Genomic DNA, 236868 nt, shown 5'->3' with positions numbered 1-236868 from the left:
GCATTAATATCGTGTTGTAATAGTAATATTTTATTGCATCTTTAGAAACTGAACATATCAATCAGAGGCGGCGGCACGAAAAGCGCGAGCTTAGTAGGGGGATCAAGGGCATATTCCCCCTTACAAAATTTGAAATCTAAACCTACTGAAACGCTATTTTCTGCATTTTGAGGGGCAAATTTTGCTGACACAAAGAGTTTCAGCTTGATTTTCTACTCCAACATTTTTTTCGAGGCCCCCCCCCCCCTGTGCCGCCGCCACTGTCAATATCAGTTGTTACCAGTAAATATATGGGTAACATATAGTACTACATTTAGCGAGCATTGTTTACAAATTATATTATAATTCTTTGTTTTGTATTTAACAGGAAATGTACATGGAATACTCTTCACAATTCCATGTAGCCCGTGTTCGGAGAATTGTCCAATCACAGACCACTTGTTACAAAATTCAGGAGGAAGTTGCCTTTTAACTCTCAAATGAAATATAGATTTCGTCATAGAAGTGACAGAATTTGGGTCGAGACTAACGTTAGAAAGGTGGTAGACGTTTATTCAGAAAACGAATATATGTCATAGTATACCACTCCACTCTTCGAGGACTCGACAAAGTGGGCATTTAAAGCGCAGTAGTCGTCACGCTGCGCATGTGCGAGATATATGGGTCTCATATAAACAAAGATGGCGACTATGACTGTTGCGTTGATCAACGAGTACGAACTGAGACGTTTCCGAGCTTTAATTAGGTAATTTTCATGTGATTTCCAATTAATTTGCGCATTGGATTGTGGGAAAATCAATGTTTATCAACACAAATTTCGCACATGCGCAGCGCGACGACTACCGCGCTTTAAGCCAACTACGGAGGTGTTTATTCCTTCGTGTCCAAGGCCAGTCATAATTGTACGAGTCACGTCATTCACAGCGCCTGACCCAATTAGAATACTTAACAGTACGGGTCGTGACCGATAAATTTAATAAAACATAATAGTTTAAACGCAGGTCATGAATAGCCTGGCCACACGTAATACAGTGCCGTGTGTCAACGGGCTACATCTGCTGATGCGTTATTGGGATTACATTGTACAGTCCAGTTACTGTCGTGATTTTCGTAGTTTGTTAATCAAAGCCTGCAACTGGTCAGTTCTCGTTATACAGCGAGTCACTCGTCGCCAAATGCAGTCATTGATTTTTAAGTGTTCTCATGAATCAGTAATCACTATATCGTGTTATAATAGCAATATTGTGTTGCATCTTTTAAAATGAACCAGCATATCAGTAGTTACCAAGTATTACACGTACAAGTAACATCAAAGCAAATCTTCAATCTCATTTACTGAGCAATGTTTACAAATTTTGTTTTCTAAGGGTGTCTTTTGCTGGGTATGCCTTCCTATCATAATTCTTTGTTTGGTATTTAATGACCTGCGGAGAAAACTAGAAGTGTGTTCTAACCCAAGTTGGCGGTTATTCCCCCAGATAATTAACGCGCAATACAGTCAGTCCGGTGCCAAGATGTAATGACCAGGCCGAGAAACTTTATCCCCGGCAGTGGGACTTTATACACCACAAAAAAAACGACTATGCAAAGCTTCATAAAATCTGACCCAAACCATTCATTAATACACATTTTGAAAGAGTTCCATACATAAAATGTACTCAGCCACAGTCCCTCAACAGGGAGGGACTGAGGGACTTGAGGGACTGTGACTCAGCCAACAGCCCTACGCGAATTTTGTTATGGGGAAAGACATGTCCCCCCCCCCAAAGGAGTATGATAAACAATTCCCAGAGAACAGAACAGATACGACTGATAGAAGTTTTCGAATTTGTTAGGAGTCCAAACCAAAATATACATGTGTGATGAAGTACAGTGCCCACAATGCATGTAGTTTCCGCTACACAAAGTTCAAGATTATTTATTGTGCAATGAATTGTCACACGTTTGACCACACATTCATAATTTAAATTACATAAAATTGTAAAAATGTAGGTCTCCCCGGAATGAACTTGACCTTCGCACCAAAAAAGACTTGGAAGACAACTACAGCCGACATATTTTTACATTTTCCCATGATATACAAGTTTCTATTTGTTGATAACAAACATTGTAATTCACAATACAGTAGTTTTTAGTAGATGAAATACGTTATGTTCTTGTTGTTGTTCATATACACATAACCAACAATTACCAAACAGACATAATCAGTACAAATGGAAACAGCAACAGCGTTTATTACGTAGAGACAACAAAACATATATGATAAACATAAGATTATACACGGATTATATAGGTTAAAATGACAGTAGTTGAGGTTACATTATAGGGACGTTTAAGGAGAGCGCTCTTCACACATGACGTCACAATGGGATCTGCGCATAAATTAGCACGATGGGTCCGTGCATAAAGGATGATATGACCATAAAAGGTAGTCAGAATATGACGTCACAATGGGATGATGTGCATTAATTATCATAAATGGCCGTAAAGGGAAATTGGATGACGATGACGTCACAATGAAATAATGTGAATAAATTTGCATAAATTACCATATTTGGCGTCACACACTCCTAAGAATTTTTTTAAATGAACGGTAGAGGGCGCTCACACACACGCACACATAACCATTCACCTGCTTATGCTAATAAAATACAAGGTGTTTTGCCAACTAACGGAGTTTATTTAATAAAAGAAGGGTAACACTCGATAAAATATTTACATGGCGTCGTTGAGTATTTTTTGTTTACGCCACGAACAAAAAAACTTAGAATGTGCGTAAGGAAAATAGTTGCATAGCGTGTAAATATATAGCGTGGTTAAATATTTCTTTTTAACGCCACGAAAAATACGTGTATGTAAATAATTCGATTAAAAACCATAGAAAAGAGACAAGTCAATAATAATAAACAGTGACAAATAAAAAAATAATTCATTCTATATATAAATATTTTGTTATTTTATGGTATATTTCTTACTTCCTTCCAATGAGTCAAGCAGTCTGTACACTTTTGGTATTCCGTCACTCAATCAAAATCGCTCATCTGTCGTAAAAGAGAGAAAGAGAAGAAAAAAAATATTAAAACCGATAGTTATATAAAGAGGGTATAAGTTATATGTTTGAAATTTCAAAGTATAAGTCACCTAGTAAAACTTATGCCATAAAGAGATGGATTGAATCCGGTAAAATTCTCGATATATCTGATCACATAAACGCCATTCAAATGTCTATCACAACAGGTATTACAGGACGTATTCACCGCAAAGTATGCAAAGTATGGTTGATCCACGTACTGGGCGTTTATTTTGTTTCGAGAAATCTCCGCATAATACTGGCGGACTACCAAATGAGTTAAAATATTACATGCTATATATTTACCTGATTATTTCACAGAATAACTTTGAATGTATTCTCGTATGACATAAATAATCACACGGAATGTGTTTACCGGGTAACGTGGCGATTTTTGTTTTCCTCGGCGTAGAAGATATACCCTCGCCTTCTTCAACGGCGGTAGACCAATGAAAGCATCCTATATTAGCACATTGTCACATGAGCTGCCTGTGAAATGTTAAAAAACAGTGTTGAACGTTGGAAAAAGCGATTGAAAAGTTAGCGAAGTTGCTTGTATATTAAAAGTCATTGTCATGCGAACCTCGCTGTTAAATTGCGAAAACCTTAACTAAATGTATAGAAAACACCCCATATATAAGCAGATTACGAGTATATCAACAGCGAGATGAAAAACGGACGACGAACCGCTTACAAAGTTGCGAAAAGCGATTGCAAATTTAGTAGATTCATTCGGAAATGTGACCAACGATATTATATTTCATAAATTGCAGTTAAATTACCGTACTGTCTCGTTGCATTTATAGGTCAAAGGTCAATTCAAGAAGTTATTAGTGCAAACCATATCAATTTTAAAACATTTCTAAACATGGAATAGTCGTCAATTCGGATAAAATTCAAATTATTCATACAGCAATGTGGTAAAGTGAACGGCCGATAGCTAAGCTAAATCAAGCGTGGTTAGTACTTGCATGGGATATTGCCTGAGTAAAGTAGTTGGTGGATCTTTTTTTTGGGGGGGGGTCATTACACATTATAAAAAATGCGGCAGCAAAGCAAAGTTGCTTTGCATGTATATTTGACCTAAAGACACGATGTCCTGACACCATTAACACCTTGTTCTTTGAAAATTAGGAGCAATTTGAAAACTTTCCATGAATTTAAAAAATACAAAAATCTCCACGAATTTCTACTATAAATGATTGATATCACCGGAAGAAAGAATGCACGAAGGTTGCCGTATATCTTTTCCATGTGTGTGATGAAGCCAAAAAAAACAATCACCAGCTAGTTTACTCAAGCAGTTTTCCACGCAAGTTCTAACCACGCTCGATTTAGCTTAACTTTACACGTCGATCGATCACTTTACCACACTGCTGTATGAATAATTTGAAATTGATCCAAATTGGCGTCTATTTCATGTTTTGAAATGTTTTAAAATTGACATGGTTTGCACAAACAACTTCTTGAATTGACCTTTGACTTCTACATGCTACGACAGACAGTACGATAATTTAACTGCAATTTATGAAATATTTATTCACAATTTCTAACTTTTAACGATGGGTCCCGTCGATATAATATTGCAGGTCACATTCCCAAATGAATCTACTAAATTTGCAATCGCTTTTCGTAACTTTGTAAGCGGTTCGTCGTCCTTTTTCATTCCTCTGTTGAGATAATCTGCTTATATATGGGGTATTTACCATACATTTAGGTAATGTTTTTGCAATTTAACTGCGTGATTGGCATGGCAATGACTTTGGTCGAATATACAAGCAACTTCGCCAACTTTTCAATCGCCTTTTCCAACTTTGCACGCTGTTTTTTTTTTAAATTTTACTGACAGCTCATGTGACAATGTGCTAATATAGGCTGACTTCATATGGCTTTTATTCATTTTTCCGTCCTCACAACTGCGGGGTTCTATATGCCAACAACTTAGGTCAAATGTACATAAACATCTACCAACTTTGCAATCACTTTGTACATCTTTGCACCGTGTGTTAACAGGCCAAAGACATGATGTGCCGACAGCGTCAACACCTTGTTCTTTGAAGATTAGGGGGAATTTGAAAACTTTCCATGAATTTAAAAAATTCAAAAATCTCCACGAGTTTCCACTATAAATGATTGGTATCACGGGAAGAACAAATGCGCGAACGTTGTCGCATATCTTTTCCATATGTGTAATGAAACCAAAAAAATAATCCACCAGCTACTTTACTCAGGCATTATCCCAAGCAAGTACTAACCACGCTCGATTTAGCTTAACTTTATACATCGATCGATATCTTTACCACACTTCTGTATGAATAATTTGTAAATCATCCGAATTGGCGTCTATATGTTTAGAAATGTTTTAAAATTGATATGGTTTGCACAAATATTTTTTTGAATTGATCTCTAAATGCAACGAGAGACAGTACGGTAAGTTTACTGCAATTTATAGAATATGTATTATATATTGTATCTGCTTATATATGGGGTATTTTCTATAAATTCAGTTAATTTGTTTGCAATTTAACTGTGAGGTTGGCATGACAATGACTTAGGTCAAATATACAAGCAACGTCGGCAACTTTTCAATCGCTTTTTCCAACTTTGCACACTGTTTTTTAGCATTTCACAGTCAAATCATTTATCGATTTTGAATAGATTCTTTTTCTTTTAACTGTGGGGTTTAGTAGACAGCCACTTTGTCGTATTTACATACATCTATCAGCTTTCCATTTACTTTTCACAAATTTACAGGATCCTCGCACCGGATTAAAGCTACCTTTACCGTATACATTCTAAAAGATTTGAGTGAAATTATAAATTTCTTTGGACATAAAAACATTTTATTATTATTCTACAAAAAGTTTCTTTACACTCACAAAACAAGAAATAAAATAAAATGAGTGACACAAAATAAAACAAATCGTTCGGTGATTTGGTCAGTTGGTCTTGGTACTTGACACTCCAGATGAAGCTTAAAAATTCTCAAAAGCTAATCACATGATCACAGAGCTCCAGATATACATGTATGTTGAATTTGTTCTGAATTTTCAGCACCTTAAGGTTTGGAAATATTCAAAAAATAAATTTATTCCACCTGTATTTTTCGTATTTGACCTATGACCTTTACTTGCTTCAGATGACAATTCGAGGCTGGTTTGCGAGGATTTTCGTCGCTTTTTTGAACTTTTACCTACAAGTTTCGAAAATACAACCACTTAGGTCAAATTTCAAAACAACGCTAGCAACTTTTAACTTTACACAACTTTGTACACTTTTTCTTAACTTTTATACATTCGATTGGTATGGCCGTCTGTTTATATATATATATATATTGGGGATACTTTTAATCAACTTTGGAGTAATTTTTCTAACTTCTAACTGCAGTGTCGGTAGGTGGATCACATTTGCAATCAAATCTACCAACATTTTTACACATTGTTTGCTATTTCCTAACTTTTTACATTGAGCTCGTAATACAGTTTGTTAACTCATGTGGAACATTCGCTCGATTTGAATAGATGTTTAAACTTTCAACTGCAGGGTTTGGTAGACAACCACTTTGATCGTATTTGCATCCAAATCTACAAACTTTCCAACTAATTTTCAAAACTTTGCAGGATCTTTGCTGCAAAATATTGTGATTGTCTGAATTTTGATACACAGCAATTTATTGGGCTGCAAATACAGAATGTATTGAGCAATATCCATTTGAATAGTTACAGGAACTTCATAAACATTGTAGGGTCCCTGTAGACTATATAAAATATAGTGAAACAGGATAGACACACACTCACTGGACAGGATCCACAGGATAGACACACACTCACTGGACAGGATCCACAGGATAGACACACACTCACTGGACAGGATCCACAGGATAGACACACACTCACTGGACAGGATCCACAGGATAGACACACACTCACTGGACAGGATCCACAGGATAGACACACACTCACTGGACAGGATCCACAGGATAGACACACACTCACTGGACAGGATCCACAGGATAGACACACACTCACTGGACAGGATCCACAGGATAGACACACACTCACTGGACAGGATCCACAGGATAGACACACACTCACTGGACAGGATCCACAGGATAGACACACACTCACTGGACAGGATCCACAGGATAGACACACACTCACTGGACAGGATCCACAGGATAGACACACACTCACTGGACAGGATCCACAGGATAGACACACACTCACTGGACAGGATCCACAGGATAGACACACACTCACTGGACAGGATCCACAGGATAGACACACACTCACTGGACAGGATCCACAGGATAGACACACACTCACTGGACAGGATCCACAGGATAGACACACACTCACTGGACAGGATCCACAGGATAGACACACACTCACTGGACAGGATCCACAGGATAGACACACACTCACTGGACAGGATCCACAGGATAGACACACACTCACTGGACAGGATCCACAGGATAGACACACACTCACTGGACAGGATCCACAGGATAGACACACACTCACTGGACAGGATCCACAGGATAGACACACACTCACTGGACAGGATCCACAGGATAGACACACACTCACTGGACAGGATCCACAGGATAGACACACACTCACTGGACAGGATCCACAGGATAGACACACACTCACTGGACAGGATCCACAGGATAGACACACACTCACTGGACAGGATCCACAGGATAGACACACACTCACTGGACAGGATCCACAGGATAGACACACACTCACTGGACAGGATCCACATGAATCCTGTGATATTACTAGTAAAAAAAACACACAAGCAACTTCATTGATTTGATGCATGTTTTATTTCCTGGCATATTCAATGCACAAGACTGCTTTACAAAGTAAAATGCCAGCACAGAGCAAGATTTAGAGATAGATATATATATATATAGAACAGCGCACACATGGAGCAATGACTGGAAGCAAACTCACTATAAATATGGAGTAACATATATTATGCTAAATACACAATTGTTATATCATATATATTGTATTATACTCTGTACAGTGATTTGTTACTTTCTAAATTATGATTACAACAAGAGATTAATAGTTCTTATCTAGACAGGACCCATGGTATATATTTGGTGTTAAAGAAAATGAAAATGAACTACATTCACAAAAGTTATGTAGAGTGAATGCAGTTACTGATGTAAATATGGAAAGCCGGTGAGGGGAAGTATGGACAGTGACTTGGGAAATGTTTGAGAGGTGGATAGGTAGAAGAGTATATAGGTGCAACAGAAGACAATAGGTTAGAAGTGTTGACAGGTGCAACAGAAAACAATAGGTTAGAAGCGTTGACAGGTGCAACAGAAGACAATAGGTTAGAAGTGTTGACAGGTGCAACAGAAGACAATAGGTTAGAAGCGTTGACAGGTGTATCAGAAGACAATAGGTTAGAAGCATTGACAGGTGCAACAGAAGACAATAGGTTAGAAGCCTTGACAGGTGCAACAGAAGACAATAGGTTAGAAGCGTTGACAGGTGTATCAGAAGATGCTACTCTAGAAGAGCAGATGGGTACAACAGGAGAAAGATAGATGCACCAGAAGATAATGGACTAGAAGAGTAGACATGTGCATCAGGAGCCAGAAGGATAGAACTGAGTGGACAGGTGGTTAGGAGATGCGAGTTCACATAAACATCAGAAGACAATGGGTTATGACAATTAAAAGAATAGAAATGTGCATCAGAAAATAAGTGTTATTAAAAAAGAGTGACATTGAAATATAATTGGTGGAGAAGATTGGTTGTTGGTCAGAGTATAATTTTGGAGAGATGCATGAACAGAGAGAAAGACGCTGCAGTTACTGATTTGTAGAACATTTGTGCGTGAAACCAAGCTCATACAAAATACAAAAGCTAAAAAAAAATCATACAATAGACTGAATCATTCTTAGTTCCCATTATTTTTGTATAAGTATTTTTAATAATGAATTGACTTGTATTAATGCCCTTCATATAATCTAAAAGTCATTGCATGTTAAAATTAATGGTACTGGTCATGCTTTAATCTGAATCCCATTCACATACACAAGAGACAAATTGTATTGTCAAACCTGGACTGACTTGATTTTAAGTGTTTTTTGTTTCACAAAATTTTCCCAAAAGTCCCTGTTTAAGTGAGAACAACCAATAGTAATTGAAGAGATTTAAATTAATTTAATTTGAATGAATAAGACAGAGAATGTGATATTAGGATGCCAGCAGTAGCACCCTCTGCAAATTATTGAGATGAAAATGATTTTTGATGAACATAGACTACATCAGTAACACTGTGATAGAATCAGCTGTGATTTTATACTACCAGGAAACCTATGATGTCATAACAACATTGTGTTGTAACTGGCAATGAGGTGATGTCATCATTCACTATGTTACAATGTCAATTTGATCTCTGGAGTGTAATATCAGGGGAGCAGTGATATTATTTGGCGAATTGTGATGTCATCTGGAGCGTTGTGATGTCATCAATAATGCAGCAATATGAGTGTGCAATAAAACATGCATAAAGATGCCTTCATAACAAAAACTGATGTAAAAAAAAACAACATATAAAATATATACACGAAATGATTACCAAAAATGCATAGAAAATGAACAATAACCCTAAAATGTTAGCAAATATTCTGCAGTTCAATGGTATCTGCCAACCTGTCAGCAAATTATCCACTACATTATAGTGCTGATATATCTACTAAAATGTCCGCAAAGATTCCATTTATACGAATACTAAAAGTAGCGTTAGCCAACTTGTTGGCAAAGATTCCACTAATCCAATTATTTGATATGTAACAGCGCAGAAATGTTTTCCAACATGCTCGCAAATAAGTTTCTAATATACATCTGTAACCACTGAAAACTCTGAAAAGTTTTCATCAGCATTCTGCAATGTGAATTTGCCAACATGTTAAGGTAAAACACTGTGTTTAAACAAACTAAAAAAATACATATGTTAGTGAGAATAAATAAATTAAATAAATAAAAACAATCCACATTTTAATTATTCTGAACATTGCAAGAGCTGCTTACCCTGGTATATGTTTGTTTGTTAGTTGACAATATTACTCACATGTGAAAAAAGGTAACTGCGATAATAAAATTATTCTGCTCTAGCGCTGCAATGCATTTTGGGTAAACTCTGCACCTCCTCTGCACAAATCATTGAAACAGGAATAACTGAATTTTCTTGACACATTTTGTCAGTAAATTGAAATGCGAGCATATTTATATATATATATTTATAGTATAGTCAGTATATTGCACAACATATATTAAAAATTTAACATTATCACAAAACAGCACCAAGATACTGAATGCACTCACTGCTGGGGTAAATATGTACGCTTACCATAAAAAACTTTTACATCAAAAACCTGACAAGCTTACAATAAAACTAAAAGCGTCAGTCATTTCGCTGTGACACATTTATATTGGGTCTGTTTAAAATACAACCTTTCTCTAATTCGAGTGCGCTACATGACGATTAGGATGCTTTAAAACGGAAAAGTTGTCATCTGTGAATGAGGTACACAGACGAGTGTCAGATTACAAACCAACATCTACCCATGAGCCTTTGCATTTTAAGCGTAGACCGTCGATTAAGACTCAATTCCTGTGCAGTCAAAGGTGACTAGCCCTCCAATTTAAAGCAAGCAAGCTAAAACTATGACCAATTTAGAATATATTTTTTCTAACAACTGCAGAAACTACACTGCCTGCTTTTTACGATGCAGTTTTTATCAATATCAGTTATCTATCAAGTTGTAAATCATATACCCTCCCCCCTTGCATCAGTGAAATCAATCCCAAAACTGCTATGTCACTTTCATTCCATCATGTAATAGTTTTTTTTCCTCAAAATATAAAAATTTCTAGTTAGACATTCATCCAATCAAATATTGTGATTCTGATTAACATAACAATAGTAAGCCCACTTAGCTTAATAGTATTAAAACAGAATTTCATGACTCGAAATGATCAAGAACAAAGCCTAGGTATTTGTTGAACAGAACCACTGTTTAGATGTGTATTTTGGCAATTAACATAATAAATACTAACAAGCTAAATGGTCTAAAACAAAACCTCACCCAATCAGCAGATGTTTTTGTTCATAATTAGCATAAGTAAGTAGTTACACACAGAAATTCATCCAATCAGCATATGTCACTAGAATCAACATAACAGACCTCCCTAGCTCAGTACTTATATTAGGCAATTAGTGATAATTATAACTATATTTGTGATATTTCAAGCTCAGTGAATGCACATAATGTGAATTTTGAAAAAAAACAACTACTACATGCAAAATGATGGAATTGAGAGGAGTATAAATATTAAACTAAACTTTGTCTGTACATTTATCAACACATTCTGCTAACAGTGAACTCTCTCCTAACAATCAAGAAGAAGAAACACAAACAACTTTATAAGATTACATAATACTGTTAATAGGTCAACACCACATACATACGTTTCATGTGTAAGCACAACATGTACACATTTAGAGTATACTCCCAGGCAAGTCGGTAAAACAAAATCCAATTCGAAATGAAAATTTATACATATTCAGCGAATTCTTGGCGATTGAGCATCGAGAGATAGTAAGAAGTTTTAGTTGTTATTTATCAGGAAGAATACTTGAGTGTTTCTTGCACATTTTTCATGTTAAAATTATCTATTTTGGTTTGCCTTAAGTACACAACAAGAAAATAACAATATGATATGAATTGGTATCTTCAAGAAAAATATGTGATTCAGTGTAATTTAAACATCAAATATCACAGGGAGTATTAGTTTACATAACTAAAGTACAGGGAAAACAATCCTTCTGTATACTAGTTTTAAAATTTCTTAAAAGGTTTCAGATCTGTCATAAATACAAGTTACACAGAGCTGATCTATGCTATATATATTACAACAATATCGTCAGTCCGAATTCATAGAGGAAGTCATGTCAGTTTCGGTTTTTGTAAATATTAAATCTTGACTTGGGTGGCTCTTCTTCTTGATAATTTAGATCTGATAAGTAAAGAATACATAAAGTTAAAAAAAACATACATATATAATCAAATTAAATCATGCCAGCATCTCAAAAAATATACCTGTAAAATTCATCGAGTTACTATATACTAGTAGTATATTATGAAATCAAATTGATATTTTATTGTAACCACAAGGATATAGTTGACAACAGAAATGGCAATGCTGGCAGATATGGTCACCTCATATAAATTTTCTTTAATTTAGAATGATGACCATTCTTATAAGTTGCAAAGTCTAGTAAAAAAACATGGCTGTGATGTCAAAGTGACATAGTTCTGTGAAAGCATGCTGATCAATCAATTTTATAACAGTTTTTAAAAAATGCTGATACTTAGTGAATAGATTGTGTAATGCTTCACACACTCATAAGTGATAAACAAAATTGCACAGACCAAATTTTGGAGATACATCATAATGTAATATTACTTTATATGGAATACAGAGTTAATAAAATAAGAAAACAAAACAAAACATGACTGGTTGAATTGGAAGATTACTTTTTTCAACTCAAGATAATGAAACAATGTGTCAGGAAAGTTGAACAAATCAAATAAATTTGACTTAGAAATTAGAAACTGTTCAACAAAGGTAAATCAGCAAAAAATATTGCTAAAAATGTGGTCTAAAAGTGTTCACTGTAGGCAGGTGGCCACTAGCACAGGTTTGAATGTGGTCTATTAAGTGTTCACTGTAGGCAGGTGGCCACGAGCACAGGTTTGAATGTGGTCTAAAAGTGTTCACTGTAGGCAGGTGGCCACTAGCACAGGTTTGAATGTGGTCTAAAAGTGTTCACTGTAGGCAGGTGGCCACTAACACAGGTTTGAATGTGGTCTAAAAGTGTTCACTGTAGGCAGGTGGCCACTAGCACAGGTTTGAATGTGGTCTAAAAGTGTTCACTGTAGGCAGGTGGTCACTAGCACAGGTTTAAATGTGGTCTAAAAGTGGTCACTGTAGGCAGGTGGCCACTAGCACAGGTTTGAATGTGGTCTAAAAGTGTTCACTGTAGGCAGGTGGCCACTAGCACAGGTTTGAATGTGGTCTAAAAGTGGTCACTGTAGGCATGTGGCCACTAGCACAGGTTTGAATGTGGTCTAAAAGTGTTCACTGTAGGCAGGTGGCCACTAGCACAGGTTTGAATGTGGTCTAAAAGTGGTCACTGTAGGCAGGTGGCCACTAGCACAGGTTTGAATGTGGTCTAAAAGTGGTCACTGTAGGCAGGTGGCCACTAGCACAGGTTTGAATGTGGTCTAAAAGTGTTCACTGTAGGCAGGTGGCCACTAGCACAGGTTTGAATGTGGTCTAAAAGTGTTCACTGTAGGCAGGTGGCCACTAGCACAGGTTTAAATGTGGTCTAAAAGTGTTCACTGTAGGCAGGTGGCCACTAGCACAGGTTTGAATGTGGTCTAAAAGTGTTCACTGTAGGCAGGTGGCCACTAGCACAGGTTTGAATGTGGTCTAAAAGTGTTCACTGTAGGCAGGTGGCCACTAGCACAGGTTTGAATGTGGTCTAAAAGTGGTCACTGTAGGCAGGTGGCCACTAGCACAGGTTTGAATGTGGTCTAAAAGTGGTCACTGTAGGCAGGTGGCCACTAGCACAGGTTTGAATGTGGTCTAAAAGTGTTCACTGTAGGCAGGTGGCCACTAGCACAGGTTTGAATGTGGTCTAAAAGTGTTCACTGTAGGCAGGTGGCCACTAGCACAGGTTTGAATGTGGTCTAAAAGTGTTCACTGTAGGCAGGTGGCCACTAGCACAGGTTTGAATGTAGTCTAAAAGTGTTCACTGTAGGCAGGTGGCCACTAGCACAGGTTTGAATGTGGTCTAAAAGTGTTCACTGTAGGCAGGTGGCCACTAGCACAGGTTTGAATGTGGTCTAAAAGTGTTCACTGTAGGCAGGTGGCCACTAGCACAGGTTTGAATGTGGTCTAAAAGTGTTCACTGTAGGCAGGTGGCCACTAGCACAGGTTTGAATGTGGTCTAAAAGTGTTCACTGTAGGCAGGTGGCCACTAGCACAGGTTTGAATGTGGTCTAAAAGTGTTCACTGTAGGCAGGTGGCCACTAGCACAGGTTTGAATGTACTTGACTGTACTGTACAAGTGAAGGAAAATGAACACTGATATGAAGAAAACAACATTGACTGTTACTTTACCTGATGGATCCAGCAAGAAGGGGATTAAATGCATACAACCAATCATGTACTTCTTTATCACTGCCAGTTTGTAAGAGGAAGCCACGGAACTTAGTACATACAGAAAATGTGTTAGGAGTCTAAAGAAAAAAAAAATGAGATCTTGTCAAAGTGACCTACTATATGTATGAATTTCTTCAGCTCATGACTTTGATACAGTTCTAACATAGCTTAATTGTTTTCATCAATTATCACAGGAGTCATAGTCTAAAGTATATTTCTTGAACAGACGTGAGTAAATCAATAAAATTTGTAAAACGAACATCATCATTTCAATTGGATATTATAGAGTGAAATGTTAAGTACAAGTCGTCAAGCCTCAGTTCAGAGAACCTTTTACAAGATCTTTGGATATATTGACATACACTGTCTTTGAGGTTAAAAACGGCCTATTAGTAGTGAACAGGTAAGGTTGACACAGTACAATACAATAAATAAATAAACAAATGCATCACGTCTTTCCTTGTATATGAGAGCTCCACCTGTATGCAGTTATCCAGATGCATGCATATTTAATAGCAAGGCTGCTCCTTCCGCATATAATAGTTTCTTGGGCCTTACAGCCTTGTTTGAGAATGAAAACGTTGCAAACGCATTACAGCCTTTGATTAAATCATTTAAGTTAATAAAAAACATTAGGCAAGAGAGACTATTGACAGCCTACTATTTAAACACAAAAAGGAGCTTTTGTGAAAATAAACCTGCACAGTTTTTCATTAAGTCTGATCAATGCCTGGAGCCAACAATACAAGAAATCATGTTCAAATTGTTAAAACTGACCTTCAACATAGCTTGTTGGTCCTCACTATACAAGATTTGAGCAGTTGCTAAATTGATGAGTCCACGCTCTACTGGATCTTTTTCATGTCCGTAAATAAAAACATACGGACGTCGCACCACAACATATCGGCGATTCCAACCACTCACTTTTTCTTCTAAGAAATTTAAGTAACCTTTTCTTGAAACAATAGGGCTGTGGAGCAAATTATACACAAACAAACAAATAAAATAATTAGTTGTTTCTTTGCTTCAAAATAGAAAGTCAATATGGGTTTCCAAAAATAACTTGCATATAGGCATAAAGGTATGTAAATGATTGTGTTTTTTTTCATGACATGTGACTGCATTCTGACCAATCAGCATGATGATTTCAAACATTAAAGATACAAGCGATTCAAAATAATTTTTTGAAAAAAACTTGCAGTATCACTTATAAAACTTTATTTTTCAGACAAATTTATGTAAATTTTACCAGTTCCAAAAGTATGGTGAAACTTTGTAGCAATGTAGACAAAGTCTAATCAAATCTTAAAATTCTGTTTCATACATAATCATACATCATACATAATTAAATAAGATAATTAAAGATGGTATTTATGGTTGTCCTGACTTCTGTTGAATATATTTTATATATTTTTAATGAAACAATGCTTCACCTATCAAAATAGTTCAAAATTTCACATTTCAGGGACATTTATTTTCAAGTGTTTTTTCGCTTTTATTTAATAGGTTTATGAGAATAGCTTTATATCATAGAGTTTCCAATGATTCAAAGTGAATTTTGACAAGATTGACAACATTCACAGATTTACTCAGTCAGTGTTGCAGGTATTGCCGACTTTAACCTATAAATTTTTACCTGACCCTGACTTCTTCAACCTCTGGCACAAACATAGCTGGTTTCTTGATGTCACTTTTACGTCTGGTATCAATAGACTCAGCATCCGGCGATGCAGTATCCTTCACTGGTGACAAACACCTCAAATCTGGTTGCGTGGCACTTTTCCGTATCGGTTCCGGAGTGCCAAAAGGTGAGCTTCTCGGGGTAGGTAATTTCGGCATCGGTTCAATAGGTTCATATTCTTCTGGAGTCTGTATCAGGATTTCATCATCAATGTCAATTTCAGTTATCTAAAAATTATTCATACAGTGCAAAAACACGTACACACACATACATATATATAGAAGATAAAATAGAGATAGAGAGGAAGGGAAATTATAAAATGAGAGAAGTGTTAGTGAGAGAGATGAGAAATTAATGATGTAACCAGCAATGATATCATGTAGGTGTGAAATAAGTTTGATCCAAATTCAAATTTCTACATAGCAAGTTACTCTATATTATATGCAATGCTTTTTAAAATAGAAATTAAATTTTTCCACTACTGAGTATGTTAGTGAACATATACGCAAAGCATTATGGGAGAGAAATTCAAATTTTCCATTACTGAGTATGTGACTGCACATATATGGGAGAGAAATTCAAATTTTCTATTACTGGGTATGTTACTGAACATATACACAAAGCATTATGGAAGAGAAATTCAAATTTTCTATTACTGAATATGTTACTGAACATATACACAAAGCATTATGGGAGAGAAATTCAAATTTTCTATTACTGAGTATGTTACTGAACATATACACAAAGCATTATGGGAGAGAAATTCAAATTTTCCATTACTGAGTATGTGACTGCACATATATGGGAGCGAAATTCAAATTTTCTATTACTGAATATGTTACTGAACATATACACAAAGCATTATGGGAGAGAAATTCAAATTTTCCATTACTGAGTACGTTACTGAACATATACACAAAGCATTATGGAAGAGAAATTCAAATTTTCTATTACTGAATATGTTACTGAACATATACACAAAGCATTATGGGAGAGAAATTCAAATTTTCTATTACTGAGTATGTTACTGCACATATATGGGAGAGAAATTCAAATTTTCTATTACTGAGTATGTTACTGAACATATACACAAAGCATTATGGAAGAGAAATTCAAATTTTCTATTACTGAATATGTTACTGAACATATACACAAAGCATTATGGGAGAGAAATTCAAATTTTCCATTACTGAGTATGTTACTGAACATATACACAAAGCATTATGGAAGAGAAATTCAAATTTTCTATTACTGAATATGTTACTGAACATATACACAAAGCATTATGGGAGAGAAATTCAAATTTTCCATTACTGAGTACGTTACTGAACATATACACAAAGCATTATGGAAGAGAAATTCAAATTTTCTATTACTGAATATGTTACTGAACATATACACAAAGCATTATGGGAGAGAAATTCAAATTTTCTATTACTGAGTATGTTACTGCACATATATGGGAGAGAAATTCAAATTTTCTATTACTGAGTATGTTACTGAACATATACACAAAGCATTATGGAAGAGAAATTCAAATTTTCTATTACTGAATATGTTACTGAACATATACACAAAGCATTATGGGAGAGAAATTCAAATTTTCTATTACTGAGTATGTTACTGCACATATATGGGAGAGAAATTCAAATTTTCTATTACTGAGTATGTTACTGAACATATACACAAAGCATTATGGAAGAGAAATTCAAATTTTCTATTACTGAATATGTTACTGAACATATACACAAAGCATTATGGGAGAGAAATTCAAATTTTCCATTACTGAGTATGTGACTGCACATATATGGGAGAGAAATTCAAATTTTCTATTACTGAGTATGTTACTGAACATATACACAAAGCATTATGGAAGAGAAATTCAAATTTTCTATTACTGAATATGTTACTGAACATATACACAAAGCATTATGGGAGAGAAATTCAAATTTTCTATTACTGAGTATGTTACTGAACATATACACAAAGCATTATGGGAGAGAAATTCAAATTTTCCATTACTGAGTATGTGACTGCACATATATGGGAGCGAAATTCAAATTTTCTATTACTGAGTATGTTACTGAACATATACACAAAGCATTATGGAAGAGAAATTCAAATTTTCTATTACTGAATATGTTACTGAACATATACACAAAGCATTATGGGAGAGAAATTCAAATTTTCTATTACTGAGTATGTTACTGAACATATACACAAAGCATTATGAAAGAGAAATTCAAATTTTCTATTACTGAATATGTTACTGAACATATACACAAAGCATTATGGGAGAGAAATTCAAATTTTCTATTACTGAGTATGTGACTGAACATATACACAAAGCATTATGGGAGAGAAATTCAAATTTTCCATTACTGAGTATGTTACTGAACATATACACAAAGCATTATGGGAGAGAAATTCAAATTTTCTATTACTGAGTATGTTACTGAACATATACACAAAGCATTATGGGAGAGAAATTCAAATTTTCCATTACTGAGTATGTTACTGAACATATACACAAAGCATTATGGGAGAGAAATTCAAATTTTCTATTACTGAGTATGTTACTGAACATATACACAAAGCATTATGGGAGAGAAATTCAAATTTTCTATTACTGAGTATGTGACTGAACATATACACAAAGCATTATGGGAGAGAAATTCAAATTTTCCATTACTGAGTATGTTACTGAACATATACACAAAGCATTATGGGAGAGAAATTCAAATTTTCCATTACTGAGTATGTTACTGAACATATACACAAAGCATTATGGGAGAGAAATTCAAATTTTCTATTACTGAGTATGTGACTGAACATATACACAAAGCATTATGGGAGAGAAATTCAAATTTTCCATTACTGAGTATGTTACTGAACATATACACAAAGCATTATGGGAGAGAAATTCAAATTTTCTATTACTGAGTATGTTACTGAACATATACACAAAGCATTATGGGAGAGAAATTCAAATTTTCCATTACTGAGTATGTTACTGAACATATACACAAAGCATTATGGGAGAGAAATTCAAATTTTCTATTACTGAGTATGTTACTGAACATATACACAAAGCATTATGGGAGAGAAATTCAAATTTTCCATTACTGAGTATGTTACTGAACATATACACAAAGCATTATGGGAGAGAAATTCAAATTTTCCATTACTGAGTATGTTACTGAACATATACACAAAGCATTATGGGAGAGAAATTCAAATTTTCTATTACTGGGTATGTTACTGAATATATACACAAAGCATTATGGGAGAGAAATTCAAATTTTCTATTACTGGGTATGTTACTGAACATATACACAAAGCATTATGGGAGAGAAATTCAAATTTTCTATTACTGGGTATGTTACTGAATATATACACAAAGCATTATGGGAGAGAAATTCAAATTTTCTATTACTGGGTATGTTACTGAATATATACACAAAGCATTATGGGAGAGAAATTCAAATTTTCTATTACTGGGTATGTTACTGAACATATACACAAAGCATTATGGGAGAGAAATTCAAATTTTCTATTTACTGGGTATGTTACTGAACATATACACAAAGCATTATGGGAGAGAAATTCAAATTTTCTATTACTGAGTATGTTACTGAACATATACACAAAGCATTATGGGAGAGAAATTCAAATTTTCTATTACTGGGTATATACACAAAGCATTATGGGAGAGAAATTCAAATTTTCTATTACTGAGTATGTTACTGAACATATACACAAAGCATTATGGGAGAGAAATTCAAATTTTCCATTACTGAGTATGTTACTGAACATATACACAAAGCATTATGGGAGAGAAATTCAAATTTTCTATTACTGGGTATGTTACTGAACATATACACAAAGCATTATGGGAGAGAAATTTAAATTTTCTATTACTGAGTATGTTACTGAACATATACACAAAGCATTATGGGAGAGAAATTCAAATTTTCTATTACTGGGTATGTTACTGAACATATACACAAAGCATTATGGGAGAGAAATTCAAATTTTCTATTTACTGGGTATGTTACTGAACATATACACAAAGCATTATGGGAGAGAAATTCAAATTTTCTATTACTGGGTATGTTACTGAACATATACACAAAGCATTATGGGAGAGAAATTCAAATTTTCTATTTACTGGGTATGTTACTGAACATATACACAAAGCATTATGGGAGAGAAATTCAAATTTTCTATTACTGAGTATGTTACTGAACATATACACAAAGCATTATGGGAGAGAAATTCAAATTTTCTATTACTGGGTATGTTACTGAACATATACACAAAGCATTATGGGAGAGAAATTTAAATTTTCTATTACTGGGTATGTTACTGAACATATACACAAAGCATTATGGGAGAGAAATTCAAATTTTCTATTACTGGGTATGTTACTGAATATATACACAAAGCATTATGGGAGAGAAATTCAAATTTTCTATTACTGGGTATGTTACTGAACATATACACAAAGCATTATGGGAGAGAAATTCAAATTTTCTATTACTGGGTATGTTACTGAATATATACACAAAGCATTATGGGAGAGAAATTCAAATTTTCTATTACTGAGTATGTTACTGAACATATACACAAAGTATTATGGGAGAGAAATTCAAATTTTCTATTACTGGGTATATACACAAAGCATTATGGGAGAGAAATTCAAATTTTCTATTACTGAGTATATACACAAAGCATTATGGGAGAGAAATTCAAATTTTCTATTACTGGGTATGTTACTGAACATATACACAAAGCATTATGGGAGAGAAATTCAAATTTTCTATTACTGGGTATGTTACTGAACATATACACAAAGCATTATGGGAGAGAAATTCAAATTTTCTATTACTGGGTATGTTACTGAACATATACACAAAGCATTATGGGAGAGAAATTCAAATTTTCTATTACTGGGTATGTTACTGAACATATACACAAAGCATTATGGGAGAGAAATTCAAATTTTCCATTACTGAGTATGTTACTGAATATATACACAAAGCATTATGGGAGAGAAATTCAAATTTTCTATTACTGGGTATGTTACTGAATATATACACAAAGCATTATGGGAGAGAAATTCAAATTTTCTATTACTGAGTATGTTACTGAACATATACACAAAGCATTATGGGAGAGAAATTCAAATTTTCTATTACTGGGTATGTTACTGAACATATACACAAAGCATTATGGGAGAGAAATTCAAATTTTCTATTACTGGGTATGTTACTGAACATATACACAAAGCATTATGGGAGAGAAATTCAAATTTTCTATTACTGAGTATGTTACTGAATATATACACAAAGCATTATGGGAGAGAAATTCAAATTTTCTATTACTGGGTATGTTACTGAATATATACACAAAGCATTATGGGAGAGAAATTCAAATTTTCTATTACTGGGTATGTTACTGAACATATACACAAAGCATTATGGGAGAGAAATTCAAATTTTCTATTACTGGGTATGTTACTGAATATATACACAAAGCATTATGGGAGAGAAATTCAAATTTTCTATTACTGAGTATGTTACTGAACATATACACAAAGTATTATGGGAGAGAAATTCAAATTTTCTATTACTGGGTATATACACAAAGCATTATGGAAGAGAAATTCAAATTTTCTATTACTGAGTATATACACAAAGCATTATGGGAGAGAAATTCAAATTTTCTATTACTGGGTATGTTACTGAACATATACACAAAGCATTATGGGAGAGAAATTCAAATTTTCTATTACTGGGTATGTTACTGAACATATACACAAAGCATTATGGGAGAGAAATTCAAATTTTCTATTACTGGGTATGTTACTGAACATATATGGGAGAGAAATTCAAATTTTCTATTACTGAGTATGTTACTGAACATATACACAAAGCATTATGGGAGAGAAATTCAAATTTTCTATTACTGGGTATGTTACTGAACATATACACAAAGCATTATGGGAGAGAAATTCAAATTTTCTATTACTGGGTATGTTACTGAACATATACACAAAGCATTATGGGAGAGAAATTCACATTTTTGCACAACTGAGCACAGATACATTTTGGTGTATGAAATACATTTTTGGAGAGAAGTATTGTAACCTTGGAAAGCCACTCAAACAAATGTAAGTTTTTTGTAATGTTTTAACACATTAGGATTCATATCCAAATTAATAAAAAAATGTTTCAACTGTTTCATCTATGTCACAGAGAAATTACCGTTGTCTTGAGATTTGAAAAAATAATTCACCAAAATGCAAAATTTTCCGGTGACACAATTTTATTTTTCAGTTCCGGTATTCTACTGAATTTAACTCATAAAAATGAAACCATAAAGAAGATGACATATAATCATCAATTTAGGTAAAATCTTAGTAATAAATCTTATCCTATATTTTAAATTTCTTAATTATAATAACATACTATGATACACAAGACACAAATAAACGTCACAATGTAACTTTACATGCACTTCTATTCAAAAATCAGACAACCCTGACAAGGTTCAGTACTAAGTCAAGGTTGTTTAAATTTGCATAGGATTTTCTAACTACAAAAGCATCATCAATAGAATTAAACTGAACTATAAAGTGATGAGAGTTTATAATTTTGCCAGTTGTGAATATACTGTAAAATGACTAATTTTCACTGGGTTTAAATTTCGCTGATTTACCATTTCAGGCATATTCAATGGGTATTAAATTCACGGTTTTAACATTTAGATAATGTGTTTTATGCTCAAATTGACATATTCACTGGGTTTTAATTTAGCGCATTTTCCATTCAGCGAAATAAGCAAAATTAAAAACCTTTGAATAATTAAGTCTTTTACAGTATTGTATGACCTCAAGGTCGAGAAAAAATGTTGTGCAAATCACAGCTTTTTCTCACTTTTTTTTCGTCAGAAAGATTTTAGTTTTCATAAAAATCAAACTAAAAGCACAAATTTAATGTAAATCTTAGAATAAAAACAAAAAGTTCCCACATGCACCGATATTGGAAAACAATTTTTTTTCCCGGGACACCATTGTGGGGTTACTGAATGAATAATGTCAGAGATTTATGAACAGACTGCCAAGAAGGCAAGAAGAGATAGTGGTTAAGTGCTGAAAAAACACCCACATACACAATGCATGCAATTAAATCTTCTTAGAAACTTACATACAACATTTTTTGTGTGGAAACATAACCCAGTTCATCAGTGACTTAATTTGCATATAACTTTTGACCCACCTTCAATTCTGGCGCCTGTGGTGCGACATTCCCTTGCATCATCAACTTCAAACACTTTGTAATTAATTCTTTTTCTTTACTTTCATTCTCATCAGTCTTTTCACTGCCATCATTAACTTTTTCATCAGGAGTTGGGGGTTCAAATGTTCGGTTGTCAGGTGTTACCGGGGTCTCAAGTTCATCTCCATTATTCGGAAGTGCATTTAGACATGGAAGATTTTTACTTTCTTGTTGTAACTTATCTTTCAGTAGAAGTAAATGACGTGCCTTTTCAACCTAACAAATGTATATTTAAATAATTATGAATATTTACATTAAGTACAATAAAATAATTTCAAAAACAACTCACCTGACATTAAAATAATCTGCCCAACAGTTTTAGAGAATAAGATAAATTTGGTAAAATGTAAACAACAAAACAAAAGGCAAATTAGTTGCTATCAATCAAGATCATGTTCATATTGAAATTGTGGTTCTCTTGTGATTGAGGCATGAGTTAAGTATTTAATGCATGTTTTATTGTATTGGTCATTTATAACTAGTACTGTACGAGCTCTATTAGAAGCACATTTCCAATAGAAGCACATATAAACCAATGTTGTATATAGAATCATAAAAACATCTGTGTAATTTACTAAGTGCATATGCTTTAACAGAGTAAATATGGCATATTTAATTTAGAGAATCATGCTGTAGGACACTTTCTAAATATAAAACTGTATGCTTTTACAAAAATTATACAAAAATTATAATCCAAGATGTATTCTCATAGAACTTGTGATTATCTAAACAACTTTTCATGATCACATAGGCTTGTCAACTCCCAGAGAAGTCCTGGGAGCAAGCACAAAGTTACTGCTTGTGATAACTTGTACTAAGTACTAATATTCCTACTAAAACATTGCATGGTTTAACCATGGATGTGGCACAACAGACAAGCCACTAAGTAATTGTTCTTCTGAGATGTTCAGATTTGAGGTTCAACTGTAAATTGCTACTTATTTCCAGGCTCTACTTACTGTAATTCTTTAGAACATGACAAACATGACATACCTCTTCCAGTCTTGTCAGCTTTTCCAGTTCCCATTGATGTTCTAGAATTAACGAATCACCACGTGGTCTCCAACCCTGTAAGTTCTCCTCACCACGTACGTAGGTACCTGACGTATCAACCACCTTGCGTAATCTTCTTGCAGTCCCTGATACAACAATATCAGATATGAGTAACCTCTATACCTACCTTACTATAAAGTGAATATTACAGTAGGATAGATAGATAGCATTCACCTAAATTTTATTAAAGTTTCTCAATGAATTTAGCCACTCTGAGAAACATTCCTCTTTAAATGCATACATACATCAGGCCCAAACAAATGGATGTTTTTTTTTATTCTGATTTTGTCATTAAATTGATGATTTTTTCCCAAAACTGAATTTTCGAAAACTGACATGCATGTTCACAAGAAATATTTATTTGGGGATGGGGCCATACGTATTCAAATTCACCTGATTCGTTTTTTAGTGCTAAATTTGCTTAGAAGATTTCTGAAGAAAGGAACTACATTTCTACTATTTTATATAGACATAGATTGTAACAATGTAACATGCATTCATCAAATGTTATCTACACTGTGAGTCATGCATCTATAATTACCTAAAACTACCAAGATATACTAATGAGCTGTATTGAAGTATATTGACGTCAGTTTTCTTATACACAATACTTTGACTGTCAATCTAAAACTCCCTGGGATACAAGAAAGCTGTGCCACTATAGCATTCAAATGCTAACATTTAGATTCATTCTGTATGGGTTAACAAAAATTATGCTACTAGTTATCGTAGCCTACCAATATTGTATCACAATAGTTGCTACTAGTCATTCTAACCTACTAATATTGTATTACAATAGTTGCTACTAGTTATTCTAACCTACTAATATTGTATCACAATAGTTGCTACGAGTCATTCTAATCTACTAATATTGTATTACAATAGTTGCTACTAGTTATCCTAACCTACCAATATTGTATCACAATAATTGCTACTAGTCATTCTAACCTACCAATATTTATCACAATAGTTGCTACTAGTCATTCTAACATACTAATATTGTATTACAATAGTTGCTACTAGTTATTCTAACCTACCAATAGTGTATCACAATGGTTGGCACTAGTTATCCCAGCCTACAAATACTGTATTTAACTGGTTGCTACTAGTCATTCTAACCTACTAATACTGTATCACAATAGTTGCTACTAGTCATTCTAACCTACAAATACTGTATTACAATGGTTGCTACTAGTTATCCTAAGCTACTAATATTGTATTACAATGGTTGCTACTAGTTATCCTAAGCTACTAATATTGTATTACAATAGTTGCTACCAATTATTCTAACCTACTAATATTGTATTACAATAGTTGCTACTAGTTATCCTAACCTACTAATATTGTATCACAATGGTTGTTACTAGTTATTATAACCAACCAATGTTGTATCATGATTATTCTACTAATTATTCAAACTGACCAAAACTGCATCACAATGATTGCTTGTAGTTATTCTAACCTACCACTATTATATCACAGTGGATGCTAGTAATTACACTAACCAACTAATGCTGTATCACAATGATTTCTACTAGTTATCTTAAGCAACCAATGTTGTATATCAGAATAGTTGTTACTAGTTATCCTAAGCTACCAATATTGCAATTATTTTATACTGGTTGTTTAAACTGACCAAAACTGCATCACATTGGTTGCTACTAGTTACCATACAATGATAATGCTGAACCATGATAGTTGTTGGTCAGTCTATGATATTTGCTAGTTATATGATAGACGCTAGTTATATGCTAGTTATAACTTATGATAGTTTCCAGTTATCATATGACAGTTAGTAGTTTTTATTTGATAGTTATCCTATATTGCAAAGTAAAATTAACTTTATCCAAGTGGCTCCCGGTTTTGTGTTATTGTTCACACCTATAATTTCATTGTATTAGTTATGCAAAGCTGGTAACACTGTTTCACAATGTTGGTTACTTGTTACCCTGAGCTTGCAATACTGTAGTTATTATTTGGTTACATCATTATTGAAAACTTTTTAACATTATATCCCAAGATGATATCATACCAATGCTTGTTGCTAGTTACCCTGAGTTGGACACAATGTGCAAGGGTTCAAAGCTAGTTATCTTGTGCTTATAACATAATTGTTATTGCTAGTTATATTTTGACAACACTCTACACAAAGCTGGTTGCTAGTCACCCTAAAATTACAACACTGGTCGCTAGACACCTGAAACTGAAAACACTATATCACAATGCTGGTTGCTATTTACCCTGAAATGGCAACACTATACAACAATGTTATAGTTGTGTTGTCAAATACTTTATCTGGAGTGATGAAAATGACAAATTGTATGTTTATGAGTAAAAACAGACTTACACATATTTAAAAGTTAATTACAAATACCAGGAATTTATTAGTTATAGAAGGCCTCACAGACATACACCATATACATTGTATGGTTATTCCAAAGTGTTTTATTGATAAATTTACACAATTTAATACAAGACATAAGAATCAGAGACACAGCATATACAAGTAGACATTATTTAATGTATGCCCAAGGTTAAAGGTTAGTTATATAGGCATGCAATAAAACAAATTGAACCAAGATGGTCTAATATACATGAAAGAGAAGTGTATGCCTAGTATCCAATGAAGGTTTAAGGTCAAAGGTCAACATGTGCCTATGTGCGTCACAACTGTACACAACTACATAGCAGGACTAAAGCCAAATCATGCAAGGGATGGTAGACCATCTAGAGTTGAACTAAAATGTAACATTGCCTTACCGCTGCTTTTAGATGGTGAGTTGCTTGCTGGATTGGAAGATTCCAGCATTTCCCGAATGTCATAATAGCTATGAGACCTGCCTATGTAATATTAATCAAAGCCAATCCCAGCAGCGAGCAAAAAAAGGAAAAGTTGGATGTGGAAAATAAGTATAAAACGGCAAAGAAACTAACACCAAAGAAATAAAGAAAGTTAGCATAAACCCTTTGTTCTTGGCAAGCTGATTATGGTGAGACCATAATGCACTAAAGTATATTTAAATATAATAGCAATAAAAGAACATGCAACTGGTGATACATGTGACTTACATAATCATGATAATAATAATCATAATAAAAAAAACATAAATATATTAACTATGAACAAACATGGTGATACACTGCAAGACAAACAAAAGATATCCAAAATCCAGGATAAACCATATGACAGACAAGATGACAAATCCTAGACAAAGTGCGAAGAACCAAGAGGGTGACAGATGGAATGAAATATCCAGTGACATATTCAGTAACACTGACACATGAAAATGACAGATGATCTGACAGATGGGGTAATATACCAAGTGACAGATGGTGTGATATACCAAGTGACAGATGGTGTGATATACCAAGTGACAGATGGTGTGATATACCATGTGACAGATGGTGTGATATACCATGTGACAGATGGTGTGATATACCATGTGACAGATGGTGTGATATACCATGTGACAGATGGTGTGATATACCATGTGACAGATGGTGTGATATACCATGTGACAGATGGTGTGATATACCATGTGACAGATGGTGTGATATACCATGTGACAGATGGGGTGATATACCATGTGACAGATGGGGTGATATACCATGTGACAGATGGGGTGATATACCATGTGACAGATGGTGCGATATACCATGTGACAGATGGTGTGATATACCATGTGACAGACGGGGTGATATACCATGTGACAGATGGGGTGATATACCATGTGACAGATGGTGTGATATACCATGTGACAGATGGTGTGATATACCATGTGACAGATGGTGTGATATACCATGTGACAGATGGTGTGATATACCATGTGACAGATGGTGTGATATACCATGTGACAGATGGGGTGATATACCATGTGACAGATGGTGTGATATACCATGTGACAGATGGTGTGATATACCATGTGACAGATGGTGTGATATACCATGTGACAGATGGGGTGATATACCATGTGACAGATGGGGTGATATACCATGTGACAGATGGGGTGATATACCATGTGACAGATGGTGTGATATACCAAGTGACAGATGGGGTGATATACCATGTGACAGATGGGGTGATATACCATGTGACAGATGGGGTGATATACCATGTGACAGATGGTGTGATATACCATGTGACAGATGGTGTGATATACCATGTGACAGATGGTGTGATATACCATGTGACAGATGGTGTGATATACCATGTGACAGATGGGGTGATATACCATGTGACAGATGGGGTGATATACCATGTGACAGATGGTGTGATATACCATGTGACAGATGGGGTGATATACCATGTGACAGATGGGGTGATATACCATGTGACAGATGGTGTGATATACCATGTGACAGATGGGGTGATATACCATGTGACAGATGGTGTGATATACCATGTGACAGATGGGGTGATATACCAAGTGACAGATGGGGTGATATACCATGTGACAGATGGTGTGATATACCATGTGACAGATGGGGTGATATACCATGTGACAGATGGTGTGATATACCATGTGACAGATGGTGTGATATACCATGTGACAGATGGGGTGATATACCATGTGACAGATGGGGTGATATACCAAGTGACAGATGGGGTGATATACCATGTGACAGATGGTGTGATATACCATGTGACAGATGGGGTGATATACCATGTGACAGATGGGGTGATATACCATGTGACAGATGGGGTGATATACCATGTGACAGATGGTGTGATATACCATGTGACAGATGGTGTAATATACCATGTGACAGATGGGGTGATATACCATGTGACAGATGGTGTGATATACCATGTGACAGATGGTGTGATATACCATGTGACAGATGGGGTGATATACCATGTGACAGATGGGGTGATATACCAAGTGACAGATGGGGTGATATACCATGTGACAGATGGTGTGATATACCATGTGACAGATGGGGTGATATACCATGTGACAGATGGGGTGATATACCATGTGACAGATGGGGTGATATACCATGTGACAGATGGTGTGATATACCATGTGACAGATGGGGTGATATACCATGTGACAGATGGGGTGATATACCATGTGACAGATGGGGTGATATACCATGTGACAGATAAGTTTGTATACCAAGTGCAACAAGTGGGTGATATACCCAGTGATAGATGGGGTGATGTACCCAGTGACAGATGGGTTGATATACCCAACAACTTAGGGGGTGATATACCCAGTAACAGATGGGTTGATAGACACTCAGTTACACAGGGGTGATACACTCAGTTACAAATGTGAGGATATACCACCCAGTTACAGAAAAAGTGAAATAGCCAGTAACAAATGGGATGTTATACAAAGTGAAAGATGGAATGATATACCTTTAAATTGGGACATACAAAACATATATGGCATCCATTGTTGATTCTATTATACCTAGTTGACGCGAGAAGGGCTCAAACAAAGTAATAATTTAAAGTACTGTATGAACATCAACTTGGATATCCTCATTAACCTATGCTGCGTCTGAATGACAGGAAAAGCATATACAAATTGTTGGAGGCTGCTGATTGGTGGATACCTACAAGCTGGTAGATACAGCATGCAACCCAGCTGTAGATGGAGTGATATACCACCCAGTTACAGATGGGGTGATATACACCCAGTTACAGATGGGGTGATATACCACCCAGTTACAGATGGGGTAATATACACTCAGTTACAGATGGAGTGACATACCACCCAGTTACAGATGGGGTGACATACCACTCAGTTACAGATGGGGTAATATACCACCCAGTTACAGATGGGGTGATATACACCCAGTTACAGATGGAGTGATATACACCCAGTTACAGATGGGGTGACATACTACCCAGTTACAGATGGGGTGACATACTACCCAGTTACAGATGGAGTGATATACACCCAGTTACAGATAGAGTGATATACACCCAGTTACAGATGGGGTGACATACTACCCAGTTACAGATGGGGTGACATACTACCCAGTTACAGATGGGGTGATATACACCCAGTTACAGATGGGGTGACATACTACCCAGTTACAGATGGGGTGACATACCACCCAGTTACAGATGGGGTGATATACACCCAGTTACAGATAGAGTGATATACACCCAGTTACAGATGGGGTGACATACTACCCAGTTACAGATGGGGTGACATACTACCCAGTTACAGATGTGGGTGATATACCCAACAACTTAGGGGGTGATATACCCAGTAACAGATGGGTTGATAGACACTCAGTTACACAGGGGTGATACACTCAGTTACAAATGTGAGGATATACCACCCAGTTACAGAAAAAGTGAAATAGCCAGTAACAAATGGGATGTTATACAAAGTGAAAGATGGAATGATATACCTTTAAATTGGGACATACAAAACATATATGGCATCCATTGTTGATTCTATTATACCTAGTTGACGCGAGAAGGGCTCAAACAAAGTAATAATTTAAAGTACTGTATGAACATCAACTTGGATATCCTCATTAACCTATGCTGCGTCTGAATGACAGGAAAAGCATATACAAATTGTTGGAGGCTGCTGATTGGTGGATACCTACAAGCTGGTAGATACAGCATGCAACCCAGCTGTAGATGGAGTGATATACCACCCAGTTACAGATGGGGTGATATACACCCAGTTACAGATGGGGTGATATACCACCCAGTTACAGATGGGGTAATATACACTCAGTTACAGATGGAGTGACATACCACCCAGTTACAGATGGGGTGACATACCACTCAGTTACAGATGGGGTAATATACCACCCAGTTACAGATGGGGTGATATACACCCAGTTACAGATGGAGTGATATACACCCAGTTACAGATGGGGTGACATACTACCCAGTTACAGATGGGGTGACATACTACCCAGTTACAGATGGAGTGATATACACCCAGTTACAGATAGAGTGATATACACCCAGTTACAGATGGGGTGACATACTACCCAGTTACAGATGGGGTGACATACTACCCAGTTACAGATGGGGTGATATACACCCAGTTACAGATGGGGTGACATACTACCCAGTTACAGATGGGGTGACATACCACCCAGTTACAGATGGGGTGATATACACCCAGTTACAGATAGAGTGATATACACCCAGTTACAGATGGGGTGACATACTACCCAGTTACAGATGGGGTGACATACTACCCAGTTACAGATGTGGGTGATATACACCCAGTTACAGATAGAGTGATAAACACCCAGTTACAGATGGGGTGACATACTGCCCAGTTTCAAATGGGAAGATATACCACCCAGTTTCAGATGGGAAGATAAACCACAAAGGTTAAAGATGGGGCGACATACCACCCAGTTACAGATGGGGTGACATACCACCCAGTTACAGATGGGGTGACATACTACCCAGTTTCAGATGAGAAGATAAACCACACAGTTAAAGATGGGGCGACAAACCACCCAGTTACAGATGGGGTGACATACCACCCAGTTACAGATAGAGTGATGTACACCAGTTACAGATGGGGTGACATACTACCCAGTTTCAAATGGGAAGATAAACCACACAGTTAAAGATGGGGCGACATACCACCCAGTTAGAGATGGAGTGACACACCATCCAGTTACAGATGGGGTGACATACTACCCAGTTTCAGATGAGAAGATAAACCACACAGTTAAAGATGGGGCAACAAACCACCCAGTTACAGATGGGGTGACATACCACCCAGTTACAGATGGCGTGATATACACCCAGTTACAGATGGGGTGACATACTAACCAGTTTCAAATGGGAAGATAAACCACACAGTTAAAGATGGGGTGACATTCCACCCAGTTACAGATGAGGCAATATACCACCCAGTTACAGATGGGCTGACATACCACCCAGTTTCAGATGGGAAGATAAACCACACAGTTAAAGATGGGGCAACATACCACCCAGTTACAGATGGGGCGACATACCACCCAGTTACAGATGGGGTAATATACCACCCAGTTACAGATGGGGTAATATACCACCCACTTACAGATGGGGTGACATACCACCCAGTTACAGATGGGGTGATATACCACCCAGTTACAGATGGGATGATATACCACCCAGTTACAGATGGGGTCATATACCACCCAGTTACAGATGGGGTGATATACCACCCAGTTACAGATGGGGTGATATACCACTCAGTTACAGATGGGGTTATATACCACCCAGTTACAGATGGAGTGACATACCACCCAGTTACAGATGGGGTGACATACTACCCAGTTACAGATGGGGTGATGTTACAGATGGGGTGATATACCACCCGGTTACAGATGGGGTGTTATACCACTCAGTCACAGATGGGGTGTTATACCACTCAGTTACAGATGGGGTGTTATACCACTCAGTTACAGATGGGGTGTTATATCACTCAGTTACAGATGGGGTGTTATATCACTCAGTTACAGATGGGGTGTTATATCACTCAGTTACAGATGGAGTGATATACACCCAGTTTCAGATGGCAAGAAAAACCACACAGTTAAAGATGGGGTGACATACCACCTAGTTACAGATGGGGTGACATACCACCCAGTTACAGACGGGGTGACATACCACCCAGTTACAGATGGGGTGATATACCACACAGTTTCAGATGAAGTAATATACCACCCAGTTACAGTTGGAATGATATACAACTCAGTTACAGATGGGGTGATATACCACCCAGTTACAGATGGAATGTAAGAAGATGTACCCAGTGACAGATTGGGTGATAGATAGAAAAGATGATACCCAGTGACAGATGGAAAAACATACCCAGTGACAGATTGGATTACAAGCCTACTGGCAGACAGAGACAGACACTGTGAAAAATAACATGCTCATCCTAAGATATATTTAGTAACAAAATGAATAACAAACCAGTAAAAATCAACCATAAATACATATAGGTATTGGAAACAAATAATTACAATAAGTTATATTAAACAGTGTAGACAACAAGACAACACACTGATGATTCACATAGGCACATGGAATCTACCCTATAATAACTGATATGTCTGGTCATAATGTGCTGTCATTATTTATCAACACACTATCCTTAAATGTTATCTGCTTAATGGTACACATGTTTGTATTTACCTGGACTCAGGGATTCACATGATCTTCTCAGTGCTAGTTCGTAAACACCACTAACACGGTTGCTGCAATAAACAATACAGTGTACGACTTACATCTGTTCTTCAAACATTGATGTGAGTTCACCATTATAGGTATGATTTGTAGATTCCCATCTGTCTTAGCCATACATGATATTGTATGTACACCAGATTTATATGCATCTAATGGTGAAATCAGTGGATATCAGCAGATGAAAAAAACAACACAGCTCCAATTGTCCGAAAGTGCTACTCATTGTATCTGTGCATGTCTCATATAAACTTGACTGAGTTTTGCATAAACCAAACATACATACAGACATACATACATACATACATATATACATACAAGACCGAGTCTCATACAAACAAGGCTGAGTCTCGTACAAACAATTTTCACTTGACCCAAAGACATTCTTATTCTTTATTCACATTCACCTGAAATTGAAAGTATGTAATAAATAAATTAATCAAGCCATTAGACATACCTGTCTGAAAGCCTGTAATTACCACTGCCAAATAGACTTCGTAATGATCTTGGTGCTGCTATCTTGGCATCTCTTTCATGAATCTGAAGACTGATATCTTTTGTTATGCACGCTGACTGAGCACAGTTGTCAAGCTGCAATTGTAACAAATAAATATTTAATCTGAAGCCACAGTCCAGTTAAAGTCTTGCTGAGTGTTTGAAACCAAAAAGGTTATTTATTTATAATAGGTGATTTTCTGCTAACTGTGTGATCTTGTAAATTGTGTGAAAGACGCAAACTAAACGTTTGTCTACCATAAAAAAATCAATCGATTTGATTTCGAAATCAAATTTCTTTTTTATACCTCAATGTTGATATCTTTGAGAGAAAAATATTTTATTCCCATACTACATCAAAATTAACCATCATCAAATGTGTATGGCATATTAAAAAATGTGAAAATATCCTCAAAAATATTTGCGTTTGTTGAATCGCATACAATTTTTTGACGTCACTGCAATGAATTTTGTTTGTTCTGATTTTAGACTCAATTTCATGCATAATGTGGGATTTCGCAATGAATGGAAAAAGGTCTAGTAATGCATTAACAGTTTCACATAGGGATTATAGTCTCACCTCCAGATATGCAGACATTGTCAAATACACGGTTTCACCGTATGGAGTAACACGATTTAATAGAACGGAGTTGTGCAGAGAACTGTCCCATGCCGCTTCAAACCGGAAAATAGTTCTGTAATAATAAAAAGGCACTATAGTTAGTATATGATATGTTTATGCATTGTTAGTGTACTTAGTGGATGGCTGGCAATACAATGAATTTGCATTTCGTAAAAGCATGTACACTTATATTTGTGTATGCATGGTCATATTTTTAATAATACAGTAACAGTAGGCAATAAATGTAATTTATGGTCTATGTAGATTTCTTGAGATGTGCATCTCACAGATCAGATACCAGACACAGTCTAGTTTATGTGCATTTGGTAAATTAGTGAATATATGGGCAATAGTCATATTCTGTAATCTGACTCCTGGGCAATAGTTCAGTGGCGATCTAGGTTCTATTAATAGAAGGCTAGGCAATAGTCATATTCTGTAATCTGACTCATGGGTAATAGTTTAGTGGCGATCTAGGTTCTATTAATAGACTGCTAGGCAATAGTCATATTCTGTAATCTGACTCATGGGTAATAGTTTAGTGGCGATCTAGGTTCTATTAATAGAAGGCTAGGCAATAGTCCTCTTCTGTAATCTGACTCATGGGTAATAGTTTAGTGGCGATCTAGGTTCTATTAATAGACTGCTAGGCAATAGTCATATTCTGTAATCTGACTCCTGGGCAATAGTTTAGTGGCGATCTAGGTTCTATTAATAGAAGGCTAGGCAATAGTCCTCTTCTGTAATCTGACTCATGGGCAATAGTTTAGTGGCGATGTAGGTTCTATTAATAGACGGCTAGGAAATAGTGCTATTGTGCTATTTGACTCCAGGGCAAAAGTTTACTGGCGATATATTTTCTATTAATAGACAAAACTCTGTGATATGATTCCTATATTTCCTATATAGTGAACTGCAGGGCAATATCTTCTGGACCTCAGGACAATAGTGTCAGAGTGAAATCCAAGATTGCAATATCTTACCTATCATCACCTGGCAATGGTGTAAATCTTGCTGGCAGTAGATTCAGTGATAGTACTGATAACTCAGTGTCAGGTTCAATGACCTCTACAGTAGTGCGAATACGACCTATCAAATAAGAATAAGTTAGAAACATCAGCTTTCTTGCCAACAACAATATCAGATAATTTTGAATAAAGCAAATAGCCTTAAAAAGAGGTTTCACCAATTTGCAATTTATCACACAGATGATGTGATGTCACCAATAAAGCAGGGGGAATTTAAAGTATCAACAACAAAATGGTGGGAATAACAACTACAAGTAAACAGACAAAGTACCCCTCTATACTTCGCCTTCAAAAAAATGCTGAACAAAATGTATTGAGAACAGAAAAAAGCATGAAGACCACACAAGTATATGCTGTTTTACACAGATATGCCTGCAGATTTAGTGTTATTTTGTTTTGTAAGAATCCAGGTTGCAAAATATTTGTAAATTCAGAGAAACATAATTTTATATTCATACACACAGAACAAACATAAATTTGGACAGATATATATGTATGTATAAAAAGATAATCAGATGTCTCTGAAAAACATCATGTAATACTGATAACAAAACCAAAGTGACAGGATAATGTATACTGGCTAATAATACAGCAACCCATAAAATAGAAACTTTTTTTTTTATCAAAAATGTTGGTCTCATGAGTTCAAGAAAAGACATAACAATAACCGAAGCTGGTAAATATTTATACAAATTATTTAAAACAAGAAATAGCAATGAATGCAATTTTACTTTAGTATTATATGTGTTGTATGTTATTACTAACAATTTATGATGATATCATACTTACAATGGATTATGGAATAGTGTTAATTCTATATTCATTTCTATGGTTGACCCAATCATTATTATTATTATCCAGAATTGTGATGACTGCTTTCATATAATGTTGTTTGACTTACCTACAACAAGTTCTTTCACTTCTTTCCAACTGATATCTTGTGCAGATTCATGTATAACAGTGATAGCCATACGTCGTTGTATGCCTTGGTGTAGTAGGAAGATACCACCACATGGCATTTCATCACTGTGATCGACAGCAACAGGTACATATCTACAAAGCAAAACATATTAGCTTGAAAAGTAATCTCTGTACAGTACAGTCCAAGCATAACCTAACCTTTAGCTAGCTTTGAGCTAGCTACGCTTGCTCTAAAAATCGAAATCGAAATTGTGCAGTGTATTTTGTCTAATATATCTTGTATTAGTAAATTGGGTAAATACTACAAAGTACAAGTTGAACATATTGATGACAATATCACATATTTTAAATTTTTTTATGGAAGGGCAATTGCCAGTTTTTAGAGTCTACTTTGAAGAGAAGTTACAGTTGAGCTGTAATTGTATATATCATGTTTGTATATCGGAGAGAATGTGGAAGGAACTTGAAAATTTTAAAATGTCATACTTCCGGTGCCATCTAATTATTCTTTAATAGATTAGACAATGCGACAAGTTCTTCATGACGATGTATCTTCAAATATGCATCACTGACAAGGCTATCTTTGTCTGACAACGAAATCTCGTCAGTCATTAGTGGTGCTATTTAGAAACATGTTCATGCATGAACTAACAAACATTTGATGTCCAACATTCATGCACTGCAACATTGGTCACACCAACTACAGTCATGTCAGTTCTGATTTTAGAAACATTGCTGTATTGTAAACATTTTGTTTAAAGCTTTTGGCATTAGAATGCGCAATATAATAAATGTAACAGATATGATATTCAATAGTTTCTTGCCTACAAATTATGATTTTCCAACAATTCAACTTTAATAGTGGTATTATGAATAAATATAAATTACTTACTCTCCACTGGGTGCTAATTCACAGATTTCAAACCATACTAATAAATCCAATTTACTGTGTAAATGTGTGGTACTCGGCGCTGATACCAAACCAATCTTTGGTGACGGAACTGGAAGATACACTGTGATAGTTTAGTTGTTCTGCATAAAATTCAACTAATTCTGTTGAGTTTTGTAAGTCTAATTAGTCAATAAAATTGTTTCCAATGATAGTTATCTCATCAATTATTTTTAACTGATAAAAAAGCATAGAAATCTTCACACTCAATAAGAAGAGTTTGCAGATATAGCGGTGAGTTCATTCAAGTTAGTAGCCGCCCCATATAGCTTAGATTACCATCCATCTTGGAATGCATAGTTTTACATAGCAGTTTTATTGTTTTATGAGAAATATTACAATATTCCAAGATGGCTGAAACTATAGCAACACCGTTAATAATGCTAATAGAAGACATAAAAAATAGTTTGTAATAAAACATATGGAGGTTTACAGTTACGTTTTTAACCAGAAAACATTACATGTTTGAACCTGTCATACTTTGCAGTATCAGGTAAAGCTAATCAGCTGAGTATTTTCTTTCTATGCTTGTGTGTGTGGACTGTCTGCTAGTGTGCGTGGACTGTCTGCTAGTGTGCGTGGACTGTCTGCTAGTGTGCGTGGACTGTCTGCTAGTGTGCGTGGACTGTCCGCTAGTGTGCGTGGACTGTCTGCTAGTGTGCGTGGACTGTCTGCTAGTGTGCGTGTGTATGGACTGTCTGCTAGTGTGTATGGACTGTCTGGCAGTGTATATGGACTTTCTGCTAGTGTATATGGACTGTCTGCCAGTGTGTGTGGACTGTCTGCCAGTGTGTGTGGACTGTCGGCTAGTGTGTGTGGACTGTCGGCTAGTGTGTGTGGACTGTCGGCTAGTGTGTGTGGATTGTCTTCTAGTGTGTATGGACTGTCTGCTAGTGTATATGGACTGTCTGGTAGTGTGTATGGACTGTCTGGTAGTGTGTATGGATTGTCTGCTCGTGTGTATGGACTGTCTGGTAGTGTTTATGGACTGTCTACCAGTGTGTATGGACTGTCTGCCAGTGTGTATGGATTGTCTGCTAGTGTATATGGACTGTCTGCCAGTGTATATGGACTGTCTGCTAGTGTATATGGACTGTCTGGTAGTGTGTATGTACTGTCTGCTAGTGTATATGAACTGTCTGCTAGTGTGTATGTACTGTCTGCTAGTGTATATGAACTGTCTGATAGTGTGTATGGACTGTCTGCTAGTGTACATGGACTGTCTGCCAGTGTGTATGGACTGTCTGCTAGTGTGCGTGTACTGTCTGCTAGTGTGTGTGGACTGTTGGCTAGTGTGTGTGGACTGTCGGCTAGTGTGTGTGGACTGTCGGCTAGTGTGTGTGGACTGTCGGCTAGTGTGTGTGGACTGTCGGCTAGTGTGTGTGGACTGTCGGCTAGTGTGTATGGACTGTCTGCTAGTGTACATGGACTGTCTGCCAGTGTGTATGGACTGTCTGCTAGTGTGGGTGGACTGTCTGCTAGTGTGTATGGACTGTCTGCCAGTGTATATGGACTGTCTGCTAGTGTATATGGACTGTCTGGTAGTGTGTATGTACTGTCTGCTAGTGTATATGAACTGTCTGCTAGTGTGTATGTACTGTCTGCTAGTGTATATGGACTGTCTGATAGTGTGTATGGACTGTCTGCTAGTGTATATGGACTGTCTGCTAGTGTGTATGCACTGTCTGCTAGTGTACATGGACTGTCTGCCAGTGTGTATGGACTGTCTGCTAGTGTGCGTGTACTGTGTGCGTGTACTGTCTGCTAGTGTGTGTGGACTGTCGGCTAGTGTGTGTGGACTGTCCGCTAGTGTGTGTGGACTGTCCGCTAGTGTGTGTGGACTGTCCGCTAGTGTGTGTGGACTGTCGGCTAGTGTGTGTGGACTGTCGGCTAGTGTGTGTGGACTGTCGGCTAGTGTGTATGGACTGTCTGCTAGTGTACATGGACTGTCTGCCAGTGTGTGTGGACTGTCTGCCAGTGTGTGTGGACTGTCTGCTAGTGTGTGTGGACTGTCTGCTAGTGTGTATGTACTGTCTGCTAGTGTATATGGACTGTCTGCTAGTGTATATGGACTGTCTGCTAGTGTATATGGACTGTCTGCTAGTGTGCGTGGACTGTCTGCTAGTGTGTATGTACTGTCTGCTAGTGTATATGGACTGTCTGCTAGTGTATATGGACTGTCTGCTAGTGTATATGGACTGTCTGCTAGTGTATATGGACTGTCGGCTAGTGTGTATAGACTGTCTAATAGTGTATATGGACTGTCAGCTAGTGTGTATGGACTGTCTGATAGTGTGTATGGACTGTCTGCTAGTGTATATGGACTGTCTGCTAGTGTATATGGACTGTCGGCTAGTGTGTATGGACTGTCTGCTAGTGTATATGGACTGTCTGCTAGTGTATATGGACTGTCTGCTAGTGTATATGGACTGTCGGCTAGTGTATATGGACTGTCGGCTAGTGTGTATGGACTGTCTGATAGTGTGTATGGACTGTCTGATAGTGTATATGGACTGTCTGATAGTGTTTATGGACTGTCTGCCAGTGTGCTTGGACTGTCTGCCAGTGTGCATGGAATGTGAACAGATAAACAGTCTTAGAAGATTTTAACCTTTTCCCCAAAAAAATGCTTACCAATATTAAAATTCAGGAAAAACAAAATAATATATTTTTAAACTAAACTGTAATTTTCTGCGTTAAATAACCCATGCTGAAGGTGAGTATGATTGCAAAAATGAAAACAAAATACCCCCAAAACACCAGTTACCTACAAACTATCACCCATATAGTAGCATGCCTTCATACTATCTACTTGAGAATAATGTAACCTGGGTTCTAGAGAATCAAGTAACAGTCAAAATCCCATGCTTAATTTCAGATGATATCTCTAATAGTTGACAGGTGGAGGTCAGAGTCAATGGTTAGTAATATATAACAGATGGATATCATGGGCAAAGGTTAGTAATAATTGACAGGTAGATATCAGGGTCAAAGGTTAGTAATAATTGACAGGTAGATATCAGGTCAAAGGTTAGTAATATTTGACAGGTGGATATTAGGGTAATAGGTTAGTAATATTTGACAGGTGGATATTAGGGTCATAGGTTAGTAATATTTGACAGGTGGATATTAGGGTCATAGGTTAGTAATATTTGACAGGTGGATATTAGGGTCATAGGTTAGTAATATTTGACAGGTGGATATTAGGGTAATAGGTTAGTAATATTTGACAGGTAGATATTAGGGTCATAGGTTAGTAATATTTGACAGGTGGATATTAGGATAATAGGTTAGTAATATTTGACAGGTGGATATTAGGGTCATAGGTTAGTAATATTTGACAGGTGGATATTAGAGTCATAGGTTAGTAATATTTGACAGGTGGATATTAGGGTCGTAGGTTAGTAATATTTGACAGGTGGATATTAGGGTCATAGGTTAGTATTATTTGACAGGATATTAGGGTCAAATGTTAGTAATACATGACAGGTGGATATTAGGTTTAAAGGTTAGTAATATATAACAGGTAATACTTGAAAGGCGAGTAGCATAGGTTAGTAATATTTGACAGGTGGATATTAGGGTCATAGGTTAGTAATATTTGACAGGTGGATATTAGGGTCATAGGTTAGTATTATGTGACAGGTGGATATTGAGTCAAATATAGTAATATTTAACAGGAGGATATTAGGGTCATAGATTAGTATTATTTGACAGGTGGATATTAGGGTCATACATTGTAGGTTAGTATTATTTGACAGGTGGATATTGAGTCAAATATAGTAATATTTAACAGGTGGATATTAGGGTCATAGATTAGTATTATTTGACAGGTGGATATTGAGTCAAATATAGTAATATTTAACAGGCGGATATTAGGGTCATAGATTAGTATTATTTGACAGGTGGATATTAGGGTCATACATTGTAGGTTAGTATTATTTGACAGGTGGATATTGAGTCAAATATAGTAATATTTAACAGGTGGATATTAGGGTCATAGATTAGTATTATTTGACAGGTGGATATTGAGTCAAATATAGTAATATTTAACATGAGAATATTAGGGTCAAAGGTTAGTAATATATGACAGGTGGATATTAGGGTCAAATATAGTAATATTTGACAGGTGAATATTGAGGTCAAAAGTTAGTAATACATGACAGATGGATACTAAGTTTAAAGGTTAGTAATATATAACAGGTAATACTTGAAAGGCGAGTAGCATAGGTTAGTAATGTTTGGCAAGTGATACAAGTCAAAGATCAAAGTGTTCGACAGAAAAAATGGTTATTAATATATATGTCAGGGTCAAACGTTAACAATATATGACAGGTCAATGTTAAGTGAATAATACTTAAAAAGCTAATATTTAAAAGTTGACAGGTTGGTATCAGGTCAAATGTTATTTAATATTTGTCATGAGGTTTTGGTCAAAGAAAAGTCAAGAAAGGCAGTTAGTGGTCAGTAACAAAGCTTATTAAATTTTGGCAGATCACAGGGTGATGGTGGAACTAGTGATAAGCTGAGAGGTGCATATCAGTATTGGGGTCAAAAGTTATTAATGTTCAAAAAGTGACGGCCAGTTTCTAAGGTAAGTGGGTGATGGTGGAACTAGTGATAAGCTGAGAGGTGAATATCAGTGTCAGGGTCAAAGGTTATTAAATTTTGGCAGGTCGCAGGGTGATGGTGGAACTAGTGATAAGCTGAGAGGTGCATATCAGTATTGGGGTCAAAAGTTATTAATGTTCAAAAAGTGATGGCCAGTTTCTAAGGTAAGTGAGTGATGGTAGGACTAGTGATAAGCTGAGAGGTGCATATCAGTATCAGGGTCAAAGGTTACTAGTATTAAATTTTGGCAGGTGACAGCCAGTTTTTAAGGTAAGTGAGTGTTGGTGGGACTAGTGATAAGCTGAGAGGTGCATATCAGTATCAGGGTCAAAGGCTAGTGATGATCGACAATGACAAAAGTGGTTGACATTTAACCAAGGTCAAACACAAGTATTGATTGGCAATACACATGAATGTATCAGGGTCAAAGGTCAATGAGGGTTGACATGCAACCAAGGTCAACTGCTAGTGATGATTGGCAATGGGTATCAAGGTCAAAAGAATACCAGTACATTTATTGTCAATTGTAGATATGAATGAATAGTAAAAATGCCATGAATGAATAAATGAAAAACACACATAAATGAATGGAAACAGAGGATTTAGACTGAGACTCGATTCTATTGTTCCCAGACATGTGTCAGGAGATATATCACCTACCACAAAAATCAAAATCAAAAATGGTATCATCAACACCTAAAATCATTAAACAGAAACAGAAAGAGAAAATAAATAATTCAAAATAACTGAATTTATAAGACATCAATAATGAAAATTCAATATGTGATGAGACAGAGTGTTTGCAGCATACCTGGTCTTGCTAACGGTAAGGTCATTGGAAAGTGACGTTTCTGCATCGGACGAATCCTGGATAAAAACATACAGAGAATAGTACATTTAGTTGGAGTACAGTCACAACATAAATTGTCATACACAATGATTTATTTTATGATTTCAAAAAAAGAATTATGAGACAAATTTTTATGAGAAAATTTGATAGAACATAATTTCACACAAAATTGCATGTATCCTCAAATTATTTACATCACTAACCTTGTTGGTTCTTGCTGGCTTTGGAAATGCAATGGGTGAGCCTGGAAGTGTCCGAATATTTCAAATACGATGGGTTGATTTTGAACATAGTCAATAAATGCCTTGGTGACTGTCACTGTTATCTGTGATGGTAAACAACATTAGTTAGCTTGGTTGAATCACAACTATCAAAAGAAATGGCAGTGTCATCATCAATTTGTTTTTTTCAGGTATATGGTAGAAAGTAGGATGTTGTAGTATGAGTATGATCAGTAGGCATAGGTGGGAATCTGACCAATAGGCATACAATGTGGATTTCATTAGTAGGAAAATGGTAGTAATCTGACCAGCAGGCATAGGTGGGAATCTGACCAATAGGCATACAATGTGGATTTCATTAGCAGGAAAATGGTAGTAATCTGACCAGCAGGCATACGTGAGAATCTGACCAATAGGCATACAATGTGGATTTCATTAGCAGGAAAATGGTAGTAATCTGACCAGCAGGCATAGGTGGGAATCTGACCAATAGGCATACAATGTGGATTTCATTAGTAGGAAAATGGTAGTAATCTGATCAGCAGGCATAGGTGGGAATCTGACCAATAGGCATACAATGTGGATTTCATTAGTAGGAAAATGGTAGTAATCTGACCAGCAGGCATAGGTGGGAATCTGACCAATAGGCATACAATGTGGATTTCATTAGTAGGAAAATGGTAGTAATCTGACCAGCAGGCATAGGTGGGAATCTGACCAATAGGCATACAATGTGGACTTCATTAGTAGGAAAATGGTAGTAATCTGATCAGCAGGCATAGGTGGGAATCTGACCAATAGGCATACAATGTGGATTTCATTAGTAGGAAAATGGTAGTAATCTGACCAGCAGGCATAGGTGGGAATCTGACCAATAGGCATACAATGTGGATTTCATTAGTAGGAAAATGGTAGTAATCTGACCAGCAGGCATAGGTGGGAATCTGACCAATAGGCATACAATGTGGATTTCATTAGACATATAGTGGGAATAAGACCAGTAGGCCTATGGTGGATTCTGTTAGTAGGCATACAGTGGGAATAAGACCAGTAGGCATATGGTGGGATCTGTCAGTATGTATATAGTAGGAATCTGACCATTAGGTATATGGTGGAAATTGGATCAGTAGGCATATGGTGGGAATTGATCAGTAGTCATATGGTGGGAATTCATAAGTAGGCATATGGTGGGAATTGATAAGTAGTCATATGGTGGGAATTGATAAGTAGTCATATGGTGGGAATTGATCAGTAGTCATATGGTGGGAATTTATAAGTAGTCATATGATAGGAATTGATCAGTAGGCATATGGTGGGAATTGATAAGTAGGCATATGGTGGGAATTGATCAGTAGTCATATGGTGGGAATTGATCAGTAGGCATATGGTGGGAATTGATCAGTAGTCATATGGTGGGAATTTATAAGTAGGCATATGGTGGGAATTTATAAGTAGGCATATGGTGGGAATTTATAAGTAGGCATATGGTGGGAATTGATAAGTAGGCATATGGTGGGAATTGATCAGTAGTCATATGGTGGGAATTGATCAGTAGGCATATGGTGGGAATTTATAAGTAGTCATATGGTAGGAATTGATCAGTAGTCATATGGTGAAAATTGATAAGTAGGCATATGGTAGGAATTGATAAGTAGGCATATGGTAGGAATTGATCAGTAGTCATATGGTGGGAATTGATAAGTAGGCATATGGTGGGAATTGATCAGTAGTCATATGGTGGGAATTGATCAGTAGTCATATGGTGGGAATTGATAAGTAGGCATATATTGGGAATTGATCAGTAGTCATATGGTGGGAATTGATCAGTAGTCATATGGTGGGAATTGATCAGTAGTCATATGGTGGGAATTGATCAGTAGTCATATGGTGGGAATTGATCAGTAGTCATATGATGGGAATTGATAAGTAGGCATATGGTAGGAATTGATCAGTAGTCATATGGTAGGAATTGATCAGTAGTCATATGGTAGGAATTGATCAGTAGTCATATGGTGGGAATTGATAAGTAGTCATATGGTGGGAATTGATAAGTAGTCATATGATAGGAATTGATCAGTAGGCATATGGTGGGAATTGATAAGTAGGCATATGGTGGGAATTGATAAGTAGGCATATGGTGGGAATTGATAAGTAGGCATATGGTGGGAATTGATCAGTAGTCATATGGTGGGAATTGATCAGTAGTCATATGGTGGGAATTGATCAGTAGTCATATGGTGGGAATTGATCAGTAGTCATATGGTGGGAATTGATCAGTAGTCATATGGTGGGAATTGATCAGTAGTCATATGGTGGGAATTGATAAGTAGTCATATGGTGGGAATTGATCAGTAGTCATATGATGGGAATTGATAAGTAGGCATATGGTAGGAATTGATCAGTAGTCATATGGTAGGAATTGATCAGTAGTCATATGGTAGGAATTGATCAGTAGTCATATGGTGGGAATTGATAAGTAGTCATATGGTGGGAATTTATAAGTAGTCATATGATAGGAATTGATCAGTAGGCATATGGTGGGAATTGATAAGTAGGCATATGGTGGGAATTGATAAGTAGACATACGGTGGGAATTGATAAGTAGGCATATGGTGGGAATTGATCAGTAGTCATATGGTAGGAATTGATCAGTAGTCATATGGTGGGAATTGATAAGTAGGCATATGGTAGGAATTGATCAGTAGTCATATGGTGGGAATTGATAAGTAGGCATATGGTAGGAATTGATCAGTAGGCATATGGTGGGAATTGATCAGTAGTCATATGGTGGGAATTGATAAGTAGGCATATGGTGGGAATTGATCAGTAGTCATATGGTGGGAATTGATCAGTAGCCATATGGCGGGAATTGATCAGTAGCCATATGGTGGGAATTGATCAGTAGTCATATGGTGGGAATTGATCAGTAGTCATGGTGGGAATTGATCAGTAGTCATATGATGGGAATTGATCAGTAGTCATATGGTGGGAATTGATAAGTAGGCATATGGTAGGAATTGATCAGTAGTCATATGGTGAGAATTGATAAGTAGGCGTATTGTGGGAATTGATCAGTAGGCATATTGTTGGAATTGATCAGTAGTCATATGGTGGGAATTGATAAGTAGGCATATGGTAGGAATTGATCAGTAGTCATATGGTGGGAATTGATCAGTAGGCATATGGTGGGAATTTATAAGTAGTCATATGGTAGGAATTGATCAGTAGTCATATGGTGGGAATTGATAAGTAGGCGTATTGTGGGAATTGATCAGTAGGCATATTGTTGGAATTGATCAGTAGTCATATGGTGGGAATTGATAAGTAGGCATATGGTAGGAATTGATCAGTAGTCATATGGTGGGAATTGATCAGTAGGCATATGGTGGGAATTTATAAGTAGTCATATGGTAGGAATTGATCAGTAGTCATATGGTGGGAATTGATAAGTAGTCATATGGTGAGAATTGATAAGTAGGCGTATTGTGGGAATTGATCAGTAGGCATATTGTTGGAATTGATCAGTAGTCATATGGTGGGAATTGATAAGTAGGCATATGGTAGGAATTGATCAGTAGTCATATGGTGGGAATTGATCAGTAGGCATATGGTGGGAATTTATAAGTAGTCATATGGTAGGAATTGATCAGTAGTCATATGGTGGGAATTGATAAGTAGGTATATGGTAGGAATTGATCAGTAGTCATATGGTGGGAATTGATCAGTAGTCATATGGTGGGAATTGATAAGTAGGCATATGGTGGGAATTGATAAGTAGTCATATGGTGGGAATTGATCAGTAGTCATATGGTGGGAATTGATCAGTAGGCATATTGTTGGAATTGATCAGTAGGCATATGGTGGGAATTGATCAGTAGTAATATGGTGGGAATTGATAAGTAGGCATATGGTAGGAATTGATCAGTAGTCATATGGTGGGAATTGATCAGTAGGCATATGGTGGGAATTGATAAGTAGGCATATGGTGGGAATTGATAAGTAGACATACGGTGGGAATTGATAAGTAGGCATATGGTGGGAATTGATCAGTAGTCATATGGTAGGAATTGATCAGTAGTCATATGGTGGGAATTGATAAGTAGGCATATGGTAGGAATTGATCAGTAGTCATATGGTGGGAATTGATAAGTAGGCATATGGTAGGAATTGATCAGTAGGCATATGGTGGGAATTGATCAGTAGTCATATGGTGGGAATTGATAAGTAGGCATATGGTGGGAATTGATCAGTAGTCATATGGTGGGAATTGATCAGTAGCCATATGGCGGGAATTGATCAGTAGCCATATGGTGGGAATTGATCAGTAGTCATATGGTGGGAATTGATCAGTAGTCATGGTGGGAATTGATCAGTAGTCATATGATGGGAATTGATCAGTAGTCATATGGTGGGAATTGATAAGTAGGCATATGGTAGGAATTGATCAGTAGTCATATGGTGAGAATTGATAAGTAGGCGTATTGTGGGAATTGATCAGTAGGCATATTGTTGGAATTGATCAGTAGTCATATGGTGGGAATTGATAAGTAGGCATATGGTAGGAATTGATCAGTAGTCATATGGTGGGAATTGATCAGTAGGCATATGGTGGGAATTTATAAGTAGTCATATGGTAGGAATTGATCAGTAGTCATATGGTGGGAATTGATAAGTAGGCGTATTGTGGGAATTGATCAGTAGGCATATTGTTGGAATTGATCAGTAGTCATATGGTGGGAATTGATAAGTAGGCATATGGTAGGAATTGATCAGTAGTCATATGGTGGGAATTGATCAGTAGGCATATGGTGGGAATTTATAAGTAGTCATATGGTAGGAATTGATCAGTAGTCGTATGGTGGGAATTGATATGTAGTCATATGGTGAGAATTGATAAGTAGGCGTATTGTGGGAATTGATCAGTAGGCATATTGTTGGAATTGATCAGTAGTCATATGGTGGGAATTGATAAGTAGGCATATGGTAGGAATTGATCAGTAGTCATATGGTGGGAATTGATCAGTAGGCATATGGTGGGAATTTATAAGTAGTCATATGGTAGGAATTGATCAGTAGTCATATGGTGGGAATTGATAAGTAGGTATATGGTAGGAATTGATCAGTAGTCATATGGTGGGAATTGATCAGTAGTCATATGGTGGGAATTGATAAGTAGGCATATGGTGGGAATTGATAAGTAGTCATATGGTGGGAATTGATCAGTAGTCATATGGTGGGAATTGATCAGTAGGCATATTGTTGGAATTGATCAGTAGGCATATTGTTGGAATTGATCAGTAGGCATATGGTGGGAATTGAACAATAGTCATATGGTGGGAATTGATAAGTAGTCATATGGTGGGAATTGATCAGTAGTCATATGGTGGGAATTGATCAGTAGTCATGTGATGGGAATTGATCAGTAGGCATATGGTAGGAATTGATCAGTGGGCATATGAATGAATCAAACACACACAAGCTGAACTTCACTGGAGAATTATACTATTCTATACAGTATAAATATTCACAACGACAGACGGACACATGGACAGACATACAGACAGCAAATGAGCTCAAAGCTGTGCTTTCATTTCACATAAACTCAATGATTAGAAACATCTGACTTTGTTAGTAAATAAAGTCATTTATTAAATGAAGAAAATTAGTATGAAATGACAAGATGAATAATGCATGTTAATATATTGCCAAGCTTTCTGCACTTTTGATGGCAACTCTACTCCATTGAATTAGTATGATAAATTTATGATAGTGTTCTACATAGCTTGGGGTTTGGTGGGTGGTGTGCGAAGGGTTGAGGGGCTGGTTGAAGAGGAAGTAATAATTTAAAGTAACATTTTCCGACAAACAATATAAATATCGATCAAAGGATTGAAAATTTGTAATTATATTTTATGGAAAGATGTAGATTTGTTCATGTGTGGAAGCAGACAGCAGGGTATACATGAGTATAACTGGAACAGGTTGGATTTATTTATTGGTAGCAGGATTGCTGGCAGGTACATAGCTAATAAAGAGGTACTACCAAGAAGGATCTATCAAGAGAATGATAGACAACATGCTGGTTATGAGATGAAATTAATAGTCAGTTAGCATGATGGCTTACAATATTGCAAAAAACTTGGTATTTTCTTTGTTCAAGACTTGATGACACTAATAGCATGCTGTGTGGGATTGACTATTTCAACATGATGATTTGCTAATCTAGTATATGTTTTCTTTTCTACATTGTATGTCAATCAAGAAATATTAAAAACATTATTCTAATGATGAATGTGTATCATTTTGTAAAACTGTACTTTACTCTCATCTTGTCTGATAATGGCATAATCCAAACTGTGTGTGTGTCAAAAAAAAAGCCATCAAGTCTAGATTGGACATAAACCAGACTATTTTGCAAAGTTCCAAGTCATCTTGATAACACACTTCTGAATATTTCCCAGAATCGGTGTAATAGATGAAGAATTCAACCATTTGAACATCAAAGTTAACTTTTATATTCACATTTCAGAAACCTTCATAAATATTTTTCATATTTTTTTTTTAAATTTTGAACAATCACTTGTACGGAAAGGTAAATTATGACAAATTCATGAAAATTTTGCAAAATTTGCATTAAAATTTCGGTGATCAAGAACATGCTGTTCAAAGAATCATTAGATAGAAGCTAACATGCAGCACACATATGCAGATACGCAACATGCTACAATATAAAAGTTCACTAACATGAACGATTGACAACAAAGGAAACTGTGATAGGGAGACTCTGTGATTTGTATATGTGGTTTGCCAAGAATTTCTTGGGCACATGGAAACCCTTTTTGCATTGAAATGTGTCATACTAAGTTATACCAGGAGTGAATTACTATAATGATACAGAAGTTTATTCTTCGTGTTGTTGATATTGGAAATGTCTAGCATTGGCGGCCATTTTGAGTTTAGCCCATTTATGTACGAGTTGCAGTGTACTACCTGCAACACATGGCATAGTAGCCCAAACCACATAGAAATACACTGTAGAATTCAATAGCTTATTTTGATCCAAGATGGCAGACTTTATAAAGCATGCAATTTGTTCATGCAATAATGAAAAACAGAAATGTTTCCTTGTTGGTATGCTACTCAGGAAACTTACATTTTGTACATGGTAGAAACCAAGGGGTGGTCCTTTGCCAGTGTTCTTCAAGGGTTCTGTAGTAAATGCCTCATGGCAGTGCAGAAAACTGCAAAGAGATTACCCACATATGCATCATGCAATTCTAAATACGCTCATTCTTCTCAACGTTTATCTTTACAGGGTTCGATGTATGACTATTTCAATTGTAAAGCCACTGTATAAAATCACTTTAATAGTGCTTTTTTGTCAATTTCATGATTTTCATTTAGTGTTTGTCACAATTACAAGATTCCAATGAAAATAAAACATATTCATAGAACGCCATTCAGTGTATAACAGATCAAATGAGACGATGTGTTCTGATAATGTCAATTTCAATCCAAACTGTGTCACTTTGCGGTGGATTTTGGGTAATTTGTTGTGAATAAAAAGAAATTATTTTGGTGCCAGAACAGTTAAAAATACGACTGTCGCTATTTCAGTTTTTGTTTACTTGATTGTTTATGTGAATCAAACATCATTATGAATAATTATTGAAATTATGTAATGTTTAAGGATGTCATTTGAAAATCAACGACAATTTGTGAAAATTTTATGAGTCAATGAAATTTGTTAAATTTTGTATTAGTGGAAGTTTCACTATGAATTTTGAGACAAGAATGAACTTTTATGAAACATCAAAAGTGCGTTAATTACAATATATATATATATATATATTTTAGCTCTAGAGTCGCGTTTTCAGAAACTGATACTTAAACATGCCAAGAATTTTCCTCTGATACACCAAGCCAGAACATTTTATTTATATGGTCGTTGTAGCAATATTGTACAGAAAGTCAACGTGCAGCACCAAACACAAAATTAGGCTGTATTTTAAAAGTAGTATTAATTTATTTTGAAAACTAAATTTATCACTTTGTTGTAAAAAACATTCAAAATGGCTACCACTTGAATGTTACTTTACTGAGATTTTACTGATAATAGAAACATCAGCTATATGAACTAATGGACAATTAATAATTATGTTAAATTTGTTTTAAGTATAAATTTTAGTTAACTACTGCACATATGTAGCCTTGTCTTTTCAGTATTCTGTGTTGTAGTACCCTCAAGCTATTTTATTAGATTATTAGATTTTATATTATTATATATGGTAATATCTGTAAGGCTGGGTAACATAAGGGTTACCTAAACATACAAATTTGCTGTACAATATTAGTTTCTAAAAAAACATGACGTAATACTTGTTGACGTCATTATAGTCATGGTCGATACCCTGTCAAGCTGTGTTGAGAAGACTGAAGCATGTAGTACTACATCGACACCTCGTATTTAAATCACAACTTACATGCTGAACATGATAAAATCCTAAAGGAGGACCTGTTGCCGAGTTCTTCAATGGTTCAGTCGTAAATGCCTCATCATGTCGGTGTAGAAAACTGAAAATAGTTGCATGTCATTGCAGAAATGACGCATCACAGCGAATTTTTATATGTTATCATGTTCAACGTCAACATTAGGGTCACAATTAGCTCCAATTTTCATTCTTTGGAACCTAACTGGACGACCAATATGTAAATATGTTGTTGCAGCCAAACAGTTTGCAGGCAGCTATGCACAAAATAAACCTTTGATGCTATTTGCCAAAGAGATAATTTTAAGAGCATGAAAGCTACAAGACTTGTGTTTGCCTCTCGAATCGTGTTCCATTTTCTCTTATCATCACGGCCTCTGTTTCAAATGCCATGGTTACAGCAATCAAGAGAACAGTGGACACAATGACAGGAGAGAATAGAACATTATTTGAAGGGCAAAAACACAACTTGTAGCTTTCTTAATCTCAGCGAGGTTGCTGGGCCATTTATGTCTAAGGTTAATTGTGAATACAATTAACCTACTCGTTTGATCTTTATTTGTTATTTGTTCAAGTACACCAAAAATGAAAGGTATTACATTTGGGGAAAGGGGGGGGGGGTCGAAGATGCATTTCATGTAGGTGGTGAATTTTGATTGTTGCTTCTCAGTTTCAATAAACACAAATGTTTTTATGTTTTTGTTAATCATTAAAACTCTGTATATTTCAATTTGTACGGTTAAAAAATATTCATATATCAACATGCTGTTATTGTATTTAGAAATACTAAACAAATACAGCTTACTTTCATATAAAGAGACAAAAGAAGGTGGAATGTCTAGGGCTACATAAAATATTGTTTATTCGCAAATTGAAATAGGAGAACATTCTGTATATAGGACAACTAACGTTAAATTTCTTTCTTGTATAATGTCGAAGAAAAATTATAACCGTAGTTATTTGTAAATTCAACTATTCCAGTTAGACTAGTGTAAATTTTCAGAAATGGTAGCACAGGGACATGAATTAGACAACTAACATTATTTTGTTTTTGTATATTATTGAAGGAAAATTATAACCGTAGTTATTTGTAAATTCCAATAGTCCAGTTAGACTAGTGTAAATTTTCAGAAATGGTTGCACAGGGACATGAATTAGACTGCAAGTGGGATAGATCGCAAAACTTTAATATTACCCCGTTCCTGACAAAATATATATTTTGAATATTACTTCTCATCAGCATACAAGTACTACAAGTTCAGGAGAGTTTACTCACTTAAATTGACAAAATATATCGGCATATTCGGTTGATATTCCTGATGCCTGTAAGACAGTAACTCTGAAAGTGCACGTAGAGCCAATCTTGAGATGATCACATTCAATTCCTTCAACAACAGGGACAGTGTTCTCTTCTTTCAGACTCATGGTTTCTTCCTCTTCTCCCTTTTCTACTTCAAGTTCTGTAAGTAACAATGACATGTGCTGGGTTACTGTAATTAATATATTATATACCTAGATTATTAATTAACATATTTTTATATAATTAATGTATTTATTTAAATATCTAGATTACTGTAAATCTTTTAATTTTTGGGGCTTCCTGATTTAAGAATTTATGGTATTTATGAAGACAAAATTGTCGCTGAAAAAACACAGAAAAAAACAGAGAAATTCTCACTGCTAAACAATTTTGTGATTTTCAATTGGCCAAATTAAAGCAGTTAACAGTATTTTGTATAGGTGAAACAAAATTCTTTTTTTTTATTAAAATTGGTTTATTGCATTTTTTTTACATACCAAAGTTTCAATTTAGCTAGTTCACTGATTCCAAATTATATTCATATATTGTAGATATAATATGGGAGTACTGATCAAGAATACTTGAATTTCTTTGTTGAGGGTAGACTGAAATGATAATCCAGTATCCAGACTGCACAGTATTGTATGTATACCACTTAAAGGCAGTGAAAATTGAAACAATTTTCGAGGAGTGCGAAATTGTGAAAATTCCACTGTTTTCAAGACACACTTATCTTGAAAATATTGTCGACCAGTAAAATGAATGTAATATGCTCATTCATACATTGCTCCAAGGAACCTAGGTGGGCAGAAGTGGGTGAATTAAACATTGCATGAATTTTAGTCAACATGAGAAAAATAAGAACTTCATCAAAATCATCCAAGGGAAAACTAAGCTTTCTAGAAAAAATATTCTGATGGCTATTTTTGAATTGATGATAATTTCAATAGGAACCATGTGTCACAAGTTTTTTTTAATACTCAAATATTTATATGTTATTTATGTAGAGTTAAAAAAAGCAATAACAATTTCCATGAAATTGATAAGAAATAAAATACTGATAATGTAGTGCAAATTGAGAGTAAAATGTGATTACCCGATAACTAGTAGAGATTTACCCATGATTTATTTACTAAAATCAGACTAAACATGTTAATTTATGTGCATAAATTTAAATATTTCAATGATTAAATATGTTAATTTATGTGCATTAATTTGAATAATTAAAACATTTGAATAACGTGATCTGGGAGATTATTGGTTACCTACTTTCACAGTTTGTTGGTGTTTTCTGCCCACTAGAAGTGTCTTCTATGAAAGGAAAGCATTAGGAAAGGAAAGGAACATGAGGACAACACTATTATTCTAAAAAAAATTCTACAAAATTACAAAAAGAAAGGTTGGTTAAGAGATAAAAACACAGCAGGCAAGACAATGTCATCAAAAGTAAAGTATACTTGTGTAGCCCGAGATTAAGTTGTAATGAGATTTATTTCATAATGATTCACTTGTGAGTTCTGTACAATTTAATTACAGTGTGTGTATATTGGCCAAGGATTCAGAATACAATACTACTAACATACTATAAGTTTTTGTTAATAGGGTTTCAGCTGTAATGAATATTCCCAGAAGAACAAAGTATTTTATATTTTTTGAATATATGTTTGACTAGAATACACATGTGAAACCAAATAATAATCATAATAATAATCATTGTGTTGTGAGCTGCACCCTCTGGTGGTAGGTTTCTCAAAACTCACTACTAATATTTTTAATTTACCATATTTTCACTTTTGAATTCAATTATTTGAATAATGAATCACTAAAATCTGATAATTCATTATGATATTTGAGGTGACATCTTGAAATAAAGATGACTTACATCTGATACAAAAATTTTAATGACATGTTTGTATATTAGTTTTGAAGACCATACAAAATGCCAACAAATCAAATCAGTTTGACTCAAAAAACAATTATCTGAAAACAATTGGTTGTTCACTTACTGTAGATGCTTAGCATTATTTGTTTTCAATAATTGTAATGTGTTTGTGTAATAAAAATCTAATGTTGCATTTTATTTTCTTATTATAAATCAGACCAAACTACTATTCCCATTATATTTTGAATGCAGTTTTAATTACATCAGCACCAGAGAAATTATTTATCTATAGTGACCAGATGGGCACAAATGTTTACCTGCTACCCATAAACAAATACAAATTCTTTCAACTTTTACGATTTATCAACTTTTGACATGCACACAAAAACGCTGATTAGAAAAACCTGCATGCAATTATTAAATCATGCAAACAATATGTGACAAACACTGGGATAAGAATGAAATGAAACAGTGACTTTAAAACTATTTTGTAAATAAATAAACTTTTTTTAATATGCCGTGCAGGTGTCTTTACTACTCCACTATAAAGGCAGTTTGGTGATGGCACATTCCATTTAGGTGCCAGGGATGATGGGTCAATCCCCTCTAACTCTCTCACCTGGGGGAGTATTACCTATGTCTGAGTTCTCTCGTTGTCCCTCCACTATCCTGATTTCGTCCTCTGATATAGCAGAATGGCTCATATAGGACTGACTCTTTTTGGTCTGTAAAATAAGAATATGTGTAAACATGGCACTGATAATATTATGGACACAATTACACCTCTGTAAATCCTCAGGGGCTAACATCCGGGTATTTTCACCGCCTGGCAATCATCACAGTGAAAACAAAGGCCGAAAATTCTCAGAAAACGGTACATTGAGATAGTTATTGAGACTCCCCTGAACAGGGTCACAGGATTACCCCAACGTGTGTAACATATATAAATTTGGTTGCTCAGGATTACTTCAATGTTGAGTCTGTGCCGTTTTCACCAGCTCTTCGACCGGCGTTCCACAGTAGCTTGCACATAGCCCATAGAACTACATGGTACAATGGTGCACAACTTATAGCAACATAGAAAGTTTTGTGGCGTAGCCCCGCCCCCCAAAATACAGTGTTCACTATACTGCCTTCATACATACTTTATGGTAGTCTGATGCTATCCTTATTAATAAACAATTATTCTTTGCTTGTATTTATTTCTTTTAATAAGACAACGGACAAAAATGAAAAAAAAAAACATAGCTCAATGCGACATCAATAAACTGATGTTGACGGTGTAGTTTCTGCCATATAAAGGGAAGTTCAAACATTGGAACATTTTTCTAGAATGAATGCAGATATGGTTTTTTTAAAGGTTAGTTGTGTAACATTTATATTCCAACTTGATTAATGAAGATAAATTTTGTTACAGAGCTATCATTTGGGGGATATGTTCAAGTGGCATACAGTACATACAAAACATTTTTAAGTTTATAAGAGATGGAGATATTGACTCATTAAAGTTTGAAACTGCTAGCAGAGAAAATTGACAGAATATACATCCTATGTCTTATGAATAATCTGTACTATTGCGTCAGTTTGTCCAGAGGGCTCCACTGCAGGAAAATAATGAACAATTAGTACAAACCTTTTTGTGAAAGTAATCATCGTCGTCGAAGTTTAACCTGGCGGTGCCAGATTGACGGACACCGGATCCATAATCGGGTGCTTCGTCGTCTTTAGTGACGTATTGCACAGCAACACGCAGCCATCCTTTGACATCTCCCTGTTCACTTACGATAGCCACACGGTGTACTAACGGTACAGGAAACAGAAGATTACTCAGGTATACAAATGATCTGAAGAAGAAATAATACACAAAGAAATAATGCAAATGACTGACTGTATAAGAAATGAATTTCAGTGAGTTTGACAAGTTTAAATATGTTGTCATACATATCACATGGTTTTGTTGTCTCAGCAAATGCATTTTACATAACAAATTTAATTTTAATAGGTAAACTTTTAATAATAAAAATGTATGCATCAAAGTGAACCCTTTTGATGTTCAGCCTAAGGTAGGATTTTAACTTGGGTCTACCAGTCACGAGTCTGAAGCGACAACCACTATGGTTTCACAACCAGACTTGTCATTCAAATTTGTTGGTATTTTTTTTCCTTAAATTCTTCAATATTTCTGGAAATGAACCCTAATTTTGGAGCCAACAGACAAAATTTGAGTCAATTTTAAGTTTTTACTTTTTACTCAAAATATTTGGCTGTTTTTGTCCCAATATTCTGAAGGAAAGTGCAGACTATAAACAGGACTATTTTGTTTGTGGTGAAAAGAAGGAACTGGTGGTAAAAAAGTAAATTCGACCATTAACCCACCTCTATTATTTACATAAGCACTTTTAATTCAGCAATATCTGCAAATGATGATTGGGCTGTTATCATACTCACCTTCCAACCAATCTAAACCACGGAAATCTATCATAAAATGGATCACCACCACTGATAGCATTTTCAAATGTGATATTACTTTCTGGAGTTGTAGGTGTCATATCAACACAGTTATCATACATTTCACGCATTAATTCTAAACGTTGTCTGTAAAAAAAAGTTACGACAATAATATGCATAAGAATTAACAAATTACTTGTTTAACAAAATGCGTAGACATTTTTAAGAAGTAGTCAGTTACAACAACAATGTTCATGCCATTTTTATTTCAATTGCAGTTTCAGGGTTCCTATAGACCTCATCAAAGGTCAAGCCTTTTTACCGTAAAATCTGTATTAGAAGCCGCATCCCTAATAGAAGCCGCATCCCTAATAGAAGCCGCATCCCTAATAGAAGCCGCATCCCTAATAGAAGCCGCATCCCTATTAGAAGCCGCATCCCTAATAGAAGCCGCATCCCTAATAGAAGCCGCATCCCTATTAGAGGCCGCATCCCTAATAGAAGCCGCATCCCTAATAGAAGCCGCATCCCTATTAGAAGCCGCATCCCTAATAGAAGCCGCATCCCTAATAGAAGCCGCATCCCTAATAGAAGCCGCATACCTTATAGAAGTCGCATCCCTAATAGAAGCCGCATACCTTATAGAAGTCGCATCCCTAATAGAAGCCGCATACCTTATAGAAGTCGCATCCCTAATAGAAGCCGCATCCCTAATATCATCATTTCTCATATGTGTAGAGGCTTTAATAGAAGCCGTATCCCCTCTGTTGCATTGTACCATTTTAATAGAAGCCACAGTTTCTAATACAGATTTTACAGTATGGATTTAAAAAAAAAAACTATTCACATTACCAGCTAAGTTGCTGACTGGTTACTTTTTCCTCATAGAGGCTGTGTATTAACTATGTAATACAAAAATGTGATCTTCTCAAAAATGAGGTCATGGCCCCCGTTTCACTATTGCTGAACTCTTTCATAATACAATAGAATAATCTCCTAAGGTATGAAAAGTTCTCAATATTTTTGTGAAACTGTATTAATCAACCTTGAGCGACTCATTTGAATATATATTAAAATATATACATACATAAATTTGTCCAATGCCCAGTAATGGGTTGCTCCATTCTTTTTATCTTGTACTTGTACAGCCACTACCGTACGAGGGAATTCCCCATCTGTCATATCCAGGGTTTCATGGTTTGGTAACAATTCAGGTGTTAGCGGAGAGTAAAGTGTGTGTGATAGCAATACGAACTGAAACTCAACCTGAAACCAATTATGTTAAATTGTATGTCATTTGTGTTTGGTTAAGACAATAAAATTATGATTGGTCAGTGTGCAAGATCACATAACATAGACAACAGTTGTTGGTCACTACCAGGTCATGTGATAGTAAATTATGATTGACTGAGACAAATGCAAGAAAAATAATCAAAAGTTGCATATCCTAATGTTTCAAATCTATAGTATTAAGTAACATGACTAGGTAATTCAGAATTTTGAATTAAAGAAATTACCTTCTTTTTCAGTTCCACACTGATAGCGTTAGCCTCTTTCAAGAATATAGCATTCCCCCACAGATCATCCTGTATTGTAAGTAAATAAAGAATTAAATGCAGAAGATAATGAAATTTGTTTTTCTGTACTATTCGACAGCATTGCTAACGGATTTACAAAATTCACAATTATCTTGAGGTAGTTGTGAAGGGCGCCCTCATTAGCAAAGGCCACTCCAGCAGTTTTATATATCTTACTATAGAGGGCGCTATACAAGTCACCAGATTAACTGCATGTAGTTCTCATAATTTCATTAAATAATTTTAATAGCAATATATTGAATCACGGTTAAAATCAATTAATGATGATTGAAAACAAAGATAATGATACGTTGCATAAGTGAAAATCAATCAAGAAAAACCAATACAAGTAATTTTAAACAGAGTCATCGGACACTTTTTCGAAAGATGTCAAACTTTTTTGTAATGCTTTTGTAACTCAAAATTGTGCTTGATGTCAATGCAATAATTCTCAGATTTCAAATTTAAATTTCTTCCACAATGCATCACACACCTATCTGCTCAGTGATATGCTTAGCAGATTCAAAACTGTAATTTCTCCCACAATGCATTGTACCTCAGCTCAGAAAAATGTTTAGTATATAAATGTGTACTCGGCTTCTCTCGATGCGGTGAATAAAGTTTGTTTTTGCAACATCTCTGTAATTCCTAATCTATCTATTCTACTGCACGTATTATTAAAAGTGTGAAAAAAATGACATTTAATATTCAATTCAGTCAGAACATTCCCAAGAGAGGGAGAGATAGAGAAGTGTGTCTGTAATATTACACACTTTACTACAGGATGCTTGGATGGAAATTTATTTTAAAAGTTTACCATCACATTCTGAGATTTGCATCGAGATAAATAATGAATAAACTTCAAGGTGAGAGATCATAAGTTGACCTCATTACAGAGATCTCTACATTTAACATTTATTCGAAAAAATATAAAAGTCTTTAATCACCTCAGATGGTTTGACGATAGGTTAAAGTGCATTGACCCCTCTATATGTCTGACTTACCCTTAAGGATGTGAATTGATGGTACCTCCATTTTCTGAAAGCCCATTCGGCAGTTTTATATTCTTTCTCTGTCCATTGGGGATCACCTATATAGATAAGTATAAAAATATATTATTCAGTGTGAGTCATAGTGAGATGAAGTGTAAGAAAGGACACACTGAGTCACAATTGAGGTAGTCCTATTTTTAATATAATTATCAATAAATTAAGAATAATTTTTTAATTAATGCCGCTTTTTTATATTAGATTAAAAGACAATATTAGATGTTTTTCAATAATAAAGCATGATAATCCTTCATATTTATTTTCTCATTTGACGTCATCAGGTACTTGAGACAACATCAATCTGAGAGATTGGCGTCAGTACAGCAGGGGATTGACAGAAGCAAGCTGAGTGAGCAGATCACATTACACTAAGGGAGCTACCTAATAGGAATCCCATAATATTCATGAAATTACTTAAAACCTTAATAAAAAGCAAATCTTTCAATACTCGATTACATATAAAGTTTCGGAGAATTCTAATTTGTAGGTTGTTGACACTTTATACAATATTCATTCTAGCTTCATATAATTTTTTGTTCTCTCAATGATAAACATTATTTGTCGCATTCTCTCTCGCTTCTAGCTGAGCCAGCCCTATCAGAAATAATGGTTCAATCCAGTGACAATAACACCTTGCAATGGAAGCAGTAGAATTATATCATTCCAAAAATAAAATACTATGACTGTGATTTCTGTGAAAGGTTTCAAAGATATTGAAATCTTGCGATGAACGGCAGGAAAATACTGAATATTTATCAACTACATGTTAATGCAATTTGAGATTTGTTTTTAAATATGTTACTACAGTAACAAGAGTTGAAATGCTGCTTATCAAATTATGCATATACAAAACATTATTTTAGAATTTTTAAACAAATACCTTGAAAATATGAAGAATTAGGGATTTTTTTTATTTTCACAGTAATATTAGTAAATGGCTAATTTCAATTTCATTTGATCGTGAGTTTGAGAAAAAATTTTGACATTTAGCAGTGAAAATTTCACTCCAATCCTTTAGACTGAGTAATCAGTGATTATTGTCAAATTTAGTTCATATGAAATCTATACTTCTAATCACCAAACGGTGTCAATTTCCAGGCAGTGAAAAAAATAAAATATATAACAATATTATGCACAAGGTCAATACAAGTACTATTACGAAGTGAGTAATGAATGACGCATGACTCAGAGTTTGTCATATTGTTAGAGTATAAAACACAACACAGAATTCCCAATCACAGCATTAAGAAGACAGCATCAATACGAACATGGCAAGTATATCTTATGAGTTTTTGACGCTCGTCTTATTACTATCGCTTGCAGAAACCCTATCGTCAGCAGGATAGGAATTAATTCGATCAGCTTAGAGATATTTTAATCATCCATGTTTAGTTATTGGCGTTTTCTGGAGAGGGTGATTATATTTGAAGATTGATGTTGAAAAATAAGATTTGCCTACTCGCATGTCTGAATGTGAAGTCTTTATGCAGAATTAAAATAATTTGTCTACGTACATGACAACTTGTCTGTTTCAGTTTATCTTTATAAATTTTATTGCTAGTCTCATTTTAAAATGAAAAATAGATTATTGAAAACAATCAGAGATATTATGCTAAATCATATTAGCATAATTATTTCCCATTATTTTACTATTAATATCAAATTTGTCATGATTTATAAAAAAATACATACCCGGTACCATACATATGCCAATATTTATATACAAGACTCATATTTGAATCTTGGCATTTAAACTTTGAAATAACTGCACAAGTACAATATCTATGAAACTTTTTTCAATATATTTCAACCAAATTTTTTTTTTACTTGCAGAAATAACTCAACTTTAGAAGAAGTTTACCAGTCATTTGTGACACATGAATACTTTTTTTCTTTAAATACAGTCATGAAGCATGTCAATTATGTGGAATCAATCTTTTCTAGTCAGGGATTTTACAAAATTGCTTTGAATATGAAGCTATATTGCCTTTATAAAATTTCTTGTGAACACCATCATATTACAAACATGTTTTGGGTCAAAATTGAACCATTTACAAAACATAAATAGTTAATTAAAACTGAATTATCAGCCAAGATGATATTTAATAAAAGTCAAAGTCTGCATGTTTTTTTGTTTTTTTTCAAATATTATCACTCCTACTTATTTTGCATGTTTTAACAAAATAACTGTATTGGTATAGAAAGAAAACGAAAAGAAAGTATCATACAATTAACCATGTAAGTGACAATTAAAAGTTCAGAAAACCCACGAATGAGAAAGTCAACATTGTAAAGAAGAGAACAGGAGCAAACTCAGAGGAGCAATAACTTACCTAACAAACAGACAGATATCCATGGTAGTGACATCATTGGTTGTCATGGCAATGAGGTGATTGGCAAGCTTAATGCTCCCCTTAATTTGCTCCTGCACATTTACAGAATGTCTAAATGATTGACTAAGCAGCTTGGAAAGTGAAACATACTACACGCCACTTGTCCAAATTATCAATGAATTACTGATACCATTAACTCTATATGATTGCTTTGCTTCATTTCTATCATCTATGCATTTAAATACTATTTTTGTTTGAAAACTGAGAAAAAATTCTCTGTCTGGATTGAAAGATAGCTGTAGAGACAGATTATTTATTTGCTTAGGGAGGATTAATTTTTTTTTATTGTAAATTCTTCATGGAACATAATGTTCTAAGAGTCTGTTTGTATTTTCAAAAAAGTTAGGAAAAAAAGATTTCAAACTGAAATAGCATAAATTAATTCCTCCCTAAGACAAAAAAAGGCTTGTCCCTTTATTGCAAAAGAAAACCCATGATCAGAAACACATATAAGACAGACAAAAATAAAAAAAAATGACAAATACAATGGAAGCAAAAACATAAAAAAAATATGTATAGCTCAACTATCACATCTATAAGCAGGGTCGTTATGGTAACTGATGAATGATGAAGAGTTTTTTTTTTTTATTTAGATATAAATGTGAAGGAGCAAATTAAGTGGAGGCAAGAAACATGCCACAAACAAACACAGCTGGTCAGTCCAAGGCGAGCACAAGACAACATACAAATGACACATAGCGATGAATGAAATTGGTCTTGATTGGAGTCTTCAATTTCAGGTCAACAAACTGCAGCTGGAACGTCTTCAGAATGAGTCACAAAGATCGGAGGATTTCAGATTCTTCTATGGTTGAGTCATATGTCTCTTAAGACTGTGAAAGGCTGGGGATGACTCATCTTAGATTTACAGGAAGAAGAAATACACTGTAGATTCTTGATTATAGAAGTGCATGGTGCTACCAAAATGATGAGCCTGTATTGCATATCAATTTAACTTTTACCTTTGACAAATAAACCTGCATAATTCTTCAAAATTTTTCCAATAATTTTGAACCAATGAAATCATTGCGAAAAGTACATAAAAATGTGCAAAATGCTCCATTAAAGTTTTGGTGAGGAAAAAAATAAGATGTTCGAAAAATTAATGTGATGAGAGAGACATTTTTGCAAGACAGGAAGAGAATATTTCAATAGGGTCTTTGAAACAGAAGACTCACTTTTTTTATTTGCATGAAATCAAAATCACATCAGTGGTGGTAGAAAATAGAAAATTTGAAACGCAAAAAGTTGTGTGGTTTTCTCACTTTTAATGAGATATTGGCGGCCATTTTTGAACAAGGCCTATTACGGTTTTTGCATCAATGCACTTATATAGAGAAAATAAGACTAAGATCAAATAGACCACATTATAAGAACAAATCATAGATAATATAACACACCATTTAAGTATAAAATCTTCATTTCATTTTTATTCTGTCTTTAAATTTCTTTTTGCACACATCAATAATATAATATAATCTGGACAGGTGAATTCAACCAAGCTGACATTATTATATATACAAAAAACACTACACAATCTTGGAATATTAAGAAATGAACGTACTTGAAACATCAAACTTATATGTGTTGGCATGGCAACTGATGAGTTGGTAATCAAAACAAAAACATGACAACAGAAAACAATAATGAAGCAAAGTCAACCATTGTGGTAAACGTATGTTGTTTATCATTGAAAATAAAACTGAAACTAACCTATTTTTTTTCTTTAAAATGCATCGCAAGAGAAGTGAATTCAATTAGTCACGAACAGCCTACATGTATGAAGCTTAATTGTGTAAAAAACTTAAAAAAATTGATTTGTATCAACAACTGACAACAATGATAAAAGTGATGTGTCAACTTGGTAAAATTCACCCTAAATGGCAGTGGTACAATGTACTAGCACAATGCATTATGGGTACGTTATAAATTTACATCATGAATATAAACTGCATGGAAACTTTTTGGTCACTGTTCATTTTACTAGACATGTAATAATATAATTTGGGGCATGAAAATAAAGTATTTATTTTTGCATTCAGCTGTACTGATATAGAAGTTGTTTTTTTCCTAAGTTATGATGGACTTACCAGAAATAAATTACCAGAAATAACCCAAGTTAAAAATCAGGAACTATTATCAAATAGTAAACAATGGATTTATTTCATACAAGAATGCACCAACTGATGTACCTGAGAAACATAATGACTTTAATACATTAGCAAAATCTCAGTTTGAGGTCATGTTACATATTTGGTACTATATGTGTAACTGGCAGTGTTTTTATAGTCTTAAGAACCAGACAGTGAATTATGCATACAGAAAATAACATGAAAAGTCAAGACTCAATAAGAACATAATACTTTAGAATTCAATCCCTGTATGGTTGATTACATTTAAAATTATAATAATAATCGGAATGATACCATGTGAGTAATAGATTAAAGTTCAGGATCCTCAATACAGTAGTGAAAACAAATTTTGACAGTCAGGGTTAGAATAAAACTAAGGGCTTGCACCTTCAAAGACCATGTTCATGAGAAAACAAATTAGCACAAATAATAATGTATGAACCCTTGGATATGGACATATTGCTTGAACATGTGCGTATAACCAGTCCAATTTAAATATCAAGTGAAAGAGGTACAGATCAAAATGTCTTTTACATCTACATATATAAAAATACATAATTTAATCTAATAAAGCACTTTCAATAGATAAGTTTCAAGTTCCCTGATTATTTGATGGGGTATAGTCATTGTCTTATTTTGTGAATATTATTTTATTACTTTCAAAAGTAAACTGGATGCCCAAAACACAAAATATGTTTGGTACTAAACTAAATTTGCAATATTATATTTCTGCCGGAAATTGTATTCCTGATGACTGGAAATGTACCACAAGCCTGACCAATCAACATCATGAGTAACCAGAGGACCTAACACTCAGCTATTGGTGCAATCTAAAACTTGTAAAATCTCTATCTTGATATGCAAGTCACACTGTATGGTGTGAAAACTTTATACACAGTACATCAACATCCTATTGACAATATCCAAACATTTTAGCCATATATATGGTAAACTATTCTACAAAAATACAACAAAATATTTACATGGCAAATGACACATGTGGATATGATTTAAATATTGATCAATTAGCTGTATCTTTCTATGCACGATAGTTTTGAATTGTCGCAGGCTTTGCCGATTCTAAAAATTGTGTGCTTATTATTATTAACCCAATGAATGATTTTTCTCATTCAAATGTTTGTTTTACAACATTTGTTTCATTCTGATTTATTTTTCCATACAAGCTAATTATGGCGGAATGTTTTTACTTATAAACACCTCTATTCCTTGTAAGAGAAACGTTTAATTTTATTTTAGTGAAAGTTGAAGCGTCCTCCTATAATATAATTATAATAAAGTCTACAGCATATTTTACATATTTACATAAAGCATTAATGCAGCTACTGCATACACATTTTGGAATGATTGTTTTCAATTATTTAGACAGTTGACATGTATATTAAATACAAGACACTAAATTAACTTTGCTAGTTCAGGATTTAAATTAAATGGGAATGTTTAATTTGAATGACAACCAAGTAGTGGGTGCACTCAGGTAGAAACTAGAAGCATCATGGCATATTTTTTCTTGCTAAAACTTTGGAGTAAGATTTTACAACTTTTTTTTTGTATTTTTTGATAATTTCTTTTCGAATTATGGTTCAAAATTACATAATTTCCTATTGCCTACAGATGGAATATTTGCTCCGTTAGAAGCGGATTTCCGATAGACGGGCATGTAAAACAAAAAGTATGTTTGTTTTATATTGAATCATTATAATGTTACTTAATTAGAAATATCAACGTGATAGTTTTGCTTGGATATGATACATTCTGGATCTCCGGCACCCAGCAATATGTTTATTGACAAAGCATTCTCGGATGTTGATAAGCTTTAAAAACATGCAGTAAAAAAAATTGATGCACTCTCTACGACACCAAGAAAACTAAATATAGCCTGGAAACATATCAAGATACACAGCACACTGGAGACACTTACAAATTGATCAATAAGTAAATAATATCACATAAAATAATAAATATGTCTGTATTCTTTATTACAATGCATCAAAAGATGATAAAAATAATAGCATGCTATATGCATTTAAGTATGGTGACATGAAATGAAAACAATAGATATGAAACACAAACATGCCATATGCAAATACATACAAATTCATAATGTGATGCGAGAGTTCATCATGTGATGTTGAGTCAATCATGTGATATGAGAGTTCATCATGTGATGTTGAGTCAATCATGTGATGTTGAGTCAATCATGTGATTTGAGTCAATCATGTGATGTTGAGTCAATCATGTGATGTTGAGAGTTCATCATGTGATGTTGAGTCAATCATGTGATGTTTGAGAGTTCATCATGTGATGTTAGTCAATCATGTGATGTTGAGTCAATCATGTGATGTGAGTTCATCATGTGATTTGAGATTTCATCATGTGATGTTGAGTCAATCATGTGATGTTGAGTCAATCATGTGATGTTGAGTCAATCATGTGATGTTGAGAGTTCATCATGTGATGTTGAGTCAGTCATGAGATTCAAGAGTTCATCATGAGATTTGAGAGTTTATGTGAATTCATTGTTACCTATTCATCAGATGTGAGTTGTGATTTAATAGTTCATGTGATAAATACAAGTTTATCATGTGTGATGTATATGATTTATGAGTCCATCATGTGGTGAACAAGAGCCCATCATGTGGTGCATGAAGGTCCATCATGTGGGATACAAGAATCCTTAATGTGGGGGTACAAGAGTCCATCATGTGAGGTACAAGAGTCCATCATGTGGTGCATGAAGGTCCATCATGTGGGATACAAGAATCCTTAATGTGGGGGTACAAGAGTCCATCATGTGGGGTACAAGAATCCATAATGTGGTGTATGAGAGTTCATCATGAGGTGTACAAGAGTCCATAATGTGGTGTATGAGAGTTCATCATGTGGTGTATGAGAGTTCATCATGTGATGAACAAGAGTCCATCATGTGATGAACAAGAGTCCATCATGTGATGAACAAGAGTCCATCATGTGGGGTACAAGAATCCATAACTTGGGGAGGTACAAGAATCCATAACGTGGGTGGTACAAGAATCCATAACGTGGGTGGTACAAGAATCCATAACGTGGGTGGTACAAGAATCCATAACGTGGGGGGTACAAGAATCCATAACGTGGGGGGTACAAGAGTCCATCATGTGGTGTATGAGAGTTCATCATGTGGTGTAAGAACGTCCATCATGTGGTGAACAAGACTCCATCATGTGGTGTATGGGAGTCCATCATGTGGTGTATGAGAGTTTATCATGTGGTATATATGGTGGTGTATCAGCGTCAATTATGTATTGTATGCAATATCATGGCTTGAAACATGCTCACATAAATCAATGATACATTCATTGGACATCACCAAAGCTACATACATTTATTTTTATCCACCTTTGATTTTATCTAAGGTAATTGTATGACTTTAAATCAGAAAGATTCAGGAATAACTCAGGAATAAACTTTGCGATAGGTACAAGTATCCTGCAAGTCATCCAAGCATAGAACCCTCATAAATCTACAAAATAAACAGGGGGGTGACCCACACAGACACTGGTTTTCTTAAAACTGATATTTCATTAATACATAATTTATTGCAGCTTCCCTGTGCAGTTTTTTCCCAGGTGCAAACATTTAAATAAATATTACTCTGTTGGAAGTGCCTTATCAGTAAAATTAAAGATTCAAATATAAAAGAGATATTAAATGTCAGTATTTTAATTGGAAGAAAGATCTTTACTAACGATTTTTTTAAAGACTTTTAAGCAGCGACCAGTTAAATAGGGAACAAACCAAATTGCCAAAACCTTGTATTTAATACCTGGTTTGTATATGCACTTCAACACTTAGCATCCCTCTAAATTGAGTTGCTATGTAAACATTCATATTGGGTGGGACTCACAACTGTATACTGTCTATGGTACAATTAACCTTGATGAGTTTCCTACCATGAATGAATTTTTACTGATTTCCCTAATAGCGGTAAAATGGCGGTAAAATGGCCCAGAGATCGACCTACAGCTCAGTTCTTGATATATTGCTTAACGGTCAATATTAAAAATATTAAAATGCTTTTTGGATGGTTAATACTGATTTCATTCCTCTCTATAAGTTAACATAAGACACTGCATTCAATACTGTAAAAATAATACCACCTAGCTACAAACTATCAATACCCTGTTTAATTACTCACTATTCACTAACTCATTTGTAAGGGAAACTAACAAAATATTATTTCCAAATTTGGCACTTTTAACGGAAGATTTAGATATATCTCGCATGGAAGAGATTTCTCGGGACCCTCATGTATAAATTATTAGGTGAATCAAAATATTGCATTTATTTCAACGCGACAAAAAAAAGCCGCACACTGATCAGAAAAGCATGCTGTTCACATAACAAGATTGCATGATAGACATTCCAAATTTAAATACTGTTTCAAAAATCTATATTTACAAAAAAAATTGTACATAACTGATTTGAATAATGATGTACTACTTTCATTTTTAATAAATATTATAAAATAGAATTTCTAAAATATCTCCAATTGGTAGATGAGATATCATACTCAATATTACCCCTGGAGTATTCCATTATTTGTAGGGGTAACAGGTATGAAATTATATTGCACATCCCACTTATAAATGAACTTTGGTGATTCATGATTAAGGGACTTTTATCTACACTCTTATCTTTGGGATTATTTACACGTACTGCTTAAGGCGATACAACTATGAACTACATTACAGAAGGCCGTCATTTTTGATATTCCATGAAAGCAGATTCCTAAAAAGGCACTTGTTACAATGTATGTATAGCCAGTCATACAAGTCAGCTATTTTAAAAAAATAAATTTAATCTTTGGGTTTTTTATGACTATGATTTTTCCAGAAAGAAACCCAGAATTTCAGTTATATTTGATTATATCTATTTAAAGATGTGTGATTAAACTGTGACCTTAAAAGATGGTTGTCATCTGGGAAATTAAAATAGTGGCCATTTTGAATGATTGAAAAATAGGAGACATCTTGAAAACAAAAATGGCAACCATAAAGTTCTTCAAAAATATTTTTTGTTACCTTCCAAAACTCTCTGATATAACAACCATATAACAACTTAGAACAAATAATAAAGATAATACAAGACATGAAAAGTTGTAAATATACCAGAAAGTGATTGTAAGAAACACCAGGGTATACAACTTACTTTCGAGATTGTCCTCATCACTACTAAGACCTTCTGGTGTGTTATTACCCGATAGTAAACTGTGCATTTCTACTTGCTTCTGAAGTGCTTGTAATTTGCTTTCATAATCCTGTATTATTGAAGCAAATATCATTTAGCATTTGATATGCATTGATAAATCATGAAGATAACAATAGTGATAATAATGAAGACAATGATGAGAATCCATGAATAGAAGACGATTTTTAATGATGATAATAGATGAAGATGATAAATGACGAGACAGAGGATGGATAAATGAATGGATGATAGATGATGATGATGATGATGATGATGATGATGATGATGATGATGATGATGATGATGATGATGATGATGATAATGATAATGATGATAATGTTGATGATGATAATGATGATATTGATAATAATGTTCATGATGTAATGGATGATGTTGTTAATGATGATGACAATGTGGATAGATGGATGAGACAATTGATGACTTCAGACATATTGAAACATTCACAAGCAGGAAACCCATACTTACAAGTCTTTGCTCTTCCAGCAGTTTATCAGCCTCTTCTTTTTCTTTTTTATACTGTTGCTCCATGGCTAGAAGTCTGTTGAAGTGAGAGGAAACAATAATTAAATTTAAAATTACGTTCTCTCAACATCGTAGAGCCATCTCAATGCAATCTATTTCACAACCCTAACCCACGTGAGATACAGAATGGTTTTCCCAAACGTCACTCTAATATAGAATGCATTGCATCATGGCAAAAGGTCAACACATATGAAACTTGCATCAAAAGAAAACAGTCCATACTAATGATACTTCTACTAAAAGTCACACAGAATCAGGTTTATAGTTTGTTAGTGGATAGAAAAACAACTTTACTGGTTGTCCTGCTTCCAATTTTTTGTATGTATCAACTGCATCAACAAGATATTGAGCATTCATTTTTATTTATTCATTCATTCAAAAATATTTTTTTTGTGTCAGATGTTTTTTTTTTTTGGTGCTAATTGCAAATGCATATGTGAACCAGTCTCCCAAACAAAACACTGTGTGTTGGAAATGCAGGGCAGTGTAAATACCGGTAGTCGGCTCTAGGAATCAAACCAATACTCCTTCTGAAGTGGGGAAAACAAGCTAACCAGAGTACCACTGGGCAAGATTGGAACAAAATAATAGTCAGAATATATAAAACACACAAGACAGAATTGACAGAGAAGTAGCATAATACCTACCTTTTCTCCATTTCTTGTTTGATATCGATACCTTGCTTCTGTAGCAATTCTTTCTGAGCAAAGAACCAGTCAACTGGTTCATTGACAGGCGTATCTCCTCCACTGTTCTGTGGTGATTTGCACCTTTCTATTCTTGCTAGTTCTGGATGTGTGTACCTGAATACGTGGTTCTTACCAAGTATAACACGCGAACCTAAATGAAAACAGTGATGGTGGTTTACACCTCTCGAAGCAGTTCTTGTTATGCACATTTGACAAATTTACTGTATGTACATTTTCACGTAATACTGTCCAGAATAGGGGATTTTCCGTACAATTGCGAGATCTCGCGGGGATGTATGAAAGACGCGCGTCGAACGTCTGCTGCAAAAGTCAAACGATTTGATTTTGAACTAGAATTTCTTTATTTCGTAACTCACATCGACCGGCCGATCTTCGACAGAGGAATATTGCTTCCAAATACCCTTACTTAATCGAAATTGCCTATCATGAAATGTGGACAGCACATTATTAAGCATGGAAATGTCCTCCAAAATATTTCGCATTTGTCGAATCCCACGCAATGTTTGACACCCCTACGGCACTATGACCTTTGTTTGTCCTGTTTTTATGTTCGATTTCACGCATAAAGCGTGATTCTTGCAGTGAACGGAAAATGGTCTATTTCTGCAGAGTGAAATCTCTTTTAAACAGAAAGCATGAAGATCAGTATTCGTTGGTAATCATTTATTTAGATGCTACAGTATAAGAGAACTGACATAAACAAATTCTAATTTTTTGTATTGAGTATGCTACATTAAGACACAGTATATGTAGAACACCTCTCCCTGATTACTGTGACTGCCAATAAAAATGATAAAATCAGTTGGTATAGCAACAAATCATGAAATATTTGAATTCTGATCGAGCTAGCCTGAGTCGTAGTGTCCATTCACCAAATCAATTGGATTCAATTGGATATGATTTCTCATTAACTGTACGAAATCTAAAACCCTTCTGATGCCTACAGGGATTAGTCAGAGGTTTTTTGCAGAGTGGAAATGCAACTATGAGTTGAATACAAGACGAGACTAAGATAACCTCTGCTTTCTTTTAGGCAGACTGTGTAGTTTCCACACCTAACATTTGAACCAGTAAAGAACAAAATAAAAGACAGACAAACATAGCATTAGTTTTTAAGCACGAAAAAAATTAAAATGTTCTCACCAGTTTTCAAAGGAGAAGCATCTGTTATTACTTTTCCATTGACATATACCATGCAACTATCAAATGGTATTATAGACACCTGACCATCAGTATTCTCAAACATACAATGTTGGTCTTGTATGTGAGTGCCAATCAATTGGATATCTTGTAATACTTCAGCTGTACTTTTACCAACTCTTGTAATGCCTTCTTTGATGTAGTACAGTAAACATTCCGACATTAGAGGATCTTCGTTCAAATTGACCAAATGTGGAGTCTGTAAAAATTATTTAAATTTTTAGTAAAAATGTGTAACAATTGTCTTAAAGATGAATGCTGCAGATAAATGTGACAATAATTTAAAATAATTTGAACACTGTACTTTTTTCAAAATTTGGTATGATATATTGCAAATTTCTATGTCTATTTCAAGAATTTTTTTAATTTTGAACCAAATGGATATAAATTAAGAAAAAAATGTATTTTGTGAAAGTTGACATAAGTAGAAATTCAAAGGGTCAAATTAACATTTTTATATAGTATACTGTTAAATACTTTCTTTTAGCTTAATTCATTTTAATTAATTTTCAGTGTAAAGACATTTTGTTTTGTTTTGATTCTGTATATAGTTTATTTTCACTTACTTTTGATGTGGTGAAAGTGAATAAAGAAAAAAAAGGTATTTTTACTGGATTTTATTTTCACTGATTCATTCCTTCAGCAAAAAATAAATTCCAGATGAAAATAAAAGTAGTTTACAAGACAAAACACTCCCTCTAAGCTTTATTTTCCATAAAAAAATTTCAGTCAGGCATAGTGTTTCAGAGAAATTTGGCTGCCTGAGAAACAATCCTTAATTTCATGCATTTTGTATTCAAGAATTTTTTTTAGATAAAATCGCACCATTTCTCAGTACCAAATTTGCTTTAAAATAACACTTGTACCCACTTTATACAAATTTTATACAACACACATCATCAAGTGATCGAGACACTTATACACAGTAAACATGTGTTCTATTTCTGAAATTAATCTATGAGGCAAGTCACATATTTACCTTCTTTGGGGAGAACACACCCAAAGTACCACCATCTTCTCTCAATGCTATTCCCATTTCTGCTAACATCTCTTCTCGTTGAAGTCTTATTGTTTCTGTTTCCTTAAGTTTTTCTTCCCATGTTTTGTTCAGTTCTGCCATCAATTTCTCAGATTCCTATTACAAATTAATTATCTAGTTAGAGATGAATTTTTAGAAACTCTAAGAGGAAAGTGGCTGAATTTTGAAATGAAACTGCACAAGAATAAATCCCGGAAAAATATCCTGCAAGGACAAGGATAAAAAAATTCTGCACATCTGAATCTTGGTGGATAAAAAATTACAGCAAATTTGTCAAAGAAAACAATTTAGCACAAAACTAACTGAAGGTTAAAAATATTTTGTGAATTTTTTCTGTCATCTCCTCCCAAATTTGTCATGGTTCACCCCTTACACAAATTGATTTAATCAAGAACATAATATTTGCACATAAAGAGAGATTAATTTGATTATATTAAAATTGTGAAATTCACACACATCTGAAAAACTCTTATAAGGAGTCACATGATTTTAAACAGGCATTTAACTTGTGAAAAACATGCATGGGAAAGAATGATTAATTATAAAATCATTCACCTTTTTTGTTGTGCTTGAGTAAATGTAGAAAGTGCAACAAATATGACACACATATAAAATTAAGATAGAAAGAATTGAAAATATAATAAAAACAAAAATGTTAAAAGACACGGTAGAAATTACCTTCAATCTGTCCATTGTATCTTCTTTTGTACGACTAATTATATTTTGCTTTGCTTCCTGATCACTAATTTCTATACCTTCTGAAATCAAGATTTCTTTTAATCTGGCAACCTCTTCTTTTAATTCACGGATAATCCTTGCATTTGGATCTTCATTAACAATAGCTTTACAGACAATCTGTTTGGCCCGATCAGCATACCTGTATTGAAGAACATAGCAAAACCAGTGAACCCCTTTTCCTTTGGATATCAAGGAATTAAAGTTAACTCGAGCCACAGAAAGCACAGTTTATTTATTACTAAATGAGGTTTGCATTACAATATTGCAACTTGGAAAATTAGTCTGAAACAACAAAGTACACATAGGGTAAGTATGTTGTTGTTTTTAATTTTTGTAAAACTGTTATTTGGAACTTAGTTTCCACAATTAGTGTGTTAAGTAATGCTCAATAACCAGGTTTTAACGATACTTCTTTGTTGCAGTAAAAAAAATCTTACTTTGGATACGAAGTTGTTACTCTAGCTTTTGGTTACACAAGTATGTAATGTTATCAAGATCAGACACCCATCCTCTTAGCCTATTCACCTCAATGTACTGACTATTTCATAATGACATCTTGAGGCCAAGTCTTTCATCATAATTGATATCTGCAGGACTTAACTCTGCTATCATTACACACACCAACCCCCTCACCTAACCCTGATCTGCAGGACTCAACGCTGCTATCATTCCACACACAAACCCCCTCACCTAACCCTGATCTGCAGGACTCAACGCTGCTATCATTCCACACACAAACCCCCTCACCTAACCCTGATCTACTCACCTCAATGTGCCAAGTCTTTCATCATAATTGATATCTGCAGGACTTAACTCTGCTATCATTCCACACACAAACCCCTCACCTAACCCTGATCTACTCACCTCAATGTGCCAAGTCTTTCATCGTAATTGATATCTGCAGGACTTAACTCTGCTATAATTACACACACCAACCCCTCACCTAACCCTGATCTGCAGGACTCAACGCTGCTATCATTCCACACACCAACCCCCTCACCTAACCCTGATCTACTCACCTCAATGTGCAAGTCTTTCATCATAATTGATATTTGCAGGACTTAACACTGCTATCATTACACACACCAACCCCTCACCTAACCCTGATCTACTCACCTCAATGTGCAAGTCTTTCATCATAATTGATATTTGCAGGACTTAACGCTGCTCTCATTACACATACAGACCCCTCATCTAACTCTGATCTACTCACCTCAATGTGCCAAGTGTTTCATCATAATTGATATCTGCAGGACTTAACACTGCTATCATTACACACACCAACCCCTCACCTAACCCTGATCTACTCACCTCAATGTGCAAGTCTTTCATCATAATTGATATTTGCAGGACTTAACACTGCTATCATTACACACACCAACCCCCTCACCTAACCCTGATCTACTCACCTCAATGTGCCAAGTGTTTCATCATAATTGATATCTGCAGGACTTAACACTGCTATCATTACACACACCAACCCCCTCACCTAACCCTGATCTACTCACCTCAATGTGCAAGTCTTTCATCATAATTGATATTTGCAGGACTTAACACTGCTATCATTACACACACCAACCCCTCACCTAACCCTGATCTACTCACCTCAATGTGCCAAGTGTTTCATCATAATTGATATCTGCAGGACTTAACACTGCTATCATTACACACACCAACCCCCTCACCTAACCCTGATCTACTCACCTCAATGTGCAAGTCTTTCATCATAATTGATATCTGCAGGACTTAACACTGCTATCATTACACACACCAACCCCCTCACCTAACCCTGATCTACTCACCTCAATGTGCAAGTCTTTCATCATAATTGATATTTGCAGGACTTAACACTGCTATCATTACACACACCAACCCCTCACCTAACCCTGATCTACTCACCTCAATGTGCCAAGTGTTTCATCATAATTGATATCTGCAGGACTTAACACTGCTATCATTACACACACCAACCCCCTCACCTCACCCTGATCTACTCACCTCAATGTGCAAGTCTTTCATCATAATTGATATCTGCAGGACTTAACACTGCTATCATTACACACACCAACCCCCTCACCTAACCCTGATCTACTCACCTCAATGTGCAAGTCTTTCATCATAATTGATATTTGCAGGACTTAACACTGCTATCATTACACACACCAACCCCCTCACCTAACCCTGATCTGCAGGACTCAATGTGCCAAGTGTTTCATCATAATTGATATCTGCAGGACTTAACACTGCTATCATTACACACACCAACCCCCTCACCTAACCCTGATCTACTCACCTCAATGTGCAAGTCTTTCATCATAATTGATATTTGCAGGACTTAACACTGCTATCATTACACACACCAACCCCTCACCTAACCCTGATCTACTCACCTCAATGTGCCAAGTGTTTCATCATAATTGATATCTGCAGGACTTAACACTGCTATCATTACACACACCAACCCCCTCACCTAACCCTGATCTACTCACCTCAATGTGCAAGTCTTTCATCATAATTGATATCTGCAGGACTTAACACTGCTATCATTACACACACCAACCCCCTCACCTAACCCTGATCTACTCACCTCAATGTGCAAGTCTTTCATCATAATTGATATTTGCAGGACTTAACACTGCTATCATTACACACACCAACCCCTCACCTAACCCTGATCTACTCACCTCAATGTGCCAAGTGTTTCATCATAATTGATATCTGCAGGACTTAACACTGCTATCATTACACACACCAACCCCCTCACCTCACCCTGATCTACTCACCTCAATGTGCAAGTCTTTCATCATAATTGATATCTGCAGGACTTAACACTGCTATCATTACACACACCAACCCCCTCACCTAACCCTGATCTACTCACCTCAATGTGCAAGTCTTTCATCATAATTGATATTTGCAGGACTTAACACTGCTATCATTACACACACCAACCCCCTCACCTAACCCTGATCTGCAGGACTCATCGCTGCTATCATTCCACACACAAACCCCCTCACCTAACCCTGATCTACTCACCTCAATGTGCCAAGTGTTTCATCATAATTGATATCTGCAAGACTTAACACTGCTATCATTCCACACACCAACCCCTCACCTAACCCTGATCTACTCACCTCAATGTGCCAAGTGTTTCATCATAATTGATATCTGCAGGACTTAACGCTGCTATCATGGCAGTTTTAGAGTTACCTCCAAGATTCTCTCTTAACAACCAGGTTAAAACAGAATCTCTGAATGGAATAAAATCTGTCTTCCTTTTCCGTTTACTAGACTACAAAATAAGTACAAGAAATACAGTTACATCCATATACATGATTATTTGAGAAGGGATGGCCAAGACCATAAAATCTAACAAACACAAATACACCCAACCATCAATGTACTGTAAAGTCACACTAATTATGCAAGAAATAAATTTGTGTAAAATTCACAAGTCAGTAAAAACCATGAGACAGTTTAGCAGTCAACATTTTCCCCGGATGTCATATAGCACAAAGTGTTGACAGCAATGTTTCTAAAATTTTGTATTTGTGCAATGCCATAAAATTACCAAATCATAAGAATTTCTAGCTGCAAAAATTAAGTGATTTTCAGTACATCAACAATGCTAATTTCATACACAGTAAATAGACACTTTACATATGTGTAGCGTAGGGGACCCTCCTATCAACATATCCTGGTACTTTTTTATTGCTCTTCAGAAAACTTTACTTTCCATCTAACGAAATGATTCTATTTATTCCTGTCAGCATGTTGACTGATTGATCTTGGCCGATTAATGTAACGAAATATTTCTTTTCATGTGTATCATCAGTAAATCCATATTTTTTTGAAAAATTTGGAAAATATGTTTTTGGCAAATTATACAGGGAGAGTATATAAATATATTATCATACAACTGAACTGATATTACTAGTTACCAATAACAGAATTTCAGTGTTCTGACTTCATTTATTGAACAGAGTCATGACTGTAGTGTTGAAGATACAAAGAATGTCCAATACAGCTATGTAGTGACCACATTCACTGAACAATTGATTACGCAATGATGGTAAAACAAATGCTCTATACAAATGTCATTGGATATTCTTTCCTCGATACTGGACCCATTTCTAAGAATGTATGGCCAATAGACTGCATGACTGCTAAAGGTCAGACACCCTGGTATACTTTGAGGATAATAGGTAAATATTTACATTGTTTTTTCAATACTAACAAATCCTTGCATTTTGGGCTAGCAATAATTGAGAGAGTATGGTTGACAGTGAATTGCCACCTCCAGAAAGTACCAGGATGTACACCCTTTTAGTCTCCCCTCCCCCCAATTAGAACACCGATACAGATACGATTGCATAGACAATATACAAAGCTGACAATAATAAATATATATAAAGACAATACTACAAACTTGATTCATATTAATAACTGTTATCTGTACAATTGTTAATTAACATGCATAAAATTAATTATAGTGATTGACACACGTATGCATAAGAGATTTCAACTTAGTGCTGTGAATGTCATAGTGTGAGACAACAAGCCGGCCACACACCTTACGATCAGATAAACAACAAAAGAATCCCTAGAGCTATACACTAACATGGATATTACAAAATCAGCATGTGCCAAATGCATACAAGTAGTTTTTTAGTTGTACGATTCAACCATGAAATTGGGTTTCAAACAGATTGCAGAAATATCGCAAGGTATGCAGCAAGCTTAAGAGTTGTTGTCAAGATTATGTTCAGTGGTACATTGTTGTCAACTGTGACTAAAAAATAGTTTACCTCCATCAGGATATTGTATAACATGACTCAAAATTAATGGCGGTCACATTGATCAATGCCTTGGTGCCTTTCGAAATTGCCCGGTAATTTTGGGTAGTAAAAGGTATTTTTCTGATATGATATCCGGGCCTGAATTTCATGAGGCGATAAAGACCACTGCTTCAATGGCCACTGACTGTCTTGATTTAGGTTATGTTCTCATCACAATTAAATTAAATTTAAATTTAAAGATAGTTCAGAAATTTTCAAAGCCTTTCGAATATCAAAGTTCAAGCTCTGTATTATGGTAATTAAATCCGAAATAAATACTATAGGGAGTCCCTAATGTTGGATTCCCATGATGTATCAGAAATAGACATAGGGAGTTCCTTATGTTGGCTTCCCATGATGCATCATAAAAAGACATAGGGAGTTCCTTATGTTGGCTTCCAAGGATACATCAGAAATAGACAAAAGGGAGGTCCTTATGTTGGCTTCCCATGATGCATCGTGATTCAGTCTGTGACAGATGCACCATGTTATTAGCATTTTCTCATCTGGTGAGTGAGCAGCATAAAATATTGCACACAAGGTATATAAATTGCTCATAAACGTATGAAAAGAATAATTTAAACCGAGTGCGAGAAGATAACAATGTACCACTCAAGATAAAACGAACAAAATTCTTTTGATTCAAATACACAATACATTCACAAGAGACTGACGTAGTAAAATGGTGCATTAAGAGTGTGATGCTTTACACTTACACTGCCCTTCCCAATCTTATCCAATGAACTCTATAAAGATGTCAGTAAAAAAGAAAAAGAGTTGCAAGATGTACAAAGAAAGAAGCTATGAATAAACCGTGCAGTAGAAAAAAGAATGTGAATGTGAGCGAAGAAAACAAATAAGTTAATGGAGAGATGAAAACCAAATCAATCAAATAAATCATTAATTCATTCAAGTGTAAGTGTGACCTTTTTAGATATGCATGGTTTAGTGAAATGACCAGCTTTATTTTAAAGCTTTGGGATTATCTAAATTTGTAGTCTTCTTATTTCTGTGATAGAATTTATGTAATATACCTTGTAATGCACCTTGTTTTTATTAGAAAGGGTAAGTTCAAATGGAGAAAAAATAATTATTGTAAAATATGCTTTCCTTTTATTATGTCTTAATTCTAAAATGAGCTTTCTTTTTGATTTGATGCAATATTGTTCCATGAATGAATTTTGCACAAAAGTCGCATCTAAGGTACTGGGGAAAATGAGAGTTTCCACATATAATTTCAATTTTCGTCTGCATATTCGTGGAATATTGTTCCAATTCTGATGCACACACAACAAACAGCTTCTACACAATCAGTACACTGCCAATCACCTGGGAGTTTGATCACACTTGTTCTACAGTTTCTCAAAAGACAAGATTTTGTTAAGAGCAAGAATGTTGCAAAATTAGTCAAATAGTGTTCCATTCTCTCCTATCATCGCATCGACTGATATACTTGAAACAGTAGACATGGTGACACAGTCTTGTGACTTTCTAACTCTTAACATCCATTCGTTTCCAAGAACTATAAATAAAACTTATTTAGCTTGAATTTATTATCAGTCACAATTCATAGCAATCATACTACCAATATATTGGAAAGAAAAAAAAACTATAATACAACGTACAATGTATGCATATTGTGCCTGTCTAGTTGACGTGATGGATTACTGATTTCACAGTAGTAAATCTATGATGGCTAGACGTATATTAATTTTGTTTATTCAGCAGAGCCTTATGGAGTCTGACTAAATTGAAGCTAATGTAATTTTCTTCATTTTCTTCAAATATTTGTCTATGGTGAAATTATATCACATATTTGCAAAATTAGCTTGGAAACAAATGACTGAAAAAAATTGACAACGATTCTGACTCCACACTATGCCAAAACTCTATAATTGTACTCATGTCTCAAGCAAGTAAAAATTGCATTCTTATAACAGGAATATCACACATCCTTGCACAACATCAGTGATGTTGATTCAAACACTATCATACAGAATGTTTTTGTTGTTTTCCTTCACCCATTATATTGAAAAGTACTACTTACTATTTCAGCTAATGCAGATATAACTTTACCAAGAGTTGTAAGAGACTTGTTAATGTTGGCACCTTCCTGTAGATACAAAAAATATAAGGTAAACTACAATGTACTTTTAATTACCCACAAACAGTTTTTTTTTCTGTTTTTTGGTTGGTCTTTACCTACAGTGTGTATATGCTACACAAAATACTATAAAACTATTTATTTTCACTGACATTTAATTTCACTATTTTGATGTTTTAAGCATATTCACTGTATTTCAATTTCATGCATTGGTCAAAACAAGTTTTACATGTATTTTTATTTTACATGTTCATGTAGATTCAATTTAGCGAATTTGACTTATCAGTGAAAAATAGCAAAATTAAAACCCAGTGAATATTAATTAATGATTTCACAGCACAAACTGCATTCATAGACCCTAGAGCAGATTTTCCTTAGGCTCAATGCTCAAACGTGATAAACAAGCAATGTTAACAGAATAACTATTTTTTTGTTGTTACAAAAAACTTCAACGAAGACCAAGCACAAAACATAATTTTACCAATTGTTTGACATGCTGCTCTAATTCAGTGAAAAAAGATGGACACAACTACATCCATTCTATCAAACTTACAAAGTATGAAACATAACAATTTTTCAAGAAATTACACTTATTGATAATATATGTATAACCAGAGGTACATTACTTGGGGTTTGCAACGCGCATAGTACTGAATGGTGACATCATGTCAAGATCCCATTCAAGTCTCATCTCGTAGATAGCGAGACTGGTGCTACCACCTTCTGACATGACATAGGCAGTTTGTAATAAAACAATAAAACATGTATTACCACATTCATAGTGAAAAAATGTAATACATCGAAAATGTACAGAAAATATAGTTATCATAATCTGTCATATCGTGAGCAGCTATTTTGATCCACCTGAACATCTCAGTATCCTAGTTACCTCGGGCATGCACATTCGCATTTTTCTGAGTTGGAACGCTTATGCGAGAGCGAGATTGAAACGGGATCTTGGTATCATGTCACCGTAGTTCCAAACCCCAAGTAATGTACCTCTGGTATAACTAAGTTTAAGAAAAATTAGGCAAAAATTAATAACGATAAATTTCATTATCTATAAGGTAAGGTCAAATAAAAGTACAAGTCGAGACACTAACCTTTAATCTCATCCCTTTAGCACCAGTGGAATCAGCCCGCTCACTTCCCGCAAGATCAACTAAACTAATCTTACTGACTTTTTCAGTGGATAAGTCAGTTTCTCTGTCATATCTTCGTTGTGTAAATACAATAGTAAAAACAGCATGTGACCTACTGCTGGTTTCGTTCATATTTGTCGCTGCAACCGTTCTGAAAAATAAGTTGTGATTTAGTGAGGTATGAGTCTTCTTACAGTGGGGATATGTTTGCATTGTACAGTGTAGAAATACTCTTAGTCTATGTGTTTATAGTGTGCCTATAATCTACATTACTTCCACTCAGATGTCTGTTAATGCCGATAATGAGCATAAACTTGGGTTACAGCTGGATTGAACCAAGTAAATTATTCTGACCACGATAGACTCGGCTCTATTTGTATTTATTTATATATATTCAGCATATTGTTCAAAGGAAAAAAAATTCCACTTAGCATGTCAATCTAGTCACTAGAAGTTCATGCTTATTACTTGCTATTTTGAGCAGTTTTTTTGGGTCGGTTACTGTGGTTTGGTGAAATGGATATCTGCTTACAGTAGCAAAATGTTTTGCCGTAATTTTGAGTTTGAATTCAATAAATTACATAATACATATGTTCGTAATGTACCTGTAATTTATACTCCTACCTCACGTAACAAGTCGTTTATTTTTTAATATCTTACCTTGCTTTGTTGCCTTCATCCATCAGATCTTGTATATCATTATACGACGTCACAGCTAGTTTGGAGAGATCCTCTACATAGGGACCGAGCAGCGGATGTTCCCGAACTCGTAAATTTTTTTGATTTTTTGGATTAAGTAAATCTCTAACACGTTCACAGTAGATCTCCATGTAACTGACTTCAACTGAGTATGACATGTCTTCAATCATATTGTCCTCCATTTTCCTGAATAGTTCCTCACATAACTACAAGACAATAGACTCTTTTCATAAATCAAGTGCCCTCACAGTTTCCTGTGAGAGAGGTTTTTCAGGTGAACTCAGAGTGGCAGATTTGCCTTTTGAAAATGGCTAGAGAAAATGGCCCTCCTAAAAGCATTTGCATGTGTTTAATTAAAAAAAAAATACTATTTTCAGGTAATTTTTTTTAGCTCCCCTTGGTGAAAATTTGTGTTGGTGAATCGCTTACATGTGATCTCTTACCTTAAAGGTAAAGGCTACTACATAAATGTGAATTTAGAGAAAATTATGGTTGTATTTTAGTGGATAGTGGCCATTTATATTGCTTTTATCATTTGTGCTCATGGCAGAGATATTATGTCATATCTCATATTGTAGGCTTGTTACAGAGGCTGAAAGAATCATATATTGTTATTGTCGTCTTGAATTATTGTAAAAAAATTACAACAAATTTTTCTTTAAAGTTGTGTTCAATGGAAATGTTCTAAAAATAGCAAATTTTGAGAAAATATTAGGTTAAGTTTTTCAAAATATGTTGCTGTAACACACAAAAGAATACTATTTTATGGTACTGTGCTTCATAATTTTACATAATAATCCCATAAGCAATTTCATGTGATTTATGACCAACTTCTACCTTATGTACATAACTCCTTATATAGACATGGTATGTTTCTGAACCACCATATGTATGTGTCAGTCAATACAGTTTTTGTCATTCTCATAAAAAAAAAACTATTTATATTATAAACTATATTATCACCTGTGGAATTATTCCTCCTTGATCTATTTCATTTTTACCCATCATAGTGTATGATTTACCAGAACCAGTCTGTCCATATGCAAATATGCATATATTGTACCTGGAATAGATTGAAATACAAGAGTGAACAAAACTCATCATGAATGAAGGGAGTACATCAACTACATTGTATAACATACAAAATGATTTCCGCACGTGACCATGTGACCTAATCATCAGTTGTTTTGTAAATTGTACCAGAAGCATCCAAATTGCCAGACGGCACCATTTGTAAGGAACTCAAATTTAGTGATTTGTCTGGGCTCTGACTGAGATGTAAACACACAGTGATATATGTAGGATAAATTTTTAATATTTTTAATAAAGCTTTAAAGAAGTGTATTCCCAATGGAAGAACATACAAGTTAAAACAATAAAAACATTTAACCATTAAAATATTATTTATTTTGATGATCAAAATACCTCAATAATTTACTGTAGAATACTTTATTTTCGCTTGGAATTTATTTTCGCTATTTTCGCTGAAGGGATGATTCCGTGAAAATAAAATCTAGCGAATATACTTTTTTTCCTATATTTCACATTAAACTCATCAAAAATCAGTGAAAATAAATTCCATACAAAACGCCCAAAAAGCCTTTTCAGCGAAAATTAAATCCAGCGAAAATAAAATATTCCACAGTATGTACTCAGTGGATGCATAGGCCAGGTCTATGACATTGAGATATCATTCGGCAGATTAATTATCAATTACAACACTGAGAAGGTTTATCCCAAATAATATCACATTACATGTATGTAAGGAGTCACCCTCTTAAGTTAAGATGCAATCAATTATAGAAGAGACTGAGCATATAGGACAGGACAAAAGATGCAATTAATTATAGGAGACTGAGCATATAGAACAGGACAAAAGATGTAAAAACGAAAACAGAAAATATCAAGGTCTAACAACTCATTTAATTTTCACTATCTTGAACAGAAACATGGGATTTTTCATTTATCGCATTAAATCATGGGAAGAAAAATTATAAACAATTTGCAACACAAAAACAACAACTTTAACAATTTAATTTGAGCCATATTTTATAGGCTAAAACAGTTTATTATATTATAATTGCCATTTGAAACATGATATTCAGAAAACTAAATATGTCAAGTTTGAAAGTAATGTGATTGCAGTATAATGTGGTGATCTTGGCAAAGCATGTGTTTGAAGTTTATGTAAATAAACAATGTACGTTCAAGATAGTAAGAACTAACTGATCATCTCAATTTTCTAGTTTATCATTTGAGATTAAATATTACAAACCCTTCAAATGCATGAGCCAACATCTCCTCTCCAATATCGTTATAAACTTGAATCTGTGATGCATATTTAGGATCTGCCGGCTGAGAAAAAAACACATTTATTTGAAAACAATATAATATAAGAAATATGAATTATTTTTATGTATTTCTGACCAGATGTAGAAACAATACTACTATGATAACAAAGTGAAAATAACAATAATTGCTTGAATAGTTTATTTGTGTTTCTGGTGCATAAGATAGTCCTAGTGGTTATATCAGTAACTTGCAGGCACATTAGAAGATAGTCCTAGTGGTTATATCAGTAACTTGCAGGCACATTAGAAGATAGTCCTAGTGGTTATATCAGTAACTTGCAGGCACATTAGAAGATAGTCCTAGTGGTTATATCAGTAACTTGCAGGCACATTAGAAGATAGTCCTAGTGGTTATATCAGTAACTTGCAGGCACATTAGAAGATAGTTCACTATGCATAAGACCACTAGCTAATACACACTTTGGAACAACACAACAATTTCAGCAGAATACAAAAACATATAATTTGCATATTTTACCTTAAATATTTAACTTGTTTTGAACTTGAATGTCTATTGCTTGTATTTTTCCCAGGACGAATAATTGTAAACGTCTTATAGTGATAATGAAGTTGCCCCCCCCCCCTCCCACACCCCTGTGGGTCATGGATACCAGGATGTGTGACCTTGAGGGGCCATAGAGTGCCAGGATGTAAAGCATGAGTAAAGTTGTTATAGCAACAATATAAAGATACTTACTGAAGTATGTGACCAATGTGAGTAATCAAAGTTAAAGCTTTTGTTTTCTTGAGTTTTAGGATTTATGATTGCTGTAAAGAAAAATAGATAGTAATTATTAGTGAGAATGTTTCAACAACTGAAGCTGCTTGAAAAAATGAAAATGGAATATTAAAAACATTTTGTCTATTGTTTGATCCATAATTCTTGGGTATTTCAAGAAAGGTTTTATTTGTTTTTACCCTAGTCGCATTACAGTACACTGGTACTGTCAATACCACTAGGGGTATTACCAGAAATGAGATACCATCATCATGATCACAGATTGAGCCATGTGACCTGATATTATGGTTAAATATGTCATTCTTTATATGTCTATGTACAGCAAGTGTGTGTAGTTGAACAGAAAGCTAGTTTGAATGATAGCTACAGAATAAAAGTAAAAATAAGCTTGACTAAACTGGCAATCGTTGGGTGATGTAAGGATGGTTGAAAGGATAGTCCACCTAAATTCCAGGCAAACAATTGATATATAATAACAAGTTACATAAAATACTTGTCTTTAAAGCAAACCTAAATGCGGCCTTAATTTATAGTTGTGTATATTCTAAACTGTATTCGAAATAATATTGCAGTGGTTTAATTTTGTTTTAATTATAACTGTAGCTTGGATAGGCATTTGAAGTGCTTGCAATTAAACACCATGGAGGCCATTCATGGACGGGAATAAACAACGAACGAACATATTTAACATCTGGGTAATTTTCAAAGCTATGACGTTTTAGTATCTGATCGCATTCGTATACGCCATTGTACATAGCCGTTCATGCTGCCAAGCATTGTGTACTACTAGTATAAACTCAACTTTTATATGCACAATGTGCTTTTTAAAACTTGGGTTAGAGCCTTATGCGTTTGAACCACAGTATTCTGAAAGTGGAAGCCCAATTGCGTTAAAGTACCGTACTTCCCCGATCGTAAGCCCCTCCCGAGTATGAAGCCCATTCCTATATTTTTACTAGGTATTTATCGAGTTGAGAGCATTCACGATTATAAGCCCAGAGTGTTTTTACTGGGCGTCGACGATAAATATGCGTGTAAAAGGTGCGTTTCATTTCATAATAATCGTGATTGGCATGGTAGTTTGGTTCGTGTTTTTTTTTTTATGAGAAAACTTGCATTAATTTCAGAGTACATGTACATGGCGAACGTACACAACGTGGTTCGCATCCTTTCTACTCTGTCATTTACTCAGGATGAACCCCGATGTTGCAATACTGGAGTAATCCATATTTCTTTGAGTAGTAGCTTTCGAAAAGCCAAAAATGTGATCGTTAAGTCGTGTACCTGGTTATTGGGCATGGTTTACTTTGAGACTATCATGAAATGCCTAGGGTTTGAACGATGTGACATGATGTTGGCGACCGTGAAATTCATCCTCCACGCTAAGTTTACCCACGGTTATTATTAACCGTCGTTTATATTTCGGAAATTGCGAATCGCCAGTTTTTAGGGAAAAAATCGTCGTTTTTTTGTTGCAATCAGTGCTACAGATCGCATTTTAACATTGCGGTAATTCACTTCCGCATTGCGTTAAAAAATCGTCGTCAATAATCGGAAAATTTCATCATTACGACACATCATTTTGATTGGTTAATGAAAGACATGATCTGTTATGTCAAAGGAAGTTGTTCCAGGTCAAATCGTGGTGGAAAACCTCATGGTGGAAAATTGCTTTGCGTCGAGTTTGCGTACGATCGAAAACATACCAAAACGACTCAAGATAATGATAAATGCCTTCGTCCACTGTTTCCTCACAGATCCTACCCATTATTTCACCGTAAATTCTGACGGTATGTAAATCGTATTGTAATAAAATGTGTGTGTTTTTTTATGAGCATGTTTGTTTCTTCATTGTGTTGTTCAAATCAATGACGCATTTTTTTTTTTTTTCGAAAATAATATTATTTTCCTGAGCCCGGCGTAGTGAACGAATAATTGTTTTGGATAATTTTTCGTTGTTAGCAAGATGGTTACAGTGTTTAACCCCCAAACAAAATCATCTTTTCTGAGCTGGTCCTCGAGTATAAGCTCATCCCTTACTTTTCCCTTACGTGTTCATGCCTCCGGGCTTATGATCAGGGAAGTACGGTATACTGTGAAGATTCAGATCAGTCCAGTGTGAGAGTATATCGTCGACGATGCCCCTTGTTCGGGTAATAGTTTTATTTCAAATTACACGGGAGGTCTGTGAACAATCTGCTTGGTGTTCCTGTGACAATTGTCCCATGATTTGCCAGTGCAGCCCCGTGAATACATGGACGAAAATGTTTCCATCACCACCCTACGAACTCAAGATTGCATACTCCAGCATCCATACATTGAATAATTTGCACGCCGCACAGTGTAATACTGGAAACAGCATTTATTAGACAGACAAAAAACAAAACAAAATGCCTGTCTCGATCAATTACACATCCATAATGTTTGTATGTTGATACGCTTGTAAATAACATTAACGTAAAAGTCGAAACAACACAGACTAGAAATCAATTCACCAGTCCAGCCAACTATGGCTCCCTAAGTTGCTTATATTTAATCAGATACTATTTCATCATCATGCTTTGTTACCTTACCTGTTTATACCTCATGAGAGCGTTTTTTTATGGCAAGATGGCGCAAACGGAAGTCCTTCGCAGGTTTATGGTTTCTCATATTTAAATCATCATAACTCTGAAGATAATCATTTTTTTATTATTATTTTTTTCAAATTTATAATCACTATACATAACTTGATGAATACAAACACCAAAATAGGCTCTATTTAGTTCCCCTTTAATATTTAGTTCTAAACATATTACATTTAGCTCTAATGTTTAGTAACTACTTCAAGATAAAAATAGCTTTAATTTTCAATCATTAAAACAGTACAAGTGGCAGGGTTCATCAAACTTCTTTTCATATTATAGCTTTAAAAAAAAACTAAATTTGTATTCAAAGTGACAGCTAATTTTGGCTTTACAGTATATGTATGACAACAAAATAAAACATTTTTCATGGAAAAATTGCATGCCTTGTGTGCATGTATGTTCTTGTGTTCAGTGGTTTACCAACATTATTAAAAACAGAGATCTAAAAACCGCTGAAGGAAAATATGTAGGAGGCTTTTTTCTATAGTTCATCCCATAATAAAAGTATGGCAAACAAAATGATCAATGTGCATATGAAATTGCATAAACCATATAAATGATTTTTCAACATTTTCATAACATCAATATTAAAAACCAATTACAGTTCCACTATATATACCATTAAATTACTTCCTTAATATATGAATTCATACAATTTACAAATCGATGCAGTGAATACAAATCTTTGAAATTTATTGAGTACAATAAATATAGCACATGTTAGAATGAAGCTAATGAATCAATATGAATATTTTGAAATGTGAGTGCAAGTCATTTTTTCTACTTAGAATCTGAAATACATAGAATAAATCAAAATTAAGTAGTTTTTGCTAACTTATATATACTCCTGTCACATGTGCGAGTTATTTGTTGGTTATATATCAAATAAAAATATCAAATTTGTACATTCATGAGATAAATGTACATGAAGGTAAATAAATGATGTCTAGAGAATCTTTTCTGAAAAACAAATTAGAAAACCATCATTTGTTTGAAGCAGTTCTGATGCCAGAATACATAAACTGTTTGTGATAATTTTTAAAGCAGATGAGGTATCACCTATGTGAAAATTGAGTCATAAGATACGATAACACACACTAAAACGCAAAGGCTCATGGGTAGACTCTGTGGTCATCTGGCACATGCGCAGGTGAACACTCCCCCGCTTTAAGCTTTGATTGAGTATAACAAACATTTTGTTAATTATAACTAAGCTTTGCTCATTGTAGCATGTCTGATTTTTTTTTTCCGTCTTTTACTGAATTAGTTTAGTTCTCTTTTGTTATTCCCATTTTTATGGTATGTGATGTATGAATTAATTAATAAATGACTGGAAATAACATAATTAATAAAAACTCAGTAAAGTTTCATTTATCCATGAAATTACCTGAGACACGACGTAATAGATACACACTAGTTCTTCCATACTTGATGAGAAACGAAAACAGTATTAGCATCTGATGAAAGTCAAATGAACAGCCAATGTACGTACAGCCAGGAGGCACTGACGTCAATCCTACAGTCTACAGCTAAATTGCCTGCCAGTTTTCTACTGCTAAGTATGGCTGTTTAAATTGATTGCAATTTCCAGCGCTGAAATACTGTGGAATAACCTTTGGCTTTCTTCTCTGTGTTATTTACTACCAGGTATTTTTAAAGTCTTTGAAGACACAATCCATGAATAATTGGATTTCTTATTAAGTTTAAAACTGTCTACATTTTTGTTTTTATGAAATTTGTGAAACAGTTTATGATTAAATTTGTTTTTCTTCAGAAAAAATATGAAATCAGTCTCTGCCTGCTTCCAGCATGTACAATGTAAATGTCAACCATATTAAATTTTATGTCAATACATGTAATACAAGATTGTGCTTCACATAGAATATATAAAGTTCAGTCTATGGTAATTGGCGAAAATCATTTTAATGATATAATTCTCATTTTACAGATATTGACTACCTCATTAAATAATACACAAACATATCATACAAATTTAGTTTCTTGAAGATGAGGTAAATTATGTAAATCAGACTTCTATCAATTAAAAGATGTTAAAAATAAGAAACAGCCACACAAGTTTTATGTTAACATAAATCGTAACAATTAGGAGCAGTAAATCATCTTGCTGCCATTGTGTATGGACAAACATCTATTCCTCATAAAGATATACATATCAGGTGAAGAGCATCCCAAGGCAAGTTTGGTTGCCATGGTGATTTCCTACATCAATGCTCTTAGTACTCTTTTGAGAACAGCTACATGCGAAGCATCGATAAACAATTTGGTTCCAGTCCCCTGAGACTAGATAAATGTCATCCAAAGTATTTATGATTGGCAGCTGTATTGTATTATATTACAAAACTAAATCCTGAACACACCTATCATAGTACAATGCTGTGTGCTGTTGGTTTCACTTCACTTTCGCTATTTTTAGATTTTGACATAATTAATATTTTGTACAGAAACGAGCATTTTTATAGGACTATTTTGTGGAAGGATACCAAATCTTAAAATGGTGGTGAAATGGTAAATATATTCAGTGATGAGGCTCAGCTTCATATCGATCAATGTATATTTTTACATTAGGAAATTGAATGCTAAACAAATCTCAGACCTACATATGATTTATTGTCTGTGATTACTTGACTGACTCAAGAAAAATCTTTAGCATATTAAATACTAGTACAGGATAATTCCTTTTAGGTATTTTTAAGGATTGATCTCAATTGATCAGCGTATAATGATTTGTAAATTCTCAAATCGTTTATACAACAATGACGCTAAATGTACAAAGAAAAAAGCAAGTGGCTTTTGCTGCCCTTTTTAAATCCATGCATGAATCTATCAGTTTTTGAATATCATCACCCATACAGACACCCACCCACACACGACAGCCGCAGCGGCTTCTATTGAATTAAATGTGATTTAACAAATAACATCATGACATTTAAATATTGTAATACAGTGTCCACGTTACTATTAACACTGTATGCACAGTATACCATTTAGTTCTTGGAAACCTAATCCATACACACATCGATGATCATTGAATAAGCTTAAACTTTTTAACGTTAACAAAGCAGGATTATCGTTATTATCGGTAGTCTTTCTAGTTTTTGAGTAAAGATACTGAGAGGAAATTCATTTTTAGGATATTTTCTCATAATACTGGATGAACTTTAACACGACAGCCATTACAGGAAGTACAGTTGTCAATGTGTTAAAAGGCATTTACCGCCCGTTAAGTACAGTTGATGGTATACTGATGGTTTCCCAGCTATGACATAAATTCCTAGGCATACATTCACATGTATACTGTTTCAGAAAAATTGATCAGTAATGGGTTCAACGAGAATGCAATCATGCAGTTTTATCGAAGTATTCCATTAAATATGCTGAACAGTTTTCATTTAATACTTGATTCTAACTTAAGGTAGCTTGCTATCAGTAAAAAAAAACTCAGAAATTCTGTTACTGTTTGAAATTGTGAAATAAAAATATATGGTCACAAACAAATCTTCCACAAAACAACCTGAAAAATTGATCAAAATGCATGTTTTAAGTAGTTTACAATTGGTTCCTATGGCAGGAAGATTCCATCATATCTCAAAATGTTGTTTCATGACCTACATTTATGATAACAAAATAATAATGTAATATTATGAAGGCTACATATGACTGTCATGAAAATGGGAGAATATTGAATCACGGTGGTAGTCACGCAGCGCATGTTGGAATTTCATGTAAATAAACAATGTATTTTACACATGTTGTATACGTTGCTATGAGTCCCATATCGAACAGGATGCGGCAAGACGACTACCACCCCTTCAAGCTATCTGTGGAATAATGTGTTTACATGAAATCATATGGCTACATATGGCGGTTACGAAAAATTGGAGATTTTTAGTACAAGTTATCCATGGAACAATTTCTGGATTTCTATAGAAAATGTACCAAAATGGCTGATTTTCAGAACATTTGGCAAATATTTTTTTGAAAACACATCATTCTTTCCCCGGAAGTATAAATATGAATAATTTACATGTACGTGAAACACGTACATTACACGACAACTTTTGAATGATTCACTGTGATAAATTTTGTCTGTTTTATTGGTAGCAAACTACCTTATAACTGGATAGTGTCTACATAAGTGATTATGCATATATATGATGAATGGTGATGCCACTCAATACGAATATTACACAGCAACCAATAATGGAAGGATGCTTAAATGCAATTACAGAATAGGTAATGCTAAACATGAAAAAAATCATTCACTATGGTTTATCAGGTTATCTGATCGAATGACCAGACTTCTGAAGAAAAATCTACAAAAATTCCTTGAATTGAGTGTATTTGAATTAAGAGATTAAAACAGCCCTGTTTATTATGACATACAACAGTTTGCTGGTATGACTGACTGCTAAATGTATTTGGTTTATTTATGACATGGCAAAGTTCTCAGTTGAGTCAAGAGAACCTACTTAAAATCTCATAAAACCAGTAAAATTCATAGAATTCCTAAAAGTGTTTGTTAACCTATTAGTAAATGTGTATATAAACCTGTGGATTTACATGGATATGAATTCATGAAATAAGGCAAACATCATTAGTTTTAACATCACAGTGTTTACCTCTCTGATAAGAACAATGTAATCAAAGTACATGCTAAAGACAAGCAAGGGGGCCTAAGAGAAATGTAGCGTCTCCTTGAGGGAAAACAATTTTTGGAAAAATTTTAATGAAAAAAATGAAAAGAATAATCTAAATAACACTACCTACTAAAAATACAACAGGCAGAAAGGATCAGAGAATACACTAACATTCAATTAAAAGGTGAATTTTTCATATTTGTTCGTATATCCAAGTAGTATTGAGCTAAAATGACCTTTGTGAATGGAGTACACATACCGTATTTGTAGCACATACACACAGTTACAGCGGCAAGGTGCTTTCAGCCATGAGTTTGAATTTTGTGTGTGTGTGTTTACATATTTTAATGATTATTGAGACTGTGCTTCTAATAGAGAAAATACAATAGTCATGATATGCATAGACAACAGTAGAGAAAAATAATCATTTTGTTACTGGAGTATTATTGGAGCTGTGCTTTTAAATAGAGCAAATACAGTAGTCATGATATGCATAGACAACATTACAGAGAAATAATCATTTTGTTACTGGGGGTATTATTGGAGCTGTGCTTTTAATAGAGCAAATACAGTAGTCATGACATGCATAGACAAACAGTGCAGAGAAATAATCATTTTGTTACTGGGGTATTATTGGAGCTGTGTTTTTAATAGAGCAAATACAGTAGTCATGATATGCATAGACAAACAGTGCAGAAAAATAATCATTTTGTTACTGGGGTATTATTGGAGCTGTGTTTTTAATAGAGCAAATACAGTAGTCATGATATGCATAGACAAACAGTACAGAGAAACACTCATTTTATTATAGTGGGGGTATTATTTGAGTTGTGTTTTTAATAGAGCAAATACAGTAGTCATGATATGCATAGACAAACAGTACAGAGAAACAATCATTTTATTTTACTGGGGGTAATATTGGAGTTGCGTTTTTAATAGAGCAAATACAGTAGTCATGATATGCATAGACAAACAGTACAGAGAAACAATCATTTTATTTTACTGGGGGTATTATTTGAGTTGCGTTTTTAATAGAGCAAATACAGTAGTCATCATATGCATAGACAAACAGTACAGAGAAATAATCATTTTATTTTACTGGGGGTATTATTTGAGTTGTGTTTTTAATAGAGCAAATACAGTAGTCATGATATGCATAGACAAACAGTACAGAGAAACAATCATTTTATTTTACTGGGGGTATTATTTGAGTTGCGTTTTTAATAGAGCAAATACAGTAGTCATCATATGCATAGACAAACAGTACAGAGAAATAATCATTTTATTTTCCTGGGGGTATTATTTGAGTTGTGTTTTTAATAGAGCAAATACAGTAGTCATCATATGCATAGACAAACAGTACAGAGAAACAATCATTTTATTTTACTGGGGGTATTATTTGAGTTGCGTTTTTAATAGAGCAAATACAGTAGTCATGATATGCATAGACAAACAGTACAGAGAAACAATTATTTTATTTTACTGGGAGTATTATTGGAGTTGTGTTTTTAATAGAGCAAATACAGTAGTCATCATATGCATAGACAAACAGTACAGAGAAACAATCATTTTATTTTACTGGGGGTAATATTGGAGTTGTGTTTTTAATATAGCAAATACAGTAGTCATATGCATAGACAAACAGTACAGAGAAACAATCATTTTATTTTACTGGGGGTATTATTGGAGTTGTGTTTTTAATAGAGCAAATACAGTAGTCATATGCATAGACAAACAGTACAGAGAAACAATCATTTTATTTTACTGGGGGTATTATTTGAGTTGCATTTTTAATAGAGCAAATACAGTAGTCATGATATGCATAGACAAACAGTACAGAGAAACAATTATTTTATTTTACTGGGAGTATTATTGGAGCTGTGTTTTTAATAGAGCAAATATAGTAGTCATCATATTCATAGAGACATAACTATTTTTTGTATTGAGATATTTCAGCTATTTACATTTTATTATCATAAGTGTAGCCTGATATGTTTAAACTTTTGATACCATATTATATGATTTAATGTAACATTGGTTGAAAAATACCAAACAAGCAACATGTTGACTGATTTAGCTTGGCTGTATAGTTGAATATAGCGTAAGGTGTATCATGTATCATCACAAAATAAACAAATCTGACTAAGGTCTACCTAAGAAGTTTATATATAAAATATCAGTGCAATTGGACTAACCATTTTTGAGAAAAAGTCAAAAATAGCACTTTTTACCAAAAACTACAAAAATATTTACTAAAATTAGAGAATTGAATGTATTGTCACAAAATAAACAAATCTGAGAGAGGTCTACCCAAGGTACATATATAGCAAGTATCAAAGCAAGTGAACTTGCCGTTCTCAAGTAGTCAAAAAAGTAAAGTTGACACCAATGTCTGACGATCCATTATATGTAAGCACATCTCATGATGCTTCATAATCATAAAGAGAATGCATCAAGTACAGAATCATGAATAGAAAATGCTTGAAAATAACTGAACATGAAACAAATGATTCACAAAGCACAGAAGAGGTCACCAATGCCAATAACAAATCAAGTGTAAAAGCTTAACAGAATGTACTCCCCAGCTCTATTAACTGTTACTATGACAACAGATTTGATGACTAAATGACACTCAAGATGTCAATTTCATCTTCTAATTGCGTGAGTCATATTATAATGCACAATGAGTAATTAGTAGGTATGTAGAAAACACCATCTGTCAAATTTGATGCCAAACTCTGCCATGTGTAAACCGTGATGCTTTCAGGAAAAGATTAAATTAAGCAGTTAGAGCTGAATTCAAATTTTAGACTACTGAGCATGTTACTGCACATATATGCGATGCATCATGGGAAAATTTGTATTTTTCATCACCGAGAGTGTTACGGTAGTGCACATAAATGCAAACATTATGGAAAAGAAATTTCCATTGTATACAAACCATTATTACACTGGAAACTGGCTATCGTATGTAATATTTTTTAAAGTCGTACATGTATTAGGATTTGCATTAATTACTACACGATTTTTTCATCTAATGTCACCAAGCAAAATTGGGAGATACAAAGAAATTATTTAACCATAGAAAGCTGTATAAAAAATATCAATATTCCATGACATTTTAGATTCTTGCATTATACATTGACCTCTTTATTTTAATTTCAAACATTCTAATGGCATGAACCCATAAAAATGAAAAATGTCAAACATCACATATAATCTTTAATTTCAAAATTTGATGTAAACAAATAATGTTTTTACACAATGCAATGGGATCCATATTGAAAACGATCAAATTTAATATCTGAGTTAAAAAACAAAGATATTCTGGTAAATCATTATTCTATTCAACTTATAAAATATTAATTTATAAAACAGAGTTCCACAAATGTTTTGATTTGCAATCTTTGTTGAGCCTGGCATATAATTATGAGATTACATGTATTCGATAAGCCATTGTATAATTCATGTATCATTAGGGACGACGTCAAAAGATCGATGTCGGATAAAAAACTTATTTCCTTTAGTTTGGGGGTGGGGGGTTTTGACCTCAAAAAGTTTCCATCCTACAAAAACGATTTTATTTTTTAATGAAGTCAAAAAAATCTTGGAGTATTTGTAGTTCGTTTTTTTTTTTCTATCCAATCATGGACAGAAATAACCGAAAAGGGAATAAAAGAGAAAAATGGTTTGGTTCGAGTGTAAATCTGTGCGTCAAATGAGGTGCATTTGTAAAATTATTTTACACCCACCCGACAACCAACGTCTATGCAATACTACTGTCTGATTATCAATTTGTATTTAATGGTGAATGTAGTCTGACGCCATGACCAATATTTATCAATTAAGTTTCAGTGGGGGGTAGGGCGGTTTGGAAAAAAACTAAAGGAATTAAGTTTTTTATCCGACATCGATCTTTTGACGTCGTCCCTTAGATATATTCCTTTGGGGCCTGCCAAAAACCTATAGATAATTTTAACATGAAAACAATTATACATTCATTGTGAGTATCTTTAATTTTTTGAGTGACACATTTTTTTCTAGATTAAATTTGTCCTATAATTTCACTAATTCAGTCTTAATTTTGAACCAAATAGACAAAATGCAACATTTCATGTGGAAAAAAGTAGACTATAAATGGAACTATTTTGAGGACGGTACCTAAAGTTGACTTTGGTACTCAAGGGATTAATTAACACAGCTCGTTGTATAAACTACATCCTGAGTTAGATATCTTGATTTTTGACATGAAAATAAAAAAAATTGTATTTTATGCTAGAAATTCAAGTTCAATCTCCTGGCAGGAAGTAGCCACATTCAGAAACAGTCCACCTTTTCCGTTTCCGTTTCCATTGACATTTTTAATTATGTTACTACAGACTAAACTCACTCTAAAATTCAAAAGTCAAAAAATATAATTTTTGAGCAACCTCTAAATACAATGATTATTTCAATAGGCTGATAAAAATTCTACATTTACATGTAGCTTGTTCCAATTTTCTCATTGTACTAAGTTTGATAGAAGGCGTCACAGCTAGACATGTCATTTTCTTTGTACGCAGACAGTCACTGGAAGGAAGTCACGAAAAGAGATTTGCTGCTCAGGGTGCTTTATATATGTAGGTGTAGGTGTTCAATGACATTTAACGAACACCACAGGATTCAGGAAGAAATCACGAAAACATCAAGCATGGCACAAAATTAGCTCAAATGCACGACTAGAAAATTAAATAATATGCTAATACATGTACTCATGTTTGATATATGCCTTATGCACGACTCCTAAAGGTCACACATCCTGGCATTTTCTGACCTCTAAAGATCACTCATCCTGGTACTTTCTAGAGGTATTGTTGCCATATAATAGCAATAATTTTCAATATTATATCTCAATTTCTTTATCTTTTAAATTGTTTTTGACTTTTATGACAAATACATATATAATCTTTATTGTATGTTAGTCCAGATTTCAATGGAGATAGGTTGACAATAAAGTTATTACAGTAAAACCTGTCAAAACCGACCCCTGGATAAACCGACCTACTGTCAGAACCGACCGATTTATGTAACCCCGAAATTTCTCCATAGACGCCTATGTTAAAACAACCTGTGAAATCCGACCACTGTTTACTCCGAACACCGACCGCATTGATCGGTCCCAAGTCCAATATTCACACTGAATACATCGACCATCCGACCAGTTGCACCACATCCGCTGTCTAGTAATTCGGTCTGCCCGACCTAAAAAGTGTGCATTGTGTTCAAATTCTGCAAACACCACAGAAACAATACCAAATCTCACACTACAAGTAACGTCCCGTGTAAAACAATGGCAACTGATTACATTTTTCACACCACACGCCCACGCATCGCGTGGTGTCTGGACAGTATAATGACCCCGGATATAAACAAATGATCGGGGTCATCACCTTCAATTGCGGTGAAGCACACTGCATTATCACTTCTTCAACGCTCAAAAGACATTGAGTTTTCTTCTTTCCATAACAATTCTGATCGACAATTTTGTGCTTTCGAATGTTTCCGTAAAGGGGGCTTCAAGATTGAAATTTATGATGACGAAGAAGCAGGCGACAACAAAGAATTCGGAAACCTTATTTAGCAAGTTGCAGACCCGCAAACACAGTGTAGCGTTGTAGAATGCCTCCACTTTGATGAACGTATACTGACTGAAGCAATGTATGATGGCGAGTGGGAGCAACAGATTGTTGAGAATTTTATTGCAGACAAAGAAAACCATGAATCTATAGACAACAATGACATAAATTGCAACGACAGTCAAATTATTGACCCCCACAACGACAGTGACTTGACGCATGGCGATGTGCTAGACATGTTGACAAGATTACAGATCAAAGACTCCAGTTACTTGACAGATATCCAAAATTTCATAATTCAAACGGAAAACAAAATCGTTGAAAAAAAAGATGTTCTTAAAGTAGTCAAAACTTGATGATTTTTTACATCATAATTTGATTCATTGACTCACAGTTGAGGGACTGTGATTGACTTAACAGCAAAATCGACTGTCTGCATAAATTATGATAATTACATGTAGCTCACGTGAACTTACGTAGTGATGTCATCCAAAATGGACGCCTTCAGTTACGATACGCAATACTTACCCGGTCTGTTCGAATAGTTATTTTAATGTTAATTGATGTCATGTACATACCATAATATTTTTGTCTTGTTTGGTAAATTATTTTATTGAAACAATACAATAAATGCACATTGTAAATACATGTAGAATCACCGGAGGCAAACTCCGATGTCTTTCATTTGTCCCGTGTTTACAGCACATGTAATTGTTGTTTCAATCAAAGTCACGCCCACCCTGAATAAACCGACTCCCTCTGAAAACCGACCATAGATCCCAGTCCCAGTCATGGTCGGTTTTGACAGGTTTTACTGTATAATATATTTGTGGGGGGGGGGGGGGGGGGGTGAAATTCTCATGAAATTGTACTCCTGGAAATTGTCTTGATGTGTAACTATTGAAATCATTTATCATGTGCACATATAGAAGGGTCAATCTGGTTTTCCAACACATAGAACAAAGACATGTAGTGTTGATATACATGCAGAAATGAATGCTCTCTGTTGATTTACAACTTTACCATGGATAAATGCAAAGGATACTGTTATGCTTAAAGTCATGGCACAATATACTAGAAAGTTGGACATATAAAACATGTTACTGGGAATAAATTTGTGTATATTGCCAAATGCAATAGTCACTAATTTAAAGCACTACAGTTGTCATGTGGTGTTTGATATGAGTCCCTTGTCATGCATACAACGCATTAAAAAACACTGTTTAAATTCTGTGATGGTAAATAATACTTTTTTGTACATTATTAAGAATGTTTGAATTCATATCATTCAATAATATGTATGCCGATGTCACTGAGCCAAATATTCATGAGAACATCCTAGAACTTAACACAAAATGCATCTATAAAGATGGAATGATTTTTCCATTTTCCAGAATTCTGCAGAAATATAATTTATTATTGTACAGCATGTCAATGGAACAAACCATCAAAACTTCATACGATTTTAATAAATTCTGCGTTTCTGATGCAAATTTCTGAGAATCAGTTGGCAAATCAACGTATTTCCTCTCACAACCTGAGAATATCACTCTAAATTGAAGTAGGGTTCTGACCTGATTTTGCATTGTATTTATACAATAATAAAAACTTCAAATCCCATGGCACAATAACATAGCTATTTTTGTCTATGGCAATTCCGCAATTCCCAAACTAATCTAAAAGATGTCTTCTGAAGGTCAAGATCAATATCATATTCACAACTATTTTATTATTTTTCATAATTTTCCATTAATCTGAGGTATCATGTTACAATCTCCCTGTACAGAATAATACATTTTGTTGGCCAGTTTCTGCTTTCAAAGCCAAGTGCCCCATGGGATTGACAGTGCATTATACTGAACAACAAATTGAACATGATGTTAATACTTAATACATCTACATTTTGTAATACTAATATCCAAAGAGAACATGTTTATATTACAGGGTACAGCCTTTTCATGAGTTTGAACAGAATTGAAAATATTATTGGCCCTACCATTATGGTATGTTAAAAAAAACATAATTGGATAGTAGTATTTTCACATTTCAAGAAATTCAAATAAATTACCGTAGTATGAAATTTAATATGATAATATGAGGTTGCATATATCACAAGAATATCGCAAAGAATGCATAAAAGCAGTACAATGTATGTACATAATTAAGAGACAAATAACTGCCATAATTAAGTGACAGTAAGGACATAAGTTTATATTTGAATCCCCAAATACTGTGGAATACTTTATTTTCGCTGGAATTAATTTTCGCTGGGCATTTTGTATGGAACCTATTTTCACTGATTTTTGATGAATTTAATGTGAAATATAGGAAAAAAAGTATATTCGCTGGATTTTATTTTCACGGAATCATCCATTCAGCGAAAATAAATTTCAAGCGAAAATATAGTATTCTACAGTAATAGAAATTTTGAAAGTTGGAAGAAGTGAAAATACATTTCAAACAAATGCAAATATGGCTTTTCAGAAACAATATTGTTTTTTATGATGATATAATTATCATATATGTACTGTATTTACTCTATTAGTAGAACATGCGCTTCCGTACATGACAGAGGTATGTCTATAGTCAAACTAAATCACACATGTATATCAATGATGGAGGATAAAATAAGTTACATCTTTGGCTTACACAGCGAATATACCATTATATTATTATAAATATAATTCATAAAACTATAATAATTTTTTTAAATAATTAGTTTTCAACTTTTTTCTCATTACACAATAATTTTTCATTTTATTACTTTCAGCCAAAAATGAATTTGTAATTTCATTACGGTGTTATAAAAACTGTATTATTATTATTATTATTATTATTATTGTTATTGTTATTATTATTATTATTATTATTATTATTATTATTAATGCATTGTGCATAATGTTTAATGCTTTGAATGCAAATTTTTGTGACCTGTAACAAAATGAATTGGTTGAATTGTAGTCAAGACCTGTAATAAATAGATATTATGGTGTAAAATTAAGAAATATACATTACAGAGGGAAATAATTATGTCAGAAATAATTATGGCTTTAAATATTAAAACATGGCCTCAGAACAGATCCTGGGATGAAAGGAAAAACTCCAGACACAACACTCAAGCTCTCTGAAAGATGAATGATGTCATCATTATCAGGAAATAGGATAACAACAAAGTAGCTTAAGCTCAGCTTTGTGAGGATCCATTAGCGTTGTCAGTGTAACATGTCCCTCCCCCCTTGATATATTAGTTAATAGACCATTTTCCGTTCACTGCGAGAATCACGCGTTATGCGTGAAATCGAACGTAAAAACAGGACAAACAAAGGTCATAGCGTCGTAGTGGCGTCAAACATCGCGTGGGATTCAACAAACGCGAAGTATTTTGGGGGACATTTCCATGCTTAATAATGTGCTGTCCACATTTGATGATAGGCAATTTTGATTAAGTAAGGGTATTCGGAAGCAATATTCCCCTGTCGAAGATCGACCGGTCGGTGTGAGCTACGAAATAAGGAAATTCTAGTTCAAAATCAAATCGTTCGATTTTTGCGGCAGACGTTCGACACGCGTTTTTCATACAGCTCAAGGTGTTGATCACTAATGCTATGTTGATGTACTGTAAAACATGTTGAGATAGCTCCGCTGTTAGCAATGCACATTTCAATTAATTAATTAATTAATTAACAATATGCATAGTATCAATGCAATGGGACTTGCTGTTTTCAACAAGAATTCAAAAATATAATTTTTCACCATAAATGATTGTGGTTTTTAACAAGAAGAAAATATCACCTTTTACCAAAAATTACAAAAATATTTATCAAAATTAGAGAATTGAAGATATCATCATGAAATGAACAAATTTGAGAGTGGTCCACATGTAGTACCTATATATGTAATATCAAAGCAATTGGACTTGTGGTTTTTAACAAGAAGTTAAAAATATCACTTTTTACCAAAAATGACAAAAATATTCACCAAAATTAAAGAATTGAAGATATGATTATGAAATGAACAAATCTGAGAGAGGTCTACCCAAGGTACATATACACCAAGTATCAAAGCATTCAGGCTTGTAGTTTTCAAGAAGAAGTCGAAAAAGTAAAACATTGACATGGACGACGGACGACAAAAGACGACTACAGACAATCACTCATATGATAAGCTCCGCTCGACAAAGTCGACAGTGGAGCTAAAAAACGGCATGCAATTTTATCGAATTGTGGTAAAATGACGTAATAGCGAAATGTTGATTTAGCGAATCTCTTGTGTCATTGTTGATTTCTTTGTTTGGGGGCCATTTTGAATTGATAATAAAGTCATTAGCAACATCTTGAATTAGCGAATCAGTTCTCTCGCTAAATTTGCGAAAAAGACATGCTCGCAAAAAAAGACGTGTTTTACAGTATAGTGATCCCTGTGCTGTATGCTGAGTTGTATGGTGTTTGTGTTGTGTTCTGTTGGCGATCCGCGCCGTTAGGATTGCCTTTAAAATCACTTTTGTGCATTTGTGTGTATGTGTGTGATTTCCAGTGTTTTCACGTATTAATTCTTCTGTGATTTTTTAATGGTACCCGGTAGTTCCCTTTCTGATGCATGTGGTGGCCCTGAAAAATAGTACACAATGCCGTGTTGTGTAAAGATCGATATGCATTGTGTTCTGTGTCATACACTACAGTATATCCTATACCATACAGTACACATGTTGTGTTTTTTTCTGTTACTAGTATCAGGATTTGAATTATCACATCACACCAGACTTTAGCTTTGTCAAGCTTGAGTGAAACCCCATTTCACCTTAAATTCCATTACCTTGTACAACTATCAAAAAATAAAATACTAAAATGTAAATAAACAAGCAGCCTATCGACTGAGATAGCTCCGCTGTTAGCAATGCACATTCCAATTAAAGAACTGAAGACATCATTAGAAAATGAACAATATGTATAGTATCAAAGCAATCGGACTAGCAGTTTTTAACAAGAAGTCGAAAATATCACTTCCTACCAAAAATGACAAAAATATTCACCAAAATTAGAAAATTAAAGATATCATCATGAAATGAACAAATTTGAGAGAAGTCCACATGTACATGTAGTACCTATATATGTAATATCAAAGCAATTGAACTTGCGGTTTCTAAGAAGAAGTTGAAAATATCACTTTTTACCAAAAATGACAAAAATATTCAACAAAATTAGAGAATTAAAGATATCATCACGAAATGAACAAATCTGAGAAAGGTCTACATGTAGTATCTATATATGTAATATCAAAGCAATTGAACTATTGGTTTTTAACAAGAAGTCGAAAATATCACTTTTTACCAAAAATGACAAAAATATTCACCAAAATTAGAGAATTAAAGATATCATTACAAAATGAACAAATCTGAGAGAGGTCTACATGTAGTACCTGTATATGTAATATCAAAGCAATTGCACTGGCGGTTTTTAACAAGAAGTCGAAAATATCACTTTTTACCAAAAATGACAAAAATATTCACCAAAATTAGAGAATTGAAGATATCAACATGAAATGAACAAACCGAGGAGAGGTCTACCCAAGGTACATATACACCAAGTATCAAAGCATTCAGGCTTGTAGTTTTCAAGAAGAAGTCGAAAAAGTAAAACATTGACACGAACGACGGCGGACAATCACTCTTATATCGAGACAGCGGAGCTAATAAAACTGATCAATATCCCATTCACTACATAAAAGTACATTAGCATCTACATCTGAAATGTGAAAATGCCTTTCAAAGTATGAAATCCCCTTTTAAGCCAAAGTGTTCTGTTTTTGAATGGTTGTGCGTGTCCTTAACACAATGTCATGCGTACTTTAGGTAAGAACAGCATTAGAAAACACTGACATGCATTGTGTGCAGATTTAAAAGATGACAATGCAAAGAACGTCAAATTATGATTCTGGCCATGACATGTATACAAATATTCTGGTTTGTGTTTTCACAGATTATGTACATTGTATGAAGTATTGTCTCCTGGTTTTAGAACTAAAATAAAAAAATTCCCTTTACTTACAGTACAATGAAACCTGTCTAAGCCAAACACCAAAGGAACTGAGAAGATTGGTCAGTTTATAGAGGTATTCAGTTTAGAGGTCTTACAGTAAAACCTGTCTAGACCAAACACCAAAGGGATTGAGAAGATTGGTCAGTTTATAGAGGTATTCAGTTTAGAGGTCTTACAGTAAAACCTGTCTAGACCAAACACCAAAGGGATTGAGAAGATTGGTCAGTTTATAGAGGTATTCAGTTTAGATGTCTTACTGTAAAACCTGTCTAGACCAAACACCAAAGGGATTGAGAAGATTGGTCAGTTTATAGAGGTATTCAGTTTAGATGTCTTACTGTAAAACCTGTCTAGACCAAACACCAAAGGGATTGAGAAGATTGGTCAGTTTATAGAGGTATTCAGTTTAGAGGTCTTACAGTAAAACCTGTCTAGACCAAACACCAAAGGGATTGAGAAGATTGATCAGTTTATAGAGGTATTCAGTTTAGAGGACTTACAGTAAAACCTGTCTAGATCAAACACCAAAAGGATTTAGAAGATTGGTCAGTTTATAGAGGTATTCAGTTTAGAGGTCTTACAGTAAAACCTGTCTAGACCAAACACCAAAGGGATTGAGAAGATTGATCAGTTTATAGAGGTATTCAGTTTAGAGGACTTACAGTAAAACCTGTCTAGATCAAACACCAAAAGGATTTAGAAGATTGGTCAGTTTATAGAGGTATTCAGTTTAGAGGTCTTACAGTAAAACCTGTCTAAACTAAACACCAAAAGAACTTTATAGAGATGTGTACTGTATTAGGTTTTTATATATGCAAGTCTGGTACTGCAAACTAGTATGTAGTTTACACATACTAGTAGGTTCCTAGTATGTTTGTACAATTGCTCTATGTCAGTGCTTACAAAAATAAAAGATGCGTTTCAGCAGTTCAGAGTAAGTCATGTTTGAAAAACGTAATTCAATTCAAAGCCTATTCAATTTTTATGTACTTGGCCAAAAACCAAATCTGAAAGTTATGGTGTTCATGAGTTATTTTAATCAAAAGCAGACGTTTTTTGCAGTTTATCAACTAAATTCTTATTTATCCTCACTCTCACGCATTGCTTTTCAAACTCTGTCTTAGGAGCATACTAAAAACTAACCTAAATGTAGTATGTCATGTTCAAACTTCGCCAGGAAGGTGTGGTAATTGTAAGTAAAATAGTCATTCTATAAATTTGAATGAGAAAGACCTAAATGAAGATACAAGAAACAACTCAAGAGACCAATATTAATAAAAATGTTGCACATCCGATGCTGATTTTGTAATATAGTACATGTTCAACCATCGACCAGAGAATCCAACATGTGATTTGGTGTCTTGATGACACCCTAAGACACTGAAAACTCAATCACAACCAAATCCATGGATCGCTCAGTGATCATTCTGGTATACTACAAACTATTGGAATATTATTTTAATTATTTAAAATTAACAATATCTTTCTGGTATACTACTAACCATTTGAATATTATTTTAATTATTTAAAATAAACAACATCTTTCTGATGAACAAAGATAAATTTATTTTTAAAAGTAAGTGTCTGCCGCATGTTATTAATTATGCATTCAGACCACACCCACAGTAATAATTTAAAGGCAAAAAAAGATTCAATCTTTCAACAGTTCAACAACCAGAGAAAATGCTTACAACCAAAGAAATAGTCAAGCATATCTTATGACATAAACAATCGCATAATGTTTCAGCAAAGACTAAAAAACAACATTTTCATGGATTAATTGATGGATATTTACTAAAAAGAAGAAATAAATTTCCACACTGCTCCTTGGTTTTCACTGTAAAAATCAAATTAATGGGTTTTTTTTGTTTTCAATCTGGCCATATTTCATGAATAATATACCATATACAAAATCTACTCATTAATACCCCACGTCTAAATCTGTAAGAACCAAGAAAAAAACATGAACTTGACTTTATTTACTAAATAAAAAATAACCATGATATTATGTTAAGTATCACTCCAAATAAGGAGAAGGAATCAAAAAAAAAGTCTGCACAAACCAAAACACTTAATATTCAAAATGCGTCTGCTGATACTTTGAGAATTCCAATCACTACCTCTCACTTATAGTACTGGCATCACTTGACAGATCTGTCAATAATCTCATTTACAGACAATGTTTACTCAACTTCAGCCTTCAAGAGTTGTCATGGCAACCAATCATATTGTTCCCCCAACTAGAAGCTGATGAAAATTGTGCTAAATTGACAGTCTCACTAAACAAGCATCTCTAGAGCTAATTATGCAAAATCTTATATGATCACAGTAATTTTGTCAAATTAAAAAAAAATAACAAATAAGACTTGAAAGGAGTTATTTATTAGAGAAGCACAAAGTAATATTCATATATTATCTTCAAGCTGCTTTCTTAATTGGAAAAAATACATCAATTTCTAAAAAAAATCATTTTAGATGCCAATAAAGAAATATATCAAGACTGACATTGAGAAAATATCAATAAAATGATTTAAAAATAGAATTAATATACCCTTGCCATCACAACATGCTTTAATCAATTTTATTTAACATGCACAGGATATTGGCATTAAGAGAAGAATCCTTATTCAACATTTCTAAGATGGGTTACCATAACTACAGTGCAAGAAAAATATTTAGATTTTGAAGTTTTACATTTACTGCAAGATCTTGTAGATTGTGTGTAAACAGCAAACCAAACATCTACTGCAAAACTAAAGTGATTTGAATTTAAACTTGAATTTTTTATTTGAATTTTTATAGATCAATGTCACCAAGATTTCAGCGGAAATTATGGTGTTGGATAAAATTACTTTATAAAAATTTATCATTATAAAATGTGTAAAGCATAATTTTTTTAAGTGTGAAAAAATACAGCATTTGTTTATTCCATGCAATGTTTTGACACACTTTAATATTTGAATAAATATAAATTTAAATTATCAGAAATTTTGTGACTTGATAATATGATTGTGTTTTCTTGTACTAAACTCATTGTTTACCTCAAAAAAATTGTGATTTCCTTCAACTTGCATTATTTGTAAACATTCATCTCTCATGAAGTTTACAGTTAGTATACTAACAGTTACCTGTAAATATATTCTATTAGGTTCTATTTTATTCCAATTATTTTATTTATTCTATAATTACATATTAAATTCTATATGTTCTATACTACATATTCTATTCTATTTTATTCTATTCTATTCTCTGCATAGCAATGTTACTACTTCTACACAATCACCATACAAGATTCCACTCACACGCAACTGACAAATGAACCTATAATAATACCAGCAAAACATAACAAAATCAATAACACTTTTCAAATGAATCTACATTTATAACATAAAAGACAATTTTTCTGCATTGATTTGTTCTTTTTTTTGCTCACACACATTAGCTTTCTTGAAAGATCAAATGTATTTTATGTTATTTACATAGCTTAATAAAGTTTATTGACTCCCAGCCATCAATATGGAAATGTAATTTGTGACATCAATGAGGCCAGTAAAAGGATATCCCATAATACAATCCTCATTACAGTGCCTATGTCTATAAAGCTATTAGTTATTTATACATCAGTCTCAACGAATTTAGATTTAGAATTTAGAATTTAGATCTATTTGCTGGCAATTTTCTGCACAACAGCATGTTCTTAGAATATTACATTTGCAGAGACGATAATTTTATGTGGATGCACGGCTCAAATTTTAACAGCAAATCAAGTCAGTACATCTCAGAACACGGCTAATTGGCAGTGCATCTTCTCTGCTTCACACATAATTATGACACAATGATGGCAAATTATATTTTCTGCAGTAAAGCTGTGCATGCACCTGTAAAAATTGTTTGTATAAAAAAATAAATTTTATACCAAATCAAGTCGGTACTTCTCTGAACATTGCTGTGCATCACGACTGCATTATGCATATTATACATGTATTATGTTTTTCAATTGTAGACTTATCCATGGACTTGAGACTAATAACTTTTTTTACAATGAGGAATAAAATATTCACATTTAACATATAAGCAACTATATATGGTATGATTAGAACCATATATGGTAATGTTATCCTGGATATCTCATTAACATATAGGTGTCTATATATGGTATGATTATAACCATGTAAGGGAGGTTTATCCCTGGATATCTCATTAATGCATGGGTGTCTGTGAAGGGATGATTAAATGTTTGATATTTGGTGGTGTTATTCCTGGAAATCTTACAAAATACACAGATTCTAGTCAGCCCCCCAACTAACAGTGACCAACCTAATCACCCCTCTGTTGTCTACTTTTCAGGAATTTTTTCTACTGTATCTCATCATCTTTGTTCTTAACTATGAACTGCCAATGGAAACAACATAGTGCGAGTAGAGGATTTGTAATGTTTACAAATGTCAAAGCTTAAGAATGATGCTGCTTTGTGAGTCTGAATGCATTTGACCTTAATGCCTGCCAGGTATATTGTTCAGGGATGATAGCAAAAACTAGGGTTTTCCATCTCTGAGCTGTTGCACAGTACATTGCAGGATATCCAGGTCTCGATTGTGCAAGGTATAATGGAACTGAGCCACATACACATGGATGGATGGATGGATGTAGAAGTAATTTGACAGGTGTGATCAGGTGTCAGAATTAACATTTTAACAGCCTGGTTAGGCTACAAATTAGAAAAGATGATAGCCATACGCAGTAATCTCGTCAGACATGAGACATTTGCCTCCTGGTTTATTTTTTTTCTTACTTCCATGACTTGCACATAAAATGTAAGGAAATACAATTGACAATTTATAAATGTATAAATAGAATTCCTATTTAACATTTGATACTGAGTCATTTTACAAAAACAATTCACGAACATCTATACTGGGTTTGATTTTGCTTATTTCGCTGACTGGAAAATGCGCTAAATTAAAACCCAGTGAATATGTATAATTTAGCATAGAACACATTATCTAAATGATAAAAACCACTGAATATGCTTGAAATGGTAAATCAGCAAAATTTAAACCCAGCGAAAATTAGTCATTTTACAAAATCTTCCAAAATATTTCATGTCTGTGTCTAAAATTGTACAAGAATGGATAATTAACTCAGACTTTCTGAAGTACCCTTTGGGGTGGAGCTATGTCACCCAACATTCTATGTTGCTAAGATGCACACCTTGGAATGTACCTTGGAATACCAGTCAAAGAGCAGGTGAAAACAGCTATAAAAGTCAGCAAATTTGCACAAACTCAAGTTGGAAGTAATCCTGAGCAACCAAATTCATATATGTTGCACATGTAGGGGTGGAGCTACGTCATCCAACATTCCATGTTGCTAAGATGCACACCTTGGAATGTACCTTGGAATACCAGTCAAAGAGCAGATGAAAACAGCTATAAAAGTCAGCAAATCTGCACAAACTCAAGTTGGAAATAATCCTGAACCACCAAATTTATACATGTTATATATGTAGGGGTAATCTTATTACACTGTTCAGGAGAGACTCAACAACTATCCCTAAGTACCGTGTCCGGCCTTTGTTTTCAACCTGACAGTTGCCAGGTGATAAAAATTCCTAGATGTCCACCCCCGAGAATAGGAAAAATTCTAATCACATATTTAATTCCTGGTGAGATAATTGCATTATGGTAAAGCTGAGTAGCAAATCAGTTTGCTGGAACATGAAATGAGTTGTAAAATAATAAACTTATTTAGTGTATCATGATATCCATGTTTTGTAATTTTGGGAACAGATAGCCCTTGGACATGAATTTGTAGACTGTGTGCCTTGGGGTAATACTACTTTTAATTTCATTAAAGCCCAGGTGTAGGATCATGGTCAACGACGAGGACATTATTTCACATGTAATGGCCACATTGTGATCAAATAATTTGATGCAGTTCAATTTTTTTAATAACTTGCCTGTAAACATACACCTGCATTTTAGCAGTCCTTCTAAAAAGAGTTGCTAACTGTATGTAAATATTTCTGTTGAATGTGACATATACACTAATAGTAAACTAGTGGTATATTATTTGTTTACACAAAATCTATACTTGTACAAAAATATTCATTTTTTATTGAAAACCTCTTTTCATCAAAAGTTTATTTTCTCAATACATGTACTAGTATTTAATCTGTGCAACACTGCATTTCACCCCATCCCCAAACAAATTTGTCTCCTATCTCAACACATTAGACTGCATTGCAATGGTATGCGAATGCATTACTATGTCTGGACTTTGTCTATTGATACTGTGTGAAATAATGACATTTAGCACCAACTATTTATAAAGATAGAGGAGATACCTACCATGGTATTTAATATATATATGCAGTAACACACGTACACACAAACAGTGCACAGGAAATCAGACAATAAAGAATGCAAGCATACGCATGTACAGAAATTTACTATGTGTGCATATACATACATCTGTGACAACTAGGTCAGACAACCTTTCAATAAAGTAATCCCAATTATGTGATAGAGTCTGTGCAGAATATTTATGTTTGTATGGCTGAATAAATAACATTAATAATCATGCAGATATTACTGCAGGAATCTAAGAATTTATTTTTAAAACAGAGAAGATATCCGGTATAATAATGTACATGTAAACCAAAATACCAGGCAGTGGTCAATAGGTCAACCACATAATGGATTAGATGGCAATATACTCTGAATACCTAAGGCTTTTTCTTATTTCTAATTGTCAATGTCAAAAGCTGTATAAATATTCATGGTCAGTGGTTTTATTTAACATATGTGTCCCTCATTTATTTGACAGTAATACCTGACCTAAGCAGTAGTGGAATCTGCCCTCTAAAGGGGGTCAAATTGACAAAAAGCTTTAGTGTCCCTGCTTATTACATGTGGGAATAATTACAGAGAATAAAAAGGCTACTTACTGGTTCTGTTTCCTTCCATGCTGATGATACATAATGATTTGTTAGCATATTCCCTTGCATTGAATGGACGGACACGGACGGCTACTTTTACCGAGGACATGTTGGAAATGAGGAAGCCCTCCTAACTCTCTTGAATGTAACTGAAATAATAAACAGAGTTTATAGAAATAAATCAATAAATCAATGATAGGAAGGCTTAGCTGTAGTACCGGTATGTACACATTGTAATACATGTACCTGCTGAATTATTGTTGGTTCCCTGATGTGAATATTATATACTGAGAGGAAATGTGATATGACCTCTCATCCCAGGGCACTCATGTGACTAGCATGTGACATAACATGTGATATACTGTATAAGTTTCACACCGCAATTTCAGAATGCATATTAGCCTATAGAAAGATACTGATGAGCTCAAAGGCAATTATTTTGAGTAGTATTTCTTTTTGAGATTTCCATATTTGAATGGAAACACCTGAACCACAGATTTGTGATCAGGGTCAGTGCATCCTGGTACATAATTATGAGCTTCATCTCCACTTGATTGCCTTGAATAATAGGTATTTACCTCTTTTCTTATGTGTCAAGGCAAGCACCAAGAAAAAAAACGACACTTTTCTAATTCTAATTATCAAACATAATCAATTGACAGTACTTGTACTTCATTAATTAAATGGAAAAAAACAAGTCATATTTTAACGATTCTGCTTCAAATAAATGCAATTTTTGCGATAGAGCGAATAGGTAAATTTTTATCTATAAGCTGTACACATGATTATTAAATTATAGTTAATGTCATATTTCAATTCACAGGGTCTTTTGAGAAGGGAAATAGGTTTTTTTTTGTTCACTGCAAGGACTCGCACAGTGCGTGAATCTAATATTTGAAAACAGTACAACGTTTTACACTGCAAACTTTGTAAATTTTGCCACTATCAATTTTTGCGAGTTGATAAATTATGGGCTAGCGGTATTTCCGAAAGTGTACGCAGTACTAACAGAATGAATACATTACTAGTATAGGTTTTGTACAATACAAGAAGAAATTTGATAAAAATAACTGTGACTGAACAGTGATGCTAAATGATATGTGACACAAATACAATTCTTTTTCTGAATTACCAATTTGTGAAAATTGTTTGCAAATAAGCTATATACTATGACATATCATTTTTTAACATACAATGACCCTTTAATAAATTAATCATTGTTGTAAATATATTATGTAATACGAGTGTATATTAATTACTTGTTCGGAAGAGAGAGCTAAAATTAGAATACTGCTGACGTACTTTGTGGAGAAAACATGACGCAGGTTATGTTTTAGTGTCTGTCAATGCTTATTTTTGTATATTTTACATAATTAATTATGCGTTCATATTAGGGTAAACAGAATTCTTGAAAATCCCCATGGAATTTAGTTAGTATTTTTTGAATTTGACAATTGTATGTGTTTTTTACATTTTTGACTTTACTTTAAATACTGTAAAATGATTAATTTTCACTGGGTTTAAATTTCACTGATTTACCATTTCAGGCATATTCAGTGGGTTTTAAATTCACGGTTTCGTCATTTAGATAATGTGTTCTATGCTAAATTTTACATATTCACTGTGTTTTAATTTAGCGCATTTTTCCAGTCAGCGAAATAAGCTAAATTAAAACCCAGTGAATAATTACCCCCTTTACAGTATGAACATATTACAAGGCATTGTAGGGAACCCTGAAATAGCATAATATCTCTGCCATATGAACTTATGATAAAAGCATTACAATACTGGCAAAATGGCCACTATCCAGTAAAACACAACTATCATTTTCTTGAAAATTAGACCCCCAACTTTTTTTAAGTCAATATCTTTATATTGCCCTGGTTTATCATATATTGTAAAATGAACAAATTCTGGGTTATTTGCATTTATGTGTTCTACATTAATGTTAAAAAAATCGCTCAAACTAAATATTTATTTAATCAGATAAAAAGTTCAATAAATATCAAGGAAGGAAATGGTAAAAATTAACATATGAATATTGTTTATTAATGTATGCTACATAAGAAAAATTAAAACAAATATACTATAGCAGTGTTAACAGTGGAATATTATTTTACTGTCAATAGCTTTCACTAAAATGTAATGGGAAGACATTAAATAAATTGGAAAATTGTTTTTAAGTAGAGAAGTAGGCATTATCTGAATTGCACAGTTTTGTACATGTGATTTGAACATATTCTCATTATCCTTTGATTTGAACAGTTTTTGAATGTGATGCAATGTTAAACTTAAAAGAAACTGTATGATTGTATGGAGAGATTGTTGATGTTTACCTTTAGTAAAATGTACAGATCTGATTGGAATGCATGTAAAGCATATGGCTAATCAGAGTTGACATAGCATATGACAATGGACAGATGTTGCATTGCCAAAGAATACAAATTTCAATAGTGGTGTAATAGTGGTGAGGCAATGGCCGAATAAGCAGAACATGGCTTGAAAATGAGATGCGAGAATCTAACAGTTTTATTTTTTTTGTTCTCTTCATAATCATATATGTATAATTACAGTATATTTAAAGTAAAAGCTAACTCATAAATCGAAATACCCAGAATTTATTCATTTTGCACTCCTTGACTTTTGGAGTTGCAGTCTAATTTTCACAAAAATTGTTGTTGTATTTTAGTGGCTATTTTTCGCAGTACTATAACGCTTATACTATAGGTTCCTATGGTGGAGATATTATGTCATATCTCAGATTTTAGATTCGAAAAATGATATATTGTGACTGATGGAATGATTGTACATCACCATTGAACATTTTCATGTGATTAATAACCAACTTTCTCAAAAATGATGGGAAGGCTTCTACCTTTAATCAAAGACACTAGAGAATACAGGGACAGGTAACTGCAGCAAGCATCAGAAAAAATAGAATAATAGTTTATGTTTTAGTGTTAATAATGAGTTGTTTAGGCATCTTTTTTGTTTTGAAATTGATCTAGTGAGAAACATAATTAATATTTCCATGCAAATGGCAAGAGATGTGCATCAAATAGAAAAAAAGACTGCAGTTGCCTTTTCTTGTATTCTCTTGTGCTTTTGATTTTATTTAAAAATATGCTTTTTTATGGATTAGACAATACTTCATGTTTATTTTCTGTAATCATGAGTTAAGTTTAGAAAGATGTGTATATAGCTATTTCATTTTCTTCTCAATTTATGAATACCAGAGGAATCTTTGCTTCATTTATGTCCCTTTCAGTCAAATGTTAATAAGAAACACACGTTTAAACCATCAAGGCTTCAAATTAGTCTAGCAGGAACAAATTTGATGAGCTGGTTCATCAACTTAGAGCAACAAAAAACTGTACTGTATACAAATAAATACTATTGAGCTATAACTTAGTTTTGAATACAAATAATTGACCATTTTGAAAACAAATTCTACTAGTTTGTTTGGCTATCTGTTTTGAAAAATAGCAGCCCTGGTATTTCTGGAGGTATTGTTGCCGTAAATATTAATCATTTTCAATATTACGAGTATACCTTCATTTTTGTCATGTTAAAAGGTTTTGAACCAAAAAATTTTTGCCTGAATATAATTTAGAAATTCTCCTTGAATTTGCACCCCCAGTAAGCATAAGTAGGTACAACATTTTGGGATCAGAAACAACCTAGTTCTCAATTCTCAAAGTAAAATTCAACAGGAAATGCAATACCGATACAAAGGCAATATGATGACTAAACCAAAAAACGAGTGGAGTTAATTTAAATAATAAAGCTGGCAAAAACTGTTATTTCCGGCTCAGTGCTACACCTGCCATTCAAGACAGATATAATGATGAAGACTTTCATTTTCTCCCCACACACTCATACTTAGTCAGTGAGTAAGTAGCTAGATCTAGTCAACTGAATTAGTTGGAGGAAACGGCTGCAGTACATTTAGTCACTACATAATACATAATGCTTCGGGCTTGAAATTAAAAACGTTATCACAAGTCTAGCTGTGCTACCAATTCTAATCCTAAGGTAATATTGGTAAGTCCAGCGGGCATTGTGGTACTTACAGCTAAAAAAGTGTGAATACAAATAAATTACGTCATTGCTCAATTTGCATGAAGACACCCATCTAGAAAACAAAGTATCAAATCAATTTTTAGTAGTCTAGTTGGTCTAGGTTCAAGACAAGAACCCTTATCTCAGCACTATAGCTATTATAATTTCAAATGTTGAACAAAGCTTAATAGTTAATTGTAATTAAAAATGAATCAAATATAATATTGCATGCTTTATGAAAATTAATCATGATAAACTGGCTGAAAATGACCTAAAGCAGGTAAACAATTTAATAAATTTAGTCTCATTGCAATGTATGGTACTAATGTTTTTAACTCATGAAACACTACATTGTTTTCTACCAATACGTTGGCCTGTTTTTTTAAATTTTTCTATAATTTCTTTGTTAATTTCTTATTATCTAAAGGTTTGGGTCAAAATTTAGGGAGCAAGCTTGGCAGCTGACAAAAAGCTGATTGTGCAAAAATTTGTAAAAAAATTTGGATAAAGAATACAAGGAACAATTTATAGTACGTGTACTTGCATAACTATCGATAACTATAATATGAGCTGACTTCTTTACATCAAATGACATTTCGAAAAGGGTTAACTTAATCAGTATATAATAGCTTAAAGATAAGAACACATTAATTGATCAAGGCAGGTTCGTTCATAAATGCTTGAAACACAAGGGAAAACATCTGAAAAGGGAACAAGCAGCTGCCTCATAATTAAACAACATACTTGAATGAAAACAAAAACAAATTTTTATATGGATTACTTCCTTTAATTTATTTTGTAAAATGTTGTTGCAATTGATCTTCATTTTCCAAATTCTACTGATGGTACATTATATGTTACCAAATAATTGTATTACATGTATCTTGTAATCCCATGAGATATAAATTTTTAAAAAACTGACGTTGGAAATGTGATCCCTGCAAATAGTGTCAATTTGTTAAAACATGAAATTTTAAACAGCACTAATAATGTTTTTCATTGTTATCAGATCTTACGAAACAGTACTGACGTAATCATAGATCGTCATTCAGCACGTGAAACAGATCAAATGTAGACAATGTACGCAGACAATAATGACACTTTCAACTCCAAATTGCCTAACTTCACTATGGCTTTTGGATTTGTTATATATCGCAGGTGAGTTTATTTCCTGAACAAAACTAAATTATTTCGAAACCATGACATCTGTCACTAGCTTTTTGTTTACTTATTTGTTTGTTGAATAATTAATTAATCACATTACGCAATGCTAAGTGAACGCAATAAAAATAAACACTATTTAAAGTTTTACAGTTTTATAATTATTTGCATATATTACATGTACCATATTTAAAAAGTCACAGATGACCCACCTATACCATGTTCAATATAGAACCCATGAAACAGATACCACACATGCAAAATGCATTGTTTATTTCCATGAAATTTGAAGCCCTGGCACATGACCACTGGTCACCCATCAGTCATAATCGCTATAACCCCTACCAAACAAACATAAACAATGCAATCGGTAATGCAAATACCAAACCCAGGAATGTTTTACCAGTGTTACCCCTAGTAAACACATGGTGCATGCTTCTTTGATCTAAAAAACAGTTATGATATTAATTCCAGACTATCTACATGTAATTTTTGACCATCAGTAAAAGCCTGCATGATGAATTGAATTACTACACCTAATTCTCTATTTTGTCACTTAACCAAGAAATACCATATAAATAAGACTGAATTTAATAAAAAAAGAAAATTACACATTAAATTACAGAAAGTAATTATGAATTCATTACTATGCTAATTTCTATTCTTGTATTGGTTATTGATTTATAATAATATTTAAATGTAGCATGCCACGGTCATAACAAAGAAGTCTGGTTGCTGCTTTGTGTTACATGTCAAGCATGCATTTTACATTGTGATAACCATATCTAGCTTCTGAGTTCACTGATACTCTGAAAGTAAACATAAAACTTACGACTACCAAAATATTTTACCACCACCAACGATGTTTATAATTATCGAGTTAGAGGCATATCAAATTGGTAAAGTTAGCCGAAAAAAAACAAAAAACAATTTCTCCCCAACGATGAAAATTAGAAATTGCTGTCAGCCACCTAGACGAAATATAGCCCTTTGAACTTTCCTCCCAAATGAAGCACCTTTCGTTTTGGGCAAACTTCAACAATGTTAAAACATCCCTTATGGAGATTGCACTTTGTTACATAGAAGATAACACTATTTTTTAGTGGTTTACCTTAGTAGACAATTGCTATTTATAAATGCAATACTGTATTTAACACTATAAACACCATATTTTTTCTCACCTAAATTAGGGTGTAACATTTTTTCATGTATTTTTTTCTATACTTTCTATGTTTTTTTTTGAAAAAATTAACATCATTTCTTATTGCCTACTGGTCTTAATAAAATATTTGGAAAAAATGGTTCAAGTCTATATTGTGAATCGTGAAAAAAGTTGACTATGGCGTTTCAAACGATGAAGGAAATAAAAGACTAGACTGAACTGAACTGAACTGGTATCACAGACTTGCGATAGTTCTGATTACCCTTACAATATTTTTTAGATATAAAATTGGTTTGACTATAAACAGCAAAATAATTTACAATTTTACAGTACAAAATGTTTCAAATTCAAAACTATTGAATAATTTGCATTGGGATGTTTTAAATGTGAGTGACCGACATTTAATTTTTTTAAATGAACACTTCTCATTTTGAAGTACAATTTTACAGTACAAAATGTTTTGGTAATAACAAGTCAAAACTATTAAATAATTTGCATTGGGATCTTTGAAACGTGATTGAACAGCATTTTAATTTTTTAAATGGACACTAGAAAAGCGTTAGAAATTGCGAGAAAGATTGGTTACTAACAGACATTTTACATTACCTGTAATTTATAAACAACCCTAGTAAAGAAACGACATTAATTAGATAAAATTTAACAAGATTAATAATAGTGTAACCAATTCTGACAGAAACAATTTATCTTTGAATGTTGATCATCCAAGCCTTTTGACAGGCAAGACAGGAAGAAATGAGCAAAATCTTAAAAAACGGTATATCCAGCAGAGCTTATGAAGAAAGAGATCTCTGTCGGTGGGCAAGGAGATGACTGGCGTCAATGTAAATGTGTAGAATAAAAATAGACCGCCTCATTCGTCAGTTTCCCCGTGAATAATTCAAACCTGCAGTGCTAAGCTAGAACACTGTTCAGTGCATCATTATGGAAATGTCAAAATATTTTAAATATAAAAATGCGAGGAAAAAACCGACTGTTCAATAAAACATATGATGACGTATAAAGGAAATATTATTCCACGAAAAAACACTGTAAAAAAAAATCATAAAAAAAAATATCTCCGAATTCAATAATGTAAAGATATAAGAGATGGACTATCAACATATCATTACAAACCTCTCCGCCTTCTTTCTTCTTTGGATGTAGTCAGATGGTATTTCACTTGATTTCGTCCGCTTCCTAGTCCCCCTCCGGTTTCTCACCCAAACTACTTGCACTTTAGCGACTGTTGTTTCGATCTTGTAAATAAGTAACACAAATACCACGAAAAATATCAAAATCAAGGACAAAGTTATGGGAGCTATGTACAGCGCTTCATCCGGCCGCTAAGTCGCCATCTTCTCATTAACATAATTGGAAATGACATCATCTTTTGCGTGGTCTCGTTGTTTCACGCGATAAATCGCGTTATCAAATTATCCATGCGTTCGATGATGGGTTTTCGTTTCTGTTGATTTTTCGTGAATTTATCGTTTCTGCTAATATGTTGTATACACAGGCAGCGAGAGTTATTGAATCAACTCAAGAACAGAAAGGTTCTTTGAAATCACTTGTATTCGCGAGTAAGGCAAAGGTAGGTCATCGGACAACGAAACCACATGTGTAAACTTCCTTGGCACACACTATAAAGGGGTACACCATTCAAAAGTTAGGGGGGTATTAAAAAGTGAGTGTCTTGCATATTTTTCGGGCACAGATTTATTAAACTTTCTTCCGGGCAACGACACTCTAGTACATACTTTTAGCAGCAATACTTCTTTATAAATATTAATGGGTTTGGAGATTTGTTTCATAAAGCCTTGTAATTAATATTCTGTGAAGATATTGCATTAGTGTCCATGGCAACAGTAGCTTCCGTCAATATGACTCATATTTGTATTGCTATTTACTGCATGGGAGAGAATGTTATTTGGTTCCCAGTTTTTTTTTCGGGGGGTGAGATGGAAATTCCATTTATTCACAGCTATGGAATGGCGATGTAATCCATGTACTGTCGCAAGTAAAAAGAGTTAGCGTTCCTTAAAAGCCCCCTCACCCATAACACAAATCCTTACCATGTCCCTCCAGCCCCCTCCCCCATTTCAATTGTATGTTCCCCCCTTTGAGTTCGCTGGTTCCCAGTGTCCTTAAGGCTTTGCGAATGGCAAGTATGACGCAGGTAACTAGTAATCGCGATATTGTGAGGAAGGCGAGACGTACATTGCACTTTTTAAAGTTATCCGTTATTATCGTCTAATAATGTCTAAGTTAGACAGGTCTGTCTGGGCAACTATTGGGACAGTTCGTTTTCTCCGATATTATCGATAATATTGATAATATCATCTAATAATGTCTAAAAATGTCTAAGTTAGACAGGTCCGTCTGGGCAACTATTGGAACAGTTCGTTTTTTTCCGATATTAACGATATTATCGTCTAATAATGTCTAAGTTAGACAGGTCTGTCTGAGCAACTACCGGTATTGGGACAGTTCGTTTTTTCTCTAATATTATCTTATCGTCTAATAATATCTAAAATGTCTAAGTTAGACATCATTTATTAGACGATAATTATCCGATAATGATTTATATGGCATTGTCGCATCTTCATGCATATTGTTCCACTGGGTGGGAATTCCGACCCAAAGTCACGTGACTAAGTGACGTAATTTGAAAACATTCTAACATTCGTTTTCTGTAAACAAGTCTTCATTACGCCATGCCCATACATTCTGCCTGCTTAGACTTGCGTATTTGAGATCTTTCTGGCATTTCTCGCTGTTTTTGTGCAAATTTATAACAAAGGAAACAGTTTTTTTTATCCGCCCAACTTTTGAGAGTAAAAGGAAACCCCTGCTTTAGGGCCACGAGCGTAAGCGCTGACGTCAGGTAACCAAGGGAAATAGAACAAGCAACGGACGTGACGGACCAATCAGAATGCCGGAACCATTACTAGTTACCGGCCTCTTGTGGTTTGGTACACCATGACACTTGAGGCGGGAACCAGCCAACTCTTTGAGTCACTTATAGTTATTTGGAGGGGCATATTGAATTGCATTGTGGGGCTGGAGTGTTAGGTGTGTGCTTGATTTTGAAGGCCATATGATCTGAGGTCACATTACTGTTTCTACTGTTTTTAATTGAGTGTATATACTAAATAAAAAATTATTTGATTTAACATTGCATCTTGATATAATGAGAATTGCTATATTATAAGAATTTGTAAACTGCCTAAAAAGCTGTGTTATCCAAGGTGATTTTACACGGCTAGAGAATACAAAAGGGGATTCTCAAATTGGGACAGTCTGCCAACTTAGGTATTTCATTTCATATTTCATAGCGAAAGGTATTTCATTTTGGGGGAGGGAGGGGTAAACAGGCTATAATCTAGGTGATGTACATCGATTTCTAATTTTTTTTATTTGGAAAAAATTTCTGTTTTATTGATTCTACATAAAAGACCTTTTTTTTGGTGAACTTTGCCAATTTGAAAACATCACTAATTACCAAGATTTTCAGCTATCATGTATTGAAACTTGTTTCATTTTTATTGTTCTTTGTTTCATTTCAGAATCAAAAGCAGTTGTATGCACTTGTTTGCGAAACTCTCAAATTCAGGGACATCATCAACACCATTGTCGATGAAACAGCACTTTTTAAAAGAGAAAAATTTCTGAAGAAAAATCCTGTTCTAGCACAAGTTCTTGTTTACGAGTTTTTGTTTGGTAAAGGAATACGATGCAGCGGCAAGATGAAGAACGTTATTATGTCACACAAAGCGGCGTTACAAGCATCTCTGACCAGGATTAAAATTAAACAGCAAGTATCAAAGAATCAGGATTTACTACCAAAAGATGTCACACAACAAGGTATTTAATGCATAAACTACTTACAAGATTGTGCCTGATTGGCTAGCCAACCATAACACATAATAGTTAGACCAATCAGAGAGCAGCTTGTTTGTTGGCAAGTTTTTTTTGATAATCAGTTACCTTGGTTTATATTGACTCAACTAAGGTGTTCACAGCACAGCAAATTCACAGGCATTGTTGAGATGGCTGCCTGTCTGCCTTAGTTTCATTCAAAATTTGTCTTTAGTTTCTATGCAATTCCTGTTAGACCAAATTGAAAAAAATTCACAAAAACACTTTCTTAAGGTTTTTGAAAAAATTAATGTAAAGTTCAATAAGAATTTTAAAAGTAAAATAAACAAGTTAATTGCCTGCATCAATTATAAACCAAAAAATAAAAATAAATAATTAAATGAAAATAAACCAGGACGTTTTCTTTTTTTCTGAGCCTTACATTATTATTTGATTTTTAGCCTCAAAAATTGAGTGTCCTGTGAGGAAAAAGATCTTAAGTGACATCATGAATTGGAATAGTCTATCAGAAAGAAATTGATGTAGTAGTAGTGAAGTATTTTATGATCATTACCAAGCCGTCAGTCTGCTGTGCTGCTCTTATTTTAACCCTGCTATTTAATAGTTGTTGCATATCAGTATCAGTAGTGTGTGAAGGGCGCCCTCAATCTGAAGTTTCCCAAATACTAAAACATTGGATTTGACAGTAAAATTGACAAAATGATCTGTTAAAGCAAACACATGGGTGGTTAGTGGTTTTTCTTTTGTATAAAATCAACAAGTAGTTACCATCAACCAAATAACATGAAAGCTAAACATAATATATTTTCGTTTCCCATATCAGAATATTTTGATACGTTATAATAATGATGGCATATCAGATGATCAGTGTCTTGTCATAGTAATTTCAAATGATATGTTTTGAATCTATTTTAATGGTAATTGGTGACATATAATCGGTATATAATTAGGAATTTTAGGACTATCACCGGTATTATATGAAGTACTGGATGTTCTCAATTTGTTGAAATTGTGCGAAAATATTTTCAGCATGTCAGAATGTTGCCGTTAGTTACAGTGTCCTATTTAATCTTGTGTTCAACCTATTTGGATTCATAAAACTGTAAAAGGTTTAATTATTCAGTGGGTTTTAATTTTGCTTATTTCAATGACTGGAAAATGAGCCAAATTAAAACCCAGTAAGTATGTAAAATTCTGCATAGAACACATTAACTAAATGATGAAACTATGAAATTTAAACCCAGTGAAAATTAATCATTTCAAAGTAGATGAGTTGTATCACTATCACTCGGTTTCGGTATGAGAACAGTGGTTGATTTATTCACTGGTTTCCCTAATGTTCTGATTTTCTATGTTCTATTTTTACTCCAGGGCGTAAAAATATCTAGTGACGACAGAACTCAAAACTTAGCTATTGTTCATCTGAGATCTGAATTACTCCAGCACAAATTAATTTGGGAAAAGAATTTATCATCAAATATTTTATGTTAAATGTTAATTACACTGTAATTTTGTTATTTGTTCACATCTCAGTTGCTTTACCAAGGTATGTGAGGGTAAACTTACTGAAGACAACCTTGGATGATGTCATCAATCACATGAAGAAAGAATCTTATCATTTGGTCAATGAACATCATGATATCAGGTAATAGCATTCTGGGTATGATTATAAACATCACGATATCAGGTAATGGCATTGTGGGTATGATTGTAAACATCACGATATCAGGTAATAGCATTCTGGGTATGATTATAAACATCACGATATCAGGTAATGGCATTCTGGGTTTGATTATGAACATCACGATATCAGGTAATGGCATTCTGGGTATGATTATAAACATCACGATATCAGGTAATGGCATTGTGGGCATGATTATAAACATCACAATATCAGGTAATGGCATTGTGGGTATGATTATGAACATCACGATATCAGGTAATAGCATTCTGGGTATGATTATAAACATCACGATATCAGGTAATGGCATTGTGGGTATGATTGTAAACATCACGATATCAGGTAATGGCATTCTGGGTATGATTATAAACATCACGATATCAGGTAATGGCATTGTGGGTATGATTATAAACATCACGATATCAGGTAATGGCATTGTGGGCATGTTTATAAACATCACAATATCAGGTAATAGCATTCTGGGTATGATTATAAACATCACGATATCAGGTAATGGCATTCTGGGTATGATTATGAACATCACGATATCAGGTAATGGCATTGTGGGTATGATTATAAACATCACGATATCAGGTAATAGCATTCTGGGTATGATTATAAACATCACGATATCAGGTAATGGCATTGTGGGTATGATTGTAAACATCACAATATCAGGTAATAGCATTCTGGGTATGATTATAAACATCACGATATCAGGTAATGGCATTGTGGGTATGATTACGAACATCACGATATCAGGTAATGGCATTGTGGGCATGATTATAAACATCACAATATCAGGTAATGGCATTCTGGGTATGATTATGAACATCACGATATCAGGTAATGGCATTCTGGGTACGATTATGAACATCACGATATCAGGTAATGGCATTGTGGGTATGATTATAAACATCACAATATCAGGTAATGGCATTCTGGGTATGATTATGAACATCACAATATCAGGTAATGGCATTCTGGGTATGATTATGAACATCACGATATCAGGTAATGGCATTGTGGGTATGATTATGAACATCACAATATCAGGTAATGGCATTGTGGGTATGATTGTAAACATCACGATATCAGGTAATGGCATTGTGGGTATGATTGTAAACATCACAATATCAGGTAATAGCATTCTGGGTATGATTATAAACATCACGATATCAGGTAATGGCATTGTGGGTATGATTACGAACATCACGATATCAGGTAATGGCATTGTGGGCATGATTATAAACATCACAATATCAGGTAATGGCATTCTGGGTATGATTATGAACATCACGATATCAGGTAATGGCATTCTGGGTACGATTATGAACATCACGATATCAGGTAATGGCATTGTGGGTATGATTATGAACATCACAATATCAGGTAATGGCATTCTGGGTATGATTATGAACATCACAATATCAGGTAATGGCATTCTGGGTATGATTATGAACATCACGATATCAGGTAATGGCATTGTGGGTATGATTATGAACATCACAATATCAGGTAATGGCATTGTGGGTATGATTGTAAACATCACGATATCAGGTAATGGCATTGTGGGTATGATTATAAACATCACGATATCAGGTAATGGCATTGTGGGTATGATTGTAAACATGATATCAGGTAATGGCATTGTGGGCATGTTTATAAACATCACAATATCAGGTAATAGCATTCTGGGTGTAGTAACCGAGTGTTTGCCTATCCACCACCGCAAAGATCCACACAGGAAAAACGGCAATTAACACGTTAACTCAGTTTTATTCTGTGGAACTGCAGACTACAACTTGGCAAGCTTTGCCGCCATTACAAACTCAAAGGTGGTCATGTGACCACTAACAAAAGAACATCTAGCGTACTAAATATAGATACAAAGTTATCACATCCCTTCCCCCTAAAATGGCTTACAATGAGGAAAGTCAAAATACTAATAAACTCAGAATTACAAGTTCAACTTATCTGGTTTGTGGACAATGCGTCCAGACCTAGTAGTAATAACACCTGGGCTAGAAATCTTTGGTTTAACTGTATCTTTAGGAGTGGTATCTGGAGGAGTCTGAATAATTGAGTGATCTGGGCAAGGATTACAATCAGTAATGTTACTAGGACTTGTATCAAGAACAACACTGGGATTTAAGTCCTCGTTAGAAACTGGAATTCTTAATGAAGGAGTAACTTGTTTACTAACAATTGGAATCTCTGGTAACTCCTCATTTACCCTAGTCTCACTAACAGTACTATCAAATTTCCTAATTCTAATCTGGTCTACATGTCTTCTAACAATTCTATCATCGTCCAATTGAATTTTGTATGATACAGGACCAGTAATTTCGACAATAACACCTGGCAACCATCTATTCCCTCTACCACTATAGTTTAGTACTAGCACATTATCATGAATATCAAAAACTCGTGATTTTACATGTTTGTCATGATACAATTTCTGTGTTGCCTGTTTTGATATTACCTTTGATCTAAAATCAGGGTGAACAAGTGACAAATGGGTGCGCAGTTCCCTATTCATAGACAACTCAGCTGGTGTAGCACCAGTTACACAATGTGGAGAACTACGATATCTAAATAAAAATCTTAATACTCTAGTTTTAATGTCTCCCTGTTTCATTTTTTTCACTCCATTTTTGAAAGTCTGAACTGCTCGTTCGGCTAAACCGTTAGAACTTGGATGAAATGGTGCACAGGTCACATGCTTAATACCATTATACAGCATGAATTTTTGGAATTCATCACTTGTGAATTGGCTACCATTATCGCTAACTAATATATCTGGTAGGCCGTGAGTGCAAAATATCTCGTTCAATTCAGCAATAGTTGCTGTAGACGTAGAAATATTCATGACTTTCACTTCCAACCATTTTGAGTATGCATCAATTACAATCAAAAACATTTTGCCTAAAAATGGTCCTGCATAGTCGATGTGCACCCTTTCCCAAGGTTTTTCTGGATAAGGCCAGGAATGTAATGGAGCCATACTAGGTTTACTTCTATGAATTTGACAAATTTCACAATTCTCAACTGCTTTCTCAATATCACGATCCATGTGAGGCCACGAAACGTATGATCTAGCTATAGCTTTCATTACAGAGATGCCTGGGTGTGCCTCATGCAATTCTGTTAAAATTCCCTGCTGTCCAGCAGGTGGAATAATCACTCTATTACCCCACAATATGCAACCTTCCTGTACACTGAGCTCATGTCTACGTACATAAAATGGTTTCAACTCTTGTGATTTAAATTCATTTGACCAATCCCTTTTAACAAATGACAGCACTCTGGAATGAAGTGGATCACTAGCTGTCCATTTTCTAATATGATCAGCGCTAATGGGTTGGCCTGACAAGTGCTCTAGCAATAAAATTGTATCTGTAGGTACTGGTACATATTTTGGTTTATTAGGCAATGGTAACCTACTCAATGCATCAGCATTACCATTATCTAGGCCTCTACGGAATTCCAAATTATAATCGTACGCTGCAAGAGCTATTGCCCAGCGCTGCACTCTAGCACTGGCCATACTAGGCAAGGCTTTGTGTTCATGAAACAATGAAACTAAAGGCTTATGGTCAGTGACCAATGTAAAATGTAATCCAAAAACATAATTATGAAAATGTTTAACTCCAAACATGATAGCTAAACTCTCTCTATCAATCTGAGCATAGTTTTTCTCAGCATCATTCAAGGTTCTAGAGGCAAAAGCAATAGGATGCTCAGAACCATCATCATTTCTATGTGCTAAAACCGCACCAATGCCATAAGCCGAAGCATCACATGACAATACAATATGTTTATATGGGTCATAGTGTACAAGAACACCACTTGAAATCAGTAATTTCTTAGCGTTTTTAAATGATTGCTCTTGTGGCTGCGACCAATGCCATGACACATCCCTTACGTAGTAATTTATATAAGGGCGCCAACACTGAGGACAAATTCTTGAGGAATTTCCCATAAAAATTGATTCCACCTAAGAAAGACTTCAATGTGTGGACGTCAGTTGGTCTTGGTGCATCCACAAAAGCCCTAACCTTATCCTTAGAAGGATGGAGACCCGTTGAGTCTATCTCATGACCCAAATAGGTTACACTTGGTTTAAAAAAATAACATTTATCAAACTTAATCTTAAGACCCTTATCATGCAATCTTTTCAAAACTTTCTCAAGGTTTTCTTTGTGCTCTTGATCAGAGACACCTGTAATGAGTATATCATCTATATATACAGTAACATGTGGTATATCTCTTAACAAATTATACATATGTCGTTGAAAAATTCCGGGAGCCATTTTCACTCCATAAGGAACTCTATTATACATGAACAAACCACGATGAGTGTTGATGACACAATATTTCTTGGAGTCATCTTCCAGCAGCATTTGCTGATATGCATTTCTCAAATCCAATTTTGTAAAGGTTTTACCACCAGCCAAATTTGCAAGTAAGCTATCAATCTTGGGTAATGGGAATGTGTCAGATTCAGCTACAGGATTAATAGTAACTTTATAATCCCCACAAATGCGAACACCCACCGATGGTTTTGACACTACCACAATAGGTGTTGCCCACTCAGAATTCTGTACTGGTGTGAGAGTACCATTCTCTACAAGCCTGTCTAACTCTGAATCAGTGGCTTCTCTCAGCGCAAAAGCTAAGGGACGTGCCTTAAAAAATTTAGGTTTCACATCACTCTTTACATAAATCTTGGCACTATCTCCATTATAACTACCCAAACCTGGTGTAAAAACATCATTATACTTCTGTTTTACCCTATGCAAGTAACTATCATGATCACTAGACTCTACCTTGACTTGGTGTACCAATTTTTTTCCAGTCTAACTGAATAATTTCAAGCCAATTTCTACCTAGCAAATTCTGCCCTGTACCTGATACAACAATCACCGGTAATGTGAAGTGTTGACCATTATAATCAACCTCCACCTTAACGACACCATCGACATCCAGTGTTTCACCAGTGTAAGTCTTCAAAATTACATCAACTTTCTGCAACCCCTGCCTTAATTCTGGGTTAAATCTACATAATTTTTTAAATTCCTGTGCATTTAACAAAGTAAAGCTTGCACCTGTATCAATTTCTAAATCAACTGATTGACCTTCAATATTCATTTTACACATAAAAGGATCAACTCTACCCAGATTAGCTCTATTGAGATTTCCTTCACAATAATTGATCTCATTAAAACTATAATAGTCATCTTCATCAAAATCATTTCCCTCCAAAACCTCATTGTCAATGTTTTCAACTTGGTGAGTACTACCACCTTTAGTTGTTGACTTGACTTGTTTTCTGCTGCCAGTATAGCTTCGTCCACGACCTCTCCCACGAAATGTTTTTGTAGTGTCTGCTTCTTGATTTGGACGCTTTTCATTCCTGCACTTACGCGAAATATGTCTTTTCTGTTGACAATTGTAGCAAGTCTTGTCCTTATAGGTACAGTTGTATGGTTGGTGATTACCATCACACCTCCAACATGGTTTTGCTATCGTTGTATAGGTTTTATGTATGGTAGGGGAGTCCTTCATATCGGATACATCTTTCTTTGCGCATTCTGCAGCTATTGCCAATTCATAAACTCTTTTGAATGACACAATTTCTCCTGTTTTTGGCTCAATGGACAGCAGTTTAGATTGTATGCGCTCATCATTAATACCAACTATTAATTGATCACGTAGCATCTGATCCTGGGGTTCTTCAGACAGAGAGTTAAAATTACAGTGTTCTGTTAACAATTTCAAGGAAGCCACATAATCAGCTATACTTTCACCATTTCGTCGGTTGCGTTTGTGAAATTTCAGTCGTGCAACAGTTTCTGACGGTTTTGGGTCGTGATGCTTGGTTAACAGCTCGCACAACTCAGTGAACGATAACTTGCCTGGTTCTTTTGGTTTGCACACATTTCGCAAAAGTTTGTACGCCTTAGGACCTATTATGGCAATTAACACAGATCTCTTCACGTCTGGCTCTACTATTTTGTTAGCTACGAAATAATGTTCCAATCTTTCACTGTATTCCGTCCATGACTCAAGTTCTGGGTCGAATTCGCTAACGTTTCCGATTAGCGCCATTCTGAATACGTAATTAGGTATATCGTTTTAGCAACGGAAGTTCACGTGAATAATTCTTAGATACTCACTTACTATTTTAACTCACACAGAGTTGTAGTTATACAGTCACGAAGTCCGATACCTCCTGTTGTAGTATTTCACACAGAAAATGCAGTAACCATCAAATTTACGAAGCACACAGTTTGGCCTTTTTGACACATAGTCTGCAGTACAACAACCGTCCATGGAAAAAAATTTCGATTTTTCACCTTAAGGTCATTCCTGTTATCCTCGTCGCCATTTATGTAGTAACCGAGTGTTTGCCTAGCCACCACCGCAAAGATCCACACAGGAAAAACGGCAATTAACACGTTAACTCAGTTTTATTCTGTGGAACTGCAGACTACAACTTGGCAAGCTTTGCCGCCATTACAAATTCAAAGGTGGTCATGTGACCACTAACAAAAGAACATCTAGCGTACTAAATATAGATACAAAGTTATCACACTGGGTATGATTATAAACATCACGATATCAGGTAATGGCATTCTGGGTATGATTATGAACATTACGATATCAGGTAATAGCATTGTGGGTATGATTATAAACATTACGATATCAGGTAATGGCATTCTGGGTATGATTATGAACATTACGATATCAGGTAATGGCATTGTGGGTATGATTATAAACATTACGATATCAGGTAATGGCATTGTGGGTATGATTATAAACATCACTATATCAGGTAATAGCATTCTGGGTATGATTATGAACATCACGATATCAGGTAATGGCATTGTGGGTATGATTATGAACATCACGATATTGGGTAATGGCATTGTGGGTATGATTATAAACATCACGATATCAGGTAATGGCAGTCTGGGTATGATTATAAACATCACGATATCAGGTAATGGCAGTCTGGGTATGATTATAAACATCACGATACCAGGTAATGGCAATGTGGGTATGATTATGAACATCATAATATCAGGTAATGGCATTCTGGGTATGATTATGAACATCACGATATCAGGTAATGGCATTGTGGGTATGATTATGAACATCACAATATCAGGTAATGGCATTCTGGGTATGATTATGAACATCATGATATCAGGTAATGGCATTCTGGGTATGATTATGAACATCACGATATGAGGTAATGGCATTCTGGGTATGATTATAAACATCACAATATCAGGTAATGGCATTCTGGGTATGATTATGAACATCACGATATCAGGTAATGGCATTCTGGGTATGATTATAAACATCACAATATCAGGTAATGGCATTCTGGGTATGATTCAGATTATAAACATCACGATATCAGGTAATGGCATTGTGGGTATGATTATAAACATCACGATATCGGGTAATGGCATTCTGGGTATGATTATAAACATCACGATATCAGGTAATGGCATTGTGAGTATGATTATAAACCTCAAGATATCGGGTAATGGCATTCTGGGTATGATTATAAACATCACGATATCAGGTAAATACCATTGTATGAATGAACATGATATTAGGTAAATGCATTGTGGGTATAAATGAACATGAGGATATCACATAAATGCATTATCATGTATCGAGTATTTATCTATTACTAGGGATGGTTATCAATGTGTCAGCTCCTTAAAAAAGAAGCAATTCATGAAAGATCTTCATTTTGATGATTTATTAGTATTTGCACCGAATACAGATCTCCATGACAATGTTTTATACCAGCAAGGTGACATTATACTTCAAGATAAGGTTTGTAAATGACTAGTGAATGAAGAGTTCGTTCTTAAGATTTGAAACATTTTGTCAGAATTAAATCCATGTGAACATGTAGATCTACAATATAACTCATTGTTGCCCTGTCAAGTTTGTGAAGGTAAAACCCAGTTAAATTGCTCAAAACATCAAAACAATGAAATTAAATGCTGTTGAAAATAAATGGTTTTACAACAGACTATGATGTCATACTTTACCCATAATACTTTGCTTAAGAATCAAGATGGCTGACTACATAATACTGATGAAAAGTTGAATATCTAGAGAATGAATAGTGATATAAAAAAACTGTAAATTGCATTCTTCTACATTTGTGGAGCCTTTTCTTGGGGGGGGGGGGGGGTCATTGTGCTGTTTGGATTGACTTCCCCTGGTTTAACATTATTAAATTACAAAGGTGTATTTATGGTCAAAATGTCATGTTTTGAGGATCAAACATACATTAAATGCATTTTTATTATGTGTGCTTCTTTTAGAAATGCACTTTTACAATTTGCCTAGTCCGTCTATTTTAATTATTTGATATCCTTGCATATTTTTTTCTGAATGTAATAGCTTTCCTACAGCATATAATAAACACATTTGTTTAAATTAATTGCAGGCGAGTTGTATTCCTGCACATGTGTTATGCCCTCCACTGGGAAGTCATGTGATTGACACATGTGCAGCACCTGGAAACAAAACCAGTCATCTAGCAAGTATTATGAATAACACTGGGTATGTACATTTCAATGGAATTTAATAACATCTAAAATTCTGGATGCTGTTTAGTTTTAGGAAATGTTGTATTTAAAAACATAACAATTGCCAAAACTTTCCCAATGTATATCATAATGTAATTTGTGTACTGGTAAAGCATGCCCCATATGGTAGAATTCCAAAATGTATGTTTTTTTTGTAAATTGGGGAAAAACAATCATAATTTACTAGTGACTAAGATAGCATAGCATCTGAAAAGAAAAGTCAATGTTACTGAGCAAGTATTCTACTGTGTGTGTGTGTTGGGTGGGGTGGGGGTGGGGGGGGTATGTTGCCTAATCGATTTCATTGATTGTTGCCTCTCAAATGTCTTTTAAAATTCTGTATAGATGACCAAGATGACTAAGATGATGAAAATTTATTTTTACAACCATTGTGTAACCAAACTAGTTTGGATGCTTACAGATAACCAATATTCAGAACAGGCCTAAAGCTGGACTTTCATATATACAAATTTGTTCTCCCATATCAACAGTATGGCATCCTCTAACTCCCCAGTTTGGCAACAATGCAAAATGAGTTTTTTATACACTTTGTGAGCGAGTAGAGTAAACCAAGCGGTTATTAGTCACCAAATCAAGGGGGAGAATAATGCACTGGAGAGGAGCACTTGTAACTAAAATGTTTATTACTCAGGTGCTAGGCCTAGAACTGAGTCCATGAGATGTTCTCATGAGATGTTCCATGCAACCTCACAACCTCAAATCATCACACACTTGTTGAAGCCACCCTTAAAAAGGTTTGCGCCAACTGAAGACAACTTTATCATCTTCTCCATACGTATTACATGTGTGGGTTCATGCCAAACAGGAGTTAAAAAAGTCGTATATTATTATTATTAAAAATTGACATATATATTTCTCCATTCTTTCCAGAAAAATATATGCCTTTGACTTAGACACTAAAAGGATAGGCACAATGGGGAATCTGACCGCTAAAGCTGGTGTGATGAACACACAACTTTTTAACCAGGACTTCCTGAAAACCAATCCAACAGACAACAAATTTCAGAAAGTTGAATATATTTTAGTGGATCCAAGTTGTACAGGATCAGGTATAGTGAACCGCAATGATCACCTGATGGGAGCACAGGGCATTACGAAGGCAAGGTTACGGTCATTGTCAAGTTTTCAGGTCATGATTTTGAAACATGCCATGGAATTTCCAAATCTGAAAAGAGTGGTCTACTCCACATGTTCTGTACATAGGGAAGAAAATGAAGACGTTGTCGCAGAAGTTTTAAAATGTAATAAAAATTTCGCTCTGAAGACCGTTATGCCAAGTTGGACTCATCGCGGTTTAGAAGGAACTGATGTAGGAAAACATTGTATCAGAGCTTCTGCTAATGTTGATTTCACAAATGGGTTCTTTGTGGCTTTATTTGAGAGAACAGAGATGAAATATGAAAAACAGGCTGCATTTGATGACAGGCGAGGTGATACTTCTGAGAAATTTGCACATGATGGTAATGGAGATGACACACCTCAAAAAGGATGTAGATACGAAGAGGATAATTTGTCAACTACACGAACCAAGCCTGATGTGACGGCAAGTGTTCAGAGAACTGTTAGTGTCAAAAGGGCATCTGATAGTGTAGAAAAGAAGAAAAAGAAAAAAAGGAAGAAACAATTCAAACCAGTGACTGCAAAATGATGCACTATGATGATGCTAAATTATTTTACAAATTAAAACCAAATTAAAGTCGCCAATTTTAGTTGCAACCGTTTGTGATTCGGTTTAATGTATAAAGGTACAAGAATATCTGAGAATTCATTGATAGATTGTAGTATCACAAATATTACTTGTGAAATGGGGAATTATGATGCGCTTTTGTTCATGAAACCCTTTCACTGCTATCAACTCTTGTAACCTTTCACACAATAGTCCTGTTCCAAGTCGACCATTTTCATACAATGTTTTGCAGAAGTTAAAAAAATTTAGACCCCAGAGATCTCTAATTTAGTGTACCAAGGTAATGATTAACAATTAAAAAGTAGGAGAAAAACTTAGTAATAAACAATCAGTGTGTATGTTGAAGTGCTATGGTCATCGCAATGTAGATCATGATACAAGCCTCCTTCTATATCAGAGACAACGGCACAAAATTTTGCATGATGGGGCGAGATCCGAAATCTAGACTCTCTGAAATGCCATTTCCTGCATTTTGGGGGGCAAATTTTGCGGACACAAAGGGTGGCTTGATTGGAGGGGGGCCAACATTTTTCAAGTGAATTTGAAGGGAATTGATCTGTTGAATGATTTTAATCGATTTATACTCAAATTACCATGCAAATTATTTTAATTATTAAAACAAATGCCCTCCAACCTCAGTTTCAAATTATTTTATTTTCACAATAATTTTGATAGTAATGGTCACTTTTTTGAGCAAAAATAAATTTGTTTGATGTATAATTTCTTGTTTTTGGCACTGAGGGCGCTGCATTGCTTGTAAACTAAGGGATCATTTCTTGATCATGGACAAAAGCAAGTATGTATATTTATATCAAAACACTTTGACTTACTGTGCAATATAAATTCATTAAACCATTGTTAACCCACTACTGCTCTGGTTTCTGTAAACTAAAAACCAACTACACTTGTATTCGTATGTACAAGACTGCAGTTATGGTCAATGTGAAACATAGAAGTAGACAGATATCGAAAAGTGGGACAAGGGTGGGCTTCAAACAGCAACGTAAACAACAGTCCCAGCTGTAATTGATATCAATCAACATTCTTGACAAATATAGGCATAAGAATGGTCATTTCAATGTCACATGGTACCTTTGAGCAAATGACAACATATAGACCTTTCGATTTTTTCATTCAGCACCGCATACAAAGGTACTGACTAGCAATACAAAATTCAGGATTGGCAAACGTTCTCAATATTTGAGAAAGAATTCCATTCACTTCCAAACCTTGTACCTGGTCACTATCAAGTTCGCAAATTACCAATCCACACTATCTTAGGGACGATGTCAAAAGATCGATGTCCGATAAAAAACTTATTTCCTTTAGTTTGGGGGTGGGGGTTTTGACCTCAAAAAGTTTCCATCCTACAAAAACGATTTTATTTTTCAATGAGGTCAAAAAAATCTTGGAGTATTTGTAGTTCGTTTTTTTTCTATCCAATCATGGACAGAAATAAACGAAAAGGGAGAAAAATGGTTTGGTTCGAGTGTAAATCTGTGCGTCAAATGAGGTGCATTTGTAAAATCTTTTTACACCCACCCGACAACCAACTGCTATGCCATACTACTGTCCGGATATCAATTTGTATTTAATGGTGAATGTAGTCTGACGCCATGACCAATATTTGTCAATTAAGTTTCAGTGGGGGGTAGGGGGATTTGGAAAAAAAAACTAAAGGAATTAAGTTTTTTTATCCGACATCGATCTTTTGACGTCGTCCCTCAGTGTTTCTAATACAAACTAATTTGTTCATGGATGCATGTAGTTAATTGTTATCAGTATGTGCTAGGCAATATATCACGACACCTGTATGGTCCTTCATTACAGACTTTTCACTTAATAAAAATATGAAAAGTTCAACAACTTTTATTTGAATATCAACCCTAAATACACTGTACATGTACTGCATTGATGTTCTCAAAACAATTTGTAAAATGAAATGTTGATAAAAGAGAGAGTATTTACAAAAAATAACTGTACAGATACTTTAGAATCTCTCAAAACTAGACAAGCTCACATGGGGTTCAAGTTACTGTAAAGTACTTGAATAACATTTGGAATTTATTTTTGCTGAAAAGGTAATTCAGTTAAAATCCTCTTTGCCCTGTACAGGGTTCATAGCACCAGGAGCTAAATGATTTCCAAGACTTTTCTAGACTTTTTCCCAAACTTTCTTTCATTTTTCCAAGACATTTTGACCCTTAATTCAGACCAACATCACCAAAGCTTATCAAAGTTCTGAAAGAAATTATACATCAAACAAATTTATTTTTGCTCAAAAAAGTGACCATTACTATCAAAATTATTGTGAAAATAAAATAATTTAAAACTGAGGTTGGAGGGCATTTGTTTTAATAATTAAAATAATTTGCATGGTAATTTGAGTATAAATCGATTAAAATCATTCAACAGATTAATTCCCTTCAAATTTACTTAAAAAAAAATGTTGGCCCCCCTCCAATCAAGCCACCCTTTGTGTTCGCAAAATAAAATCCAGCGAATATACCTTTTTTCCTATAATTTACATTCAACCCTTCAAAAATCAGTGAAATTGAATCCATACAAAACAACCAAAATGTCTTTTCAGCGAAAATTAATTCCAGCTAAAATAAAGTATTTCACAGTCAATTGAAATGTCTTATTTTGACCTTAAGTTCGCTTCAGTAAAAATAAGTGTTTACCACAAACCAAAAATTGCAGTATTTGTAGACTATCATTAAAATATACTTTTGTTTAGACATCCCCAGTTATTTGTGCTAATAGAGGAAAGTCAGTATTCAAAAAAAAATCTCATCAACAGTTCAAATATTGCAGGTTATATTTGAAGTTAAATTATTATCGATATTGTGACTGTAAATATCATACTGGCAATAAAAACAATACAATAACACTCATTCAAATTAAAATATGTAAATTGTGTTAATGAAGTTGCATTTGAACACTTCTTTTCCTTTACATTGGATGCAGAAGGAAATGAAATGATGGCAATAGAATCCCATCACTGAATTTTAAATGTCCTCGCAATGCAAAATGCTTTTGGAAAATGGTGTATAATAAGGTAACGATTAAACCATGAAGTACGAGACAGTACCAAATTTAATCGTCTGTCACTACATGTCAGGTGTTGTCATACTGCCTTTATGTATACTTTGTGGTATGATTGTGAACACCTCATAGTATCATATAAACCAATCCCAAGTTATTTACAAAAAATGCCAAAATAACCTTATATTATTTGACTTGCATGCATGCTTAATTTAAATATTCAATACATGAAAAAACATTGTGTTTTCTTAAAATTTAACAACCAATATACAGTGCCATAGGTTAAAAAATAATATTGAAAAATGGCATCAATCAGTACTGGTTAAAAACGTTAATACAAGAACCTCTTTGCAATGTCAAGTAAGATGGCACATGATATTGCACATGTCAAATGATAGGACATGTCAAATTAGAGATTACATTGCACATGTCAAATTAAAGGACATGTCAAATCAGAGATGACATTGCACATGTCAAATTAAAGGACATGTCAAATTAAAGAACAAAATCAAATTTCACAACACTGGACATAACAGACAAAATTACAAACTATCAGATAAAATATATTTAGTATAGAGAATCCTCTAAATCTATTCAACCTAACCCTGTTTATTCATGATTTAATCTGATCAGAACACGTACTAGTAATGTTTTGTAATTTAAATAAGATGTGTAGCGTAACTGTTAGCGTGTCAACCCAGCTTCAAGGATGTATACACAGCAGTGAGAAAATACAATACATTCTTCCTGCTGACATGTTGGAGGTATTAAGTTATCTGCCACGCAAGCTGTTCCTCTCTCTCTGCATTTAAAGGGTGGAAGTCGTCGTGCTACGTCTTGTTTAATATGTGAATCATAGCGACGTATATAACGCGTGTAAAATACATTGTTTATTTACATAAAATTCGAACACATGCTGCGCGACGACCACCGCACTTTAAACAAAATCTCAGGATCCTCCACTCGAATGAGTAGCAGTTACTCACAGAATACTAATTTCAAATATTCTATAATGTGGTGTGACTCATGAATGATTACCGAAATTGGATCATATCGGATTAAAAATTACAAAATATTATGTGAACCCCAACCGAAACCTGAGCGTTCTTCAATCGAAACTGTTCCTGTTAGGCAGGTAGCACATTGGACGTTATTGTTCAAATTTTCTTGAAGTATGCCCATGTCAACCAGTCGTAGTGAGCCTTGTTTGTCACTCTCTTCATCCAAACACGTATCGACTATGATCTTTTTTGCAAAAACTTGATGTGACGGATCAACAATGCAATCTGCCACAGAAAATTCCTCTCCCGATTCCAACTCCGAGTCAGTTGTATTACTGTCACTTGGTGGGTGGTAGTAAGAACCACGGGCTGACAATTGTAATGACAGTCGAGCCTCGTCAGACATTCGCGTCTTCTTTCGTCGTCGTCTTCCCATAATAAATGAATAAATAAAAACTACTAAATGTATAAACGTTTGCTTGTTGATGCTCACTCCGCTATGTCAATTGACTGAATGACTGATACTTTACTAACTTAAGTACACAAGTTTTGTAGTATTGATATGCAAATCGGATCTTCCATCAAATGTCAATTAGGATTTCTTTTATGCAAATGTTGTGCTTGTGTTGGTTGTGTTTATAAACAATCACACGTGGCAATGTTTTGAAATAAAAAAACATCAAAATAAGGCTTATAAAGTGGAGTTTTTGTGTAGAATGGAAGCACAGTCATAGATACTATCATAACCATCAATAATTTAAAAAAAAAAAAAAAAAAAAAACTGGAAAAAAACACATTAAACATATGCTAACCCCTTAAGCACCCTCTATTGCTGCATTTATGATTCTTGAGTACTTGAATTGTCTTTACAAAAACACTGCCAGACACACAATTAATGTGACAAGCAGTAGAAAGGGCAGCCATTGTTTTAGAAATCCAAGAAAACTGTAAAAAAACAAAGAACAGATTATTAATCAGTATACCACTGTAAACTGCTTTAAATTCAGGAGACGCATTTTTGTGAATTACACAAGTTGAGGACATTTCACTAGGGTAATTAAAAAATGATTTTCACAAAAAAATGTTCCTGTGACAATGACAATGATTCACAGCTATCCATAATTTAAATATCCATTTCAAAATTCCTTTATGCTTTTATTGTTGTTTATTTTTGAGAAGATACATGTAATGTACGAGTAGTGGAAAAATATTTTTATTTATTTCTTAATTAACACAAGGCTAAGTGACTTATTTATGCAAGTTGCTGTCTTGAAAACAAGAGTTTTTTTCTTCAAAATTTGTCTATCGCAAAACAAGCCTTGTTTGAAATAGCATTGCACGAACTGCTATACGACACCACAGAATGCATTTTTTAGTCCCTGTTCGGACGCAGTCCGAAAATGAAGACTTATGTTTTGACCTCCGTCTGTGCGTGCGTCTGTGCGTGCATCCGAACCTGTATCTTAGAAATGCCTTGACCAATCACAATCAAACTTCACACAAACTTCATACATGATATTATACATATGCACGTCAATTTGTTTCACGATCCGATTCAAGATGGCCGAATGGCGGCCATTTTTGTGCTAAAAATCATCAAAATCAAACATTTCTCGACTGTTTACAGATGGATTTTATTCAAACTTAGTATATACATTAGACATTATGGGACCTTGATGCACATCATTTTGTTTTACCATCTGATCCAAGATGGCCGAATGGCGGCCATTTTTGTGCTAAAAAATCCCAAAAAATTAAGCATTTCTCAGCTGTTTACAGATGGATTTTGTTCAAACTTGGTATATACATTAGACATTATAGGATCTTGATGCACATCAGTTTGTTTTACGATCTGATCCAAGATGGCTGAATGGCGGCCATTTTTGTGCTAAAAAATCCTAAAAATTAAGTATTTCTCGGCTGTTTACAGATGGATTTTGTTCAAACTTGGTATATATATACATTAGACATTATGGGACCTTGATGCACATCATTTTGTTTTACGACCTGATCCAAGATGGCTGAATGGCGGCCATTTTTGTGCTAAAAAATCCTAAAAATTAAGCATTTCTCGGCTGTTTACAGATGGATTTTGTTCAAACTTGGTATATACATTAGACATTATGGGACCTTGATGCAAATAATTTTGTTTTTCAGATAAGATTCAAAATGGCCGACTGGCGGCCATTTTGTTTTAATGATTGGGCTTCTAGAGCCATATCTTTGACTGATTATATATTCAAATTTTATATATTCGTTATACATCATGTTATATATATACATGTATTTAAAATGGCTGATTTTGAATGCTGTTCCAGAGCAATATCTCTCAATATGTCCAAGTACTTGTTTGACGATCAGATACAAATGTCAATCATTTTAATGTTAAAAAATCATATTCCTGACATGGTTATATTCCAGCTATATTACTATAAATAAAACTACATATCTTAAATTTGATAACTAACAGGGACTGTGCCACGCATGGCTTGTTTACTGTAGTTTCACACAGCACAGCGCCATCTATGGCCAGAGTGGGTCATACTTACTTGACATACTTGGCTCTGAAGAAAATCCAGAAGCAGAGTTTAAACATGTTCCATGACGTACTACCATCATATTGCATTAAATTCAAAGCCATAGCTACATGTGAGTGACAGTTATCACAGCAGAGATTATGCTGAAAATCAAAAGATAAATTCTCATATTATCAAGATAAATTTACTACCACATTACAAGTATATAAACTCAAGTCTAACATCAACCTTCTCACCGCCAGGAGCAAAACTATGTAGCCTTCAACAATTAAAATAGTCTGGTTTAAGATCTAAAATGTATCAGGTACATGGAAATAAAAATAATGTTTGGAGGCAAAAAAACTAGCTGTGTAGTAGCATGGAAGGTACTAACGGAAGGAGCAACGACGCCTCTCAAGTGACCACTTGAGCTTCTTAACAGGCTTATTTTCTTTTGTTTCAACCCAAGTTAATCCTGATGAGGACATTGTCTAGCTCATCTTTGATGTCGATGATAGTTTGCGATTGTTTACACAAGTAACGAGTTAGCGGAATATGATACAACCCCGCCGATTTTTAAATGTGACCATAAAATATATGCGCATTATGAAACTACGGTCATCATACTTGCGCACTCGGTTGGTTTAGGTGTGAAAGGTCAAAATACATATTTCACAACCGGAAATTCAACAGATTAACGTTTGACTTCACAGATTTCACATGTTTTAGTTATGAGCAACTGTAACAAGAACAAGATTTAGAGTGTCTACAACAAAAATTCCTAAGGACTCCTAAAAAATATTATCACAGAGAAAGTGTCTAGGCATGCCCTTCTTTTGATACTATCTTTTCTGGTGGTGTTCGCCGATGCCCGGTGGTCGAAAATGTCAATAGTTTCGGGCGTCAAACCCACGCAATGACAATAATTCCATTGAATAATGCAGTCGTTATTATCACAGGCAATCATTGATTAAGTCTCATCATTGTTACAAATACAAAAAGATTCACGATAGTTCATCAGTTCTTCTCCAATCAATGTTATGTCTGCTAATTTTTCATTAAAGTTCGCCAAGATCTCCGGAAACAACAGCATTCAAACTAGACGCCATTTTCAGCATTTTACATGCGAGGTTAGTCTATCGCTTCCGAACGTGCTCCGAATGCTCGAGACTAGCGTAACCCATTGTACGAAGGTGTTAAGAGCTAACAGAACCAATGTTTGTGAACAAACATTGACTAACGATTATGGGGCAAAGCTAAAACAATAGCGTCGTGGCTGCTTCCGTTAGTACCTTCCATGGTAGTAGGTAGTAGTGGGTAGCAAAGAATCTACTGAGTAAGACGCTTCAAATGCAAAGGTAAACTTGTCATCTTTCTCAAAATAAGCAAATTTTATCAAGATCTGCATCAATTGGAGTATATCGGTATTATGGTAAAAAATGGTAGAAAAATAAAAATGTGCAAACTAGCACCAAAATTAAATTGGTGGAGTAACATGTTTGCCTTTGTTAGTCCCCGTTCGGACGTAGTCCGAAAACGGGGACTTATGTTTTGCCCTGTGTGCGTCCGTGTGTGCGTGCGTGATCACCTGTATCTCGAACATGCATGGACCGATTAAGTTCAAACTTCACTCATACATCACAAAGAGTGTATAGAATCAAAAAATTATTTCATATTAATGGTTATAAGACAGCTGAAGTTTTCTGATCTTTTTAGTCCCCGTTCGAACATAGTCAGAAAACGGGGACTTATGGTTTGCCCTGTGTGCGTCCATGCGTCCGTGATCACCTGTATCTCGAACATGCATGGACCGATTAAGTTCAAACTTTGCTCATACATCACACATTATATGGGACATATGCACATGCATTTTTTTCATGATCCGATTAACGATAGCCGAATAGCGGCCATTTTAAGGCCGAAAATGCATCAAAATCACACATTTTCACCATTCCGGACCCGGATCTCAGTTATGCATGGACGGATTTCGTTCAAATTTGGTACATACACTAAACATAATAGGACCTTGATGCAAGTCATTTTTTTTTTTGGATCGGGTTTGAAATGGCCGACTGGCGGCCATTTTGTTTTAAAGAATTCAGTTCTGGATCCGTATCTGAGACATGCTTGGATTGATCGAGTTCAAACTTCACACACACAAGGTACATCATGTCACAAATATGTATGTGCATTTGTTTCATGATCTCATTAATGATAGCCAAATGGCGGCCGCTTTAAGACCGAAAATGCTATGAAATCGCACATTTTAACCATTCCGGACCCAGATCTCAGTTATGCATGGACGGATTTTAGTCAAATTTGGTACATACATTAAACATAATAGGACCTTGATGCACGTCATTTTTTTTTCGAATCAAGTTCGAAATGGCCGACTGGCGGCCATTTTATTTTAATAAATTCAGTTCTGGATCCGTATCCAAGACATGTCTGGATTGATCAAGTTCAAACTTCACACACACATGGTACATCATGTCACAAATAGATATGTGCATATTTTAAGGCGGAAAATGCATCAAAATCACGTATTTTCACAATTCCGGAACCTGATCTCAGTCATGCATGGATGGATTTTGTTCAGATTTAGAACAATGTGTTGTACATATGCAGGTGCATTTCGGTCATGATCTGCTTTGAATGTATATGTCACTCAAATATGAACGGAACGGGGACGTGTCATTGACAATGACTTGTTTGTTTTTTAAATCCAGCTCAATAAAAATTGTATAACAATAACAAAATTCAATAAAGCCAAACACACAACTCTTTTGTCATTGCCATGGAAACAGACAAACTTACCATTCTGTTTTTGTATTCCTCAGAAGCTGATGACACTGCTATGTCCCAGCTTTCTTTCCTTGTATTGGATGGGTTTAACTGTAAATATCTGGTGGGGTTACCAAAACCCATACAATCCTCCTGTGTACAAAGCACAACACTTTATGTGTTTTGAGTGAGAAATATTGTTTGTGTGTCTTTTTGGGTCATTCTAACTTTTATACGCATACCTGGTGGTTATGAGTCTGGATGACAGACATTAATCAAAAAAGAAATGCCAGTACATGTGAGCAAAGAATTCCATGATACTACCAATGTTATGACTAGCTTTGATTTTCACTCTTGCTGGTTGGAAATAAAGCTGCAGATGATCCAGTACGAAGTAGAGATTAATCAATTAGGGAGTACAGATATAAAGTGGAATGTCCCATTGCTAGATACAATGTGTAACAAATTTATTTTGACGGACGAAGCTTTCCTACCTTGCCTATTTTTTTTAGTTCTAGGAGCGTACAACTTAGGGCGACTTTGGTTCTAGGGGCGATTTATGTCAAAACCACAAACCAAGCAACGTAAAGACTGCCTGTGACTTTCACCTCCCACAAATCATACTGACTTAAGAAATTTTTCAAAATTATTTTTGTGACAGTACTTACTGATACATAATAAGGCCCAGCAAAATCTCTGATAACTCCTGAAGACATACATATTCCCATGTGACCAATAAAAGGAAAGATCCATCTGAAAGAACATCAAGATAAAACCAACAATCAATGTTATGGTCACAGTTGATCACTTCTATCATATCTACCAGCATGATAAAGGGACTTTTGTTATTACATAAACTCAATACACTAATTTTTGCTTTATTACAGTTGTACTATATATACTGGAGAATACTTCATTTTCGCTTGGAATTTATTTTTGCTATTTTCGCTGAAGGGATGATTCCGTGAAAATAAAATCCAGCGAATATACTTTTTTTCCTATATTTCCTATATATTTTTTCCTATAAATTTACCACCACATTACCAGTATATAAACACAAGTCGTTGTCATTTTGTTTTCCTTCCAACTTCCCTAGACGAATGAAGCGACTGCCAATAAGATTCGTACGGATAAATTACAACTCGTTTTGTATATTCACAAGATTCAAATTGTTGCAAACAGACAACTGAGTCATATTTATTTATTTATTAACACACAACATCCCCCGGAGGGGATGAAAAGGGTTACAATACGTACCCACACAAAAAATTAATAAGTCCAAAATCAAGTGGTACCAGGGGAAGTGAGATTGTCACAAAATGTAAACAATTCGTTTTCATAACATTGAATCATTTGACAGAGCGTATAAGAAAGTGTCTCGTCATATTGCAATGTTCCTATTTGGGCCGCTTATTAAACTTGTTATTCTATGTTAATCTCAGGAAATGTTTTCTTTGAAATCAACGGAATGATGAATCACTGACAATGAATCACTTCGTCTGTATAATTCTCTCTCATTTTTTGTTGTGAATCACCCAAAAATATTAAATTGAAAAAAAAAACACTAAAATCAGTCACTTACGTGAGCATGGGAATTGGTGTCCAAACAATAGAATAAGGATATCTTGATCTCTGCTTATCTACTTGGGAATTCATGTTTATTTTCATCTCGGGCATAGTATCTTGTTCAGTTGCTCCGTTTTGCAGCTCGCCGTTGAATGATGTTCCGTATGTATTTTGTCCCTGTACTTCCATAGTACCGTTCAATTTCATTGACACTGACACTATGTTCGCATTTGTAGTCTGTGTGGTCAAATATATAAGGGTAATTTAATGAAAATGTCAGAAAAGTGAAGATATGCAATAATATACGTATTTAAATAACTTTTATGATTGTATCACTCCTCGTGAATTTAAATTGCAACAAATTAATAAAAACTGATTTCGAATGCGTGGCCGTAAAATACAGTCCAATTACCGCGAGAAATTGCGTGATCTCAGATTAAATGGCGCCAGTTTCAATTTCCCACTGAAAAAAGTCCAGATGGCAAATGAGGTTTGTAAATACCAACTTCGGAGGATTGGACCACCAGCGACCTGTCCAGATGTCGTAGATGTTTACAGGTATGTGATGGAAAATTATTCGTCTTGTTTCAAAGTCGTGAAGGCTTACGTTTTATCGAGTATACCCGAGCTTTGATTTGTGCTGTGACCCTGGGCGATGTCTTGTTCTCGGGAACGACAACACATTGCATTGTTTACATATTAGTACAATGGGTCAGTGCCTGTAGCAACTTGTCACAACCAAATGGCGTGTCAAGCATGTTATCGTGTTTTTATGTAATACACACTTGAAATAACTGTCCGATAACGATTAAACAGTAAAATCATTAAGACCTTATAATGTCATAACTGTGAACCTGTATTTTTTGTGTGTGCCCACGTTCTGCTCGAGGTGGTGGCCAATCATGGCGTGTGTTCAATGTTCTATGTACGCAAAAGCTGGGGTGTGGGACTCGTGCAATGATCCACTAATGTCGCACATGGAAACAGCGCAATGTCATTCTTAATATCTTTTAATTTAATTGTATCGTACACATTTTTTATTTTTCATATTTACACAGCTGACATTGTATGTGTAAATACACCTTGTGTTTAAAACAAATACAAATAAAATGGTTTGTTAGCCCAAAAACCAGATAATTTTTATTCTCTGATGTCTTCAGTTAGCCTGGATTTTGCATTCTTACCACATATCTGAAAAATGGATAGAGCTCATGCTTTTATATTAATGTTTTTTTATTTGTTTTTGTTTTTTATATAAATTGTGTAATTCTTAGTTTGCTCCCAGCTTTATGTACATATATGTGAAAATCATTTAAGGCAAAAGAAAAAAATGGAGCAATACAGGCAAATGGTAAATTCAACAAAGCATGGGAAAATGTGCCAGATAAAGCACCCTTAGCTGTATAATCTATGTCAAAATACATGCCAAAAGAAACTGACTGTAAAACAGTAGTTATCCATATTTTCAAGACATGTGTAAAACCTGTCTTATTATATGGTGCAGAAATTTAGGGAATGGAAATCTTAGTTAACACTAAATGAGACAAAACATCAACAGAAAAAGTTCATCTAAAATTTTACAAACAACTATTGAATCTAAATGAATTTTCTACAAATATTGTATTATTGCTGGAAGAATTTCCATTAATTGTTGATATTACAATAAATCTTATTAAGGATGCTGTACACCTTTTTTTGCTTTGAAACCCAAAATTCTACTTTTTTGTATTTTTCAATGCTGGACTACAAGGAGCAAACACTCAGTAGGAAAACAAGTGAATTGGATGTTTTTATAGGGTGTAAAAATCAATTTTTGTTAATTGAAAACAAAAGCACATGTCATTGTTTTGAAAGCCATGTTTTAATTAATCAGCCAAAGACATAATAGACAGATAATTTGCATAATAGTCACCACCCATAGCAAATATAAACAGTCTCGTGCATTCAGTACAAGCTCAGACTAGTAATACAAGTATTAGTAGTCCGAGGTACAAGTTACACGCATTCCATTTACGATCCACAAATTTAATTTCGTTGAATTTCTCGCTCTTCAAGCAGTCGACTATGAAACCGTCTTGGGGTCGACTATGACAGTGACGAAAGAAAAAACGAATGCAAGGAAATTTGGAGAAGAACGTCGACAGTATGTAAAGCGATTATTATGAAAATTTAATCATGGAAGGTACCTTCCACGATTTAATTGATCAGACCATGGAGGTATGAACAGAAGGTAGAAAATTTGAGCACATGGCAGACTTAATAATTTTCGTGACCAAATTACGTGTCATGGACTCCGACCACAATGAGTCGGAAGTGAAACACTTGGGCCCGGACTTGGCTACACCATGGCTACACGTAAAGCACGAGGCAAGCAGCTGTAAAAGCGTGTGTGCGAGCATCCTTGTTTTACCTGTTTTATTTTTCTTAATCTTCACATTCTCAATAAATAATTTGACGGATTCAATGAAGTTAGATTTGTTATACATAGATATAGAAAGTGAACTGGATGTAAGATACCGGCAGTAGTCCCCGCCAGCAGTTGTTCCGGTACTATGTATTACGCATTGAAGATGGAAAAAGAATCATCACACTAATTTTGTCACAACAGTTTTGGAAACTATAAAATGGAAAACACGATTTATGGCGAACAGGTTATTTTACAAATCAACAAAATAATAACGGAGCAAACTGAAAATTCAACGCCCGATCGACAGACAACTTTAAACCTAAGCGATCGCATCTCCCGATTCAGTTCAGCGCTCGCTGTGACTTCTCTCCCCCTCATTGCCATTCAAATCAGATAATACAGATCTTCGTCGAGACATCTCGCGCAGTAAAAAAAAAATCTTGGAAAGAAAACTACATGTAGTTGACTCTGGTGGTGCATTCAGCCATGGTTATTGGTTCAGCAGCTGAGCAAGAGAATGACCTTCCATGGAGGGCAATGTATGGTAATGAGTCTTCCAGAAAAGGAGTGTCTCCTCCCACAACGTATTAATGAATATGTAAATCATGACGTCATTTTGGCGCGGCTTTGTCACGCCGTGAAACAGTGTTTCCTATTGGATCCGGGAGCATAATTTCGTACTTTATAACCAATTGCGACCACGCATATCCACACATCTGCGTGATTATGACAGACAGACACCATGACTATTCATTATGAGTTTGTTTTGATCCATGGGACAAACGGATTTTGAGTTAGCCGACGATATGTTGCTGCTAAGTTGTTTTTGCCATTTTCTCGGTTAAACAAATCGGCGATTCACGGCAACTGCAGGCCTTTGATCTCGAGTTTTAGTGGACGCATTATACTAATTTTTCGCACAGACACTCTTCGATATGTTCCCTCTCAAGCTGCGCTGGGATTTTTCTATTTTCCTATTTGTTTCGAAATTACATTCTAATTTCTGAATACCGGAAAGAACCAGATCGCATTGTTTTTTCAAGATAGCTAAATTATTATTTCTTCTCCAACTATCATGTACATATATATCTCAATTAACACGGAATGGTGGTGAGCGTCGTCTGAAAAACTGTTTTGTTGCCAATGTTCCACTAAATTTGTTTATTCATTGGTTCAATTATGTTTTACCGAAAATGGCTTTCTGTGTTTACACAGATCACGTGACTATACACGTCCATACACACACTATCTTGTCGATTTCATATCCAGTGTGAAATAAGCTTTCCATCAATATATAGCTTTGTGTTGTTCAGTAAATATTTTATATGAAAATATCAGTTTAGAAAATCAATACCAAAAACGTGTTCAGCATCCTTAAAACTTAATAATTACTAGTCGAGAATTAAAGACCTCCAAAAAATAATTTAACAAAACAGTGTTCTCCCCAGGAATTTTGGGTCGAGTAGTGGCTAATTTGCATACTCATTTGCATAAATTAGCATATACATTTGCTTGAAATATTCAACATCTTAAATTGATAACACAACACATGAAATTCTTTTTAACAAGCAAGTTTATTGCACTTTGCTACAAATTACGAATGTGATATACATGTAGCTTTAAATCTGCTGTTTTGTCAAAATCAAATGATATTTCAGGTGGCCCTTCTAGTGTTATATACAACAGGTGTTTAGTGTATCTTCTTTCATCCTGTTTCACAGAGTGGTCTTTACCCTATTTAAGGCAGAGAAGCCTCTCTCACAATCTGAAATGTAAAATATAATTGGATAAGTAAAATTGATAAATGCTTCTGATGAATGATATCTTTTTAGCTGTTACTTATTCACTGTCAATCCCAGGGTTCTCCCCAGAAAAAATGCATAGCGCCGGGGCTAATTTGCATAATAATTTGCATATCATTTACATATCTTTCCTTCATTGATTAACAGAACTTATTTACAATTATGAATATTAGTGAGCTCAGTCACAGGGCAAATATTTTTTTTAATGGAATCAACACATTATGTTTCACAATTTAGAAGAGTTTGAAACATTCTCGAAATACAAATGCTACAGACTAAAAACAAACACAAATACATTATTGTTGCAATTTAATTGTTTTGTAAAACGTTGAAGGAAACGCATTCAAAACGTTAGGCCAGATTTATGTTCACGAATCTCATAATTTTATTCACTCCAAAAACATTCTCCTTCAAAAAATCGATCACGTAATTAATTGACGTATTGTTGTAATTTATTATTCGTACCATCAACTTCTAAAACGTTTACAATTACAGTAATGAGCGAACAAATAAAGCTTCAGAACGATCATCAAAGTTACGACGTGACACAACTTACTTGGCCATGTTATACACCAGTTATAGCAATAATTCCTCAACAAATTTTACTTCTTTTTTTTTTTTATATGAAATGTAAGTAAAATCCGACTTATTTTTATCGGGAGCGATTCTTTTTGATCACTTGATCGCTTCGGTAAAAAAAAAAAACAGACCCGCCATGATGTTTGTGAAACATTAGCATGTGTCCTTTGACCCGATGGATCAAGAATTCCATTAACCAATCAAAATGCCGCATGGTAATGCCGGTAGAACCCGAAGTTTTCCGAATGGTAGTGATCATAAAAATTACATTGCGGAAGTAAAGCGATGTCGTAGCACGATGTGTTGGCATCGATTTCAATTGAAAACTGCATGACAGCTTTCGAAAGAGGTGATTTGCAATTTTTAAAAGGTAAATTAGGTCTTGAAAGAAGAGTTTTTACATGATTCGCAATGATAACAGTTCAAATGTATTTTACCAAATCACGCAATAAACACGTTTTTTTTTTTCTTGAGTAGCGTGAACTGATCGTGAACTCCGATTTGACCATGTTATATCGAGGTGGAATTGATTTTGAAATAATTTTAGCTTTCAATCTAAAGACTGTGTCTATCGCAGAAAGTATTTACTTACAAACAAAGAGGTGCTAATTCCACAAATTTGACTAGCCGCTACGTATCGTGCGACTAGGTCTATTGTTTATAAATTATAATCCACGACTGGCAGAATGCGTGTCGGTCGGTACGTAATTATACCAACAATCAGACAATAGTCCTCGTCGGAAGCATTTCCGTGGTGGTCACTAATTTTGAGTGACGGTCGGGGCCGACCGGCCTGGCGAACAAAGCTTTTTCACATCTGATATTGGCATGTCAAATATGAAATCAAGCGCCGAGGTGGGAACACATAGCGCCGAGGTCCCAAGTGAAGCGCCGAGATTCACAGGTATAGCGCCGCGGACCTCGGCGCTAAAAAGCCCTGGGGAGAACCCTGAATCCAGTAAATGGTGAATGTTTTACTTAAACATAAAATTGAAAACTCACCAGCAGTATTCATTGGTAAGATCATGGCAATACATGCCAGCTTGTAAAGATTTGGGTAGACAGGCTGGTATAGTTTTATTATCTTTTTCACCACATCAATATATTTACTATCAGTCATCTTCACCATCTCTTGCTTTATACTATCCCATTCAATAATTAAATCATCTTTATTTGCAATTATTTCTTGATAATGCTCACCAAGAATCTGAAGAAAAAAATGAAGATAATCAGTGTACACTGTGTTTTCCTGGAAGCTGTACATCTAAATAAATAGATGAGTAGATCTAATATTAAACAATTTTTAATAAAAACCTTTCTTATTATCTGTAGTTGTTGCTGTTGTATTGTGTCATCCACAATACCATCCATCTCCTCCAAAGTGCTGGGGTCAAATACATTGAATGCTTGTAGTAATTCAATATCAGGAAATCTTTCCTTTAAATTTGTTATATTATCTATGTATTTGTCATAAATCTTTAAAAAAAAAACAGAACATAAATTAACATTATACCATTTATACAATATTCAGTTTTGCACTAGATCAGTAGGTCTACTTGTAATACAATTTTGTAAGTAAATGTGACATAGCTGATTCTTGAATGATACTATCTTGTGTTCTGTGGCATTGATGTTGTGCATTGACAGATCACCAGTCAACCTTGTTTCAAGCTGTTGCATATATATACCCGGGACATCTTTGAGGTGATTGATGGCCATTATTGTACTATGTAATACTGGCGCAATTATTAAGAGGTTGACATCTTTTTTCTACAAATAAAATAAAATAATCAGCTTTACAGAATTAAAGAATGAGGAGAGTATGATCAAATAAATAAAATATAAAATGCAAGCTTGTAAATTTTAATTTTAAATATAATGAAGAAGAACATGGAAACGTACCTGGAAGACCAAGGACAATCTTGTAAGATGTGGCAGTATGTCACTAAGCATATGGATACTTGCAATAAAGTCATATGACTTAATGAACCTTGTGCCGTAGCATCATCTCGTTCTTCACTCTCCCTCTCTAGACTTGTGATGACAGCAGGTAGCGTTCTTCGAATAGCATCAACTGCCCTTTGATGAGATAGCCACCTAACACTTTTTGCTTCCTTCATTTTAATCTGAGGCTCAGATAATATGGCCTGAAAGAAAGCATTTACAAGTAATAATTATCCCCACACTTGTTTGATTAATATCTATCTAAAGCTATTACAAACTTAGTAATTCAGAAAGGGATGTGAAGCTCACCTCAATTTGTTTCAATCCAGACATTCGCACTGCTGAGTTTTGATAAAAATAATAAAGTTGTCCCATCCATTGCTTGGGCTGCTGCCAAAGCCAATCTGTGCGCTACACAGTGAATATTTACAAGTATTGGATTTCTTTCTCTCAATCGAGTTGCAACCTAAAAAGATAAATCAAATGAAATGCTGGTTACAATAAATTTACATCATTGTATTATAGCTGTGTCTAGGAAGTTCAGGATTGTGTACACAGGATTGTAAAAATATACTCACCCCTGTTCTTCTTCCCACCATAACTGAAGCACCATCTGATCCTAAAGCAGCCATCTTGGGTCACCGTTTTATTTTGAGTGACTCATCTTCAGAGAAAGTTACAGTTGCTTCTTCAATGATCTCTGCTCTCCCATCTTTGATATCCTGGATATTGATGAATGAAGTTCTTAGCTGAAAGTGATCAATACCATATTTGGGTAAAACATATACAATGGCAAATAAATAATCATTACATTACAGAAACAATGTCTGTTTTATAGTTTTGTACTGAACTACTTCACTGATTGACATTATTATTTAAAGGCCCAGGTATACTATAAATACGGTCCTAAACAATAGGGATTATTTCCTTGCTTGTCACGCTGTAATAAACAGCTCCAGCCAAGCCCCGGTAATAGCGCGTTTTCTCGAACTTACAGGTCAATTATGTCATGCCATAGTGGATGCATGCGACTATGAATATCACAGCAGCGATTGTGTGTAGTATTTACATGTATGACAATAAATAGTGTACGAGCTGAGATTTTGACGGATAAAAGTCAAAAACTCGAACCGGGGAAAAGGGACACGCTACTAATCTTGAATATTTAACTACTGTCAATCAAAGTCACGTGATGTTGGACCGCTGAAACAGGATGAGTCATAGGCTATGCAAGTGATTAACAACACTCGTTAGCATAGTCACACCTCCAATTCTCACTTGCCCGGGGCAAGTGAATTGGGCCTTTAAGAGTATAGAGAAGCAGTGACATTATGTTAAATATGTTTGCTTTCCTGTCTGAGATCACCCATTAAAAGGTGGTAAAAATAAACAAAGGGAGATTGCATGCAACAAACACTGTGTAAAAGTCTGTAAAACAATATACTCACCTCGACATTCTTGTCAATAAACCTTGCATACATTATAAGTTGTTTCAAGTAGTTTCATCCAACATCATAGCATAGCAAAAACTATCTCTGAGCTGCTGCATGATGTTTTGTTTCATTACAGTACCAAGGACTTCAACCATTTCATGTATTGTACGTTCGGAAGTATAACACGCATTTGCTCCCTAAAAAAAAAAAAACTATGTCACTGAACAAATAGATGAATAAGTGAATAAATATTTTTACAATGAATGAATGAAATTCATAAATTAAAATTTTCAGACCAGACTCTTGAACTTCGTTGTATGGGCAATTTCGTTCTTGCATATCCAATACATGCATCTCAGGGATCCAATGAATGCCAATCTTTCTAGGTTCACTTGATGGTCCACTGCTGCAACAATACCGCCATTGGCCTTCGCAAGTTTGGCATCTCTCTCTCTGCTGACAGCCAGTCTATGGGTCTTGGACTTTAAGGTTTTCGTTATACTGTATTTCTCCAACGTAGTGCACGTTGTTTTCACCCAAACATCTGTTCCATTTTTTGACCGTACTGCATGCCTTCCAAGAGGAAAACATGACTTAAAAAGAAAGTTGAAACGATCGTGTACAGGGATTCAAGAAAACATGGCAGTTGACCTAGATTGTCTTCCGGGTCAAATGTCGGATCATGTTTTGTGTATTTTTCTCGAAATAGCAAATTGATATAAAAATCTATGATAATAAGTGCCAATACTTGAAAATAAAAACAGGGCAAACACATACAAATTGAAATGAAATGAAACAGTTAATAATATGTCCGCCTGAGGTCGGGGTCACACGGTCACGTTTATGAAAATTATAAATGGGAGGAGGAATAAAGTTCTTTACCTTTTTCATCTGGAGTTTGACGTAACCATTCGTAGTTTTCAAGCCATGTTTTATCAATTCCAGTTTTTTTTCTTTGAATGTATCACTTCTACAGCGGGTAGCACGTTTTCATTATTGGTAGGTGCCTCGTGTTTTCTCTGGATCGCCGTTGTTGAAAAAAATGACAGCACGGAGCTTTGGTTTTCACGTGGCATGTTACGGTAGTCGACAAAATAATGTAGTTGATTTTCCTTGAATGACTCATATTTGTATCCAAAACGGCTAACAATTATTTTAACGTGTCAATTTTGACACTTGTCTCCCTTTCATGGGACAGGAAACACCACAGCTGTGTACAGCGCCCTGTTACCGGTACCTTTCATTACGCGACTACTTTACTTGTCGTTCACGCATTGTTTTTACTGTAGGTGTAAACAAACAATAGCAGTACTGCAAAGACATCCATTATAGGGCGGATCGTAGGATCGTGGGTGCTAAATCCCGCATCGCGAGGGTAAAATGCCACGTCGGGGGCCGCGACGCTGTTTAGGCCTGGGGAGAACACTGTACCAGTAGCATTATAAGAACAGATGAAGTCAAACTTGTCACATTTACTTCACGACACATTTGGTTGATAGATAGCAAGTTGGTTACTTGTATGTAGATTTCTATTACTGTGGAATACTTTATTTTCGCTGGAATTAATTTTCGCTGAAGAGGCTTTTTGGGCGTTTTGCTTGGAATTTATTTTCACTGATTTTTCATGAGTTTAATGTGAAATATAGGAAAAAAAGTATATTCACTGGATTTTATTTTCACAGAATCATCCCTTCAGCGAAAATAGCGAAAATAAATTCAAAGCGGAAATAAAGTATTCTACAGTAACTGGAACACCAAGTAAAAAGAAGACAATGAAACTTTGAAGGCAAGGGGAAGAGGGTGGCTCATTCAAATGGCATTATTTTATTTGTGATTGTTGCTGCTAATGCTAAAACAATTATTTTTGGAGATGACTGAATTGTTAGAAAGACATTTTTTGTTACCGGGGTACCTCTGCTGTTGACTTTGACATGCAGAGCTTATCATACATGTATGAGTGATTGTCTGTCATCGGCATTTTTGGTAAAAAGTGATATTTCCGACTTCTTGTGCAAGTCTGATTTTGTTAAATTATACATATAGATAGTACATATAGACCTCTATCAGATTTGTTCATTTCGTGCTGATACATGTATCTTCCATTCTCTGTTTGTTAATGAATATTTTTGTCATTTTTGGTAAAAAGCGATATTTTCGTTATCTTGTTAAAAACTGCAAGTCCAATTGCTTTGATACTAATACTATACATATAGGTACCTCAAGTAGACGTAGACCTCTCTCAGATTTGTTTATTTTCTAATGATATCTTCAGTTGAAACATGCATCTCAGCCGATATTTAAAGTGCCTGTGCAATGCCCACCCTCACGTTTCCCATTTTAGATCTGTGTCCCACTGAAAAGGGTAGTTATTGATTTTTTTGCTGAAAATGATTACTCGTATCCAAGTAAATTTGGGATATTTCTCGTGTTGTAGCCACGCCCACATATTGTGAAATGGTCGACTGTTTCCGGATTTCCGACTCTCGCCGAAAGTGCGCCATCAAATGACAAAATGTGAGAGGAAGTCATACCCCTGAGCCGTAATAACACTGGTCGTTCAGTATACTTTTAAACGATATACATTTTTCGGTCGTCGTTTTTTCTTTTTTTTTTGTCTATTTTTTTTTTTTTTGAGAGAGAGTTTTTAGATGTTGTGTTGTGGGCAGTTGCAGTGAAACGTATAGCCATAGTGTATGTATTCACACGTTTCTAATCGATCCTAAGGTGCGACATCACTTAACCTTAGATTCATTCAACTGTTTTCGTCCATAAAAAAAACGACTAGGTTTAAAGAGAAACGCCGACAACGTAAACCTGGCGCAACACTTTTGAAAGAAATAGATTCTGGACCAGCCCATGATCACCGAGCCGGATTTCAGAAGAGAGAGAGACGTCCAGCAAGTTTTTCAAATCAGTTGACTTTTTTTGCGGTCCTGATTATCGTTTTATAGAGACCATTTAGTCCCTGTTAAGTAAAAGGTAGCAATAATTTTGACAGTGACACGAAAACGAAGCGTCAGAGAAAATGGAAATTACACAGCCCTTACACACTGCTAACTGTTTTAATTTTCGAAGGCTAAAAGTTTCTGAATTGTTTGGTGATTGGTGTTGAATGTCGAATTCACACCTCTGTTCTTTTTTACCTCTATGCTTGCAGCTTGATCTGCGTAATAATTTATGAAATAAGAAACCGGGCTTGGTCAATGTGTTTCCAGCAAATAAAGTTTTAATACGATGTTATAATTATGACAATCACGCCATGGATCAAGCTAACTCGAATCCACTCTGAATTTATCTGTATGTGTGTCGATCTCGATTATTTTTTTTATCCAATTAAACGCCGCTTTTAACGCACTTGCCCTCGCCGTGACCCGACGCGTTCACCTATTTCAACAAAATGTCAATCTATTTCCACGCGGCTGTCATTTATTTAGTAAGTAATTATTTTATAGTGATCACTATACATGTAGTCTAATGTTTAGAATGTCAAAATATGTTCTCTTTTATTTTTAATTTGAAAGTTTAACTCAGACAATCGATGAAATAAAACAGTGTAGTGACGTGCCGAGTAACCTGCTAAATAACGAGATAATTCCGACGTCAAATTCTATTTTGTCCAGCAACAGTGTACAAACGTGCGCCGGTGTCTGTGACGATCACGGTGACCAGCTACACCAGAACGGACATATTTCGCATCTAACTCAACCCCATGCAACAAAAATTGATACTATGTGTTCATTATGGTCCATTCTTCCTCGACGAACAAGTACATAAGTGACAATATAGTCAGACGAGAAAACTGTACAAGAAATTTGCCTTATTTACACGTATCGGCAATGCAAGCTGCCATGCGACTTCCCCTTCTGACGTCACAAGAGGAATTTCTGTATGCAAATGAGAAGCTAATGAGGAGCCTCGTTTTAAAATACAGAAAAATAAAGTTGCCGTAGACTGAGTTTAAAACACATTTTTATCACTTAAAAAAAATAATTCGTGCTTAGAAACATAAAAATTAATAATATTTAAGTATCAATTGATAATTTTAGGCGTGAAAATAGCAGCCATTTCACAGGCACTTTAAAATTTTTTTTTTTTTTCAGTGTGAAAAATGATAGAATTAATGTAAATGAAAGTCATTTCAAAGTATAAAAAATGGTAACTAATCACAGAGAGACTCAAATCTGTTTTAATTCTGCCTCTTTATCAGTAGATTTCTATCTAGGTTGAATTGTTAGAAGAAAATAAGTTTTGTGAAAATAAGACTGCACTGTTGGTATAAATCACAGTGGCTAACCTACTGTGAAATGACTAATTTTCACTAGCTTTAAATTTCGTTGATTTACAATTTCAGGCATATTCAGTTGGTTTTAAATTCACAGTTTCATCATTTAGATAATGTGTTCTACGCTAAATTTTACATAATCACAGGGTTTTAATTTAGCGCATTTCCAGTCAATAATTAATCCTTTTACATTATTATAGTTCTCCATTGTTTTAGTGAGACTCAACCACCCTCAACTTTTTTGATAGTCTTTGACCAGTCCTATTTTGTGATCATAGACCTTGGAAGCTGATAGAAGGTCTGCATGTTTCAATCACTTTGTCTTATTTTTTCTTGTCAGAATCACACAAACACGTACTCTGATTGGGAGAAACAAGTATGAAGTCGATCTGTTTCTGTTTTCTTGTGTTCATCCAAAGCTGATATCCAGGATACATGCAGAAATAGAATGCAAACCAAATGAGATTATTCTGAAAGATGTTAGTGCTAATGGTACATTTGTCAACCACGTTAAGGTATGTGTTCTTACATGTAGTTTGTACTTCATTATATAAATAAGCAGCCAGTGTTTGGTAGTGTAGTTATAACTTGGTAGTTCTGTGTATTATTCAAAAAAGAAGTTGTTGTATTTGGTGTCGACCATGTAACATAGGGGTAGCAGATTCCAACGTCGATGAGAAGAGGAATCTGCTGTCTTAGACTATTCCAGAATTTCTGCAGTGTTGTAGTGTTGCTTTCAAGTAAGAGGTAAAAATTACTGTCTGACCACATGTATATTTTATTTAATGTATGTGGTGGTTTTGATAATCACTGTTCTGATCACAGATATACTGGTTTCAACAACATGTAGACCTGCCCCTAGTTGTTTACAGTTTAGCTGTCATGATTACTTGCTTCTGGATTTAGGATTTAGATTAAGACTATACATGTAGCTGTACATTAGATTGCTGTACTCGTCCGACTTAGCGCCCATCCTCTGCTAAGCGTCCATCTCACATTTTTGGGAACAAACACATTTGACAATGGAAATAATGATTTTGACTGTGTTCAAGCAGACTCTAATAATTTCAACCTCGTAAATTATGATAGTACGTAATTAATATTGCAGTAAAATATGCATATCTTTTGTCGCCATTTCTGTTTCTTCAATGTAAAAGTGATGACGCAACTAATTTTGCAATTTTATTTTCCCCCAAAAGACTTAACATTCACCCTCAGTCTGTCAACCAAACATGAGAGGTGCTCAGGTAAGCGCCCACCCCCCTAAAATACATGATTTCTGGAGCCGAGTACCCTGGGCGCTAAGTCAGTAGGTATGGAGTATGGTAGTTCTAGTCTAAGATGAAGAAAATGGCCGAACACAATTTAAAGTGATCACTCGCCTCAAAATAGCATGTACTTTTAAATTTCATATTTCCAGGAAATATTTGAGAAATTGCCCATAGAAAGTACCAGGATGTGTGACCTTTAGGCATAAGGCCTATTGGAATACTTATTAGTCCCCGTTCAGGCACAGCCTGAAAAGGGGAGTTATAATTCAGGTTTTGTCCGTTTTCCGTCTCCAACATTTTCTCAGAAATTCTACAGCAGGTATCAGTGAAACTTGGCAGGTTGATGAACAAGTGTATTCCGAGTATGCACGTAATTTTTTTTCCAAATCTGAAAATCCCAAGTGGGTCTTTTTCACGATTTTTATCAAAAATTACCTCTCCCGGCAACATTGACAGAACATCTGCGCATGCTCAGAATAAATTAATTACTGTAAAATACTTTATTTTTGCTTGCAACATTATTTTGCTATTTTCGCTGAAGGAATGTTTCTGTCAGTTAAAATAAAATCCAGCGAATATTCCCTTTTTCCTATATTTTACAGTCAAACTTGTCAAAAATCAATGAAAATAAATTCAATACAAAAAACAGCCAGGAAAAGTCTTTTCAGCGAATGATAATTCCAGCTGAAATAAAATATTTTACAGTAGATTAGATCTGTGAGTAACGCTACAGCACGTGATTTCTCCATTGCGTGTAATTTATTATAGTACTGTTTATACATGTATTCTGTTCGGCTCAGTGGTCTCATTCACTGGTTACTAGAAGAACTAGTAACCTTATTTGATTTCAAGAACTTCAAGAAGGCGGCATAAGAGACGTGTTTGCAAAGGTAAGTTCTCCAGTTTCTACAAAATTGAATGTATTTTGGGGTGCGATTGGTGTACATTCCGTGATCGACGTACGTACGGACGTGAATATTATGATGATTGCCAGCTTTATATTCTTGTGAAAAGCCAAAAAAGCAAACAATTGTCTCCAATCTACGAAACTAGTTTGTAAATTGTATACCCTGTCAAATTATTGTACACGGACGATTAATTCATGGGGACTTAGTTTCACGTAAAATCGTTATCCGGTCTTTTGCTTGTGTCGCGATTTCCGAAATATCCACAACTCGGGGGGGGGGTGTCCCTGTGTCGATCAACTTATTCATTATATAATAGTAGGTTGCCTATGATTATATTCATATTTTTATGTTGTGAGCATTAAACTGTTAGTTGTAATGAAGATTTTGTTGATCTCGTGCGATTCAACATGGCCGATGTGCAGTGACAACACGTGTATGGACGGTCGGTCGAGTAGTCTGCAACGGACCATGAAATCGCCTGGCTTTTTTTTTGGCATTTTTTTTTCATAGTTTTTTAAAAATATTTTAGATACTTCATTCACTCCTGGCGCCTAAAAGAGTTTAATTTATATTGTACTATAGTAGTCATTGACACATATTGTGAATAGCCCGAATGGGTAAGCTTCGTTTCGAAGCTGTTATTTCTGCGAACAATGTTAAATTATTCTTTGAATGCTCAGTTTATATTTTGAAAACAACTAATTTTTTGATTAAAAAAAAATCGTGCCGTTTTCCCCGTCAAAATCAAAGCATAAACATCTTGCCAGAACATCGGTAAATCTACTACCGCGTTGCGTTCACCACGAGATCACTGAACCGTCATTAACATATTTAAATGAGCCACGTGTAAATGAGAACATGGCGGATATCGTATCTCTTCGAACATTTACATTCGACCGAAATCATTCGTTTACGATAAAACTAAGTTGAATATTACTTCCAATTTATATAAATTCAACGAATTAAATTTTTGTGCGTTTTTATAATCATTACTGAATAATAATCAACAATTGCAATACTTCGAAAACAAGTAAGTTATTCACTTGCGAAACACAGAATGACCAGATTGTGCCACCGTGATCATTCGCTACCGGTACTAACGACTAAGCAATGTATTCGTGTTTGTATTTATTTGAAACTTCTTTTAGAACATACTTTACTTTTCGTTATCAACAAGATTATAAAAAAAATAATGCATGTTACAGTATGTGAATTTTTTGGGGGGGATTCAATTCCAACATTTCGCGATGCCTATGAACCAAAGGCCTTTCACTCTTCTCTGAGTGTGACACCTAAACCAGAGGTTTTATGGTGTATAAACTGCCACTAAATGAAAAGGCTGTTGAGCCTTATTAAAATTTATAAGTACATGTTATGCATTTCATTATGAAAACTGACTAAATTAAATGTGATCTTATTTTTAATTATGATTATGATTTATATCGGTAATGACGTTTTCATCCAATATTAATTGTGCAATTGTTAAAATGCCTACCTACACATTTATTGTTTTTGTTTCTGTTGCCCTGAAATAGACATTTGTAAAAAAAAAAAAAAAAATAAATAAAAAAGTAAAAAAATCATGCTTGATTAAAATTAAAAAAAAAAAAGATGTAGTCATGTAGCCCCTTCCTGTTACCTGTTTTCAACTTCTTTCAAAGTAAAACTGGTGAAGCCTTGTAATTGCCATACAATCATCATTTGTGGGAAAACTTGTATGTTATTGAAAATCTTTATTTTGTTGTCTGTGAATTAATATAATATTTGAAATGGCGTAATGGTGCAAAATATTCTCAAACAATCGGTCTTCTGATGACACTACACTGCACATTTATGCACAGTCAGTATCCCAATGCACGATCACAGCTTACTAAGTGATGATGGTGGTTGAAATGGAAAACTGAATACAAAAATCTAGTAATATCTCAAACGAATTTCCGTCTACTGTGAATGCATGTTTCGTTGCATCAAATAAATAACCCAATTTTATGATAGAAGCTTGCAATCTTGTGCCATACAGGGTCAAGTGATTGAGCAATAACAAATGTGATTTTATGTATTAGGTCATTGAATGTATCCAAAAACATGGTACCAATGATCTGAAATTTCAGGAGTGCTCGCTGAAGGTTTATCAATCCTGCGTATTGTCTTGTTCTTTTTCAATTCTGCATTTCAGTTACTAGAATTCATACTAAAAAAATAGTTTCTGTTTTTCTTCTAATAATTCGGCCACTTTCAAAAACAAATATTTTTCCATGGTCGAAATGCAAGAAGAATACAAAACTACTGTGATTTCATAGCGATACCTGTAGGGCCATTGTCAATTAGTTCGCCTGATCAACACAGCGTTATACATAGGACTGATATTGAATCACGGAGAGTAAAATCTTGTGATACTAATCTCTAGAACCAACTCAGATTGGTACACATGTCTTATGAACCCACATGTGTATATCTTTGACTATACTCATTTTAAACTTTTTTTTTTTTTACAGTGGTGCTGTGAACTGAATTTTTTCTGGGTTCCTACAACATGGAGTGTCAGGGACTTTATTGAAATGTTGTACACAAATTTCATAAAATCCTGAATATATCTAGAAGTCAAGATTAAATGGTTTACAGTATTTTATACCCATTAATAATTGAAATGCAATAATATCACTGCACTAAAAAGACTTCAAACAATTATTATTACTTCTCCATGAGCAGACCAAACTTTACTTGCTCTGAAAACATAGCTTTTACAATTGTTTAAATTAACAGATGTTGTTCTATGTACAATGAATACATTTTAAATAATAAACCTTACTGTGTTAATAAGTTATTAACAAATTGTATTTGACAACATGAGAATGATTCTGATGCCCAGTGATGATGTTCAAACAAACCCAGGTCCTGGTAATATACTAAGACCTGATTAACAAAGAAGTCATGTACATCAAGGTTGACTCAGATTTATGAATGCAGTTTCTTGAGCAAGTATACATGTATGACAAATAGTTTTGTTGCACTTGTGTACTCTGAGATTCTGAACATGGGTCAGTGGAAGTTTTTAGGTGTCAGTACAAAACTAGATCATCGGAAATCACTTTATGATGAGTTGTAACCACAAAGAGTACATATTTATTCACCTGTTTGCAGATGTTCTTTGTACAACTTTATAATCAAATAACGGGGACTGTGACATTTTGTGTCTTGTTGTTGATATTACAGTGGGCATAAACAAGATTCATACAGGTAGTTAGCAAACTCCTGAGGAAAGTACCTATGAACATTAATATAGAGCGAGGAACTTTCCTATTGGCGTTATTAAATGATCTATTGTTATGAAAACAATTTGCTACATTTTGTAAAAAACTCATTTTCTTCGGCACCACTTGATTTTGGACTAATTACTGTAATTTTTGTCTAGGTAAGTACTATAGCTGAATTGATGTTAGTTTTCATATTGTAACATTGTTGTGACTATACAAGGGAAGTTTATGGGGTTATGGAAGCAGGAAAGTTATCCCTACAAATTTTTTTCGCACTCGCTGTAATATTGCATTGTACAATGTGAGAAAAAATAAATAAATACAAAAATAAATGCATTACAGGGGTTTTCTAGATAAAAAAATTTAAGAGGGAGCACACCCCTGAAGAGAGTAATTTTAAGTCCTGAAACCTCAGAAATTAAGACATTATGAACTGTTGAGCATTTCGGTAAGCAGACGCAAGCCTTCATATGAGAGGCTGCACCCCTGTTTCGGGTCCTACTATTTAACGCCCGGACACGCGAGGGAGTGTCCGGGCACGCGCGGAGGCGAACAGGGGGAATACCTAACGCGCGGGGCAGCGGCAGCAATCCTTGTACTGTATAATATTCGTTTATGCTCAAAATTTGAACCGGAGTGGCGAATTCGAGCAGCTATCCACACTTTTTATGATCGACGCCCGGGCATTCCGGCGAGTCGAGTCCGCCATGTTGTTTACTAATTTTGGTTAGTGTTTAACAATAGGACAATACCATTCGATCCATGGGGGTGACAGTCCTACGAATGTGCCGACATTGTCGAAGGACAAGGACAGGAAAAGTTTGTGCAAGTGTGGCGAGACTCCCGTAGTTACGCGGAAATTATTTACCTCATGTGAAAAAAGGCATGTTTCTCATTGTTGTGCTATATTGTATCGTATCATGGATCTAGGTAGTCCTGCGTACAGTCTATGGAGGTACGCCGGGCTGTGGTGGGGTCGTCTATCAACCAAACGCGCTCCCGTACACACAGCACTGTATTCAGGGCTAGCATCCAAGAGCTTCGTGGTTGTGTTATAATGTTACAATGTGAAAACAGACAACCACTCAGCCATAATACGTATCGAGACCAAACATTATTTGTCGATAATCGAGTGTTGCAAGAAAAAGTGAGATTGTCGCAAAATGTAGCAAATCGTTTTCAAAACAGTGCCGCTAAGAAAGTCTCGCTTTGTTTGCGCCCACTGTAAAACATGAATAGTAAACAAACCGCCCTTTTAGAAAATATTTTTATTAAAAATAAGTACAAGTCAACTAAAACGAAAATTAAAACATGTATAGTAAATAGACAGACACCCCGCCCTTGTGGAAAATATTTTTATTCAAAATTATTCAAAGTACAAGTCAACTAAAACGAAAATTAAAACATGTATAGTAAATAGACAGACACCCCGCCCTAGTGGAAAATATTTTTATTCAAAATTATTCAAAATTGACAATGCTATGATAAACGTGTTTTTCGTTGTCGCTATAATCAGAACTCCAAGTTAAAATATTAACGGGGAAGTACAATTGCGCATGCCTCCCATTAGTTCCAAAGAACGGCATTATCACGTCGGTATGTTCAATGGTCCACACTGAATACAATGGCATAACACTAATAGTTTTGAAAAAAATACATTAACACGTCGGCAAGTTCAATCGTTCACACCTAGGACAATGGCATAACTCTGTAATAGTTCTGAAAAAAAAACACATTAACATGTCGGCAAGTTCAATCGTCCACACCGAAGACAACGTCATAACTCTGTAATAGTTCTGAAAAGAAGGTGTTATCATGTCGGCAAGTTAAATTGTTCAAACTAAAAGCAACGTCATACACTGATTTAAAAAAAAAAAAACGCCGATAGCACACGGGTTTGGAAAAGATCGATCACGGGGCGTGTATACAGAAAACTACTGGTGTGTAGCTCGCCAACTGGGCTTGGGATCTCTCCATCGCGTCAAGTGGTCATTCATTCGCAAACGTGAATTCGTACAGCGGGCGATGAACTAAACTTGACCTTTCGATGTGTCGCTTCCAAGGCGTTGTGATACTCTCTTTATTACTACCTATATTTAATAAAAGTGGGAACGTCATTCAGTTTCATTGTTAACGACAGATTACACTAGCGCACCGGAAGCATGTGTGCGAATAGGGGTCATAGCCGTCGCATCGCGATTTTATAGTAGCTCACATACCGGACTCACACCCTGCTCAGGGATCATGTGGTCCGTGTTACGAGCCCGGCCGTTACAAATTGGTCTGGGATCAGCTTGTAAATAATCTACTGTAACTATACACTGCACAAACAAACTACAAGAGATTCCATGAAATAGAAATACAAGGTGGCGTTTATCACGCCATTAATTTATTCAAGACCTTTTGTTACCTGTTATAGCTCCAAACAGAAACAACAAATGCTTTGTCTCTCGACGCAACTCGCCCTGGTTATGTAAATGTTTTCCCTTACCATCAGGCTCCAAGCCGGAACAAATGACAACCTTTTTATTCTGAATTACACAAGTTCATCATATTTGGTATGTCATGTTTATTTGAAAAAAAACGTGCCTTGCTTGGGTTGAACCACGGTTACTAAAAAATAGTGACCGTGGTTGAACTGAATTAGGGACAGTGTATGTTCCCCTCTTTGTTGTAGTTGTACAATAGAGTGTCAATCACAGCTGAATACGTGTTGTGTCGTCAACCTTTGAAATATGTGGACGAAACGGAATATATTCCGTACGCTATACTGTGCACGAGATTGACCAAACTCTGTGTTTTTCGACAAGAGGTATAAAACCAGGTTTACCGTAAACTGCGTGTACAGTAAGAAATTTACCGCATGCTGTAAGAGTGGGGACAGGGGGTGGGTGACTGGTACAGGAAATAAAAAAGGCATCTTAAGTTTTTACAGGAAGTTACCATTTACAATAAAAAAATCGATTTTTACACTTAAAGATATATTTGATATTTTGTGTTTAAGAATCTATATTGAAAGCTTAATGTGGAAAATGCTTTATACACTTACAAAATATACGATCTTTGTACAAATCATGGATGAATAAAACGGTTGATTACATTTTAAATCTTGTCCATGGCTACGAATATACGTTTTTTATTTGTTTGAATTACATTACAAAGTATAATAACATTGGACGAAAATATCCCCTCTGTACCGTACACGAGATTTACCGAACTCTGTACCGTTCACGATATTTACCGTATACTATCTTGCACTGCAACAGGAAACACAAAGACGTTACGATATTCTTAGGATACCGACTTCATTGCAAGTGTACGTAGCATTGTCACCTGCATACAATGCTGTGTTTACAGGGACACATAACAATGAGAAAACGACATGAGGTGAATAATTTCTGCGTAACAGACGTCTTACATGGTCATTTTTAAATGAATCTTACTAAACAATACTACGGGAGTCTCGCCACACTTGCACAAACTTGTCCTGTCCTTGTCCTTCGACAATGTCGGCACATTCGTAGGACTGTCACCCCCATGGATCGAATGGTATTGTCCTATTGTTAAACACTAACCAAAATTAGTAAACAACATGGCGGACTCGACTCGCCGGAATGCCCGGGCGTCGATCATAAAAAGTGTGGATAGCTGCTCGAATTCGCCACTCCGGTTCAAATTTTGAGCATAAACGAATATTATACAGTACAAGGATTGCTGCCGCTGCCCCGCGCGTTAGGTATTCCCCCCTGTTCGCCTCCGCGCGTGCCCGGACACTCCCTCGCGTGTCCGGGCGTTAAATAGTAGGACCGCCTGTTTCCCTGTCTGGGAAAACCCTGCATTATTTCAGACAGATACAAACATTTTTTGGCATGCTGTCTTGATGAACTTACTCTACACGGATATAAATTTTTGTCACCAGGTCAGTGGATATGTCTCCTTACATGACGGCGATATAGTTGTATTTGGTCATCTTGATGGCATTCTTATCAAGCCAGGTGCTTTGGCACCACAACCAAGGTCAGAATTTCAGTTTCAGGTGAGTGATTAGTGTTGTATTGTGAAACATTATTCTGTGCCAAACACTCCATACACATACTGAGGCTGAAAATTATTCTCATTGATACGAGTCTTGTGTATACTCAGTTTGATACAAGTCTTGTGTATACTCAGTAAGAACACCACACTTAAATGAGCACCTAAAGTTGTATTGTCTTCAACATTTTGTTTGAAGCCTTTGTCATGTGAAATACTGATTATATGCAACTGTCACTGAATCACACACATAATTTTATATTTGATTTTTTACCACATCACAAAATCAATATGAACTACCAGTAATTCCTGTTAAGATTAGTCTGCGATGCACACCAGAATTGTTTCCTACATACCATGAACCACTTTTTTTTTGGTGAGAGACAAATATGTGAGTCATTAAAAATCATGAAATGTTGTACCAGTAAAAATGTCTGTGTCCTACAACAATATCAGCGACTTTTGTGAAATTTTGTATTGACAAATGTCATAAAATTATCAAATCGCAAACAATTCTAGCATTATTATTATCAATAACACTGCAGCTGTTGAAAGCCTCCATAAACAGCCAAAATAAATGGGGAAAAACGTCAGCAATGTGTTAATCTGTCATTACTAAGAATGATTGCATTTCATGATTTGAGAGTGTTTTTGCTGATTTAAAGTGGGGGTGTCATCACCTACGCATGTGTCAGGTGGTCACAGCATGTCATTGTTTACAAACAAGTGTCTACCCATGAGCTTTTGCTTTATTAGCTGGCAATGTTATCATTGCTTGGCAATCAATTCTAGCACGTGCGCAGGTGATGACCCTCTCGCTTTAACAGTGACATTAATAATGACAAAATTTTATGATTTTTACTCACGAGAATTTGTCTTTAGCAAGGATTTCACGTTGCAATATTTCACCTGTGATTTTCAATAACTCTCATGAAATTAAAGCGATTAATTCACTAAACTTTATTTACTTATATGAACAGCAAACATTGCTATTTTATTTTACAGTTTGAAAGGATATCTGAAGAGATAAAAGAAGAGATTCCACCACCCGGGCCAGCTTTAACGAACCCTGTTCTAACAATGAAATGGAATACTAATGTTATTTCACCGATGAATAACATCATATCTGATAAATATGATTTCCCCGCTCTTAGTACTATAATACCAAATACAGAAAATAACAGACATACGCCAGTTCATGGCCTGATGAAAGCATCCTGTAAGCCAAGGCAAATACTACCAAGTCAGACAAAGTATGTTTTATCTTTTATTATTCTTGTACAAACCAAACATTTATTATTCTCCAGAAACTAAATTATGCTCATATCCGTTAATGATGGAACATCTGTAGATTTGTTTTTTCATTTTAAATCTAATTTCACTGCATAGCTCAATCCATTTGTGAAACAATGAAAATAGAATCTTGCATGTGACTTGTAAAGAGTTTTTTGCAATAAATTGCTTGCACAGCACAAGCGAATATGAAACTAACGGCTGAGTTCATTCATTTTCCGGTCACACTTGCGCTATGTTCAGAGATGTTGCTTAGCTGGAAAGTATTTTAAGAACCAAAATAATGGGTTGCACACAGTCTCTAAAAATTCAAGCTGCATTCGAAATTATCGTTGTTTGTCTGCTTTACAGTTCATGTGGGAGCAGTTTAACATCTTCATTTGATCAAAGTAATACAGGTAAGTTTGTTGGATAAATACACTTCACAGTAAATTATAAATAGCGTACAATCTATGCCGTGTCACACTTGCTATACACCACTTCTCGACTGCATAGTTACAATGCTAGTAATATCTCATTGTGGCCAATTAATTTAATTTTTCAAGAACAATTCCAAATGTGTTTGAATGGCTAGAGAGATATTACTGCCATTGTTGCTAGGCATGAGAGAAGTGGCATATAAATTATATGCTGGATAATGACTAAAAATTTATTTAACAGAGCAGTTTGAATTGATTAAAACAATTGTTACTTTCTACAAATATACACAAATGGTCGTTGAGATTTTGTTAGGAGTGAGAAAGTCATTGGGCTTCGTTTTTCCCCCTCAAATAGTTTCTATACTCTTCTATCATCATGTACCACTGATCTTATGGAATCATCGTATTTGAAACAGTAAAGGATATGATTGGGGTACAAAAACCTGTCTCTTTGCTCTCTCGCTTTCAACGATGCGAGATATTGATTTGTTGAACTGATTGGCTTCATGTGTATTTCTCAGAACTGGAAGACCTGGAATTGTTAAATCTTGCTGCTAAAGTTGGTGATGAGATTGATGGTTTTGACAGCGATGATGACATATTTAGTGGAGGACATAGACGCGGAAGTTTATCACCAATATTGGGATGGGTCCAGTCAGAGAACAGAAAACAACAAAAAATTGGTAATGTCTATTAATAAAAACATTCACTTGAACTGTTCATTATTGTCATACTGAGAAACTGTTAAGGCAAAAGAGGAACTAAAATGTTTTGTTTTGATTGCAGGAAAAGTTGCTCCTAAAAAACGAAGGACTGCTCCATATCAGAAGAAAAAAAATTTGAGTTCAACAACTAAGAAGACAGCATCCACATCAAAGCAATGGGACATGTGTGATTTCTATGACTGTAGGCAACCTCAGGATGACACAGTTGATTGGGTAAGTGTTTCATTTGTATAGCCAGGAAATCCTCTCACATCACACCACTGTTGAAATCAATACATTGGCTCCAAGTGAAGGCTTGAATTAAGTACAACGAACACTGCCCCATGTTATTGGCCAACTCACTACATCCATACAATCTAGCAAGGTGTTTACATTGTCTTCATCAGACAATCAATCTTGTTGAACGAAATGCCAGGATTGAATATTTGCTAAGCAGGCGTTCGCTAATTACAATTCCAAATGGAATTGCAATGCTTCTAGAGAGGTACATTTTGGCATTAGAAGTCTTTCTATTCATGTAAACATTCACTAAAAACATACATTTTTAATCATTTATATTAAGTTTTATTTTATAATGTGCAGTTTTGACTCTTGAACCAATTATTATATTTTTTGTACTCTATTTGTTGTAGTTTTTTACTCTCAATAAGTTATGCACCTGAGTCCTGTTTATGAGAATAGGTTCAATACAAAGTGATATCGTTGTACTTTCAGTATGCAAAACTAGTCATTAGTATGTGAAAAAAGGATGTTTTGATACTGTCTATTAAGTTATCCTTTTCACCACCAGTTTCCTCTTTTCATCACAAATTCACAAAATAGTCCCGTTTATAGTCTGCACTTTTCTTCAGAACAATGGGACAAAAATAGGCAAATTTTTTGGATAAAAACCAAGAATTTACTAAAATTTTGTTTGCTCGCTCCAAAATTAGAGTTCATTTCCAGAAATATTGAAGAATATAAGAAGAAAGTGCAAAAAAAATTGGTCCATGGTATAAATATTATATTTAATATTTATGGATATCTTTTTTTTCTTACACAGGTACAGTGTGATGACTGCGACGGTTGGTATCACGTTCATTGCGTTGGATGTAACGTTAATGCAGTCAAAGATCCTCATGTGGGCTTCCATTGCGGGTGTAACTAACAATACTTTGCATCTCATATGTACATTATCAGTAAAGAGGTCATGTGATCTGTGGATGGCTTGAGGTCATCTGATTTACAACACAGCTTACAAGCTACCTCAGTATTACTGTAAGGGACAGACACATTTTTCTGCGGGGTGGGAGGGTTATAATTGGGAGACAAAATTGCTGAGAAATGATAACTGCATGAATTAAGACACAGCATCTGTACAAAACCCTCTCTTAACTTTTTTCTGTAAATGAAAAATCAGTCTGAAATTTCTAAACCCACCACCCCCAGCAGATGTACTGTCAATCCCCGAGGTGAGATATCTTCTTACATGGTCAGTACATACCTACACTTTGTGAATCGGTTTACTCAGACAAATATTAATTTACATAATTACAATGTGTAATCCATTATGTCTTCAATATATCTGTTAAACTGATTTGCACCAATTAGTCTTGTGAAATCGGTTTATATTATTTTACATCGCGTACAAGACTTGAATGATGAAGTGATCCTGCATCAAATCAGAACTTTACACTGCCAAAGTTTTTATAGATTTTCCACTGACCATGCAACTGCCATATTTGCTCACACTGGTAATTCAGCCAGTCTAATCCTCATATTACCCGGTACAGTTAACTTTAACCACATGTTTATCACTGCCAAATTGTTTACTTTTCAAGAGATTGTCTTATTTCACTGCCATTGTATATATTTAGTTAGTTTTTTTTAATGTAAATTGTAATAACATTGTGTATATATGTTTTATAGGTATTCATCACATGCATGTTGGGTTATACAACAGTTTTGATAATGGTAACATTGATGCTAATAGTAACTAATATACTGTAAAAGGGTTCATTATTCACTGGGTTTTAATTTTGCTGACTGGAAAATGTGCTAAATTAAAACCCAGTGAATATGTAAAATTAAGCATAGAACACATTATCTAAATGATAAAATCGTAAATTTAAAACCCACTGAATATGCCTGAAATGGTAAATCAGTGACATTTAAACCCAGTGAAAATTAGTCATCTAACAGTATGTCTGTGATTTTACACACAAATGCCTGTTGAGAGCGAGGTAGTTGAGACTTATTTTCACATCACAAATATTGTTTTATTCTCTTGTCATCATGTCCACTGTTTAATGGATCTATATAACCAAATGGAGTAACAGAAACAAATCTTGTGTATCTGTCCCTTTTAATGGCATCTTGGCGGCCATCGGCTTATTAAAATATTACCGCCCCATGTAAGGGTGTCTGCCATTGTCTTCCTAATGTTAGGTAAATGCCTTTTTGCACTTTGTAAATGCCCATAATAGGTAATCATATCCTTTATTATTATGTTAAATAAAACCTTTGTGCAAAGACAATAGAATGTTCACACAAGACAATAGAATGTTCACAAAAGACAGTAGAATGTTCACAAAATACAGTAGAATGTTTATAATAAGACAATCAAATACTTTAAAACTCACAGAAGACAATAGAATATTTACATAATACAATAAAGATGACTTGCATGATGCAACTTATTTTTACATTCTTTGGACATTCACAACATGTAAACATGCATGTGATAAATGTTTAACCCGACTGTAATTTTTGTCTCGTTGTTGATGACAAAATGTGCTGAGACTAGCCCAGTAATCGTTGTAGTTCATAATGATGCAATAAAAATGCATGGTCATTATGTCAAAAATAATGTAAAGTTTAGATTAATAGTCATCCTTTATTTTGTTTTCAATACATAGTTAATCTTGTGTAATTTATTTAGGAACATGAAGGAGATTGTGACAATACTTTGATCACATGTCAACCTACATCCCATAATACTTTGATCACAGGTCATTCTGCATCCCATAATACTTTGATCACAGGTCAACCTGCATCCAATAATACTTTGATCACAGGTCAACCTGCCTCCAATAATACTTTGATCACAGGTCAACCTGCATCCCATAATACTTTGATCACAGGTCAACCTGCATCCAATAATACTTTGATCACAGGTCAACCTGCATCCCATCATACTTTGATAACAGGTCAACCTGCATCCCATAATACTTTGATAACAAGTCAACCTGCATCCCATAATACTTTGATAACAAGTCAACCTGCATCCCATAATACTTTGATAACAAGTCAACCTGCATCCCATAATACTTTGATCACAGGTCAACATACATCCCATAATACTTTGATCACAGGTCAACCTGCCTCCAATAATACTTTGATAACAAGTCAACATACATCCCATAATACTTTGATCACAGGTCAACCTGCCTCCAATAATACTTTGATAACAAGTCAACCTGCATCCCATAATACTTTGATAACAAGTCAACCTGCATCCCATAATACTTTGATAACAAGTCAACCTGCATCCCATAATACTTTGATCACAGGTCAACCTGCATCCCATAATACTTTGATCACAGGTCAACCTGCATCCCATAATACTTTGATCACAGGTCAACCTGCATCCCATAATACTTTGATCACAGGTCAACCTGCATCCCATAATACTTTGATCACAGGTCAACCTGCATCCAATAATACTTTGATCACAGGTCAACCTGCATCCCATAATACTTTGATAACAAGTCAACCTGCATCCCATAATACTTTGATAACAAGTCAACCTGCATCCCATAATACTTTGATCACAGGTCAACCTGCATCCCATAATACTTTGATCACAGGTCAACCTGCATCCCATAATACTTTGATAACAAGTCAACATACATCCCATAATACTTTGATCACAGGTCAACCTGCCTCCAATAATACTTTGATCACAGGTCAACCTACATCCAATAATACTTTGATAACAAGTCAACCTGCATCCCATAATACTTTGATCACAGGTCAACCTGCATCCCATAATACTTTGATCACAGGTCAACCTGCATCCCATAATACTTTGATCACAGGTCAACCTGCCTCCAATAATACTTTGATCACAGGTCAACCTGCATCCCATAATACTTTGATCACAGGTCAACCTGCCTCCAATAACACTTTGATCACAGGTCAACCTGCATCCCATAATACCCTGATCACAGGTCAACCTGCATCCCATAATATTTTCTTGTGCATCCTAAAGCAGAGCTATGGGAGGTTGTAATTTTTTTTATATACTCACCTGGTACTAGTATTACTCCGAAGTAATAGAACATGTTGACCCATTTCGCTATCATTTTTTCCCACTATAACCTGTTGATTTTAGACCAATCAGATAGAATTTGACATTACTAGTACTTTTGAGATCTTGAGCAATATTTTTGATCATATTGAAAATGATGTGTAAACTTTGTGTTGACAATGTTGGTTTATTTAAAACTTGTCTAAACTGAACAACAGGACAATGAGACATTTCTAATCTGAAAATCAAAGGTACAGAAAAAATTGTGGGTTGACCGAGGTGTTTGGTTAATACATGTATACGTCTTTTATATAGTCTGGAGAATTTACTGGTTATATTTGATTTACACTGTTTTTATTTGGGTTTGACAGGTTTTTCCCATTGATAGCGTAGTATTTGTTATTGTGGAGCCTAAACATGACCAATTAGTCAACTGGATTTTATTTTCATCAGCTTCTAATTGAACTGGACACTTTTCTATCAAATTTTTTTTTTCTGTAATTTTATATTCTAAATTAATGTATTTTTATATGTAGTTCACTACAAAATAAATATCCCATGTATTATGCAATTGCCTGTGTTCTTCATTTGATTTGGATGATAATTTTCATTCAATTCATAATCTATGAGTCTTCCTATTGGTGGAGAGAGGGGTACATTTCACCTCCATTTAGACGTAGGACTGAAGGCTTATAGATTGACCGTTGTTTGCATGTTCAGGTGTGTCTGTACAGAGATTTCACAGCCGTGTATACTTGACGATTATAGACGACACTAGTCTAAAAAGATATACAAATTCTGCATGAAGATGCTTTGCTCATCCATAAATGTCGATACATTTCTATTTCTTCACCCAATTTATAAAAACATACACAAGTCCCAAGTGACTTTTACCACAGTCCCTCTATCAGGGACTGTGCTTTTACATTGCTTTGTCTCGGCACAAATAACACTTTGACTATAGATGATAGAGGGCGCTGTGTCATCTGAAGTAGAATGACAGGTATTCATATCAGATTGTGAAGCAGTTCTTGTGATTCTCTGCAATTACTTTATAGCTTCCACGTTATGGAGAGAAACCGCTGAGAATATTACATCATTTAAAGTGTATAACTGAAAAATGATGCAACTCACTATGGCTGTGTAATGCAATCATTTTATATATACTTCGAAAGTGTATAATTTTAATACGCAAAATTATATAAAAGAAATGACAATAAATAGTAAAAAATATTTAAACTTGCACAATCCATAAAAAAAATACATCTCCTGTAACATAAAGGTGAACAATATTTTCAGTGCGCATAAATAAATAAAAAAAAAAAAAAAGTTTTATACATCTACATCTTCAGATTTGAATTTGCATGAAATCTGAGATGATCCCATAATTACCAATTGTACATTTCTAGAATTCTTAATGCATATGAGCAAGTCTGAGAAAGAACTGGTTTTGCCCTTGCTTATTCACAAAGTGTATTTCATCTTTTTAAATACAAAGATATTCTTGCTAATATCTGTTTACCAGGATACAATCAAACAATTCGTTGTGCTGACTGTGAATTGTAATGTCATGAACAAATTCCAGTAATGTGCCCATGGAACTCTTGCAAAATGAGATGATAAGAATATCATGGATACATGGATATTCAAGTTACATGTCTTCCCATATGAATCCTTAATATATTGCATATCACCTTGCCTGGAATCCATCCATTCGGAGTGCATTTCCCAGTGCACTCAAGAATGAGCTGGTGAATTGCTACGTAAATAGACAATACATACTGTGGACGCGTAAATGAAAAGAACACCTAATTAGCAACATCATCAGCAAACTTGCTAATTAATCGCCTGTGCTGATTCAAACTGGCGTCTGGAGATGTTATCAGATTAGGCCATCCCATTTTCAATAGGAGGCCAAGATACTTTTAGAGAAGGGCATAATCGGTATATGAATTTTCCATAATAATTGTTGTAATTGTACTTTAGAATTTATTGCATTTGAAATAGCGCAAAGCGAGAAAAAATACAAAAACTTAGCATAATGTAACGACTTGAGAATGCACCCCTCTCAGTAAATACTATTGCCTCCTTTTGAGAATGAGGTGGCCCAAGGTATTTCAAATTGATAACAATCTCTAGACATCAAAACAGGCGATTATTCGTTCTTTTTATTCACGCATCCACACTAATTCTGTGTCATCACTGATTGGCTGTTCTCATACAACTTCAGTAGATTATCATCTGCAGACTGCCCACCCACAACCCTCCAGACTGATTCACTAATCTATTATTCATTAATAGACAATAATAGACCACATCTACTCTAGATATTCCTATACATGGATATCTGAGTTGCATACATTACCCTATAAAACTTTAAACAAGTATTGACCAATAAAATACAACTAATCTAATACACTACAGTAAGATTGAGTCCTAAACAATGTACAATAGATAATAGCTACTTGTATAAAAGATTAAAAGCTTATCTACATACTAATTACCTAATTTATAACATCAAATGAGAAAATGTGTCAGAAATAATCCACAAGTTTGAACTTCAACCATTTGATCACTTATTATTAATGTTTGTCACCTATATCTAAAAACTACTTTAATTTTAGGCAAGAACTTGGCTAATACTGGGAACTAAATTTGTACTATCGGAACTTGGCTTGACACTAAATGTACTAGGTCTGTAGCCTGGGTCAGGTAAAATTACCATTCAGACAACTGAATAGTAACTCACTTGCTTAAACAGACTATAGTAACTATATAGGCAACAATCACATAGAGGGGTTAAAGGTTAATATCAAGCCCTGTAGAATCTCTTTATATCTGAATAACAGTACTAAGGACTATACGCTATTTCACTTCATAACTAGCGCTACAATATGCTTCAGGTTATCCTCAGAATGAAATCAAATGAAATATACTATTTTTTAAAATCATAGATATAAATTTTTTGATAAAGTTGAAAGAATGCAAAAAAAGTAACTAATTTCTTAGATTTCAGATAAAAACCTGACTTTGCCAAGGCTGCTTGAGCTCCCAACTGGTATTCACCTACGTGTGCTAGTATCCTTGTGTAACGTCTCTTTTTTCCGAACTGTATGGCAGATTCAATTAATGTTTTCCCAATTCCCATTCTCCGATAGAGCCTGGATACACTGAGGGTCTGTAATTCCAATGCCAGTGGATCAGATCGCATTTCACTGAGGGAAATAGTACCTACGATGTCACCACCATCGTCAGCCACAAAGAAGGTAGCTCTACGGTTATCAATGTAATTTTTTGTTATATCCTGAAGATCTGCCATTAAGCGACTTTTAGCGTATGCTACAGACTTAATATAAGATACTGCATATAAGATTAGTATCAAAATAATAATGGCGGAGCCGGCTACGATATAGGATCTGAACACTAGCCATGCCAGGAACGCCATTACACTGATGTAGAGACGAGAGGAACTGCGGTGGAGAAATATTCTGAAAATGTCCTGTGAATTACTGACGCATCCTTCACGGAAGACCTTCTTTGCTTCAAGCGTGTCTTTTTTCTGACAAGGACGAACGACAACACCAACATCATCAACGGACGCCATTTTATACCCTTTGTAAAGAAACAGAATACAATCAGTGAAAATTGTCAACTCAGACTTTGATATTAACATTCTAAAATATGAATGGTGCACACCGTATCTACCCTATTTGTGAACATGAACGTTTGCATAGGAATTTGTTAAAGTGGGAGGGTTGTCACCTATGTATGCGGGGGAATTGAATCCCAAGGGACGATAACAATACATGCTAAAAACGCAAAGGCTCATGGGTAGACGCTTGTTTTGTAAACAATGACACGCTATGGCCATCTGACGCATGCGCAGGTGACGACTCCCCCGCTTAAAAATGTAGCTTGAGGTGCATGATGATTTAAGGCTATGGCGTAAGTTTAGAGTCATTTGCATAACTACATTGATACATTGTTTGGAACATATTGACTACTTGGACTCCAGGCTTAGCAGTGGAGTAATAAACATCCTAGTTACAAGTGCTCCTCTCCAGTGTGTTATTTTCCTCTCGGATTTGGTGACCAATACTCACTTGGTTTACTCTACTCTGAGAAGTCGGTTCTCAGTTTGCAAGATGATTTACTGTAAACACATTAATGGGTTTAATTTTGTTTGGAGGGGGGGGGGGGATATCGTTGAAATATGTATTCATGTGAACATGTAAAATTACAATAGACGGCATTGTTTCATTGGCAGATCTGAGAATTTAAAATAAATAAATAACAAAATCAAATGACACCCATCTTTGTAATTTTTTCATCAAATTAGAAATTTATTTGAGATAAATTGAGTCTTAATCTCAAGCAAAAGAAACCATGATGGTGTCTGGATGCCAAACAATAACGACCAAAGTATATAATATCATCTTGATTGTCAGTGCTGATTTAATCAATGAATAATTCCCTGAGGAATGTCACGTTAGTTAGTTATTTAGTCGGCTGATATGAAAAATCGTAGCTTGCATAATTTAATATTCTCAGTGAAATTACATGTAAAATACAGAAACAAGGTACCTACCTAGAATGACGAGTCTAAATATGATGACATAGTCGCTAACTTTGTTATTATTTAGAGTACATCAAGTCACCATATGATATATCCAGCCACCTATTTCAATCGCAAGAAATTGTGGTATGATTTCCCGGGGATGAATTATTTTGGAACAGATAAAGAGATACAGAGAACGGACGACAAGAAAACCGCCCTCTTACGATCGATCGATGGCCTCTTTTTAGAGGTCACACTGTGATGGGTTCCCCTAGGTTTTTAGATTTTAATAGAATATTAAAATGTATATTTAACGGCTTTGTTACATATACTCTATGTGTATATAATCAAATAAAGTCATGAGTAGTAATTAAATTTGAAATTTAGAGGTTTGCACTTCATACAAACCGAAAATGTCATAAAACCCGCGTAGTTTTCTTATGCTAATAATAAACTCCCTAGCTCGCCTATATATTCGGGTCATCTCGGAAGAGTTCGGGCTGTGTCGACGTGTCGTGCTTCCTTTTTGCAAACAACAGTCGAGATGGCAGGTGGCAGCAAGAAATTGACGAAGGAAGAAGAGCTCTTGCTGCAGGATTTCAGTAGAAATGTTAGCACTAAATCATCGGCGCTGTTCTACGGCAATGCCTTCATCGTTTCAGCAATTCCAATCTGTAAGTATTTATTTATTTCGTGTTTTTTTCGATGATGTTTCCACACGGTGTTTTCGGTTTTCACAATAAAAAAAAATAATGTTGAGGCTTACCATACTGCCCTCTAAACAGCTGATCGCAAATTAATTCGTCAACAATCCTGGTTTTTGCTTACACTGTGTGTATTCATATGTTCTACAATGAAATATTTATCATTTATAAGCGAATGTACTACTTCTATCCAAAATTACCGGCGTTATACCAATATACCAGTCTCGCATGTTGCATGTGCTGTTGTAGTTATTGTTTTATCACTTTTATCTATAACACATTTGTATCTGTGTTGGATCGTAAATATTTCTTCAATTTATTTTATGGAATAGTACGTTTATTTTTACAAATATCGCAACATAGGAGATACATTTTCACTATTCACCCCTCGTAAATAAGTTAAAGTACCAATTTAACATTGTTTAAAAACTCGAAACATGCTGAAATAAGGCAAACATTTAAACATGCCTCTAGTCTACCTCCAACACTAGCCCTAATTTCTCCCTTGAAAGAGAGAAAAAAAGAGGGAATAGGCATGGAAATCGCCCAGCTGCAAGGGGAATAGTGTTGCATTATTTTTTATTACAATTTTTTGAGGGGGATTGTTTGTAGTTTTTCCTATTTCAATATTCCACATAATATAAGTTCTCAAGTCTAAAACAAGTTGTTTGTAAATTGCCATAGTCATTTAATTGTGTTTGTTTCCCCATTGGTCTTGTACAACATGTAATGAAAAATGTTTTTTTCCACTTGGAATAAGTTTTGGTTATTTTCGTTGAAGGGATGAATATGAAGATAAAATCCATCGAAAAAACTTTTTCTCCTATATTTTACATTCTAGTCATCAACAGTCGGCAAAAATAAATTCCACACAAAACAAGTGACGTAACAGGTGCTGAACGGTACCCTCATCTGCAGAACTAAAAAAATACAGCCATTGACGCATCTCAAATAAATGTCTATTAAAGAAATTACAAACGTAACTGTTTATTGTTCTATATAATTAACAGTTTAGTGTGCTTTTCTATAGTTTTTTCTACTCAGCATATGCAGCCCAATTGTTTTAGTCCATGCAATTATTATTTTGTAGGACCGGGTAGGAAATCATGAAATGAATATTTTACGATGTTCTTTCCAGCAGTTGCATTAAAATAGGGGTCTATTGTTAACTTACTTGGGAGAGGGGGCAGAATAATGTATGTATCAAGTTGATGAATGAAAGTATGGCTAAACTCATTGGTTTTCTATAACCCTTGAGGAGTGCAGACCAAACGATTTCTATTCGCTTGCATCAATATCATTTGAAAATCATGATTATTCTAGAAATGAGCTCATTTATAATTTTTATGCATTTTTTTTCTGCAGGGGTATTCTGGCGAATCCATCAAATGGACCTTTTCCAGACTGGTATTCTGTTTGGTTTGATGACAATTATCAGCACATGGCTAGTCGCATTTGCCTACAAAAATGTCAAATTTGTTCTTAAGCACAAGTAAGTTGAAAGTCACTTTGCTGAATCTTTGTTTCACTGCATGTGTCTATTATTTGGAAATCTATGTTCATTATTTACAAATGTTCAAGCTGGGGAAATCCAGACAGGAAAGCCTGTAGGACTTGACTTTTAAAAGAAAAGGTAGTGTATTTACTGCTAACTGTGAATTGATGTTCTCAAAGCGGGCGTTATCAAGATCACAGGCAGCCCACTCCAACATCGCCGTGGATTCCTACTATATGTGCACTGTTTTTGTTCAAACAGATGAGCGAAACTCAAATGAGTTACTGCTAAAACCTTGATTTGTCTGTAAAAATCTCAATTACACTTTGAATTTGATGTAAATAGCTAAAATTGTTGTGTACAGAGAATCAAAGTTTAGTTATTGCTGGTGTCCACATGTACATTCAGTGTCGGTATTCTGTCCTGAATGTCTACCCTGTTATGCTATTGCAGTATCCATGGCAGAGTGCATAGCTGACAATGAATGTAAATAACGCTCACTCTGACAATACTGACTAATTGTCACTGCACTGATCCATTCAGTTTCACTGGATATGTGTCTGAATACATTCATTAATCGCTTTTTTTTTTGTCAAAGAATTGCTCTGAAAAGAGAAGACGCAGTTTCTAGAGAAGTACTTAAGAAACTTACTGATGCTGATAATAAAAAGATGTCTCGCAAAGAAAAAGATGAGAGGTATATTTTGCTTTATTTATTGACTTTGACAATTTGTTTTTCTTGTTTTTTCATTTCACATGTGCCAAATTGTCTCTCCACATTGAATCACTCCCATAATTTATCTTGGTGCTTTTAGAAAAACTATTTTTCACTTTCCAGCCATTTTCAAATGGCAAGGTCTGTTATCATAATATTTTTTGGTAAAATTTACTTGTAAAGCTGATTCAGTCAAAAAAATCACTCTGTAAGAAAGAAGTGGTTTTCTATGGGGGGAAAAAAAACATGGCTTTACCTAAAAGTCTCTCAGTTCACCTGAAAGACCTTTCCCACAGGAAACTGTGAGGGCTCCTGACTTCTGAATAGGCTCGATTGGAATGATGGGGAGATCCAAACACTAGATCTCTAAGTTCTTGGTTTAAAACTACACACTCACACTCTTTGTATTAATACTTTATTTATCATTAGAATACTATGGCAGAAGAATGAAGTTGCTGATTATGAAGCCACCACCTTCTCTATATTTTATAATAATGCTTTGTATCTATTCCTCATCATCCTGGCGTCATTCTTCTTCCTCAAGTCGTTCAACCCAACTTTGTATCCTTTTATAAGCATAGTATTTGTGTTAGCATGCTTGCTGCAGTCATTTGAGATTGTCAGTACACATCACTATATTTGGAACTGCTATAATTTTGCAGGAGACTAAATGCCATAATATTGTGGTCGTGAAAATGTCACTATTATAAAAAGGTTTCTGGTATTCATTAGACGATTGTGTGCAAGCGCTACAGTTATATTTCTAAAATTTACTCGTTTATCAAAATGCGCAAACTTATTTCTTTAAATCATAATCTGCAACTGATTTGTTTGTTTTTTAATATTGCGAGTTGACCATTGAATAGTTGATAATTATGTTTGAAAAGTGATTTCACTTACCCCAAACATGAAGAGACTTTTCTTCAGAATGGCCAAGTTTATAGTTAAGGAATTTTCGATAAATCCAATATGGCTTCCTGAAAGCATTCAACTATTAAACTGACAGACACACACTGCTTTCTCAAAGTTTGATTACTTTGAACCCCAATCATTATTTGTGATTAGAATGCACCATTTAAGTTGTTTACCATTTATACAAAATTGGTAGTGATAAATTTGAGGCGAGTAGCTGAGCTTTGTACAGCACTGTAATGTACAGTAATGCTCTGTTGTATTTGGTGATACATACTTCACATTTCACAGTTTATTCTCTTTTTCTTAACATATTATTTCTAGTAATTATGTATTATCAGTTGCCATGGCTGGAGGTTTATTGGCGTTGTTCTCAACTGGTACAAAGTAGATGACCTGAAACGCGTCGAGACGAGTGCACAACAGATACTGATATGGTTTGAAATAAAGTTAAATAATGAATGAAATTCAGATTTTTTTTATTCAGTCTGTCATTCTATGTAACAGAATAAAGGCTTGATATTAATTTTTGTTGTATGTTTCCATTGTTTTGTATCTAACCCATTATTTCCCCACTATACTCAAAAACACTGACATGGCATATTATTGGAATAACATAAAATTAACAAGGCCAGCAAAGCAACCATTGTGTTATATAACAGTACGGTTCTAGAACATTCTCAGTGACACGGAAGTGGTAAATAAGTCGTATGCGACAGAGCTTGTGTGAAGTTAAAATGAGGTCTGAGCAACACTATGAAATTCTTAGTGAGAGGTGGTTTCATTTCGATAATACCTGACTTTTTCTCATTAGTTGTGATGTGTAATCTATTCTGTGCAATGTAGTCATAATTATGCATATTGTTTAATTTAAAAAAAAAATACATCGCACAATATTGTCTTTGCATTGGTCAATTGTGTAAACAACAAATTTCTACTTTCTGTTGCCAGGAGGCGCTCTTGACAGTTGATTATTTTGCAAACCAATGCAAGTTTGTTGCCCGGTAGCCAAATTGTTTTGCATCTCAAAAATACACTATCCAATTGCATCTAAACCTGATTCACGGATAATTGTATTCTAGCACATCAGCAGAAGTTGGAGTGTTACAATACTAACAAAGATGAGCGAAAATGCAACCATTTGGTTTTACATTTTACCAATATACAAATTAGGACTTGAATGTCAAATTGTCTGGCAGTGCATTGTGTTCCTCTGAACTTTAATTCTGACATTTGATTTGTCTTGTATAAAGTGACATTCTCAATGGCTTGTTCGCTACCTTTAAAATACTCTAAATCCAGCAAGAAAAGTTTGTTTCACAATTCTGAAATAAATATATGGTCACCAAACTAAGTTTATCACAAAACCACTTGAAAAAATGATAAAAAAAATGCATTTTTTGACAAATTTACAATTTCTTTCTATGGCAGAAAAAAATCAATCTAATCTCATGACAAATGGGAGAATATTAGTTTGAATTATTTATGGAATGTGTTTAAATGGAATGTTTTTGGAAAATTTACCAAAATGGCCGATTTTTAGATTTTCTTGCATATGATTTATTGTGATCAATTTTTTTCATGTATCAATAGTAGCAAACTTTGAATAGTTGTGGAGATGTCATTTCGGCTAGCCTTGCTTTTAAAAAGTTTGACATTTTTAGAGGTCATATTATTTAACTCCAATCAGCAACCATTTTATTTAGGAACGTTTAAACATCTTTTGTAAGCTCTGACTTAATGGAAGACCTGTTCCAATGATTGTCAAACTTGAAGCAAAGTTTAAAATTAAATTAGGCTTTATCATTGTGTGAAATTACCGGTACAATAACAAGATGTGTAATATATGCAGCCCATTTTTTTTAAATATAACTTTGTACTGTGACCACACATCAGAATATTGTTCACTGTTAAGCAATACATCTCAGATAAGACATTTATACCAACTTTCTTGAGAATTGCAACTTAATCCAGGCAGTACATATTCTTTGGGCGACTTGCAGAATTCTACAGAGAAATAAGACCTTTAACCTGCCAGCCCCATGTACTGTAAAATACTTTATTTTAGCTGGAATTAATTTCCACTGAATAGACTGTTTGGACGATTGGTCCTCCTCATTTTAGATTTCCAAAATTTGTGTACCAGACAAATCAAATATTGTAGCTGATGCAGCGCCCTCTATTGGTGTTCGAACAAAGTTTTTTCGGATTTGCCTTAATTTGTAATGTAATGAATGCTTCGTCCACGTTTTTTTTCGTCCAGGCTGATTGCTTTGTCCTATTATTCCCTATTCGGTTATTTTTGTGCCATTATTTCCAAATCATTTAAATAACTATATCACTTTCAACGAAATTACTAAAACATGTTGAAAAAGCGACATGCAATTTTAGTGAATTGTGGTAAAATGACGTAATAGCGAAATGTTGATTTAGCGAACTCTCTTGTCATTGTTGATTTCCTGTTTTCACAATGCTTGTCTGTCGCTTGCCAAAACGCACAGTTATCACCTCCATAAAAACAAAGAAAAACTGTCCAGTGTAATTAGGAAGCGCCCCAGATTTTTATGTTCCGGATTACTCCCCAAGCCTTGGCCATTTTGAATTTACAATAAAGTCATTAGCGTCATCTTGAATTAGCGAATCAGTTCTCTCGCTAAATTCGCTAAAAAGACATGTTTTACAGTATGTTAGTACATGTATAAAAACAACTGCGCACGAAATGTTCATCCACCTTTGTATGGTTCATGCATTGTATCCTGAGCAGAAACTTTATCTGGACATTAACATGTAATGTCATGTTCGCGTATGCATGTTTGTTTTTGTTTAACGATTATATTTTACTGCCCTGCGTATAACTGTGTTATAAGATACCAGGTGCTCCATCCGAGTTTATTAATTGTACAGTCCTTCTATAGACTTCATTTTAGAGGCTAATTTGTGAAAGTTATGTACTAAAACTAATTGCGATGTGTTTAGTGTTGCTTGTTCGAAATTTAAAAGATTTTGAAGAATTTCCAAATTTGTTTTCGTAAAAGAACAATTTTATTTTTGCAAACTTGCCGTTACATTTCTTATCGCGTGTAAACACTCCTAACTTAATATACAGTGATAATTACAACCCATGTTTATATTAAAAGCGGTAGACATCATGATGTGAAGAACATGTGGTAATTTATATATTCATAAATTCTGAAGTTTCTGTTCTCGTTACCAGCAAACATAGGCACATATGATAAAAGAAAAAGCGGAACACACGAGTGTTTCCTGATATGCCGATAACAATAAACAGGAAGTCTGTAATCGTTGTTTGGTTTTAGTACATTTCCTCAAATACCATAGGTCCATGCCCTCTGTGGCTTGAGTTAAGAAAAGTAAAACAAAGCAAGAATATGTTGTTTAATTTTTATTAAAAGAAGAAAACCGGGCAAACAACATAAGGATCTCAGATAAAATGGCTCATACACAACTTAATGAAGAAGTATGCAATTTAGAGTTTGTTTTTTTTTATAAATGTATAACTTTTCATTCACTAGATAGTCAACTTCATCAATAGTATGTAGTCCTGATTCTCCAGCAAATGATAATGTGTAAAGTATGACGTCATAGGAACTTTTGTAGAAAAATGAGAAAGTGATTACCCTGCAATGTGGTAGCATTTTGTGAAACTGTACAGTTGCGTATAACTGTCTCTCCGGTAAAAACATCATTGAATTTAGAAATCGAATAACAGGACATTGTATAGTAACCGCCAACATATGAAGTAAAGCAAGGAAATAACACCGAATACACAATTTTAGAACCTTTTTTATCACGACATTGATTCACTGTTTAGTAGTAAAACCTCAGTTTTAGCTCACTGTGGATCACTCCTAACTCACGACTAAAAACACGTGGATCATATTTGTAGATATATACACGCTGTTGATGGCATGCTTGATTCAGTGGGCGGTTATTTGTCTGATATTTGTACATGGTGTACATCACGTATATGGTGTTCTCTGTCGAAATTTTTCTATGGATGTTATTTATATATTATGTGCTTAAAAAGTAGTTTATGAGTGATTATACATATTTACGTAGTTAACCTGATTTGTTCTTACTTCCCCTTGTTGGCTACACATTATCCATACATACCCACCTTGTTGTGAAATACATACAGATCGAAATGTTATCAATGCGAATTAGTATACTCATCTTTGTAAGTTTTAAATGTAACCACGTGTGGACTTACTATTATACTTTATAGATCCATGGCCACATGGACATCAATTTTCTATTAACGCTTTGCAGTACATTCTAAATACTCTACGTTTGTATTTTAAGATCAATATTGAATAATGGCGAGTTCTCCGGGGAGCTCATCTACTTCAGGTATAAATACGGAAAGCTACTGCAGTCCAACATCACACAGGTAGACATTTCAATTTCCGCCTTGTGTATATGCTTCGAATCAATAGGAAACACGATGACGATACAAATATGGGTTCAACATCCGATGATATCAATTCATGATTATCATAATAATATATTTTCCCATTTATACAGAGATATTAGCGATTAGTAATGTGTTTTCTCCCATTCATTCGGCACATACAGGTCCATATTTTAAACTGTACTCGACTTTTATAAATTCAATGTTGCCTAATTTTGTCCTTGGTTAAAATAGAGATTGTTAATACGTTAAAAACATCCTAAAGCTTTTACTCAGAATACAGGAAACGTGATCTCAGGAACTTAAAATGGAACTTAGTAGTAATTCACAAGTTGTTTATTTTTGGACTGTCTGGTAAATAATACCGTAATACAATATACTCGCCATAATGGCACAGTGGAAATGGCCTAGGCGGTAATAATGGCACATTGTCGTGTGTAAAAAGACAGGATCCGACAAATAAAACTAAGGACTGTGTTTATTTATTTTTCTCTCCAATCATTTTGTAGTTGGAAATATGTAGTGTTTGAACACTTTTAAATGGCGGCAGTCGTCGCGCCACGTCCTGTTCGATATGGGACTCATAGCGACGTATACAACGCGTGTAAAATACATTGTTTATTTAAATTACATTCGAACACGCGCTGCGCGACGACCACCACGCTTTAATAAACCCTGTCAAGACTGTTTTCAAAGTTCTATGTTGTGACATGCGATTTTAATAAATATATAAACACGTGCTTGAAACGTGCAAATTGTTATTAAAGATTAATGAACATTTGTATTTGTAACTTTCGTGTTATGAGTACAAGATGTAATCAATAACAAAACATGCGTGAAAGCTCCGCGTCCGAAAAGAACCCGACGGAAAATGGTCGCAAAAACTTTCGTTACCGAAAAGGTTGTGTTTTTCGTCCTAGAAAGATTTGAAAATTATGCGGTGACGATTTTTTTAAAAATTGCGAGTAATTAATGCTACTAGTACAACAAGAATATGTTTTCAACGTTTGCTGTCATATTTATTAAATAATGCGTCCCAATACAACGGTTGATATAGGTATCGACAAAACGTTCTCTGAATCGGAAAACTATCACCCCACCCCCATTCTACCATATTTGACGCTATTTACGCACTGTTGCAGAAAAAGAATGCGCGAGGCGCAGGCTTCAAACTGGTGTGCAAGATGACGAGAAGCAACCCCCTTTTTGTTGGCCTTGATCATTAAAAGTGTAAAATACCACAGTGTCAGAAAAATATATCCAACTATACCCCCCTCCCTCTAAAAGGAAACACAGTTCATGTCTTGGCATAATCAAGACAGGGTGTCATTATTACCGCCACTATCATGTCATTATTTCCTGGATTCACATTTTTTTTGGGATTCATATTTGTATGTATTATAGTAACAATGATGAAATAGAGTGACATGATGGATCACCTTATTGTGACAAGAGCCAGTGAAGTTTTCATTCGCATATTTCGGCCATAGTTTTGGCGTTGATTGCATTGTTCGGCCCGCATAGCTTCGCTAAAGCTTACCATCCATGACCGTGTCAAGTGAAGGCAAATAAATGAACTCTGACTGGCGAAGATGCTATGCATGGAGCTATATCATTTATCCCGCTATTTTTAATTTTAATTTTTAAAATAAAGCGATTTTACTCAAAAACAAAACAAAAACATTGTCACAATACGTAGAATGTTTATCCATAATGTGGGAGTATATCAAACGACGAGAAAAATATCCGGCATTTATACAAAATGAAACCAAGGGTGTGTATATGGATTATCATCGACGTTTTATTGATGGGGTGACACTGTTAGTACTCTTATTTATATCATGGAAGGTACCTTTCATGTTTATGTGTAACAGACATTTCAGGTCGTAATTTTGAAAAAGACCTCCGCCTGGCCGCACAATTTGTAAATGCAATAATGTAAACCATTTTCCACCAATCATCAGATATTTTCATAAATGTGCCTTTATTGTTACACAATCGAGAATAAAAAGAGTATGGTCACCGAACTACTAGTATTAGTAATTTTCGTACCAAAATAGGTCAACCATCCACGAAAAGCCAATTGTGAAATTGTCTATCTATTTCTCTAAATTGTGTTAGGTAATATGACAATGTACCAAATGAAAGGCAGTTATATGGATGGGTACTGCCGGTACTATGGTCGTTGTGAATAACTAGAAACCCCGGAATAATGACGCATTAATTCCTATATAAATAGTACCAACATTGTCAATTTTAGCATTTATTTAGAAATACATGTGTATTCCAAAGTTGTCAAAATTAATAAAATCTATTATTTTGAAACCAAAAAGCATGCCACTTTTACTAATACATTTATTATGTACTTGCACGAGGTTCGATGTCCTTTTAACGGAACCAGTTGAAGAGTAGAGATTTTTCGAACACATGTCAAAAGCATCTTTGGTTTGAGTGTTCATGAAAACGTCACGTGTAATGTGATATTTATAAGCTTCGTTGAGAAACGTGCGACAATAATTCACAACTACAATATTGACAGCGATATAGAATAAAACGTGTTTCCCAAGTAAAAGACCTCGGACCATTCTCACAGCCAAATTTAATTCGGTCACCCATATTAATTGTATTAAACGCGTTCAGAATACTTGACTTGATTCTAGACAACTAGTCTGAGGCTTGATCAAACGAACATGCATACAAGTCAACAGTTCCCCCTGTCTAATATTTAGTTTGTTCCAGTCGCACGTCAAAAGCCAACTGAAATATTGTTCCAAAATCTGGTCGAGGCATCAGATCTACCTGTCAACAATACAAAAGTATCGGAGAAAACTTCTTAATTTCTTGATGCAGTTTTTATTCATAAATGTCTTAATTACATCATAGATCATTTCCAAAATCGCACATTTCGCATTTGTTTTACCCTTTTAAACTACCTCGCTATCGTGAACATATACGGAAATTTTCTATTGTGCCTCGGCGCCTTGACTTTAAAAAAAAATGTAACAACTCTGATAATTTAGATATTTTTAATAGTTTACCATTTTGTAACAGGTGCTGTTTAAACTCCAAACTTTTATAAAAAATATAATATTGTATTTATTTCATATTTTATTGTTTTTATTTTGTACATAATGCATTTTTTCGAGTGCCGTAATTGGGGGAATCTTGTAGGCGTCTCCACTCAAAGGGGCCACTCAAAGGGGCCACTCAAAGGACCGCGGTACCGAATGAATAGTACGCTCGTGCAGCTAAGATCTCTCTTTCATTGGTACATCAAGTAATTTGAGATTTTTTTCTTCAAAATTTACTAAATATTCCAAGATGAATTAGTAAAAATTACATCATGAAAATTGATGTATAAATGTTTGCTATTTAATGTTTTCGGTTCTCGATTACTGATAATCAACAAATCCAGAGAGCGCCCAGTAACAGTTTTACGTGTAATACCAAAGGGTCCAACAATGTTGGCTCAAGTTACCCATAGCATAGCCACTGAATTTAAAATAACTTTAAATGTATGGATGTGAGCTGCATTATAAAAAAATAAGTAGCAATTTCCGCGAAAAAACAATGCATGCCAGCCGTTTTTTTAAATCAATTACCATTGCAGTTGTTGTTGTTTTGTTATGTTTTACTAGTATTTCACGTCGCAAGACACTTTCTAAGTGCAAGTTATTTATATTGTCATATTGCAATGTTTACCCACAACTCAGTTAAGGGCGCTAATGAAAAACGAGAAATGAACCCAAAAATTGCAATTAAATAATTGTTTAGGGTTTTATTTGGCTGTAACAGGTGGAATTTTGATCGCAGTCCCTTCCCCACCCTATAGGGAAAATTAATTTATATGCAACTCCAAACATTTGTATAGGCACTTAAACTACTATTATGGGATAGCAGATGAAATATTATGGGATGGGCCCTGGGGCCAATGACGTCATACTGCGCATGTGCAGAATTCGTCTTTCCACCCTTTTGTCGTGGGGGGTGAAATCACCGTCGCCATTATCTACACTCCCGACTATCGGAGGCATTACGCGCCTGAAAAATCCTGAAAAAATATTAGGTTTAGGCGCGGAGTTCGCGCCATTTATATTCTTGGCAGCTACTTCTTTAATTGAAGAATGCCGGGAGAAGAAAAGAAAGACAAAGATTCGTCGGCAGACGACACAGAAGTCGCTGAACCCGTGGAAGGTGAGAGAAGGAAAAAAAGTGTTTTGTCGGTGTGAATTCTTCTTTGTCTGTCTGTGCATTTTTATCGGCGATTTAAAGTCGAGAACTGATATTTGAAGACGTACATTTTTTCTCTACGTTCATCGAATATTATTTTTGTGTCACATAGCTCCGAAAACTTTGTTTTGGTTGGATGTCGAAGCCGGCTAAACGTATCTTGCTTGTTCATTGTTTATGAATGGCCTTTCCACATGGACGGCCGAAGCGCCGTGCCCGACTATGGCTGACGCCAACCATGTGTGGCCGAAAACGTTGAGTCTGCCGCTAAAATTACGTCCTTTCTTAATTAACATGTGCGAAACAGTAGTTTTCCATACTGTGATTGCCTGTGAATCGACTGAATTTGAAAATGCTGCGTTTCACAGCGCAGTCTGGCAGTGAGAAAACGTGAGAATTATTCTGTTCTACGTAGCATTTATTATTATGCAGATTAGCCTGTCTCTTGTAAATCGGTCAGTCCCACTTCCCTATGGTGATAAACGTTGGCCATCATTATAATTCTTGGCATTATAACGGTGACAATGACATAAATTATTGACGAATATTGCATTTACTGGAATAATTGTATCTTCCATTTGAAAAAAAAAACTGTTTTTTTATTTTTGTACTTGCTGTAAATCAGAGCTTAAATAAAAATTAAATATTTGAGTGTGATAAAAAAACTAATAATGATGATTATAAGCAATAATTTCATAAATTTATTTGTAGGTTAGATGGATTCATGTAATTGTTAGTATATATATTTTTTCAGCTATCTTATAAAATCATGACTTGATTTAATTTTTTTTAATTGTTTTATCTCAAATTAAAAAAATTCCCAGTGTAACTAAAAATAGTTGTAAATCATAAATATAGCTTCGTAAAAAAAGAGAATGGTGCTCTTACATGTATTTGTATGTTTTTTTAAAAATGTTTTTATTACTTTTTTCATTTGGTGCATTAGTTTTTTGTAATTTGTATATTTTTGTATATTTTTACTTGCATGCATGTACTGAGATTGAAGCTATTCCCATATGTTTGGATATCTGCTAGACCCAGTTTACAATCTAATTTACTAAAAATACAAAAATTTCCAAATTTAATTTCGCAGTGCAATAACCTGGAAGGTATACATTTTAGCTTTATTATTATAATACATCTATGCAAATACAGAAAGTGCAAGTTGCAGTGGAACAGGAAGACTCGGCCACTTGAACAAAGTCCCTGGATGCACTCATGTCAGAACTAACAGTTATAAATATGATAATAGTTAATCTTTCAAATATAAACAATGCTTATAATGGTATTTTGGTATTTTATTTTCAAACGTCATTCTATAGCGCTTAGTCCGATAGTCCCTGGTCAGTGGATCTTCAAAATTGGTATGTAGGCAAATTTACCTGCAGACAAAACAATCCCAAACAAAACACCTCTTTTGCATATGATTTGTACAGTGTAATGGTATGAGTTGAGCTTTTTGTAGTTGTAAATATTTATAATACTTATATTTATTTACTAGTGTGTTTCAAGTAAGTAAATATAATTAGGCTATATATATAATTGTAGTTAGTGTATAATATAAATATGGCCAACCTCGTAATGTTCAAGTTATTAGTAAATAAGACAAGTATAACGACATAACATTCAAAGAATCTTGGTTTATATATGATGACCTCATTTATGTAAAATGTATTTTGTGTATTAATACTTGATTGAAAAAAAGTTAACATGAAAGCTCTGATTATGAAGAACAATGTATCGGTACTTCAGATGGTTAAAGCAATCATAGTCTATCTTTCTCCAGGGTTCTCCAAAGAAATTTTAATCATCATGACTGTAACAATGTGCACACTAATTTACACATCATTCCGTGGTTAGCATGCCCATTAAAACATGCACATAATAAAGAGAAATAAACCATTGTGACTGGTAATGAGTGTCTGTAAGGCCAGTGTTATTGTAAAACAAAGCATGGTACTGCCATGCTGTTCGTATCATTCACTGAATCTCACAACAACCTGTTTTTACCTCATTCCAGGCATTCTCAGACCAGATGCCTATTATTGTGGAATGTGAACATGTTTTATTTGTTATTTATTGTCAGTAGCGCATCTGGTGAAAGTCTATGAGGCTGAATATAAAACAGGACTTAACTGTTAGAGTGGCAGTGCACCAATTTTCAAGGCCAACATTTATAAAATGGTACTATTAGCACATAGGAATAGCATAGATTATCAAAGGGAACAGATTTATTAGGCTCAAGGCAATGTACATTGTGGAGTTCAAACTCTGTAACAATTCTCATTGTGAATAATTTGCATATATCGTTTTCACTGTTCTTGTTGAACACTAAAAAGGGATTGATTGATCCCTGTCTAGAGTGATTATGCTACATTTGGGAGTCCAAAGCCATTGGCAACTTTATTGCGTTTACAAGGGTCACTGAAGTGTCTAGGAAAGTGTATGGGGGTGTTTGGTGTATGAAATATTTTGCGGCCACTGTAAGGTTGACACCAGGATAGCACAATAAATTTTCATAATTCCATTATGATAGGAAGATAGTCACGCATCCATGTCTGTCTTAAACATGGATTATAGTGTCTGTGGCAAAAACATTGCTTGAACATCATGAAGGCTTCAAAGGCTGTTCCTGCCTAGTGACTTTGCCATGATATCTTTAGTATTTCCTGTGTTATTAAAGGCATTTTTATAAATTTTGGCCTTGAAAATGGGTGCCCTCTCAACTCCAAAGTTCAAGCCTTGTGAAATACACTTGAACATTCAAAACTTTTGTCTGGCACAAACATTATATATACATGTATTTTCAGCCAGGCATAAAATGTGTAATTATTTCGTAGGGTTGTCTGATGAAGAGGATGATCAGGAGGCTGAACTGGAACCAGAACCAGAAGAAGAAGCAGATGTTGAGCTGGAGCCAGAACAGGAGCTAGACCTGGAAGCAGAAGGAGGGGCAGAAGAGGAGGAAGGAGACGAGGAAGAAGAGGAAGAACCAGTTTTAGTAGCAGAGCCTGAACCTGATCAACAAGAAGAGGAATCAGTTGATTTAGATACATCATCAGAAATAATAGTAGAACTGCCTCCTCCCCTGGAACCAAAACCCAAGAAGAAGAAGGGTAAAAAAGATGGAAAGAAAAAGGATGGGAAAGGAAAGAAGCGAAAGAGAGAGAAGCAAATTGTAGTAAGTCATCCAGTGGCTTTATATTTCTTTTTTGTGTATACACATCATTGGTATAAAAATAATACTTAATTTGACTAGGGTAACCAGTGTTCTCCACTGGAAAATAGATAGCATAAACATATCCTGTATGTAATGCTCTTGGATGAGAACCCTGAAAATGTCTAGGGAGACTTAAAATAATTATAAAATATTTACCCAGAGAAATTTGTCTATTTTTATTATTTGATGGCATTAATGGCGATAATAGCTTCATGAAAGTCAGAATAACCAAGACAAAAAACCCAAGTGGAATTTTCACAGCTATAAAACAACAAATATTTTTCTAATATTTTTTTTTTTAAATACTGCAATTTTCTCTGATGTAAAACAAATTTTACATGTTATTACAGTATTATATTCTACTACTGAATTTACACGCATGTAAACACGCTGATTTTTGCATATGCTAATTTGTATGGAGCTGTTACAGCTGTGGAGAATAATGCTCTGTAGCCAGGTTTAATCTAAACTGAATATCCAACAATTACAGGATGATGCAGATGACCTTATGAGTGAGTTTGTAGAGGAAGTCAAACCAAAGAAAAAGAAGAGGGAGAAAAAAGACAAGGATGAGAAGTCAAAGGTAAAATCAGTGCAGGTTTTTAAGCCCCTCCCTCTCCAAATATTTTGTGATGAAGGTAATATATAATGTGTCAATTGATGACGTGTTGAATTATACTTCTGATCCCAAGTTATTACACCAGGTGCCAAAATAAACTAATCATGAAAACTTCTATAGGCTTCATATTAAATAAATTATTGATTTTTAGATCACCATCATTTGAATAAACAGTAAACAATAATCATCAAAGTGGGAGATTAACATGTCTGGCTACAAAAAAAATGCCTTTCAGTCAGTTTCCATTACTGGCACACACTCGAACGTTAGACATACTTTCTTGCCCTGATCCACTACATAAAAAACTTTGCTCAATCCATGATAATATCTAAATTACCTCTACCATCATCCAATTTCAACGGCCTGTTGTATTTCCGCATATAAAATACATTTATCTTGTATCCTTAAAATAATAATGTGATTACTGCACACAGGTTTTTTTTCATTTATTGAACAACTTCACAGGAGAGATCTCACCTTTTCTTTTCTACTGATTGTGTTTGGCATGATCTGAATAATGTTATTTTTGCATGTATTTGGATGAAAAAGTAGTATAGATATTGTTGTTGCATTCCTATTATGTACGATTTGAAAAAAACTTCCTATGAACTCCTATAAAGATTCTAGGCTTTTGATTCTGTGCAGTTTACAAGAAATCTTATCTAACAGCAGTCCTAAAAAATAGTAATGTAATCATGTCCTTGCGAAATTACAACAATTTTATCCTTTTTCATGGTGTTTTTATGGAATATATTCAGCATTTGTTGAGGTTTACACAGTTACCAGTGCTGAATATGATTATAATTCTTTTCTGCAATTTGTTGTACCACTGTTCTATCAACTTTAAATAACCTTTATAGCCTGAATGGAGTGGAAGCTGTGAGCCTGCAGACTGTTATCAGAGTCTGGGCTAAGCATGTCTGCAATGTGTGGTTTATCCACACCTTTTACCTCAATGGAATCTTGAAATGGAATGAAGACCAGATGGACTGAAAACTCTTGCTGAGCTAGTTATCATTCAGCAATTTGCATGTCTTGGTCCCACCCAGTTTCCCAAGTCATCTGTATGCTCTTCCATCCAAACTGCTCTTCAATCCTGCCTTAAACTAAAAAGCATCTACCCATATTGCTTGTGCTACAGTATTTGTTCTATTAGTATTAGCATGCGCTTTCATAAATTACAGTCAAATATTTTAATCTTTCAGTACACAACACACCAAATTTTTTGAGCACATATCCCCAGTATATCCCTAATTATTCTATCCTCATTAGCTCAGTCATTATAATAACAAATCATTGCTAGTATTCTCTTCAGCAAAGTACTAGCACTCAATCATCATGACTAAATTGCGTATATGAGAAGGAATCCTTTACTAATTTTCCTCGTATTTTTTTGAAAGTCAAAGTATAGTGGCTACTATTGCAGATGGAGAAATATTTTCTGTGTTTAGTTTCAGCACATTTGATGTTGCATTCACTGATTCGTGAAGGAAACAATGCATTCATTTTGAGAACTTTCTCCTGCACGAAAATTGATTATTATAGTTAACTATTAATATTGACAGGGTTTTAATTAAGCTCATTTTGTTATCAGAAAAATGGGCAAAAATAAAACCTGGTTAGTATTTAAAATTCAGTATGTTTGAAAGCCTCTGGGGAAAACCTCGCAAGCCATCTTATGTCCTCCCCTCTATTCCCTACCCTGATAGCAATATATAATAATTGCATGTGCATAAAAATGGCTTGCTTTGCTGTAAGAATTTTGTCTTGAAATATATGCCTTAATCAATCAGGAGCCGAAAGAGCAGAAAACTCCATCAGAGCTGTTTGCAGAGTATGGATTGGAAGAAGTACAATTTGAGTACAACGAGGAAGATTTTCAAACCCTTCTTACTTACAAATTGTATTGTGCACATATACGTCCAATGATTGCTGAGCAGCATCCAAAACTTCCACCGACAAAGATGATGACAGTGTTAGGTGCATTATGGAGAGAGTTCCAGTGCATAGCTAACGCTAGTCGGGCTGAGGAAAGTATAAGTGAGAAGCCAAAGAAAGAGAGTATGTGTAAATATCTTTTGCTAGTTGTTTATTTTTTGCTCGCATTACACACATATACACAAGCTAGATGGAAGTTTATATTTACTAAAGTATAAGTAAGGCAAGTTTCTGAATTTTCATTCAGTATCAAAATTTATTAGCACATTTGTCGCCTGTGTGTGTCAGTTTTTATATTTAAAACTTCACAAAAATGGAGCAAATCAGGTCTAGGATTATGAGGAACCAAGGTTGTTGAACTAATATATCCAAAAACTGTTTTATTTTGAAATTTAATCCTGTGCTTGCCAGTGTCAAGTTTTTGCTATTTGCAAAATAATCAGACATAATTATCATATTTTTCAATCCAGATCTGTGGCAAAATTTGAAATTATCCAAAATTGATATAAATAAACAAAATCATAAAGGAAGTGTGCGAAATGTTGAGCCTCTTGAAAGACAGTGTATTCAAATCACTAGCAGATTCAGATAGTGTATTGTAAATTGAAAACTCTTGCTTCTCAGTAAATATGAACTGACACGTTTTTACACTATATAGGTGTTGGTATCCACTACTTCTGTTCACACATTGCATGTGGCTGGTACTTCTTTCTGGTTAACAACCTGGCCTAGTTAAGTTAGTAAGCAAATATAATTAGGTGTTTTGTTAATACTAACTGTCATAGGTACATTGTTTAACCATACATTGATACATTAAGTAAATGGTTCTCTTATACATGTTTGGGCTGTCATTTTGCTAGTACTTGGTATGAACTGTATCAATAATTGATGAAGTGCTGTTGTACTAGCTTTCTGTTCATGTTACTAAGTGGTATTAAAATTATAAAAAAAAAGTTGAATGTTGCATTCTCTGTGTTCAGACCAGAAATTGAACTTTAGTTTTCTTACGACTAATGGCTAAAACTTTATTAGACTAATTGAGATGGAAAGAATTATTTGGAAGAGGTGTTTGGTAAATGGCTCCGTAAATTTCGAATCAAAGCAGAAAAAAAACAAAAACTTTTCAACAAACAAGCTGCTCTGTTATTGGTGGGTAGCCAACAGGCATAATAGGCATAAACAGGCATAGTAGTTTCAGGGTTCTTTTATTTCAGGGTGTGTGGTTCATAGTTCTTTTTGATAAGCTAGTCTATGGCTAAGGGGCATGTTTTTAAACAGGTTTGACTCTACTAAGTTCACCATCTATTAGGATTTTTTCAATATTCAGAACTATAAAAATAACAAAAAGTAGTACTGTTATGTAGACTTAATTTCTTTAAATTAATGGATCCCATCAGCTAAATAGACTACTATAAAAGGTACATTTTCCTAATTCACGAAAATGCATCTCACGCATTTGAAATTTTGGGCATAAATATTAGTCAGGTACACATAGCTATATACACAGTCTTGATTTGTAGAGTTTCCTCTGACAATACATAAATCTTTGCAGGCAAAGTCAAAATAGGAACTGGTGCTCAGAGGAAGAAGCCAAAAAAGAAACCAGCACCCAAGAAAATAGCTCCTCTAAAGATTAGAGTTGGTGGATTTAAAAGAAAAAGGAGAGGTTCAACTGTAAGTATGTCAATCAATGCACTGTTCAGGGTCAGTTTTATTAATAATGGATAATTCTTAACTCCAGTAGACCATCATTGTTCATGATACTTGATTTCTAGGGAAAAAGACAAGTGTCTTCATAAACTACTGTAAAATCTGTATTAGAAACTGCGGTTTCTATTAAAATGGTAAAATGCAACAAAGGAGATGCGGTTTCTATTAGAACATCTACACAAATGAGAAATTGTGATTTTTTTCGTTCTCAATTGTTTAAAAAAAAATGGGTGCGACTTCTATAAGGGATACAGCTTCTTATACAGATTTTACGGTACTATGCACAGCACTGTTCTTATGTTGATCCATTAAACCCCATGAAAACATACTTTTTTGCAATTTTTTTTCCAAAAATTGTAATCATTACTTTGTATGTAACTGAAAACTTTTTCCATTTGGTCCAAAATTAACAGGTTATTGGAAAACAAATTGTGGCAACATTTTGTCTGGGGAAATGATAGTGTTCAAATACTGTGGAATACTTTAGTTTTGCTGGAATTAATTTTCGCTGAAAAGGCTTTTTGGGCGTTTTGCTTGGAATTTATTTTCACTGATTTTTCATGAGTTTAATGTGAAATATAGGAAAAAAGTATATTCGCTGGATTTTATTTTCACGGAATCATCTCTTCAGCGAAAATAGCGAAAATAAAGTATTCTACAGTAGTTAAAAGTACTCGAGTGATTTGTAAAGGTCAGCAGTGGCTTGTTACACATAATGATCCCTTCTATCCTTAGGGGGGAAATTTTAATTTCTATGGAAACCAAGATCATGTGATTTGTTCAGTCATTATAAACAACCTGTACCATCAGGTATTAAAATCATTGGGTGTACACTGCACTACCCACGTTTTGTGTTTAATCTTGACAATGACTTAATAATATTATACATCTGTCATCGTAATGCCATAAGTTACAGCGTGCCGTAATTTTGCGATATATTACGGGGTATTTTCATACTATCATATTAAGAAATGCTAATTCCAAATATGGAATAATTATGCGCGTAAGCGTCCTCTAATAATAAAAACAAACATGGCTGCCACCAGGATTTGACTGGACTCCATACAAAGAAGTTCGCTGATTCTGTTCTAAACTTTTTGGATTTCGGCATTCCCATGATGTATCCTTGGAAGGAAAAGATGTATAATAATAAGGTTATTACGAAGATACCTCAAAGTATACACTCGGACTACGCTGTCGCTGCGCGTTGGTCGATACTGCCGCTGTACTGTCTTCGTGCATACTTTGAGATATCTTCGTAATAACCTCATATTATACAAGACTTATGGTGCTTGAAAACAATAACATCATCAAACAAAGTGCATTAACCAACTGTGAACCAGTTAATTTTTGCTGCTAGCTATTTTCACAATACAATAATTTTATGGCTTGTGTGAAATTATTACTAACATGTTGGTTATGTTTTTCGACGACTCGCAATATTGAAGAAGTTTACGGTATTAGGTGCATGTTACATCGAGCTTGGTGCAGGTAAATGTTAACATGCACACTGTTATGCTGGTAGCAATAGATCATTTTCTATTCACTGTGAAATCTCATGGTATGTGTGAAATCAAATGTAAAAAATGGGTCATACAAAGGTCAAAACATCACACAAGATTTTAGGGGTATTTCCATGACTAATAATGTGCTATACTGTACACATTGATGGTCACTTTTGATGGAATTTCATAGTCGTATTTTCTGAAAAATTGGTATTTCCACATTGAATCAATCAATCTGTGAGCCACACATCTGCATCTTTCACGCAATCTGCGAGATCTTGCATTAAACGAAAAAGCACCGATTTCAATCATGACCTATCTCAACGCTTATATTCTTTTAACATTCACAGAGTGAGAGTGATAGCAATTATAGCGATAATAAAGAAGAATCAGAGGATGACGAAAGCTTGAAATCAACCTCTGTATTATCAGATAGTTCTACAAGTCGGTTGTCAGCACCAAGAAAAGCTAAAAGTAAAGGACACAAGAAGAAGAAAAAGAAGCACCGTGATGATGCCACTGGATCAGATTCAAATGGTTATGAGGTAAAACTAATTTTGTTGTTTGAAGTTATTTCTCTAATTATCTATTCCTACTTTAGTTCAATAAACATCTTTGTAGTTTGTTGAGCAAACAAATTGGCTAACAAATTCATATTTCCACAATTGCACGCTATGTCGTTTGCAATATCAATGATTTTTTCCAACAGTATTTACTGTTCTAAATGTAATCTGGTTATGTTCGTCCTTGACAAATGATATCAAAAGATGTCCAGATTTTTGTTGCAGTATTTGTCTTTCTGCTGGGTTTTGCACACGTATTAACCTTTTCACTACCAGCTTCCTCTTTTCATCAAAAATTCACAAAATTGTCCCATTTATAGTCTGCACTTTCCTTCAGAAAATTGGAGCAAAATTATCCATTTTCTTTTGAGTGAAAAATGAAAATTGACTCAAATTTGTCTGTTGGCTTCAAAATTAGGGTTCATTTCCAGAAATATTGAATTTAAGAAAAAAAGGTGCAAACAAAATTTGGGTGAGAAAGTCTGGTGGGGGAAATGGTTAATATATTGAATGCCAATTTTATGAATATTTACTAGCGACTGGCAACAAGGTTTCTCTTGTCAGTGTTGAAGTATGAGATCATTCCATGCTTATTGGCCATAATTAGGTTTGAACTGCATGTGTGAACACAGAAATTGCCATGGGCTGTTTTCTTTATGATGACCATACATTGTTGCTGTGTTTTCAACAGACTGACCATCAGGACTACTGTGAAGTTTGCCAACAAGGTGGAGAAATCATTCTGTGTGACACGTGTCCTAGAGCTTACCATTTAATTTGCTTAGATCCAGAATTAGACCAAGCACCTGAAGGACATTGGAGCTGCCCCCATTGTGTAAGTTTTGATTGGCTACCCAATCCTAACACATAACTGTCAGACCAATCAGGGAGCAGCTTGTCTGTTTCAAGGTGTTTTTTCCATTAAATTCTGCCTTGTATATTTGCTTTGACTCAATTCAGCATTGCTTTATAATAGTAAAAAAAATTGCACTCTGGGGGCGATTTTGCCTTTTTTATTGCTATGCATAGTATACTTTGCAGTTTTTTAAAGATGGTCATCTGCTTTTATGTTAAGGAGTAATTGTTACATTTCACAGTGACCCATTGTTTAAAATATGATGTCTGTTTAATCGATAAACAACCCCACTTCTAGTTGGCAAGAGAAAGTAGGTACAGAGAACATTCTGGTCATTTTACACAAGTTTTTACATTTCTTTTGATGGGATCATGATTATTTTGTACTTTTATTTCCAGAATAGTAAAAGTAATCAATCACAAACTTTTGATTCAATTGCATGACCATGAGATGAAAGATGCAAGGTGTGAAAGAATCTATTACACAGTGACAATGACTTGTTCATTTTTAGCATGATGGTGAGGTGGTGGAGGAAGAGGAAGAAGATGATCAAGATGATGAACACATGGAGTTCTGTCGTGTTTGTAAAGATGGTGGAGAACTGTTATGCTGTGATCAGTGCCCATCAGCTTATCATATGCATTGTTTGAATCCACCATTGAGGGTCATCCCAGATGGTGAATGGGTCTGCCCAAGATGCTCTGTAAGTCTTTTATAGACAGATGGTCTTTATAATTATTAATTCTTGAATAAATTAGGACGGTATGAGGAAACTTATCAATTTATTAATAAAATGCCCGTCTAGATTAAATAGAAAGTGTCACACTATTTTGGCATTTACACACGAGTTTATTTGATCAAATTAATGCCAAAAGGGACGGTCACTTGACATATTATACAGAAGTGGTATTTATATAAAGGTTGATAATTAATTCCTGAATAAAAATTACAATATCTGCATTTAAGAATAATAATTCTCTGTTGAAGGATATTTAAACATTGAGGGGGGGGGGTGATAATAAAAAGCTTGTTTATATTGATTGAATTAAAAAAAGTCATTGTAGGGGGTAATTGGTTATTACCCACAAGTTCATTTGACGGAATTGGCCACATTAGACATGTGGTCTTAATATACAGGTTATGGAAATCGCACCGAGACTACTCAAAAATGGTCACAATTGGGCAAGGTGGTTTTTATATATAACCTAATCTTGTCAGCTTATCATGTACTACCAACACATAATTGTCTTTCCTGTTTTGCTAATTTTCTCACTACTATATGTTACAGCTATAGTATGCTCTTGTGCTGAATAGTGTGTCTTCCATTTCTAGTGTGAGGCCCCCAAGGGCAGGGTTCAGAAGATTTTGACATGGAGATGGACAACTCCTGTTAACACAGATGCACTGGATCCAGAATGTGGAAGTCCAACTAAAAAAGAAAATAATGATGCTAAACCAACCAGAGAATTCTTCTGTAAATTTCATGCGATGTCGTATTGGCATTGTGATTGGGTATCGGAATTACAGGTAGGAGTTGTATGGATTAACTTACTATGTTGTATGCAGACATTGTATCACCTAGTTTCTTTAAGAAAAACATTTTAAATATACAGGCTGATTATTTATAGCTAGCAGCAGATTAAATTGCTCCTTTGTTCTGTTATTTTCATTGTCATTTTAGGGAAAAGATAAGAAAACTGTTATTGGCTGTCAATAGGGCATTGTAAAATAAATCAAATACCTCAAGTTTGACTCACTAACCCATGTGTATCTTGATTGATGTCTGTTCTTTGAGGTTATGCACTAAATACTACTGAAATGGTTAAAGACCATTCCGTTTTAGCAAATTTGACTGAATGCGTGAAGTAACAAAATTTTAATTTTAGTCGAGTACCAACATTCTCATTGTGAGAATATACTTAAATTCACTAGTTTAAATTACCCACCATGGACTCCGGTCAGTCAAATTGACTATTTTGAACTGTAGGCATTAATTTGCGATTCAGCCAATGACTGAGAAAGAAATCTAGGTCAGGGGAAGCCCCCTGACCTCAAGATTTCCCTTCACGTCACAAACCACCCGAGGCAATGAGCCGCTGCCATAATTGCTTTCCCAGTCACTTCTAATTTCAAATTAGCTACAACTTGAATTAGTGAAAATATACATTAGCTAAATTAACTAAAATAAATTAATTAAAATTACAGCTGTGGGTTGACAAAAACTATGATTTCTGTGTTGTAGAAGCAATTAAGTTAATGTTGTGAATATGAAATGTATTTAAATTTTTTGACTTACTGTACGAGTTCTTACAAAAGTTTTATCACTTGTTTCTAGTTGGAGGTATTCCATCCTGCCATGTTTCGTAACTATGCCCGTAAGAATGACATGGATGAACCTCCACCACTGGATGATGGCGAGAGTTACGGAGGCTCTAGGAATAAAGTAGATGACTCTAATTTAGAACTGAGATATTACCGTTATGGTATTCGACCAGAATGGTTGCAGATTCATCGAATTCTTAACCAAAGGTGAATACATTGTGCTTCTTGTCTTCTCCTTCGATGTCTAGTTAACGACTAATAATGTCTCAGTGTGTACTTGATGATCTGCGCAACGGTCATAGTCTCCATCTTTGTTCATATGAGACCCATGTCGTGGACATGCGTGGTGCAACAACTATTGTTCTTTAACAGAAGGACTCGTACATGAACAAAACTGGGTTTTATAACCTAAAAATAGAACTGTTAATGCCCATTGCTTGAAATTTCTGTTCATTTTGTCTATATTTGCTTTTGATTGGTACATAGAACACGTCATGGCGTGACATCATACCTTGTGAAGTGGAAAGAGTTGCCATATGACTCGGCTACTTGGGAGTACGAAGATGAAAATATTACTGACTTTGAAAAGAATATATGCGAGTATAGTGCCCATAGGTATGAAACAAATACTTTCTGAATTTACACACACATATTTGTTTGTGACAGATTTCAATTGTTAATGTATTCCTACTTTGCAAATATGTAAAACATCGTTTCCAGAACAAGATAAAAACATAAATGTTTGAAAAATAAAAAGGTTTCAAATAATAGTGTTTTGGTTAAAATAAATGATGTATTGTATGTAGATATCTTGACCTAACTTTTCCTACTCATTTCATTTAGGGGGGGGGGGGGTACTGGAGGGTTTATCCCTTGAACTGACATGACAAACTAAGCTTTCTAGCTTGTGTACATTGTTTACAAATGTAGCTTATTTTAAGGGGCTTGCTTAAATTCATATTCAGCTAATTTCTCATTGCTAGTCTACAATCTCAAACTTTTGTATTATGATTTATATATTGGTCTTGGCATGGTAAAGTTTGTAAAGTGGGAATAAACTTTAAGGCTGGGTTAACCACATTTGAAAACCTGAATTTGGCTGTGTCTAAAGTCAAAAAAAAAAAAAAAAATTCAGGTACCCAATCTTCTCTAATATTTAGTCTACATCTGACAGGGAATTATGTTTTTGGCTCTGAATGTGTGTTTGACATAATTTCTTAGACATGCCTGAACCAATTTTGGATTTTTGTTAAAGTATTTTGATTCTTGATATCCAGATATAATGTTGAGGAACTCAAGGGACATAAAAGAAACAAGAAAAGAGATAAAAAGAAGTCAAAAGAAGCCAGACTGGAACACAAAAAACATCGCCCACCTCCACCAATCAGTCCTTCTGTGGATGTAAGTACATGTATATAAAACGGTGTTTGCTTTTCTTCATCTTTCTTGTATTTTATAGAGCTGTGATTAAAAAACAACATTACCATGTATATTTGTGTGTAAGGGCGAATATACATAAATCCAATCTTTCGGTTGGACAAAACACTTACTCCACATTGTATACCACAGCTGTATCCAAATTAGGTACAGAAATAATTAGGTCTCCACAAGAGAAAATTAAAGACCAGTAAATGGCTAAAATGTCTGTATGTTGAATATTTAATGCGTTTTGACCACACTAAATAAGAAAAACTAGACAAAAGTTGCTGCAATATGTATCTGTGGATTAGGTGGGCAAAATGTTATACTAATGGGAGTTTTTGGTGTGGTTAATAGCATTAGCCGAAATAATAAAATTGATGATTATTTAATGGATTACAGTATTATAATTGGGATTTTAATGGTGCTGATATTGTGTGTATTTATTTTTGCTATTTTTCTTGTAGCCAAGAAAGAAGTATGAAAAACAACCTGATTTTATTAACGCTACTGGTGGAACTTTACACGAATATCAGTTGGAAGGTTTGAATTGGTTACGGTTTTCATGGGCACACAAGACTGATACCATCCTGGCTGATGAGATGGGTCTTGGTAAAACTATACAAACAATAGCCTTCATTTATTCATTGTACAAAGAGGTAGGTAAATCAATTTGTTGATGCATCATGCAGTACATTGCTTTTCTTACCCATTGGATGTTCACTTTATCTGTGTTGGAATAGAAACATCTGATAAACATGACAGTCAGTGTTTTTTTGACTCCCATGTGCGAAGCACAAAATGGGAGTCTTTGCAGTTAGTGTGTCTGTATGTGTGTATGTGTGTATGTGTGTATGTGTGTCCGACTGTTCCACTGCTATCTCAAGAACCATACATTGGTTTTTGATGAAACTTGGTGCATAGATGCTCTGGGCCAATGCGCAGATTTGATTAGGTTTTGGTAAAAATCCATGCTCGTTAATTACCTAATTTGCATGATAATTAGCTAATTTTTAGCTGTTCTATGACTGTTCCACTGATATCTAAAGAACCACTCATTGGATTTTGATGAAACTTGGTACATAGATGCTCTGAACATATGCGCAGATTTGATTAATTTTTGGTAAAAATCCGTGCATATTAATTACCTAATTTGCATGATAATTAGCTATTTTTTAGTGGTTCCATGACTGTTCCACTGATATCTAAACAACCACTCATTGGATTTTGATGAAACTTGGTACATAGATGCTCTGAACTAATGCTAGGTTTTGATTAGTTTTTGGTAATAATCCGTGGATACTAATTACCTAATTTGCATAATGATTAGTCAATTTTCGGTTTTTCCACTGATATCTCAAGTACTAATCATCACATTTCAATGAAACTTGGTACATAGATGTCATACGACACTGCACAGACCTGATAGTTTTTATGGTAATATCAGTACATATTAATTACCTAATTTGCATAATTAATTAATTTTCAGCATTTGATATAAGTAGTTAGCATTACATTTCAATGAAACTTGGTACTTACATACTCAAGGACTATGCAGAGATTGATTATTTTCGATAAATATTTGTGCATATTAATCACCTAATTTGCATAATTAGTTAATTTTCAGCTTTTCCACGGGTATCTCAAGTACTAATCATCGCATTTCAATGAAACTTGGTACATAGATCCTTTAGGACTATGCAGAGACCTGATTAGTTTTAGGGTAAATAATTGTGCATATTAATTACCTAATTTGCATAATTAATTTTCAGCTTTTCTACTGATATCTAAAGTACTAATCATCATATTTCAATGAATCTAGAATTATGCAGACCCAATTAGTTTCCGGTAAATATTTGTGCATATTAATCACCTAATTTGCATAATTAACCAACTTTCACACTGATATCTCAGGTACTATACATCACATATCAATGAATGTACATGGATGCTGTAGGACAATAGACAGACCTGAATAATTGTGGGTTAAAATCTGTACATATTAATTACCTAATTTGCATAATTAACCAATTTTAATCTTTCACACTGATATCTAAAGTACCGTAAAAACTCCAAAATTTCGACTGGTTTTAAATAATTTGTGTTAGAAATGTGACGTGTTTTTAGAGTCAAAATTAAGGTGCATTTTCGGACGGTCGAATTTTTCAGAATAGAAATCAGCAAAAAAAAATGGGGATGATAGACAGTGTGCTTCATTAGTTTTTAAAAAATGCAATGTCCGTCAATTGACGTAAACTTCCTCATGTTTCACGGTAAAAGCAAAGGTCGTGGCCGAGTTGTAACTCAAAATCTAAACAAAGTCATCAATCAGTGAGTATTATGACAAGCAAAACAAAACATCAAGACGCGGAGAAGAGGTCAGCACAAAACTAATAGGTCAAAAGACAAAGCTGTCTCGCACTACCTAGGAAAACTTGTGAATGTTCGAAGTACAGGTACCCATTGGACAAAAGATACATGGAAGTTTAGCAAACGATCTCCCCGACCCAGTGCAATGTATCCGGTTAGAATCAAAGCTCACGTGTCCCTTAATTGAGCACCGTACCGGTGATTTGAGGGACCAAATTCTGCCGTAAATTCGCCCTTGGATTAAAAAATATAATGGGATTTAAGAAAATAAAATGGGACTTTTAAGGTGTATTTTGGCGTCATTTTTCGGACATTTCAATCAATCCTGCCGGCTAAAATAGAGTCTAAGTTTTACCGTAGTCATTGACGTCTGTCTATTCAAGAGTACACGTGTATGATTTTTATCGTGACTAGCGTGAGCGGGTAAGCTTCCTTTCGAGAATGAGCTGTTATCACTGTGAACAATGTTAAATTATTCTTCAGATGACCAGTTTATTTTTTAAAAACAACTAATTTTTTTATTTAAAAAAAATCATGCCGTTTTCGCATCATCCAGCTTTTTGATTGGTTAATTAGCGATTTGACCTATTTGACCTAAGAGAACATGGCGGATATCCTACAGCATCAAACGTTTATACGAGACCGGAATCATTCGCTTACGATGAAACTAAGTTGACTTTTATTTGTATTTCATAACCATTCAACAAATTTATTTTGTGTACATTATTATAATCACTACTGAGTACAGTAATAATCAACAATTCAGAAACGCAGCATGCCGAGATTTTTGTGTTCGTTTTTATTTGAAACTTCGTTTATTTAGAATATATTTTCGTTACCAATAAAATAAAAATCTCTCAGTCAATCAGAAACCCGGATTCATGCCTTTGAGGAAGGTCCCGTTTGAACGCTCACATCGGTTTTTTTTTCGTTTGGGGGAAAACTAAAACTGGTCGCAATTTTCGAATAAGAATGAGTCGGCAATTTTTAGTGGAGTCGAAAATTTGGAGGTAAATAAAACACCGAAACCCGGCAAATAAATAGGCGGTCAAATTTTTAGAGGGGTCGAAATTTTGGAGTTTTCGCGGTGTTAATTATTCCATTTCAATGAAACTTAGTACAAAGATGCTCTAGGACAATGTACAAACCTAATTAGTTTGGGGTAAAAATCTGTTCATATTAATTCCCTAATAAGCATAATAATTCATAATTTTTTGGTTCTGTTACATTGCGCAGACCTCATTAGTTTTACACTCAAATCTGGTCATATTAATTTTCTGATTTGCATAATTAGTTTTCAGCTAAGTAATTTCGAATTATATTTAATGTGTCTCCAATACTCTCAGCACATGGGAGTTCTTTCTAAGCTTTCTTTGATTTGAGGATTTTGTTACCAAGGGCAAGGTGGGAGGAGGGGTAGATAATAAGAAGGAAATTTCTTTGAAGCGTTTGGTACTGAACATATGTGTCAAATTCTGTGCAGTTAGGGACTATTATTACAAAGTACAATAAAGTGACTCTGATTTTATTTGTTTTAAAAAAAAAATATTTATATCTTTGTGCTAATACTGAATGGAGTAAAAATTCTGTGCTCTCTATTGTATAATTATTGGCAATGTAGCACTGGCCTGTGATTTTTTTATAAAACATTGGCTGTGTTCTACCAGGGTTTGTACAGTCTTGTATACACTGGAAAGTTCTCAAATTTGAAAGGTGTCCTGGAGAGTCTTAAAAAATGAACAGTCTGCATAAAAAGCCATTACTGCTGCAGTGTAGTCTATTAAAATCATTAAAATTTAAATACTATTGAATACTTTGTTTGCTTGGAATTAATTTTTGCTATTTTTGCCGAAGGAATGATTCAGTAATAATAAAATCCAGCGAATATACCTTTTTTCCTATATTTTCATTCAACTTGTCAAAAATCAGTGAAAATAAATTCCATACAAAGCACCAAAAATGTCTTTTCAGCGAAAATTAATTCCAGCTAAAATAAAGTATTTTACAGTAACTGGATTATCTGGATGATAAGCACGAAAAAACAAGCACCCTCATATAACAAGCATTGACAATAAAAACACTTGCAAATGACAAAATCTTGTTTTGTTAAAAAAGTTCTGGAATTTTATTTCACTTCAAGTGTATGTGTATAGGAAGGTTAACATTAGTCTTCAATGATCAAATTTTTTTCTAGGGTCATTCTAAAGGTCCTTTCTTGATCAGTGCTCCCTTGTCAACTATTATCAACTGGGAAAGAGAGTTTGAATTCTGGGCTCCTGACCTGTATGTTGTAACATACTGTGGAGATAAGGACAGCAGATCTGTAATACGAGAACATGAATTCTCTTTTGATGAAGATGCAGTTCGAGGTGGTAAAAAAGCATTTAAAATGAAGGTAAGTTGTGTGGATGCAGAGGTGGTAAGAGGCATCATTGTCTCAATGATCTTGTAAAAATATATTATAGTTTAATTACTGTAAAACACTATGAAATATATACTTACCAATTTATCAAATTTGGCTCAATGTACAAATTTAACAGAATTTCAATTTAACTTACCGTAAGTGCCAACAATCTGTAAAAGAACTCATCGAGCACCGTTGTCAACTTTTGGCACGTGCTACAAAATGATTTTGTATTGTCTGCTCACATGAAATGTTAATATAAATTGAAAAAACCTTTGAATCAAAAACTAAAAGTGATATCTGAAACTGTCTTAAATTAGCAAAATTACAGTTCAAGCTAAATTACCTAAAATAACATGCCATCTAAATAACTTGTTTTACAAAATGATATATAGTAGATAATATTTGGTATTTGACGTCCGAGTAACTATTCAATATAGTTGGATGTTTTGAGTAATGGCCCTTTATTGATAGCATAAAGAAAATGTTTGTTATATTTATACAGTAAAACCTGTCAAAACAGACCCCTGGATAAACTGACCCACTGTCAGAACCGACCGATTTATGCAGCCCAAAAATTTCTCAATAGACCCCTATGTTAAAACAATCTGTGAAATCCGACCACTGTCTACTCCGAACACAGCCCGCATTGATCAGTCCCAAGTCCAATATTCACAATGAATACATCGGCCATCCGACCAGTTGCATCACATCTGCTGTCTAGTAATTTGTCCAACCTAAAAAGTGTGCATTGTGTTCAATTTACCGTGAACGTCACAAAACCAATACCAAATCTCACACTACAAGTAACATCCCTCGTAAAACAATGGCAACTTATTAAGTTTCTCACACCACACGTTCAGACATCGCGTAGTGTCTGGACATTATAATGACACCGGATATAAACAAATGATCGGTTACATCGAGTTTTCTTCTTTTCATAACGATTCTGGTCGGTAATTTTGTGCTTTTGAAGCCACGCCCACCCTGGATAAACCGACTTCCTCTGAAAACAGACCATACATTATGGGCCCACTCAAAGTTGGTTTTGACAGGTTTTACTGTAGTAACTACATCTTTATAAGGTAGTATAAAATAACTTGCAAGCTAACTAAAGTGTTTATTTATTTTCTTATATACAGAAAGAAAATTCTATTAAATTCCATGTGTTGCTAACATCATATGAATTAGTCAGTATTGACCAAGCAACACTTGCATCTATCGACTGGGCAGCATTGGTAGTAGATGAAGCACATCGATTGAAGAATAATCAGTCAAAGGTAATTAATTACCTTCTCAGTTTTCCCTTGTAAACAAAATTGAGTGGTATTTCTGATTGTTCATTGTCTACTCATATTTTACAACATCTTGAAAACTGCTAGCCCCATTGCTTTGATGTCTTAATCATTTTGTGCCATCTTCAATTCTCTAATTTAGATGAATATTTTTGTCTATTAAATTTTTAACTTTTTGGAAAATTGTTTGATCCATTGTTTTGATGTCTTGTATGTACCTTAGATGGACCTCTGCCAGATTTGTTCATTTTGTGAAAAAAAATATCATATATTCTCCTTTTTTTAGCAAATATTTTGTCATTTTTGATAGAAAATAATATTGTCAACAATTTCTTTTAAGCTGTTTAGCTGATTTTTTTGATGTGTGGTATGTATATTCCTTGGATTGACCACCATCAAACATGTTCATCTCTTGTAGCAATATCTTAAATCTACTTCTGAATTTGAATTGGGTTACTTTCAGAATATGCTATATCTTAGCTATAGCTTAATTTTATATTAATGTTTTGTATTCTTATTATTTTCATATTTCAGTTCTTTAAAACTCTTTCTTCGTACAAGATTGGACATAAGTTGCTGTTAACAGGAACACCTCTGCAGAACAATTTAGAGGAGTTGTTCCATTTACTAAACTTTCTTAGCAGCGAGAGATTTGCGTAAGTAACTTAAAACTGATATTAATTAACATTCATTGCTAAGAGTGTATAGAATCAAAAAATTATTTCATATTCATGGTTATAAGACAGCTGAAGTTTTCTGATGTTTTTAGTCCCCGTTCGAACATAGTCCGAAAACGGGGACTTATGGTTTGCCCTGTGTGCGTCCATGCGTCCGTGATCACCTGTATCTCGAACATGCATGGACCGATTAAGTTCAAACTTTGCTCATACATCACACATTATATGGGACATATGCACATGCATTTTTTCATGATCCGATTAACGATAGCCGAATAGCGACCATTTTAAGGCTGAAAATGCATCAAAATCGCACATTATCACCATTCCGGACCCGGATCTCAGTTATGCATGGACAGATTTTGTTCAAATTTGGTACATACATTAAACATAATAGGACCTTTTGGATCGGGTTTGAAATGGCCAACTGGCGGCCATTTTGTTTTAAAGAATTCAGTTCTGGATCCGTATCTGAGACATGCCTGGATTGATCGAGTTCAAACTTCACACACACATGTCACAAATATGTATTAACGATTGCCAAATGGCGGATGCTGTAAGGCCGAAAATGCATTGAAATCGCACATTTTCACCATTCCGGAACCGGATCTCAGTCATGCATGGATGGATTTTGTTCAGATTTAGTGCATACATTAAACATAATATAAGCTTGATGTGCTTACCAATTTTTCTTCAGATCAAGTTCAAAATGGCCGACTGGCGGCCATTTTGTTTTAAAGAATTTAGTTTTTCATCCATATCTCGGACATGCCTGGACAGATCAAGACCACACTTCACACACATCATACAATGTGTTGTACATATGCAGTTGCATTTCGGATCAGACGAAAGTGGTCTGAGATTTTGGTCATGATCTGCTTTGAATGTATATGTCACTCAAATATGAACGGAACGGGGACGTGTCATTGACAATGACTTGTTAATTTTCACACATTTTCCTTGTGATATAACAGTTGTTACCTCGCTGCTCATGTCATGCACAATTATATATTCTTGCTTTTAAATTCTGTTTTGTTCATTACAGTAACCTACAAATGTTCTTGGAGGAATTTGAAGACATTTCTAAAGAAGAACAGATTAAGAAACTTCATGATTTACTGGGAGCACACATGTTGCGACGTCTCAAAGCTGATGTACTGAAGGTCAGAAATGTGTTCATTCATTCTATCGTAATCGTATCTTAATAATCATTAGTCAAAGCTAGATTAATTTAAGTGGGAGGGTCGTCATCTGCGCACACACAGGAATTGAGTTCCAAGTGACAATAACAACACACACTAAGAACGCAAAGGCGCATGGGTAGACGCTTGTTTGTAAACAATGACACGCTATGACCATCTGACGCATGCGCAGATGACGACTCCCCATGCTTTAACTCCATTCCTTGTCATCAGTGTGGGATAATTATTGCAGCCACATATTATTGTAGGTGATTTGTGGAGTTTAAACTGTCTCCAATGTCTATAGAACTTGAATATTTTAATTTACCTGCTCAGAATTTGTCGTTTGTGAGTCAATGCAAAGCTTACACGATTGTTCCTGATTGGCTACCTGACCTTAACATCTAAAAGTCAGTCCAATCACACATCAATTTGTAGGTCAACGGGTTATTTTCTACATATCAAATTCTGTCTTGTATATATGCTTGTACTCTTATTTGTTAAAGTGAGTTGAATGGAGCACAAGAGACACCTGTAATATTTATTAAACAACAAATAATAATCTTTTTGAAAACATATTTATGTGATTACTTGCTTTTCATTTTGACAGGGCATACCATCTAAAAGTGAGTTTATTGTCAGAGTGGATCTGAGTCCAATGCAGAAGTAAGTACAGGTTGATAATCAGTGTAATACACACAACTTGATTTTTTTTTTGGTGGCTCTGAATTTATTAAAATATGAGAAACTTTCATCAAAATCAACAAATGGTGCAGCATTTTCAGCAGGGGATATAGTGATCGCCAACATCCATACAAAGTTGTATCATTTGCGGCTATTGCAGTGCTTTATTGAAGACATTGCCCACTAGATCAACATATTTAATGTCCATATATGGTCACAAGACCTCATTAAAAATGCATAAATATCATATCTGGAGCACTGTGCAGATAGACATTCAACTAGTGCTTGTAATAAAGATGTTGGGGGATATGCCATTTCTGATAGCTTTCTTTTTAACTTCACTGTTGTCTCAGGTTACTTATGACATATTATCTTGTAGGAAATACTACAAGTTTATTCTGACTCGTAATTTTGAAGCCCTGAATGCAAAGGGAGGTAATCAAGTATCACTGTTGAACATTATGATGGATCTAAAGAAATGCTGTAATCATCCGTATCTGTTTCCAACTGCTGCCATGGTAAGTAAACTCTGTGTTTTAACCAGTGATGGTAAAATAGGGAGTCAAAGTCCTTCTAGAATTACCCCTTCCTAATTTATAATTATCGATACTCAAATATGTTTGCTTAGATTTGGATATTCATAATTTTCATGTAAATTTTGTTTATTTTGCACATTGTGCTCATTAAATCATGTATACATTCGCATTCGCAGGAGGCACCTCGCTTACCAAATGGAGCTTATGAAGGCCACTCATTGGTCAAGTCCTGTGGTAAACTCGAGTTGTTGAGCAAGATGCTGAAAAATCTTAAAGCCGAAGGTCACAGAGTGTTGATCTTCTCGCAGGTTAGTGACTTTACTACTTGTGTTTTTCAGTCCCAGTCTTGTGAAGTCTCCAATATTCCTTGGACAGGACATAGCATGTCGATTAAGTTTTTGTTTTTATATTTTTTGACCAACTGATGACTACTGTTAAATACTTAATTTTCGCTTGTAATTTATTTTCACTGAGGGATAATTCAGTGAAAATAAAATCTAGCGAATATACCTTTATTCCTATGTTTTACATTCAACTCATCCGAAATCAAAATTAAACTCCATACAAAACGCCCAAGAAATCTTTTCAGCAAAAATTAATTCCAGCTAAAATATCAGAATTTTGTTCCTTGACTTTGATTAGTATTTTTTCATGTTTTAAAATGAGATGTGAATAGCAGCCTTTTTGTGTCTTTCAGATGACAAGAATGTTGGACTTATTGGAAGATTTCTTAGAATATTCAGGATATCGATATGAACGTATTGATGGTAGCGTCACTGGCAATCTTCGACAAGATGCAATAGACAGATTCAATGGTATGTTGAAGACAGATAATAAAAAAAGTGTTAGCTTTAAAGTTGCATTCTGAGAACTTATTTGGGGGGGGGTCATAAGACTTATCTGAATTATAAGAATATGATTGCTAGCATTCGGACACAATGAAAAAGGATTGCAGTATATAAATAGTTGTTAGATAAAAAAAATAGATCTGTTGATGGTCAGTGCTCACCATGTTTATAATTTTTTTTATGGAAAAGGAGTGTGCCTGTCATTGGTTTGCATATGCAGATTAACTTTATTGGTGTTTCATAAAAAAAAAATCGCATCACTATATCATTTTTTAAAGAAATTTTGGACCAAGGATCTGTTTTTGGGTCTTCTATATTTCAAATTCGGACTCAAATATATTATGGTATATATTATAGTCTCAGAGTCCTAATAAATGAACGCTCTTAGAGTTCCGCCATTGATGTTCATTGTTTGTTTTACTGTATGGAATATCATTATACCTTTACTTGCTTGTATATCAGTGACAGCAAGCCCTGTCTTTCCTCTCTGTCTATTCACTCTGTATTCGTTTTGATTTGCAGCACCTGGTGCTCCTCAGTTTGTGTTTTTACTGTCTACAAGGGCAGGTGGATTAGGTATTAACTTAGCTACTGCAGACACTGTAGTGATCTACGATTCAGATTGGAATCCTCATAACGACATCCAGGCCTTCAGTCGAGCTCATCGTATTGGGCAGTCAAATAAAGTAATGATCTATAGGTTTGTTACCAGGTCATCTGTAGAGGAAAGAATTACACAGGTGAGTTGCATTCAAGTTTTGCATCTACTGAGCGTGTTACTGAGCATATGCGCAATGAATTGTGGGAGAGAGATTAAAATTTTACATTTATTGAGCAAATGTGCAATGCATTATGGGAAAGATGTATGCCATAAAGTTAGTCGTGTTAGGTGTGTGCATATATTTTCATTTGAAAAAATTGTTGCACTTTAGAATTTAAAGATCCTGTGCAAATTATGTGGCTAAGGTGAAAGTGGGAACAGGATCAGGATCGAGTGGATTTGTAAGTAAGCCCCATCAATGTTTGCATTATGTGTTAAATGGTAACATGTGCTCAAGGGTGTCACAAACAACTTGTGAATTTACAACAGCTGACACATGAGGGCGCCATTACTGAAGGATGAGTTGTCATTAACACCTGAGGGCGCTATAACTTAAGAATGAGTTACTGTAAAAAGGTAAACTATTCACTGGGTTTTAATTTTGCTTTTTTCGCTGACTGGAAAATGCGCTAAATTAAAACCAAGTGAATATGTAAGATTTTAGCATAGAACACATTATCTTAATGATAAAACCATGAATTTAAAGACCACTGAATATGCCTGAAATGGTAATTCAGCGAACTTTAAACCCAGTGAAAATTAGTCATTTTACAGTACTACCAACACATGAAGAGACCATAATCGAACTACAAGCGAGACATAATGATACTGTGACTTACCGGTGGAGTATTTTTGTGTTCCTTTTGAGATTAATTTTCTATAATTTCTTCCTCAGGTTGCTAAGCGAAAGATGATGTTGACTCATTTAGTTGTCAGGCCTGGATTGGGATCTGCTGCTAAAGGCGCACTCAGTAAAAAAGAACTGGATAACATTTTAAAGTTTGGCACAGAAGAATTATTTAAAATGGAAGATGACAAAGGTGGGTGTGCTGATGATTTTATTTACAATACAGTGAGTTTGAACCTAAAAGAAATCAGGAGGCACAACATTTTAGTATGTGACTTCAGAAGTCTCCCACAGCCACATAGAATTTTGATTGTTTTTCTTAGAGATCTTTCTCAAGCTTTGATTTGTTTTTCTTTGAGATCTCTCTCAAGCTGACCCCAACTTAGTTCCTTTTGGCTCTATTGAAGCTCTAGTAATAATCTGAGGAGTTCAACTTTAAGCTTATCATTATCAGATCAGATGCACCTTTTGTTTTACTATGTTTTTTTAAAAATATTTATTAAATAGAGCAAGATGGAGAAAGTGGTGAAGGTGTCATACACTGGGATAGTAAATCTGTTGCTGAATTGTTAGACCGAAGTAAAGAAGGTATTGAAGAGAAAACATTATTTGTTGCAAACGAGTACTTGGACTCTTTCAAAGTTGCCAGCTATGTCATCAAAGAGCAAGAAGAAGAGTCGGTATGTAGTAACATTATAACCAATGTTGTGTTTTTTTGCTCCTGTCACTTTCCATCTAGTTTCTTAGCTTTGAACAAGTTTTTAGCATATAACGTGTTTTTGATGGTACTCGACATGCATGGATTTAAAAAAAAAAATTCTTGTCATTGAATTAAAGAAAAAAGACAGTCTGTAACCACACTTACCGACTGCTGTCTTTCAAACGTACTCTAAATCATTTTAATTTTCATAAATTTGAATATCTCTGCGACTCTTGCATAATTTTGTCTTCATGAATGTTTAGCAGCATAACATTTTTTTTACAGTATTAGTGTCTACATATTATTCATTTGTTCTCAAGTTTTTGAACAAACTTGTAGTCAGTCTCTTGAAAATTTCATTAAGTTAAAATTGCATTAAAATTAAAATTGCCTGTTGAACCATTCTTGTTTTTTCACATGAACTTGTATACTTAAATAAATGAAGTTTTTTTTGTTTTTTCACAACCCCAAATAAAATTGTTGTCACCTGTCAAAAAATAAACCTAAATTATTTATTTTTGGCGACAATGTCAGTTATTGTTTTGAACAACTGCTCAAAAAAATTTCAAAAGTTGTAGTTTTGTGCAAAATAGTACTATAATAACACTACATGCAAAAATTGCATGTATTTTTTTTTCAATGGGTAACCAGTTTTTAGTTTAGTTTTCTCGCATCAAAAGGGGTTGTATGAAACTGCTTCTTTTAATCCCTGAATATGTAGAATCTAAAATGACTGGATGCATCAAATAAAGTTCACTTTTTAAGCTATGGAATTTAAAATGTGTATTTTAGTAGCCAGGTTTTCTTGCTCGAAAAAAATAACTGAATGTCCTCTTAAAAAAATTCCTGTGTTGACTACATGTTGTCCTCGACTAACTATGTATTTTTATTGCTATGTACGTAGCTCAGTTATCAGGACATAGATTAACATGTCACATTTAGGATGGTGTAGCAAAAAAATTGCTCACACCATTAAAGGCGTGATATTACAGTTTATTGTATATGGCTTATTAGTCAGTGAGTGTGTCCCCTAGCATCAACTGTTGACTGGGCAATTAATAAAACTAAAAAGGAGTACATTTTACCAACTTGCCATGTTAAGCTATTCATAGTTTGGGATATGGAGTCCAGCCAAGGGGACATAAAGCGGGGTCCATAGCGTTGGGAAAATCCTTTGAAAATCTTTGAGTTTTGGAGTTGTCTTTAAATTGCAGGAAAAATAAAAAAAAATCTTTGAAAAGTCTTTAAATTTCTTCATAGTTATTAATTCATTTTAGAAAGGCCCGTTTTCTCCAGAGCTTTGGTGATGATGTTGGCCTAAATTAAAGGTCAAAATGTCTTGGGGTTGGGGGTGCAAGAAAGTTTGGGAAAAGGTCTGGGAAAGTCTTGGGAATCATTTGGCTCTTGGTACTATGGACCCTGTAAAGCTGTCTATCCTGTGTACTGTCTTTAGTGTGCTTAAAAAATCACATTGTGGTTTACTGTAGGTTTATTTAGCACATCACCTGTCACAAGCCTCATTGATAGATGTAATGACTTGCATATAACAATGTCAGCAGGTTATGTAATGAATTGGATTTCACAATGTCAGCAGGTTATGTAATGAATTGGATTTCACAATGTCAGCAGGTTATGTAATGAATTGGATTTCACAATGTCAGCAGGTTATGTAATGAATTGGATTTCACAATGTCAGCAGGTTATGTAATGAATTGGATTTCACAATGTCAGCAGGTTATGTAATGAATTGGATTTCACAATGTCAGCAGGTTATGTAATGAATTGGATTTCACAATGTCAGCAGGTTATGTAATGAATTGGATTTCACAATGTCAGCAGGTTATGTAATGAATTGGATTTCACAATGTCAGCAGGTTATGTAATGAATTGGATTTCACAATGTCAGCAGGTTATGTAATGAATTGGATTTCACAATGTCAGCAGGTTATGTAATGAATTGGATTTCACAATGTCAGCAGGTTATGTAATGAATTGGATTTCACAATGTCAGCAGGTTATGTAATGAATTGGATTTCACAATGTCAGCAGGTTATGTAATGAATTGGATTTCACAATGTCAGCAGGTTATGTAATGAATTGGATTTCACAATGTCAGCAGGTTATGTAATGAATTGGATTTCACAATGTCAGCAGGTTATGTAATGAATTGGATTTCACAATGTCAGCAGGTTATGTAATGAATTGGATTTCACAATGTCAGCAGGTTATGTAATGAATTGGATTTCACAATGTCAGCAGGTTATGTAATGAATTGGATTTCACAATGTCAGCAGGTTATGTAATGAATTGGATTTCACAATGTCAGCAGGTTATGTAATGAATTGGATTTCACAATGTCAGCAGGTTATGTAATGAATTGGATTTCACAATGTCAGCAGGTTATGTAATGAATTGGATTTCACAATGTCAGCAGGTTGTGTAATGAATTGGATTTCACAATGTCAGCAGGTTATGTAATGAATTGGATTTCACAATGTCAGCAGGTTATGTAATGAATTGGATTTCACAATGTCAGCAGGTTATGTAATGAATTGGATTTCACAATGTCAGCAGGTTATGTAATGAATTGGATTTCACAATGTCAGCAGGTTATGTAATGAATTGGATTTCACAATGTCAGCAGGTTATGTAATGAATTGGATTTCACAATGTCAGCAGGTTATGTAATGAATTGGATTTCACAATGTCAGCAGGTTATGTAATGAATTGGATTTCACAATGTCAGCAGGTTATGTAATGAATTGGATTTCACAATGTCAGCAGGTTATGTAATGAATTGGATTTCACAATGTCAGCAGGTTATGTAATGAATTGGATTTCACAATGTCAGCAGGTTATGTAATGAATTGGATTTCACAATGTCAGCAGGTTATGTAATGAATTGGATTTCACAATGTCAGCAGGTTATGTAATGAATTGGATTTCACAATAAAACTTGTGTCACAGTACCGGTACATGGCCAAACTTTCTTATTTAATTTGATTCATTTGCATCTAACTTGTCTAGGAGGAGGAAGAGATAGAAACCGAAGTGTTAAAACAAGAACTAGAACCGTCTGATCCTTCATATTGGGAGAAATTACTGCGACATCATTATGAACAGCAACAAGAGGACCTTGCTAGGACACTTGGTAAAGGAAAACGTGTCCGCAAACAAGTCAACTATAATGACGCACACCAGGATAACGATGGTAGGCTTGGGATACCACTCTAATTTAATATATATATATATACATTGTACATGTAATTTAATCACAGATAATTTCAATTTTGATCAATGGAATATCTTAGTTCGTCTGTAAATGTTCAAGAGATTATCTCCTAAATTTACAATCTGGGATAACTACTACAATCTGGGATAGTTTAATCAATTTTCCATAGTTATCCAATTTGTAATAGCTTCTTGCATGGTTTACTTGTCGTCTAAATTCCCCCCTTCCCTTCTCCAAGCATGACATTCTTTGTAACTATCAGTGACTTCTTAGCGCATGCTCCACTGAATGTTTATTTTCAGCTTGGCAAGATAACCTGAGTGATTATCAGAGTGACTTTTCAGCTCATACTGATGAAGAGGAGGATGATGATGATTTTGATGACAAACCAGAAACAAGAAGAGGTAGAAGACCAGCATCTGAGAAAGATAGAGATAGATTACCCCCTTTATTGGCTAGGGTTGGTGGAAATATTGAGGTAAATTATACGATTGGATAAATTGTATCCAAAAGTTCAGGCGAGGCAGCAGATACTTGCTATGGTGGATGTGTCTGTTTTTTAAAGCACATAATTAGAAATCTAGAATCTAATCTAGAATTAAGAGCCACCATCATAATCATCATAGCCTAAATATATTGTCCTTGACTAACTATGTACACTGAGTGCTGTGTACATAGTTCAGTTGTCAGGACATAGATCAAGATGTCACATTTAGGATGGTGTAGCAAAAGAGTTGCTCACACCATTAAAGGCGTGATATTACAGTTGATCACTAGCCTCAGAGACGAGTTGAATATGTATTCATGGAAAGTCAATGCAGCATTTGTTGGTTTGTCTGTGTAGGTGGGTTACTCAGAAAAGATGATTAAGACAAAAAAATGAAAAATAGAACTATCTGAAAGTAAATGTACTGGCTTAGGATTCTAATGAATACAGGCATCGAGGTATAATGAATGAGATTTCAAACTATTACTACTGCAATGAAAAAAGCCATATTAATTAGTATGCCATCCTTGCCACAATGATTGTTAATGTTATGCTCATTGCTTGACAGTCATTGACCCAATAGAAACAAAATCGACTTTCTTCCCCAGCAGTCAACTACCTGATCCAACTTTTAGGAATTCATTTTGACTTAAGATTTTTACAAAAAGCCTGTGTTTACTGTTAAATTTACTGTTTTACACCCAAAGAAATATGGCAATATTAGAAATATATTATTACACTAGATGTCATTATGACAAAAATGTCTGAAGCTAAATTTAAGACAACTCAACTCCCTGATGTGGTACTTAAGTAATATGTCATTCAAATTTGTTTGTGATGGTAAAATTATGTGAATAAAATACAGTGCAGAAGGGGGTGTGGTGTGTTCATTCATGTGAAGATTTGTTTATTTACTGATATCAATCAATCTAGGTACTTGGTTTCAATGCTCGTCAACGCAAGGCTTTCCTGAATGCTATAATGCGATGGGGTATGCCCCCACAAGATCCTTACAACTCACAGTGGTTAGTGAGAGATCTAAGAGGGAAACCTGAAAAACATTTCAAGTAAGTAAATTTTGATGAGTGAGTTGAATGTAAATTTTTTATTTTCACCGAAAATAACTTCAAGTGAAAATAACGTACAATAAGAATAAAAGTATGTTAGTATGTCATACCCAATGGAGTATATTTATGAAAATAGCATAGAATAAAAATAGATTTGTTGGTCTTGGTGCTTTATAACATGGTACCATATGTGGTCTATTAGAAGAGCATGCAGACCAAAAATAGCATCTATTGGATCATTCAAATATGACGTATGACACATGCTTTACTAATAGAGAAATATGGTACATCCTAAAATTTAAGCTACTGTACATTTATTTGATGCTACAAAGGTCATATTTGGCTTAATATAGCTCAGTGCCTTTCAGTTTCAGCTCAGTTTAAAAATATTAGCCAAGTACCCTATGGTTGTGTGCTTATTAGTGTATTCTGTTGTTTTTTCAGAGCATATGTGTCACTATTTATGCGTCATTTGTGTGAACCTGGCGCCGATGGTGCTGAAACATTTGCGGATGGTGTGCCACGCGAGGGTCTCTCCAGACAACATGTTCTAACCCGTATTGGTGTTATGAGTCTCATCAGGAAGAAGGTAATTATAACGATCCATAAAAGGTCACACATCCTTCTGATCCATAAAATGTTACACATTCTTCTGATCCATAAAATGTTAAACATCCTTGAACTTTCTGATCCATAAAGGGTCACACATCCTGGTATTTATGATACATATAAAAGGTCACATATCTTGGTACTTTCTAACCCCTAAAAAGTGGCTTTCTGACTATGCAACATACTATGAAATAAATAAATATATATATATATATATACTATGAAATATACTGTAAAATTTAAAATACTAGTACCTTATTTTAGTTGGAATAATTTTTTGCTGAAAAGACCTGGGTGTTTTATATGGAATTTATTTGCACTGATTTCTGACGAGTTGAGTGTAAAATATAGAAAAAAAGCGTACATTCGCTGGATTTTATTTTCATGGAATCATTTCTTCATCAAAAATAGTAAAAACATAGTATTTTATAGTAGCTAAAGCTTACCCACAAAATTGAGACTAGTTGTCTACTTCACTAATAGCATTCTAAGTAATAGTAAATGAATGATAGTTCTCAGTGACGGCTTTTTTATCGTCTATTGTGCAATGAGCAAATTTTTCGAATGTTTAAAACCAAAATGCAATGGAAGGTGTTCAAAAATTAAGAGAAATTTATGAAAAATATTGTGTCAAAATTATCTCTGGAAAAGGTTTGACGTTGAAAGGGTTAAATTATGTGTACTTATTTGTACTTGAAGTTTAAGTGACTGAATTCTGATTATCTGTGTTGTGCGTTTTAGGTGCAGGAATTTGAACCCATCAATGGAAAGTGGAGTATTCCGGAACTGGAGTCCATGGTCAAAGCTGTAATGAAGCCGGATTCTAGGAAAACATCTAGAAATTCATCCCCATTAACAATTGCGAAGGCTAGAGATTCTCCTTTAGCTATACTTGAAAAACAAATCAAAGCTGAAGAGACCAAAAGTGTGGACATTACTGAGGTCATGAAGCCTGTGAAAGATGTTGTTGATGCTGATGTGAAGAAAGTAACGGAGGAGTCTGTTGAGAAGAAAGAGGTTGAAGCAACCAAAAACGATGAAGAAGGGGAAAAGACAGATGACAAAAAAGATGAAATTAAAGATGATGTTGAAGAGAAGAAAGTGGAAGAAAAAGAGGAGAAAATAGATGAGTCTGAGAAGATTAGTGAGAAAGAGGAAAAAGTTGAAAGTGTTGAGAAAATGGAGGTTGGCATTGAAGAGGTTAAAGATGATAAGGAGCAGAAAGAGAATGAAATCATTAAAGAGAAAGGGGAGTCCATTGAAACAGATGCCGAAACGAAGAAAAAGGACAATGCAGAGGAGAAAGAAAAGGAGGGCGAGGAGAAAACTGTTGAAAAAGAAGAAAAAGATGAAGAGGTTGAGAAAGAAAAAGACATGGAAGGAAAAGAGGATGTTAAAAAAGATGAACAAAAGGATGGAGAAGTGAAAGAGGATAAACCAAAAGACGAGAAAGTGAAGGAAGAGGTTAAGGATGAGAAAGAGAAAGAAAAGAGTTTGAAACAGGAGAAGCTAGAGAGAAGAGGTAAAATTTTAAATCCTGAAGAATTAAAATGTTTTTGAGAAAGAATCTCAACTGTCACAATTTAATATACAGAAGTTTGTGATTGTCACATTCCTTGTCTTTTGGTACAGTTGTGAAGAACACTGTTAATGTAAATATTTTGGATCAAAGCCAGGAGGCTCACCAATAGCATAGTGATCGTTGTGCCACACACATTAGTTTTGAGTTATAAGCCTTCCTTTGGTTGAACATCAGAAGCTTTTGGTACACTATTACTTTTAACACTTTTGTTTTTCTTTTATTACAGAAGCCAGGAAAGAAAAGAAAAGTGGAAAACTGAAGTTTATGTTCAACATAGCAGATGGTGGTTTTACAGAGTTGCACACACTTTGGCAAAATGAAGAAAGAGCAGCAAATCTTAACCAAGATAGAGCCAATGAAATATGGCATAGAAAGCATGATTACTGGTTATTAGCTGGTATTGTAACGTATCCTTCACATAACAAAATGTTAAACTAATTAAGAGTTGTCCTGTGTAATATGCACATTTTATATTTTTTATGGTAAGGCCAGACAAAAAATGCACATTGACAATCATGCACATTGAATTATTTCGGTGAAACCTTAAACCTTAGGGTGGCTCATCCATGCATTTTCTTGCAAAAAAAATTAAATGCCATTAAATAATGTACAAAACTTAGACCCATTATAATGTTTCCTTGTGCATGGAATTCAACACCTGTATTTGTTATGTCACAAAGACATAGAGAAGTCTGATCATTTTGAGAGTTTATTATATATTAATTGCGCATTAAATATACTGTAGAGATTGTGTAATTTAATTTGAAAAGTCAAACGTTCTGGCTTGTCAATATATATAATTTTTTGAAAATCAAGTATAAATTGACCATCAGATAAAGTGTAAATAAATAATACATAGCCATAATACTGTAAAATGACTAATTTTCACTGGGTTTAAATTTCACTGATTTACTATTTCAGGCATATTCACGGTTGTATCATTTAGATAATGGGTTCTATGCTAAATTTCACATATTCACTGGGTTTTAAATTTAGCACATTTTCCAGTCAACGAAATAAGCAAAATTAAAACCCAGTGAATAATTAACTACTTTACAGTATATCAAATAGTCCTCCGACATGTTTGGCCTTCATAGCTATTGTTTCACTGATCTAATATTTGGAACAGTGAACGCAAAGATGAAAAAGAAAAGCTAGTCTGGTTGATTGTTTACTCTTGGCAAGATTTCAATAGCCATCTGTGTCTAAGATCTGTTAAATTATTATCTGTCGATTGTACACAGGTAAACAATCCAAAATGTGGTGGAATATTGAAGTTAGTGATGTATTAACTTGTCAAATTTGATGGTGTCGGTGTCATATATTGAATTTATTCCTTCTTAACTGTGTAATAGTCATGGCTATGGCCGCTGGCAAGATATACAGAACCACCCAAAGTATGCTATAGTTAATGAACCATTCAAAATGGATATGGGTAAAGGGAATTACCTTGAAATTAAAAATAAGTTCCTGGCCAGGCGTTTTAAGGTTAGTAATTAATAAAGATACTGTACAGTGCTTAATTGTTTGCTGGATTTTATTTTTGCTTATTAGCTATCATGCTAAGTGTACTGAAATAAAAAGTGAACACCGTCTTTACTCTGTGCATATCACTTTCTTATTTTGGCCATAAACATACCTGTCATTTGTGTATTCAGATTTAATAATTGAATGTGTTGTTGCCATCACAAACCAGTTAAGTTTAAAAACTAGTGAATATTCTTGCAACATTAAATCCACTAAAATTAACACAGTGGATATTGGACTTATTGATGAGTAATCTTAGCTTGCTGAAATGTACTGTAATATGAATTTTATGTTAAATTTATTCACTAATGCATGCAACTTTGTAAACGGGTGTTGTGTCTGTGGCAATATAGAGTATATATACTTGTGCAAGACTAAATGTTTTGAGATCACTCATTTTTAAGGCAAATTTTTCATAAAATTGCATTGCGTATAGATTTGTGTAAGCCTGTTCAAGCTTGGCTTATACATCAGTAATTAGAAATTTGTGTCAGACAGCAGTTACATTCTGTCAGGAACTGTTGTCTGGCATATATGTAATGTGAAACCATTGCCTGTTTACTTAAAGCTCCTAGAACAAGCACTTGTGATTGAAGAACAGCTTCGAAGAGCAGCTTACCTCAACATGACGCAAGATCCTAATCATCCTGCGATGGCACTCAATGCTAGGTTTGCTGAAGTTGAATGCTTAGCGGAAAGCCATCAACATTTATCCAAAGAATCACTGGCTGGTAATAAACCTGCGAATGCAGTCTTACAAAAAGGTAACTTTATTTCATCTGCTGGTACAGTGACTGATGATTTAGATGTTGTTATGCAGTACTGAAGGCAAGAACATGGACAACTCTGATGATGATGATGTACATGCTCAATGGGGGTGCATGTGATATTCCACTGGATATCAATTTTGTACAAATCCTTATTTAAAGCATACGCAAAGTACGAGTCTCATAGGAACAAAGATGCCCACTTGCACTGATCAACGGGTTCAAACTGATGCATGACGAAGCTTTAACTACATAATTTTGTTGTTGATTGAAGGTATCAAAAGAGTCACAGGCAGTAATTAGTGCATGTACGCCCATGTCAAAATTCATACTCATGATTTCCATTGTAAGTGTGCATGTGTCAAACAATACATCAAGTCAAACTTAAAAACTGTTTTTGGTTAAGGGTGGTTTTGGTTAAGACTTGATGTAGATAGCCGTAAAAATCTTAAAAGCTGGTTTACTAACAAAACTACACAAACTGTAAATTTTGCTTAGTTTTGCTTGCAGGAGTCTCTGGAGACAGTTTTTTGACGAATATTTTATTATTGTTCGTGATAACAGTTCATTTTGTATTTTTTCTTAGTTTTAAATCAGTTGGAAGAATTATTGAGTGATATGAAATCAGATGTTGCTAGATTACCTGCCACGCTATCGCGTATTCCACCTGTTGCTGCCCGGCTACAGATGTCAGAACGTAGTATACTTAGCAGACTAGCTGCTAACAGAGAGGGACAAGCAGCTCAGGTAAGCGTACAATTTACGTATAAGTGGGACTTTCTAATGGAAACATGGTGTAAATACAGGTATGCAACATTCACAACCATGTACAAATGGTGTAATGTGAATTCTCAAACTTTCTGATTGTGTGGATTACTCATTTCTGCACGAGTACTTGTACATCTTGTAATAGTTTATTACTGTAGAATACTTTATTTTCGCTTGGAATTTATTTTCGCTGAAGGGATGATTCCGTGAAAATAAAATCCAATGAATATACTTTTTTTTACTATATTTCATATTAAACTCATCAAAAAATCAATGAAAAAAAATTCCATACAAAATGACCAAAAAGCCTTTTCAGCGAAAATTAATTCCAGCGAAAATAAAGTATTTCACAGTATCTTGTTTTCTGCAAGATCTTGTGTAATGCAGCAACAACATGAACCAAAAAATTTAATAATTTGATTTTGCAGTAAACAAAATGGTATACTTATGGAAAGATTCAAATATGGAAATAACAATTTGCCATGTTATGAACATGCACAACAATACTCGCTATTAAATATGCAAGCATACCAGAAAAAACAATCAGACGAATCCTAAGGCTAATGAAAAAAGATTTTGCTTCATCAATTATTAACCTAATCATTTCATTCCTGGACCACACTTGAATTACGTGTTTGACTTGAAATGTTTCTAATCTTTCAGAAAAGCATACTGGTTTTATACTATTTGCTCTGTTATAACATTTTTCTATTGAATCATTAAAACATTTTGACCATTGAAACAACTCTATAATTTATGTAAGCTTAGGCCAGACTTTTATTATCCCTTGTTTTCTGGTCACTGGTAGCATGGTGGTTGTCGCTCCAGACTCATGATCGGTAGACCCAAGTTCAAATCCTACCCCAGGCTGAACATCAAAAGGGTCGACCCCTACCCTGGGTGAGTGTGCTACAGACTCAATGGGAAGGCCAATTTCACTGGCCGAGATTCATTCACTAACGAATGCGACTTTGGGGGAACCTTGGTTAAGATCCGCAGGTGCTTGTGTTCAACCAAGCCTGGTTGACGCCAGGATAGCGCATTAAAATTTCCATTTGATAGGGAGATGGCCACACAGCCCTGTCATGTAGTCCCAAACATGAATATGACTTCTGTGGCAAAGATGCACTATGTGTTAGCACTAGCACTTGCAATTTGCACTTACAAAATAGAAAAAAGTCAGGAGAGACAACAGTGACATTCAATGTTCGGAACTGTCGCCTGGCAAGAAAACATCTAAAAAAAAAAATTATCCCCTGTTTTGCGAACCCCCGAATGAACAGAAGACGAAAATGAAATAAAAATAAAATTTTATTTCAGCGTAATTTCTCGCGCCTGCCTTCTTGTAAGTGGTAAAAAATTGCTCAAAACAACTTATTTTTATCTTCATTTTTTTTCCGCCCACCGCATAACAAACCAAAGTTGCATTTTCGTGGGTGTATCATAATCAAAGTACCGAAGTCTCAAGCAGATGAGAAACAAGGTTATACATAGAATAAAATTTTATTTCATTTCTTCTCTCCGATCAATGATCTCACTTACAATTCTTTGAGAATCACACAAATCTAATGGGAAAAAAAGAATTAATTTTTTATTTTCGCCCTGCTCAAAAAAATTGCCTTATAAAAACTCAAGAAACGGGGAATAAAAAAAGTCTGGCCTTATACACTGCAAATGTGGTATTTAATTCTTTTAATACCAATTTATTATAATATACCAATTATTTTCTTTTTAGCAGGCAGGACAGGCTCAAGCACAAGCACAGGCGCAGGCATTCTATGCTGCTTCTCAGAATCCATATGCAGGTTACAACAGTGCTAGTAATTTTGGAGGTAGTTTTGCTACCGGGTTTTCAAGTTATAGACCTACTGCCCAATTCACTGCTGCTCAGTACGGTGCTGGATTACAAGCAAATCCGTACCAACAAGGTATGCACAGCTATTATATTTGGATATATGTACCCACAGATTAATTTTGTTTCCTGTGTGTGAAGCACACAATGGGAGTCCTTTCGAGTAGTGAGTTTGTGTGTGTGTATGCATGTGTGTGCGTGTCTGTTCCACTGATATCTCAAAAACCAATTATCTGATTTTAAGGAAACTTGGTACATAGATGCGCAGGAATAATTATTTTTTGGTTGAAATCTCATGACCTGATTAGTTTTTGGTTGAAATCTGTGCATATTAATAACCTAATTTGCATACTAATTAGTCAATTGTTAGCTTTTCCACCAATATCTCAGTTACTCATCAGATTTTGATGAAAGTTTAAGGTTAAATTATGTGCTTACTAATTACCTAATTTGCACAAATTAACCAATATATATATATATATGTGTTGCAAAATTACCACTCATCAAATTTCAATAAAATGTGATACATAGGTGCTTTTAAATGATCCACAGATCTGATTACTTTACGGTTAAATCCATGTATATTAATTACCCACCTTGTATAAATAGTTTTCGTGACCTCATTAATATGCATAAGTACAATATCTCGAGCACTTGCAGACAAGGCCCGGCATGGTAACATATCAAATGACCATATATGGTCATGTGACCTCATTAACAACAAAGGCAACACTGGTAAAAATTTCTAAAATAAATTAACAAGTGTACCAAAGAAACATTTTTAACTAAACGCTGCACCAACCACCAACTAGCGTATTTAGGGGGGGGGGGGCATTAACCCATCCAGTTTTTTTTGCCAGAATTTAAGAAAAGTTTAAATAAATTTCAGAATGAATGTGTATGCATGTATTTTGAAAACTTTTTTTTAGTGAAGCCTAATGTGTTCTCTGGAAGTATTTCACTTTAAAACAGAAACATAGTAATTTTCTGTCTATGGTCTTGCTTTATTTAGGTGTAGTTCAACAGTATGTGCAGGGTAGCATACCAGTGCCAACCTCAGGTGCAAGACCAGGACAACAGCATTTAACAGCTAACAGAACAGCGTCTGCGACAACGACAACACCAGTGACACAAACACAAACCCAGCCTTCTTCATCTAGTAATTATTATAGTACAATGTTAAGTAATGCCTCAAGTGCAATCTCTAGTACAGGTAATTATTTATTTTTGTTTGTGCGTTATAATAATTTGATGTGTCTGCTTAATAGCGAGCAAATAAATGAACGAGTGTGTCGGGGTGTTTGTTGGTTAGTTAATATAATGAGACATTGACTGTAAGTAAGTTAGATAGTGACAATACAGTCATAAGCAAATTAAGTTCTAAGTAAAGTCAGTGAGAGGAATTAATGAGGTTGTGAATGTGATATAATATAAACAAGTAAAATGGACATTGAGTGAGTGAGTGAGTGAGTGAGTGAGATTTGTACATCATATTTGAGATTTCATGAAGGATCACTATAAAATAAGCTTAAAATAAAATTTTCTGACCTTTGGCATATCGTTTATTAATTTGATCACTTTATTTTGTCCGTTACAGTCATTCCTACTCAGCAATCAAGTAAAGCATCATCTAGTTCATCACAGGGTTCAAAAACAGAGAGTACATCTCAAGAAAAGTCAGGTACTTAATCACTTTTAAGCAGTCTTGCTCAGTTTTATGAAAAATTATGACTTGGATCACTGTACCAGTCAGATCTATACTAATGGATGTTGGTATCAAAATCAGGTACTTAGCCACTTTTAAGGGAGAAGCCTACTCATAATTTTTGACAATTGGTCATAAATTGTAATGTTCATTAGTTTATTATGTACAGTTATGAAGCTAATGTCTCATGGTACAATGAAATAGCAATATTTTGTGTGTTACAGTTAAGCTTTTTGAGAAATGTGTTCTAAAATTTCTTGTAAATCGCTATTTTTAGCACAATCCATAGAACAATAATGTTAAAGAAAAATTTCATTTTCGACACTTTTTAAAACCCAGATTTTTTAAATAGTTCAGGATAACAAAAAGTACTCCATCATTAACAATATATGATTTTTTCAGCTTATGTCACCAGGCCAGATTTTGAAATACGGCATATCATCTCTGCCATAGGAGTCTATGGTGAACGCAATTATAGTAGTGCTAAAATGGCGACTTTCCACTAAAATACAACCATCAATTTCTCGAAAATTAAGCTGGTTACCCCCAACTTTTTGTAAGTCAATATCCTTATATTGCCTTGGAGTATATTTCAAAATGAATAAATTCTGGGTATTTTAATTTATGAGTAGGCTTCTAAATTTCTGTCGCGCACAGTTATTTCTTTATGATGTTTTCTAAGTTAGTTCAGACATTGTTTTGTAAACATGAGTTGAACCCTGAGAGACTTGATCAGTTTCTGTAGCAGTGCTATTTCAAAACATTTGCTACATTGTTTTCCATCTCATTGCGTTCTCGTAATAAGACATTGTGGAACAATAAGTTTACTCTTTTGTTTCAATATCTTATGTGCATTGTTTTCATCATGTTCACAGGTGCTACCAAAACAGGTGGTATAACAACTGACGGCAAGTCTAAATGTAAAAAAGCTGATATAATTACTATTGAAGACTAACAATCATTACATTACATAACCTTTTCTTTCTCTTTTCTTTTCTTTTGTATTATAGTTTAAACTTAATATTGTTATTAAGTTAATGGAAAGTTCATCAGTTTCATCCTCATCATGTTCAAGGCAGCAATGCAGGATATCTGAGTCGTGGGTATTTTATATTATTAACTCAGTTAATACATTCTCTGTTCAATGTGAATACTTAATTATGATCCCCATACCTTAGTTGTGGGTGATTCAATTCTTTCTGTCCTTTTCATTCCTTGTAACTATCATACTAATAAATTAACTTGAGTTGTATTGTAAATATTCTTGCATCAACTTTAGTTAAAAATTCAAAGATTGTCAGTCAGATCAATAATTTGTAATTCTAAAAGTGACATACATGCATAAAAAAAATGTTCAGTGTGATCATAGCCGAGTAAAATGTGTATTCATAAAACAAGTACTGTATTTCATTTATTTATGAAAGTGACAATGTCTATGCTCAAAATAAGTCATATGTTAACAATCCAGTATACAGTACTGTAGAATACTTTATTTTCGCTTGGAATTTATTTTCGCTGAAGGGATGATTCAGTGAAAATAAAATCCAGCGAATATACTTTTTTCCCTATATTTCACATTAAATTCATCAAAAATAAGTGAAAATAAATTCCATACAAAACGCCTAAAAAGCCTTGTCAGCGAAAATTAATTCCAGCGAAAATAAAGTATTCCACAGTAAGTCCAGTGACTGGTTCATGTGCGTTTCTATCAGAGATTCACAAAATAAATATGGTATTGAAGCTGATCATGTGCATAGAAAACATAAAATATGGAATGTTTGGATTACCAGAATCCTGATTCAACTGAGGTACTATCTTTCTTGTAAAAAAATAAACTTGGGTCTATTTCAAATTTAGTAATTTCATCTAATGAATGCAACATGCTAGATATCAAGACCTGTTCTTGTAAAACTTTTATCTGTAGTATTTCAGTTATCTAGTGTTTGTTTATTGCAAATTGTTAGTTATGTACCATTTCTACCAGTTTCTTCATTTGATGTTTAATGTAGTTTTTGCCATGTTTGTAATAAATTATCACAGAAGATGAAATATCTCCTAAGCAGCAACCAGCCTCACTCTTGTACAGTTTAAAGTGTCTTAACCAATGCTTGTATAAACTGAGCAACTTTTTATTTCCATAGGCTGAAAAATAATTGTCTGCCCCTTTGGTGTTTGAACTTGATTGGTTTCAGTGTACATTTTTACTCGTTTGTATCTGTGGTATAGCAACAATAGAAGCACTTGCTAGTTGCATAAACAAAACAACAAACTTGAATGTTATTGTTCTCTTAGAAAGAAATACCTAAAAATATTACCGCAGTGTTTCTGATGCCTGTATGCATTATTTTTAATTTACTCGAACAATCAGAACAGAAAAATAGAACGTACATTCTGTGTATTGTTGTTAATTCTTGGTTGAGTTGGTCAAAATGATTCCTTCGTTATATGAACAAGTGAATGATTCATCAAGACAATTCTAAACTGGAAGTCATGGATTATTAATCCTAATTTAAGATCCGGAAATGCATTATTTGAATGCATTATATTTATTGATATTTATAAATAATTCACTTAACCTCAATTATGCATATGATGATTTCACTGGGACAGATACATTTGTAGAATTAAAGTTCTAATTGATAATTGTATTTATTACTTGTGTTGTGCTAGCTGTATATTTCTCTTTCAATATAGTGTTTTACATGTCTATTCTTTTTAATTTAGCTCATATTTAGTGTATTTTTTATGCTATGGTGGGATAGTTGCATATCTATTACAGGACTGATCATTGGCTGTTAAGTATATGAACTGATTTGTTTAATTCTGTACATTCTAATTGCATTGCTATAAAACATTCAGAAATACCAACTTGCCATTGCAGCAAATTCTTGTGATTATTGTTCTAAACTGCTTCATTGAATAAATAGAATATTTGCTGACTGAGCATTGAACATCCAAATCCAAAATGGTTGACAGACAGACAGTCAGGAATGCAGATCCTTACAATTCGCAGCTATACAATTGCACTGAATTTGCTAAAATATTCTTGCTTAAAGAAGTGCAACTAAGCTAAAAAATAAAACAACAAAAAAACATGCCTTTTTCAATCTGGAAAAAACCTGTTTTCATTTGGGTTATTCAATGCTTAACATTAAAGGTTGAGTTGACATACCTGACGAGACACACTACACCAATACTCAAAATAGCACACAAAAGTGATGTGTGTGATGTCGCAATACAAAACTTAATACTTTTTTCATTAGTTGGTATTTCCTTTTGGATTATCTACTGTACTAATTTATTTATGAACAAAATGAATTCTTTTAACGTTTTCACCACCAGTTCTTTCTTTTCATTACAAATTCACAAAACAGTCCCGTTTATAGTCTGCACTTTCTTTCAGAAGATTAGGACAAAAATACCCAAAATTGTTATAACCAAAAATTTACTCAAATTTTGACCAAAATTAGGGTTCATTTCCAGAAATATTGAAGAATACATGGAAAAAAAAAATTTGGTGGTGAAAAGGTTAAAACAAACTACTGTTCATATATGAACAGGCTTGTAAGGACATTGATATACTATTCATTCATATCCAAACTTTTGTGAAATGTTTTACAGGACAGACTAGAAGGAGACAACTCAGATATCCTGTATTTTTATAATCCACTATTTAATATTTTTATCAATCTGTTCTTCATGTGCTTGACTGTGGAGATGGTGATGTGTATATTACAGTCATAACAATTGGCAGTTGTCCTGGCAACCATATATGAAAATAAGTTGCCCATTAGGACTACCATGAAAATAAAATCATTGTAGTACAGGCACATTTTTTGAAGAAAAATAAGTACAGTTGTTGAAAAGCAAAATCATAAAAAATGTGTTCCTAAAACTTGTGCAAGATGATTTTTGGCATTCAAATGGGTATTGAACAATTGTATGCATGTGGATCTCAAAAATGGTCAACCACTTTTAATTTTGACCCTTACATTGGCATTGTCTAATGCACTGTTACATGGCATGTTTGAAAGATTGGGAAATGTGGTAGATATCAATGGTTATTTACTTTATTAAGTGTGCATAAAATATCTCTCGGTCTAAGTTATTAAAAAAATTGATTGTCCCATATGGTTTTATTGTACTCTCATTTTCACTATTCCAAGCATAGTACACTTGAAAGAAAGATCATAATGAAGCATTTATTTTGATGGTTTACCAATTGTACAAGTTTCTGATTTGGAATTATAACAAAGGCACAGACAAGTTAGTTTGAAAGTTGAATTTAAGTTTCATCACTTTTTATTCTTCAAACATTAAAGTTTTGGGTTTTTTTGTTTAAAATTTGGTTTTTGAACTTTTCAGAGATAAATAAAATGAATTTTTGTAAAACCCCATGTACTGCATGTCTGATAGAAATAATTTATTATCACTTATATATATATATAAAGTGGACATATTGCAATGCAGTCTAATTTCCTCAGTTTTAACTGAAATGTAATGAATATGTCTAAATCCAAACTTTGTATCTAAATTTTTGCAACATCAGTTCCCGTATATTGGCCATACACTCTAGCATACTGTGTGCAGCTGAAAGATCTGTGTAATGTCGATTTTCCCAGTCAAGCTAGAGATTGTAAAACTAGGTAGTGTACTATTATCTTTTATAATTTAACACCCAATTCTGTCTATTCGCTATGGCTTTCTTGTAATGAAACCCAGTTTCTGTTAGACCTCTACGTTTTCTGTTCATTTTATAAGTGTTTGACCGTGCTTTCCATTCAAAAAGCACTTGCAGTAAAACTTTCTTCATTGAAAGTAAATTCTGATGTTAGTGTTGTAGATTTTTTTTTCAAATATTTTCTTAGATATTTAATACTTTGTCAAGATTACTTATTTTTGTAATTGGAGTTTGTATGTGAAAGTTTAGGATTATATTGTTGACTGTCAGCTCTGATTCTGGCGGTTTTCTTGAGCCACACAATCTCATCAATTAGAAATTTTGAAATAAAGGAAATTAAATCTTACAAGTGTTGTATGCATTTTGTTGTATATTTACTGTAAAATACTTAGCTGGAACTAATTTTTGCTGAAAAGACTTTTTTGGGTGTTTTGTATGGAATTATTTTTTTGATTTTTGATGAGTTGAATGTAAAATATAGGGAAAAAGGTATATTTGCTGAATTTTATTTTCACTGAATTATTTCCAAGTGAATTTAAAGTATTTTTCAGTATTTTGCTCCTAAAAGCTGATCTTGCATACAAATGTAAATAAACAAGTATGCATGTTCAAAGTCCAGTTAGGCCTACCATTCTGTGTAGTTTGTAAGCTTTATGTACAAATGCTGAAAAGTTGCATCGTTTACATTTGAATTTTTTTACGATTACCTGCATGATAATTCGGCAGAATTGATTGCTTTGAGAGTCTTCACGCACATTCCACATCAAGTCAGTTATCTGGTGTCTATGATACAAATGTGGACCGTTATTGATAAGGCCTTTAACACCTGGTACAATAATTTTGAGGAAAGATGAGTGAGGGCCCTCGTTGTGGGTGCCTAAAGTCTTTCTGAGATAGAAAAAGATTTCTGAGAAATCTTTCAAATTTGTATCTGAGTTGTGTTCAGGTATCCATATGTTTTTATTCATAACTACGTACACTAGGTTTACCGACAAGTTTTGTAGCTGTTGTGTATAAGTAAACAAAATCTTATAGTTGATTGCATCTCCTTGAGTGAGGGGGGGGGGTGTCATCATCGTTAATAATTGTTAATGTGTACACAACTTTTTAAATTCTATTCCAAACTGTATCAAACTTGGTCATCTAATTCATTAGTATAAAATCCTTCTTTAGTGTGAACGACGGATGTTCTGTGTGAAAATATCATGCAAAAATTGAAAAATAGTGAAAATCTGATGATAAATCTTAACTGATTACTGTTGATACACATTCAAAGGTCACTTGTGCCAGAGGGAATTTGCATAATACATAAACATGATGTCGGATAATCAATATCCTGGAAGTACACTTGCTTTGATATTATGCTTGGGGTACATGTAAGTACCTCAGGTACTTATTTGTTCAGTTCAGCAGTGGCTGGGAACCACTATTTGTTTCTGTTCTGATTATTCACTTTTTTTGTGGCTCCTGTAACTCAAAAACTACCAATGCTACAGTCACAAAACTCTGTTTATGGAAAGATACCCATGTGAAGTTGTATACCTGGGTATCTTTAAATAGACCTAGATATCATGTTAGTTTGAATTGGATTGACCACTTTCTGAGGGTCAGGCAGTCAGATT

General features: G+C 34.6%; 8 protein-coding genes and 1 pseudogene across 26 annotated transcripts; 4 read left to right on the top strand and 5 right to left on the bottom strand.

Annotated features, from left to right (window-relative positions):
• Nucleotides 1-7885: 7885 nt before the first annotated feature.
• Nucleotides 7886-119572, bottom strand: LOC100377533 (kinesin-like protein KIF1A). Of its 15 annotated transcripts, none has more exons than XM_078011998.2 (41): nucleotides 119310-119572; nucleotides 111800-111939; nucleotides 85874-85944; nucleotides 85101-85180; nucleotides 83789-83888; nucleotides 82787-83031; nucleotides 82088-82277; nucleotides 80928-80993; nucleotides 79597-79626; nucleotides 77177-77334; nucleotides 73983-74181; nucleotides 73245-73400; nucleotides 72209-72464; nucleotides 71003-71195; nucleotides 70299-70371; nucleotides 69774-69882; nucleotides 59996-60081; nucleotides 58932-59000; nucleotides 58502-58680; nucleotides 57415-57561; nucleotides 56600-56810; nucleotides 55586-55691; nucleotides 54354-54395; nucleotides 53061-53244; nucleotides 51779-51869; nucleotides 43278-43399; nucleotides 43036-43091; nucleotides 42885-42920; nucleotides 37557-37665; nucleotides 36645-36796; nucleotides 35699-35804; nucleotides 34674-34788; nucleotides 34056-34189; nucleotides 33551-33612; nucleotides 27178-27258; nucleotides 24358-24503; nucleotides 23305-23580; nucleotides 15977-16248; nucleotides 15118-15310; nucleotides 14299-14417; nucleotides 7886-12126 (listed from the first exon to the last, which is right to left on the bottom strand). In XM_078011998.2, the coding sequence occupies exons 2-41, from the start codon at nucleotides 111897-111899 to the stop codon at nucleotides 12084-12086; spliced, it is 5163 nt and encodes a 1720-aa protein (XP_077868124.1). In that variant the 5' UTR covers nucleotides 111900-111939; nucleotides 119310-119572; the 3' UTR covers nucleotides 7886-12083. The 15 variants fall into 15 exon arrangements, with proteins under 15 accessions (XP_077868124.1, XP_085346533.1, XP_085346528.1 ...); XM_085490407.1 differs by having other exon boundaries at nucleotides 15977-16209; XM_085490402.1 differs by lacking the exon at nucleotides 51779-51869 and adding an exon at nucleotides 50449-50536.
• LOC100377687 (28S rRNA (cytosine-C(5))-methyltransferase-like) lies at nucleotides 119553-134939 on the top strand. Its single transcript, XM_085490417.1, has 6 exons — nucleotides 119553-119766; nucleotides 121742-122039; nucleotides 123588-123699; nucleotides 131454-131598; nucleotides 132224-132339; nucleotides 133257-134939. The coding sequence occupies exons 1-6, from the start codon at nucleotides 119677-119679 to the stop codon at nucleotides 134032-134034; spliced, it is 1539 nt and encodes a 512-aa protein (XP_085346543.1). The 5' UTR covers nucleotides 119553-119676; the 3' UTR covers nucleotides 134035-134939.
• A 946-nt stretch (nucleotides 134940-135885) lies between these two features.
• Nucleotides 135886-145645, bottom strand: LOC100376179 (transmembrane protein 222-like). The gene is made up of 6 exons (XM_002737958.4): nucleotides 145596-145645; nucleotides 145005-145225; nucleotides 144091-144175; nucleotides 143456-143575; nucleotides 140672-140802; nucleotides 135886-139067 (listed from the first exon to the last, which is right to left on the bottom strand). The coding sequence occupies exons 2-6, from the start codon at nucleotides 145193-145195 to the stop codon at nucleotides 138989-138991; spliced, it is 606 nt and encodes a 201-aa protein (XP_002738004.3). The 5' UTR covers nucleotides 145196-145225; nucleotides 145596-145645; the 3' UTR covers nucleotides 135886-138988.
• Nucleotides 145413-170499, top strand: LOC102809877 (transcription factor 19-like). The gene is made up of 8 exons (XM_006820394.3): nucleotides 145413-145546; nucleotides 157776-157950; nucleotides 166788-166904; nucleotides 167906-168153; nucleotides 168545-168591; nucleotides 169134-169295; nucleotides 169399-169550; nucleotides 170380-170499. Exons 1-8 carry the CDS (start codon nucleotides 145467-145469, stop codon nucleotides 170482-170484), a joined length of 1086 nt encoding a protein of 361 aa, XP_006820457.1. The 5' UTR covers nucleotides 145413-145466; the 3' UTR covers nucleotides 170485-170499.
• LOC146733917 (uncharacterized) lies at nucleotides 148951-151260 on the bottom strand. The gene is made up of 3 exons (XM_085508279.1): nucleotides 151091-151260; nucleotides 150779-150983; nucleotides 148951-149160 (listed from the first exon to the last, which is right to left on the bottom strand). Exons 1-3 carry the CDS (start codon nucleotides 151145-151147, stop codon nucleotides 149111-149113), a joined length of 312 nt encoding a protein of 103 aa, XP_085364405.1. The 5' UTR covers nucleotides 151148-151260; the 3' UTR covers nucleotides 148951-149110.
• On the bottom strand, nucleotides 151460-153201 carry LOC144357980 (zinc finger protein 862-like; annotated as a pseudogene). The gene is made up of 5 exons (XR_014926596.1): nucleotides 153169-153201; nucleotides 152299-152469; nucleotides 152030-152186; nucleotides 151679-151923; nucleotides 151460-151546 (listed from the first exon to the last, which is right to left on the bottom strand). The product of XR_014926596.1 is annotated as a zinc finger protein 862-like (transcript).
• Nucleotides 170500-176427: 5928 nt separating the features above from the next.
• LOC102801948 (N-acetyltransferase 8-like) lies at nucleotides 176428-178342 on the bottom strand. The gene is made up of 2 exons (XM_006820402.3): nucleotides 178217-178342; nucleotides 176428-177240 (listed from the first exon to the last, which is right to left on the bottom strand). The coding sequence occupies exon 2, from the start codon at nucleotides 177230-177232 to the stop codon at nucleotides 176564-176566; it is 669 nt and encodes a 222-aa protein (XP_006820465.1). The 5' UTR covers nucleotides 177233-177240; nucleotides 178217-178342; the 3' UTR covers nucleotides 176428-176563.
• Nucleotides 178343-178663: 321 nt separating this feature from the next.
• Nucleotides 178664-182538, top strand: LOC100376331 (translocon-associated protein subunit gamma-like). The gene is made up of 5 exons (XM_002737959.4): nucleotides 178664-178860; nucleotides 180256-180382; nucleotides 180984-181082; nucleotides 181530-181661; nucleotides 182337-182538. The coding sequence occupies exons 1-5, from the start codon at nucleotides 178731-178733 to the stop codon at nucleotides 182401-182403; spliced, it is 555 nt and encodes a 184-aa protein (XP_002738005.1). The 5' UTR covers nucleotides 178664-178730; the 3' UTR covers nucleotides 182404-182538.
• Nucleotides 182539-190366: 7828 nt separating this feature from the next.
• On the top strand, nucleotides 190367-235595 carry LOC100377836 (ATP-dependent chromatin remodeler CHD4-like). 4 transcript variants are annotated; one of them, XM_085490400.1, is made up of 37 exons: nucleotides 190367-190638; nucleotides 193515-193855; nucleotides 194385-194477; nucleotides 196307-196574; nucleotides 198004-198125; nucleotides 200017-200211; nucleotides 200921-201064; nucleotides 201597-201788; nucleotides 202418-202612; nucleotides 203421-203614; nucleotides 203894-204022; nucleotides 204685-204808; nucleotides 205294-205485; nucleotides 209391-209591; nucleotides 210743-210880; nucleotides 211430-211551; nucleotides 212618-212735; nucleotides 213364-213419; nucleotides 213817-213955; nucleotides 214150-214281; nucleotides 214671-214788; nucleotides 215344-215561; nucleotides 216318-216462; nucleotides 216777-216949; nucleotides 219997-220180; nucleotides 220504-220679; nucleotides 221622-221755; nucleotides 222200-222344; nucleotides 223106-223886; nucleotides 224173-224353; nucleotides 225302-225434; nucleotides 226042-226237; nucleotides 226827-226987; nucleotides 228744-228936; nucleotides 229873-230073; nucleotides 230458-230541; nucleotides 231576-235595. In XM_085490400.1, exons 1-37 carry the CDS (start codon nucleotides 190569-190571, stop codon nucleotides 231578-231580), a joined length of 6393 nt encoding a protein of 2130 aa, XP_085346526.1. In that variant the 5' UTR covers nucleotides 190367-190568; the 3' UTR covers nucleotides 231581-235595. The 4 variants fall into 4 exon arrangements, with proteins under 4 accessions (XP_085346526.1, XP_085364822.1, XP_085364821.1 ...); XM_085508696.1 differs by having other exon boundaries at nucleotides 190368-190638; nucleotides 196307-196580; nucleotides 228747-228936; XM_085508695.1 differs by having other exon boundaries at nucleotides 190368-190638; nucleotides 196307-196580.
• The last annotated feature ends 1273 nt before the right edge of the window (nucleotides 235596-236868 follow it).

Source organism: Saccoglossus kowalevskii, chromosome 15, assembly GCF_978046115.1.
Source record: "Saccoglossus kowalevskii chromosome 15, keSacKowa6.1, whole genome shotgun sequence".
Taxonomy (NCBI): Eukaryota; Metazoa; Hemichordata; class Enteropneusta; family Harrimaniidae; genus Saccoglossus; species Saccoglossus kowalevskii.
This window is presented reverse-complemented; position numbering and strand designations above follow the sequence as displayed.

Excerpts from the sequence above, each read along its gene's own strand:
- LOC100377687 (XM_085490417.1), top strand. The coding sequence starts at position 119,677 with ATGTTGTATACACAGGCAGCGAGAGTTATTGAATCAACTCAAGAACAG. Across the intron at positions 119,767-121,741 it reads TATTCGCGAGTAAGGCAAAG|AATCAAAAGCAGTTGTATGC; the intron begins GTAGGTCATCGG and ends GTTTCATTTCAG. Across the intron at positions 132,340-133,256 it reads AGTATTATGAATAACACTGG|AAAAATATATGCCTTTGACT; the intron begins GTATGTACATTT and ends CATTCTTTCCAG.
- LOC100377836 (XM_085508695.1), top strand. The coding sequence starts at position 190,569 with ATGCCGGGAGAAGAAAAGAAAGACAAAGATTCGTCGGCAGACGACACA. Across the intron at positions 209,592-210,742 it reads AAAAAGCATTTAAAATGAAG|AAAGAAAATTCTATTAAATT; the intron begins GTAAGTTGTGTG and ends TCTTATATACAG. Across the intron at positions 210,881-211,429 it reads TGAAGAATAATCAGTCAAAG|TTCTTTAAAACTCTTTCTTC; the intron begins GTAATTAATTAC and ends TTCATATTTCAG.
- LOC102809877 (XM_006820394.3), top strand. The coding sequence starts at position 145,467 with ATGGCAAATGAGGTTTGTAAATACCAACTTCGGAGGATTGGACCACCA. Across the intron at positions 145,547-157,775 it reads GATGTCGTAGATGTTTACAG|AATCACACAAACACGTACTC; the intron begins GTATGTGATGGA and ends TTTTCTTGTCAG. Across the intron at positions 166,905-167,905 it reads GGTCAGAATTTCAGTTTCAG|TTTGAAAGGATATCTGAAGA; the intron begins GTGAGTGATTAG and ends TTTATTTTACAG.
- LOC146733917 (XM_085508279.1), bottom strand. The coding sequence starts at position 151,147 with ATGGATGGTATTGTGGATGACACAATACAACAGCAACAACTACAGATA. Across the intron at positions 150,984-151,090 it reads AACTACAGATAATAAGAAAG|ATTCTTGGTGAGCATTATCA; the intron begins GTTTTTATTAAA and ends TTTTTTCTTCAG. Across the intron at positions 149,161-150,778 it reads CTTACCAATGAATACTGCTG|ATTGTGAGAGAGGCTTCTCT; the intron begins GTGAGTTTTCAA and ends TTTACATTTCAG.
- LOC100376179 (XM_002737958.4), bottom strand. The coding sequence starts at position 145,195 with ATGAAATTGAACGGTACTATGGAAGTACAGGGACAAAATACATACGGA. Across the intron at positions 143,576-144,090 it reads CTGGGCCTTATTATGTATCA|GAGGATTGTATGGGTTTTGG; the intron begins GTAAGTACTGTC and ends CTTTGTACACAG. Across the intron at positions 140,803-143,455 it reads AGGAATACAAAAACAGAATG|CATAATCTCTGCTGTGATAA; the intron begins GTAAGTTTGTCT and ends TTTGATTTTCAG.
- LOC100376331 (XM_002737959.4), top strand. The coding sequence starts at position 178,731 with ATGGCAGGTGGCAGCAAGAAATTGACGAAGGAAGAAGAGCTCTTGCTG. Across the intron at positions 178,861-180,255 it reads CGTTTCAGCAATTCCAATCT|GGGTATTCTGGCGAATCCAT; the intron begins GTAAGTATTTAT and ends TTTTTTCTGCAG. Across the intron at positions 181,662-182,336 it reads AAGTCGTTCAACCCAACTTT|TAATTATGTATTATCAGTTG; the intron begins GTATCCTTTTAT and ends TATTATTTCTAG.
- LOC100377533 (XM_078011998.2), bottom strand. The coding sequence starts at position 111,899 with ATGTCCTCGGTAAAAGTAGCCGTCCGTGTCCGTCCATTCAATGCAAGG. Across the intron at positions 57,562-58,501 it reads TGGGCATTGGACAAATTTAT|ACAACGTTTAGAATTAATGC; the intron begins GTATGTATATAT and ends TTTTTTTTACAG. Across the intron at positions 35,805-36,644 it reads AGTGAAAGAACTTGTTGTAG|GTCGTATTCGCACTACTGTA; the intron begins GTAAGTCAAACA and ends CTTATTTGATAG.
- LOC102801948 (XM_006820402.3), bottom strand. The coding sequence starts at position 177,232 with ATGGCGTCCGTTGATGATGTTGGTGTTGTCGTTCGTCCTTGTCAGAAA.